This window comes from Hyperoodon ampullatus (genome assembly GCF_949752795.1).
Source record: "Hyperoodon ampullatus genome assembly, chromosome: 14".
Taxonomy (NCBI): domain Eukaryota; kingdom Metazoa; phylum Chordata; class Mammalia; order Artiodactyla; family Ziphiidae; genus Hyperoodon; species Hyperoodon ampullatus.
The window spans coordinates 17,965,689-18,254,046 of NC_136927.1; the positions used below are offsets into that span (position 1 = coordinate 17,965,689).

The 288,358-nt window shown below is 42.4% G+C and overlaps 3 protein-coding genes across 4 annotated transcripts; 1 reads left to right on the top strand and 2 right to left on the bottom strand.

Moving 5' to 3' along the window:
- Positions 1 to 10,485: 10,485 nt before the first annotated feature.
- Positions 10,486 to 11,866, top strand: NKX2-4 (NK2 homeobox 4; the record flags this gene model as incomplete). Its single annotated transcript, XM_079718828.1, has 2 exons — positions 10,486 to 10,936; positions 11,253 to 11,866. The coding sequence occupies 2 exons, from the start codon at positions 10,486 to 10,488 to the stop codon at positions 11,864 to 11,866; spliced, it is 1,065 nt and encodes a 354-aa protein (XP_079574954.1).
- Positions 11,867 to 17,965: 6,099 nt separating this feature from the next.
- Positions 17,966 to 96,515, bottom strand: XRN2 (5'-3' exoribonuclease 2; the record flags this gene model as incomplete). Of its 2 annotated transcripts, XM_079719774.1 has the most annotated exons (30): positions 17,966 to 18,514; positions 20,853 to 20,991; positions 26,102 to 26,165; positions 36,651 to 36,778; positions 38,614 to 38,745; positions 38,839 to 38,907; positions 46,609 to 46,665; positions 47,938 to 48,017; positions 48,671 to 48,768; positions 49,604 to 49,687; positions 53,416 to 53,488; positions 54,666 to 54,755; positions 54,857 to 54,964; positions 56,217 to 56,352; positions 59,610 to 59,728; positions 65,251 to 65,382; positions 67,054 to 67,098; positions 71,376 to 71,483; positions 71,565 to 71,622; positions 71,722 to 71,855; positions 71,942 to 72,016; positions 73,372 to 73,529; positions 74,016 to 74,066; positions 74,206 to 74,278; positions 75,041 to 75,130; positions 75,207 to 75,265; positions 76,805 to 76,916; positions 78,820 to 78,931; positions 79,014 to 79,141; positions 96,441 to 96,515. In XM_079719774.1, 30 exons carry the CDS (start codon positions 96,513 to 96,515, stop codon positions 18,449 to 18,451), a joined length of 2,853 nt encoding a protein of 950 aa, XP_079575900.1. In that variant the 3' UTR covers positions 17,966 to 18,448. The 2 variants fall into 2 exon arrangements, with proteins under 2 accessions (XP_079575900.1, XP_079575901.1); XM_079719775.1 differs by lacking the exons at positions 75,041 to 75,130; positions 75,207 to 75,265; positions 76,805 to 76,916; ... (1 more) ...; positions 79,014 to 79,141; positions 96,441 to 96,515 and having other exon boundaries at positions 73,372 to 73,425; positions 74,206 to 74,265.
- Positions 96,516 to 118,907: 22,392 nt separating this feature from the next.
- On the bottom strand, positions 118,908 to 231,803 carry KIZ (kizuna centrosomal protein). The gene is made up of 14 exons (XM_079719598.1): positions 231,691 to 231,803; positions 226,100 to 226,162; positions 222,494 to 222,656; positions 213,780 to 213,872; positions 189,666 to 190,311; positions 188,970 to 189,285; positions 163,185 to 163,298; positions 155,847 to 155,994; positions 147,565 to 147,730; positions 146,634 to 146,696; positions 135,485 to 135,589; positions 131,912 to 132,008; positions 120,739 to 120,782; positions 118,908 to 119,056 (listed from the first exon to the last, which is right to left on the bottom strand). Exons 1-14 carry the CDS (start codon positions 231,777 to 231,779, stop codon positions 118,950 to 118,952), a joined length of 2,214 nt encoding a protein of 737 aa, XP_079575724.1. The 5' UTR covers positions 231,780 to 231,803; the 3' UTR covers positions 118,908 to 118,949.
- Between the last annotated feature and the right edge of the window lie 56,555 nt (positions 231,804 to 288,358).

The following is a 288,358-nucleotide window of genomic DNA, read 5'->3' on the forward strand; positions in this document are numbered from 1 at the left end:
CAGTTGAATAGTAAGTTTTTAAACTTTATCTAGATAGCCATCAGAATAGTCTGACAATGTAAGAATAGTTTCATTAACAATAGCTACTCAAATATCACATAAATCCTAATCTATCACCCTTGTAGAGATGCAGGAAAGAAGTATCTTTGAGATCTCTTTCCCACGCCTTTTCAGAATATTTTTTCATTAGAAAAGATATATACACCCCTATGTTCACTGCAGCATTACTTACAACAGCCAAAATATGAAAGCAACCTAGGTGTTCATCAATAGATGAATGGATAAAGAAGATGTGATGTATTTATACAGTGGAATATTACTCAGCCATAAAAAAGAATGAAATCTCGGCATTTGTGATAACATGGATGGACCTGTTATGCTAAGTGAAACAAGCCATACAAAGAAAGACAAATACTGTATGAGTTCATTTACATGTGGAATCTAAAAAAAATGAACAAACATAACAAAACATAAATAGAATTATAGATACAGAGAACAAACAGGTGTTTGCCAGGGTGAAGGGGAGTAATGGGAGAAAAATAAATAGGTGAGGAAGATGAAGAGGTACAAACTTCCAGTTGCAAAATAAATGAGTCATGGGTATGAAATGTACAGTGTAGAGAACATAGTCAATAACTATGTAATGTCTTTGTATGGTAACATATCAAAACTAGACTTATCGTGGTGATCAGTTTGAAATGTACAGAAATATCGAATCACTATTTTGTGTAACAGGAACTAACATAGCGTTGTAGGTCAATTATACTTCAAAACCAACCAACCAACCAACCAGACTCATAGAAAAACAGATCAGATTTTTGGTTACCAGAAGTGGGGGCTGAGGGGAGGGAGAATTGGATGAAGGTGGTCAAAAGGTACAAACTTCCAGTTATAAGATAAATTAACACTAGGGATGTAATGTACAACATGATAAATACAATTAACACTGATATATGTTATATATGAAAGTTGTTAAGATAGTAAATCCTAAGAGTTCCCATCAAAAGAAAAACAGTTATTTCTATTTCTTTATTTCTCATATTTTATACCTACATGAGATAATGGAAATTCACTAAACTTATAATCACTTCATGATGCATGTAAATAAAATCATTATGCCGTATACCTCAAACTTACACAGTGCTGTATGCCAACTATATCTCAATACACCTGGAAGAAAAAAAAAGAATATTTTTTCACTTGAATCACTGTCAATGTCAATCACACTTTCTCTTCTGTTATAACTATCAAATGAGATAAACACCTAAAGTTCACGAACGTACCTAGCACATTAGTAAAAGATTACTGTTAGTGGGTTTCAGGATTTTAGCCTTATCTCCACCTTACAAATGGGATATGTTCTAAAAAGTTCATTAGTAAGTCAATTGTTTAGAACCTGGCGTGTGTGTATATATATACACATATATATGTACACACAAGCATACGTTCATATGTACATATAATTTAAAATAATAAAGTAATAAACACATACGTACATACAATTTTAAAGTACCATTTCAAGATCAGAATATGGATGCCAAGAATAAGTTTCCTCTTTCTGGTACCAGAAGGGCTCCCTTCCCAATTTTCTAAAGCATTCAGGACACTCCTGATAATCACCTGATAAATAGTAATCACTTGATAAATTCTTGGTTAATAATTGTGTATGTTCACTACAAACTTTCTTTGTTTTGGGGCACTTTTTGTATGAAAAGGAGAAAACATAATATGATTAATATAGTATCTTCTTATATTTAGAGGGCTTTATGGGAGACCAGACTTATAATTTGGCATCAAAAGGTTGAATTGGGACTGATATCTGCAAATGAGAGGGACATAGTTACCCTCAGTATAAGAACTTTCTAATAACCAAAGCGTAACAATGTTGTGGTTTTTATGAAGTCTTCTTTGAAAAGTGTGGAGTTCAGTCCTGGAACATCAGAAGGCTACACATCTGGACCATATTACTTACTTTGCTCCCACCTCTCAGTTACCTTAATTGAGCTGATTTGGTGTTGAGGTCTCAAATTTTTGAGGAATGGCCACTAAAACAAGCTAACTTTAGGAAATAACTCTGCTAGAAAACTATTAAGAATGTTACAGTATGGGGGCTTCCCTGGTGGTGCAGTTGTTGAGAGTCCGCCTGCCGATGCAGGGGACACGGGTTCGTGCCCCGGTCCGGGAAGATCCCACATGCCGCGGAGCGGCTGGGCCCATGAGCCATGGCCGCTGAGCCTGTGTGTCTGGAGCCTGTGCTCCACAACGGGAGAGGCCACAACAGTGAGAGGCCCGCGTACCGCAAAAAAAAAAAAAAAAAAAGAATGTTACAGTATTCAGTGTTTCCTATATGAAGCCCCCTGTGAGGAATTTCTTTTAGAGCGCTTCTTTTCCTGAAGAATCGAGGCGGGGGTGGGGGTGGTGTTTGTTTTTGGTTTTGTTTTCTCCCCTAAAAATAAGGAAAGTGTAACTGGCTTTTTCAGCTGACCACTAGGACGCTTACAGCCAAGGTTGAGGCTCAACTACAGGAACTTGGTAGGCTTTATGGCCCATAGATTTGATGATTTTTTTCAGCCATATCTTAACTTCTTACTATTACAAGATCCTTATTTACGAGGTCATAATTCTTACTAAATGTTTGAAGTACACAAACATATTTATTTAAAAGCTGCCTCATATCCTTTATGAATCAAGTTAGAAGAAGAAGTATATAATTAAGCTTTTCTTTTTTGCATCATATAACTAATTCCCCCTGAGTCTATGTCAAAACATTTACATGAGAGATACAATTTTCTGCTTGAATATATGGAAATGTGGCAATCTAAACGTACATAGAAAGCTAAGGACAATTGTGGTTAGACTTTCTGGGGTATGAAAAGCGTTTGATTTTCATGAGTATTTACCTATATTCATTTATTGCCTACGTAGTTAAATGCAGGCACATATGGAATACTGAATAGACAGAACATTCTGCATTTCTCCTTTTGAAACGGGTATAGAATAGACGCTCTGATTTGATCATTTAAGATCCATGACCGAATCGTCTCTTTACGCCACATAAATATTTTTTTCAAGAGCAGAGCAGTTAAACAACACTTGCACCTACTAAACCTGGGTTTTATGTGAAAATGATTTCAGAGGACGCTGGAAACCCCATGTTTCTTTTCGATCCTCTCGTGTCTTTAGAAAGCAATTCCTAAACCACCATTTCCATCACCCTTTTAATCTCTGCAAATGGTTCATAAGAGCTGCAGCAAGGCAGTCTGTCATCAATTATGTTCATAATGACAGCTCAATCATACATGCACTACCACTGATTATTCTAAAGAAACATTGCATTTAAAAGAATTAACTCTAGAAGAAATCATCACACATACCAGACTTTTTACAGAAAACTTCATATGTGAAATAGTTTTCTTTCAGATCTTTCAGAGTATTTTATGTGTTTATAACAGTAAGCATACAAAACACAAATCAAAACAATGACTTTGTATTCCATCATCTAACTCCTAGAACAACTTATGCACAACATCCAACCGTCATACACCCTTCACAGTTCAAGATTTATTTATCCTATTAAAAAGTGAACTTTAAACAATTATAAATTCTATTTTAAATTTCTTTTATACTGTGTAATTTTTAAAAACTCTTTCACCCACTGAAGTTTGCCACTTATTCTTACAGTTAAGTTAGTTTTGTTAGCTTTTTAAACTATTTTGCATATACATATATGCTTTTTATTTTAGAAGAGATGACCTACTCCAAATTTTACCTATTTCTTCTGTGAGATAATATTTATTTCTAAAGACATGCTGTATACCAGTGATAAATTGCTTTCATTCAAGCCGGTACTGATTTTCTCAAGTAATTCTTACTTGGCATTTTTGGCCAAATTCCAATAGCTAGTAGCTTGTGACACTTGTGAAATTTCCACTAATTCTAAAAGCAAAAAACCGTTTGAATCATCTTTTCAGTATTACCTCATGTAATTCCCTACACAGCTACAAGATCAAATTTAGTACCTAATTTTCAAATACTTAATAAACACTAGGTTTACTGAAGAGTCATCTCATTATTAGTTCACTTAAATGGGTATTTTGAGGCAATATTTAGTGACCTTCAAGTCCATCTGACAGGTATGTTGTGATTTAAGACTCATTTTACTAGGTTTTTATTTTTTGTTTTTTTAAAGGAAACCTTAGGAGGAAACTTTCATCAATCAGTTCTCCTCACTGCACTCAGTGTCTGTATAAAGTAGATTAATAAAATTATTTCGTATCAAGCTTTGTAAAGCAAATTATTGAACCAAAAATTAAATTGTTTAAAATCTACCAAAACTGACATTGATGAGGTGAACACTAGCTTACTGCATCAAGCACAATTCTCAACCAAGAATGCAGATAGAGACATAACAAATAGCTCCACAACGTTCATAGTACACAGAACAAAAAGGGCAACATTCTCTAATTATGTTAATTTCATAGTTCTTTCTTCTAAAGTGTGTATAGTAAAACTTTACTAAATGCAACAAATAATTTATCAAAATGCCCCAAATTGGGGGCTTCCCTGGTGGCACAGTGGTTGGGAGTCCGCCTGCCGATGCAGGGGACACGCATTCGTGCCCCGGTCCGGGAAGATCCCACATGCCGCGGAGCGGCTGGGCCCGTGAGCCATGGCCGCTGAGCCTGCGCGTCCAGAGCCTGTGCTCCGCAACGGGAGAGGCCTCAACAGTGAGAGGCCCGCGTAAATAAATAAATAAATAAATAAATAATGCCCCAAATTGAAGTTTCTCCTTCAAGTAAATGATAGCAGGTGTAAAGCCTGATACGTTCCTTGATAATCACAAATCAATTTGTAAATGTAAGGTGATACATCTTTAATGTGACGTGTAGGAGAGAAAGAGACTTTAAATTCAATGAACCTTAGATTTGGGAAAATTGAGTGCACTTGAGAAAAAAAGTTATAGAAGTATATATTTTAAAAAGCTATATGTATTCACGCAGGTATGTGTAGAGCTATGGTACAACCTTTAGAATGACTAGCTCCTCACACAAAATAATAAATAGAAATTCGATTTTGCTTAAAATTCAAAGCATTATTTTTCCTATAAAAGAACCATTTAATTACATTCCAAGACATGTAAAAAATGTCAGATATTGTTCAATGGAAATGCTATTATATTCTAAAAAGTTTAAACTTTCTGTATAAGCAAGATATACAAGTAAACCTGTTATCACAATAAAGAATATATTTCAATATTGCCCTTGTTTCCCATATCATGTATTTATTTTAATACTTACTCTAAAAATAATTTTTATGGACTTCCCTGGTGGCACAGTGGTTAAGAATCTGCCTGCCAATGCAGGGGACACGGGTTCGAGCCCTGGTCTGGGAAGATCCCACATGCCACGGAGCAAATAAGCCCATGTGCCACAACTACTGCGCCTGCACTCTAGAGCCCGCGAGCCACAACTACTGAGCCCGTGAACCACAACTACTGAAGCCCGCGCACCTAGAGCTCGGGCTCCACAACGAGAAGCCACCGCAATGAGAAACCGGAGCACCGCAACAAAGAGCAGCCCCTGCTTGCTGCAACCAGAGAAAGCCTGCCGGCAGCAATGAAGACCCAACACAACCAAAAAATAAATAATTAATTACTTTAAAAAATAAATACATAAAAATAAAAATAATTTTTAAAACATAGAAAAATCTAAATTTCTAGCTTAAGCTCATAATCCTAGGGTGAGAGAGTTGTGCCATACTGGTCAATTTTCATATTTTTATCGCTTTGGTGTAGCCTAACGTGATTATCCCCTAGAAGGGGAGGTTTCTAGTTTTTCTTTTGGTTTTTTAAGAACCATTTCATTGGCCCTCATTATTGTGATGATTCCAACAGCAATCATGTCTCAACACCCTCTACTCACTCTCACATTGTACTAATGATCATTTAAATTTAAAACGTATTCATTGGTCAGAAAACTATTTTCAATCTAAAAATCTGAGTATCAGGAAAGAGTGACTCAAGATTTTTTTTAATAGGAGTTAAACTGAAAGGAATTTGCATTTGTGAAGAAATTATGAAAGGATGAGGTGGGGGGTGTCCAGGTCTCTAGCCTCTTCCCTCTGTCCTCCCAAGGAGAGAGAGTCCCACTCCCCTCGGCCCTAGCTGCATTTCAGCACACCAGGGACAGAGCTGAGGGTTAAGAGAAGGAGGCTTGGCGGGGAGGCATGTGGGTATTGTGGAAACCCTCCCCTCTGCCATCTCCTGTTGCAGGAGGAGGAGGGAGAAATAACAAAGTCATATAAATACAAGTGTAAAATTATCATGAGAGACTCATAATAATTGAAATGAACATTCAAAACACAGAGTCTTTTAGAAGGACTAAAAAGAAACCAAATTTCAGAAATTGGCAAACATTTTTAAAATAATTTTTTTAAAACTTTGTGTTTCATCTCTGTAACAGTTTTGTTTCCTCTTTATAATCACAAATTTTGCTACAAAATACTAGTATCCTGACCTGCTTCATTTTATTCCTCCCCAACTGCAAAGACAATATTTTAAAGCTACTTCCCCAAAGTGAGAATTTTACCAATCAAATTATTTCACAACTATTTTAAACTAATCACAAACGTAGCAAGTGTCTCATTTCTAAAAGGCACTTATCTTCTTGAGTGTCAAGCAGAAAGTTATATTTTCCAATACAGTTTTTCTTTATAAGGAAATTCAGGATACATTAGAAATCTACTTGCCACCTTAGAAAAACATTTCCCTTTAAGTAACTGACTGGTTTTCTCAAAGTCTCTCAGGCCCCTTTCTCTGAGCTCCTGTCTGACAACAGCAAATCCTCTATCTGGGGAAGGCTCCTACTTCAGGGTTGTTTTTGCCAAATAATTTTGGCCCTAAGGTTAACAAACACATGAGAAATTTTCATTAACTACCACATTTTTGTCAGAAAGCTAAGAGATTCTACTGAATCTTTTTATCTAGGAAACGTTTCTATATGTCTGCCACAGCCCATTTATTAAGTTTTCAGTGGTGTAATGTATAAAATTACAAAAACCTAAACTGGGAAAAAAGCAAGGTATCAAACTATATGCTACCCCCCTGTGTGTAAAATGGTAGTATGCTTCAAGATGTACAGACTATGCCAGAAGAAACAGGTAATAGTGCCTCTGAGGAGGGAAAGTGGGAGGATGGGAAGGGGAGGAACATCTCTTTTCACTGTGTTCTCTTTGGTAGTATTTGGTTTTTGGGTTTTTTTCTGAGTGCCAGCATTGTTTTTAAGGAAAGAAAAAAACCAACAAGAAAACATTTCTCAGAAACATATTTCCTATGAAATCCAATTTCACAAGTCAATAGTATTTAAGAATCTACTGAGTATAAATTTCCATGCATAATTTAGGCAGACAGTATGATGAAATGAATTTGATAAAGAGCTTTAATGGAGCATCAGTTGGATTATTCTAATTTGTATCTGTATATAAATGTACATACACATCCTCCAGACTACACCTATTTCCAGAATCATCTGCACACATTCAAACAGTGTTTCCAGCATGAAGCTATGTAACTTCTGGAATGAGACACAAACAACTGATAGGGAAAAATGTTGAAGATTGTGGATTTTTTTTCCAGAACTGTTCACCTCCAGTAAAGGAGTACTAATTAGGGTATCAAGTTCCCAAGCAGCCAGAAAGTGACTATCTGCAGAGAGCCCCCAGATATGATAAAGTGCTTTTTTATTTAAAGGTGGGAACTTTCTAGATGTAAATGAACTTGTAACAGGACCCACTACAGTTGAAAAACAAAATAAGCAACAAATTTTAGTTTAACCACTCAATGTGAACTGCTATCCTAAAGTTCTATAAAAATATTACACAAGGGCTTCCCTGGTGGCGCAGTGGTTGAGAGTCCGCCTGCCGATGCAGGGGACGTGGGTTCGTGCCCCGGTCCGGGAAGATCCCACGTGCCGCGGAGCGGCTGGGCCCGTGAGCCATGGCCGCTGAGCCTGCGCATCCGGAGCCTGTGCTCCACAACGGGAGAGGCCACAACAGTGAGAGGCCCGCGTACCGCAAAAAAAAAAAAAAAAAAAAAATATTACACAAGATGAAATGTATAGCCTGAAAACAGAATAGATAATAATTGTCTAAAAAAAACTATAATTGTAAACACTTTTGCCCTTTGCGTAACTCAACAACACGAATGAAGACTGTGATAACAGGTTTCACTTCTAAAACATGTTTCAACTTGAAAAATAAAACATAACGGTTCACAAATGACTTTTATATCCATAGATGTTATAAAAACTACTTTTACTTACTCTCTTGTCTCTGAGGAAAGCTTGAAAGGAAAGACTTCTTACTATTTTTAAGAGAATCAAGTAAACAATACAATTTGAATTCAACCAAAACTTAAAAACCAAACTGCAGTTTTTAAGATTCTAGCAACTACTTAAATACATACAATACATGAATACTTCTTTGTATTAAATCACTAATTTTTAAAAAATTAAGTAGTCAATTCCAGTGCAGGTGAGGATGAAGACCTAGCCCAAGGGTTTCAAGCTGAGGAAAGACCTGTAAAAGTAGTGTGGTGTAAAAATTGTAGCAATACTAATCTTACTAAGTCAGCAACTGACATCTGGAAACAATCATGATACCTTGTCTTTCGGGTCTTTCAGTTTTTTGAAATACTAATACTCTAGCACTTGCCTGGTTGACACTTTTTTCCCATAGGTGAATACTGGTCCCTCCCCCCCAACCCGACCCCCAGATTCTTTGCAAAGCCCACTGAAATGAACAAAACAATGATTAAAACAATAAGAGCAAAACCATGGAAGACATTTCAACCAAAGCACTGAAACCAAACAAGGAAAAGGTAACTGTTCTTCCCTTCAAGACTGTGTACTATTAGGTTTTATGTTCTATCAGGTTAAACTGGAATGGTTTTCATACATCCTGTTCTTTTTTTAAACACTAAAATCTTGCTTAAGAAAGCACTCTCCTTGTTTTTCTTTCTCCTGCCCCAGTCTCCAGGAAAACTTAAAAACTGCATCTTCATTTCCCTGGTTGTTTTGTTTTTTTAACTGCAGGGCTGTTTTAAAAATTTAGTCAGTATGCTTCTCACACTTCTTTTGTCTTATTCTTTGTCGTGTTCAGCATTCAGAGGAAAGTTCACAATGTCTAAGTTCTTTGCTATGCAGGTAAATATGCAAATCAAAGGATGACAAAGTTTTTTTAAAGAATCTGTTTATCTACAGTATTTTTGAAGAGAAACTACCATTTTCACCTGATCTGTGCATCCATTTCATAATCCTTGAGCAGGTTATATTTTTCAAAGAACAATAAAAAGACCCATTTCGAATAGCTAGAAATATTTGGATTTTGGGGGTGTTTTCTTTCTCTTCTTTTTGATCATTGTAGTGATAGGTCAGTAAACCCTAAGTTGGATATTTGTACTTGGGGGGACGGGTGCGGGGGGGAAAAAGTGGGGGGAGGGAGAAACCTGTAAAGAACTTTGCAGGTGCAAGCTGAACAGGAAACATTAGAAAAGATAAAAATGTACCCTCTTTCCCTTACCCGACCTCCATCCCCACAGAGGAGAAACAGAATACTTACAAGTTAGCATCTGTGTATTTGTATCTCTATGTTTTCTCTCTTCTTTGGATTTGGATACTTTGAATTGGATACTTTGGATTTGGATAATTTGGAAGTGCCCGTTTGGTTGTCCACAAAATGATGCTTGAGAGTCTAAGGATGCATAAATTAGAAGCCCTAAAAAGGCACAGGACGGTCATTGTCCCTCACTCTTAATGCGCTCTTACGGTGGGACCCAAGAGCCTTTCCTTTTCTCTTTCTTTCTTTCTCTCTCTCTTTTTTTTTTTTTTTTTTTTAACACTTTAGATGATGGAGCGAGTGAGAGGCTGGTAGCTGGAGACGAATAGGCGAGCCCTGCACCATCCCCCCCCCCAACTTAGCACCACATCCCCCCTCCCCAATTACACTGGACTTTGCTACGAAGTCAGTAGTTTTAGGAAAACTGGGGTCTGGATAGGCAGAGGCGCGGAATCCTTCACTTCAAGCCTCGACGCCGGCCTCGGAGTTTCTATTTCTGGTGGTCCAGGATTGGGATAACGGCCGGGATGGAGGCGGGAAGCATGGAGAAAGCAAAGGGGGGTGATCTTTTCAAGAAACACCCAACTGCCCCCTTTACCTTTTTTGTCTCCACTATGGGGAGGTGGGGGGCCGAGAGAAAAAGATGTCAATGACCATTGTTTGCTCCTTTGCGATGTTGCTCCGCCCCCCGAGTCTGTCGTAAACCTGGCGCGGGACTAAAATAAACCCCAGATCCCGCAGCTCCGGGGGCTCAACGCGCCGCCGACTCCTGGTCACAGGCGCTGCCGCCCCGGCCCAGGTGGCGGCGACCCACGGCCGCCGCGTCCCGCCCGCGCCCGCCCCGGGCCCCCCTACCTGGCCGTCCGCCGAGCCATGTCGTTGAGCCCCAAGCACACGACGCCCTTCTCCGTGTCCGACATCCTGAGCCCCATCGAGGAGACCTACAAGAAGTTCGGCGGCGCCATGGACGGTGCGCCGCCCGGCCTGGGGGTGCCTCTGGGGGCCGCGGCCGCCGCCTACCGCGCGCCGCCGACCGGGCCCTCCTCGCAAGCGGCGGCCGTGGCGGGCATGCAGCCCCCGCACGCCATGGCGGGCCACAACGCTGCGGCGGCGGCGGCGGCAGCGGCGGCGGCGGCGGCCGCCGCCACCTACCACATGCCGCCCGGCGTCCCGCAGTTCCCGCACAGCGCCATGGGCGGCTACTGCAACGGCGGCCTGGGCAACATGGGCGAGCTGCCCGCCTACACGGACGGCATGCGGGGCGGCGCGGCAGCCGCGGCCACCGGCTGGTACGGCGCCAACCCGGACCCGCGCTACTCGTCAAGTGAGCGGGGCCGGGAGCGCGGGACGGAGGGCAGCGGACCGCGCGGACTTTTCCCGCCACAGTCCGAGGCGCGGGGGGCGCTGGGACCGGGCCCGGGGCGCGCGGGGTGTCCTGGGACCCTGAGCGCGCGGGGGGCGCTGGGACCCGGCCGGGGTCGCGCGGGGCGTCCTGGGACCCTGCGCGCGCGGGGGGTGCTGGGCCCCTGGGCGCGCGGGGCGTCCTGGGACCCGCCGGGGCCACGCCGGCGTCGCGGCCGCATTGGTGTGAAGAGAGCTGGGTGGCGGCTGACCGGCATTCCCCTTGGGCCCCTCCCCAGTCTCCAGGTTCATGGGGCCATCAGCGGGAGTGAACGTGGCCAGCATGGGGTCGCTACCGGGCATCGCGGACGCCGCCAAGTCTCTGGCGCCCCTGCATACGGCTGCGGCGGCGGCGGCGCCGCGGAGGAAGCGCCGCGTGCTGTTCTCGCAGGCGCAGGTCTACGAGCTGGAGCGGCGCTTCAAGCAGCAGAAGTACTTGTCGGCGCCCGAGCGCGAGCACCTGGCCAGCATGATCCACCTGACGCCCACGCAGGTCAAGATCTGGTTCCAGAACCACCGGTACAAGATGAAGCGGCAGGCCAAGGACAAGGCGGCGCAGCAGCTGCAGCAGGAGGTCGGCCTGGGCCCGCCGCCGCCGTCCCCGCGCCGCGTGGCCGTGCCCGTGCTGGTCAAGGACGGCAAGCCCTGCCAGAACGGCGCGGCCACGCCGACGCCTGGCCAGGCCGGCCCGCAACCGCCCGCGCCGACGCCCGCGCCCGAGCTGGAGGAGCTGTCGCCCAGCCCGCCCGCGCTGCACGGCCCTGGGGGAGGCCTGGCGGCCCTAGACGCGGCGGCTGGGGACTACGGCGGCGGCGCGCTGGGCGCCAACCTGCTCTATGGCAGGACGTGGTGACGGCGCGGGCCGGGCGGGGTCCCTCCTGACGCCTGAGGGTCGGCTTGGACCGACGGCGGACGCGGAGCTCGCAAACGGACGGACGGGTCGTGGAGGCGGGCGGGCGCGGAACCTCTCTACTGGGGGTGGGGACGCGACAGCCCCAGGATCGAATCACGAGCATCGAGCCAGGGGGCTTTGAGGTGGTCATTTCCTCCTTCCAGAGGTTCCTAAATTATGTGAAAAGCCGGCCGAGTCCATATGCACCACGTTCCTAACCAAAGCTCTCAAGAGTTTTAAACGTTGGAGACTTCGTTGGTGTTTGTTGCTCTAAAAACCAACCCAGCTTTAGCAATGAATTCTTCTTGGAGTGGAACTTACCTTGGGAGATTAATTTTCGAATCCCCCTCCCCTTAAGTGCAATTTCATTAATGTTTGATGGAAAGTAAATTTAATTGTAGCTCAAGGTGGATCATGCATATAGCAACATTATTGCAGAGGAGTTATTGCCATTTACAGAAATGGAATAAACTTAATCAAAATATTGCTTATACGAATTGATACAGCGTTTTAAATTTAATGCTGTTTTTTAAATGTTTCGATCATTATTTGGCAATGAGTGTTTGTATATTACCCTAAAAGAGGATTTTCCCCCTAATATGCAGTTCATCAAAAGAAAGAAGGGTTGTAAGCTACTTTTTATATGGAAACTGGTCTCCCCAATGAATGGATAAAATAAATGACACCCTGTCTTTCTGTAGACATGTTATTTACTCTTTCTAAGGCATTTGCTTATCTTAATTTGAATACCGTGATAAAACATTAGAACAAGTAAGCAAAATTGCTACGATAGACATCAATTAATTAACCTGTTTGAAAGCATGTCAAGAAGAGAATAAGGTGATTTACTGAATTGTAATCAGTATGTAAAGAATAAATAACTAAAATATTTATAATTTTCTCATATTTAGAACTTAATAGGGGTTACACACCGATTTTGTTGGTGTTTTCTTGTACAAATAATGTATTTACTCTTTAATATGATGATTTATATTTCCTGTGTTTCAAAAGGATATTTAAATATAACTTAAAAGAACCTTAAGTACTTTTTTTTTGGTAAGAGTCAAATGGTCATTTATTTTTCACTAAGTTGTATAGGTTTTTTTTTTTTTAACACTACTTGGCATGATGGGACAACACAGCTCAGTTGACTCATGATTTAAAGAACTGGTAGCGGAGTAAAAATACTAAAAGCTGAAGAACGTGAGCTTATGAAATGAAGAAAAATTAAAGACGTTAACATGGGTAAAACGTGATTTATAAATGACCAAAACATCTACCAGAGACCTTAAAGCTCTTCTACATTTGAAGTTTTAGAATTATAGTTTGAAGCGAAACATTTTATTTAACTTCATTGTTTGAGTATTTTTCTGAATGCGCAAAGTGCGTTCTTTAAGAAGATGTTTTAAAAGTTGCACTTTCTCTAAATGTATTTTATATAGTAAATAATAATAATAGTAATTTAAAACTCCAGTTCCTTCCACAAAGAGGAAAAAAAAACACTAAAGAAGCAGGGGGATCAGCCTTTACCAAGGGGCTGTGAATGCATTTTTGTAAAATGATAACTGATTTTTAAAACATTTTACATAAAAAAATAAGCAGAAAAAATAGTATGACAATGGTGCAATACACCTGAAGGAAATTTTCCCAATTTGGGTTTTTGCATACTAATAAAATTGACTTTCAGAATATTAGCCAAGCTAGCATAACTATTACTGATGTGCCACATTTCAAAATGATTGTTTATATTGATCAGATTCCTTCAAATTCTGAAATTTTACTTCTAGAAAACATGTTTTAAAAGTTCACGTGGTTTGTAATTTTTTTTTTTTTTTACAGCCCAATACTTAACAAAAGCAAGAATATCTTATGGACTAAGGGCTCCAAGTAACATTTAAAGAAAATAAATCTTCATGGACAGTTTTTTCCTTGCTAATTTCTGGAACAAAAAATCCCTTAGACTAAGTGAACTCTCTATCAAAAAGACCATTAAGAAGAAACAGCCTTCTTTATACAATATTTTCTGAAAGTGTATTTGGTACAGGCGTATCTTTTTCCTTTCAATGTTCCTTTAAATAGTAAAGAACCCAAGCCAGAAGTAATTGCTGCAGAGGGCTTAACATTCTACACCCAGAAACTTACTGAGTTTATGTGTGCACATCCTGAAATTAGGACAAGGTTTGATTTTGAAACATTAAAACAGAAAATGTTTTTATTATAGAATTCCACATTCTGATTAATGCAAAACAAGAGCTTTTTTCTTCTTTTGCAATTAGTGCTTTGCAGATCTTTTATAAAAACACAAACGGCCAGACTAGGTGAAACTCATTAACTGAAGAGGAGGATAAGTGTCCACGACCAAGAGGGAGGGCTGGCGCAGGGTCTAAGTGGAACAAAGCCCCTCCAAAGTTGAGCAGAGGCCACAGTAAAACTCGGTTTCAGAAATGCGAACTGCAGATGTGACACTTTCCTAAATGTTTTGGAGTTTTACAGCATTCTAACGTATCTTTTCCAATTGAGGCACAGAAACCAAGATCCAGAATCAAAGTTGCAGAGAGGAACGGCAGGGATGGCAGGTACTTTTCTGAAATCTGTGTTGGGATGTAAATTGAAGCGGGGTATGTGTGTGTGTGTGTGTGTGAGCGCAATGTTGAAGGATACAGGAAGGGTGTTTTGTATATGGAAGGGGGGATGGTGTGTGTAACCCAGTTGTCTTCTATTTAAGGCTTTGCTTAGAACTAAAACCTAATGGTCGGAACAAGTAAGTCAGTCAGACTTTTATCAACACAGATGTTGTGTTCAAACTCCATTCTGCTATCGACTGTTTACTTTCAATTTAAAGCAAATCAGAGACGCAATCCTGTTCACTAAATGCAAGCACCTTCCAAAGACTTGCTTTGTTAACTGCATTGAATACTGATGATTTATAAACTTTTAGAATAAACTGGTGAACCATTGTCACATAAAGACCCATCGATTGGATTTTTAGCTATGAATTTGTGCATCAGATAGTGCACTGTGTAGTGGCAGTATAAATTTCAGATGTAGTTTAAAGCATGAATGATACTGCCCAACTGTTTAATATAACACTAACGTGTGGATAAAACCCTGTATGTTAATTACTCAAGTCCAGTTTTTAAAAATAACTGCTGCTTGCCATGCCCAAATACAATGAGACAGGGCACTAGGATACATTTTATTAAAAATGAATTAAATAAATAGACTTTTGCTACTAGTGAGAATTGGTGAGCATCTGGACAAGATTCAAAGAAGACTTGAAGTCAGGAATTCGCTCTCTCCAGTAAGTATTAAGATAACTTTGTGATTTTAAGATCACTTTTATGTCATTATTTTTAAGCCTGGAGGTAAGCTTAAATGGAAGCTTCTGAAAGAGGTGTTTTGGTTTCATTTGCCTTTGCTTTAGAATGTTTACCTGCAGTTGAATGAAATGCCTTTTATTTCAGTTTCTAAATTCCATGTAACCTCTTATTTCAGTAGTTGCTTAAGTGATTTCTAATAAAAGTTTAACCATGAATTTGCCCAAGTCTGAGTTGTGCAGGCTATTTTGTAGTAGTGAATAGCTCCATTCCCATTTCACACACACAAATTAAAGCATGTTCCTCTTTGGCCCTCGTGCATGTATACGGTGTCAGACAACAAGCAACGCAGGCATTCACTTCACCCCGAGTGGGGCGTTTGCTACTTGATTAGTTTTACTTTTTTCCCGGTTAGAAGTAGCAGAGCCGTCGCTCGCGGGCACGCATCCGGTGGGTCGGCTCCAGGCCGCCCTGGGGGCGGGAAGCGGCGCCGACGAGTCGGATGCGGCAGGGGCCGCAAGCCGCCTGCGAACCTGCGAACCGGGCGTCCAGGTGACTTCGGAGAATGTCTACATTCTAATTTCGAAGCAAAGCGAAATTCGTTTACGTTCAGGCTTGGAACTTAAATCAGCAGCCTCGGGAGAAGACCCTTTCCGTTCTTTCCTTCCAGGTCCCAGTATTCGAACGCGTGCGGAGCTGCGACGACGCTGGGCTGGCGGAGAAGCTGCGGCGCGGGGGCCGCCCGGGGATCCGGGCCAGGATGCCGGGCCCCCTGAGCCTCGGGGCCGCGGGCGTCCCCGCCCCCGCCGAGCGCCCCCCGAGCCCGCCCGGCCGGCCCTGGCTCTAGCTCTGCCTGCCGGTCATCTCCCCGCCTGCCTCCCCGACGCTACACGGTGGCCGGACAGCACTTTCGATGGATGGCCGTGGGCTCTAAGGCTTTGCCTCACTGGACCCTACGGAGAACAGCTGCTCACCACGGGCTCTTAGCGCCGCGATGAAGTCGGGCTGTTTTCAGGTTCTAAGATTCTTAAAAATCTTTAATGAGACCCTGAAAAAACTTGGCCCTACGTAAACATACTACAATGGAGTTAATTACATAAAATTGACCCGTTGACTTTACACCCGAATATGGAGGGGATAGTTATAGCTTTAAACATGCCATTTAAAGTTCTAAAAAGCGTTTACTTGTTGAAATAACAGGGCATTTTTCTGGGAGTTAGAAAGAGATGCAGAGTAAGGAGAGGGAAGGAAGCGAGGTCTCACCACCCGCTAGTGGGACTCTAGCCGGCTTAATTTTTCCATCAGGCTTTTTGCTTAGGTGTCTTCAGAACACTTTAAACATTAATTTTCAAACTTGTTTTGATCCGTTACATGTAATGGTGAAAGAGCCAAATCAGAAACAATTATTTTAGACACGCTCATGATAGCTTAAAACAAAATTAAAAACTAGACCAAAATTAAAGATCTGAGAAAATATATATCTGCAGAAGTGTGGGTATGGGGTACTTATGAAGCTCTGTACACTAAGTAAGACATGGCTGTGGACTCCTTTGGAGTACGCAGTACTGATTTAGGCGCTATACATTTTCAGTATTTGGAAGATAGAGAAATCTAACAGAAGGTATTATTCCCACTTTAATGTATTGTGAAGTAATATATAATGGTTGTGTTAATTCCCAGCGGAGAGACTCTTTATCTCAACAATAAAGGACCCTGCTCTATTCACCCATCATCAGCAATGAACTCAATAGCTTCAAAATACCTTCCTATCCAAGGTTAAGGTGGGACTTTTTCTCAATAGATTTAAGACTAACAAGTGTGCCTTTGTAGAATACTAAAGCAAAAATGTCCCAGGTCAGAAAGTCAGAGAGAAGCCTTACTTTACAATCTGAGGCTAGAATGGAAAGGTGGAAACAAGACAGCAAGTCTTCATACGTGTGTCTGGGTTGGTTGTGGCAATGAAAATGCATATGGAAGTGCTGCACGTGAACTGCAGGCATAAATGTAAGGAATTATAGTGTGCTTAGTAGCAAGAAAAAAATAAGTACAAGTTGAAATCTATTGTGAAATAATGCAAAAACTTGCCAAGGAACATAGGCAATTTAGCTAGGAATTAAACTTTTTTTCTTTCTTTCTGCCCTCCCATTGGGTTCTGTGTAGTGTTTTTTCAGCTTAAGTACAACTGACCTACACCACTGTGTTACTTCCAGGTGCATAAAATGATTCGATATTTCTATACACTACGAAATGATCACCACAGTAAGTCTAGTTACCATCTGTCACCACAAAAATAATATTATTGATTATATTCCCCATGTTGTACATTCCATCCCATGACTCATTTATTTTGTAGCTGGAAGTTTGTACCTCAATCCCTCTCACCTATTTCACTCATCACCACTCCCCGGAATTTTTCAACTTTTCTTAGAGATTTAAAACTAGTCCTTAAAACTGCAGTATAAATCTACATGAAATTTGTAAAATGTAAATAATTTATTCTCATGATGATTTTATAATTTGCCAGATCAGTAGCAGACACATACATGGGTTGGTTGGGTTGTCTTGCTGACCATATCCTCTTAAAATCTACTTCTTCATTGATTTTCTTTTGACATCTAATTGTAGAAATAAATTGTTTTCTGATATACTGATTAAAAAACACAAAAAAACAACAAAAAAAACCACATGCTTGGCCAAGATTTTCAAAGTTTAAATACTGTAAAAGAAAAACAAGAGACCAGAGTTTTAAGTTTTGTTTTTTTTTTTTTTTACTAAAGTCCAGAAATTTCCATATGACAAGTACATTAATGAAATGTTCCCAAAGAAATACTGAACAATATACACTCTAGTTGGCTGAGAGTTCCAGCTCAAGAGTTCATACCTAATTTTGCATTAAAAATCAGCATGGATCTTAGATGATCTAGAATACACTGTGTTTTGAAATCCACAGCTGGTTTGATTTTTGAACATAATGAAAAACCAGTATTCCTGTTCCATCAAATGTGTTTTACAAGCAATAATAAATTCAGATCCACTGTATTATGCAACACACATCTTTGGAAAGCAACATAAACAGTGAGATCGGATCAGTAGAAATATACACAGTTAAAAGAAATACACAAAGTACTGTAGTTTTATTAAAAACTACTACTTGAGAAAGAAATCTTTCCACAAATAGCATAAAACTGTAGAATGATGAAAGGATTTGGGAAAGCTTTACAAAAGCCTAATTCCAACTGTATCTTCCTGAAGGTGGTGGCAAAGGGTATTTCCTTCCTTCTCTGGGATATCCCTGAAAAAAAGAGCAAAAGAAAGAGTTTATCTTCTGGATTAACACTCCTGCAAAGAAACTAATCTTACTTCTCTGTGGAAAAACACCCTATAAAGAAGGTCAATATGTCTTACAGGTATATCACATGGAAGGTCTCCATAAACGGGTACTTTTGGTCTGCAGCTTCACAGAAAGCTGCATGCAAAGTGGGACATCAGCATAAATGCTCACTGACAACTAACCAAACAAGCCTTAACAAGCGCTTGAAAAATTCCTTAAAATGCACACAAATGAAGGATAGTTAAGTGTCTTGTGTATAACACTTGTCATTCTCAGTTCTCCCTACCACCCCCTCCCCAGCTCGTAATTCAAGCCACACTGTGGTAAGGTGCCCACATCATCTTCATACATATTATATACTAGGAAAGTCATTTTGCTTAACAAAGGCAGGAGCTTGCTGCATCAGTTGAGGCCTAATGAACTATTAATTTTAGGGTTTTTTGTTTGTTTAGCTATAAATAATAGTGTACCACATTAGGTTATTACATAATCAATTACTGGCAGTATTCCTAACAGTTCCTAATACGCTTGCAAATGACATTTCTGTACAACCTGAAGGTAACTGTGATGTGTCTCCCATCACAATTCCCCTTCTACGGAGGATTCTGAAATGGACCCCCTTCCCCATGTTGCCACTCAAGAGCACTTCACTAGTTTAAATTATAACATGAATATGTGTAGTCCTTCAAGGTCATAATGTAGGCTAAGGACTTGTTTAGTCATATAAACTCCACTAAAAATATAATGAAGTCATAATTTTACTGCTTTTAACAGTAAACTTCTAAATTTAATAGCGCTTCAAAATTCTGATTTAATTTTAAAAAAATCTCCACAGAAAAAAAGACTAAGAAAGAAATTTATTTCCAAAAGGTCCTAAAGGAATTATAATGTACAACCGGTTTGCATCTCCTAAGTGAATAAGAATTTTACCTCGTGTAACAGCAAAAAGCTCCTTTAAAGGGACGCGCTCCCCTAAAGGAGGCAGGGGAGGCGCTGAACTGGGGTCAGAAGTCACAGGCGTCCCCAGCTCTGCTGCCCAACCCAAAGGCAGGAGGGTTAAGCTTTCGACTCCTGACTTGGAAAATGAGGTGACTGGACTAAACTTCCTCCAGAGCTTCTTCTAGTTGCAAGTGTGCCTTCCTTTCAAAAATATTCATCACTTAGGTTGCCCAGTGTCCCCTCGACACTAGCAGCATAAACAGTCTCAATCTACTGAACCTACCGATAGCATCTGTAGAGATCTCGGGCTGAGAGTATGCAAAGTCATATTCTACAAATTGATTCTAAAGAACTGTAACAAAATTCTCTCAAAAGACAAGATGATTACTTTCTTGTAAAGTGAACTGAGACTTGTAAGAATACACCAAAAAAGTGTGGAAAAAAAGATTTTTCTTAGCTGGCAGAAGATTTTTCTCAGCTGTCAGAACAAAGGGACACATGGCAAGAACCTGAGTTAGAAAATTAATATTCGAAGCACTGCAAAAGGCTGTAGGCGACACCAGGTAAGCAATTTAAAAACCACTTTGCATCACCACAGGTGCCAACTCCAGGAATAGCACACACTCTGAATCACTGCATTCAGATCCTGTTCTCTGGCAAGCGTTTGATTAAAGAGCATGTAAATACTGGCCAGGGTGTCAAATGGCTGGGGGACAAACAGACTGAGGCAAACAGACCTCAGGCTTATATGTTGTTAAAAGTGGATGCTATAAAGAGAAGGGAATAAAGCTTACATTTACTGAATTTGTCTAGGAATTATTATACTCACTCAATGTATAGCTGTTTAAATTTAGTTAAAAAAAAAGTGGGAAATTAGATAGGAAAGATTTCTTTCCATGCAGACAGAGAACAGATGAATCAAGACAGAAGACTCCCAAGAGGAATAAAGATAACGGCTGAAAAGGTGAAATATTACTTTCAGCTTCTAGAACATTACCATTTATTTTGAGAGATCTAGTTTCTATGAAACTAAAAAGCAATACCCTAAGGATAAATACCCTAAGGATAATGTTTTGGTGATGGACCATATTTGTGCTAAATATCAGATTGCTGTGATTAAAGGGGCTTTTGGTCTGAAAATTCTTCAGCATCATCAAAGGATAACCTATTTAGTGAGGCAGATACTCACCCCGTATACATTTTTAATGAGGGATCCAAGTTCGACTGAGCTACTCTATCAGTAACTTATCCACAGATGTTTAAGAAAACCAAAACCAAACCAAACCATGGAGTCCCAAGAGGCACGGTTCAATTCAAAGTGAGCAGTAAGCTTTCCATGCCACAGCCCCCGCTGCATCACCTGTCTCCCACCGCGATCGTCACGTCTGGGTGCATACCCGCCCGGCCCGGCGAGCATCTGGTACTGGTTTGGCTGGAAGGCTGCGTTTGGGGTTTGGAGCATCCGGTTCCATGGCAGCAGAGGTTCGGCCCCAACGCCTCTGTGGAAAAGCATCATGTTTGCATTAAAAGTCAGAAGGCTAAAATCTGGCAGGTATCATCATCTCCAAATCTGAGGACAATCCAATCTGCCTGGATTTGTCGTAGGGGATATGTAGCATCAGAGTGGCCTTTATGTCCCTCACAGTGAATGTAGTTTAACATGTTTCAGGAAGTATCAGCATTTATTTAAAAGGATGTTTAAACTCAATTGAATCAGAAAGGTCTGACTTAAAAAAAATTTTGTTCACCTTCAACTGTCAAGTTTCCTTTTAGTCACTTAAAATTTTGGACCCAAGATCACCAAGTTGGCTACATTTTAAGATGCTATCCAGGGCTTCCCTGGTGGCGCAGTAGTTGAGAGTCCGCCTGCCAATGCAGGGGACACGGGTTCATGCCCCGGTCCAGGAAGATCCTACATGCTGCGGAGCGGCTGGGCCCATGAGCCATGGCCGCTGAGCCTGCGCTCCGCAACGGGAGAGACCACAACAGTGAGAGGCCCGCATACCGCAAAAAAAAAAAGAAAAAAAAGGACAAAAAAAAAGATCCTCTCCAAAGAGTAAACATGTACAAGACAGGAGAATGAGGCTTTATTTTTAAAAATGTCCAGGCTGGTTCTTGGAGTCCATTCTTTCTAGTTAATTGCACACTGCAAATGAATTCTTACTGCTGAGTATTTTGAATCTAGGGTAGGGGACTTGGCTGTTTTTTCCCATCCATTATTCTGCTCAATATGTCAGAAGGTCTGATCAGGAGGAAACCTTTTCAAGTTCTATTGATGCAGCTTTCAATTGACCACGGTGACCTAGCAACATGAGCACTAATTGGCATGGGCTGACTGGCATTTGGTGTACAGTTTACATGGGAACACAGATTCAACAGCTATTATAACCCAGTTTGCTGGCCCAGATTATGGTCAAAAGAAATGTTTTAATTGTCTTCAAGTGCCTATTTTAACTTTGCAGATACAAAACAACAGGTATGATGTATTAAATCATAACAACTTAAAACTGTCACATAAATAATGTAGCAAAGATTTACCCTCTAAAAGCAATCACCATGTATGACATAACTTTCTTGAGGCATTTTCCTCAACTTCCATTTTATAGAACAGTCATTACAAAGAATAAACAGTAGCAAAATTCTCCAGTATATTTTAGCATTAGAAGCTTTGGGGCCATTACAGATGTTGGGAGGAATTATAAGCAAACTTTAAATTTGCTAAAGCAGCTATAACTGATCAGCATATGAATTTCACTTCCTAGGTCTTAGGGGGAAAAGCCCAAAGCTGGGCTCACTGGGTAATGCATTCTTCTCACAGCTATTCAAGCTTGAATCCATCCTCTCTACCGCCCACTCTCCTCCCTTCACTTGGAGCTTGCCCTGTTTTTTGTTTTGTTTTTTTTCAAACACCAAAGATAATTATTTTTGTGTGACGGCTCTAAGAACAGCTCTTTTAAGAGCTCTAGAAAGGCCAATGCTATTCTTCACAGTTCGTGGTGAAACCAGGACTCTAATAATATAATTTTCTGGGAGTCAAAATAAAATGAAAAATCTGTACCTCAGAAAGAATATGCATATATTCAGGGTTTTTAATTATTTTTTGGATTCATTAATAAATATATTTTAGTGAGAAGGCCTCATCTATTTAGCAAGAACAGCTCCATATGTAGAGAACATATGGTCTCTTCCACTCTCTGCAGGACTGAGGGGTTAAGGTTTGTGCTGTGACCAAGGAGGCTCATCAAAACTGAGCATGCAAACCCCACTTGCATTAAGTACAACTCACACATTGTATTAACTGTGATCATTTTTTCTTTCCAGTTTTATAATGCTAAAACTCACTCAACTGAGTTTCAGGAAAATCTGCTGGTATGGATAAAATACATTATAAATGCAATTTTACATTATTTTATGATTTAAAAATAGGTTAGGAACAAAGCCACAGTTTAAAAGCACAAAGTTCTCCTTTTTGTTTGAAATGATTACTTGAAATGTTTTTGACAAGAACAGTATTTATAAAACTAATTTAATTAAAATTAAATGGAAATAGCAGGTTAAGAGGGACATGTACACTCTCTTCTGCTTGTTAGTGGCAGAAAGGCCTTCATTTTACACAAGTTTATCATTTTTCTACACTGTACTAATTATATTAGTTTGCAAATACTTACGAACTGAAATTTGCCCTGGAAAATACATTTTAAATCTGGGATGGAAGCGCTGAAGCTGACACGTTTTAACTTTTTAAAATCAGTAGCCATCGATTGAGGCAACTTATCTGAGGCATTTGGCATCATGAATGGCAACAATATTCTTACGTTTCTAAATTACTGCTCTGGAAAGTAGCTGGTAATGCGATGTAACTACATACTACCGTGTGTGTGTGTGTGTGTGTGTGTGTGTGTGTGTGTGTGTGTGTGTGTGTGTGTGTGTGTGTGTGTGTGTGTGTGTGTGTGTGTGTGTGTGTGTGTGTGTGTGTGTGTGTGTGTGTGTGTGTGTGTGTGTGTGTGTGTGTGTGTGTGTGTGTGTGTGTGTGTGTGTGTGTGTGTGTGTGTGTGTGTGTGTGTGTGTGGCAAATCAGCTTTAAAAAATTTTCTGTGACTGAGCTTAGCACCCATTTAAGTTAAAAACTACATGGCCACCTTGGATACAGCCAGAAAAGAGAATGCTCCGCTGGCACACACACACACAACAGGGCAGAAACTCAGGTGAGGAGGAGGCACACGCTGGACCTCACTCGCCATCAACACAATGATCGCCCGGTTGTCTCTGTGTGGGGAGAAGAAGGTGGGGGCAGGGATGCGCCCAGTGTATTTTTAAGTGAAATGAATATATGAATTATATATACTATTTCAAAGCAGGAATTAGTAAACTCAAAATTTTCTTCTCTAATAGGGTTTTCAACCAAACACTCAAAACTGTGCAGTGGAAAAGTATTGAACTAATGATCAGTAAAACCTGGTTCTAGGAAGAATTCTAGTTACCAGTTGTGACATCTCAGCAAAGTCAAAGTGACTATGAGTTTGTATTTTCTCCTCTATGCCTTGTAAGGTCAGAAAGGTTAGACTGACACGTGCTATAGAAACGAGTGATGTACTGTATTTGCTAAGAGGCTGGCTAACAGAGAAGTTTAGGAGGCTGAATTCAAACTTTGTTTTCTTTATGAATAAATGATGTGTTTCTTAAACGACCATGATTTAAGACATAAGAAAGAATTATATTACGCTCACACGTAACTTCTGCTTTACAGCATGATTTTAGTTTCTGACTAAAACTAAACCAAAAACATCCACAAAATATGTCCCAGATCCGTTGGGTTCACAGAGTCAGTCCAGAAGATACCAACTTGGCGAGGGCAGAACAAAAAAACCCGACGGATGTCAGGACACAAGGTGATAATCTTAGGGAAACAATGGGTAGAGGGAAGGAAAGCTTCAGGACCGAAGAAAGGGTGCCTTGGAAGTGGAAGGGGCTCCTTTTCTTCTATGAAGTCCCCGTGGCATTCAGGCATATGATGCTTAGAGTCAGTTTTCTGATGAGTTTCGCTTGAGTGAAAAGTTTCTTAGTAAAGGATGGTGAGGAAGAGAGACCTCAGATAAGCTACTGAACTGTGTGCCTCAGTTTCCTCATCTGTAAAAATAACATCCACTTCAAAGGGTCGCTAAGAGGAATAAGTGAATTCATGTTTCTAAAAGCATGTTAGCACAGTGCTGGCACTTCATAAGCAGATGATAATACTGGTGATTAATAATATGGGAAAAAAGCAAGCAACAAAGTGGAGAAACGAAATCTTAAAATCAAACTTGACAAACGTAATGGAGAAAGACAGTTATTAAACTGAGATCAGTGTGAATGTGATAATATGTAATTTGGAAGGAAGTTACCCCTCACTCATTTAATCTGTTTGACAACGGTGCTACCCTGAGGACGCTCAAGTGGTACATATCATGTGCCTTGAGCACTTATACTGAAAACAAAACATAAACACAGGCAGTAGCAGTTATTTTAAATTAAAATGCAGCTTGCACTAAGTAGCTGATACTATTAATAAACAATTGAATAACATAATTTCTTTTATCTTCTTGAAGAAAATAATGAAATGAGGTTTTGGAGTCTCTAAAGAAAGACCTTTCTTAAAGGGGGTAGGGGTTATAACCCTGTTCAAATAACAACACCTCATTCATTTCAGATGTGAACAGCTCAGACTGCTAAAACGGCAGAAGAGAGGCAAACAAAACAGATCAGAACTGGGAAGGCAAAGAAGGAAGCCGTACTATGAGGGGGCTTAAACTCGTCTTAGCATTGACTGGTGCTGGCAAGACCAGCATGAGACGACAGACTTTAAAGCTGCCCTTAAAAAATTATTCTTCAGATGTTAATATAATTATTCATAACACGCCTGGCTGCCTTGTCGTGCAGAGACCACCTGACTTCGGAGAGCACAACTTATCAATGAAAGAACACATGTCAAACATCCCTTGTTATTAAACCATGTCACATTCTTCCTCGTCCGTGGTACTTATTAGACTGCAGATCCCATAATCCTCTTCTGAGTCCCTTCTGCATTTAATTCAGTTCAGTCTTAAGTAGTTAAAGAAACTGTTTTCAGTGGCAACTAATAACTACTGACCTACAGTGACACTGCACTACAATAGGCCTGTCAGCCCTGAAAAAGTTGTACCAAAGAAGCTGATTAGGACTTCAAGAGGTTTGCAGCAAGAATCAATGGTTGGTCTGTACTGACGCTGCGCTGCCGGCACAGAAATGATAAAAGTGGAACCCCATTAGTTATGCCTCATTAAGCTGCACAACACTTCTAAAAAGAAATTTGTTTAGCCTGACCAAAACCTAATACAGCTTTAAGCTCTCTGTGTTGCATTTTTCAGGGCACCTCAAAAGCATCAATAAAATAAAGGCCAAGAACCAAGAAAAGCAGGAAAGTATACAGGCATGAATCTTTTACTTCAACGTGTTAACCATCTATTTCCCTAAAGAAAGGGCACAAGAGAAACTACTTAGAGGGAAGAAAGTACATTTCATACCACAGAGAAAGCCCGAACTTCAAATGCTGATGTGAAAGTTACTGAAAAGTCATATTTGCTTTAATATTACCTGTCAAATCTTTGCTGCTGGAAAAGGGGAGGAGGACCTCGCCAGGAATCCTGGGGCCTCATATCTGGAAGATAAACAGGAAAGGGTTGAACAGGAGATTTTTTTTTTTTGAAAAGTAATCACTATTCAGCTACCCACATATATTATAACTAAAAATTCTTGAAAAAAGTTGAGACTGAATATAAATTAAATAACTAGCATAATTACACACCCTGGAAATGTAAAAGGATATGAAACCAACAGGGTCAGTAAATCTGTCTGTTAAATTATTTCTCCTTTGATAACAAAACATAGTTTTAGAAGCCTTGGTCATTAAACTCACATTTCTCTCTCCCTCACTATCTGTGTACGTACATATGTAAAGGTGTTTTACATTTATATTTTAAACGCTGTGCAAAATGATGGTATTTTGGTTTTATCCGTAAATACAAACTGAACGAACAGTAACTTTAATAGAAATCCTAAGATTTGCCCCCGAAACGTGTAAACAGGACAGAATGCTGACTTGCCTAGCTGTGCTAACATGAAGCAGACAGTACACAATCTCTCCAACACAGGTCAGAAGACATGTTCATAAAGGGACTGCCCACTTCCCTATTGTTTTCTGAGAGTCAAACCTCTTCCCCTAACAGAAGCTAAGCTGGGAACATCGAACGAATTACAAGGAATAGTTAAGTGGCTGCTGGTCCTCTGTGTAAATGGGATGAAGGGCACCCCCAGCAGAGTCGGCAGGTTGGTATCAACCAACCACTATTCCAGTCCCAAGGCTCAGTCATCTCAGCCATCTCAGCCACCTTCCGGCAGGGTCTGAGTGTGACCTAATTAAAACAGCTGTTCCAGGAGTTGTCTAATGAGGTCTCCGCGTGAGGACAGTAACCTCCTCCAGACTCCCAAGGCCCAAGGACAACAAGGCTTACCATAATGTATTCAGGCTCACATTTTAATGGAAACACAAACTAGAAACATGCTTTTCGAAATTACTTTCTTAAAGGAAAGAAGAAATGAAAGCTTATCTCTGGTTACCAACCAAAAAAATGCAATCTGGGTTTACTTGGGGGCGGGGGGATGGAGAAAAGAAGAAAGAAAAGTAGAATTGTGCTTTAAAACCCCCTGCAAAGGAGAATCTGGAACAAGTAAGGCACCTGGCTGCTCACAAGGGTTCCAGCATTAAACACCCAGCTGCTGCTGCTCTGGAAGCAACACAGTCGAGGTACTGGCCCAAAGAAAGCCTCCTAGATGGACAAGCCACCCCAGGGGAGCCACCCCAGCCCCTGGCCCAACGATCAGTGCACGCGCCAGGCCTTCACCACCATCACTTCCGAGCAGAATTCCATTCTGAACTGAAAGAAAGGTGGCACCCCTAGTCAATCTGCATTAAGTCCCCCTTTTATCTCTTAAAAACCAAATTAGTAGCGGTCAAACTGAGAACAATGCTGAGGAGGTTTCCCATTGGTCATTAGATATTCAGAACCTGAATGGAAACTCAGGAAGCTCATTGCCACACAATCCACAGGAAACAGGGCCAAGATCCCTAGTCTAGGCCCAGAATAACTTCTGAATCACTATGCAGACTGTACACCACCAGAAAATCTAAATCAGAGGAGGTAAAACCAGAAATTCTTACAAGACAGCAAACCACCTGTGCAGTTTACTTCTATAGGGAAACTTAAAATACACTATACGATTTTCAGTGAGTTACGAGAAAGCAATCTACTGAAAGTAAAACTAACATTTTGGCCACTTTTCCTGATGATTACTTTGTTAAACTTGTAATCCATAACTATTCAGATACTGCACAAAACTTAGGTCAGTGAAAATTGGTTAAAATGTTCCCAAGAAGTATTATATTTTAGTGTCTTATTATACAAAATTAGCTAATATAGCAAAGGTCAAAAGAAATACAGTAAATTTCATTTGGACCCCTGTCTAGCTCTGTACTTCACATGTCCCAGAATCACTGTGGTCACCTGGAAACATGCCTCTTTTTAACATAAAAACTTAATTCCGTGATTCTGGTTGCATGGTGCCTCTTTATATACGATGTCATCACAGAACACACTCTCCATGGTACTAATAAAAGCTTCCACACAGGATCCCTAATAAATATAAAATTGAATGAAGGTAATAAAAAAACACATTTACATTAAGAAAAGCCTTCAGAAATGTTTATCCTAATGTTTTATGAAAAATAAAGTCAGGGAAAAAGCTGGTATATTTCCTCCCAGGAACAGTATTAAGTGGAGGGAAAGTCCTCACCATCAGGAATACATGTTCACTAGATCCAAATACGCTGCGTGTTAGATTAAGCACACCGGTACTTCTAAGTAGAATTGCAATGTAATGTTCACTAAGTGTAAATGCTTTTTTTGGAGAGGGGGAGCCCTTCTCAGTAGTCTAATTGTATACCTGTAAGTGTCTAGAAAAACAGCCAGAGCTCCTACCCCACCAATTCTGGTATGCCAGATGCTGCCCACTCTGTTTTGCTTTCACTATTTCTCACCTCCAGGACAACTTTTTTTTTTCCACACAAACTCAGCACATGCAAAAACTATAGTTTTTTGTTAAAAACCTAAGCAAATTGTGTTAAGACTTTAAAATATCTCTTGCTTTCAACCCAAGAAGGAAAATAAAAAGGACTGAAGACAAATTTCAAGGCTACCTTTAAACAAATCTCTTCATGTGGCTCTGAGCAATATATATGGCCCTTAAGTGTTCATAAAGCAGAAATATTTCCTGGCTGAGAAGTAATGAAGTAGAATGTAAAACAAACTTATTATCATTCATTTGTATGGCTCTAAAAGAAGATCCATTTGAGAGGGAGAAAAAAAATCTAAGATAGTGAATTGCACTTCACAAAGGTACAAGCAAGAGAGAGAGAGAAAAAAATGACAGCTAATTTTTTCCTGTGGTCTTTAAAAACGTATCCCTTTTCTAGAGCTCTATGGCCACAGAAACCAAGGCTTCACCAATAGCTCCTCAAGTGACAATTTACCTAATCAGCGCAGCAATCATGGAAAAGATTCCATGTTTACTGATTGCACTAATCAAAAATCACTTTTCAAATGCAGCTAATTGACAAGTTTACCGACTGAAATGAAGAGAAGTGACATGTCACGTTCTCCAGGTTGCAGAAGCGAACGCTTTATTCATGCTGAGCACTTGGGGCTGCACTTGACTCTGACAAGTTCCCAGTACCCGGACAATCACCCGTCAGCCAAAAACTGACACATCAAAGACAAATCAAAGACTGACAGTGAGAAATGCCTGCAGCAGACGCTCGACAGAGCTGCAAGTATTACCAATGGCTCTCCTTGATATAATTCTGCACCACATGAAAAACCAGCTGTGATATTGATACTACAAATATTTTTAAAAACTGACTAAATAGTTTAGATCTCAATTTTACTAAAACTATTTCTAAACAAATTTTAAAGTTCAAAATTCTACAAAGAGGAATGCTGATCTTTTATCACTGAATACTTTCACAGTATCTACTATGTGCCAGGCACTGTTTCAAGTACTTAATAACTTAAACTCACTTACTGTGGATATTTTGTGAGATGGGTGTTCTCTGTACCATTTTAGACGCGAGGAAAGGGAGTACTGACAAAAGCGTGACTGAGGTCACAAGGCTATTAAGGGGTGGAGGGAAAGCCAAGACCACCCCCCCCAACACACTATGCTGCTCCATGGTTCACGTGCACTTGTTCTGTCAGCTGAGGTGACTCTTCATGTTATTTTATGTCAGAAGGACCAGGAGAGCTGCCTCCTCAACCAGGAGGCTCAGAAGCTCAGGGTCTCAAGAAGGCAAGACCGGGGATCTGCAAACTACTTTCAATATTTCCAAAGTTTAGAATTCACATGACTACACACACCCAATTAAGACAGGAAGGAAAAATAAACATACTTATTAACACATGCACTTCAGGAGTAAGCATCTTGACAAACACAGATTCATTGGGAGAAAATAAAAGATCTTGGGTACAACATCTGGAATCACTGCTCTTTTTTTTAATACCATTTTTACATTCACTTTATTAGTAATTGAATGTGGAAACAGTTTAACATTAGAAAATAATTCTTTTTGACATCTGACATTTTTTTTGAAAGTCCATAATTACTTTTTTTCTGTTTTGTAAGTTAGTTCATTTGTATCCATTTTTATTTTTTTAATTTTTTTGAATTTCATTTTATTTTTTTAATAAAACAGGTTCTTATTAGTTATCTATTTTATACATATTAGTGTATATATGTCAATCCCAATCTCCCAATTCATCCCACCACAACCCCCCGCCCCGGAATCACTGCTCTTCTTAAAAGGGTAATACTACCTTAAAACACTTTGTATTCAAAAAAGATATGTAAATATAAATGTAAACAAAAGGGATCAGATACAAATTAGAACAGAAAATACACAGAGAGAGAGATGAATGGAAGACAGATGGATCAACGGATGGATGGATGGACTGGTTGCCATATACACAAGGATTAGGTCTGTCTGCATAAATATGAAATCTAGAGGTCACAAGAGACCATGAAATAAATATGCCAGAAAAATATTAATGACAGTAAACTAAAAAAAAAAAAAAGAAAAGAAAAACCAAATCTTATGTTGAGCCACATGTAAAGAGTATTGGGGAAAACATCCCAGAACATGGAATTTCCTTTCTTGACAGTTGGCAGCATTTGTCTGTGCTTATCATACAACTGTGACCAGTTTACTACCATGCAACAACTATTCCAGATTAGGCCGATTATTTCTCCAACACATCTCTTACAAAGGTATCAGGGAATACTGTGTGAAATGACATGGTTGCCTTCTAGGAAGTCCAATGTCACAACCCCAGGCTTTTCTAGGTTCTCGTATAACCAAGAGCAATTAGAAATCTTTAACCTATCCCAATCCTGCTTAAACTTTCACACTTCTGGCTTATACGGATATGATTCCCAATTTCCTCTCTCCTGAGCAGGTATCAGATCCTTATCGCTACCTCCAGGCAGATGGCATCAATGTCTTCAGGCATTTCAACCTCCACACAAATCAGAACTATCATGTTCTTCCATCTTCCTCCATCCTCCTGTGCTTCCAAACTCTCTAGTCCCCCAGGTGCCCTCAGTGCACAAGAAGCCTCATCTGGAATCTTCTCTCTCCCGCACTTCGCACGTTCAACCCTTTAGTGCCTCCATTCCCACCTTCTCCACTTGGAATCCACTTCGCCACAGATCAGTCCAGACTTTCACCATCTCCCCCTAAACAGAACCACCACCAAGTCTTTCCACAAGCAAGATGTGGTTCTAGAAACGAGATGTAACTGCACACTTTTTTGCTTTAAATCGTTTTTAAAAACTCTTGCCAAAAAAGCGATAGAAGAATTCAGTGGTTTGTATGAGTCTAAGGATTAAGACATGACAACAATCTCACAGTAACCCTTACTAGAGAACAAAAATGTAGGAAACACTTTCTAACTTGTTTTATGAGGCCAGACGTGTGAAGAAAGCTATAAACTAATCTTTCGTAACACAGAGATGAAAAAATAACCCACACTATACTGACACACACACACACAAAATTGATATATTACAAACAATTAGGCTTATTCCAGTAATGCCAGGTTAGTTTAACAGTCAAAAATCAACCTGTGTACATTCACCATGTAACAGAAGGAAAAAAACAAACAAACATTACCATCTCAAGAAATGGAGGAAAAGCATTTGATAAAATTCAATACCCACTAGAAACAAGGAATAGAAGGAGACTCCTTCTATAAATGAAAAAACTATAGCAAATATCATATTTAATGGTGAAATATTACAAGTTTTCCCCTTAAGACTGGGAATGAAACAAGGATGCCCACCATCACCACTTACACTGACTCACACTAGAGGTCCCAGGCAGTGCAATAAAACAAAAAGACCAAAAGGCATCAAGATTAGAAAATGAATATATAGAACTGTCACAACTCACAGATGACATGACTGAGTGGGGAAAAAATCCAAAAGAACATACAGACAAACTTTCAGAATACACGAATTTTAGTGAAGTTGTTGGATAAAGTCAATATTCAAAAATCAACTCTTTATATATACAAGCAAGCAACTGGAAAATGACATTTAAAAGATATTACTTACAAAAACATCAAAATACATGAAATATCTACGAATTTCTTTTGTCCTCGATTTTTTATCTGATTCAAGACCCAGAGAAAAGCTACAAGAGCACAAGGAGTTCCCACATGCGCCTCACCCACCTTCCCCAAATTCTGGCTCATCAGATGACACTAAAAGGAAAAGGCAAGTTTTCAAGTGGAAAAAGATACTTCCAATACGAAAAACCCCAAACAAACTCATAACCGGACTATAAAAGAGCTCCTACAAAGTAAAAGGAAAAAGGTAGACAACCCTGTAGAAAAATGGACAAAAGACCCAAACAAGCACATCACCAAAAAAGATAATCCAAGCAGTCAATAAACATGAAAAATTGCTCCAAGTCACCAAGAAGAGGCTAATTCAACGTGAGTGAGCTTCCACTACCCGTCCGACAGAGTGGCTAAAAGCGAACAGGCTGACAACACCAGGGGCTGGTTAGAGCAGGGAGCAGCTGGACCTTCCCCACACTGCTGCGGGGATGTAAACCAGGCTGCGTCTGGGACTTCTCACGAGAGCTGACCGTGCATATAGCCCTGACCCTGCAGTTCTGGGAACGGACCCACCAGAAGCATTTACAACACGCACCAGGACGTGAGAGCTTCACAGCGGTCCGTTCCAAGCACCCCCAAGCTGGGGACCAACTCCACACTATCCCAACTGGACAGATAAATGATGGTCAGTCACATAATGGGACACAGGAAGCAATGAGAACAAATGAACTCGCGCTACAGCGACAGGTGGATAAATCTCAGAAGCAAAACATCCAACTAAAAAGGGCAAATTTAAAAAGGGTAATGGTGTTAAGAGACTGTTAGATACTATGTTAAAAAAAAAAAGACAAAGCTAATCTATGGACGGCAGGTTGCCTTTAATGGGCAAGGGCAGTGCCTGGGGGAGGACACAATGGGGGGCTTCTTGGGCACCAGTAACTTTTTAATTAATTTATTTATTTGGTTGCATTGGGTCTTAGTTGCGGCAGGCAGGCTCCCTAGTTGAGGCAAGCGGGCTCCTTAGTTGGAGCTCGCCCACTCCCCGGTTGTGGCATGCAAACTCTTAGTTGAGGCATGCATGTGGGATCTAGTTCCCGGACCACGGATCGAACCCAGGTCCCCTGCGTTGGGAGCGCGGAGTCTTAACCACTGCGCCACCAGGGAAGTCCCAACTTTCTGTTTCTTGATCTGAGTGGCGTTTACATGACTGTGATTATTTCATAAATAAAGTGAGAGGCCCGCGTACCGCAAAAAAAAAAAAAAAAAAAATTAAACTACATTTATGATTTGGCACTTTATGTATGTTACATTTTAATAAAAAGTATATGTGAAAACACATGTATAATAACTTAATTTTCAAAAACTGCATATATGAAGAATTAACAGAAGAAACACTGCTTATTTCAGGATCATGGATTTATTGGTTTTTAAAATATGTTTTACTATTACGCACCATATTTTCTTTAACTAACATGTATTACAGTTAACATACATTTAAAACATCAGCTAAAAAAAAACAAATCAGCCTCCCTACCTTCATAATCAGTTCCAATGCATACTCTGACTAATTTTATATTCTAAGCTTAATACCACCTGACTACTTGCAATGTACTCCAAGCTCATTATTTTCTCTCAGCCTGGAGTATTCCAAATTCCCCCTTGTTGGCTCAATTTAAATATCGCATCCTGGTTGGTTTTTTTCCATAAACTTTTTCACTCCTCCCATCCCCAACCCCTTTGAAAAGATATGCTAAATACAATGAGAGTCCCAGCACTGATCCTCAGGTGACTCAATGTTTACAAGTCACCAGGCAGAGAGGGCCACTTGTTTCTTGCTCAAAGTGAATCCCTACTTTACAAAGCATATTTCCTATTTTTTAATGATGTAATTAAAGAGATTCTAAGTGGAACAGAGTCTAATCAAAGTTTCTAATCAAAGCTTCTTTGTAAGTATAAACAAATTTTATCTAATTAAGTGTTATAAAACAGCAAATGACCAGTTAGTCAAAGTAATAAAAGGGAAGAGGGGACCCCACTATTTTAAATAAAATGCCCAGATGCTGACAAGAGTTGTCTGTTTGCAAAAAAGGCAAACTAAGAACTCTAGAATTGCAGGCCCCGAAGGGTATGAAATTCTTTACCTCTAGTATGACCTTGATAAATAAAAGAACTTTCTGACTTCTTTCTCTTACTGTTGGGGCAGGATCCTGCAGGGTGGAAGGGGACCTCGGATGCAGTACTTGGATTTATATGAATCCCACATTGAGTGATTTTCTGGGAAGGGACTCCATGACTTTTACAGATTCTCATATGGCCTATGATTCCCTGATTAAGCACCACTGATCTAGGCAATATTTCCCAAAGTGTGGTACATATCACAGGTGGTACAGAAGATGATTTTCTGGGGGTCCATGAACAAGCTTGTTCTCTTCGTGATTGTATTCATTTTGATGTATATTTGAAAAAATACAGCAAGCACGTCAAACCCATAATGTATTGATACACTTCACAAATTAAAAATAAGTCAATTTAAGTTAGTGGGAAAAAAAAGACTTCAAAGTTTTAAGTAAGATGTTCAGGTGCCATCTGGATAAACTATGGTGGCAGCAGGCCAGCAACCAGGCCTTAGGAAACAGGAGGTGGAAGGAAGACACAACACAGAGCACGTGTGCTTTCACCTCTGCTACTCAAACCTCTTGCCACACCTCGGAAAGTCTACTCAATGCAACAACCTCAGAAATTCCCCACAACCATGCTCTTGAGAAGTACTGGCTAAACTAAGCCACAGAGATTATACCTGGTTCTAGCACTTGCATCTCATTTTATCCCTGTATTTGGAAGCTGTGATACCAGTAGAGATAGAAATAAATGGCAAAGAGCCACAAGGAAAAAGGAACTGATAAAGAACGTGTGAGTAAACAGCTGGCTTTAACAATTAGCTGGAGATGCTCTCACAGCTCACTGGTGAGATCTCAGGGCACAGATAACTCCTACAAAGTGATTAGACTTTTCTGTTGTATGTGGTACATGTTGATACATATTCCGCATGCATTACAAATGGAAAATACTCAGAAATGCTATTTGCTAAATTTTCGGGGGAAAGCAGCTGAGGGAACTACTGTACCAAGCAGATCTCCAAGAAGCCCATTAAACCCTGTGCCCCTTCTGTGCTTCCTTCACTAAATAGAATAAAACCGCTGAAGTCCACAGATTTCATGGTGGAGTCTAACAATGTGCCATTCAGTGTCATTAAGCCACACAGAGAGACACACAGACAGACAGACAGAACACAGTGAAAACAGGACCCTGAGAGAAGGAGACCATCAGAACTCCTTTCTTACAGGGCTTCAGGTTAAAAATGGTTTTGTAACTAAATCAGCATGAAAACAATACTAAGTACAAAGCACAAATATTTCCCAACAATCCTCACTTTAATCTGGTTCTTTCTTTGACAGGTGTAACTTTGGTTTAAAAGGAGTTCTAAGGGTTCTCTGCAATAGAGTAGCCCTTCCTGTTTTTTCTAAACTTAATTTTTATCAACTATTTGAGACATTCAGAAAAAAACTTAAATGCTACGACACTTGGACTTAACAAATGTTAGCATCTTGCCGCATTGTCTCCCTCCTCCCCACGCAGGGGCTGACTGGTGGGGCAGCAACCAGACAACCCAGAATGCAGAAGCACAGGCTTCACAAAGAAAGTGGCTCTGAGAACTTGGCACATGACCTACACTTCCCTGAAAATGAGCCCGGCCACAGAGCTCAGACACAACAGTTAATGGGGATACAGTTTAAAATTAATACAAAATCCGAAGCCCAACACTCAACTATTTTCTCCCATTTCCACTGCAATCCAAATGCCATACAATCACTTTCACAGTTAACATTTCTGATTCACTTCTGCCCACAAAACAAGTTATAAGGGGTCAAGGAAAGGCCACAGTCTTCACAGAACCACAAGGTTAAAGGCATATTTCTACCTAAGGCAAAGCCTGTCTTTATGTTAGGCAGTTACTAAGATACAATTTGAATTAAGAAACAGATACTGTTGTCTTTCAAGTAATTTCAATTCCATGTCTACTGCACCTGATTTAATTGCCCCATTACCTGTATTAATGGAATAAACAGGAGCTTGTTTCGCATACCTTTTTCTGCATATGTTCACCCAGAAGCAGATTTAGAAATGAAAATAAGAAATCCAATTCATATTATTCAATTAACTATATACAGATAAGATAAAAATATCTGAAAGTCTGTATGAAGTATTCTCTTATAATTCTTCTAAACATTATGTTTTTAAGTCCACTATGTCTGCACTGACATAATAAATCTTTTTAGCAATGAAGATCAGAAGCCACCCTTTGTTGCAGTACTTAATTTAGCAGGTAAAATAATCCATTACTGAAAACTTACTTGACATAAGCTTTGGAATCTGGGCTTGTCCTCTCAACAGTGGCCGGTACAAGTTTCCCTGGTAAGTCGCAGGTGGTGGTGCAGCATTGCTGTAAACGCCAGTTCCAGAGCCTCTGGGCATAACATGGCTATAAAAGGACCCCCCAGCCAGCAAAACAGTTATATAGACATATATCCAACACATAATAAATAAATGTTGGCAGCCATCTTTTTACTACTAGATCTGATTAAGACAATGCAAATTTAAAAGATTTATAGTGGGCAAAGTTCAAAACAGTACCTGATAATGGTGACAGCAAATATTCACTTATCACACCAAAGATTTTTAATATTCATGTAAATATTTATTAATTACTTTATGCAAAAAATAATTTGAGTCTATTTCTCTTTTTTTGCATTATATTTAGTTTTGCCCTCAAAGACCCATGCTGTTGCTATCACTATGCAGTTGACCCTTGAACAACGTGGGTTTGAACTGCGCAGGTCGACTTATAGGTGGATTGTTTTCAACAGTAAATACTAGAGTCCTATACAATCCACGGTTGAGGATTGTCGACTGCTCAGAGGGTCAGTGCCCCTAACCCCAGAGATGTTCAAGGGTCAACTGTACATATTACTACTCTATATCTTACTATTTTCAGTTTACTATTGATATATCAAACATTTCCCTGTATCTTTCATAGTCTTCCTAGGTGTTAACATCTATACCTATAGAATATTTACATGTTGATATCTCATATTTTACTAAACCAGTCCACCATTTAGTACCAGTAGTATAGACAACAATGCCTAGAGAGATCTGGGCATATAACTAGGCTCCTCTAAAATATCTTCTCAGGATAAATTCCAATAAGCAGGAATCTGGATCAAAAGTTCAGAGTACCTTCAGAACTTAAAACTCTATTTAGAGGTATTTCTATGTTGCTTTCCAAAATGGCTGAAATAATGCAAAAAAGAAATCTTTTAAGAATATTTTAGATTTGCATTTCTTTTACTATTAAGAATGAAGATGACCAAACAACCACAATAGAAACTATCCTAAGCAGTTAATCCCCACAACAACTTCATGAGTTAAGTAGGTGTGATTATGATTCCCATTTTACACGCAGGAAACGGAGGCACAGGGCGGTTCAGTAACATGAACAAACATACCAAGTGGTAGACAAGGCATCTGATCCAGACGTTTAGGATCCAAAGTCCATGATCCCACTGTCCCTTACTAGCCACTGTATAAAGTACACGCTGCTGATGGTAACCTACTGCCTAAATCCCATTTTGAATCTTAAGGTTTTCCTATGAATTGGAAATATCTATTTATGAGTTATCATCATTAATTCATAGATGATAACTCATTAATATTTACCCCAGCACACTGCTCTTTTTATCCCAGCTTTACGTGTTACTGTTTCAAAGCTCCCTCTTTTATATACGGTTGTCTCCATAACTAGGAAAAAGACAATTTGATAGCTAATAAGGGCAAAGGATAAAAATCAGAAATTCACAGCAGAGGAGATACAAATGGCCAGCAGACATCTTAAAAGACACTCGACCTGACTAACAGGCCAGGAAACACATTAAGGCAGCACGGAGACTTCAGTGCTTGGATACAGGCCCCGGAGGTGATGGCTCTGCTCAGAGGTACTGGGGATACCCGGACATGAACTCGGCCAGAACTTTCTTGAGGGTAAAGAGCACGTTTTATTCTTTTGAAATAACGGTCTTCTAGACAGCAAAATCTCTTAAGAGAAAATAATGGAATTCTCAAGCAACACATAAAGCAATATATAGACCAAAGAAACAGAAGTGAATTTTAAAAAATGCAGAAAAGTATCAAAGTCATTAAAATATCTGCAAAATAGTTGTATTTAATGGTCTTAAATATTTGTGGCATAAATGCTGACTTAATGCTTTGTGGAAGACCCAGAAAAAGCAAAATACACACACAGAAAAACCTACCACTCACCCCAAAGCCCTGAAGGCTGCTGGATCCAGGTGGACGGGCCGCCGGTCCCGGTTAAAGCCGAGCTGGGGCTTCCACTGCCGCCCATTGCTGGATTTCTCCCAGTCGCCAGGTTTCAGTACCGGTGCAGGTTTTCTAACCATTTGAAAACACAAAATTTAGTTATAGGGATGAACTTCGTTTATACAAAATAAACCTAGAGAGTTTTATAAATGCATTGTTGCTTACCTTGCTCCCGGAAGCATTATGGCTTTAAAAATGTAATCTTCAGCAAACTGTGGGTCTTTAAAATTAATACTAGAAGAGAACAATACACAATTTAATGATTATACTGGATTAGCCTCGCTTAACTACTATCACGTAAACTCAGGTACTTTTCACCTTTATTTTATTTATTTAATTTTTTTTTAAGTTTTTTTTTTGGCCACACTGCGTGGCTTGCAGGATCTCAGTTCCCCCACCAGGGATTGAACCTGGGCCCCGGCAGTGGAAGCCTGGAATCGTAACCACTAGGCCACCAGGGAACTAGGTACTTTTGACCTTTAAACAGAATAAATAAAATTCAAAAGTGTTCTCCAAAAATGATCTTAGTCACTACATTTTGTCAAACTGCCAAATGGCTAAACATCTTCCTCACCAAACTGCCACTAACTGCCAGGATGGCCCTCGTGTAACTTTCTGTGCAAGAGTCATGTTCAAGCTAATTGTGAGTGATCACAGAGAAATAACAGACATTGCCTGCCCAACTCTTGAGAAATTCCAGTATAATATCAGAGACAGGTCCAAGAGGTTTGCAACAACCAAAAATAAAAAACACCTTTCATTTTGTTCAGTCCATGGCAAAGACCCTCCCTCTGGCATCTTAGAGAAGATGTTACAAGAAAGATGCAAACAACAACAGAAACATTTGCAAAATCAAAAAAAAAGAACACAAATAATCCATAGGGGAAAAAACACAAAACCTCCCAGTTGGAAGCCTGTATCCTGCTCTACTAATGTGTGTTTCTGTGATAATGTAACAGTCACCATTTGAACACTACACAAAGGCTGTACATTCAGACTAACAAGCTGGGCCAAACTGCCTTTCTGGTGGGGGGTGTGCGTGTGTGTGTGCACGCGCCTCCCAAAGTACACAAGTCTTCCTTCTGACACAGCAATGTCTCTTCTAGGACTCTGGATATGCGCCTGGTTTATACTTAAGGATGCTCATGACATCAGTATTCATAATGTTGAAAAACTGTAAAACCTAAGTGTATGGACAATAGTGGACTGGTTAAAGAAACTATGGTTCTTTCTAAAAACGGTATCCTCAATTGATGTTTTTAAAAATGTAGTAACAAAATACTTAATGACATGGGAAAAGTACACATGCAACAGACTAGACACACATTCACCAAAAGGTTATTTGTACACTCAACCATTTCCTTTCCTTCTTTGTGCTTTTTTATATTCTCCAAAGATCCGCCAAAGATTACAAATTACAGTTGCAATCAGTGAAAAAAGGTTTTATTGAACTGGCTGACATTTTAGATAGCTAACTTTTTTTTCCTCTTCAAATACTGCCACTTAAAATAATTAGGGCCCATCTGTTATAGAGAAATTTTTGTTGCAGTAGGATTTAACTGTATATTTTAAGTACACAAAAATAGTTTCATTTATAATAAAGATGCTATAAGCTCAAGAACAGCTGAACAACACTTCATTTATTCAATCTGTTCCTCTTACAAACTCACTCTTCACCGCAACTGTCTTTATCTCAGATGTTCTCTATTCCAGATGGCTTAGGGCAGGGCCAGGCACGACAGGCAGTATGAAAGGTTTAACAGGGTGAGAGAGAAAGAGGTAGGTATCTGGGTCTGTTAGGGCTTTGCAGATACATAGTAAAGAGAGAAAACTGGGGACTTCACTGACGGTCCAGTGGTTAGGACTCCGAGCTTCTACTGCAGTGGGCACAGGTTCGATCCCTGGTCGGGGAACAAAGATCTCACAAGCCATGTGGCGTGGCCAAAAAAAAAAAAAAAAGAGAGAGAGAGAGAAATCTGATGATAAAGCAAGACTTGCAACTGACGTATCTCAAAATAGTTCTCTTAGTGTCAGCAGGCCTTTTCGGCAGTTTACCAAATAAATTTTCAGAGTGCCCACTGCATACACGGTCTCAAGGTGGGAGCAGGGGCACAAACACTGACCAAGCACGGAGCCTGCCTCCCCTTCTAATAGGGGAAATAGATAGAAAAGGTTTAATAACAGTTTAATAGGAAGAAAGTGGAAAAGGCAACAACAGGCACAGGAAAGACGCTGAATCAAAGCATGAGTGCACATGCCTTCCACACACACGCCCTTGTGAGTGTGGGCTAAATGCACGTATGTATGGGGGAGGGGGGCCTTTCACCTGGGACCAAGGACAACAGCACCCAACAGGCTATGGTTGAAGGGGGGACAGGACTGGCTGCAGGATGGAACAGGCATGGAAAGGGGAAAGCTCCGTTTAATTGCAGCAGCCTTCTCCATGGGGGTCTGGGAGAGAAGTAACAAGCCCTACAAAAAATGATTTCAGTGACTACATACATTCTCAGTTCTCCCAAGGAAGATACATAACCAGTGCCATTCTAAAGGCACAGGATACAAACTGGTTCATTACATGCAGTAAATGCTTTAAGTTCTCAAGACTTAATTCTCAGGTGGGACCCCGGTTGAGAAGGGCTGGACTGGAATGAAAAAGTATGTGAACAGAACTGGGCAGTAAGACGGCCTGGTTGAACTGGAATGTTGTCATGAAGGGCTTGTTCTGACCACAACGTAAGGCCACTCCAAGTTGTCAGACAGTTAAAAGCAATCCAAGATGCAATTCAGAAAGAACCACCCGGCCACACTGCATTAGAAAGATGGGGTGAGAACCAAAAGGAGGTCACAGTCCTAGCCTCGGGAATGCTGGGCGAGCTAAAGAAATGGCAGGGCTGGAGCTGGAAGGAAGATCATGCTTAGGTGAGGGCTCTAGGGGAACACCTGCAAGGCACGCACAGAAAGAGCTGAAACTAAAGTGAAAGAAACAGCCAAGTAACAAGCTCCCAGGGAGAACTCTGAATCCCAGGTCACAGGGATAATCTCTCTCGAAAGACAACAGTTACAAGAGGTTTAATAAGAGAGCTGAAGCTAATGTTTGAGAAAACAAATCCATTTATTCATCAAATATGTGCAGTTTATTATATGTCACTTATTCCTCAATAAAACTGTTTTTAAAATTCCATTATTCATGTTCATGCTCTGAAAGGGAAAAAATTTCCAAGCTAATAAGAAAACAATCTCCATGATCTCTCCCACTTCCCCTCAGAACTGCACTCAACAGAGTGATCTTATACTTAATATGGTTCAAGCCATTGGGAGACAGAAAAGGAGCATTTAAAAATAAGTTTGGCAGTCCCCCACTGAAGGGACAAGGGACACTATTTATGATCTGAAAGATTAAAGCATTCTTCCTTGGAACTTTGAGAACAATTTGAAGACTTATTCTCTCCTAGAAAGAGTTAAGCTTTTACTGGTTGTGAGATTTTTTGTATTTTAAAATTTGTTCCCCAAAATATATACTAAGAACTATTATGCTTCTAGAAACTAAAGTAACAACAGAAGCTAAAGCACAACTCTACTGTATTTTTTCCAATGTGATAACATCAGCCACAACTTAAACTTCCTAAAAGTAAAACAGACTTAAGCAGGAACCCATTAAGCAAAGGCCCAAAGGGTAACTTTTTATTTGGATCCAAACTTTCAAAGTGCCTTTGTTTTTTTTCAGGTTAACGTAATTCAAATTTTTATAGGTAGAGCATTAAAAATAATGGAAATAATTCCATTATACAAAAATATATAAATAAAAATAATGGGGAAAAAATATAGATTACTCTGAGAAATTCCCACCATTAGAAACAAGAGGCATTAATTGTGGAGAGTTTACTGGGGAGGGAAAGCAGTAACATGGAGATAAAGTCAGAAGCACCCTCAGGGAGGAGACGAGTTAACAGAACAACCTCTGGACCCAACAGGCTGCCCGGCTAAGGTCAGAGAACAGTGCGTAGATTCATATTGTTTCATCTAACTGGTGAACAGGGGAGGGCGTTTAACCACTCCCTTGAGGTGGAACAGCGCCGACTCAGCCAGCATAAGCTCCTACCCTCCAGACCAGCTCCGACGAGGGCTTGTACAGTAGATCCCCTCCTTGGTAGGTAACCTCCCTATTATTTTAATCACTTAATTGTCTTCATAAACACACTAAGGACAATATAAATAAAAAATTTTAAACCTAAGCATAGTTGTAAAGTAAGGAAACTGAACAGTGCTTTTATTTTTATCACAAGTAGCACTTTAGACACTTTGCAGCAAAGTCTCAATAGAAAAAAACCAGAATGCACAACACCTTTTCCAATTCCATTCACTTTAAGAATTATCTTAGAAACGCTATTTAAGTACTACTATTGTTTGACAGTGCTAGGACACATCACAAAGAAAGGAGAAAACTCCAGAAACCTTTTCATTTTTACCTTTCCCTGATACATTCCATAATTAATGCTCAATCAGCAAACCACTGCAAACTGTTCACGATTCATATACTTGACATTTTAAAGCACTTAAAGAGTTTAGAGGACTTAACAATGTCTTTTCTGACATCCTATCAGAAGAGGTTAACCAGTTGTGTCCTATGAAGTATTACAGGCAGTGAAAGTTAAACCCTCCCAAGTGTTCCCAACCATCAAGTCTGTTACTGATTCCGTGTCCTCCACTTCTTCAGGTTTTGGATCTCAAGTTACCTGCTTGCCAACCATGAGTCTTACAAACACGGCAGTAATGGTCATTACATTAAAAATCTATCTTCACGTACATCCACATTTTAAAAACATCCCCTTGAAGACAGAAAACATTCTATCCCTTGCCTGATCCATCCAAAAGTGAACACAGAACATTTGAGAAGCAGTCCTCTGAAGAAGTAAGTCTGGGCTCTTAGAAGACTCTGGCAAACACGGGTTCCAACGCTATGAACAGCCAAGCTTTTACATGGGTTTAGAAGGATGCCAGGTGCCATGAGAGAAAAAGAGAAATCTGACAATGCTACTAATGAAAACATCTCTAAAGATTACATAAATCCAGATTACCTTTGAGAAGAGAAGAAAAGCAATGAAGGGTAGGCAAAGGGAAGAGCATTCCAAGCACTGGGAGGAAGGCACAGAGATGAGCGGGACACGGAAGGGACCAGCCTGGAGAGCAAGGAGGAGGCGTCCCTGTGGAGCTGTGGGGACTCAGGCACAGAGCAGGGCTCCACCAAATTATGGCAGGAACCAAAGATCGCCGAGGGGTGGCAGTCTTTAAGAAAGATGAGACAACAGATTCAGTGGGAAGGAAGGTGGCATTAAAAAAAAAATCAGCTGGGAGAGCACTACGGTAATCCAGGAGAGAGTACAGAACAGGCTCACTGGGAAAAGCCAGATATGAAAAATAACTGGGAAGAAAAAAATATTCCAGAGCAGTGGTGTAGGTACATGGAGTCGGGTAAAGTGAGAAGCCAAAGCTCCTAAGTCTGGGCATCTGGGGGAACAGGAGGTCGAGGGACAGAACGGAGAGATGGGCAAGGAGGCATGTGAGGGGCGCAGAACAAAGCAGCCAGTGTGGACACAGAGTCCGAGGTGAGACCAAGGGGGTGTGCGTGCATCCACTCCCCCAGATGGACAGAAAATTGTGCTGCTACACCAGGAAGATAACTTTTTTGTAATTTAAAAATCATATACAGGTTTTATATATTTAAATTTGACAAAGAATTATTCTAAAATACTATGCTAAGCAAATTACAATGGTGGAGGAAGAGCAGAATGAGGAAAATTCAGGGAGGCAGCTCAGTTCTGTTCAAAGTTAAACTATTACTATGTTGAACGGTTTATGGAATCAGAATTGGAAAAAAAAATCCTAGGTAACAGCTGGTTGTATTCTCTAAGAAACTTTCTATGAATTTAAGACACTTCAATAACTTCTCAAATATACTTTCTCAATACTACAGATAAGACCTAACACGATGGGAAGAATCTACCTAAAGTCAGTGTGAGGAAACGTCTCAAACATGGAACGCAATACCAGATGCATGCAAACAGAGAAGGGGGAAAATATCAAGGGTCAAAACAGAACTGGCAGCTGACTATGGAGGCTACCTTTTCAGATTTTTTGTTTATAAAGCAAAAAAAAAAAAACACTGGGATACACAAGAAACCCTGAAACAAACACACACAAAACTACAGTAAACTGCATCTCAGCCTCAACATGACCCCTCAGAGAAAACACTGAAAATCACCTCATACGGTAAGAGTTAACACTTCGGTCTTTCACGAATCTCTAGGAAATCAACTCAATTAAGTCAATTTTATTATGAAGTTATATTCAATACATACCTGAATATACAGCTGAATCTGAGATTTCTTTTATAAATTAATAAATCTTGTGAAAATAGTGGATACCAAACAACACCAAAGGCCACTTCAGGCTCAGAAATCACCACTACCATATCATCATACAAACAAAAACTCCCTAGAGGGCTGTGAAGGAAGGCCCTTGAGAACATGCTGAGAAACTGAGGAGCACAGCAAACAGAGAGGACAGGTGGGAGTAACTGGCCTGAAGCTCGGCTGGGAGCCAAAGACCCCAGGAGTTAATACGCAGAGTCCACACCGGCTCTGCCGCAGCCAGACTGTCTGTGGTGGGCACAGCAGCTTGGCTTATGGTTCTGAATCCCACCCTTAACAAAAGAGCCCACAGACAAAGAGCCAGGATAAATTATGTGCAAAGATAAACAAAAATTGTGGGTAGAGATAAATAAAGGCAACTAATTTGGGAAGATTTTCCAAATTCACAATGGTTTTCTTTAAGTAAAAGCCTTTCTAGAATGGCAGTTGCTATCTAAATCCATGAAAGACAGGAAAGTAAACATGCTTATATGTCACAATGAGAAATCTAAGTAAAATCCAAAATATTCCCTGAGAATGAGAGAAATAATAATGTGTGGGAAAGGAGTATTCAGGAACAGCTTTTACAAAATCCTTGAATTACTGGAATATTTGCCCTACTCTCATCTAAAGACTGAACAAAAACATAAACCCTGCTATCAAGATTAGTAACTACAGGGCTTCCCTGGTGGTGCAGTGGTTGGGAGTCCGCCTGCCGATGCAGGAGACACGGGTTCGTGCCCTGGTCCGGGAAGATCCTACATGCCGCGGAGCGGCTGGGCCCGTGAGCCATGGCCGCTGAGCCTGCGCGTCCGGAGCCTGTGCTCCGCAACGGGAGAGGCCACAACAGTGAGAGGCCCGCGTACCACACACACACACAAAAAAAAGATTAGTAACTACATACAACAGTTACATAAGTGAGTAGTAAGTTTGTTGATTTTTATCTAAATAGCTATATTATATTTTACATATTTAGTAGAAAATGCTGTCACCATTGAAGAAATGAAGTATAAGTTTTCCAGATAGCAGAAATTAGCCCCTTAAGTTTATAATTGTTGATAAAAAAAATCCCACAAATTCGTTCTATCTCATCTTAACCAAAATAAAGTATATTAACAGTTTTGTTTTTAAACTCAGCAGGGCCACGACTATAAATGTAATACACAGTCTTACAATACGGTGAAGCTGTGTGGGCCTCTGGGGTGAAGAGGTCTGTTTGCACATACACAGCAAACTACTCCTGGAAACTCCTACTTTCTACCTCCCACTTTTCTAATCCAAGAAGAATTAGAGGTTGTTAGGGGAAACCAGAAAGCAGAGAAGCAAGCTTGTTAAATCAGTAACCTTAACAATATACGTAATTTAAAGTCAAGAGGCTCTACTAGGAGGTCTGCAACACAGGGACTCTCCAATCTCAAAGCACTGCTGGAATAACAGCTACCATTTCCCGGTGAACCAGTCTTCTTAAACTTATGTGCAAGTTGAGAGCTGCATTCTGGGCAAATGTCAGCAGTTTGGGGAAACTTACCTGATCGCAGCATTCTGTGTCAGATCCCTTAACATGGGAACAGGAGAACATACTATTCTAAAAAGAAACAAGAGAAGAACCATCTATTTGTGAATGGTAACCTTTTGGATAAGTGGAAGCAAGATGTTGCTATGTTTCTGAGGAATCATTAAAATGCACCAGCAAAACAACATAATTGTATATATCTTTAGAAAAGGGCCTTGTCTTCCTTGCTTGTAATCTCACTAACAGAAAACAATTATGGGCAAAGGGCTTTTATCAAAATTTGTAAAGAATACCTACAAACCAAAAAGGGGGAGGTGGGGGGACAGATAACTTAACAGAAAAACAGAACAGGTGTTTCATAAATGAGCAAAAACAAATAGTTAAGAGGTATACCATACGGCATTCAATTTCATTAGTAATCAGAGAAATACAACTGTCAACCACAAGGTCCCAACAAGCATCCACCAAATTGACAAAAATTAAGGTCGTGACAATCCCAAGAGTTTACAAGAACATAGAGCAATAGGATCTCTCACAAACTGACGCAGATTATAAAACAGTGTAATCACTTTGGAAATTATTATCTGATATTATTATCTGATATTATCTAGAAAAGATGAAGATACACATATTTTATGACCCACAATTCTATTCCTGGATCTATATACCCTCGAGCAGCAGTTCTCAAACTCTGATCTCAGAGCCCCTTTACACTCTTAACAATTGAGGACCCCAAAGAACTTCTGTTCATGTTGGTTATATCTGTCAATATTTACCTATTAAAAATTAAAACTAAGACATTTTTTAAACACTAATTTAAAGATAATACTAATAAACCTATTATTGAAAACTTAATAAGACAATTTAGTAATAAACCTACCATTAATTTATATAACATTTTAATGAAAAAACTACTATATTTTACAAAGCAAAACAAAAACAAATGAGATGAATGTTACTGTTTTAACTTTCTTTAATACATGGCTTAGTATCTATCTTAATAGCTGGATTCTGTTATCCGCTTCTGATTCAATCTCTTGAGATATCACACTACATTTAGCCTCTGGAAAACTCCACCATACACTCAAGGGAGGAAAAGAGTGAGAAAGGCAAACAGCATCATAACACCTTAGTATTATTATGAAAATAGTTTTGACCTTGCGGATTGCCCCAAGAGCTGGGCTTTGACCCCAAGTCTTTTTTTAGTCCAGGGGTATTCTGTTGTTGTTTTGTTTTCTCACTACTTTCTCATTATTACTAGAAAATGAAACATTTAGGCAACAAAGTAAAAATGCTAACTATACATCCTCCCAATCGCTTCAATTATATACAATGAATGCTTACTGATCTGGAAGAATGGCTTCTTCATCCAAAGAAAACTTTCCTTGAATCCCATGACATAGTTCAGGTGGTACATCCACTGACTGTGGAAAAACACAGCCCTGATTATACACCCGAAAGAATGGAAAGCAGGGACTAAAACATATGCTTGTTCGCCAACGTTCACAGGAGTAACATTCCTAACAGCTAAAAGGTGGAAACCACTGAAGTTCCCATCAACAGATGAGTGGATAAACAAAATGTAGTGTATACACACAATGGACTATTATTCAACCATAAAAGAAAGGAAATTCTGACACAAGATGGCTGAACCTTGAAAAATTATGCTAAGCGAAGTGAGCCAGACACAAGAGGACAAATACTACTGTATGATGCGACTTAGTGAGGTATCAAGATTAGACAAATTCACAGAGTCAGAAAGAAGAAGAGAGGTTACCAGAGGCTGGGAGGAGGGGAGGATGGAGAGGCAGTGTTCAATGTTGTTTAATGGGTACAGAGTTTCTGACTGGGAAGACAAAGAAGTTCTGGAAACGGACAGTTGGTGGTAGTTGCACAACTTTGTAGATGGTCTTAATGCCACAGAATTATACACTTAAAAATGCTTAAAATGGTAAATCATGTTTATATTTTACCAAATTTAAAAAGGTATTCCTGATTAATTAACTAGGTATTCCTGATTAATTAACCAAATAAATATACTGTTTAAAAACACTTCATGTTGGAAGGGAGACCGTACCTCTGTGGAACCTGTCTTGTACAGCTCTAAAAGGAAGTCATTCAGTGGGTGATGTTTCCCCACAAATAAGACATCGCCTCCAAGACTGTTTCTTCTAGCTGGGGGGAAAGTAGGAAAAGGATAAAGATCAAACAATTATATCTGCAAGAGCAATTTTTATGACAACAAAATTAAAAGATGCATCGAAATTTTAAGAACTTAAACTTTGTGAAAAATAATTTAACAATAATAGGTCTAAATAGGTGACATGTCTCTGCAGAAGAAAAAAAAACTTTGACGATAAGGTTTCAAAAATCAATGACTATCAAAAAAAATTACTAAAATATACCTGAATTATTATGGGATTGCAAGATAAGGGTCAGAGTTTTCTTATTTATACAGAACTCAATTTCTTATTATAAGAAATAAACATTCCCTGAGGAAACACAAATTGTATCACCTGAGAACAAAAATTATCCTAAGGATGGTTGATGGAGATATTATTCCTATACGTTTGTTACACTGGTATTAAATAAATTTTCCAATTGACCCCAGCCTTGCAATTTCCCAATATTTTAACTGTCAGTATTAATGACAAAATCCCACTTTTTGTGAAAAATAACATTTCAAGTTAACACTCTGAGAGCAAATGCTTTTGACTCAACCTTCAAGCAAAGTTATTGTTATTTGGTGGGTAGGGGAGGAGGAAGAGAAGAAGGGAGATGGAGGAAATCTAATACTTATAACTTAAAAGTTTCATTTAATTACTATTCAATTTACAGATAATAAATTTTAAGAAACAAATTTAACATTTGTTACAAAGAAGTAAAATCAATGATTTATGCCCCCTTTGTGAAAAATTCACAAATGAAAAAAAAAGGTCTAATTTTATAAGGAAACGTGAAGTCTGTGTCCCACAGACTCACTGCTGCCTGAGTGGGGCGTTGGCCTTACTCTCTTCCGGGGTGAGGTCCGGGTACACCTCTTCCAGGGCAGCTCGCAGTCTTCGCTCATCCACGAACGGCAACAGAGCCACACCTGGGGACATAAACGCACACCAACCGCCCAGCTATTAGGGTCACCTAAATTCCAACTGGTCCAAATGAACATTTCTAGTAGAATACCCCTGCTAATATAAAAACATTTGGGAACTGAACTCTAATCTTTAGCCAAAATTCAAATGTAGAAGAAAAAATTCCAAATTTCCCACCCTTAAAATGGCTCATATGGAAAACCATGTTTGATCTTAACTCTGTGATAATAAAATTTTTAAATTAAATGAACAAGTGGCCACCTAGACACCAGCCTCTCTCTCTGTTCTCGCCCTCCTTACTAGATGCCCTCAGGCAAACCAGTCAATCTCCCAAAGGCTTGAGTTCATCCTTTCATCTTTTTAGGACCTTGGTTTCTTCTTTTGTACAGAGATCATTCAACAAAAATACTCAGAAGTTCTGTTTAACTAGAATACTTGAAATGACTCTTGCAGCTCTAAAATTGCATAATATTCTTTTATATTTTAAGACCTAATAATTAACTTATACACACAAAACTTTTAGACACTTGTTTGCTTAAATTAACTTTGGGGGGGGTGGAATAGATGATTATTTTCAGGCTGAAAATTGTCCCCTGGAGTGTGCTAGAATTGAGATCATTGCTTTATCTGGATGCATGTGCATAATCTTCAAAGAAACACACCAGTAATACAATATCTATTACTAGAAATATATACGAAGTTATTGAAGCATAATAAGTGCTGCTGTATATAGTAAAAATAGTATTTTGGCCAAACAAAAATTTTAAGATAAATAGCAAAGAGAAATGTTAAATAAAGCTAAATAATTTTGAAACTACTGCCACTCAAAACTGCTGTATTTGTGATTTTTTCCCTTTAAAATGAGAAATGAAAGGTTTCCAAAGTTGTCATTAATTATTTAGCTACCATATTTTCAAAGTTAGGAAACGTCTTCAATTGTACTACAAGTAAGGAGAATACCTAGTTAAGGAGAATACTAACTTCTAGTGTGAATTTTATGGGGCCTAAAAAGCTGGTAAACACTTAGATGGAAAAAACCTAGAAAGTTGTTCAAGTGGTAATTAGTCATTCATTTAACAAAAGTTATAACATGCAAAACTACAACATTATCTAGCTTTCGTTTTCTACCTACTAGATTTAGGATCTAAACAAATTATCAGAAAGACTTTCCTACAATATCAACTCCAGAAGCTAATTCCAAACAGTAAGCAACTTGCAGTGATAATGACAGCCATATGGTTAACAAGTAAAGAACGAGCCCTACTGGCCAAGGGAGGAAGGAACGCCTTACACCCAGGTGTGACAGTGGTAGTGCTTGAGAATGAGTTGATAGTAAAAATGACAGTAGCAGCAGCTACTTTTTTCTGAGCACCTATTTCCTATGTTACATGCTTTGGTTTATTTAAACCTCTCAACAGCCCAGAGGCAGCCCAAATGGTGGTAATATTTAGTTAAACACAGTGGTCAGTCAGACTCTCTGGGTTCAGATCTTAGTTCTGACACTGTGTGACTCTGATCAAATTACTTAAATTCTCTGTTCATATATAAAATACATAGCATTCGAAATATCTATGCTAAATTATTATATATAATAATTGTAAGTACACATGGTCAATAAATGTTGGAAAAATACCCAGATACATTTTATCACCTATCATTTTAAGATGTACTCAACTTAGGCAAGAACTTAACTAAGAATTATCATTACTTTCCATACAATTTAAAGATATGTATGGAGAAAAAACTACATCTCCTAACAGTAGTAAATTTTACCTCAAGAAAGGTATGTTCTTGCTACTGAGTCTAATAAATGAAAATATTTATATAAAATATAAAAATATTAAAGATCTGAGTTTAAACCCATGCTAAAATTCATCTGGAATCTTAAGAGACCCCAGACAGCCAAAACAATCTTTAAAAAGAAAAATAAAGTTGGAGGACTCACATCTCCTGATTTCAAAACTGACTACAAAGCTACAGTAATTAAAACAGTATGGTGCTGGCATAAGACAGACATTCTGACCAATGGAATAAACAGCCCAGAAATAAGCCATCATATGCAGTCAAATGATTATCAACAAGGGTGCCAAGACCACTCAGTGGGGAAAGGGCAGTCTCTCCAACAACCGGTGGTGGGAAAATGGATATCCACATGCAAAAGAATGAAGTTGGACCCTTACATTACACCATATACAAAAATTAACTCAAAATGGCTGAATGTCCTAAATGTAAGAGCCAGAACTATAAAACTCTTAGAAGAAAATATAGGGAGCAAGCTTCATGACACTGGATTTGGCAGTGATTTCTTAGACACCAAAAGCAAAGGCAACAACAACAAAATAGTCCAACAAAAACTGGACTTCATCAAAATTAATAATATATAAAGTACACCTATAATAAAACAACAAAAACTCAATTCAAAAATGGGCAGAGGACCTGAAAAGACAATTTTCCAAAACAAGATACACAAATAGCTAATAAGCACATGAAAAAAACGATCAACATAATTAATCATTAGGGAAATGAAAAATCAAAACCACAGTGAGATACCACTTCACACCCATCCAGATGGCTATTATCAAAAAACGAAATAAATATTGGCAAGGGTGTGGAGAAACTAACTGATGTGCACTGCCTTACTTTTCCTTGGACAATTTATACTACAATGATAGTCAGCAAGTCATCTGCATGTTTATATATTTACTTATTCATTTAACAAACACTTACATAAATAACTTTACTTATTTTTACTTTACTACTTCCTGTTCTCCTATGCCTCCTCTCCCTCTATGTTACTCCTCTACAAAGCATCTTCAAAAACAACCTAAGACCCCAATCTTTTTACCTATAACACAATATGCCCACAGAGTACAACACTTGCACAGCCCCAATCAACGGGTTGCATTTCCCACTATCATTCTGTTAAAGTAATATGAAATTCCTGTTACTACATAAATCAAAAGTCAACTCTAAAATCTCATAAAATAATTATTTCAATTGGAAAATTATTATTTATTCCCCTTTTCCTCCACAGTTCTCCTTGAGTTATTTTACTGGTCTCTGTGCCCCAGAGAATAATCAGGGAAAAAGAATGAAAGCATGGTATTACCAAACATGCTTATCATTCTAGAAAAATATATGGTGGAAGAAGAGGTTAAAATGATTTGCTGAAAGGGACTCTGGTGTGAAACAACAATTGGCTTACTGTGTGAGAGGCCTTCTTGTATTTTACTGTCATCACACATTTTTTGAGTGGGAAATATCACCTTACATTTAGTACTAATTTTTATTGCCATTCTTTCTACAAAATCTGTGAACAGAATGGAATGAGAAAATAATATACAGATAAATAAGAAATAAACTTTAAGTATGATTAATGTTAAGTATGTAAACTAAATTTCTAATACATTTTTCAAAAGTTTCCACAGAGTGTAAGTAAATCTCCACATGGACACTCTCATGTTTCTACATTGCTCAGCAACCTCACAAGGCGTCAGCGACTGAAAGGAGCAAGTCCCAAGTCCCATTAATTAATCACAAAGGAGATAAAAAATATGATTAATGTATTTCAACCCATTTGTTTACCATAGTGTGACTATTAAAATATCAATCATTGCTAATCCCAGTTTGGATGGCAAAATATAGAAATTCTTTCATCCCATAAATCATGTTTGTGCACAGTTTTACCAAGAGAAAATTATTTTAACGAAAAGGAATAATGTCTAAATTTTACCTTGCCATGCATACTTCTTCCCATTCAAATCAACAGCAAAGTCTTCCGGGTAGAAGTCAATTATACTAGAATCCTATACCAGGAAGACAAGTAAAGATTCAAAAAGTGAAGTCACATATTTCTGTTACAAAGAGTTTGATATAACATTTGATCACGTTATCATGCCTGATAAGAAAATGAGCATCCTTTCCTTTTAAAAATGGTATTCCTTGGGCTTCCCTGGTGGCGCAGTGGTTGAGAGTCCGCCTGCCGATGCAGGGGACACGGGTTTGTGCCCCGGTCCAGGAAGATCCCACATGCCGCGGAGCGGCTGGCCCGTGAGCCATGGCCGCTGAGCCTGTGCGTCCGGAGCCTGTGCTCCGCAATGGGACAGGCCACAACAGTGAAAGGCCCGCGTACCACACACACACACACAAAAAAGTATTCTTTAAATTGCAGGTCTAGTGAAACAAAATGAACTATTACATACATTTTTTAAAATAAATTTATTTATTTTTGGCTGTGTTGGGTCTTCGTTGCTGCACACGGGCTTTCTCTAGTTGCGGCGAGCAGGGGCTACTCTTCTTTGCGGTGCACGGTCTTCTCACTGTGGTGGCTCCTCTTGTTGTGGAGCACGGGCTCTAGAGCGCAGGCTCGGTAGTTGTGGCGCACAGGCTTCGTTGCTCCGTGGCATGTGGGGTCTTCCCGGACCAGGGCTCAAACCCATGTCCGCTGCATTGGCAGGCGGATTCTTAACCACTGTGCCACCAGGGAAGCCCCAACAATTATATTTTAAAAGATGAAAAAAAAGGCATTATTATAGAGGAATTTTAAAGCAGACAGCTGTGGACCCAGCGTAGAGTGAAAAGCTTACTGACAACCCCACCTCCCAGCTGGGTCCCACTCCTCGCCCACAAAACCAGCTGGGAGGGGATTTCAAGCGGGCCAGCCTTAGCTCTAGCAGCCACCACACAGGCTGGAACAGCCAAAAATAATGGCTTACATACAGGTAGGCTGAGAATAAAAAAACTGTTCTAAGAATTTCTCCCAAACACACGATTTTTTTTTTTTTTACTAAGTTGGGTCCTGATGGCCAAGGAAAGCAGAAAAAAAACAAAGTGGTGAAAAATACACGGAACTCAAATACTTCTACCTTTTTTTCTGCACTTCGCTCTCTTAACTATGAGACGCAAGACGAATTGTGGCTAATGCTGGTAAAATGTACGACAAAAACCCAGTTACCAACACACTCAAAATACTAAAAGACTCACGGGATCACTCATGAGCTTCCGCCATGATGGAGGTAGAAAGTTACCACTTGCAGCTGGAAAAACCCCCATAAGTTGTTCCAGTGGTTTAAACTGTAAAAAAGAAAAAAAAAAAAAAACTTTAACATACAACACACAATTTTTATCTAAGCCAAAATTCTGTAAATTTTATGGCTCTAAATAGTTAAGCTTACCGGTTTCGTACCCTTCTCAAAATCAGAAGCCATATCTGCAATACCTTCAAAGTCTGAAGCGAACGGTGCATAATGGAATGGATAATACCACTTCCAGGACGCACAACCCTGGAATCATTAAAAATAGCAAACCCAAAAATCTATGTTAATGATATACACAGAAAAAAACAAATAAAAATTAGACTATTAACCTATATATTCTATTTATAAAACACGACTTCTAGTTTATATTCCATGCATTAAGTTTTTCCATGAGTCCTAAGTTATTCTGATTAAATCTGAACTTTTTACTTCATATCAATGGCCCCTTGATTTAAATAATACTGCAAAACACCTTTAATAATCAGTAGTTAATACCAAACTTTATATTCACAAACACAATTTGGTGACGATTTTTATTCTTATAATGTGTTTGGTGGCATTTCTTTCAACTCTAGAGCTGCCATCATCAAATAAAATGAAGAGCAGTTGCAGCTGACACTTACTGAGCCTACAGGTGAGGAAGGGACATCACTGTGACTGAGAGTAAAACAGGCAAAAGCTTCATCTTACTATTCCCTATATTTTCAGGGAAAACTTTCTCTTTATTATAAAAATATTTCAGTAAGCCCATCAAAACGGAAACAAGTTATACGCATAGAAAAAAGAAGTCTTCTGATATATGTTTTGACTCTGTGCCTGGTGAATTAAAATCTTGGTAGGAGTAAAACATGAAATTAAAATATTTTATAGTTGATACTCAGCACATTAAATTACTTTCTACTTACTAATTTCAGATCACACCAAACTGAACTTGCTTCACTCTCCGAGCCCAAAACCAGATATTAGCTATCTGTGTTACAATCCCCATGTCTACCTAACCTCTCATCAATCTGACATCCCAATTATCAAAGGCTTTAAGTCAGATACAGATGACTCCAATTAGAAAGCACTTCAAGTAACATCACTACCTTATATGGAGGAAATGGTATCATTCAAATTCCTTTCAAATTCTTACTAGTATTTTCCAGGCTTTGTCCTTTGTTCAGTCATTTAGTGACTATCTATTAGTTCCTCACTTATTTTTTTATTCCAATTAAAAAAACACTACACTTTAGTCATTTGAAAGACAAAGTATACTCAACCATACTCCCTGGTGTTGAAATCTTTTGACACAACAGAAAAAATAGCTTTGTTTATATATTAACACCTAAGGAGCTTTAGAAACAAATATTATTCAAAGTAATGAATTTCTAAATAGTAAGCTTAAAGAAAAGTCTAGGTTTAATCTCAGAATACAGCTCAATAATACACATTATTATAGAAATTATGATCCTAAAATGACTAACTAGAGGTTTAGAGGAAAATATTCTCTTTGTACCTGGTAATAATATCGAAGAACCCAGCAGAGTCCTTCAACGTAAGACTGCACAACTTTACGTCGGAATTTCTCATCAGCTGCATCAACATCAAATTTGTTCTTGTAGTACCGCTGTTTCCAACCAGCTTCCCATAACCTACAAACCAGGCAAAGCCAGTGTATGCTGAATTATTATGGTAACTGTCTACCTGTTTATCACCAAATCAATTTATATTTAATGTCCAGGTGAAATGTAACTGAGTTAAACAGTAATGCTAACAAACACGGTTTCATTTAACTATTTCTAAAAAGTCCACTTTCACAGGATTTATTACCAACTTAAAGATAGTTAAACATCAAAAACTCAAACACTGATTCCAGTAAGATCATTATAAAACTACATTTAAAAAAAGAATAATCACTTATGCTAATAAAGTAGATACAGAACACTTGTTCGCTCAAATTTTCATACTGTTTTACATGCTTTTTGATTGCGGAATAATTCTAAAACTACATTTTTTTTTTTTCGGTATGCGGGCCTCTCCTGTTGCGGAGCACAGGCTCCAGACGCACAGGCTCAGCGGCCATGGCTCACGGGCCCAGCCACTCCGCGGCATGTGGGATCTTCCCAGACCGGGGCACGAACCTGTGTCCCCTGCATCGGCAGGTGGACTCTCAACCACTGCGCCACCAGGGAAGCCCACTACATTTTTTTTTTTGATTAACTTTTTGGCTGCATTGGGTCTTCGGTGCTGCGCGCGAGCTTTCTCTAGCTGCGGCACGTGAGCTTCTCATTGCAGTGGCTTCTCTTGTTGCGGAGCACAGGCTCTAGAGCTCGCAGGCTTCAGTAGTTGCGGCACGTGGGCTCAGTAGTTGTGGCTCACGGGCTCTAGAGCGCAGGCTCAGTAGTTGTGGTGCACGGGCTTATTAGCTGCTCCGCGGCATGTGGGATCTTCCCAAACCAGGGATTGAACCCATGTCCCCTGCATTGGCAGGCGGATTCTTAACCACTGCGCCACCACGGAAGTCCCTAAAGCTACACTTTAAAATTTGCTGAAGATATTTTTATATAGTTCAAGTTCCTCAGTTTGTTAAAATATATTTAAACTATACAGAGAAAGTCAATTAAATTACTTTTAAAAAAAGACTTGCATGGGTAACTCTTTTAAAGGTAAAAAGTGATTTATAAAAGAATAATCTAGAAACCAGGCAGAAATTATGCATATACCTAACCTACTCTCCCTATGCTCGGGCCTCTTTGAGCTAAGAGTTGAAGGGAAGGACACGCATGCACATGTGCACACGTATGTATGTATGTATATTCTGGTAAAACTTAGAAGCAGGTCAATTAACTCACTAAGTTATCATTAATCACTGAAAGTACAATGTGAAGAACCACAAAGTACTCATTTCTCATTCTCCAAGAGATTAAAACATTTTCTTGAAGGAACACAAAGAAGCCAAAAAAAAATTTTTTTAATCAGGACAGATCAAGAACATCAAGATGATTCTACAGTAAGGCCATTTTCTACCATGTGCCAGATCTTACAAATTAACTGCAGCCATGTTTCAGAATACAGGTATGCCCTGCTTTTCAAAAGTTCACTTTACACCACTTTGCTTTTACAAAAGACCCCCATTAATACCTGTTTTCTCTAATAGAAAGAAATGCAGAGATTTCACTTTAAAAAAAAAAAAAAAGGGCAGAAAGTGAGAATCTCGTTTAGCACGTTTGTTTTCAGCGTGCACCCCAGGAGCAGGAGTGGCCCCGCCAGCCCCTTCCCCAGGAATCACACTCAGCGTCTTAACATCCGCCGCCAGAGCTGTGAGCTGTGTCTGTGAGCATCTGAGCTTTATCTCCATTTCTTTTGTGCAGCAAGATGTGACCTAAGGTAACTGCTTCTTTACGCCATTTCGGCTCTGAAAGGTTTCATAGGCCCCATCCACTTTCGAATACTGGGGAAAACCCGCACACATTACCAATTTTAATTTCCCGCATACACAAAGGATTCACAGAACATCAATCAGGAGAACTATCCTCTATCCATAATGTGGATTATCACCATTTTACAGAAAATATGAACAAAATAAATGCTAAGAATCCCAAGCATTTCCTGAGAAGCATTTCTACCTTGATTATGCCCAGCACCTGAATTAAATAATAAAGTACTAAATAAATCAAGTTTACTATTAAGCTAGTATTGATCATGATGACCTCAGAGTAAAACAAAAGACATTCTAAGAGGAAATCCATTGTTATAGAAGCAGAGGATAAAAACTCAGGTCAGGTAAATGTTTGATGACCAGTCATCACCGATATTAGAATCTAACATCAAAGGACATTTCTAATCATAAATATAAACACACCACCCACATCCTATATAAGAAGCACGAGATATGGACCACCATTGTTTGCTTAACTTTGAACTATATCACTTGGAGCCCAGGATTCAAACCTAGATTTAAACACAGCAGAGGCTGTTAATCTTATTATATGATGATCTCCAACTTCTGGACAAATTAAAGAATCAAAGTTTCCCATTATAAATGTTAAGTATGGGACTTCCCTGGTGGCACAGTGGTTAAGAATCCGTCTGCCAATGCAGGGGACTCGGGTTCGAGCCCTGGTCCGGAAAGATCCCACATGCCATGGAGCAACTAAGCCCGTGTGCCACAACTGCTGAGCCTGAGCTCTAGAGCCCGCGAGCCACAACTACTGAAGCCCACGGGCCTAGGGCCCGTGCTCTGCAACAAAGAGAAGCCACCGCAATGAGAAGCCTGCACACCACAACTAGAGAAAGCCCATGTGCAGCAACGAAGACCCAATGCAGCCAAAAATAAATAAATTAATTCATTCATTTATTAAAAAAATAAATGTTAAGTATACAGCTACAGGTAAACTTCTCTGTCATGAAATATAACTATGCATATACAAGCCTGTGGTTTTTAAAAATATACATATTTATTTCTTAACCAAGTAAGTTCTACATATTTCATCTTGAGGAAGAAACTTTTCAACTAAGAAGATTAAAGCAAACCATATCAAGTATCCAAGTGTAACTGAACTTTCTGGGTTAAGCAGCTTGAAAATGTAATCTCCACACAGTGACCTTCAGATCACACAGTCAGAGCTAAACACCTCATGCCTAGCCCATCTAGCGCCTGCTCTCAGAGGGAAAAGTGGCTTGGAGGACGAAAACCTGCATACTAATCTAGATACTTAGGTTTAACAGCTATAGCTTACACATCTCACTGGAATTTACTGACTATTCTAACCCTCCACATTAATTACTGGTGGATAAAAAGATCACAGGCAAGCATCTGAAGGTACTGCTGCTCTGAGCTAATAGCATTAATTAGACCGCCTCTATTTCAGCAATTTGCTAACAAAGTGCTACCAAAAAATGGCTTTACCTGACGTTATCCTCTGGCTCAGGTTCACTGTCACTGTCTTCCGCTTTTCGCTTAATTCCTCCTCTCGGAGATGGGGAGCCATCAGAAGTGAAACTCGCATTAGGAGACACTGAAGGACTCTGCAGACAATTATGACAGTAGAGAGGAAGGACTTAATTATTCATTTCACATAAGAAGTTACATCCAACTGCTACTACCACCATGCTTCACGGTAATACAGTTTTTAAGGCTGTTAAATAGATATTGGTAAACATATTTAGAAAGCACAAAGACTGATCTTGGCCTATTGCACTTCCCCAAAAAAGAGTAATATGGTACCAAGCTTCCTATGCTTAAACTCAAAAGAATCTGAACATTCTTAGAGTAAAAACTGCTTCAGAAGAAAAAAGAAAATTTTAATTTTATAAATTTTAAAAATTAACTTAAATATTTATTTTCTTTGGTGATTCGCTGATCTTATGAATTCACGATAACTTTCCACCAATCAAACAGTAAAGGGGGAAAAAGATAAATAAATAAATTAGTAATACATAAAATAGTCAAGCTGGTGAAAATGAAGTTAAATGGTATGTGTTCAACCTAGTATAACCACTCCGGAAAGCAACAGTTTAGTAATAAGACTCTGCCAGATAACTGTTAAATTATTTTACAAACACTATTTTAAAATTCAATGTACAAATAAAAATCTATTGGTCATCTTAGAAAAATGCACATCTTATTAGTATTTCAAAGACTTGGATACCACTTTAAATCCAGTATTATCTCTTCCCTTTGTACTTAACTCAATGAAGATAGGCACACCCTACAGTATTTTAATTTTAACTATAAAATTAAAGTCTTCTGCAACTTTAGTTTTATGTTAAATGACCAAAAACATAAGTGGCAAAAAAGGTTTTCATAGTAAAAGTTTTGTTCTATTATTCACAATGTATTAGATATTTTGAGTAAACTGAATTTTTTAAATTGAGAGCTCAGGAGGCTATTTTGTTGATACTATAATTAGCATAAAGGTAGTTCATACCACAGGCTAAGAAAGTTTGTTACAACAAAGTAAAATTATATTTCACATAGAGCTGATAACACTTTCCTTTTAAAAATGTATAGTATCAATTTTACTCATGATACTGTATGGCCAATACTGTCCAAAACCCCTCACAAAACCTAGTAAAAAAAATAAATCCAGGAAGGCACTGTTGCACTGGGAAAATGAGACAGGTATTTTCAGTCAGACAGACCTGAGTTTGAAATACCAAACTAGCCTTTCTCGGTGTATGGCCTTGGGCAATTTATTTAACCTGTCAGCCTCAACTTGAAATGGGGATGCTACTGTTCTCTATCTTCACAGATTACTGCAGGGATTAAACGAAACACCACATGTGAAAGATCAATAGCACACCTGACTCACTAAGTCACCACTTTCATTTTTAAACCCCACGCTAATCCATTTGGATTAAATTATGAGAGGAAGTTGGGTAAAAAGCAAACTTTCCCAAATTGACAAAATATAATTTCCATCTTTAGATAACAAAAATAACAGACCCTCAAGGAAAACACGAAAGACGGGTGTCTGCTCTTTAATGCTAAACCCCCCCACTGCTCTTTTCTCTTCTCCCTCTACGGACAAAAGGATTCCTTCCTAAACATACCAGATTCATAACAAGTCATAAAATTTTTTTTTAAAAAGCTGTTTTGTAATCATATTCTGTTAACTGAGAATGGCTGCAGATACAATGAAACCATACTTCAGAATGCAAAAATTAAAAACACGTATTTATGAAGAAACAGAAACCGTCTGATAAAACACTGACAATGTTGACCGTCAGCAGACATTGGTCAAGTACTGCAGAGTAACATGCCCAAACAGCTCAAAAAATCAATAAACAAAAACACACCAAAAGAGCAAAAATCCATAACTTTAAAGGCCATCTTTAAATGAACTGGTAATATGGCTTCATGATTACTTTAACTTCAGAACATTCCAGATGAAAATCCCACTTTGCAAAGACTCCAAAAGAAATAAATATGTCAAGAGGAATTAATACAGGATCAAATAAGCAACGTAAACACCAACCTCCCCACTCTCACTCCCATGGGAGACGTTACTAATCAACAGTGGTTCTGGTTCTGTGGAGCCTGACTGTAATATTGCAATCCGTCTCAGGGCAATCACAGGTGACAAAGTTTAAACCTACTGCCTCCCTGACATTAAGAAAAAAGCACTGTATCGTATCATCAATATGGTGTTTGAGAATGCCAGTCACTTTCAGTTCCACTCTGTGGGGACTGTAGTCACTATGATCTTAAATGATGGACATCAGCTTTTTCTGTTCTACTCAAGTGACTCACTGCAATCCCTTTCACTGACCCTCCACATCTCACTCTGTATAAGAAAAAAAAAATCAAAAAGGATACATGTACATGTATACATCTGGCCAAAACGTTTGTTGGTCTTTTTCCATTAAGATGGCTCTAGTAGCACTTAGCTGTCTTTAACTTCATTTGAAACAATTTTCTTTTCTTTTTTTTGGCTATGTTGGGTCTTTGTTGCTGCACGCAGCTTTCTCTAGTTGAGGTGAGTGGGGGCTACTCTTCTTTGCGGTGCATGGGCTTCTCATTGCAGTGGCTTCTCTTGTTGCGGAGCAAAGGCTCCAGGCACGTGGGCTTCAGTAATTGCAGCATGCGGGCCCCAGAGCGTGTGGTCTTCAATAGTTGTGGCATGTGAGCTCAGTAGTTGCACCTTGTGGGCTCTAGAGTGTGGGATCAGTAGTTGTGGCGCACAGGCTTAGGTGCCCCGCAGCATGTGGCATCTTCCTGGACCAGGGATCGAACCCATGTCCCCTGCACTGGCAAGCAGATTCTTAACCACTGGACCACCAGGGAAGTCCGAAACAATTTTCTTAGACTGTATTGTGACAGCTGTCACATCAGTGTGCATTTTAAAAAAAACATCAAGATCGGAGAATTTTTGTGTAGCCATTTTAATATTGAAGATGGAAGAAAAAAGGCAACATTTTGGGCATATTCCGTTTTATTATTTCAAGAAAGGTAAAAACTGAAACGCAAAAAAAGATGTGTGCAGTGTATGGAGAAGGTGCCGTGACTGATCGAATGTGTCAAAAGTGGTTTGCGAAATTTCATGCTGGAGATTTCTCACTGGATGATGCTCCACAGTCGGGTAGACCAGTTGAAGATGTTAGCAATCAAATCGAGACATTAACTGAGAACAATCAATGTTATACCACACGGGAGATAGCCGACATACTCAAAATATCCAAATCAAGCGTTGAAAATCATTTGCACCAGCTTGGTTATGTGAATTTCTTTGATGTTTGGGTTCCACATAAATTAAGTGAAAAAAATCTTCTTGACTGTATTTCCACATGTGATTCTCTACTGAAACGTGAGGAAAACGTTCCGTTTTTAAAACAAATCGTGATGGGTGATGAAAAGTGGACACTGTACAATAACGTGGAACAGAAGAGACTGTGGCGCAAGTGAAATGAACCACCACCAACCACACCAAAGGCCAGTCTTCATCCAAAGAAGGTGATGTTGTGTATGTGGTGGGATTGGAAGGGAGTCCTCTATTATGAGCTCCTTCCGGAAAATCAAACGATTAATTCCAACATATACTGGTCCCAATTAGACCAAATGAAAGCAGCACTCGACGAAAAGTGTCTGGAAAACAGACAGAAAACGCATAATCTTCCATCAGGATAATGCAAGGCCGCATGTTTCTTTGATGACCAGGCAAAAACTGTTACAACTTGGCTGGGAAGTACTGAGTCATCCGCTCTCTTCACCAGACATTGCACCTGTGGATTTCCATTTATTTTGGTCTTTACAAAATTCTCTTAATGGAAAAAATTTCAATTCCCCAGAAGGCTGTAAAAGGCACCTGGAACAGTTCTTTGCTCAAAAAGATAAAAAGTTTTGGGAAGATGGAATTATAAAGTTGCCTGAAAAATGGCAGAAGGTAGTGGAACAAAAGGGTGAATACGTTGCTCAATAAAGTTCTTGGTGAAAATTAAAAATGTGCTTTTATTTTTACTTAAAAACCAAAGGAACTTTTTGGCCAACTATATATAAGTGAATCATTTTGCTCTACACCTGAAACTAACAGAACATTGGTTTTTTTGTTTTGTTTTTTGTTTTTTAATTAATTTATTTTGGCTGCATTGGGTATTCATTGCTGCATGCGGGTTTTCTCTGGTTGCGTCGAGCAGGGGCCACTCTTTGTTGCGGTACGCAGGCTTCTCATTGCGGTGGCTTTTCTTGTTGTGGAGCACGGGCTCTAGGTGCGCGGGCTTCAGTAATTGCAGCACGTGGGCTCTGCAGTTGTGACTCGGGGGCTCTAGAGCACAGGCTCAGCCATTGTGGTGCACGGGCTTAGTTGCTCCGCGGCATATGGGATCTTCCCGGATCAGGGCTCGAACCCGTGTCCCCTGCATTGGTAGGTGGATTCTTAACCACTGTGCCACCGGGGAAGTCCCAGAACACTGTTAATCAACTATACTCCAGTATAAAATAAAAATTAAAAAAAGAAAAAGAAAACAAAAATCAAACAGAACAAAAAAAACACAATAGAAAGGCAGGCTTCTTCTCTTGGGAGATGCAAAACCTCATTTCTCAAATTCCAAATTTAAGGTCCTAAAACTTCTAAGTGTGAATTTATGGGAATATAAATTCAATCAGTCTCTTGATATGGCAAAAATTCCATATATAGGATTGCCCCATAATAAGGAATTTTATCATCAATAGGGTAATAGAAAAATAAAACTTAAATATCCAAACGTATGCAATTTCCTTGCATCTATCATAGTAAAAGTTTACACAGTATCTTTTCTCCCTTTACAAAACTCTCTCTCTCTCATGCCTACTAGCCTGAAATAAGCAATAGCTTTATCTCCTGTATGCGTGTGTTAGTTCATGGTCTATTCCCTCACCCCTGCTTGCTGTCTTGCCATGTGCTCTGAGCTCTTGGTCTTTTGTCAATACAACAGGAAGCTAATGGACAGAGTAAAGCCTTGCTGGCTGAAACGATCTGCTCATGCAGTTTGGATTACAAAGTTCAAATAAGGAGGGATACCGTGAGGCAAATCCATTCTGAGTTCGGTAGTGAGAGCTACCTTAAAACACATACTCGGATCTATTCTATGACTGAGTTGGAGAGTGAAGCTGAGGCAGTTAAGGAGTACCTGTATTTAACAGACTGAGGAATACCATTCTGCAAAATGCCCATAACTGATCCCTGGAAGGAAAGGGGAAATTAGGCAGCAAAACCCTCCCTTGTCTCTCACGCCAGAGACGTGAGACATTTGGATGTCCCCTCATGCTTCTAGTACCATCACCACTGTACCTTCGGGGGAAGAGGGAAGCACTGTGGCCCATGTGCATTACAGAGACACTAGAGCCACTTAGCCATCTGTATTTACATGCATTTTCTTTCTTTTCACATCATTTAGATATTTTCATATTGATAAAGAATTTGATAGAATTAAAAATATCTCTCAAGGCAAAAGAAATTGAGAAAAACTATAAAACAAAACAACCCCAGGCTAAATGATCAAATTCACACACAACTACAGGGGCATCTGTTAAGTCACCACCCTTCAAAGCTACATAAAAGTGAGTCACTTACAGAGTTATTCTGCATCCTCATTTCATAGGCTGCTTGTCTCGGATTATGCGCTACTTGAGATCCTGGTGAGTTTCTTGAACCAAGGGCATGAGGGGTTAATATTCCACCAGGAGAGAAAGATGGTTGATCTCTCTAACATGGAAATAAATGAATGTAGAAATTAAAATTAAAGCACAACACAGTTAGATGACAGGAAGAAAAGAGGGCTATAGAAAGACTCCCCACTGTAAGCACTTAAAAGACGAAATGGATTTCTGTTAACATTACAGGGTTGTCTACACTTTGATATAATGGTAACTTACCCTGTAAACCACCGTTTGTAATAGTAACTCTGCTCTAAAAGTACACAGAATTCACTGTTCTGGTATATACACGTGGAGTCTGAGAATGCCCGTCACTTGCAGTTCCACCCTGTGGAACTATTCAAGTCTCATTAGGCTGTTCTACTACGTTTACTTACAATTTCTGAACACATTCAAGACATAATTTTAGGCAAACAAAAATAACAAATAATAAATAACTATAACATTTATCTTAATGGTAAAAAAAATAAGTCAAGAGTTTGATTTCTACTCAGGAAATACAGCTTTTTTTTACCCTTCACCTTGCTAGAATTTAACTCTTTATTGCCAATTAATTACAGCTATCACTATAGCTATACTAGGTGACGGTTGTGGCTGACTGATAAAACAGATGTTTTAAAAACAGACACTGACTGAAAGGAAATAATAATGTATGGTACAAACTATTATATATAAAATAAATAAGCTACAAGGATATATTGTACAACACAGGGAATTTGGCCAATATTTTATAATAACTGTAAATAGAATATAACCTTTAAAAAGTGTGAATCACTATTATATATACTATACTGTGCATAATATACTCTAATCACCTGATTATATAATATTATACATCAAATATACCTCAATTTTTAAAATTAATTAACAACAAGGAAAAAAAATAAAGTAGAAACCAAATATGCTCCTCCCAATCTAAGTGGTTTGCAACTACCTGCAACAATAAATCACTCTTCTCCCTTCTAGGTTCCTGAAATTGCTCAAATCCAATAAAATATGATAATAAGAGGCAGTCCCTCAACTCCATGAATTTAAAATCCAGGAAGGAAGACAAGATTCACCAGAGATAAAGGAAAGGACTGCTCAACCTGGACCACAAGCAGAGGCAGCAAGGGAGGCCGTGGAGAAGGCAAGGTGTGCGGGGCTTGGAGTAGGAACCTTCTGGAGGAGCCAAAGCGGGGGCAAGGCTCTGGGTCAGGAGCAACATGGTGTATTTAGAGGACAGCAGGGGAAGAGCTGGCAGCCGGAAATCAACCAGACCATGGTGCGCTCTGCAAGGCAGACTGAGAGAGAACTGGATTCTGAGGGGACTAAGGAGTCGCTGGTGATTTCCGAGCAGAGAAACAACAAAGCTATGGGTATCTTGTTCTAGGAAGATTAACCTGACAAAGATATAGACAGAGTATAGTGACTTGTAAGGGGAAACAAAGGGTTGACTGCTTTTATTACAAAAACAATATGATTATTGTAAAAAAAAAACCTCTTAAACAGCTAAATGCAACCTGCCCCCTCCTGCCCATCAAGTGTTTCCCTTCAGACTCCAGAGAGCTTAGAAAGGACTTCTTTAAAATCAATACCAGGCAGGAAGGCAGCTGGGTGGGCGCCACGTCCCTAACCAACTCCCAGCCGGTAAGGAATAAAGAGCTATTGTAATGAACATCTTCCTCCCAAATCGTAAACTGATACCATTGCCAGTCTTATGATATTAGCTAAAACTCACCTTCATTCTCTTTCTTTTTTCTTTCTGTCGTCTTCTAAAACTGTCCTAAAAGTATAAAATCCACATATTCTGTCAAATAATTACACAAAAATGTAAGAGTTAAACATTACCAGGAATGATTCGGGAGACAATTAAAGTTTTAAAGGAAGACCCCAGAAACCTAGGTACATAATTAAACCAGGCAATGCACGGTATGTTCAAAGTGCTGCTTATCAGAACTGCAGGTGGATAGAGAGCATTCTAAATTGAGTTTAGATACAATTTAAAATGTTCCTCAAATTTTTTTTCAGGTAGTTTTTAACATCATTTCAGGAAAGAATGCAAGAGTCATGACAAGGACCCTTGGTTTTTCCCTGGAGTGAACAGGCTGCCAATAATGGAGAAGATACACATAAGTAAGAAAACAATTCTTTACATTGTAGCTGAAGATAGTTAATAATGAAGATGACAATTAAAAAATATCAACACGGCAATTTAATAATGGGCCTCTATTACCTAAAAAGGGCTGGACAGTTTCTAACGCTGTCACATGTGGGGCACAAGTGGGTAAAGAGAGCAGTGGGGTTCTATGCAAACACTACCCACCAAGATTGCAACAAGTCAACCTAATGAAAGAAGGAAGAAAATTCAGATGTCTCTACTGCTTATTCTGGGCCAGTTAAATTCACAGGAAAGTGTCCAGTCTGCCTTGATTCTTCCCTCCACTCATTTTCAAACTGTAGCCATGGTTTCAACTGGACAGGATTTAGGGTTGACCTTGCTCCCCACCAAGTGAGCCACTCAAAGGCCCCCTTTCCCCAGAAAGCTCTCCTCCCACACCTGCATTTCTGTTGAGTGTCCAGGCACTGAAACGACAGCTAAGGTGACCACGGCAGGTACTATACTGACTGTCACCCTACTCGCAGCACTTCCACCCCTCCAAGGAGCACTGCCACCCGCAACAGGACACCTAACGAGACGTGAGCTTTGTGCTTTCTGCAGGAGGGGCTGAATGCTGGATACATGGGGACCTACTCCTGAAAACTTCCTAAGACGTGAACACCACCCACTTCTCTGATGAAGCTTTGCCCCTGTCGTTAAGGAAACGTCTCTTATCTGACCACGACTCCTCCTTCTGGAATGGTGCCCTCTGCACTGGGCTGCCAGGACACCACACTCACCTGGTTCTTTCACTCCTGCTGCTGCCTTCACTCAACAGCCTCCCAGCCCCCACACTGTCCCTGTAACGCTGGCGCCCCTCCGGGCCCGATACTTGGACCTCCCCGCTTCCCTGCGCTCACAGAAGGAATCCTCTCGTCTCATGACTCTCCAGCCAGAGCCTCTCCCAACTCAACACCCCCACCCTCACGTCTGAAGCGTGACGTGTCCAAAACAGAACGCCACCCCCAGCCCTGCACCTCCCAATCTTCTCATCACAGCTGCTCAGACCAGACCGTCTTTCATCTGCTCAGAAAAAAGGCCTTAGAGTCATTCTTGACACCTTTCCTTCTCTCACATCTAGGATTTCATCCCCCATTGGTTCCTGCTTCAACATACGTTCAGAATCCAGCCACCTATTCTCACCTTCACTGCCACCATGCTGGCTCCCCTGGATTACTGCAAAGGAGCCTCTTAACTGGGCTCGCTGCTTCTGCCTTTACCTCCATACAGCAGCTACAGTGATGGCTTTACAGTACGTGTCAGGTCTTTGTCACTTTTATGCTTAAATGATGCAGACTGAAAGCTGAAGTCCTGTCAGTGACCTAGAGGGCGCTACCAGATCCATCATCTTTCTGACCTCTCCTACTCGCTTCCCTTTGCTTCCTCGGCTCCCCCCACAGCGGCTCCTGGCTCCTCACTGTCCTAAACATCCTGTGTACGCTCCTGCCCTAGAGCCTTCGCACGGACTATTCCCTGTCTGAAATGCTCTTTCTGCACACATCTGCATGGCTCACTCCCTCACATCCTTCAGGTCTTTCCTCAAAGCCATCCGTCAGTGAGGCCTTCTCCAGCCACCTTTTCTAGGGTTGCAACCTCCCCAGACACTTCCTCCCCTGCTTTAGTTTCCTTCATGGCACTTAGCACTCTCTAACACCCTGCACACTACACTTCGTTTTTGTGTTGATTGTCCATTTCCCCCGGAAGAATGTTAGCTCCATGAGGTCAGAAATTTCGTGTGCTTTTTTGTTTCATTTTTTGTTGTATCAGTAACACTCAGACTACCACCTGGCACACGGTAAACAAGAAATATTTGCTTAATAAATGAACATTTGCAAGATGAAAGGCAAACATCAAAACTCATTAAATAAAAACTATACATTTCTGACCTAACTGTTCAATTTTAGTAACAAATATTGATTCCTATTCTACTATCTATTTTGTTATTTTTAAGGGAGGTGGCTACGTAAGCAGAACAAGTCCACCTGGACGGACCTTACTGATCTTTAATCTTTTTGTGTGCTATCAAGTCCTTTGGAAATCTGTCAAAAGCCATGGACACACTTCCCTAGATACTTTTATATTGAATTTCCCAGATACTTCCCCACCAAGTGAGCCAGATACTTTTATATTGAATTTCCGAGGGTTCATTAATTTCCCCAATGCCCAACCATGCTAACAGACATCATATGATGTCAAGGACACCAAAAAAGATCCAAAGCTGTAAAATGCCCTCTCTGCCAGGCCAGCTGGAAACCACATGACACACTTAAATCTGAAGCACTTTTTGGAATCTATCAAATCCTATACATCCCATTCTAATGCCAAATACCATCGATATTTAATAGTACAGAATCTGCTAAAGCCACATAAGAGGACTTGTCTAACATGAGATTTTTATACCAAGTAGTACACAGTATATATAGTTTATTTCTTAAGCAAAATGGCAGCAGTTCAAGGGGAGCCACTGTAATTGTTGAAGACTTAGTTAAAAACGGCTGTTCTGGGAGACATTTGATATCCCAAAGTTAGTTATTTGAATTTTACATGTGAAGATTATCAAATACCAAAGGCTTTGAAAGAATGCCTACAGTCCACTCACTGTTACACAAAATGGTACCCAAAGTTCTAAAGAAGAGGCCACTAGCTACAGTACACAAAATTGAAGAAAACATAAAATCTTGTCAGAGACAATGACATGTTCTAATCTGTTAGGAAATCGTGAAGCAAGGTAGTGACATTATGTTGCTATTTGTTCACAAGAGCCATATGACTTGCAGAAAATCAGTTTCTAAGGGATCTCCTCCGCTTTCTCTCTGCTCATTTTACCCACTGCTGGCCTCCCTGGCGACTCCCCATGGTCATCCTCCAGCCCACTCTGCCTCCAGGCTACTGCCCCTCCAGCCCTCAGCTCCCGAGGGCATCTCAAGCCCCGGCTGAAGACTAGGGGCCTGTCCATCCCGCTCTGACACCTCAGGCAGCACCGAAGGCTTCTCCTCTCTCTAGGGACCTCCTCCCCCGGCCCCGCCTTCTCCTTAAACGTCCACACTCCTCAAGGTTCCTGATGGAGGCACTTTCACGCTATCTGAGCTTCCAGGGACATCAAGTTCACACTCATGATGGGAGGTATCTCCCACATGCCAATGGTTCTCAAATCTCCTTTCAAAAGACTTATGATCTGCGCTCCACATATATCCATCTAATTGGTTCATGGACTTTTCTCCTCTCAGGTGTCCTGTGGCCCCTCAAACTCAGTACCTCCAAAATGAAACTCACTTCTACCTTATCCCCACCCCATCCTGCTCCACCCCTGGGGCTTGCTACCTTGGTGAATGGCACCAGCAAAGTCCCAACTACCCCAGCCAGAAACCTGGACTTCTCACCTAAGCACTCACCCTATCACAGGTAACTAATTCCCGAGTGCTTTGTGACTTTATTTCCTTTTTTTATGTCTACATTTCTTACACAGAGCTGCAACCACCTGCCTTGACTGATGTAATCCCACCCAGACCCCCTACACTCTGCCACCACAGTACAGAGTTCCCAGGTCCAGAGCATAAATAGTGCCTATAAAACACACTAGTTCAATTCCAGCATTCTTCTAGCTTTGGAACCCTCATTTCATGTCCTATTGATTAGACAGGTGTTTGGATTTATACCTTAATTAAGATTAAGAGAGAAGAAATTACAATGCAACTCACACGGGGTGCAGTACATAGTTCCACACAGCAAGCATCACAGCCTTTCTAAAATCATCAAAGCACTGACCACTCATGATTACATTGGTGTCTGATACACTACAGTGATTTAACAGCGCACTCAAAGAGGTTAAAAGGACAATCACAGGATCATCACAGCCTATTAGAGACAGGAGCAATTTAGCTACTGCAATAGAAACACTTTACCTCATCATCCTTTCTCTTTTTAAAAATGCTATCCTCAACTTCACCAACTGCTAACATGATCATCTGTACTCTCTGCAGATTGACATAACCACTTTCTGTAAGGTAACCCTGTAAGTGATAAAATACATGTAAAATGATCTTCTTATAAAAGCAAATACTTGTTTTGAAATTATTCAAGAGTGAACTTACCCCAGTTTTGTGTACCACATTTTTGTATATGTTAACCAAACGGTCAATTGCACCTTCCCTGCCACCAGGAAACAAACATTATGTATTAGGACCAGCGTGCACTGTAAAGGCAAGAAGGCTAAAACAACAGTTTGAAGACTGACACAAACACACATACCTAATCTCTAAGGACGGCAGGTGTGGAAGGAAGTCGTTTCCCACAAAGAAGCACATGAAGACCCAGTCATCAATGCTCCTCTCAACATCAAATGTGAACGGCAGGCTGGCCATGGTGAGCTCTCTTTCCAAATACTGCAACCACGAAGGAACGTTGCCATTAAAGCCATGAAAAGGCGCCCTGGTTTAGTGGACCGATGCCAAGAGTCACTGCTACATACCTCACGAAGAACACTGAGACGAATGAAGATAAACTCTCCTTCTGCACAAGGAAGGCTGTCTGCCAGTTCATCGTGCTGCAAGAAAGGGGATGAAGACTCAACACATCTACTCTGAACCCTGGAATTCTCTCCACCCACACAAACATTATGGCTTTTTCTAAAGCAAGACCCACTTTAAAATTACAAGTATTAAATAAAAAAGAACTCACCAAACCATCTTAAAAATAAAAATTACCCATAACCTCAATCAGACCTAGACCAGGGATTGGCCAACGTTTTTGGCGAAGGGCCAGACACTAAATATTTTAGCCTGGGGAGCGGGACGTATATGGTCTCTGCTGCATATTCTTTCATGTTCTGTTTTGTTTTTACAACTCTTGAAAAACCGAAAAAAACCCTCTTAGCTCATACGCCAAATCTGGAGAGCTGCAGTTCGCCAAACCCTGACCTTCATCCAACTAATGTTAACATTTTAATGTATATGCCTCATCCTTCTCTGTGAATACGTATACTTCTTAACTGTTTTTTTTCACTCAACATGTCGTTTAAAGAGGTACCATATTCTTAAAACAGAAACCCCTTTAAAGGAGAATGGATATCATCAAGGGAACCCAGAATATGTAGAAACTAGGAGTAACTTAAAAGTACCTAGGGGACTTCCCTGGTGGTCCAGTGGTAAAGAATCTGCCTCCCAATGCAGGGGACGCGGGTTCAATCCCTGGGCGGGAAACTAAGATCCCACATGTCGCAGAGAAACTGAGCCCGCGCGCCTCAACTAGAGAGCCTGCATGCTGCAAACCACAGAGCCCACATGCCACAACTACAGAGAAGCCCAAGTGCTGCAACGAAGAGCCCGTGCCGCAACAGAAAAATCCCGTGTGCTGCAACTAAGACCCGACACAGCCAAAAAATAAATAAATAAAATAAAATAAATTTTTTAAACTAAATAAATAAAATACATATGCCGTTAAAAAAAATTCCAAGAAGTTTAACATACCTGATTTATAGTTCCTTTTAAGAAGAATAACCATTTGAGACAAATAACTTCTACAAACAAATCAAGTGCAATGGGCATTATTACCTATATGACCTCAGCCTCATGTAGATATAAGCTGTGTTAGGCAAGTGGGGAGTAGAAAGGATGAGTTCATGCGTGGTTGTGAATTTGTGTTTACTTTAAAGAGCTTTGAAAGATACATCTCTGTGAGGGGTAACGGACGGAGCAAGTAGGTAAAAATCTAATCAACCACCGTCTTCCCTTTATCCATTTTTACAATGAGGCAACCTAAATATACTTAATGCCATCGCACTGTACATTTAAACGTGGTTAAAAAGGTGTATTTTCTGTTGTATTGATATATATCAATATTTTATCACAATAAAAAATAAAGAAATTTTAAATGAGGCTACTACCACCTCGAAGTTCTTACCTTTCCCTTCTTTTCTCTTGGCAAACCTTCACAGTCTTTGACTTCATGTCCAAACTGATTACAAAGACCACAGGGTTTGGGTTTGTTTGGTTTGAATTCTTCTCTGATAATGGTAAAGTTGGGCTCATGTGTAGCAAGACCGAGCATAATGAGATCAGCTATCAAGCAACAACAACAAAACAGCAAACAGTGAGCACTCTAGAAGACCCTTACCCCATAACCAAAGGCAGGACCTTATCATAACACAAGACACCAGTGCAAAGAAAAGCCCAAATGAGCACACAGAGGCAGCAAAGCCAAAAAGCCTAAAACTTCCTAGAGGCCAACAAGATCTCCTACAGAAATGTGGGCCTAGAATCTAACTACCACTCAGGAGTCAACACTTGGAAACATTCCATTTTAAAGATATGTGCGGCCATATTAAAAAGTTGAAAAAATGTAACAACAACAACAAAAATTCTAGATAGGTGAATGTTAATCACAGATTGAACAACGACTCTATACTAGTTCCCCCTCACACATAAAATAAGCAAGGCATTTTAGAATTTCCAGGCAAAACCCACAAATAATCCATTACTACACACCAACCCATCGACTTGCTATGGTTTAATCCAAGAGACTCAGATCCCAAAGAAGAAACTTACCATCTGCTCCACATAAGCAATGATGAGTGTTTGGGTCGTGGTTAGGCTGGGCTAGAGAGAAGGGAAATATATATTAAAGTAAATATATTTTATACTATAGGAATATCACATTTTACCAAATATTTTCTATACAACGGCTTGTCTTTTTTGAAATGGAACATATAATCAAATATTTATAAGTGAATTTTACCTCTTTGTCTTCTAATGTAATCCATGATTTTATGTTCCCCTTCACCAGGAGCACTAGCATCAGATAAAATAACCTATAAAAAACAGTTTTTAACATTTGTAGCTCACACCCAGTTTTCTAGCACAAAAATCAACAGAATTGAATGTCTTAAAATAAACTGAGATAACTCTATTAAGATAGTGTTACTAATTAGAAATTTTTCTTAATTAGGTGTGCATGTGTTAGACATCAAAATTATTTCATTGGTTAACTTACTACTTGGAATAGAAAAAAATGAAATGTTTGTGTCCAACTTAGCCATTAGAAAAACAGATTCAGTTCACAAGTTTCTACTCTTCTCACTGCTACTCAAGTATACAGCACCGAACGATATAAGCCCTGAGAGTAATCAGTAAGAGATATCCATTAAATATAATGTACCATATCTAATTAACAGGGAAACAAGCTTATTATAACTTTTATTATATAAAAGTTTTGCTTAAATTCTCAGGAGAACACAGCCATTATTTAGAGGCAGTCCCATGACTTTAATCTTGCTGTATTTTGATTTCTAATAACAGAAATGACTTTCATATACATGTATGTTAAATCATGAGTCCCATCTTATGGCTTCGCAGTGATGATAAGAGTACAAACTTGGCACTGAGAGAAACTCAGCTGTCTCCAACTGGACCGTGCGAGGCACCCCATCTCTAATAACCCTGGAAGCTTCTCCTTCCTCTAACAGCCAACCAGTACTTTATGGGGGGAAAAGGACAAATAATATCAGTCGTATCAAAGGACAGCCTCAAATCGTCGCCCTCATCTTTTTGAAGTACGAAAATATGAAACTTACTGTCAAATTTTTCCACCCTGGGTCATTATTTAAACGATCAGCTATGTAATAGCGAAGGCATTTAGCAAGATTGTCCATGAACTCAGTTCCCTAAAATGATAGAAGGAAATAAATTAACCTATAATTTAAGAGTTAGCAATAACTAGCAAAGTATGAGACTACTTACTGGTGTAATGCAGTTGCTGTCAAATCTTTCCTTTATTTCTTCTGGAGGAAGAAAGCCACCTAGAGAAAAAGGGGCAATGCTTTGTTCTCCCCATAAACAGTGAGGTAACTATTCGATATTAGGCCAGAACAACAAAAACAATAAGTTGAAATACAAAAGAAGGAGAAGCATTGTCACCTGAGGAACAACGATCCCCCTTTCCGGAAGAAAATAAGATTCCTCCCCTCAAATTTAAAGTAAGCTTTAACATGACTGTCAAACAATACATGGTACACAAAAGATACTATATTGTTACATAGAAATATAAAAATTATGACATTCTTCCTAATGCCCCTGGCAGCAGAACACACACACACACACACACACACACACACACACACACACACACACACACACACACACGTTAGGGGCTCTGATCCTACTAACAGTTCTTAAGATGAAGGGGCCTTAGAAAAACAAAGTTAAAATGCTGAGTTTATCACAGCTTTATATCACCTAGAGGGATTTAGAAATCCTATTTTTTCCTCTGTATCACTGATTAGCTTTTTCTCAAGACACAAATATATTTTATAACATCTTCAAGAAAGAGGACATCTCTAAAAGCAAAGACAACCTGTTATAAATATAAACAGGTTTTAGAGTATTAATTACAAGCTGCAGCTAAAATACTCACATACTTGCACACTTCCAGCAAATTACAATAACAATAAAGGCAGTGTAATTATAAGCTTCAGCCAACTACACTATGTCTCTTTTTCCACTTGCCAAATGCAACATCCTGAATCAATAATCGTGGCTTTCCTGGTCTATCATTTTGCCTCATGGAACAAAACACCAAACAAGCCACCCTGCCAGCACCGCCCTGCACCACACCGCACCCACAGGCGTCTTGGAAGAAGCGGTCCTGGGGCGTCAGGGCCCTGGTCATCCTCCTCTCTGACACTCAGCCAACTCCCACCTCTGGACCCATCAGGGCTTTGAGGAACTGCCAAGATGACCACATTCCACCCCACAACCCCCTCCCTGAACTGAGGGAGCCCTGGGCACCTCATTACCTCGGTGCCTGCCGCCTCAACCCAAAGTGAGAGTAGAGTGTGCATGACTCGGGGAAAGTCTGGAAACATGGTCCCATCATCCCAGGCCTCCTCATCCAGACCTGAGATCGAGGGGGAAGCAGCAAGCATGCCACCAAGACTGACTTGAGGAAAATGCTTACAGAACTGTAGCTTCCTAACAGCCCCCATAGAAAAAGGAAGTTAAGAAGCACTCTTCATGTGTTTTTAGTTTACAGATATATAAAAGTAAGCTGAAGGGCTGCACTCGCCCTGATAGAAGTTGACAATTTGCTCTCCCTACCAGAATTCCCTCCTTTTATTCCCAAGTTTCCCGTTTACCATAGAGTTTAGAAATGAACAAGCTTATTAATGGAATAAACGATTCTATTAACTATTTTTCCTCAACAGTGGACATCAATTTCCCTTGGCTATCCTGGGGTCCTGATTAAATTAAAACCGTACCTACTTGTAAGGAGAAGTCTCCACCCCTACCCCCATCTGCATACATCTGATAAGTTCAACCTCAAGGTGCACGTTCTTTACCTTTTGCCAGTATTTCTTCCTTGACTCGCTGCTTCTCTACTGCTGCTTCCATTCCTTCTTTGGATGCTCGGAACCTCCTTGAACGCTGCTGGTTCATTTTAGCGCGTGGCGCCTGAAAACAGGTATTTCACAGTGATGTAATACTGTTCCAAACATTCGTAAGTACATCTGTACATTATTTTGAAACCGTTAGTGTTACAAAAATAGTATGCGAAAATGGAAAAGTTAAGTAATATGTCCAAACAATCCTCTCATGACAGACAGTAGATCCTGGGAGCTTATATTTGGACCAAGGACCTTGAACGCTGAACTTAGGTGAGTGAGTGACATGTCAAAAGGACAAACATCCTATGAGGCCACAGCACTTAATACTGCAGGGTCCATGCCCCGAGGCCAGTTCCACTGGGTTACGACGCTTTCAGGCACCCCAAATGGAAAGCTCACTTTACTCAAAGACTCAGCACACAGCGAGTGAGTGGTTTCCACAGAACCAGGATCAGGAAGCCCTTCCCTTTGTCCACGACTAAAAGGAAGGATGGTCTCCAAATGGCATTCACAAGACCTCAAAAGCCTTTTTGTATTTCCCACAATAAGGTTCGTAATTATCACTCTGTGTCTCTAATAAGGCACAGCAGGTAGAAAAGGAGCAAGGTTTTAATCAAAAGTACTCTTAAATCACTCGAACCAAATGTAACTTCAATCACTGGGTAAGCCTGAATGAAGTGAACTGAACTGCAAGGTTTTGCAGTTACTGAACTGGGTTTGGGGCTGGAAGGGACTCTCAAGTATCCTGTCTACATGAGATAAGTTATTTCATATTCTCTTTAAACAGTTCCCTTTCCTGTAAAATGAGACCACCTAATCTAACTCTTTCAGGTTCTATGATCTACATTTATATTTTAACAAAACATGAGTTATAGACAAGAGCGTGTACATACACATACGAATGTGCACATAACTTAGACCTGATTCAGCAGAAGCACACAGCGGAGTACAGGGAAAGAGCTTCTTCAAGAAACTTAGCTAATGTGAACTGCAATCTGCTCCAAATAGGACATATTCCTGTTCCCTTTATTCCTCACTACACTTTAACTGCAACTTCAGTTTTCAGGTAGCTAAGATTTTTCTTTGAGTAAATAGTATCTCACAGAAAAGTTAACCTTCTTGGACCCAAGTTTCCCAGATTTTCAAAATTATTTCATTAGCCACCAAAATTATTAAATCTAAAAGAAAGGGAATCAATGTGCATATGGCTAAATAAATTTAGGGTTATGATTTACCCTAATTTTCCTTGAACGCTGATATATAGTTTGCTGGTCATTTATAACTGAAACCACTTGATATTATTATAAGCTAGTCCCCTCCGAAGTTACTGTGATGACTACTCACTGCCTATAGGATAAAAGCCAAACTGAGTGTGACAGGAAAAGGCCTTCTCAAGCCCCTCTCTCTACTTCTCTTTCCAATCCAAACACCTGCAGTTGCCCCAGCATGTCAGTGTGGCCAAAGACACAGGAAGCGTGTGACCTGGCACATCTGAGACACCTGGAAGGTCCTCCTTCCCCACATCTGCCGCATCCACCTCCCTCCTCTGCCCCTGCCCTCCCAATCTCCAATTATTCTTAACTCTTCAAACAGTGGGACAAAACCCCCTCCTCTCTATTTCCTCACTCCCTTGTAGCAATGACTCCCCCTCCCTCAAGGCCCCCGCAGGTGCCGTCTAACGCCCGAGGAAGGCCCTGGGTAACTAACCTTGCACGTCTACCTCTGCCTCTGGCCCTTGAGTGGCGAGCCCTTCAAAGCAAGGGCAGTCACCGACATCCCCAGCCCCTCACGGGATGCGGCACCAAACAGGCAAATACACAAAATACATTTGAATGAATAACTGAAAGATGAGGCTTTCTTTCTCAAATTCACTATAGTCAACATTTTCCACGATTTAGCTTACTTTCATTCTAGACACTGGGAACACAGCAAAAACAAAAATGGGGGATTCTAAGTCATTTAGCACTTACCACTCCATCTATTGCCATGTAGAGAAGTCGTCTTGGTCTTACAATATTGAAAAGCCTGTCAATGTACTCAAAGATTGCAACCATCATTTCATCCTCGTTTTTCGGTGCTGGTCTACAATGACAAGCAAACAATGTAGTATCATATAGTACTCCTCCGTAATTTGTGACATCAGTAACAAGAATGGGTTACATACTTGTCTTCAGGATGAGTACAGGGATGGATGATTCCATTCATATCCAAATACAGATTATCAAACTCCACATCATTTGGATTGGGTTTACTGGCATCGACAGGAATCTTTACACCACTGCATTCTTTTGGCTATAAGGAAGTGATAATTAATAGTAGTTTGGCCGTTCAAGTCTGAAACTGACACATCGTAGGCTCAGTATGAACCTGCTTCATTTCTGAATTGGAAATAAAGTACTTTTAGTAATCTTTAAATTATAAGATAGGCTATTTTAGTCCTTAAAGATTCCACTGCAGGGCTTCCCTGGTGGCGCAGTGGTTGAGAGTCTGCCTGCCAATGCAGGGGACACGGGTTCAAGCCCTGATCTGGGAAGATCCCACATGCCACGGAGCAACTGGGCCTGTGACCCACAGCTACTGAGCCTGCGCGTGTTCCGCAACAAGAGAGGCCACGGCAGTGAGAGGCCAGCGCACCGCGATGAAGAGTGGCCCCCGCTCGCCGCAACTAGAGAAAGCCCTCGCACAGAAATGAAGACCCAACACAGCCAAATAAATAAATAAATTAATTAAAAAAAAAAAAAAAGATTCCACTGCAACAAGTTACTCTTGACTACGTGGGGGACAGTTACCAAATTCCCAAATCACTCAGTTGTCCAAGACAGAGACCATGGGAGTCATCTTAGAATTCTCTCCCTTACCACCCATTACCAGTAAGTCCTGTCAATTTAACCTGAAAAATGCCTCTCCACGCCATCTCCTCTCATTCCCATTACCAACATCAGGCATCACCTCGCACCAAAAGATTGGAACGGCCTTCATATGGGCTGCCCCACCTCCAGACTCTCCTGTCTCCAGCCCACACTCTATGTTGTCAGTTTTCCTTCTTAAATACAAATGTGGCTGTGTCTTCATCTTCCCTAATTTTTCCAATGATACCACAGCAGGTGCAGACCATTGAGCCCAGCCCTTACCCACCCTGTCCTGCCAGGCACTGCTCAGGCCGCCAGATCTCCCCAGTTCCGGGAAGACGCCCTTCCGTCTCTCAACACCTCTGCTCCTCCTTCTTCCTCCCAACCAACACCCACTTCCGGAAACCTTCTTAATTTTCCAAGGTCTAGACTCAGATCAAATGCTACTCACTTTATAACACTTTGGACACATCCCTCAAGAAATTAACTGCTCCGCCTGCATTTCCTCCCAATTTTGCTTATTCACTTGTAGCACTTTTGTGGTCTTATAATTAGTTTGTCATTCTAACCCCCAGCTACACTGTGAGTTCTTCCAAAGGCAAGGACCACGCCATGCTCACTCCTGGAGGCACTCAGTTGTATTTCTGTGGTAAGCATTACCTTTCTCTTTTTCTGCCAGAGCTTCAGCAAATGATAACAATGAGACTGGTTTTTACTCTTACTAACAGCAAAGTCACTTAAAAAATAACATAAAAAAATAAAAATAAAATAAATAAATAAATAACATAAAAAGTATCATTTGTAATAACAAAAAATTGTGAACAACTTAAAAGCCCATCAGGTACATGCTACATCATGGATGAACCTCAAAAACATTCTGCTAAGTAAAAGCCAGTTACAAAAGACCACAAAAGGTCCCATTTACAAGATCCAGAGCAGACAAATCTTTAGACAGAAATAGATTACCTTCAATCTGCGGTTGGGGGAAGGGTGAGGGAGACAGGAAGTGACTAAAATCGGTTACAACATTTCTTTGGGGAATGACGAAAATGTTCTAAATTAGATAACAGTGATTGCTGTACCACTGCATATATACTAAAAACCGCTGAACGGTATAGTTTTAACAGGTGATTTTTATGGTATATAAATTATATCTCAATAAAGCTATTTAAAAAAGAAATAAAAACAAAAGGTCAACTTAACTAGGAAAAAAAAGAGCCTGTAGAAAGGACTGATGAACTGTGGTACGTCCATACACCAGAACGCCAGACAAAAGTAAGATTCAAAGAAATAGGGCTGGAAGGTCATAAATATCTTAAGCCAAAAAAGCAAGGTGAAGAAGAATAAACATAGTATACCACTTACGGGAAGTTATAAAATACACAAAACAGTATTAGGCATCGTTCAGGGATGAATACGGATGCAGTGAAAGCACAGGAAAGAGCAGGGGAATGATGAACACCAGTTTCAGGACAAGTGGTGATCTTCGAGAGAGGGAAGGAATAAGACTGGGTTTCAGTTTGTATTTATAATGGGGAGAAACGGATATCAAAACAGGGAAGAAGCCATCAGTGATCTGTGCAGACACCCTGTAAATCAGGAAAGAGGGGCTTGATCAGAAGCAGTGAATGGGATAAGTGGGAAGGAAAGCAGGAGGTCAATTTAGGAGGTCTATCAAAGAAGATACTCTGATGAGTCCAAAACAAAAACAAGCTCTATGAAGGCAGGAGGCTCTGTGCCTCTCCACCTCACCTCTACATTCAAAGTCCACATTTTCCTTTCTCCTGAGCCAAGCAGACACCACACTCAGAAGAATCCAAACCCACTTTCTTTATGCTCTCCAAGAAGCCAGATGGTAAGTATTTTAGACTTGTTGACCGAATGATCTCAGTTGCAATGACTCATATCTGCCTTTATAAAGTAAAAGCAGCCCTAAACAAGATGGACATGAATGAGTATGGTTGCATTCTAATAAAACTTTACAAAAACAAGAAACCACTGGTTTGCTATATTGCAGCTCTTCAATGAATGCTGAGTGCAGCTGAGTGAGAATTTCCACTTCCACTACCTAGAAAGTATAGCCTGGGGAAGGAGGTATAGGTGGGTCCTAATTTTGAGAAAAGAGCTCCAAGCATTCCCAATAAGAAAATGGAACATATTTTTCTCTCCAGAGTTCTGAGGATATCTTCAACACATTAATTATAGATTTAGAGTTTCTTTCTTCAAGAGAAGATTCTGATACTCAACAAAGGAACTCACTCTTCGAAAGCCTTGCCATTAAATCCAATGCCAGTTATCTCCTGCTAGGTTCAAGAGAGATTCTTAATCAATCAAAGAGTAGCTAAAAGGAGAGCTACTCTGAACCCTAAAACCAATTCATTTCAAATAGCTTTTCATTATCTTTCAGGTTTTCCAGATGATAAACTGAGCACACATTGCAGCGTTCCCTTTCTATCCCCAGACCACATAAAAGACTAAGAACAGGGACTTCCTTGGTGGTCCAGTGATTAAGACTCCACGCTCCCAATGCAGGGGGCCTGGGTTCGATCCCTGGTCAGGGAACTAACTGAATCCTGCAACTAAGAGCCCGTTTGCCGCAACTAAAGATCCCGCACGCGGCAACGAAGATCCCACGTGCTGCAACCGAGACCCAGCGCAACCAAATAAATAAATAATTTTTTTTAGAAAAGACTAAAAACAAACAAATAACCACAACTGCATAACTATGCTGAAAAAACAAAAGGAGATCCGTCTGTGACTGATAAATCACAGGGGATGCCCAAAATGTGGAAAACTAGTAGATCTGATCAGATGGAACACACAGCCTCAAACATGCAGAAGTGGGAGAACACAAGAGGGCTCTGAGCCCAGAGGGGGCTCACAGGACAGCGTCTGGATGATCCCGCAGCAGCAGCAGGAACAGCCCAGCGGGTCAAGCCCTGCACTCTCCTCTCCCCTGGCCCTCTCAGGTCCCATGGGGACCAGTCAACTTGAGACAGTTACTCCCAGAACGCACGAGTGCTTGCGGAGGAAGGGCAGTCAGCACCCTGGCTGAGCAGCAGCTCCCCGCAGGGGCAGGGCGCACACCCACCCGAAGGCTGGCCGTCAAGGCAGTTCTGCCCTGCAGGAAGCCCATGCATGGAAAAAGGAAGGGATATATGTATCCCGAACAAGCAGTTGAGAAATTACCCTGGTTGTGCACAAATATGCCAAGGAATCAAGGTAAAGAAGGCATTTGAAGAAGTAAAGATGGTACACGTACACAAACAGTGAATCTGTATAAAAATACACTCCACGGGTTTTGAAGTAAACCCCCAGAATGAACTTCACACCAACCTACTGTTCCAGTCAACCTTATATGGCTTTCTGGCTCTTCAAATGTAAGGCGGAAACCACTACTATCAGTAATACCTAACTAAATACATTTTTGTGTAAGTCTGCACAATATTTAACAGCAGCACTAGGAATATCAGGACTCATGCCTGAGGTTCCACTGTAAGGAGAGCCCCCACTGTGGGACGGTAGATAACATACTGTACAACTTGGTTTTAGACTTCCCTTAAAGCAGCTCAGAACTCCAGAAAAGAACTGCAAAACACAGGTGACATTTTGGGGAGAAAGGGTCAAAAGGCTACTGAAAAATTTAAATTACAGTATTTGCGTTAAAAATTCGGGCCATAAATTTTGATGTAGTTGTCAAACAAAAAAACTTAGTATTTTTAGTGATTAGTGTTTTTTCAAGTTGCATGTATACCAGCTCTCCATTTTTATACAGTGTTAGTCAACAAGGACTATTAATTATCACTAACATTTACGGAACACTTAAAATGGGATAGATACTGTTCTAAGGGCTTTTACTCATGGATTGTTTCCCTCTCTCCTCAAAACAACCCTATGAGGTACAGAGTATCCCACTTACAGATGAGAACACAAATGCTTAGAGGGGATAAGTGGCTTTCTAAAGTCACACTTCTGCCAAGTTTAGAGACCAGGATTGAACCCAGTCATCTGAATTCAGAGCTCGTATCTTAAGCAGTATGTCAGACTGATTAACTGCAATTTCACTAGATTCAGCATAAACTTCCTGAACACCTATAATGTGTGTCAAGGACTACAGCCAGAACTATGGGGGACACATAATATGCAAGATGTGTGAATCTGATCTTCACTCTCCAAGACAGAGATCATATTGGAGAGCTCGGCTACCAGCATGACTGCATGAGGACTTCTGCCCACTTGCTCCCCAGCTGAACTAGAGAAAATCTTTTAAAAAACCAAAATATTTAAAGCCTTTGGAAACAGTCCAAGAAGCAAACAGCAGTCTAGTCAAGAAAAGCTTTGAAAATTCAGAAATAACTTCATTTGCAACAGAGCATGGAGAAGTTTACACCCAAGGGCATTCATTCTCAAGAACGGCATAAGGTGTGGTGAAAAGAACTGAGTAGAGAATCAGGGATCTAATGAAGATACAGCCTAGACCACAGAGCAGCTGGTCTGCAGGAGAGAACTGGGGAATAAGACAGCTGGGGGGAACCCTCCTGGGGTTAGAACAGATACCAAACATTAATCTCAGAAACAAATTCTTGGAAGGTGCCACAATTTCACTGCATTAGTCTGCAGAGGAATTTATTCCCTGAGCGCTGTTGAAAACAATGCGCAATGGACAAAAATCCATGGAATTTAACTGCTGGGTGATCACAACCAGCAGTTAAGTGGGTGAGAGTAGGAGACAGCCCTATGTGTGCCACTGTCATCGCAGGGTGACTGTGGGCACATCCAAACTGCACCTCCCTGAGGATCAGTATCAGAGGCATAACAACACGTTGAGGAAGAAACTCACCTCGTTAAAATAAGCCAGCCAGCCAGTAGCTACATGAACAACAATAACATATCTGGGAAGGGTTTGGGGGTACCAGCACCTAAAATATCCTGTTCGCAGTAAAAAAAAAAAAAAAAAAAAAAAATTCCAGGCAGGCAGAAAAACAGAGAAGTATGACCCACATGCTGGAAAAAAGTCAGGCAAAAAAACTACTTGTGATAGTGTCCAGATGTCAGATTTAACAGAATAGAGTTTAAAGTAGCTATTATAAATATGGTCACAGAATTAAAGAGACATATTGTTAAAGGATTAAAGAAAGGTATGATGGCAATTTTTATCAAATAGAGATAGTAACAAAAACAAGAATTATAAAAAACAAACAAATGGATACTCTGGAGTTGAAAAGTACAATAACTGAGATCAAAAATTCACTACAGGGGCTCAACAATAGATTTGAACTGGCAAAAAAAAGAAGTCTTGGGACTTCCCAGGTGGCGCGGTGCTTAAGATATGCCTGCCAATGCAGGAGACACAGGTTCGAACCCTGGTCCTAGAAGATCCCACATGCTGCGGAGCAACTAAGCCCATGCACCACAACTACTGAAGCCTACACTCTAGAGCCCGCGAGCCACAACTACTGAGCCCCTGCCACAACTACTGAAGCCCACGCACCTAGAGCCCATGCTCCACAACATGAGAAGCCACTGCAGTGAGAAGCCTGCACACAGCAGAGAGAAGCCTGCACACAGCAGAGAAGAGTAGCCCCCACTCGCCACAACTAGACAAAGCCCGTGTGCAGCAACAAAGACTCAACACAGCCAAGAAAACCCCCCAAAATACAAAAAGAATCCTTGGGACTTCCCTGGTGGCAGAATGGTTAAGAATTCGCCTGCCAATGCAGGGGACACGGGTTTGATCCCTGGTCTGGGAAGATCCCACATGCCGCGGAGCAACTAAGCCCACGTGCCACAACCACTGAGCCCGCGTGCTGCAACTACTGAAGCCCTCGCACCTAGAGCCCATGCTCCATGGCAAGAGAAGCCACCGCAACGAAAAGCCTGTGCACCGGAACAAAGAGTAGCCCCCACTCACCACAACTAGAGAAAGCCTGCGTGAAGCAAAAAAAAAAGAATTCTTAAACTTAGATAGATTAATAGAGATTATGCAAGCTGAGGAGTAGAGAGGAAAAAGGATGAAGAAAAACAAACAGTGCCTGAGAGAAATATGAGACACAAATAAATACATGAACATACAACTGGAGTACTGGAAGCAGAGGGGAGCAAGGAGCAGAAAAATATTCAAGGAAACAATAACAAAAAAGTTCCCAAATGTATTGAAAAACAATAACCTACACGTGCAGGCAGCTCTAACAACTCCAAGTAAGATAAGCACAATGAGACCAACAGACAGATACATCAGAGTTAAAATGATGAAGTTATAAGACAAGGAAAAAACCTTCAAAGAACCAATAAGAAAAATGACAAGTCACTTACAAGGGAACCCCAATAAATTTAACAGCTGGCTTCTAGCAGAAATAATGGAGGCCAGGGACTTCCCTGGTGGTGCAGCAGTTAAGAATCCGCCTGCCGGGCTTTCCAGGTGGCGCAGTGGTTGAGAGTCCGCCTGCCGATGCAGGGGACACGGGTTTGTGCCCCGGTCTGGGAAGATCCCACATGCCGCAGAGCAGCTGGGCCCGTGAGCCATGGCCGCTGAGCCTGCGCGTCCGGAGCCTGCGCTCCGCAACGGGGGAGGCCACAACAGTGAGAGGCCCGCGTAACGCAAAAAAAAAAAAAAAAAAAAAAAAAAAAAAAGAATCCGCCTGCCAATGCAGGGGACACGTGTTCAAGCCTTGGTCTGGGAAGATCCCACATACTATGGAGCAACTAAGCCCCGGTGCCACATCTGCTGAGCCTGCGCTCTAGAGCCTGTGCACCACAACTACCGAGCCCACGCACTGCAACTACTGAAGCCCAAGCACCTAGAGCCCATGCTCTGCAACAAGAGAAGCCATCACAATAAGAAGCCTGTGCACCCAACAAAGAGTAGCCCCTTAAACTGTATTGCAAAATTGTCAGCCTTCCCTCAAGTAATCTATAAATTTGATATGATTTCAATAAAATCTCCACAGGAAATTTAAAAAAAAAAGAAGAAATAATGGAGACCAGAAAGCAGTGGGATAACATATATAAAGTGCCAAAACAGAAAAAAAAATGTTAACCAAGAATCATATATCCAAGAAGGCCACTGTTCAAAAATGAAAGTGATGGCTTCCCTGGTGGCGCAGTGGTTGAGAGTCCGCCTGCCGATGCAGGGGACACGGGTTCATGCCCAGGTCTGGGAAGATCCCACATGCCGCGGAGTGGCTGGGCCCGTGAGCCATGGCCGCTGAGCCTGCGCGTCTGGAGCCTGTGCTCTGCAACGGGAGAGGCCACAACAGTGAGAGGCCCACGAACCGCAAAAAAAAAAAAAAAGAAAAATGAAGGTGAAATAAAGACTCTGCCAGATAAACAAAAATTGCATTTGTTGCTAGCTGACCGGACGTACAAGAAATACTAAAGGAAGTTCTTCAGGCTGAAAGTTAAGTGACCCCACTAAAGATAATAATACATTTTTTAATCCTTTCTTTTCTTAACTGCTATTGCAAAAAAACAATTGGACGAAATGGTATTTTGTAAAATACTATGGCTTACAACATACACTTTAATATAAATGTAATATATTTCCTAGTAACAGCCCAAAAAGAGGTGGGTAGAAGCAAAATGGCAATGTGCTATGGAAGTAACCACAGATGGTAAAGTAATAATTATAGCAATGCACTGTTAGGTTTGCAACATTAATAGATATAATACATATAATGACAATGCCATATAAAAAAAGGAAAATGGGGGGACTTCCCTGGTGGTCCAGTGGTAAAGAATCCATCATGCAATGCAGGGGACGTGGGTTCAAAACCCTGGTTGGGGACCTAAGATCCCACATGCTGCGGGGCAACTAAGCCCACGTGCCACGACTACTGAGCCCTTGTGCCTCAACTAGAGAGCCCCGTGTGCCGCAAACTACAGAACCCATGTGCCACAACTAGAGAGAAGCCCGCACGCCGCAACAAAAGATCCTGCATGCCGCAACTAAAGACCCGACGCAGCCAAAAATAAAATTAAAAAAATCTAAAGCTGATAAGATGTGTATACTAAGCCCTTAAGATATATTTTTTAAAAAGATCACTAATGAAATCTAAATGCTACATTAAAAATATATATAGAAAACAGAAAGTAAAAGGGCAAATGTAAACTCAGTGATATCAATAACATTAAATGTGAATGGATTAAACAATCCAATCAAAAGACCAAAGTTGTCAGACTGGATTTAAAAAAATATCCAATTATACGCTGTCTACAGGAGACACACTTGAGATTCAAAGATACAGAGTGAAAGTAAATGGATGGGGAAAGAGACTCAAACAACAACCACAAGAAAACTGGAGTGGCTGTACTAGTATCAGACAAAATACCTAGACTTTATAAAAGACTTACTGGAAATAATGACATTTGATAATGATAAAAAGGTCAATCCATCAAGAAGACATAACAACTAGAAACACATGCACCTAATAACAGCATCAAAATACACGCAACTTTTAAAAAATGACAAAAATGAAAGAAACAGACAATTGAACAATAATAGCTGGAGACTTCAATACTCCACTTTCAATAATGGACAGAACTGGACAAAAGATCAACAAGGAAACAGGTAACTGCAACAACACTATAAACCAACCAGACCTAACAGACTTTTACGAAACACTCCACTCAACAGGATATACATTCTCAACTGCATATGGAACATTCTCTGGGAAAGATCAATCGCTGGGCCATAAAACAAACCTCAATAAAAGCATAGAAGTGATGCCAAGTATGTTCTTCAACCACAACAAAGTAATGAGCTCAATAATGGGAGAAAAGTTAGCAAATTCATAAACATGTGGAAATTTAACAACACACTAATGAATAACCAATAAATTGAAGAAGATATCAAAAGTGAATCAGAAAATAATCTGAGAGGAATAAAAATGAAGATACAACATATGAAAACTTACAGTGTAGAGCCCAAAAGCAGTGTTCAGAGGGAAATTTATAGCTGTAAGTGTCTATAATAAGAAAGATCTCAAATCAACAACCTAACCTTCATTGAAATCATGCTGGTTATAACTGATTTGAAGAAGGCCAAGTGAACTGAACAAGATCACTTGAACAGCATGTTTCTTGTAACTATCCTTATATTCTTCTCACAAAAGGTCTATAAAATATTTGTTTAGAATTTTTTTGTATCAAAATATTTGGAAAATTAGAAGCTTCTTTTTAACATGTATTGATATGACTTGAATTATTATTTTATGAAATTAAGAGCCCTATATACCTGTAAATCTTTTCACATATCATTTAAGCTTTAAAAAAAAAAAAAACCTAACCTTCCACTTTAAGACACTAGAAGAGCAAACTAAACCCAAAGCAAGCAGAAAGAAGAAAACAAGTATCAGAGAAAAATTTAATGACAGAGAATAAAAAGAACAATTTTTTTAAATCCATGAAACCAAAGAAGATCAACAAAATTGACAAACCTCTGGCAAGTCAGACCAAGAAAGAAAAGAAGCAAGGTGGGAAACCTAGATTTCACTACATGCAAACAGCACAGTTCTATACTACGCAATGTTACCAAGAGTTAGACACGAAAATATCCCCACTTTTACTTGGACATATAAACTACCAAAAATTAACTTACCAAATAAAATTCTGAAATATCAGTGCAAGGCACTGTTTCATGCATTTAACTTGGATTAACTGACTTAATCCACACAACCACCTTATGTGGCACATATACAGCTGATCTTCTTTATTCACAAACTCCATATTTGCTAATTTACCCGCTCACTAAAATTTTTTGTAATCCCCCCAAATCAATATTTTTGCACTCTCAAGGTCATTCACAGACACAAGGGTGAAAAATTTGAGTCCACTGACACACACATTCTCAACTGATGTTAAACAAGGCAACATTCTGCCCTATTTCAGCTCTCATACAGAGATGACCAGAGCATAGAGACTATAGGAACAGGGTGGTGAAATGCAAGAAACTCCAGTTCTTCACCATTTAGGAGAGTTTAAGTCATTTTCCCAAGACCAGAAAGCTAATGAGTGGAGGACTGTATAAGCCAAGGACACAAAGTAAAGAAACTGATGGTTGAATGAATTAAGAGTAGTTAAAAAGCCAAAAAGAAATAAAATGGAATCATAAAAAAGCAGAACAATTGTAGAATGGAAACAAAGCACAGATGAGACAGACAGCAAACAGATAGTAAGATTACAAATTTAAATCTAACCATATCAATAATCACATTAAATATAAGTGTTCTAAATGCCCGATTTACAAGGCAGAGATTGGGAAAACAGTTTGGCAATTCCTCAAAAAGGTAAACATGGAATCACCATAAGACCCAGCAATTCCACTCATAGGTATATATACCCAAAAGAATCAAAAGCAGGGACCACTCATAGGTATATACCCAAAGTACTGATCTATTGTACAAATATCTGTGCACCAATGTTCACAGCAGCATTATTCACAATAGTCAAAAGGTAAAAATAAGTCGTGTCGGGATATCATTATACAGACTTAAAAATTAACAGCTATAGAATATATGTATCTTCAGGTTTTACAGATGCTCCCAAACTGTTTTCCAATAAAATTCATTGCATTTTCATACAATGGGTTCCACAGTGAAATACTACATAGTAACGAAACAAATTTAGATAAATCAAAGAAACATGAAATCTCATAAACACAGATACAAGAGAAAGTAGAGGTTACGGTACCATTTTTAACAATATAAGCATTACCAAAACTACTCTTTGCTATTAGAAGACAGGATTGTGGGGTGGCCACTGTCTAGAAGGGAGCAAAGGGGAACTTCTGGGGTACAAATACTACGATAATGTTCTGTTTCATAATCTGGATGCAAGTCATACATTTTTATTTTGTGAAAATTAACAAGCTATACACATAGTTATATAACTTCAATATATGAAGAGTTTAAACATTTAAGTGACTATACATGCATATATGTATTTGTGTATATATACTTCAATTAAAAGGTTTCCAAAATCCGAAAAAAAAGAGAAAGAAATTGATACATGCTAAACATGGATGAACCTTGAAAACACTATGCGAAATGAAAAAGTGAAATAAACCAGACACAAAATGACAAATATTATATAATTCCACTTATATTAGCTCCTAGAATAGACAAATTCATAAGATAGAAAGTAGCGGGGGCGGGGGAATAGACCATGTTAACACTAGTCAAAAGATCTGGTTATATTAATATTGGACAAAACAGATTTCAGAGCAAAGAATATTACCAAGGATAAAGATCATTTTATAATGATAAAGGAGCATATTCAGGTACTTCCCTGGTGGCGCAATGGTTAGGAATCCACCTGCCAATGCAGGGGACACGGGTTCGACCTCTCGTCTGGGAGGATCCCACATGCTGCAGAGCAACTAAGCCCACGAGCCACAACTACTGAGCCTGCATGCCACAGCTGTTCGGCCCGCATGCCACAACTACTGAAGCCCATGCGCCTAGAGCCCGCGCTCCACATCAAGAGAAGCCACCACGATGAGAAGCCTGCACACCGCAATGAAGAGTAGCCCCCACTCGCTGCAACTGAGGAAAGCCCGCGTGCAGCAACGAAGACCCAATGCAGCCAAAAATAAATAAATTTTTTAAAAAAGAAAAGTATCAAATCTTCAAAAAACAAAAGAAACACATTCATCAAGACGACCTCACAATCTTAAGCATTTATGCACTAATAAAAGAGTTTTAAAATGCAAGGAGCAAAAACCAACCTAACTGAAAGAAGAAACAGACAAATCCAAAAAAATTATAGAAGATTTCCATACCCCTATTAAGTACTGATAGAACAGGAGACAGAAAATCAATGTGCTGTTCAAGTTTTCCATATCCTATCAACCAGCATGATAACGTTTACAGAACACTACCCAACAACAGCAGAACTTGTGTCTTTTTCAAGTCAAAATGAAACATTTACCAAGACCATATTCTGGGTCATAAAATAAATCAGTTAAGCTTTAAAATACGTAATTCAAATTACGGAAAGTTATGTTCTCTGACAAGGGAACTAAATTAGAAGTCAATAACAGAAAAAGAATGCCTGGAAAATCCCCCAAATATTTGAAAATTAAGGAACACTCTTCTGAATAACCAATGGGCCACAGAAATCAAGGGGATATGAGAAAGTATTTTTTACTGAATGAAAATGAAAAGACAACATGTCAATGTTTGTGGTGTGCCACTGGAACAGCACCTAGCAGGCAGCTTATGGCACTCAACAGAAGCAACTCAAAGAAGCAGCATCAATACAATGACCTCAGCTTCTACCTTAAGAGGACAAGAAACACAAGCTAAACTCAAAATGAGCATAAGAAATAAACAATAAAAATAAGAACAGAAGTTGATGAAGTAGAAAACAGGAAAAATAATATAGAAAAATCAATGAAACCAAAAGCTAGTTCTCTGAGATCAGTCTAGCCAGACTGATAATGGAATAAAAGAGAAAGGACAAAACTATATCAGGAATGAGAGAAGTGACATCACTTCATTTTCTATTGATATTAAAAAGATAATAAGGAATACTATGAACAACCTTATAGCAACAAATTGGACAACTTAGACGAACAAAATCTGCATAAGATACGAACTACAAAAGCTCATTAAAAAATAATCTGAATACCCCTATGTCTACTAAAAAAATTATATTTTTAGCTTAAACCTTCCCAAAAAACTTCAGGTCCAGATGGCTTCAATGATGAATTCTACCAAATACTGAAGAAAGAAGTAATACCAATTCTACACAGATGCTTCCAGAAAACTAAAGAGGGTATGTACCTCACAACTCAATATGAGGCCGAGATTACTCTGATACCAAAACTGGACAAAAACATTATAAGAACACTATAGACAAACATCCTTTTTGAACATAAATGTAAAAATTCTCAAGAAAATGTTAGCAGACTGACTCCAACAGTATATAAAAATAATACACCATGACCAGGTGGGATTTATCCACCTGAAATGCAAGGTGTGTTTAACATTTAAAAATCAATGTAATTCACCATGGAAAAAAACCCTAAAAAACAGAAAGCATAGTATGAACTAAAAGCATAATAAGACATCTCTAAGAAAACACAAGAAAAAATCTTGGTGACCTTGGCAAAGATTTCTTAAATATAACACAAAAAGCAGGAATACTTTTTGTATTCCTGGAAAAAGAAAAAGGAAAAAGAAAGAAAGACTACTAAAATTAAAAACTTTAGCTCTTCTTTGCACTAAGTAAAAAGACAAGCCACAGATTAAGGGAAAATATTTGCAAAAAAAAAAAAATCAATATGTAAGAAACTCTACAATTCAGTAAGACAAACAACCTAACTTAAAAATGGGCAAAAGGTATGAATAGACACCTCACTCAAGAAGACATATGGAAAGCAAATAAGCACCCAAAGAGATGCTCAACATCATTTCTCATCAGGGAAATGCAAATTAAAACCACACTGAGATAACACTACACTAGAATGGCTAAAACTAGAAAAACTAACCATACTAAGTGTTGACAAGGAAGTGGAACAACCAGACCTCTCATACACTGCTGGTGGCAATGAAATGGTACAACCTCTTTGGAAAACAGTCTGGCAAGTTTTTCTTTTTAAATACTCAAACACCTACCATACAATGCAATCAATTCACTCCTAGGTATTTTCTCTAAAGAAATGAAAGCATACATTCACACAAAGATTTGTATACCAATGTTCACAGACTTTCTTTAATAGCCGAATACTGGAAACAATCCAAACGTTCACCAATCAGGTGAATGAATAAACGTGATATATGCACAACACTGAATACTATTCAAAAATAATAAGAAATAAACTATTGATACAAGTACCAACATGGATGACTTTCAAAATAATTATTCTGAATGAAAGTAACCAAGTCAGGTTAAAAAAAAAAAAAAAAGAGTACATATTGTATAATTCCATTTATATAAAAATTGTAGGATATGAAAACTTATCTATAGAGTCAGAAATAAATCAGTGGTTGACTAAAGATGGGCAGTGGGGAGGGGCTACGGGGAGGAACAACAAAGGGGCAGAAGGAATGTTTCAGAGATGATGTTCATTATCTTGGTTGTGGTGATGGGTTCATGAACATACACATATGTCAAAATGTATTAAATTGTACACTTTAAGTATGTGCAGTTTGTTCTAGGTCAGTTATACCTCGGTGGAGGAGGGAGGAGAGAACAGAGAAAAGAAAAATAAATCAATCTAGGAGGACCAGTATTCAGAGTTCAGAGAAGGCAGAGTGAAAGGAAAACAAGAAAAAAATCAAAGAGCATTCCCTAGAACTAAAGAACACAAGCCTCCAGACTCAGAGCCAGCCAAGCACTGATCAAAATGAATTGAAATTTTTTTAAAAAAATCTGTACCTAAGTACATAATTACAAAAGCTTCTATCACCAAGGATAAAGATCTTTTAAAAATTCAGAAAGAAAAACAGATCAAATACAAAAGAATGAAAGCAAAAGAACAGAGAAAACAAGAGCATGGACTTCCTGGTTTTGACACTGGCTCTGACATGTATTACCCACAAGACCTTGAGTACCTTACTTAACCCCTGTGTGCTTCACTTTTCTCATCTGTAATAAGAAGGAGAAGGCGGGGGAGGGGAAGGAGAAATAGTTATGTGGTTGTTATGAGGATTTAATAAATTCATCTGTGAAGTGCCTAGTACATGTTAAACACTACATAAGTGTTAGCTAAATAAATAAATCACATTAACATTCAACTTCTCATCAACAATTCTGGGTGACAGAAGTCAAAAGAACAATGCCTTCAAAGTTTTGAGGGAAAGTAATTTTCAAACTCTGCCTAGCTAATGATTATTCACGTATACAAGGGTAGAATGGACTTAGAAAACTCACATACCACACGCCACTTCTTAAGAACTCAAGTAAGAACAAAAACCAAGGAAGGGTTTAAGCCAAGAGAGATGATTAGAAAACAGTACCTCCAACTGAAGAAATTTTTTAAAATCTCAGGAAGCGGCTTTCCAGCAAGTCTAAATAAGCAGGTATGACAGCAACAGAAATAAAGACTTCAAGCAGTCTCCAACTAGAAAGAGGACTCGATAGAATAACTGATGAAGGAGAGTCTAGATGGGGAACGATGTATAATGGAAAACAGGCAACACAGAGAAAAGACAAAAGTAGCACAAGAGAAGAAACAGAGTCACAGTACATAACCTGAATCTACACAGTGACAATAATCACCAATACTATTTGATTTTTCATGTTTTGAAACAAACCTGTATAGCCAAAGCCCTGACAATTTAATTCTGGATGCCAACGAAGCAAGAGCACAGCTGAGAAGCTTGGGATGAAAAGTAAGGAAACAGCAGTAGAAAAGCTAATACCTAACCTCAGAATGTGAAGAATCACGGGATACTTTGTAGAGGAGATGGAATAAAACAATAAAGGAATATTACTTAAATTTATCAAGTTTACCAATAGAAGAAATAAAAATAATGATTGGGAGGATGGGGGCGTGTGGGGAAGGGCGCTGTATAAGTGACTACAGCCTCTTCTATCATAGCTAGAATTCAACAGATACACCCAAAATCAATAAATCAGACGTAAGCAGGACATTTAGAGATAGAACCAAAAATAGTTTAAAGCAGTTATCACTAGAGAGTAGAAATGGGATAAGATGTAAGTAAACTTAATAAAGTTTGATAAGCGTTTTAAAAGCAAAGGACATGAGCATTCAGTTTAACAGCTTCTCTTTGAGAAAAACACAGGGAGTACTGGAAATTCATCAGAACAAGAGTTTCGGTTCCTCCTAGGATAGAGAACCTAAGCAAAATCAAGATCTCACATCGAATGAACCCTGGAGATCCATCTACCTGTCCAAAAAAACAAACGAACAAACAAATCTCACTAGCCTAAGCAAAAAGTTCCCAGTGTCGACTGGGCACTTCCTTCAAAAACGAAGGGGTGGGGAGCATAACGTGTCCCTGAACTTCCCAATCCGGAAATTCTCATTAAGAGTACAAAATCGAACTGGGACGGAAACAAGGAAACAACAAATACAAAACTCAAGAACGGCCAACAGTCTACGTAACACTAACAAACCAACAGCAAAAAGTGTATTGTCCAAGTGCATCCAGGAATTCTGAAAATGTCAAAGGCATGCTGCCCAGCAGTCGGGCACCTAGACAAGGGGGCACTTAAGGGACTTCTGTCCTATCCATTTCCGAGGTGCTGCTCTCCCCGTAGGACCTGACAACAGCAACAAATGGCCTCTCCCCTAGCAGAAAACCTTTCAGGCTGGGACAGGAAACGACAAAAAGATGCCTCCCCCCCCCCGCCTCCCCAGCATTACTTCACAAAGTGGTCAGAGGCTGGCAGGGGCACCCGCTCATCCCTAACCAGCTAACTCAGCTGACCAGCCGCGCGCTGCCCGACGGACGGGGAGCCGCTTCCGAAACCCAAACCGTGCGAGCAGGGAAGAAACAAAGCCGTGGGCGGGGCCTTCCGCCGGGGAATCTGCGGGCCGGGGAGGAGCATCCCTCCGCGAGCTCCGCCGCTCGGCCCTCGACCCGCCCAAGCCAGCCCCGGAGCCCGAGTCCGAGCGCCCGCGCCCGGCGCCCGGCGGGCCGCGGCTGCCGGGGGCGAACGCAGGGCGGGCCCCCGCACGACGCCCCCCGGGCGGGCGGCGGGCCCCAAGGACCGCGGCCTGGACGCGCCAGGGCTCCGGGCGCTGGCGTGGCGGCCTCCGGGCGCCTCCTCACCTTCTCTTCCACGCAGTTGACAATGATGGACGGGTACTTGCGGCTGAGCCAGCGAAAGAAAGCCGGGACTCCCATAGCGGCGGCGCAGCTGTAGGCGGCTGCCCGGCCCGCGGACGGACGTAACCAGAGAGACAGGCAGCAGCGAGCCACGGGCACTGGCACTTCCTCCCACGTGCACCCGGCGACAGGAAGTGAGGTGATGGCGCCGCCGCCGGGGAAGCCGGGAAGGAAGCTCCGGCCAGGCTGGGCGGAGCGAGCCTTGTTGGGGGCGGGGCTGGCCAATGGAGCGGGCGGCGAGGGCAGCAGCCGGCGTGGCTCGGCCCGCGTCCTCAGCGGTACGCGTCCCGGAGCCTCCACTGCGGCGGGCGCCCCTCCGCCAGGGAGCCTTGGCCGGTCTGGTCTCCTCCTCTTTCCCACCCATCTTGATTCACGTAGAATATAAGCATCTACACGCACTCGTTATTTCTGCTTCCTGCTTTCTCCCGGTTTTATGCCACAGTACGTATCTGGACTAGCAACCGTATTTTTAAAAAGTATTTTGCACTAATGATGGCTGGTTTGCATAAGTAACTCACTTTAAATAGTTATAAAATGGAATGTACCGTTCAGCATCTAATTCAAGCATCCAGCTACATTTATGTGTATAAAATAATTACTGGTATCACTCTCCAGCATTTAATTGAGCGTTTACAATGTGCTAAAGCATTGGCTAAGGGATTCTCAAATTTGATCTTAGAGCCTTTTGGCATGCCCCATCTCGCAATTTCTCTAACCACAAAAATTCCTTTTTTTTTTTTTGCTAGGCCTTGTATCCCTCAGATACTTTTGGAGTGTATACAGTGTATACAGGCTGCGACTGACGTTTTTGCAAACTTTGGCTGTATGTAGTTCGGTTTCAAAGAACAGGATTTGACCAAAGCCACAAATCTAAATCCATACTTGTTATTACATGGATTTCAATGACAAATCCCATGCTCTGAAATGTAACCCCAAACAGTCAAAGCCCGCCAGAATGTGACTCGCTTGTAAAGCAGGTATAAGACGTCCTAGGTCAGCACTATGAAAGGGTCCTGCTCCATTTCATTCCATAATATGACATTTGAGAAGATTCTGGCAGATTTCTGTTTAAGGCCACAGGTTGTATTGTCTCCTAAAGCAAAAGACAGGAAGTTGACAGAAGGCACATGTTTCAAGGAGTTGAACAGTAATAATTCCCTTTGGGGGTATAAATGGAGAAACTGGATGGAAAAGACCTCCTTTAAAGAATAATAAAGTGTGAAGCACTAAGAAGTGTTGATGGTATGACCTCAACCCTACAAGCTGATAAGGAGGCCCAGACTTTTATTTATAGTGACATGAGTGACATTTATCTGCCTTTCACTAGAACATCTAATCCGCTTGTCAAGGTGTGTCTTAAGCGGACACCTGATTTCTGGTCAGAGTTGGCAGGCTTCGAATACAAATGTGACTGCCCTGGCTGAAATTCATGACTGAAAAAAAATCATGGAGATATGAAATCATCGGGGAAATATATCAACTAGATTTCAGTTTGCCACAGAGAGGACATCACCTGAAGAGGGTATTGGCTTTGTGGTAGAAATTATGGTCTGTCAATTAAAGTAGAAATGGGTCCAAAAGGGAGGGGATATCTGTATGTGCATGGCTGATTCATTTTGTTGTGCAGTGGAGGCTAACACAACATTGTAAAGCAACCATACTCCAATGAAAATTAATAAAAATAAAGTAGAAATGGAGATGAATTACTGAGGGGTTCACAAACCTCATTATCTCCCTACATAGTCCTTAAGTTCAATTATGATAGAGTTGTAGCTGTCTCTCCCTTATGCCAAATTGTTAACAGAGTCCAGTTTTAGGAACTGAAAATCAACATGAATCAAGAACATCCACAAAAACTGCCTGACTTCTCTGTAGGAACTGAGGGGGATCCAGGCTGTGATTCTCTCTTCAGGGACTCACAGTAGCAGACAATATAAGGTGTAATCACATTTAAAATTAAGTAGCAATAAGCAATTTCAATAGCAGTACAAGAAAAAAAAAAGGCCATGGTTACTTCCAAAGAAATTAAACAGAACTTACTCTAAGAGTTCAGAGGAGAGAAAGAAGAAAAGGCTGTTGTGGGCAGGGAGTCAAGCAAGACTTCATGGAGAAAGTGGGACTGGGAACAAGTCTTGAAGGAAGAGCCAGATAGGTAAGATTTTCACTAGAATGACGTGCATTAATTAACTCCAGGCCACAGGGATCCCATCCCCCCCGCACGCACACACACACACACACTCTCCTCTCCCTTCTGTCCACATGCTTCCCGGGCCATGGCACCCACACTGCTGTCCATGGTGCTGCAGTGCGGGGCCTCTATGTCACAGGCTGCAACTCACCTTCAGACAAGAGGACAAGCACCTTAGGAAGGTCTGTCTTGTTTCCTCTGCCTTGTATGGCATTTTGCCCAAATACAGTTCTTTTTTTTAAAACCAGCTGCGTTTAGGTATAATTTACATACATTAAAATACTTCCATTTAAGTTCAATGAATTTTGACAAATGGACATACTTGGGAAACCAACACTACAACAAGGATATAGAACAATTCCATCACCCCCAAAAGTTCCCTGTGCTCCTGTGCGTGCGGTGGCAACTCCCTCCTCACCCCTGGCCTCAGGCAACTCTTAATCTGCATTTTGCCCCTATAGATTAGATTAGTTTTTTCGAGAGTTTCCTATAAATGAAATCTACCGTTTATAGTCTTTTGTCTGACTTCTTTTCCTCAGTATAATGTTTTTGAAATTCATCCATGTTGTGTGAATCAGTCCTTTGTTTATCGCTATGTAGATGTACCACAATTTGTTGGTCCATTCACCTGTTGATGGATATTTGGGTTGTCTCCAGTGTTTTGGAATAAAGCTTCTGTGAATATCCATGTACAAGTTTTTTTGTGTGTGTTTGCAAATACACTTTCATTTCTTTGGAGCAAGCAAATACTGGGAATAAGGGCTTCTGGTAGGTATATGTTTAACGTTGTAAGAAATTGCCAAACTGTTTTACAAATAGTTGTACCATCTTACCTAAACATACATTTGATGATTATAAGAATGGCCTCCATGAGCATTCTTGTCATTGTCAAAAACCTTGGGAGGATCTCTGATTGCTATAGAATGGAATTGATACTCCTTAGACTAGCATCTTTGGCCCTCTGCCATCTGCCCTTATTTTGCTTTTCCACCACCCTAGTATATGCTTACTTCACTCACTCACACACCATTGAACTACTTGCTCATCCACAACTGAGCCAAACATAAGTGACAGTGCTTCCAGGACTGCACATGGATTTGCACTAGTCCAGCTCCTCTTTTTGCCTCGTTGTCCATGTGACCACATACCTACCAGCCAAATGGTCAGGGTAAGGCACCAACTTATATGTGTGACATCACATTCTTAAGGCAAATTTCACAGACATCATTAATCTTGAAATTTTGTCTGTCTCTAAACATTCCAAACATGTTTCTAGGATTTCAGAAATCCTCTTTTTGAAGAGAAGGGAGTACAGAGAGCATTCTCTTGACAGATTCAGTCTACAAACATTTAGTGAGCATCTACTAGGAGCAAAGCATAGTGGGAGATACCATTTGTAGAGTCTCTATAGGATGGATGTGGGTCACTGCAGCAGTCTAAAAGGGGGAAGTAGCAGACGGCTCTAAGGGAGCCTGAAGTAACCACATAGGCTGATGCAATTTTACCTGAAGCACAAATGGGAAAACTGGAATATACAGTTCATGACAATTACGAAGAGGAAGAAAAAACGAGCAGCCCACCCTGTCTCATTATTCATTCATTGTTTAAGCAAATAAACCTCAAGTGTCCATTTGGTGCTGCTGAATTGCAATGATGTCTATTGCCATTAGGAACATCATCATGGGGACTTCCCTGGTGGCACAGTGGTTAAGAATCCGCAAAGCAACTAAGCCCGGGCGCCACAACTACTGAGCCTGTGCTCTAGAGCCTGCATCCGCAACTGCTGAAGCCCACGCACCTAGAGCCCGTGCTCCACAACAGGAGAAGCCACCACAATGAGCTGCCTGCGCACCACAACGAAGAGTAGCCCCCGCTCGCCACAACTAGAGAAAGCCTGCGTGCAGCAACGAAGACCCAACACAGCCAAAAATTAATTAATTAATTAATTTTTTTTAAAAAAAAAGAAGCATCCATGAAAAGGATTTGTAATGTCTCCTGGGCTCAGATGCAGTCTCTTCCAGGTAAAGCCAATCATGAAGATGAAAACAGGATGGAGGGGAGAAGAATCGTGCATTTACAAAATTGCCAGCGGCCCATTTTGCTTGTTAAGACAATGTCAGTTTGAAGGAGAAAATACATTGGTATAGGAAGTGTGCACGTGCCATTTTTTCTTCTATTTTTTTAAACCTGATTCCCACTGTTCTGCAAATCCTCATGTTCTTTTTTGAAATGAATCTTCCACCTGGACTAGTGCATTTCTTTGTCCTAACACGTTACTCAAATAGAATCACTCAAGAAACTTGAATAAGAACTAAGACATAGAATTGGATGCTTGTGTGGTGCAGAGATGAGTCATGATTTGGCTTCTGGCTGCACGATGTGGGAGTTAGTCCAGCACCATGGGAGAGCGCCTTAAAGTAGTGCTCTCAGAAAGTTAACAGAGGTAAGAATCCAAAAGCTTTTCTGTGTGTGAATGGCAGTCACGTGTTTCTATCTTTCTATCGTGGGATCACTTGCTTAAGGAGAGCTGGCTTAGAAACTTCTATCTTTTACAGAGAGCAATTTAGCCAGTGGCCGGGGAAAACAGAGGCTTTTATGATACCAAAGACCAGTAGTATTTTTCATGCAGCTGATCCCATGACCCAAGGTAAATGAAATAAAACTCCAAAGAATGCATTTCCCTCGGTCTAGTACCCAGAGATCCCGCAGCATGCGAGCCTGACTTTTACTGTCCAATTCATAATCTCTTTCTAAAATCTCATTCATTTTTCCCAGCCAGCCAGCACTGTCAGGCTAGGGATGCTACAATCCTAAAAGATGCTGCATTGGAGAGAGGGATAGACACCTGGAGCTTTAACTTTACCTAGTGACCCAAGTCACAGACCTGGCTCTAGACCTACTGTTGTGTGGCCTTGAACGATCCTCTCGCCTCCTTGGGACCTCACTGCCCTCACCTGTAAAGCGAGTTGCTAAACCAATCACCTCTGAGGATTCTTCCGGCTCTATCCGTCAGCATTAGACGCCACTTTCCTTGTCTGAATGCCTGTGTCATCATCTGTGGTCAGTATTTAATACGTTGACATACACAGCTTGTTGCTACTTGTTTTCAGCTGTGTCGGGCTTCCCTCCCTGGAGTCATTTGAATGCTTTCAGTAAGATTTGACAAATCTTGACTGTGCAGCTGTGTGCCAGCCTCTGTTGCAGGTGCTAGGTGTTCATCAAAAATTGCCTGTCCTCCTAGATTCTACAGTCTTGCTTAGCATGGGGAGTGGGGTGGGAGAGAGACGGCAAATAAGTGAAGAAACAACGTATAATACTGTGTTGGGTTGTGATAAGTTCTCTGGAGTAAAATAAAACAGGTTGCAGGGATGGGGAGTGGGGCCTCTATTTTAGGGTCAAGGAAAGCCAAATTTCCATTTTTTTAAATTGGGGTATAATTGTCATATACGCTTCTGACACCAATTTCAAAGTGTAATTGCAATTCTCCATCAAGCAATGCTCAGACACCAGCTGGGTGTCCCACAATTCAACTCAGTTCTGACACTGTCTACCTGGGGATGGTGTCAGATCCCACAGGCTGAGGGCTCAGTCCCCCAAGACTGCCCCTCCCCCCACTTCAGATGCCCCTCGCAAGTCTGGTCGTCACCTGTGCTTCTGACCCACTGGCTGTAGATCAGGGGTTCCCATGACCTCCTCCTCAGGTTAGACTAATTTGCTAGGGTGGCTCATAGAACACAGAGAAGCATTTTACTTACTAGCTTACCGGTTTCTTGTAAAAGAACACAACTCGGGGCTTCCCCGGTGGAGCAGTGGTTGAGAATCTGCCTGCCAATGCAGGGGACACAGGTTCGAGCCCTGGTCTGGGAGGATCCCACATGCCGCGGAGCAACTAGGCCCGTGAGCCACAACTACTGAGCCTGCGCGTCTGGAGCCTGTGCTCCACAACAAGAGAGGCCGCGATAGTGAGAGGCCCGCGCACCGCCATGAAGAGTGGCCCCCGCTTGCCACAACTAGAGAAAGCCCTCGCACAGAAACGAAGACCCAACACAGCAAAAATAAATTAATTAATTAATAAACTCCTACCCCCAACATCTTTAAAAAAAAAAAAAGAACACAACTCAGGAAACGGCCAGATGGAAGAGGTGCACAGGGCAGGGTGGGGAAAGGGCGTGGAGCTCTGGGTGCTACCACCCTCCCCAATTTCAACATATTCATCAACTCGGATGTTCTCCGGACTTGTACTTTTGGGTCTTCTGCAGGCTTCATCTAGTGGGCATGACGGATCATTGACTGCATTTCCAGACCTTATCTCCGCCCCTGAAATCAGAGGGTGGGACGGAAAGTTCCAATCATCTGATCAAGGTTGGTTCTCCATCCTCATTAACATCACAAAAGACACCCCTATCCGCTCTGGGAAATTCCCAGGCTTTCAGGAGCTCTGTGCCAGGAACTGGGATGAAGACCAAATATATATATTTTTTATAGTAAGTCATAATACCACAACCTACCATAAGATGAACAGTTCTCAAATGTTCAGCCAGTGAATTTTGGCAATTGTGCAGATGTGTGGTAAAGTTAAAACGTGTCTGAACATTCCATAGCACTCTTCTCATCACTTCCTTCCTTTGAATTTGGACTGGTCTTAGTGACTTGATTCCAAGGCACAGAATGTGGCAGAGGGGACAGGATGTGACTTCTGAGGCAATACAGCTTCAACCTGGAGCCCTGTCTCCCTCTCTCTCTCTCAACCCATCCACCAGGCTGTGAGGAAGCCAAGCAGCCGCATGGAGAGGCCAGGAGTAGCCGTCCTGGCTGACGGCCCCAGCTGAGGTCCCGCCAGGGGATATTGGTTTTCTCCTTATCACACCTGACGGGTGAGGAGGTGGGGAATCTGAGCACAGAGCTCAGGGAACCCCAGGCAGACAGCCTCATGAGGGGAGGGTCGGCAGAGGCCAGGGGCAGAGTGCTGGTGGCTGGGGACAAAGGTACGGGGGCTTCTCCCCGACCTGTGGTCTGCCTCTCTCGGGCCAGGGAGCCTCCCCTCCCCCCACCCCCATGACGGGAATGTGGCCACCCCAGAGCCCCTGTCTGTAACTACCAGGGTGGGGAAAGATGGCCATGACCCCAAACTGCAGCTATTATAATACTTGACATTATTAAAAATCTCAGAATAAAGCTTTCTGCTGCCCTAAAAAAGGAGCCGGTTGTGTTCGGCAAATGGATGCAGAGTTAGGATGGAGGGGTCAGGAAAGGTCACGGACCAGCTTTGCAACTAAGCCATGCAAATGGGGACCCAGTGTGCTATTCTGTACTCACGGGGGCCAACGTCACGTCATCATCTCCCACTTTCTGACAAGAGAGGCTTGGAATGAATTGAACTTTAGGCTTCTGAAGGAAATGATAGAGCAAGGCGCTGTGATGAATGCTTTTCTGGCCAGGGCAGCAGGGGCAGCATAAAGATGAAAACGCTCCGCATTTGATGATGAGCTCGGGCCAGGATGGGCCTCCAAGGGGAAAGCTGAGTCTCCTTCTGCTCACTCTGAGCAGGGCTCGAGTGTCCTACTGGGCTGAGAGGCTCTTCAAAGATCTCAAGTTTTCCCAGGAGGGGTAATACTGACCTTCCTTTTTTTTTTTTTTTTTTTTTTTTTTTTTGCGTTACGCAGGCCTCTCACTGTTGTGGCCTCTCCCGTTGCGGAGCACAGGCTCCGGACGCACAGGCTCAGCGGCCATGGCTCACAGGCCCAGCCGCTCCGCGGCATGCGGGATCTTCCCGGACCGGGTCACGAACCCGTGTCCCCTGCATCGGCAGGTGGACTCTCAACCACTGCGCCACCAGGGAAGCCCGAGAATTCTTCATGTCTATGAAAACCAAATGCAACGAGCAAGCCTTGGTGGCTCCTGGAGTTAAAAAAACATTATAAGAGAAATTTGGGGGGCACAAATGGTGAAATTAGAATAGGGACTATATAGTGGAGGGCATTACGGAATTAATGCTAGTTGTCTTAAATATGATAATAGTGCTGTGATTAGGTAGGATATGGCCTTATTGTTCAGAGATGCAGGCTGGAGGATCAGATCATCAGGGAAGAAGAGGGGACCACAGGGGAAGGGAGAATGAAGGTAATGAGAAGCCCCAGCTGGGCTGCTCACGACCTCACTCAGCCAGACAGGAAACATGCGGTTTGGAGTATCTATCGCTGCACAAATCCACCAGCCCCAAACACAGAGGCTTAAAACAACAATTGCTTATTTGCTCCCAACGTGGACTTCGGGCAGGCAGCTCATCTTGGCTTCACGCAGACTCAGCAGCTCTGGTGCTCACAAGGCTGGAGGCTGAACAGAACAACTTGCTGTTGGCTGGGTTCCTCAGTTCTAGTCCACGTGTCCTGCCCACAAGGCCAGCATCGGCTCCCTCACAGCTCAGTGTGGGCTCAGAGCAGCCAGACTTCTGACACGGGCCCTGGCTTCCCTCAAAGTGCCAGAGTGGAAGCTGCCAGACCTTCCTAGTCTTGAGGCCTTGAACTGGCACTGTGTGGATTCTGCCTCAGGTCACAGGGCCAGGCCAGATTCAAAAGACTTAAATACCAGGGAGAGAGGGTCACTGGAGGCCACTAGATGGACAGTTCACCACACACAGGGATGTGGGGCTGTGGCCAGCGGCAATTTCCTATAGGCCAGCCAGCAACCACAGGAACAGGGCACATGAGAGATGGCGGTGTTTCAAACACCTTCGGCTCCTTGATTATATCAGGGCCACTCTGTTGAAGCGCAGAGATCAAACTGCTCCATGAAAAAAAGGGTAAACAAGGGTTTCCTTATGCAGCACCTCCCCAAGGATTTCAGAAGCTCATATGAGTGGGAGGTTTAATATAAAGTGTTTCCTGAACCTATTTGACCATGGTGCACACTTAAAAAAAAAAAAAAGACTATCATTTGGTACATTAGGACTGTAATGACTCCAATTTAGTTGTTTTTTTCTTTTAATTTAATAACACTTTAAAAAATTGTGGTAAAATACACATAACAGAAAATTTACCATCTTCACCATTTTTAGGGGTGTTAAGTTCATTCATATTGCAGTATAACCATCACCACTGTCCCACCTCCAGCACTCTTTTCATCTTGCATAACTAAAACATTAAACACTAACTCCCCTTTTCCCTCTCCTCCCAACCTCCCAGGAGCCACCATTCTACTTTCCATCTCTATGAATTTGACTACTCTAGGGAACTCATATGAGTGAAATCATACAGCATCTGTCTTTTTGTGACCAGCTTATTTATAGCCACCCCTGCTCTCTTTTGATTGCTCTCTGCGTGGAGTATCTTTTTCCATCCTATCACTTTCAACCCATTTGTGTCTTTAAATCTAAATTGAGTGTCTTGTACGCAGCATATAGTTGGCTCATGTTTTTTAAAATCCATCCTGCTGATCTCTGTCTTTTGATTGTAGAGTTAAAGTTGTTTACATTTAAAATAATTACTGATAAGGAGAGACTTACTTGTATCATTTTAACTTTTTTTTTTTCTATATGACTTATAGCTTTTTTGGTGCCTCATTTCTTGCATTACTGGCTTCTTTTGTGTTGAGTTGACTTTTTGCAGTGAAATGTTTTAATTCCCTTCTCATTGCCTTTTGTGTATATTCTGTAGCTACTTTCTTTGTGGTTACCACAGGGATTACATTTAACATCCTAACATTATAGCACCAATTGGAATTTATGCCAACTTAACTTCAATAACATAAAACAACTCTGCTCCTACACAATTCTGTCCCCACCCCTTTCAGTGATTGATGTTACAAAAATGTCTTTACACGTTGTGTGTCCAAAACATAAACTAGTCATAATTTTTTATGCATTAATTTCTTACATTGTGTATAAGACAAAATGTGGAATTATAAACAAAAGTTATAATAATAGTTTTGAAGCTAATATTTTGAAAAATGTATTAGTCTCTTCAATCATGTAGAATATAAAAAATTGAGTTATAAACCAAGGTTAAAATAATACTAGTGTTTACAATTGCCTACATCTTTATCTTTACTGAGATCTTGATTTCTTCATATGGCTTCAAGTTACTGTCTAATTTCCTTTCATTTCAATCTGCAGGATTCCTTTTAGCATTCCTTGCAGGAAAGGTCTAGTGGCAACCAACTTTCTCAGCTTTTGTTTATCTGGGAATGTCTTCATTTCTCCATCACTTTTGAGGGACAGTTTTGCTGGGTTTAAGATTCTTGGTTGACAGTTTTTCTTTCAGTACTTTGAATATAACAGCCCCACTGCCTTCTGGGCAAAAATTTCTGGTGAGAAATCTGCTGATAATCTTACTGAGGATCCCTTGTATGTGATGCATTACTCTTCTCTTGCTGCTTTTAAGATTCTCCTTTTGTCTTGGCTGTTCTATAGCTTGATTATAATGTGTCTTGGTGTGGGTCTCTTTGAATTCATCCTATTGGAGTTTGCTGAGCTTCTTAAATGTTTATAGTCATGTCTTTCATCAAATTTGGGGAAATTTCGGCCACTATTTCTTCAAATAATCTCTCTGTCCCTTTCTCTCTCTCTCTCTCTCTCTCTCTCCTCTTTCTGGGATGCCCACAATGTGTTTGTTGGTCCAGTTTATGGTGTCCCACAGGTCCCTTAGGCTCTGTTCAGTTTTCTTCAATTTTTTTTTTCTGTTCTTCAGTCTCAATAATTTCAAATTGTCCTATTTTTGAGTTCACTGATTTTTTTTTTCTTCTGGCTGCTCAAATATGCCTTTGAATCCCTCTAGTGAATTTTTAATTTCAGTTATTGCACTTTTCAGCGCCAGAATTTCTTTTTAGTTTCTTTTTTGATATTTCCATTTTGCTCATACATTGCTCTCTTGACTTTCTCCATGTCTTCCATTAGTTCTTTGAGCATCTTTAAGACAGTTGTCTTTGTCATCTAGCAATTCTGCCATCTGGTCTTTCTCAGTGATGGTTTCTGTCAGGTTCTTTCTTCCTTTGAACAGGCTGTTCTTTCCTGTACACCTTGTGAATTTTTGTTGAAAACTGGACATTTGAATCTAGTAATGTAGTAACTCTGGAAATCAGATTCTCCCCCTTCCTCAGGATTTGCTGCATTTTGGTTTTGTTTTGTTGCTTGTTGTAAGCTGTGTCTCTGCTGGGGATAAGCCTGAGGTATAAACGTCGATCTTCTCAGGTCTTTTTTTAAACCTGCATATTTCCTTGGGCATGTACCTTTCTCTGGTCTTATGTGTTGACTTTATAAATTCCCCTGTATTTGTGGTTTCTTTTCAAAGTCCTAGACTTTAAATGTCTGGCTCCCAAAAGGGAAAAGCAGAAAAATGAATGGAAGGGGGAAAAAGGGGTGCTGGCCCTTTAATTCCCTTGGAAGTTGCTTCAGCTGGAGGGGGAGGGGCTTGCCACCGAGGAGGGGTTCCACATGGGCCACCTGCCTATGTTTCTGCACCTCCAAGATCAGAAGCAGCAATCAGAACACAGAGCCCCAGTTTTTGGAGGTCAAGGTCCCTATTGCCCACTCTGGCTCCCCAGAGCTGCCCATAAGCTGCTCCAGGAACTCATGCACAGCTGCCTGCCATGTGGCTAAGGGTCGGGGGTGGGTATCAGCCACTATGCTGGGAGTTGAAATTGGCTGGAATTAACTGCAGTTTACCATCCAAACCCTCCCCTGGAAGTTGCAAGCCTTTGGATAGGCTCCAGAATTCAAACGCAGTTACAACAGCCACATCCTGCCAGTGCAGTTGTAGTCTGGGCGAGGAGACAGAGTCCTGGGGCTTCCTACCCCACCACCTTCCCAGAAACCTCTCTCCTCCTGTTTGGACTCTTGTCCTCCAGGCGTGGAGGATGAGTTTCCCATTGGATCATAATCTTGGCTTTTCTGCTGCCTGTCCTCAGTGCCAGCATGGCACCTGTCCCCTGATTCTCATGATGTACATTAATAGTCTTTCTTCTCCCACATCCTCCCAAGGGGATTTGCTGAGGTTCAAGGTCACCTTGGCTCAGAATGTGAGACATGAGAGCCTAACATGAGCTCTCTTGTTATAAGAAAATTCTAATTGCTCACAGGTAAATATGATCACCTTGTCATGAACCTCCCTTGGCACACGCATGCCCGGAACTACTGAGCTCCCAGCGTCCACCTGCCAAACTCCTACTGGTTCTCTGAGACTCACCCCAAAGGTAATGTCCTGATTGAATCCATGCACAGACAATCTATCCAATCCTTTAGGTGTGTTTCCACAGAACAGCAAATAATACCGTTAGATAATATTTACTGTGTGCCTTTGTTAAGTGAGTGATTGAATAAATCGTTACTTCTTATATTATTGCCAAAATATCTATGAGAAATGTTTGAGCTGGAGACCGGATGCAGGCACCTCTGAAAAGGGAGAAAGAACAAGTCCTTGGCAAGCATTGGAACAAGGATGCAAGACTGACAGCATTCCCGTGGCTCTGGAGGGAGTGATGTGGTCTGCTTTCGGTTGATTTCATACTGTTGGCATAAGTAGCACTCACAAGTGCTAGGAAGGCCTGGCAACGGGACCCTGCAAACGCCACTTAGTAAACTACTACGGTGATTAAACTGCAGGATGCCGCAGAGTGCCTTCTTAGCTCTTTTCTCTAGCATGTTCCCTCAGTTGGGAAGCATCCGGCTCTAAATTTGGGAAAGCAGGAGATGGCAGGCGTCCTGTCCATCAGCATCCTCTGTCACCATCTTTGAGCTGCCAGCATGACAGCTGGGGAAGAGCGGGTTCAAGTTGACTGGCAGAACATTTTACATCGAATGAGTTTGTGTGGAATAACAGTATAATAAATAAGGCTCTAGAGGAACCCCGTTATCACTTGCATTCCAAAAGTGAGATATGGCCTCACCAGGAGCTCACAGAGCCATCTGTCATCAAATAGTCTTTGTGTCAAAGGCTGGACTGGCCTGAGGAAATGGAAAACATCAGCAGAGGAAAGCAAATGACGACACTGTGTCTTTTCAAAAAGATTTACAGGGAGCCACCTCCAGGAGCCAGAGATTTCCAGACGATTTTGAAATAAATATATAAAACCACTACCCAAAGCGGTGAGACTTGAAATCCTGGCTGCTGAATGCTAATGAGTCTTCCCACTGGATGAGTTCAGTTTCTGTCACTCGGGGTACGTTCTTGAGTAATATAATCCTTATCTGCTTGGATTTGGGGCTGGGATTACTGTGATCTCCTTTAATGTGTTTTTGCCAGTTTGATATATCAAAATCCGATCGTCCCCGAAGCACTCTGCTGATGACACAACTGCTGGTGACAGGAACACTGAAAGTGGATGAAATCTTGAGAATTGGAGAAAAGCTGTAGGGATTTGTGGTTGTTTGGTTTCCTCGTTTTTTTGTTGAGGAAAAGGAGGAGGGAACTCACAAGCTGACGCGATAGAGAATTGGGCGTAAGTAACACCTCATGGGTCAACAGCACAACCACTAGCTGAGCGCCACAGACCATGTGTCAATGGGAACATCTGGGAGGGCAGAGAGGCGCTCTGGCCATTGGAAAAGGAAATGCATTAGAAGAGCAATTCACTGAGATGAAAAGTTCAAGGCTAGCCAAGTCCCAGGGGCAGCAAACGCGGGAGATTTGATGGGCCTTATCTGCATAAGGTCTTCACCCTGGACTGGCCCTGGTAAGGTTTAGTCCTGGAGGATGTGCGAGGTCCCACTGTGATGGGAGACCCTGCAGTGGCCGCCCTTGGGAATTACAGGGATGGGTCCCTAGGGCCAGAGTTCAGTGAGGCTGACTTTGGTGGTTCAAACTCACAGAATTCGCCTCTGATCGGGTTTCCCTGTTTGGAACAATCCTTCCCCAGTGTATCCCTGGACCAGGACCAGTGGACATTTACAGCACGGATGGCAGGGTGGTCCCCACCTCCATCTGCACCCTGCAGGGCGCCTCACTGCGTGGCAGAGCCTGCAGAGCTGAAAACGGTACCCTCCAGCCTCGACTAGAGTTCGGCTGTGATTTAGGGCGGACCTACCAATCAGACGGACCTGTGTGAGACTTGGAGACTGGTTTCGTTCTGGTGGCCAGGAACGAGAGTTACTGCATAATGGGGACAGAGTCCCAGCTGTACAAGACAAAAAGAGTTCCGGAGACGGACGGTGATGACGGCTGCACAGCAAGGTGAATGTCCTTAATGCCACTGAACCGTGCACTTAAAAATGGGTAAGGTGGTAAATTTCATGTTATGTGTATTTTACCACAATTAAAAGTTGTTTTTAAAAAAATTTTTTTTGGCCTCGAGGCTTGTGGGATCTTAGTTCCCTGACCAGAGATTGAACCTGGGTCGCCGGCAGTGAAAGCGTGGAGTCCCAACCACTGGACCACCAGGGAGCTCTAAAACAATTTTTTAAAAAAATCATTCCATTCTTGTGCATATATAAAAAGGAAAATAATAGGCTGAATCAATAAGTTAATGCTTTTCTAAAACTCACGCACGTGTAGAACTTGCTCCTTCTAAATCACTTTTTGATTCAGAGTCGCTGATGCCGAGGTTTACCAGCATCACCGGTCTCAGTGCCACGAGCAGCGCAGCGAGGGTGAGGCAGCATTTAAGGCCGCTCCACCGTCTCCAGGATGTTCATCCAGGTTCCTGACGCCCATTCTGCAAGTCCTGATGCATCAGCGACACCCACGCCCTGACTGCTGACTGGCCAACACGGCATAGCCCAATCTCAGAGTTGTTAAAACAGTGTGTGCCAGAAGCAATGAAATACTCTTCTTCACTTTTATTAGCTGGCCTGGATGAGCCTAAAACTAGGCTGCCAAAACGCTCCCTCTAAATGGAAATCTCATCCCCTGTTTAAACCCTTCAATGGCTTCCGAACATTGACCAAAAGAACAAAGTCCAAGCCCCTCTGCATGGGATACAAAACTCTTCACGACCTGTTTCTTTAAAAAATTATTAATTATTTTAAGCACACAAACGTGTATAAAACAACATAACATAAATAATGTGGCACAAGCAACCAGATTGGACAAATATGACAAATGTTTGCACTTTGCCATATTTGCCTAGAATATTTGGTTTTTAATCTAAAAGAATAAGCTGTTCCCGGTGCATCGATGTTCTCTGTATGCACTGCTCGTCCTATTGTCTTCTTCTTCCCAGGGCCAATCGCTCTCTGGAAGATGTGACACACCCCTTCCATCCAGGTTTTACACTTTCACTTTATCTGAACCCTTTCCTCCCTCGCTGTAATAACACACTGGATTGTTTTGTGTTTTTCACTTTTATGTATATTTTATTAACTGTCTAAATCCTCCAGCAATGTGTGTTTCTCATCGTTTTCCTGTTGGTGGGCACTAATGTTTCCCAATTTTTACCATTTCAAACAATAGGGCAGTTAACATTTTGAGCATGTCTCTTTGTGTATGATAGTGAGAGTTTCTCCACAGCAGCTTTGTTAGTAGAAATATAATAAAGCCCCAAATGAGAGTTATATATGTAACATAAAATGTTCTAGTAGCCACATTAAAAAATATAAAAAGAAACTGATGAAATTAATTTTAATAACATATTTTAACCCAACATAGCCAATATATCCATTTCAACATATAACCAATACGTTAATGAAACACCTTACAGAGTTGCTTTTTTTTAAAAAAAAATATTTATTTATTCATTTTTGGCTGCGTTGGGTCTTCGTTGCTGTGCGCGGGCTTTTTCTAGTTGCGGTGAGCAGGGGCTATTCGTTGCAGTGCACAGGCTTATTGCAGTGGCTTCTCCTGTTGCGGAGCACAGGCTCTGGGCGCGCTGGCTTCAGTAGTTGCAGCACGCGGGCTCAGTAGTTGTAGCTCATGGGCTGTAGAGCGCAGGCTCAGTAGTTACGGTGCACAGGCTTAGTTGCTCCGCGGCATGCGGGATCTTCCTGGATCAGGGATCGAATCCGTGTACCCTGCATTGGCAGGCGGATTCTTAACCACTGTGCCACCAGGGAAGTCCAGTATTTCTTTCATAAAGTCTTCAAATCCGAAACGAATTTCTCAGTTTGGATGAGCCACATTTCAAGTGCTCAAGAGTCACACGATGCTGGTGATTACCGTATAGGACAGCGTGACTGTGAAGTATGTATTTAGAGATGGAAACATAGGGTCACAGGATATGACAGGCCATCTGCAACCTTGCTTGATATTATAAACGTGCTCTTCAAAGTGTGCAAAAGTCCCCCTTCCCTGGTGTCCTTCCCGACACTCAAGAGTGATCTGCCTGCCAATCTTGGCTCGTCTGTTGGGTATGAAAAGGCACCTAATTGTACTTTTCTTTGTTTGCTTTCCTGGTAAGTTTGAGTACTTTTTCATGTTTACTGATCACTTGGGTTACTTTTTCTATGAATTTCTCATTCTGATCCTTTGTTCATTTTTCTGAGTTACATTTTTCTTGTTGATACGTGGTTCTTTATATATTCTAGCTACAGAGCTTTGATGGGCATGTATCTTACGAACGTCACTTTCTAGCCCATGATTTGTCTTTGCATTTTGTCAGCATCTTTGTCATACAGAAAATTTTAATTTCAATGTAATATTAATCAATATTTTCCTTTATGGGTTTGTGCATTTTCCGTGTTGGTTAAGCAATTCTTCCTTGCTTGGAAGTCATAAAGACACTTGCCTATTACTTTTTTCTTTAAGAGTTTTAAACTTCTCCTTTTCACATTTAGTTCTTTATTCTAGCTGGAATTTTCTTTGTGTTAAGCTTGATGTAGAAGTTTTACCACCTCACACCTAGTAGGATGGCTGCTATCAAAAAACACCAGAAAATAACAAGTGTTGATGAAGATGTGGAGAAATTTGAACACTTGTACACTGTTGGTGGGAATGTAAAATGGTGCAGCCACTGTGGAAAACAGTATGGCAGTTCCTCAAAATTTTTTAAATAGAATTACCGTATGATCTAGCAATTCCACTTCTGGGTACATACCCAAAAGAATGGAAAGCAGGGTCTCCAAGAGATATTTTTTATGCTCATGTTCACAGCAGCCTTATTCACAAAGTACGGCACATACATACAATGGAATATTATTCAGCCTTAAAAAAGAGGAAGTTCTGGCACACGCTACAACGTGAATAAACCCCAAGGACGTTATACTGAATGAACTAAGTCAGTCACAAAAAAGGCATACTGCATGATCCCACTTATATGAGGTACTTAGACTAGTCAAAATCACAGAGATAGAAAGTAGAACGGTGGGTGCCAGGGCTGGGGGGGAGGGGAGGATAGGGGGTTATTGTGTCATGGGAACAGAGTTCCAGTTTTACAAGATGAACTGAGTTATGGAGATAAATGGTGGTGACGGTTGCACACCATTATGAATGTATTTAATGCCAATGAACTGTACATTTAAAAAATGGTTAAGATGGTAAATCTTATGTATATTTAACCACAATAAAAAAAATAGAAAAGGGAATTCCCTGGTGGTCCAGTGGTTAGGACTCTGTGCTCTCACTGCTGAGGGCCCGGGTTCGATCCCTGGTTGGGGCACTAAGATCCCACAAGCGCACAGTGTGGCCAGATAAAAGAAAAAGAAAGGAAAAGAAAAATGTACTGGGGAAAGTGGGAGGGCTTCAAATGTACCATGAATGAATGAATGAATGAATGGTGGGAGAGAATAAGGCAGCAAGGGAAGGAGAAGGGACTTTAATCTAGAGAGAAGATGCCAGATGTGAAGAGATGACAATGGAATGAGGACTGGGAGCTTCGACCTCAGTCTCAGCAGAACAGGGGCGAGGCCATCTCCTGACCCGCAGAGGGCGAGGCTCGAGGTGCGGGTGTGGGGCGTGTTCCCCTCGGGAACTGACAAAGAGTCACTACAGATGCCACTATCCACTGAGAGGTAAATCGAAGCAAAATAAATACTTTATGATTGCCATATAACACATTTAATTTTGTGTTTTACCATGTGGATTGCCAACTGGTCCAGCATCATTCACTGAAAAGTCTGTTATCGCCTCATTGATTTCTCAAACATCTGTGTGTACCCAGCTCTCACGCCTGGGATTTTTTCTGCGGCCTCTATTCTGCTCCAAGTTTCTAGCTTTGAGCCGGGACCACAGGCCTAAGTACGATTTTTATAATAAATCTTGACATTTGCTATGGGGAGACCTTCTCTTCTTTATTCTTCAGAACTGTCTTGGCCATTTTGGACCTTTAAATTCCTTCCGAGTTTAATGAGCAGCTTGTCAACTTCCGGAAATGACCCGTCGGGATTTTGATTGAAATAGCATTGACTTTTTGGATGAACCTGGACAGAACTCGTGCTTTTAAGATGGAATCTTCCCATCCACGAACATGCAGTTCTCTGCTGTCAATGGATGTTTAAAATTTTGTCCTTCACTAATTTCTTAAAATTTTAAAAGATTTTTGACATGTAATTTTTATTACTGTAAATGGCATCTTTAAAAAAATTATTTTCAGGACTTCCTTGGCGGTTCAGTAGTTAGGAATCTGTGCTTCCATTGCAGGGGGCGCGGATTCGATCCCTGGTCGGGGAGCTAAGATCCCGCATGCCGCGTGACATAACCAAAAAAAAAAAAAAATTATTTTCAAACTGGCTTTCCTGGTGTGTCACCATACTGCTGATTTTTGAAGTTGCTCATAAGTTGCTCTTATATCAAAACTCTCACTGGTTTGAAGGCTCTGCTCCAGCGTCTGGATCTTCTTTGGGGACAACCGTATAGCCCGTCAACCACACACACCTTGTAGCTTCCCCCTCACGCCCAATCTGCAGCCCCACTTTCTCTCGGGCACCCCTCCAGCCCTCATCCTTGCTTCACGTGTCTTGCACTAGCCTCCCGTGAGGACTGTTTCATTTGCACAAGTTCTGTTGTGCCTCTGGGCTTTGTGGGGGTCATTTCTCTGCCTGGAGTCTCCTTGTTCCCCTAGCTCCACCAGGTTTCGTGAAAATGTCACCTCCCACGTGAAAGGTCCCTAACTCAGTCGTGGGAGGAATAGTTTCTTCATTCCTCAGAACTTCGGGGACAAAGGCATCTCCCGTAAGGGACCATGCACACGTGCTGTGCTTCAGGCTTTGTCACCCTTGTTGGAGTGAGGGCGCCCGAGTTCGGTGACTGTGTCAGATCCAGCTCTGTACTCCCAATGACTGGCCCCCCAGAGCCTGGCACACAGAAAGCGTCAGGAAAGGCTTGATCAAGTTGTATCCAAACTTCAGTTGGTAGAGCTGGGATGGTGGTTACCCCAGATCTAGAGTTGTATCCTTAACTCTGTGGGTTCCAGGGATTGATTTCATTACATTAACCAACCTCACAAAGTTTGATTTATAAGTTGGAAGACTAGTGTGAGAAAAATGGATTGTTAAATATATATTGATCTCTGACCCCGGTTCCTGACACAGAGCTCCTAAAATCCTTGGAATTGCATGGGTAAATGAATCTTTTTTTTTTTTTTTTAATGAGATGACTCGGGCGGCGGGGAGGGGGTGGTTCTGAAGAGCTTCAGGAGTGGGGCTGGTCACTCGAAAAACCAAGCCATGATTAGAAGCTTGGGACTTTCAGCCCCCTGCTCCCCTTGTCTGGAGAGCAGAGAGGGGCTGGAGGTGGATTTAATAATCCTACCTCATCATGCCTACCTGAAGAAGCCACCATAAAAGCACCAAGGATTTGCAGAGCTTCCGGGTTGCTCAACAAACACATGGCGGTGCCAGGAGGGGGGCGCACCGGCGGGGACAAGGGAGCTCCGTGCCCTTTCCCCAGATCCCACTCTGTGCATCTTTCCATCTGGATGTGCCCTAGCCTTCATCATATTCTTTCATCATAAACCGGTAAATGTAAGGAAGGGTTTCAGTAGGTCCTATGAGCCATTCTAGCAAATTATCTAACCCAAGGAGGGGCTGTGAGGACCCCACCTCAGAGACCAGTCAGACGAAGGTTTTGGGAATCTGGGACTTACTACCTGTGATTGGCGTCTGAAGTGGGAGTTAGCCTTATGGGACTGAGCTGTGAACCTGTGGGGACCACACTAACTCCAATTACTGTCAGAACGGAACTGAATCACAGGACAAGCAGCTGGTGTCAGAACATGGGTTGAGATGGGGAAAAATCCCCACGTATGGTGTCAGAGGTCTTGTGAGCGTGGTAGTCGTCTGAGAGTAAAGGAAAACACAGTTTATTAACTTAGGCTGTGACTCTGCTCTTACCTGGGAAACAAGACAAGCCATGGGCCCACTGAACAGCCTCCCTAAGAGCTCAAGCCCACCGGAGACCCCAAAATAGATGAGGGAGTCATAGGTGAGCAGAGCAGAACTCCCGGCTCCAGCCAGCCAGCCTTGCCCTCCTATCACTTGTACTATCATTTTCTTTGTATATACATTTTTAATATAAATTTATTTATTTTTGGCTGTGTTGGGCCTTCGTTGCTGCACGTGGGCTTTCTCTAGTTGTGGTGTGCGGGCTTCTCACTGCCGTGGCTTCTCTCGTTGCAGAGCACAGGCTCTAGGCGCACGGGCTTCAGTAGTTATGGCTCGCGGGCTCTAGAGCACAGGCTCAGTAGTTGTAGCGCACTGGCTTATTTGCTCTGCGGCACGTGGGATCTTCCAGGACCAGGGCTCGAACCCATGTCCCCTGCCTTGGCAGGCGGATTCTTAACCACTGCGCCACCAGGGAAGCCCCTCTTTGTATATTTTTAAAAAGTCAATTATCTCCTTTCCCCTAAAATGTATTTGAAAAGGAAAATTTATATCACTTCTTTACATTTTAAACCAGGGTCACCGGAGATAAACAGAAAGTAACTGAAAAGAAAAAAAATGCATTAAAGTTTAGCTGGAAAGTTCTGCCTGCTAACAGCGCTGGGGCCCAGGCTTGCCCTACCTACCACGATTCAGTGTAAGACACATTAGTGCTGAAGGCCAGCACCAACCGAGGCTTCCTCCTGGACCACCGTCAGTGGTCACAGCATGTGGTCTCTAGAAGCTGTTCAGAGGCAGGACTCTGTATACTCCATCAGCGTCACCGGCTATATCTAGTGAGCGTCCTGACTGAAGGGCTTCTTTTGTTTTCTTAGTGGGTATAAATCATTTAAACCTGGTAAGATTTAGAATTAAAATTAGAAATGTTTACAAGAATTTTTACAAGGTTTATATACATAGAAAAAGCTTGGAAGAGTATCGCCCAAATGTCACTAATGTTGACTGCTGGACTTGTGTGTGTGTGTGGAGTAATTTTAGATTTACAGAGAAGTTGCAAAGATAATGCAGAGGGTTCTTATGTACCTTTCACCCAGTTTCAGTTTCCCCTAATGGTACATTCCTCTTATCTCACATTTCTGTGGTGCATTTGTCAGAACTCAGAAACCAACACGGGACATTACTATCAACTAAATTCTAGACTTTATTTGGATTTCACCAAATTTTCCATTAATGTCCTTTTTTCTGGTTCAAGGATCCAACCCAGGGTCCCACCATTTCACTGAGTTGTCATGTCCCCTTTGTCTCCTCTGGTCTGTGACTGTTCTGTCTTTATTTTTATGACCTTGACGAGTGCTTTTCTCTGTTGTTACTGCTTTGAGTGTCTTATCTAAGAAACCACTGCCTAATTCGAGGTCACAAGGGTTTTTACCCCTGTGTTTCCTTCTCAGAGTTTGATTGTTCAGCTCTTACACTGAGGTCCTTGACCCATTTTGGGTTACTGCTTGTACACAGTGTGAGGTAGGGATCCAACTGTTCTTTTGCGTGAGGCTGTCCAGTCATCCCAGCATCATCTGTTGAAAATATCATTCTTTCCCCACTGAATGGTCTTGGCACCATTACTGAAAATTAACTGACCATAAATGTGAGAGTTTATTTCTGGATCATCAATTCTAGATTACATATAAATCAATATTTCATGCAGTACCACACTGTCTTAATTACTGCAGCATTTTAGTAAGTTTCAAAACTGCGAAGTGCGAGTCCTCCAACTTTTTCAAGACTGTTTTGGCTATTCTGGGTCCCCTGAATTTCCATATGAATTTTAGAATTAGCTTGTCAATTTCTACAAAGAAACCACCTGGATTTTGATGGGCATTGTATTCATCACTGTGCTTTTTGATAACACGTAAAAGCAAACATGCCAGTTCATAGCTATGTCATGAAATTTCACTGGAATAACAATATGGTCCCAACTTTTCATATTAAACAATTAGAAAACTTAAAGGGACACGTTTATTTTGAACATCACATCTGAACACAGGGGTTTAGTTTGTTTAAAGACTTTATTTCTAACAGATGTTACAGCTTATAAGTCATAAAAATCATCAAAATCATCGGTGGACGTGTTATGGTTTCTAGGACGTAAGGCAGCTTCGATCTCTGAGTTACTGTCGTCAGACTCGCCCCAGAAGGCTGGAAGAGAAAACCAGACAGCTGCTCAGCATCTCTGCAGTCTGATTAGCTCGGCTTAATCAGCTGTGGCCCGCAAAGGGCCTCCTGGGGGCCCTGCGTGGTGCACCTGAGCGGACGCGCCCGGGGCGCAGGCCGGTGTTGCACCTACGACTTGCTTCTGCGTGCTCCACGTGCTGCGATGGGAACTCATGGCAGAACACTTGCTCCTCCCTCCCGCCCGACTCTGCACTGTAGGATGGGAATCTGTACGCAGGGTGAACATGGGGGCAGGGCGGCTGGGTGCTGCTCTACCAGGCCTGGTAACAGCCTGCCTGACAGCTCCTCGCCGTGAGCTCCCTCTGTTCCTCAGCACGGGGACACGGTGGAGGAACAGCAGTGAGGTCTGCGCTGAGACGAGGGCGTGGGTACACACAGTTCACTTGGGAGGTGACCCTGGGCGGGATGGGGTGTGGAGAGGGTGTTAACCAGGAGAGGGCTGGCAGTGGACGGCTGGGGTCAGTCCTGCGGGGGCCTCGGAGAGACTGCGGAACACTCCTCAGATGGCCCCAAAAGCCAGCAAGGAAGTGGGGTTATTTGTCCACCAACTCCCACCCTTCAGTGGCTGGGGGTTGCTCTCAACCAGGCGTCGACTCCCTGGAGCTCCTGGCTCCTGTGGCCAGAGAAAACCCCCCGGGGTGGAGCCGCAAGCTGCCCGACAGGGAGGCTGCAGGCTCGGCCTGGAGCGCCAGGGTGTGGTGGGCCCACCGCCTGTGACACTGACCACCCCTGTGACCCCCGTATCTACAAGGCACGGCCTGCCACCGCCGCAATGACTCCTGAGATGTGACCCCATCTAATCCTCGCACCAACCTGGCGAGGTGAGTACAAACACCTCTGTTTTACCAAGGCTGAGAGGGTAAGTACTTGGCCCGATCACGGCGGCAGAGGGTGCTCAAGCCCCAAGTCCCACCGGACCGGCTGGGAACAGGGTTTCAGAGGCAGGAGTAGGGGCGGCCCAAGCTCGGCAGGGGATACGCCACTGCCAGTGTGGAAGGAGGGTGTTGAGGGATACATAGGAGCTCCCTGGGCAGAGGCAAAGGGACAGGAATGTCACAGAGAAGGAAGGGCGTGAGCGGAGGCACAGAGGTACGAGGTGGAGCACAGGGAAGGCTGGCTGCGGCTGGACCCACTGAGGGGAGGACGAGACCTCGGACGAACAGGGCTGGGAGCAGGGGCCAGGCCAGACCACATGGGGACGTTCCAGACTCTACCCTGCAGGTGGCGGGGGCGCTGGCCCTGCTTCCCCAGCAGGCAGACGTCTGGATGGGGATTCAGAAGCCAGGGCTGGGGGAGGGGCGGGGGAGGGCTACCGCAGGAGCCCTCAGGTCAGAGCAGTGGGTACCTGTGGGCAGTGGCAGCGAGGACGGGGACAGAGGTGAGGACGTTTCATGTGGAAGACATGGGGGGGGGCGGCCAGGATCCCCTGCAAAGTCATACCTGCAGATTAAAGCGCTGGGCACCGTGGACCCCGGCACCCGTGTTCTCAGGGGAAGCCCCCAGTCCTCCCCCAGGAGAGCTGCAGGGCCCGTGAGCACAGGCAGGCGCCTCCGCCCGCCCCCAAGGGTACCTGACACCACACGTCACAAACCACCCTTTTAGCTAAAACACAAAATGAGAGTCTGGTCTCTGGTTATTTCTCTTACCTTTAGACTTTAAATTGGCAGCTAGTTTCTTTTTGTTTTCATGCCTGGAAAATAAAGAAAGAACCTAAGTCCTGAAAAAATAAAGACAATCAGACTAATAGTTTTACAAGGAGCGCGTTAGTGAAGAAGCACACATTACTCCCCGGGAGGCCAGAAGGTTTACATTTACTCCCGGAGTTTTTTTTTTTTTTTAACATCTTTATTGGAGTATAATTGCTTCACAATGGTGCGTTAGTTTCTGCTTTATAACAAAGTGAATCAGTTATACATATACATATGTTCCCGTATCTCTTCCCTCTTGCGTCTCCCTCCCTCCCACCCTCCCTATCCCACCCGTCTAGGTGGTAACAAAGCACCGAGCTGATCTCCCTGTGGCACGCGGTTTTAAAAGCAAAAAGCCCTGTGGATGCTCTGGTGGGAGGGCCCCGGGTGCATTGGGCCGCACGCTGGGCGCTCACTGGGGAGGCCACCAGGGCAGGAGGCAGGCCCTGGGACGCACCGAGCAGGCAAAGCTCAGCGCTGCCAGCTAAGCTGAAAGCAGAGGGTCTGAGGAACAGGGAGAATTCAGCCAGGAGGTTAAAACATTTACCTTGTCAAGCCATCGATACGATTCTCAACTGCTTAACAAGGAGTTCAAAATAAACTGTTTGCTTAATTAAGGGTATTAACTCCTGGTAAAGAAAAACGCAAGAATCCTGTCACCTGTGTTGAGGTTTCTGTGTGTCACACACACGAAAGTGCAAGTGTCCAGGGACGCATCTAACACCGGGTGACTCGCTTACTAAACACCCACTGGACCGAGAACCTGGCTCCGCGGGAGACTGTGTCCATCTGCGTCACCGTCTCCAGAGCTTTCGCAATTGTCATGCGCATGGAAGTTCCCTCTCGGAGCACCATTCCAGTTTCTTATGACACTTAAATTCTTTAAAGTTCATCCTAAATGGTCAATGAGATGTTAAAAAAGAAACAGTCACTTGTGTATGGCTTGACATTTTGATGTTTTTCTCATGCTCCTGTTGAAGTTTTCCCTCTCGTTTACATTTGCAGATTACTCCGTGAACGCAGATTCCAGCCTTTAGGTGGGAAGCGTGCTGAGAAAAGACGAGGACACATTGTGCAGCAGCACTGCTGCTCTCTCGGCAGGACCCTGGCCCTCCTGGTGCAAGACACCCTGGGAACACATCTCTGTCACTTTGGGTCAAGTCTGGCTAACCTATGGTTTGAAAATCTGCCTTTTGCCATAGCTGCCATAATTTACATTTTTTTTTCAGTAAAACAAGCTCCATGAAGGCATAATTTTCTTGGCAGTCTGTGCTCTGTCAGTGCTCCCTTTAAACTTGGTACCTTGTTTTGATTGAAATATAGTTGATGTACAATATTATATAAGTTACAGGTATACAACATGGTGATTCACAATTTTTAAAGGCTATACTCCGTTTATAGTTACTGTAAAATACTGGCTGTACTCCCTGTGTTGCACAATGTATCCGTACCTCTTAATCCCTTCCCCCTGTCTCGCCCACACCCCAGCCCCCTGCACTGGTAACCGCTAGTTTGTTCTCTGTTTTTTTTTTTTTTAATTTTTATTGGAGTATAGTTGACTTATAACGTTGTGTTAGTTTCTGCTGTACAGCAAGGTGAATCACTTATACATACACATATACCCATTCTTTTTTAGATTCTTTTCCCATATAGTCATTACATTACAGAGTATTGAGTAGGGTTCCCTGTGCTATACAGTAGGTCCTTATTAGTGTTCTCTATATCTGTGAGTCTGTTTCTTTTTCTATTACATTCACTAGTTTGTTGTATTTTTTAGGTTCCACATATAAGTGATATCATACAGCATTTGTCCTTCTCCGACTTATTTCACTTAGTGTAATACCCTCTAAGCCCACCCATGTTGTTGCAAATGACAAAATTTCATTCTTTTTTATGGCTGAGGAGTATTCTATTGTGTATATATGTACCACATCTTCTTTATCCATTCATCTGTTAATGGGCACTTAGGTTGCTCCCATACCGTAGCTGTTGTAAATAGTGCTGCTATGAACACTGGGGTGCATGTGTCTTTTCAAATAGTGTTTTCATTTCTTTCAGATACATACCCAGGAGTGGAACTGCTGGGTCATATGGTAGTTCTATTTTTAGTTTTTTGAGAGACCTCCATACTGTTTTCTAAAGTGGCTGGCACCAATTTACATTCCTACCAACAGTGTACGGAAGGTTCCCTTTTCTCCTCGCCAATATTTGTTATTCATGGTCTTTTTAATGATGGCCATTCTAACCGGTGTGAGGTGATACCTCATTGTGGTTTTGATTTGCATTTCTCTAAAAATTAGCAATGTGGAGCATCTTTCCATGAGCTTGTTGGCCATCTCTATGTCTTCTTCAATAAATTTGAAAAATGTCTATTCAGGTCTTCTGCCCATTTTTTAATCAGGTTGTTTTATTGATATTGAGTTGTATGAGCTGTTTATATATTTTGGATATTAACCGCTTATCAGTCGTATCATTAGCAAATATTTTCTCCCAGTCTGTAGGCTGTCTTTTCATGTTGTCAATGGTTTCCTTTGCTGTACAAAAGCTTTAAGTTTAATTAGGTTCCATTTATTTTTGCTTTTATTTCCTTTGCTTTAGAAGACAGATCCAAAAAAATATTGCTACGATTTATGTCAAAGCGTGTTCTGCCTATTTTCCACTGCAGTTTTATAGTATCCGGTCTTAACATTGAGGTCTTTGATCCATTTTGAGTTTATTTTTGTATATGTTAGAGAATGTTCTAATTTCATTGTTTTACATGTGGTTGTGCAGCTTTTCCAGCACCACTTGTTGAAAAGACTGGTCTTTTCTCCATTGTATATTCTTGCCTCCTTTGCTATAGATTAACTGACCATAAATGTGTGGGTTTATTTCTGGGCTCTCTATTCGGTTCCATTGATCTATGTGTCTGTTTTTACGCCAGTAATGTACTGTTTTGATGATTGTAGCTTCGTAGTTAGGGAGTGTGATTCCTCCAGCTCTGTTCTTCTTTCTCAAGATTGTTTTCTTTATTCGGGATCTTCTGTGTTCTCATATGAATTTCAAAATTATTTGTTCTATTTCTGTGAAAAATGCCCTAGGTATTTTGATAGGGATTGCACTGAACCTGTAGATTGCCTTGGGTAGTATGGTCATTTTAACAATATTAATTCTTCCAATTCACGAACACAGTATATCTTTCCATATGCTTGTATTGTCTTCAATTTCTTTCATCAGTATCTTACAGTTTTCCGAGTACAGGTCTTTTATCTCCTTAGGTAGGTTTATTCCTAGGTGTTTTATAATTTTTTATGCAATGGTAAATGGGATTGTTTTCTTAATTTCTTTCTGATAGTTCACTGTTATTGTATAGAAATGCAACAAATATCAGTATATTAATTTTGTATCCTTCAACTTTACTGAATTCATTGATGCGTTCTAGTAGTTTTCTGGTGGCATCTTTAGGGTTTTCTATGTATAGTACTATGTCATCTGCAAAGAGTGACAGTTTTACTTCTTCCTTTCCAATTTGGATTCCTTTTATTTCTTCTTCTTGTCTGATTGCTGTGGCTGGGATTTCCAATACTATGTTAAATAAAAGTGGCAAGAGTGGGCATCCTTCTTTTGTTCCTGATCTTAGAGGAAACGCTTTTAGCTTTCCTTGGTGAGTGCCTGTTTATCTGATGTGACCAACTAGTGGCCTATGCCATTTCTCCACGAAGAGTGGACGGCCCCACAGCCAGTGCTGACTGTCATGGAGGCCACCAGTCAGATGGCTGCTGACAGTGTAAACCTGAGTCCACCTTCTGTAAGAGTGCATGCACACCCACACACACACACAAAACACAATTGTGGGTTGCGTCTACTCTCTATCCAGCTCCCACTTCATGAGGACACCAGGCTCAGTGCGGGGTGGTTAGGCATACATAACAATGCTGTAAAGATGCAGAGAGACTAGTTTGCTAGCTGACATTCAAATAGTAAGAGCCACGTGGGGTTGTGGGGAGACGGCAGGAGCACCGCAGGCAGGAGGCAGGCAGGAGGACTGAGAGAACAGGTGGATGATGGGGCGGGTGGTGGTGTGGCTGCAGGATCCCAGAGGAAGCAATGCACTCCCTGGACTCTACTGTGAGAGCTGGAAAGGATTTCCAGGCCAGGCCCAAGGCAAGGGCACAGAGGCAGGCGAGCACATGCCAGGTCCTTACAGCCTGGCCCCTGCTCTGAGCTCCACATGCATGTCCAGGGCTCACCTGCTGGCTCCAACTTGGCTGCCTCCAAAGAGTCTCACGGCCAACACACCCATCCACAGCCAAACTCAAGCTCCTCCACCAAACCTGGGCCCTTCTCCTGTCTCAGCTAACGGACCCCAAGCCTCGAGTCCCTCCCAACCCCTCGCCACTCCTCTGCCCTCCCACACCCAATCAGCCCCTAGGTCCTGCCAAGTTTACCTCCCAGCACTTCCAAGGGTCCTCACCTGTCCCCTATGCACTGCCACCGCCTGGTCGACCAAACCAGCATCTCTTGCCTGGACCTTCTAACAGCCCCCTAACTAGTGACACCACATCCACCTTGTCCCCTCCGACCCACTTTCCACTCGGCAGCAAGGGTGAGCTTTCGAAACACAAATCTGACCCCTCTGCCTCCTTGCTGAAAACTCTTCAGTGCCTTCCCATTGCTTTTGGCAAAAGAACTAAATCCTGAACAGCGTCTCCAAGGTTGACACCCAGGCTTCGTTGGGCCTCCTGCTGTAGCCTCCCCCACACCCCACCCTCGACCCCCGAGTCCTCACTGAATTTACTACTTCGCAGCCATTTCTGTCACTAACTGACATGTGACTGCCCTTAGGCTGTCAGCTCTACGAGAGCTGCCACCGTACCAGTTTCAGTCCCCGGGGTACCCGATGCTCTGCACTTAGTAGGTGCTCAGTGATATGTGTGGAAGGAATAGGTGAGCCTCACTAAGCATAGGGCCTTGCCTAAAGGCACGTGATCAACATTTGATGTTAGACTATTTAATTTGCATGTTCCTACTTCTATCTGAGTTCAGATCAAGTTGTTCAAGTGTCTTCCCAGAAACATGTTTCAGAACTAAACGCATGTATTCACCCTTGAGGAAGGTGGAAAATGCGTCCAGGTGTTTCCGATGCCATCCTCACCCCTGAGGGGAAGTATTTTTCCCTTTGGGAAATCGTCTCTGCTGGTCGATGTGACACTGCAGTGGAAGGTTGATTTTTATTACACATGACTCATAGGGTCAATACTTCTTTCTCCACGTCACACCTAACGTCTAAAGCTAAGTCAAGGCCAAAGGGGATGGTGAGAGATCTCGGAGTAGACAGAGCCGGCTTGTTTAGCTGTCATCGTAAACGAGAGAGAACCCAAACCAAATGCACGTAGGAAAGCATAAGAATGCGAGAGTTCAGGTTGTGAGCCACGGGGCATGGTCCCTGTGCTCCATCAGATGTGCTTGGACTCCGACGGCCTGACCTTCCCTGACAGCGTGGACGTCACACCTCCATTGTGTAAGGCAGAGGCAGTGAAGGTGAGCTGTAGAGAGCCAGTGAGTAAGTGGTTCAGGTGTTCTGGTCTCTGTCATAACTACTCTACTCTGGCTCCTGCACGAAAACAGCCACGGACAATATGTGAACTAGCAGATGTGGCTTTGTTACAAGCAAACTTCACTCAGAGACACTGCAACTTGAATTCCATATAACTTTCAGGTATCGTGCAGCATTATTCTTCTTTGGATTTTTCCCAACCATTAAAAAACATAAAACCTCTCTCAGCCTACAGCCTGCACAGAACCAGGAAGAGGCCCAGGGCCAGGGCTGCAGAGACCTTCATGAAGCGCTGCCACCACCTGATGCCTGGCAGCAAGCCAGGGAGCTCGCCCTCCCCGGCCTGCTCGTGGGCGACTCCTGGAATCCAAGAGAGCAGAGTTTTAATTTTTTCCCTAGAACTTTACAATTAGTCTGGAGGTCCTATTTCCAAACAAACCACTTTCAGGTAAGACACCACAGATAACTGATTAAGGCGTGAGCATGCTCTGCTGGTCTCATTCACGGGACACCGTCTCTGCGCAGTGTCCCGGGAGGTGTGGCACCTCCCCCTCTGCACAGTGACCACCATGTGCCCACCAGTGAGATGCTCCCTGTCAACATTTTGCCACACTGGCTCTGTCGCATGTCTTCTCTCTCTGTCTGTCCATCACACCATCTTAGTTTTCGATGCTGTTTATAAATTCCCTTGCTATTGATAAGGGATTAGGACAGACAGGTAAGGACAACTCTCATCAAAATCACTTTTGCTCTCATCCTTGCTACACATAAGAAGTTATCATCAGCTGGGGTCTTAACAGCAGGTTTTATTCTAAGCACAGCACCTAGTGAACGCCTAGGATGTGATCCTGCTGACACGGGTGCTAGAAAAAGAGTCAAAATTAAGAGTGTCGACTGTTCATTTAATTTTTTAAATTTTTATTTTGTTTTTAGTTTTGGCTGTGTCAGGTCTTAGTTGCAACATGCAGGATTTTCCGTTGCAGTGCGCGAGCTCAGTAGTCGTGGTGCGTGGGCTTAGCTGCCCTGCGGCATGTGGGATCTTCGTTCCCTGACCAGGGATCGAACCCGCGTCCCCTGCATTGGAAGGCAGATTCTTTACTACTGGACCACCAGAGAAGTCCCTCAACTATTCATTTTATATGAACAAAAGGCTAATAATATCGCTAGAAATCGGCTACACGGTCAACATAAGTACAAAGTTAGGTGGCAAGGATGTCTGCCAGGATTCAGGTTTGCTTTGTGGGGCCAGCAAGTAGAGACAAAAGTGAGGCATGGAAAACCTATGGTTCCTAGGAGACTCATCATAAAGTCACACCAGGGCTCAGGAGGCAGCGCGCTGTGTGAGGGGTGACGGAGGCTGTCGGGTGAGCACAGGGACCCAGGGAGGTGGGCCACAGGAGCTCCTCAGAGCCGTGGGATGTTCTAAGGTTAGTAACACAGACTCTCAACCTCATGGTCAGTAACATATTTTTGAAAGAAAAACATATCTACAGCCCATTAACAAACATACCCAACTTATTGTGGCTTTGAGGCCACGTCCGTCAAGTTTGGCAAAGAGCTTTTGAGGGTCCTACCAAGAACATGGCCTATGGTGTCGGGGGCGATGAGGAAGGGCCCCAGCGGGAAGAGCCCTTGCAGTTCTAGAGTCTTATCATAAGCCTGAAAAGATTAACTAACTTATGAGAAGATGTGGTCTCTACACTCTGAATTCTGTAAGTTTAATGATTTTGACTAAGCTAAAATCAGTATTAAAATGTCTCACACAGCATCTTCAGCTAGAATTTTCCTCAAAAAAGACATGTTTCTGAAAAGCACAAGGCAAAAAAAAAAAAAAAATCGGAAAGAAAATAAAAACTCCCAATCAGTGTGCCAACATATCCCTGTAAATCCTCAATTTTAAGTGTTAGAGGCAGACGGGTCTGAGACAGCTTTAATTTGACAAAGTCTGAGTGCCCTCTGATGGTCAACCAGGGGCCCTGCAGCAGATGCCATTTTTCAGGGGTCAACTTCTTTACTCCTTCCCTTCAGCCAATCAAGCAAAGACTGTTCTTTCGTGCTGTGTCAAAAAAATAAAGTAGGCGGGCTTATGACAAGAAACGTGGAATGTTTAGGAAGCTGCTACTTTGGTAGAATTTATGGAGAATGTAGTTTGCTAAACCAGAGACAGAGACTGGGGCTTTTATACCAGAACATAAAGGACTTCCAGAAAAACCTCACTTTTATTTCTCTGGACTACTGGTTCCTTGTGATCACCTTATCATCCCAGGGGAAGCGGCACAGGATCAGGCAAGAAGAGACAGGACGGCCGCACTGGAGCAGCAGCTGCCGCCTGGTGCCCTCCGCTGGCCACTCCCATGGCTGCAGGGCTGGCACCAAATGCCACCAGCGGCCCTGCCAGGGGGCGGTAGCTGGGTGACTTCTGCTACCTTTTCCCCAGGCGATTATGTTGCAAGCACACATCTTTTTCTTTCGGTAAAACGTTATCTCAATCCAAGCAGTAAACCGCAGTTACATGGCAGGCGGTTAAAATACGCTCTCTGTTGAATAAATGGATCCGGGAGAGTGAAAACGGCTTCCCGGGGAAGGTGGGGCGAGACAGTGTTTGCGGAGGAGAGGAAGCTCTGGCATGCACCTCTCAACAAAAGGGAACAAGTGGTCTTTACTCAGAGAACAGCTTCCTATTAGGACTCACTCCTTCGTACATTATGCCTTTCATCCCCACTCAACCACAAAATGATTTTGCTGAGGCAAATACAATGGTAGAAAAAGATTTACACTGAAAGAATCTTTAATAATAAACTGTTGCCGATCTGCCTACTTGCCCGTGGTTTATAATACAATAAACATCGGATTCTATTACGGCTCATGCACTGAAGCTGCTGCTCTGGAAAACGGAATATGAAAGCACGGGGATCCCACCACCATCACAATGAAATGAGCATGGATAAATGTGCTAAGAGTATCTCTTTGCATCTTTTATAGCTTGTGTGTATTAATCTGTAACGCTTATTAAGAAAGTCATTGCTATGCAAAGCAGCACCCAATCCCTTTCTCTGGCTTTTCAACAGAGTGCACTGTTTAGCCAATAGGACGGACCCTCTGGTCCTCATTCTGCATTCATCACAGGCAACATTTGCACAATGTATCTCTCAAAGGCGGCTGAAAGGAAGGCCTTAATACTCATGTAAACAACTGCAAACCAATTACTTAATGAATCAGGCCCACACATAATGAGGTGCAGACAAAGAGCTATAAATGCATTTTTGCGCCCAAGCCCCTGCTTTAAAGTAAAATCCCTCAGCTGTAGTTTGGGCTTAACTAGCACATCATAATTATTGTCTCTAGGACATCAGAGGAAGCCATTTTTTTTTTTTTTAAGGTCCAGCAGGGTCTTTTTTTTTTTTTTTTTGAGGTTGCTCATCAGCTCACTGACAAAATAGAGCAAAGAAGAATTTTTAAAAGTGCTACAGCAGCACTGCACTGTTACGTTTATTCTCAAGTACCGGGTTTCGAGACCACTTGTAAAAGCAATAAAGCACGAGGAGTGACTGCAGTAAGTGGGATCCTTAAATGTAAGCCTCTAAGAAATTTCAGTGAATCCAGGCACAAACAGCGAGCCCGGGGCTCTCAAAAGCCTAAGGCGGCGTATGAGCACCAAACCCAGCACAAGAACCAACCGTGGCAAACAGCGCGCCAAACCCACACACTCCATGCCCAGAATTTTCATCTCTGGATTATTATCGACTGTCGAGAACCAAGGGTGCCTTGAAGGCCTCTTTTTTTTTTTTTTTTTTTTCCCGGAAAGGGGATGATGTGATTACTTATAATTTAGGAAATTAATTTCATGCAGAAGCAACAGTAACAACAAAAGGCTCCTGCCTAAAACTGAAAGGGAGGGCTTCCTTGGTGGCGCAGTGGTTGAGAGTCCGCCTGCCGATGCAGGGGACACGGGTTCGTGCCCCGGTCCGGGAAGATCCCACATGCTGCGGAGCGGCTGGGCCCGTGAGCCATGGCTGCCGGGCCTGCGCGTCCGGAGCCTGTGCTCCGCAACGGGAGAGGCCACAACGGTGAGAGGCCCGCGTAGTGCAAAAAAAAAACACAAAAAACTGAAAGGGAAACGAGTTTGATTTTGTAATGAAATATAGATGCAAGATGTGAAATGTCAAATGATCAGACTGAGAAAATATTCTACAGAATCCGACTGCTTTCTAAACGTGTTTAAACATTACTCCAAGAATATATATACACACACACACATATATATATAAATAAAAGCTTAAGAAGAATTGGTTTTTTTAGTGCCTCTAAAATATAAAGAAAATAAACACTTCTAACAATCTTGAAAACCTAAAGGGAAGTATTATTAAGCCAAATGGTGACATTAAACCCTAAAAGCTACCTGTAGAATTTATTATCTTTTAAAATTTATTTCAGGAGAGCTAGAACTTAAATTTATAATATAATCATAAAAATATAATACTTTAACACTCTTCCGGTCCCATAATTCATTATCTCTCACTTCCTTCAAAAACAGAGATGAAAGATATTAAAGGTAATAATTTCTAAAAATTAAAAGAGTGATTCCCTAAAATTGAACACACCAGGTTTCTAAAAGTAAGAACTTAATATCAGAAAACCAATCTCATTTAAATATATCCCAGGTCCTAAAAATACTGTAGTATTTTTCAAAATAGAAATGAAAATGAGATTTTTTTTCACTGTAAAAATACCACATTTCTGAACAAATAATTTTATCTTACGGGACATTACAAACGTAAAGTTTCTGTTTTAAAATTTCATCAGGGCGAGCAGTTAATTCGAATGTAATGCAATCATCCACAGGACATCTTTTGAGGGGAAATGTTATTACAAAAGGCTAACTTGTGTTGTTTTAAATGCTATTTAGCCCAAAGCGGAAAGGTAGGTATGTATCAGACAACTGCTTCTACTCCCATCCACAAATTCTTCCTAAGTGACTCAATGCCATTGCACGATTAGTATTTTATGTTGATGACAAACCTAGCACACGACTCACTTATCACCGCTCCAAAAACTTACAAGGAGTGCTACAGTTTAACAAATGTGAAAAGATAAATTTTCACATTTGAAAATAAGCAAGAAGGTATCAGAAAGGGAAAGAATAGTCCAGCCCAAATACTTGGTAAAAAAGAGGAATACAAAAACAAATATCCAGCAATTGCTTGTATATATCTCCGCGGTCTCAGAAAGAAGAAACAGGCCACTTTATTTCTTTTAAGGCCTGGCTCTTTCTCTCTGCCCTCTCCGACACCCTCCATTGTGTGGTTTCTAAGCAGCCCTACTGCGAGCAGCTGTAGACGCTAATTTGTGGTTCACTGAGGTGTCAATTGAGTCTTAAACCAAGGAAACAACAGCTGCAAAACAATACTTGGCTCTGGTGCAAATATTTTCAAAGGTAGACTAAAGTTTCCACTGTCATTTCAGATAAACAAAAACCCAAACCATAACCTTCCATCAAGTCACAGAGCAAAATCATCTGCAGCCAGAGTTTAATTCCCCGAGGAGTGACATTTCCCGTCTTGCTGCCGCTATTCAGAAAGGCTTGCGGGACTTTACCTTGACAAAGGACTGCCTTCGCTAGACGAAAAACTCGCTTCTGAAGAGATCTTGTGAGTTGTCTTTGTCTTGAATGTACCGCTGCCAATATTCAAACCTGTGACAAGCACAAGCGTGGAGAGTGAGCGTGGCCATCGCAGTGAATGCAGAAGCGGCCTCACGATAACTTGTAAAACAAACATCAACAGAGGAAGAGCTGTTCACAGAAAGCGAGGGGCTTCTGAGGCAGGGAATGACACGGAAAGGAAGGGGGTGGCTTCCCGTGAGAGTTACACAGAGTACGTAAAAAGTAAAAGCATTCAAAGGGCACCATTTTAAAGGCCATGATTCATGTGTGAGAACATGGGTCTCCACCGTGGCATTAAGCTCTGGATAATTCGAGTTGTTGTAACACGGGGGCAGCGCTGGCTCACCGAGCTAACGGGAACTCGGAACCAGTCTCAGAAGCAACTGACACCTCTGGATGACATTACTGCCCACCCGCCTTTAATCCCCTCTGCCAAATTCTCTCTTTTTCCCTCTCGTGGAGGAGAATGAACGTCCACTGAAAACCATCGAGGCTACTCGTTAACTAGCCTGAAAAGGGTGATGGGGGAGATGCACAGTCCACCCCCTTTCCCTGGAGCCTGGGGAACCAGACCACCCCACAGTGCTCCCAGCTTGCAGGGCGATCCCTGACCTCTGCCTCCTGGGCGTCCTCACCTTGGATGTTTCCGCTACAAGTCTGATTCTTAACTGGCAGTCAAACAAGATTGCGGATAGAGGGTGCATAAGCATCGCCTCGAAAGGCACCTGCTGCATTCCTAACCTGTAATCTGTGTGCCTGCTCGTAACCTCTGAAGCAAAGTGCTTCTCTTAACAATGTGTCCATGTTCGGCCCCTAGAGGGTCTGCACCCGCTTAACGGGACCAGGTCTTTTCAGACATGAAAACAAAGTGGCTTCCTTAGAGACAGGTGTGGAGACAGAGATCTGGCGCCTGACACCGATGAGCCACGTGCCTCCTCATCCATGGTTACATCTGGGGTGGCTCTGCGTTCAGTGTGTGACGTTCCACACTGGGCATGTGGCTCTCCCACCCACCGCCTGCTTCTCTTGGGAGCTCAGAAAAGTCCCTAGGGTCAGGGTGAGGGCGAGAATGAAAATGTGATGCGTGACCAAATGCACAATAAACTCCAGAGCCAGCATCTACCTCCAATGCCATCCAGCACTACCAGGAGCAGCTCGAGGATCCCAATGTCTTACAAAGCACACGGTATGATTTTGAGTGTGGAGGAAGGGAACCGAATCGAGGGGTGCTTGGCTGTACAACCCGTGTTGTGTGGATCACGTCATATGAACAAACTCGTATGCTAATCATTAGCATATTAATAGTACTATAATTTTTGATACACATCCAAGGGACTACAACTTATGTCAAATTTACTCATTGTTTGAGCCTGTCCTATTAGCCATCCAAAATATACTTACCAAAATCACATCTGTAGAGTCACCTTCCAAACCATGTATGCCTGCTAATGGGTTGTAATGCTCCAAAAGAGGCATTACTCTCTTGGGTAATTTGTAAAATGAGGGGGTTGGATAAATACTTTCTGAGATCCCTCTGGATTCTGGTTCTGTGATTGAAATGTGAAGATAGTGATGAAAAGCAAACAGTGGATAGGGCTTCCCTGGTGGCGCAGTGGTTAAGAATCCGCCTGCCAATGCAGGGTACACGGGTTCGAGCCCTGGTCTGGGAAGATCCCACATGCCGTGGAGCAACTAAGCCCGTGCACCACAACTACTGAAGCCCGTGTGCCTAGAGCCCGTGCTCCGCAACAAGAGAAGCCACTGCGATGAGAAGCCCATGCACTGCAACGAAGAATGGCCCCCACTTGCTGCAACTAGAGAAAGTCCGCGTGCAGCAATAAAGACCCAATGCAGCCAAAAATAAATATATAAAAAAATAAATTAAAAACAAAAAAACAGTGAAGGGCTCACAAGAGCTGTACCTTTCTAGAGTGATGCAGACCTCCATTGGGGAAGAGGCCTGTTTATACCTCAACAAACTACAATGTCTCATGTTTGCCGAGTTCAAATCACCACCACCACCAACATGGCCAGCCCTCCCCGGGGGCTTTTCTCTACCAGGCACTGTGCTGGGCATTTAACCTGCACTGGCTCACTGAATCCTCACAACAGCCAAAATAACTGAATTTTGCAGTAACTAATTCTAACACTAATATTATCTAGGAAATAGTTCTCCAAAGACAGACAGCTAAGTCTGATGTACCATAAATATCTCCCTCAAAAAAATGTCTGTCTGATGAAGACATCTTTGAGACAATTGAGAAATCTGAATATGGACTGGGAATTATGTGGTATTAAGAAATCATTCTGATAGGTGAAATCATTCTGATAGGTGAAATTCATTCTGATAGGAGAAATTCATTCTGATAGGTGAAATCCCAGCATGGTGGTTTATATAAAAATTAGAGCGGGGACTTCCCTGGTGGCGCAGTGGTTAAGAATCCTCCTGCCAACGCAGGGGACACGGGTTCAAGCCCTGATCCGGGAAGATCCCACATGCCGCAGAGCAACTAAGTCCGTGCGCCACAACTACTGAGCCTGCGAGCCAAAACTACTGAAGCCCACGCTCCTAGAGCCCGTGTTCCACAACAAAGAGAAGCCACTGCGATGAGAAGCCCGCACACTGCAATGAAGAGTAGCCCCCGCTCGCCGCAACTAGAGAAAGTCCGCGTGCAGCAACAAAGACCCAACACAGCCAAAAATAAATTAATTAATCAATAATAATAATAAAAAAATTAGAGGGAGTTCCCTGACAGTCCAGTGGTTAGGACCCGGTGCTTTCACTGCCGTGGGCCTGGGTTTGATCCCTGTTCGGGGAACTAAGATCCTGCAAGCTATGCAGCATAGCACCCCACCCCCAAAAAAAGCAAGTCATTAAAGTATACTTCCTTCTGTTATTAATCCATTTACTTTCACAAAGGGAGTTGAGGTGACTTATACCAAAAAAAAAAAAAAAAAAAGAAAAAAGTGTAATAAAGTAAAAACCACTGAAAAATAATAAAAATACAATAATAACGTATAAGAAAACTAAGAAGATTACGATTAAAACAAAAATCCTAAATTGAAGGAACTACATTTAAGCTTAAAATTGAGCTCTTACTGGGATTTACAGTCTTTTCATTTGAAGAACCCCAAATCTCCCATCATTCAGGCAAGGGAGGTAACCCAGATGACACTCCCCACTGCTGATTAACAAACTGGGAAGAGGTGGGAAGGGAAAGAATTTGGGGTGTCTGTGGTGCTTAGCGACAAGGTACCATTGTGACACATCAGGCAGAACCCAAGGGCCTTTAAGGCCATCGCCAGCACACATCCTGGAGGGAAGCTTCTTCCAAACTCCTGTTCATTAAGGACTCGAAAAGTACCGGCTCCTTTTGAGATGGTGACAACTTGTTACAAAGCAAACTCCAGAAACCTCTGACAGCAGCGCATCATAACACTTCCCTGCACACAGCCCTGGCCGTAGCCCTGGGTCTCCCAGATTATGGCTTGTCCGCCCTGCTTACCTGAGAGCTGTGATGCAGAGGCCTCGGCCTTCTGGAATCCGTCTTCAGCTTGGTGTGCACTGCCCTGAAGGGTAGACTGTTTCAGCATCTGGTAGGCTTTCGTTTCTGTATATGAGAAAAAGTCCCAGGTAACAAGATACCCACAGGAAAAAGAATGAAGTTGGGCCCTTACATCATACACAAAAATAACTCATAAAGGATTAAAGACTTAAATATAAGACCTAAAACTATTAAGTTTCTAGCAGAAAACGCAGGAGAAAAGCTTTAGGATATCAGATTTGGCAGTGATTTCTTGGATACAACACCAAAAGCACACTCAACAAAATAAAGACAAACAGGACTACAGCAAACTTAAAAACTTTTACGTGTCAAAGGAAACAATCGACAGAGCCCTTAGCCCTGCTCTAAGTTAAAGTGGGGAAGACTGTTGGGAAGAATACTAAATAAGGGTCCCGTGAAGGACCTGAGTGACACAAGCTTCCCCATTGCCTCAGGTCTCAAGGACTCCTGGGCAAAGCGGAGGATGCAGAGTTAGAGTTTTAGCAGAGACACAGCAAAACAGCACCCATGGCCACACTCTCAACATGGCCACTAACTAAAGGATTCCCGTGTCAGCTCCAGGGGCTGGCCATCGGCTGCATTCCTGTGCTTGCTGGTTCAGTTTAAGAACTGAACTACACGGCCCGTTATTACTGGTTAAAGCTACCATCATGCTGAAGGAGAAAAATGTAACTTACCCTGCCCTACTGAGAATCAGTCAAGATAAAAAATAAGTATTTAAAATGAGCATCATATTTTTGAGTAGTAAATGCTATGTAATTAAAATATGCACAGATCAGGGACTCTTAACTCTGAAAATAATAAATCCTAAGGCAACATTTTTTAACATTGCTGGATTGTGAAATCAGTGTCCACTGGAACTAGCATCGATAGTTTGAAAACTTTAATAAAGAAAACACCAGATGCAGTACATGCACGAGGGGAAAGTACTGTTTTGTGTAACATCTGTGTGTGGGGGGGGAAGTGGCCTGGGATAGAAAGTGTTTCTTGCTGTAGGTTAGTCCCACTGTCCCAGGGTGGCTCCGACAGGAGTGCATCATAACAGTCTCCGATTAATCCTAACAACCTGTCACCTCAGATTCATTGTCAGGTAATCAGGGGGTAAGGTATTAATAAAATCAAAGGTGGAGTGTCTGAATTCTAAATAGGTAAAGAATCACTGTAAAACATGAAAATGCTGTTTTGTTTTCATTTTAGAAAGATCAGCCAAAAAGATTTTCAGCTTTTAGGATACAAGTCCAGATTTTAATGACCATGTGCTATTTCTGCATTCAGTGAAACTTATTTGGTCAAGGAAAAGATGGCAAAAGATAGAAAGAAATTTTTTAAAGAGAAATGAAGGAAGGAAGCGGGGAAAGAGGGGAGAGAAAGAGAAAGGAGAGCAGCTTCTTGATGAACAAAGGCTTCTGGTGGCTGGAAGCTGGAGCTGGGCTCTGCTGTCTACCGTCTGAAGGGAAATCATTTGACTCCAGTAAGCCAGCTCTCAGGCTTCTCAGAAACCAGGAAAACGTGTGCTATTTATTTTCAGGACAGGATTTTTGTGCAAAATATCAGGTTTTGTGCAAAATATCAGGTGATTTCAGATTGGGGGTGGGGGATTAAGTATTCTGTCCAAATACAAGACGGAATGTATCTCATCTCTGGTGTGAGCCTGGAAGGGAGGACCGGGCAGCTAGTCACCCCAGCCCAGGGGCCATCCTAGTGCTCAGAAATCAGCTCCACATGTCTCCCATACTGGGGCCTGCCCGTCCTTCTCGAAGGACTCGGACTCTCTCACTGGGCTGCCCGTCCAGGCTGCCTCAGTCTGCTTTCAACGGTACAACAGTTTGGAGGGAGAAAGCTCATCTCTCCCGCCCACGCAGCCAGACCCCACCCCCTTCCCACGCCCGGCTCCTCACGGGCGCTTGATCCTTAAACCTCCTGTGCTCCTTCTCCAAGCACAGTCACTGGCGGCCGTCCGGACAGTTTTTATGTGGGATGTGGCGGCCCTGACCCGAGTAATCAAGGGTTGGCACGATCCAGCTGAGGACCGCCGGGCACATCGCCTTCCCCCACCTCCAGTGCATGCTTCCTCTAATGGTTTCAGCGCAGAGTGAGGTTTAAAAGGTGAAAGGATTACGTGCACTCCCTTGGAGGAATAAACACTAACTGAGGCAGGACCAGCGACCCCAAAGCAGCCGGAGGGGTTGGAGCAGACACTCAGGACTGGAGTCGTTCTCCCACGGCACCTGATACCCTTATTCACTGTTACTTTAGCAGAAGAGCTGCACAAAACAGCAGACGAAGAACTGAGAGATGACCCAGAAAGGAAAAACAAAATCAAGGTTTGGTTAAAAAAATGATCAGGAGAGGTTACAGGCTACACAGCCTGTGTAGAAACAAGGGAAGAGGGGTTCAAGTACACAGATTCTGCAGCAGAGGAAAGGGCAGGACTGTCAGTGCAGACACTCTCTGGGGCCCGGCAGGACCACACATGTGATTCTGGCCAGATGGGAGCGGTGGGAGGGGCGGGCTCCGCAGGCCGGCGGGAGAGCTCACGCCCTGTCCGGAGGGGACAGCTGTTCTGTGGCCACGGCCGACTGCTGCCAGCCGGGAAAGTGGGCCTAGTCTTGCCAGACTTCTGGCTTTAAAAAAAATTAAAACACTGCACAGGCCACACAGAACATACTTGCAACCTTGAAACTAGACGGCGGTGAGCAATTTTTTCTGTGTTCACTGAATGTGGCACAAGAACACTCAAGAGGAAAACTTCAGCCAAGGGATACAAGCTAGATGTTAAGGATAGCTTTCTCCGCTAAAAGAGCTGACATAGCCCGGGACATAGGATCAAGGAGACTGCAACAGCTGTCTGGAGATTGCTAGGACGCTGTCTGTATCAAACGGACCAGATTCCAGAAATTTTGGAAGCAAGAGTATACTTTTTGCTCAAACAATTCAGACATTCTCCTGGAACAGCCTAGAAGACTTGGCCAGGACACCAACGGCATAAAGCAAAGCCACAGAGTTGAAGTCTGTGGCACCTCAGGCCCAGGCTTTTCTGGAAGGAAGAAGGACAGTGAGGAATCAAGTGGCTGAAAGCCGCACGGTGCAGCCCTGCAAATTCAGTTGTTAAATGAATGAGTGAACAGACAGAGGAGCGAAAGGAACAAAGCTGGAGGTTCCAGTTGGCCTGCTGTAAACAAGGTCGGGAGGAGGGTCGTATCTCAATATTTCCAAGGTGAAAAGACCCGAGTCTTAACAGCAGGGACACCGTAAGTCTGCAAATTCGAGGACTGGGTGGCCCCTTAAGGCTTCACTTTGTAGCCTGCGACTCAGAACTCCAGAGAAGTCAAACCCTCAGAAAAAAACCGAGTAGTGCCAACAATTAGATAAAACAAGCATTTCTAAGAATACAATGACTTTCAACTAGATGCTCTGGCACACACAGAAGTAGTGTACACGCAGGCGCAAGCTTCCAGCTCTGGGCTGCTCAGTCAGGCTTCCATTACACACTCAAAGCTGCGTCAAGACTGAGTTTCAAAAGTAGAAACTATTGCGGCTGAAAATACAAAATAAGGCAAGGGGTCCAGGGGTGAAAATCTACCCTTAGCTATCAATTCCAGACTGACGACACAACGAGAGAAATATATTTTTCCTTACTCTGTTACACAAGCTGGCTGAACCCCATCACCTATCTTCCTGCCAAGGGGTGACGGATCACCGAGGTTGTTTTTTTCTTTTTGATACGCATTTTGTCTAGAAAATGGGAACAGAGAAAGAAAATGAAAATGTGCTGAATAAAGGGAGGCAAGAGAGGGATGATGCTGAGGAGAGAAAGAAAAAGCCTCAACTTCTTATCTTTCATTCTCTTTTATATGCAAATGTACACCTGCTAAAATACTTCTAAATCTACCAAATAAAAAGAAAAAGAAAATATCTGGCGAACAAGTGCTTTTAACAACCCATTACAAGAGCCAGATAAACACGTGGTTCCCCCGCCTCTGAGGGGTGTCTCCGTCTCCAAGGCAGAGGCTCGGCCTGGCTGGCCTGGCCTTCGCAGAAATCCCTGGTGAAGAAAAGAAGAGAGGGAATAACAAAAGGAGATGCAAACAATGCCATACTACAGCTAGAAAAGCAACCCTGAACTGACAAAGAACTGGGCATCTCTGAGTCAGGAAGGATAACTGATTCCTGTAGGAAGCTTGTAGAAATTCTAAACTTAAATTCGAAAAATAGTTTCTGCCCACGAGTTTCCCAGGGCTAATGCTTTTCATCTATTTCTGCACCCATGCCACTTTTTCATTCACACCGCACTAGATGTGTTGCTGATGGAGCAAACCCAGTTGTCTTTGCAAAATAAAACAAAAATTGTGGGATGTAACTCTAAAATTAATTCTAAAGGTAAATACTATTACTTAAAACCCAGAAATCACTTGTCTAGCAACCTACTCAAATTAAAACAAGAAACTATTAGGCTAAGGGTGCTTTCACAATTCTGAAAATACAGAAAACTCATCTATGCTTAGGAATTAAAAAAAAAAAAAAGGCCACACGGGACTTCCCTGGTAGCGCAGTGGTTAAGAATCCACCTGCCAATGCAGGGGACATGGGTTCGATCCCTGATCTGGGAAGATCCCACATGCGGCAGAGCAACTAAGCCCGTGCGCCACAGCTACTGAGCCCGCGAGCCACAACTACTGAAGCCCACGCGCCTAGAGCCCGTGCTCCACAACACGAGAAGCCACCGCAATGAGAAGCCTGCGCACTGCAACTAGAGAAAGCCCGCGCGCAGCAACAAAGATCCGATGCAGCCAAAAATAAATAAATTACAAAAAACAAAAAGAGCCACACGTCTAGGTGAACGTGAGAGGCACACAGGTTGACTCCATAACCAGAATTACTTTTCATATCTAGACTTTCCGCGGTAACCACCACTCTACCAGCAATCCTGGGCCTGGGAGCCTCTTGTCCAGGTTTCCTCTGTCCTCACACAGGGAGGGCAGATGCACGGAGAAGGGAAAAGCTCCCTGTTCAGATGAGCTGCCTGGAGATGCTTCAGGAAATAGATGTTTCCATCACATTCTGAATTTCTATGGGGCGATTCAACAATTACACCTGAAAATAAGTGCCAGGCTTGTAACTGACCTTTAATGAACGTTCAAAAACTGAACTGAAACAGTTTTGCTGATACTACTTCACATGAAAATTCGTAACCATGTAACACTGCTCAGCCATGGGAGGTGAATTTTCAACTCTCAAGGTCATGGAATCTTTAACTTTTGAGTAATTTTGATCAGGAAGCTGTATCTTAATGGCATAGTTAAATAGTCTTTAAAAGCAACTTTCTAGCAATTTGTACTCAATGATTTATAAAATGAGAAGATTTGGAAATAAAGACAGTAATATTCTCCTCCTCCTCATCATCATCATCTATAGTAGGGCCAGGAACAACCACTGTACACAATGAACCAGAAGCTGGCAGTGTGAAATATGAAGAAATCCCTCCCCACCCCCTGTACCGGGTTGACTAGTGTTTCCCCCAAATTCACAACCATCCGGAACCTCAGCATGTGACCTTATCTGTAAACAGGATCTTTGCAGATGTAATTAGCTAAGGATCTCAAGATGAACTCATCCTGGATTTACACTGGGCTCTAAATCCAATGACTGCTGTCCTGCTGGGAAGAGGACACAGAGACAAAGGTGGCGGCGACTGGAGTCACGCTGCCACAAACCAGGAGCCACCAGAGGCTGCCGCAGGCCAGGAAGGATGCTCCTGGGAGCCTTCAGAGGGCCCTGCTGCCACTTTGATTTTGGACTTCTAGCACCCACAACTGTGAGAGAAAACATTTCTGTGGTTCTAAGCTCGTGGCACTTTGCCACAGCAGCCCTAGGGAAATCACACCCTCCCTGACCCCTGATTGTACTGAAATATCTAAAGCCCAACCTCTCCCCTCTCTCCACTCAAGTCTCTTGCATAAAATAAGGGTGTTTCACACTATGACCTATAAGGGCTCTTTCGGCTTTGAGATCCCCTGCTCCATGGTTCTCAAACCTGGGGAGTCACCTGGTGTGTTACACAAGACTGATGCCTGGGGCTCAGGCCTGGAGGTTCTGGGGCACCCAGTCCAGGGTGTGGCTGGGGTGTGGGTCTGTTTTAAAGCTCCACACGGGATTCTGCTGTGCAACCACTGAGGAGAATTTCTCAGGCACTTCTGAGTTCATTTCCTTGAAAGCACCCAATCAAGAGCTCTTCAGAAAGGTGCCTTCCATTCTTCCATGACCACGTTAAACAGGCACCACCAGCCTGCAACGTCCTGAGTGAGAAGTTCTCTGCTGTCATGAGCAGCTGGACCCCTGCCACAGAGACGGGGCCAGGGCCAACCCAGTAGCACACGGTGCTTCCCTGGGCTCCCTTCCCCAGGCACAGCAGGTAAGGCATCCTGACCTGACTGTGCATTCCCATGACAGAACTGGTGAGGCGCAGTCTCAGGAAAGCCTCAGGAGTAGAAGTACTTTGCCACTGGACTCCGCAGTCCTCAGTTGTCACTGCAGTTTTCTCTCCCAGGATAAATCTAGCCACTGGTGACAACGCGGCCATCATGTATTTCCAGCCTTTTCCCAATCTGATGCAAAACTCAAGCCATGATGTTTGGGGAAGCCCTGCCCACAGCCCCAGGAGCACCCTGCAAATCTAGGCTGACCTCCCACAGAGCTTCTAAATGGACGCACCTCAGTCTGACCTGGAATATTTCAGCTTGCCAAAGAGTATCAGTGAGAAATGGCACAGTCAGGCAACCACTTTCAACACAGCTTGACCAAGAGAATTGGTGTCAAAAGAATGAGAGGCTGAATGGACATTCTTAGAGGCTTAATCCTCTTGAGATAAAAGCTGAGAGCCCTTTTCACATGGAGCTTAAGGAGATGAGTTTTGCCAGGATGGGCACGTGGGTGGGAAAGTACTGGTGGAGTGACTGATGGAAAGGGATGGTGTTCTGGCCTAAATCAACAAGCGCTGAAGGAAACTCCTTAGTACTTTCATTTTTATTCATTCGTTTGATGAAATGAGTGCCCATTGTGTGCCAGATACTGTGTTGGGGCTGGGCTTTTATGACATTTAGCATAAGCTGCATCATTTACTAAAATTAAAACTCACCAAGTCCTCAAAGGTAAATTTAGTATAAATACCAATAAAATTACCAACGTGGGAAATTTTACTTTGGGGGTATGAGTAGTTCAGAGGGAGACTTTCTCTCATAATCTAGACAAGCATGGCTTCAATTCTGGCCTAAGTGCTCCAGGGAAACACTGACCTGACTGTGCTGTACCCGCTCGTGGTCTCAGGCTCACCTAGGGGTACAGACTCACTCCGCTTTACAAGGGCCACCCCAGGACAGTCCACACTCAGAAATCCTCAAGAGCTGCCCACCTCTCCAGGCTTTGCTCATCATCACTCTCAAAATTGTCCTTGCAGGGCTCATCTTTTGTTAAGATACAAACCGATGTTTAACTGGTCCAGACGCCCTGATGCAGGCGCCTCTCTTATAAATCAAAAGAGGCTGCGTGGTGGGATGCAAGGACTTCAGGGCTTAATTCCTGAAATTTGAGTGTGATTCAAGATCTGACTTCAGGGCTTAATTCCTGAAATTTGAGTGTGACTCAAGATCTGACACACTGGCTGTATGGCCCTGAACAGGGCTCTCAATCTTTCCAAATATGCCGGACCATCTGTAGAACGATTTGCTTACCTGCAGGGCTCCTGAGACGATGGAGGCTTAGGAGGGCAGGGACCTGGTCTTTGGCTGTCCCTGGTATTCCCTGGACTCAGCCCAAGGAAAGGTGTAACATATATGCAAATTATGTATTATTCTTAAATAAAGAAAACCACACACTCATAGATAATCACATTAATCTTTGATTTTGACCTGGATTCTTTAGTGTGAACAACCAGACTAAAGGAAGAGGTAGCCTGTGTTAACAAGCAGATCACAGGCTGTGGTTGTGGGCGTGGGTGTGTGTGCAGGAGGGTGTGTACATAAATCTCCGCACAGATGACAGCAACTAGTGTGAAACTCACATTCCCCATGACGGTGACCAACAAGGCCAATGCCTTCAGAGTGACAGCAAACTCTTTTAAGTGGTGGGGATAAGCAATAAGAAGGGAAATGAATGAGAACGTCAGCTCATTTGATCCCTTCACTACGGAATGAGAATCACAGGCTTAGCATTAGAAGCAATGTCAGTGCTCCCAGAAGCAAGAACCCTTCCACGGAGCCCCTCTAGAGAGCAGGTTCCTGCCACGATTCAAGCCCTGGCACAGAAGTTCATGCATGGAAGACACCCGACTAAAAAAGCTAGAGAGTTCTGCCGTTACTGAGTGTGGATTCCTTCACTGCAACACTAACAGGGCCCCCGAGCTACACTCTATGACTATGTTCGGTAAATCTGGCAGCCCCGCAAATATTTAAGGATAGCTTTTGTGCCCTTCTCAGGTTAAACTTTCCCAGGACCCTCATCATTCTGAAAACGGTGTAACTTCAGAGCTTCTGCCCAGTCTCCTGTGCCGGACCCTGATTTCCCCGTGGCCTCTCCCTACCATATCCCTTGGGAGATGGCTATAAAGCAGAATCACACAGAAGCACCCACACTGAGGATGAGCACTTCCGAACTGTCCAAAGTTACTACTGTAACCTGCTGGCAGGAAGCAGCTTTAACAAGTCACTTTCAATCCTGACATCACCAGGGTTTAGTTACACTAAAGTAGCCCAGGTCAGGGGCTCAGACGGGTGAAGAAACAGAGCCGGAAGTAAAGAGCTGGCAACAACGGCTGATGCCAAAGCCCAGGATCCACCACCACATCTCCTCAACTCCCAGTGGGCAGCCTCGCAAATGTTCCTTATCTTTGGAATATTCCAGAAGGACTGTGGCCCATACAGACAGGAGAGCCTCAACAGAACTATTACAAAGGAGGAGGTGGCCTCTATTATCTTAAATCAAACGATACATCTGCCTTACTTCACCAAAGGTCAAATCTCCAAATAATCATGGCAAAAGACACAAACATTTAGTAAAGAGATGAAGGTCAAGAACTTGGAGATCAAAGCAGCTGCAACGACAGATGCAGAGACCATGGAATATGCAAAGCAGAGATGCACAAGCAGGAACTTGCAGGGACGTGCCGAGGAGGAGGGGTGTGGTGGCAGGGCGCAGAACGGCAAGGCTCCCACTGAGAAAATGCTTCGGAAAGCTTTTTTCACATCCCCCAGGTTATTTTATATGCCTACTTCTTTGGCCTATAACAGGCACAAAGCATTTTTTTAACTGAGAACTACTGATGGATCAATGACAATTTCTTTAAAAAAACCTTCATGGCAAATAGTCCGTATTACTTCTAGGTACATCACACCTCTTCCCACATGAAGAAAAGAAAGACTTGAAACCCTGGTACTTGACTATCTCCTCTCTTATGAAGAAATTCTGAGATATACAGAGAACAGACTGGAGATTACTGGTGGAGGGGTAGGGGGTGAGTGATACAGGTGACGGGGGTCAAAGGGTACAAACTTCCGGTTATAAAATCAGTAAGTCCTGGGGATGGAATGTACAGCACTGTGACTACAGTTAACACTGTGGTACCGCATATCTGAATGTTGCTGAGAGCGTAAACTTAAAAGTTCTCATTACAAGAAAAACAATTGTAACTACATGTGGTGACGGAGGTTAACGAGGCTGACTGCTCTGATCATCTTGCAACGTCTACAAACAGTGAACCATTACCTTGTGCACCTGACACAGATGTAATGTTACATGTCAATAGTACCTCAGTGAAAAAGTCCCACGGGAAGACTACATCTGTATTAATCTGGGGACAGTCACTGACTCATACTGAACAGATGAGGACGAACAGGCAACGAGGTCACTTCCTGGTTCCTCCCCAACAAGCCCTTAGGATTCTAACTGAAACAAATTCAGAGGTCATTAGAGATCCTGCACTCAAAGGTAGATGCAAAAGGAAAGCATTCAAATGACTTCTTGGATATCTGCAGTTTGGGATCATCTACACTTCTATTAACTCTACTAATAAAAAAATAAATCAGGAATTCTATCAGAGTTTTCTCAAAATGAAGAATAAAAATGCAATAAACGTATCACCAGGGAAAATGTTTAAAAGAAAAGAAAACCTCTGTATTTTGGAGTGAAATATTATCTGATGCAGAATATATACAATAATTGCTCTACTATAAACTCCTTTTTCAAAATCAGAGTTCATTCTAGATACATGGGTTTAAAATTAATCATCAGGTCATGAATCATATTGCCATAAAAGAAACCATTCTCTTCTGCTTATAAACAACAAAACTAACACATATGCAGATGCATGCCTCAGTACCTCGGTACAATGGTGTATTTACTTGCATAAATATTTAAAGTCAGACCTTTGAATTTATAATGAAGTAGCACACCACTTTACAAAATAAGGTACTAGTAAATTTAGATGTACGACAAATAAGAACTCTGTTCAGAATACTAATTGCTGCTGTTGATATTCTAAAACTAAAATAAGTAATGACATTTAGACTTCACCTAAACAAACCTAACATATGTGCAGAAATCTTAACAGGTCTTAATGAAACTTTACTGCTAAAATTTTTAAATGATCAGATGGGCTTTGTAACTGAGGCACAAGCAAGCTTCTTGTCCAGCACTGTTTTTTTTCCTGCTCTTATTACAGTATAATGATACATTCAATTATTACAGGAAAGAAAAGAGGGAAATCAGAAACATCTGTAGTTGGCCATATAATGACTGGTGTTCCCCATGGGGACTGACCTTTTCACACAGACCCAGGTGCTGAAAGGCTCATGGTGGGGTGGGACACTCACACGTGTAAACACGCAACAATTTTGAAGGACTCAGCAGACAGGGTTATTTTCTACCTTCCTTTATGTTAACCTAAGCTCACACCTCATGCTCTCAGGATTGATCCCTTGCTACAGCACGTGGTAGTGGAATGCACTTGCTCTTGCGTGGAGTCCACAACCACCAACCTGAAATGTTCTGGTTACATAAGAAAGCTGAATCTGAGGCCCTCAGGCAGCCACGACCTTACCTGTGACTGGCATCCTCGCTGCCACGCTTTCTTCTGCGCTCTCGTCTCCGCAGCCACTGGAAACTTTTAAAAATCGAACACATGAGGATAAAAATGTATTTCAAGGTTATATGGATGGATTAGGCCTTTGTCTGTTTGGTTTTTTTTAACTGCCATTCCTTTTATTTGCATTGTCTCCCCATCTTCTTTTTTTGGTTAGTTTATCTCATCTGAAATGCACTGTTACTAAAAGAAAACCTATTCGAAAGCTAAGGTATCTCTATGCTGCTTTCATGCAAAATAATTTAGCCTTACATCTATCAGACTTGTGTGGGGCTTAACACAAGTGGGCCTCAGGTCCTGTGCACATTATCAACTTCTGACCATATCCTGAGCAACTCACAGCTGTCTTGGAAATGCCATTATAGCGGTTTACTGGCACGTCTTAACAGTAACACTAAAATAATCACAATTTCTAGATACTAAAAATTGCTTATTAAATTTTGGGATCATAAATTATTGATTCTTAATCATCTGTTTAGACTTTTATAAGGTTCTATTATAATTAAAAAGAATGTTTAAGAATTTTGAGTACATTCTATTAGGTGATATCAAAAACTTCAGTGCTTTATGGTATCATTTTAATGGAATCATCTTCATCTTTGTGGGATGATCAAAAAGTATATACTGTCAATTGTTAATTTTGTTAAGATTTCATAACTTACAAAAACATATTTTATTGGAAATTCAGCAGAACTGCAGACCTACGATTAGGTTTCCCAGTCTTGAAACACCTATTTCTGGAAGGTGGTATAAAACAAGTAACATGTCACGCATATTGAATCACAGGTATTCCTTAGAAGCTTTATTTTATGGGCACACCTTGAAAAAGAGGGTGTCACATTGATTCTGAACGCAGTTTCGCTGTGGACAGACCCTTAACAATAGCTACCTTGTTCCCTTGTAGGAACACTGCTGAGCCACAGAGCAGGCTTTCCGTTCTTCATTCCACTGCTGTCATTCAGAGTGGATGGCAAGCTGCAAGATGATTCACTGCTGTGAACAGCCGACCTATCCTTATGCTCTCCTGTGAGGCCTTTTTTCAATAATGCTGTTGCCTACGGTGTATAAAAGAAAGCACAAAGAAATGAAAACAAGCCGTGGTCACATTCCCCTTGGTCTTCAAGACCCAGCCTTCAAATGTTATTTTAGGTTAAGCTTTACTTAGGATTTAATTTGTCTCCTGACATTTAATTGAAATTAAAATGTCTTCAAGATAAAATAACACCTGATTATTTACAAGTGTAATTTAATTCTTTACAACAACTTACACTCACAAGAAGACATTTTTTGAGGACTGAATCTTATGTAATACAATGTTTTTCTACTTGGGAAGTATGTATATGAGACGTGACCACGTCTGTTAACCTGGGTGGTTTATCCAAGATCTACTCTTTCATTGCACGAATCCTGTTTTTCAGGCACGTGAGGACAGAGGTGGTTTGGACTAAGAAGGAGATCTGGAAAAATGTGACCTTATGGTATCCCCATTCTTCAAGAAATGACCCCTGAACTTCCCCTCAATGGGAAGATTGTGGAAAAACTGCAGGGCGGAGGAGGATACACTAAAGCAAAAAGAGAGCCAACCTTACTGGAAATCATAACCTTCAATGAAGGATAAAGACACTCTGTACTTTGCCACTAAGCCTGCCGGGGAGCTTGGGGAAACTCAGCTGCCACAGGCCTATCTGCTTTCACAGGGCACTGAACTGTCGACATCGCCAGAAGTGTCCTGGGCAGGGAGGTGGGCAGGGATTTTACCACAGCCAGTGTGAGAGGCAGAGAAAAAGTGGCACTTACTAGGACAGGTTAACACTCGTGCCAGAGCATTTCCAGGTCAGCACTCCCCCCCCAAGAAATAAAAATATACTGGTGACCACAGCTGAACAGCCGTCAGTGCCGCTGTCCCGTGGCCAGAGCACAAGCCTCTCTCTCCCCCTACTCGGAAGTGGAAGCCTGCCCCAGCGGTGGGAGAGGAACGCTAGGTGGTGGCACCGACCTCCCCCTGGTACCTGATGACAGTAGTAAACATGGGGCAGGGTCCGACCCACTGTGTGGGGAATGGACCTGAGACCCTCAAGTGAAAGGGAACGGGGAGCTGGGCAGAGGCTCCCTGGTCATCTTCTGTGCAAGAGTGAAACGGTAACAATGCAAACATCTAGTAAACAAAGGGGAAGATCATACTCTTTCCTTGTCATCAACATGAAAGGATGTGAAGAATCGCCGAGGCCAAACCTTGAAGATTGAGCCTTGTGAGTTTGGCCGAGGCCACTGTCATCAGCCTTGACATCCCTGCAAGGCTCTTGCCTTTGGCCCGCCTTAGGACCAGCTGGCCTCCAGGACCCATGGCTTATCATAGGGGCCAGAGGTGGACTGAAGGGGACTTAAGGAGTTCTAGTCTCCTTGGCCAAAAGACCTGGTGTCAAGTTAGCCTTGCAGCCGAGACCTGTCTGTCCAGTTCTTGTAACCAGGAGCTTTTCCTACATTTGTATAAAGTGGGCCTTGGATTTTAGTCCAATTGGGATAACTCTGTGGAGTGAACTGAACAGGATCCCTGTTTCTGCCGACTGGGGTTCAGGTGTACCATCCTCCCTTGAAGCTCGGGCCAGGGCTGGTTCTCATCACTGGCTGCCATAGTGCCCAGTCCCAGCTGCCCACGTAAACCACGGCACTGCACTTGCTTCTAGAATCTGTCCAGAAGGACAGGAGCTGCCATCTCGCAACCATCAGGATGCTCTCTGGACCATCCTAGCATGTCTCATTTCAAGATCTCTGCCCATCCTGATCTAGTCTGTCTGTTCCCACAGAGAGTAAGCTCCTATTCTGTGCACCCAATAATTCTGCATACATAGAAAGCATTTTAGAAGATGAACAAAAAGAATTGGCTTAATCTCTGTAGTTAAAACTATAATTTTCTTTTTCTGATATTTAAAATAATCCAAACTTTTGAGAGGCCTCAAGTATGTATTTCTTCCTCATATTATCTTATGCAATAGCTGTAACTAATAATTTCTTGGCGTGACTTCACAATAGCCACTGTCTTAACCCACAGTTTAAGAATAAAGTTGTTAAAGGACTGTTGAGGCTTTCTACACTTTATACTGTAGAATTTGCAGACAATGGAGATTGTCCTAGATTTTCAATAACTCGGATTACTTCTCACTAGTCCCTCCTTGATGACACACAATCAACATCACTGTTTTGCACATCCCTTTCATGTAAGAACTTTTTTTGCTTTAGCTGGGTTCCACCTGGGCTTCAAAAGAACACAGACTAAAGTGCTATAATGATACTGCAAACATCCTTCTAACAAGCCCTTGTAAGCTTGCTAAGAATACCACCAGTGCCACCAGCTCTATACTGAGCCCTCTTTTTTCACCATGGTGAGTAAGTGTGGGGCACACTGCAGGTTTTCATTTATTTCGTATATTTTATCCCATTTATCTTCACTACTTAACACTCATATCTCTAGGATTTCTCTTACTAATTCTAGAGATAACTTCTCAGAGATGAGTATTTTATATCTATGAGCGTTTTTGATGGATGGTCAAATTACAGCATGAGAATGGTTGGTTTGACTCTGCTGGACCATGAAGCCAACAGAGATGGCGGTAGATCTGCCCAGCGGGTCATCCGCAGAGGAATTCACAAGTTAAGTCCCTAACAAGTAGGAAATAATGACAATATGGGACAGAAACAAAAGTCAGCCTGAGACAAGGAACGGTAGGAAGGTCCATTCAAAGGACCCATCAAAAATAACTTATGTAGAGTCAGGAAAAACATCTGTGATACATTCTTAAGATGTACTGTTTGCAGATCTTTGAAAAGGTGCATTTCTAAGGAAGGCCCCAAACGGAAGGAGTTTGCAGTGTGACCCGCGAAAGAACCAACGCTAAAAGAGTGAGCAAGCTGCCCTGCACGTCCCACCTGTGACTGAAGGGCTCTGCAAAGTGGGGCTCTCTGTCTGAAAAATGCCACCAAAGATGGACCTTCTGATGGTGTTTATGAATGGCCCGTGCTTGGGTTCCAACTTATTTGTTAGGTAGTAAAGGCTCGCTCTCCTCTCATACATTTGGAGCCCAGTGGTGGTGGCAGTGGTGGTGGTGCTGGAGACTGCCTCATCGTTCTCAGCAGTCTGCAGCCTAAGTCAACACCAACGAACCAGTCCCTCACTCTTCTAACCTTCCCAGGAGCCAGGAGAAGGCGCTTAGAAATTCAGTGCCAAGGCACACACTATTTACAGGATGACTGAGAGTGATACCTCCATATTTCAGGTCTTATGAAAGAAAAACTGTCCTAAGAGTTACGCTCAGCAGGACACCTAGGATTAATTGGCTCATTTTCTCAAAGTTCTGTCTAAATATGGATCTTGCTAGGTCTAGAACCCTAAGAGTCATCTAGGCTGACCCAATTTACATCTAGAAACTTATCAATTGTGAAATTCACATGCATAAATAGATAAATGAAGATATTAATGGAAAAGGCTTTGTATCCAAACACCATTAAGAAAAATGAAAGGTGAAAATCAAACTGCTCAAAATATTGTAGCAAATAATACAAATTCATATACAAAGAGTTCTTAAAAGTCAGTAAGGAAAAATATTACTAACCTAATAGAAAAATGAGCAAAGAATGTGAACTGGCAAATTACCAATATAAAAGAAGAAATACAGATGGCTAACAAATAGGTGGAGGGAAAAGTGTGACTGCAATTTGACCCCCTTTGCACTTCTCAAAAAAAAAAAGTTGATAGTATCCAGTTTCATAAAAGCTCAGAGAAATGATATTTTCATCCATTCCTGGTAAGTGATGACCCTTCCAGGGTGAGATCTGACAGTGCAGAGCAGAAGCCTGAGAGATGCACATACCCTTTGACCTAACAGATCTACATTTAGGAAATCATTCTCAGGAAACCGCATGGGAATCTGTAAAAACTGAACTGCTCAGATATTCTTTGAAACCTTTTTACTAGAGGAAAAATTAAAAACAACTTAAAATGTTTAACACCAGGAGGCTGGTTAAAGACACAGTGGAAGAGCCACACAGGGGTCTCTGTGCAGCCGTTAGAAAGGATGTAAAACACGTGACGGCATGAAAGGAAGTTCACCTGTGACAAGTGGGGAACACGGAGGCCGTGCACACAAACAGTAAAACCCACGTTTGTCAATATGTTAAATATTAAAGACCATACACCGCAGTGTTAACAGGGTTCTATGTGGACAGTGGGATAACAGGCAATTTTCTTCTTTTTGTTTACCTTAATATTCCAAGTTTGTTTTTTTCCCCTGTTACCTTTTTAAAGAAGACATATGCTAGCTCTAGAAGAATACGGTTTCTGCAATGGGTGCTACAAAAAGAAAATGAACGTGAAAGCACTTAATGAAATAAAATTACCTTCCATATGTAAACCAGTGCTGTTAATGCAGACACAGAAGAACAAGAGAATGAAACACCACGGATGTTGACAGCATGGATGTTTCCCCTCATACACAGATTAACCGACCCTTCCTCAACAACCTTCCTCCTGCACACCGGAAGTAATTTTTCAGTGTTTAAAGAGAAACACAAGTTATCATTACTTAAGTTTTTTCTGAGTTATAGGAGAGGAAGGGGATTTCATCCATGTAGCAATGAAAAGAAAGGGGAAGTATTCATATGAGCCAGTGAACGAGTATTTAAGAGAGAAGAACAGAACACCAGTCCCTCATTTCAGGAGAGGGGCAGGGGTTTCTGTGGCCGTTCCCACCTGCTCTGCAAGTGACGCCGGCAGGCTGGGCTGCTTTGCCTGCAGAGGTCCCCCTGGGTGGAAGCAGGCTTCACTTGGGAGAAAAGCAGTATTAAGGTACTCTGTATTTTAATGAAGCACCCAACTCATTTTTTTTTCACATAATTACAAATTTTCCTGATTTAAAAGCATGCAGCTCAATTATGTAATTGCCTAATAGGTTATGCGGGTGCTGTGGATCTTATCTAGTCTCAGGGGGACATAATCCAAATTTCAGCAGCTTTAATGATGTATTTACTCAGGAGACGGGTTGACTCCAGATGACAGCAAGGGACCCACAGGTAAACATCATTTACATGTGGCTGTTTAATTAGCCATTTACCCAAGAGATCAAAGTAAGTATTTCTGAGCTTCATTAGACTCTTAACCAAGTGATTTCTAGTAGTGCTTTCTTAAATTTTGAAAATCTCCTACTTTTAAGATTTTATTTACAGAGAAACACTGAACCCATACTATTTACTAAATGTATATATTGTTCGAATACAGGAAAACAACTCAAAGACACTTGACTATGCTAATCATTAAACGATTTGTGAATCTAACAGTCCTAGAGCCCAGAAAAGCATTTTGTTCTCATGTCTGTAAGGCTTGCCCCTGCCCACATCATTCTGCTAACGTTAGTCTTTAGGGCCGTGCATTTTTTCAGTCGCAACCTATTTGAGAAACTGACTGCTTGCTTCTATTTTTTTTTTTTTTTTGCGGTACATGGGCCTCTCACTGTTGTGGCCTCTCCCGCTGTGGAGCACAGGCTCCGGACGCGCAGGCTCAGCAGCCATGGCTCACGGGCCCAGCCGCTCCGCGGCATGTGGGATCTTCCCGGACCGGGGCACGAACCCGTGTCCCCTGCATCAGCAGGCGGACTCTCAACCATTGCACCACCAGGGAAGTCCTTGTTTCTATTTTTAAGGAAGGATTTTTTTTTTGGCCGTGCCACAGCATGCGGGATCTTAGTTCCCCAACCAGGGATTGAACCGGTGCCACCTTCAGTTGGAAGCATGGAGTCTTAACCACTGGACTGCCAGGGAAGACCCTTAAGGATGGATTTTGTCATTCATTTATTAGTAATTTTTATGGTGTCACTAAGATGATTTGAAAAGGAACAAGAAACCTACTAGGGGAGGAAGAATATCATTTGACTCATAAACTATTAATTGGGCAGCCCCCTTCCCATTAATGATGGAGCTATTATTTGAAAAATTATGAGTGAACTGGTCGTCTGGAACTTGGAATATGTTTTCCTGATATAAACAACACCTTTAGAAAAAAAAAAAAGACGATGAGATGGCAAATGGCAGAAGACCAATACTTATTTCACCCTTGACATGGCTGAGATGTGGGGTAGCTGCAGTGAATAAGAATGGAAAACGATGTCGTTACAAAACAGTACTAAATACGATGGATAATAAAACCTGAAAACAAAATCCTTTTTAGGATCTACATTTATCAATAGATATGGAACGGATCTAAAAAGCACAGGTTCTGTTCCTCCTAAAGAATACTGTTCTTTCTTTAAGAACCTTCACACAAATGGTACCATACCTCAAACAAAACAAAACAAAACAAAACAAAACTAAGGGTTATTTACTGAGTCACACGCAACGCAGTAAAATGAAAATGTGTGCAGGAAGGATGCACACAAGGTTACCTTTGAAAAGGGCAGGAACTGTGAGGGGCGCCCAGGGGCTGTATCTATACCTGCAATAATTTACTCCAGGAGGGAAGTGGGGAAGGAGGAGGCGAGGAGGGAGAGCAGAGAAAGGGCAGGCAGAGGGGGAAGGAGGAGGAGGGCGAGGGAGTCCGGAACAACACGGTGCCGGGGTAACACATGTGCAGATGTGGGTCAGTGGCGTCACTGTATCACTCCACGTACGTGTGTTTGAAATGCTTAAAAAAAAAAGTCCTTTTACTCTCTTTTAAGTAAGGGGGCAGGGAAGGGGGGCGTGGGAAGGCTGGAGGGTGATGCAGAGGCTCTGGACTGCACAGGCTATGGCTTTGGGACAGAGGGGAAAGGTTTGCCTCCAGAGGGGGCACATGAGGAATCCTGAACATTGTGCATAATAAAAATAAAAACTTTAAAAGGATCAAAATGTCTGAGAACCCTATATTATGTGTAAGGATGAAAAAACATACTTGGAGGGAATTCCCTGGCAGTCCAGTGCTTGGGACTCTGCACTCTCACTGCCGAGGGCCTGGGTTCAGTCCCTGGTTGGGGAACTAAAATCCCACGAGCCACGCAGCACGGCCAAGAAAAAAAAAAGAAAAAAAGAAAAAACACACTTGGAAACAAGACAAATTCCCAAGACATTAAGTTCAGGAGAAGAAAGGCCATGTCTCTGGGGCGGCCACTCTGGACCTGTTCTTCCACACACCCCCACCCCCACCCCCGACGTCTCCCCAGGAACGGGTTCCATCAGCTCGTGTCCAGCATCTCACACTCTCCCTGGTGCCAGGTCGTCAGTCAGCCCCCAACTGTCCTGGCTGAGCCACGGCAGGGTTGGCCGTCCCCCTCCCATCCACGCAGGCTAAATTTGCTGAGGCCCTGCAGACCCTCCTGCAGCCTGGCTCAAGGGGCTCCGTGGCTTGCCAAACTCTGCTGAACCCGTGAACACCGGCTCCCGAGCTGGGCCAGACCCTGCACGGTGGGCGGTGATCCCTAGAGCTTCTCATCCCCGTCCCCAGATGCAGTCCACTCCCCAGCCACAGAGAACAGCTCCGTTTCTTGGAAAAGTGTGGGCTTTCTTGGTCTGTTCTTGGGCTCCTAACAGCCCTTGCCCATCGCCCCGCCCTCTGAGCCTGTCAAAATCCTGTCTGTCTTTTAAGGGTCACCTCACACACCCCTGGGCTCCCTCCCTGTTTCTCCAGATGGCCTGGCTCCCTTTCCTGAGGGTCCATACCCTCTGCTGTGTTCTTACTGCAGGCATCCCATTATGCCATTCCCCTGAAGGAGGGACCACGTGGGATTTCTCTCTTTCCCTCCAGTGGATCTGGGCTGCTGCTTAATCCACAGAAGTGGATTAATACGTATTTGCGGAGCTGACATAAATGACCATACAGTATTTTTAAAGGATGGAGTGGAGAAAGAAAACCAGAATTCTACAAGATGCTCCTAAATTCCCTGGGCAAATGTTGTGGTAGCTATGTTTAATTAGGTTACCTCCAGGACCTGGGTTAACTTTATATAAGGACTTGAGATGCCTACATAAAACACTATGCAAAAGGCCTGAGATCAGACAGTTCAACCAACCAACCAACCAACCAACCAACCACAAAACCTCACTTACAACTTATCATTTTTTTCAAATGTTAATCATTGTTAAGAACATAAATATTTCCTCAAATGACTAACTTGTACATGTTGAAACTTATTTAAAAAAATAAAAATTACTAACCTTTGTCCTCCGGTCCACGTTTTTGACTGGGAAAACTTCAGACAGCTTCCCGACCACCTCTTCTTGGATAGAATTATGTCTTTTCAAGGTGGCAACACGCTGACCCGATGGTGTCCTCCATAAACCTGAGGCTGGTGCTTGTTCAAACCTATGAAACAGAAACAGGAGACCCATTAGACGTGTGCCGCGCTGGGTGACTTATGAACCTCCCTCATTGTTAAAGCCCCCCATAATCAAGGTAGTATTAGACAATTTATCCAGAAAAGTCTGGAACCTAATATATTCTGGGCTAAAGGAATTTCCAGAGTGCAGTACTAAAAGGAACCAGGCCCACTTAGAAAAATGTGTTATATTCCAGGTCTGGGGCAGGAAATGCACCAGATGAGTCCGGAGCACCTTGTCGTTCCAGGAAGTAAGGAAGTTCTCAGACTTTTGAGTTGTGTACAAAGGCCTTGAGGGTTCTCTTGAAGGGGCTTCCACTGGCCAAGGACAGGACAGTTTGAGAACCAAAAGGATAATGACTACCACAGACTGATACACAGCAAATATATAAAAATACATGAGTTCGTTTGAAAAATAAATAAGTAAATAAAAATTTAAAAATAATAAAAACCTTTGGATTCACAGGCCACAACACAGATGAATCTACAGACATTCTGCTAAGTGATATAAGCCGGTCACAGAAAGGCAAATACAGTACGATCCCACTTACATAAGATGCTTAGGGTAGTCAAATTCACAGAGACAGAGAGTAGTGTGGTGACTGCCAAGGGCTGGGGGAGGGAGAAATAGGGATTAGTTTAGTGGGCACAGAGCTCCAGTTTTGTGAGATGACAAAGTTCTAGAGATGTGCTGCACACCAATGTGAATGTACTTAACACTACTGAACTGTACACTTAAAATGGTTAAGATGGTAAACTTTATGTTTATGTGTGTTTTTACCACAAAAATATAAACAAACCAACCTTTGGATGCTGCTAGGGCAACAACTCGTTCATTATTCTGGAAACTGGTTAAGTAAAGGGATAGAATCAAGCATTTACCCTGCCTCTGTGGTTGAAAAAAAAATTTCAGAGTTACCAAGTAGTTGATGGGAAAAGTTTTTCCAACTAATAAATGCAGAAGAAAGAACTGAGTTAGAAAAGTCACCATTTTCTAAGTCCAAGTGAATGAAATGCATCTAGGAAAGGATCCTAATTTTGAGAAAATTGCGTGATGGAAGCTTTATATCAGAGGCATCCATCTGCCAACGCTCGAGCCCACGGCCCAGCCTTGGCAGCACACCTGCCGCCTTAGGAGGTGGAGTAAGAAGGACCAGCACTGCCTCGGATGTCATTCTGCCAGAATAACCCGCCTGGAATGTAATCCCGGATCCGGGTCCAACCACCAGTTTACAGGGAAATCATTTGGTTCCTGATTCAAACACAGCAAATACAGACAGACATTTTTTGAGAAAGCCAAAGAAAACTGACAAGGACTAGGTAATAAAGAATCTTCTTAAATGGTAAGGTATTTAATCCTTGTACGTTAGAGATATAAGTATTTGTGAGAGAAAAATGTCTGTTTTAAACTACTCAAGAAAAAAGTGTGGGTGAGGGAAGGAGATAAAATAAGACTGGCAAAATGTTGACAACTGTGGATCTGGGTGAGGGTACATGGGATTTCATTATACTCATATCTGCTTTTGTGGATGTTTAAAAATTTCGAAGTACAAGCTAAAAAATAGTGTACTAATATCTGCAACTTACTTGGAAATGCAGAAAAATAACAGATTGGAACTGATGGATGGATGGATGGGAAATGGAGAGAGACAGATTTGGGAGTGTAATAAAATGTCAATGGTAGAACCTGGGTGGTGGGTATGTGGGTGTACAGTTCTTTTTACTTTTCTGTATGTTTGGAAATTTTCATAACAAAATGTGAAAAAAGTTAGTCTAGGTACAATCCAGAACCTTTTAAAATAAATCTTAATTGTTATAACCTTTGCCTGACCTAACCCTAATTTTTCCCAAGACTTGAATAAAGTGGGGTGATGCATCATTGGAATCCTGAAACTTATTTAAACATTTCCCCAAATGATTCCAAGGTTCCAGGCTGGTTTGGTAGAAAGCCCCTTCAGCAACTTGCCTCTCCTGGTGATGTCTAGATCCCACCGACGTCATAAAGTCCCCAGTTCCTCTGTTCTGTTCTGTTCTACGTGAATGAAGCAACCTTTGCATCTGTACTTGGGTTTGCAATAGATTCATTTCCCTCCTAGGAAAATGCACTCACAGGCCATCAGCAAACCCTAGTCCAGTCAGCAGGTATATTTCTCATAATGAGTAAATCAATTGTGTTTTTAGCGTGAAAGAATGTTTAGTTAGGATGAATTAAATTTGAAAACAAGTTTAATGAGGATGAGTTAAACTAGGTAAGTTAGTTGGGATGGATTGAATTATCAGAGACCAGTCTCTCTGGTGACTGATACACATGATTTCTGCAGAAGCAAAGCCAAGGCAAGACTCGGGTTACTAACACCTCTGCCAACTGTAACCATCCTTTGGGTCCTGGAGTGAAAGAAGTAGCTAAGGTTGCCTATAATTATTGTACCTGCTTCACAAAAGGACGAAACCTATGGGGTCAAAAAGCAAATAAGCTTCTGGAGCAGGTCGAGCACTAGAACCTGTGACTTCTGAACAGCTAAACCAACACTCGGCAACAAGGAGGGCTTGGGCCATGGCTGGCCTTGTGTGGAGTCCCGCCCCTGGTTCCACACAGACATACAGAATCAGAGCATCTACACAGTGGTACAAAGGACTTAAAGAAGTTTTTTCCCCTTTTGTCCACTTCACTTCGGAAACTTTACAGTATCAACGTCACACGGAAAAAACAAAGTGTGATGTCAGCTAAATTATATACTCCTCTAATTAAAGATAAGTAAAGCAATAGACTCTCAATAGTCTATAATTAATTTCATATACTTGGAATGGTTTCCAATGAGAAAACTGAAGTTTAAGCAAATGTACCAGCATTTCCTAACTACAAATGACTTACAACAGATTGGTAATTTGACAAAAGTTTTAAATGCAGACAAATAAGTACCTTGAACTTTATTCTGAACATAAGCAGAATAAAATAAAGAGATTTCTACATACTATGCTCCAAACACTATAAAGCTGACTCAATTGTTCAGCATTAGCTTGAGAGTACAATTGGGTGACTCCATCTGAAAGTAGCCACTGACAGAGACAATTAATTGCACCTGGACAAACATAAGCTCATGGGTGGTCTCATTACGGTTTTCATATAAGATAAAGTGATTAAGTAATCACTTTTGTGTTAAAATATATTCTCCAGGAGGCAATATGAACAAATTTTTAAAATCAACTGCCCCAAGTGACATGAATCACATTTTAAAAACTCATAATTGTCTAAAATAATGACTTGGTCCTCCACCTAGTAAGAGTAAACCTTTCATATGAAGGACTTTCAACATTTAATACTTGATATAACAAAAATTAATAATAATGATGATAGGAATGGTTTTGTTCTTTTTTAAGATGCTTCACCTTGTGATAGAGAATTCAGAAATCTTCACACTATCTTTCAGAGTATGCTATGGGGCAGGTGTCCCATTTTCCAGATGAGATTAAAGCAAAGAGACAGATGTTGCCTGCCGAGGTTTGGTCAGGGGCTCAAGCAGGGCCACGACCACACCAAACATGGCTCTATTCACAGGCCTGCAGGAGTCCATAAGCTGTTAGAGCCTTCCCATTCTGCCCGGCTTAGAATTCTGTGACATCAATGTCATTAACAATTAAGGAACAAAAGTATCATTCTCTCCAAGTCTGTGTTTCTGGAATGACCAGCTGACTGTTTCAGTCCAAGGGATATCACAAGGCAGAAGGGAATACTTCACTTTGGGGAATACCTAGCAACAGCTCCTGGGTGCTAAGGGGCACAGGAGGTAGGAGCGCACAGAGGGCAGGGGGAGCGTGACGCTGGGATTAAAGCCTGTGAGACTATTGTAAATAGTGCTGCAATGAACACTGGGGTGCATGTGTCTTTTTGAATTATGGTTTTCTCTGGGTATATGCCCAATAGTGGGATTGCTGGGTCAGATGGTAGTTCTATTTTTAGTTTTTTAAGGAACCTCCTACGGTTCTCCATAGTGGCTGTATCAATTTACATTCCCACCAACAGTACAAGAGGGTTCCCTTTTCTCCACACCCTCTCCAGTATTTATTATTTGTAGATTTTTTGATGATGGATATTCTGACCAGTGTGAGGTGATACCTCGTAGTTTTGACTTGCATTTCTCTAATAATTAATAAAGATGTTGAGCATCTTTTCATATGCCTCTTGGCCATCTGTATGTCTTCTTCGGAGATACGTCTGTTTAGGTCTTCTGCCCATTTTCTGACTGGGTTGTTTGTTTTTTTGATACTGAGCTGCATGAGCTGTTTGTGTATTTTGGAGATTAATCCTTTGTCCGTTGATTCATTTGCAAATATCTCCTCCCACCATTCTGAGGGTTGTCTTTCATCTTGATTATGGTTTCCTTTGCTGTGCAAAAGGTGTGAAGTTTCATTAGGTCCCATTTGTTTATTTTTGTTTTTATTTCCAATAGTCTAGAAGGTGGGTCAAAAAAGATCGTGCCGTGATTTATGTCAAAGAGTGTTCTCCCTATGTTTTCCTCTAAGAGTTTTACAGTGCCCCATCTTACATTTAGGTCTTTAATCCATTTTGATGGATAAAGAAGATGTGGTACATATATACAATGGAATATTACTCAGCCATAAAAAGGAATGAAATAAGAGTCATTTGTAGAGATGTGGATGGACCTAGAGACTGTCATACAGAGTACAGTAAGTCAGAAGGAGAAAAACAAATATCGCATATTAACGCATATATGTGAAATCTAGAAAAATGGTACAGATGAACCAGTGCACAAGGCAGAAATAGAAACACAGATGTAGAGAACAAACGTATGGACACCAAGGGGGGAAGGGGAGGTGGGATGAACTGGGAGGTTGGGATTAACATATATACACTAATGTGTATGGAATGGACAGCTAATGAGGGCCTGCTGTATGGCATAGGGAATGCTGCTTCACTTTGCTGTGCAGTAGAAACTAATACAACATTGTAAAACAACTATACCCCAATTAAAAAATAATAAAATAAAATATAAGGAGCATTAAAAAAATAAAGAAATAAAGCCTGTGAGAAAGGACTGGCAGCTAAGACCTGACTGCTTGTCTCTCAAAGGTCAGGTAGACACGTGGGCCTTTTTCCGAGGATAGAGAGGGAACCAGTGACAATCAGTGTGCACTGAACAGCTTCCTCAGTCATGGGGTAATTCTAATTGTAACAGAACACAACAGGGACATTATAATGGAACCATTCCTGACTTCTTTATCTGGCTTTAAAAAATGACTGTGGCAAAGAAACAGTTCCGAAGGACCCAGATATTAATTTTAAAATTTGTGTTGGTCATAAAGAAGGATCATTTCTTCTGGAAGGCTGATTTATACATAACTGTAGATCAACAGTCATGTAAAAATGCAACTTCTCATAATGGAAACCAATGCTCTATTTATGCATGTTGAGAAACTATAACAAACATTGGTGTAGTTGATGGAGATATCATATCTTATCACCCACAGTCACAGTTTGGCAGCCCAGGTTAAGAGAGTCACACGATGAATCACTTAGTCTAACAACTCAGTTTGCAAAGAGAATTATAAATGCATATATGCTTTTTATGCGACATACCACAACTGTGGTTTATGCCAAATAGTATATCAACAGACACAAGGCAGTGAGAAAGAAGCCGGGGTCCAGCTGAAGAGCCTTACAGTACACAATCACCAAACAACCACAGACTCCTCCCCAGCCAGCTTCTTCCACACCCCTGTAAAGGGTATTTTAAGACTGCCTTTTGTCACTTCACATGATAAAGAACATGGCAGAGGATTTTCATGCACTGCCCTTTACTGCTGTTAAGTTGAAAAGCTACTGACCCAGGAAGGTCATGTCTAGCATCCTCTGTAGTCTGGAGATCACAGCATGATGCAGAAGGGAATGTAAACACATTCCGGACTTGTGAACCTCACCTTGTGGTCTGTGGAATGGAGCCCTGAGATTAGCCAAGTTTTCTTGTGACAAGGTCCTTTTAGAGGCCATTACCCTGACTTCTCCTCACACCCTGATGGGACCCAATACACACTGGATTTACACTGAATTCTACTCTGAAAATCATGTTATCCTTCCTGTTTATATCATTACATAAAAGTGCCTGTGTGGCACGTGGAAGGGAGAGAAGACGAGGCCGGATGTTAGACAACCAGACCCGAAGCCCCTCTAGCTCTCCTGGCCAGTCAAGGCCCTTTCAGATGGCTGACCACACCTGAGCTGTCATTTGTTCTCTGCTGCAAAACGGTGGGGACCTACTTCATAAACAGGAAATGTAGTCAGTCCCCAGAATAAAAATCGGGGTTCGGACACTGGTAACATTCACGTACCATGAATCAAGCACCTACCAGGGGCCAGCACTGGACAAACCATTACACATACTACACACCTGTAATTTTGCAAATTCAATTAAGAAGCCCAGATGCCACGAAGCTTCTGAGGCCATGCGTGAGAAGACACCTAGAGTGCCGAGAAGGTGGGTGGAAGGATCGATTTCTATCTGATTTAGGAAGGACGTACAAGAATCATGGTTCGTATGCGCCAACCACCCTGCAAATGATTAACCCCCACTCGCTCACCCCAGCTTTCTAGCCATTTAAGGCACGTCCTACGAGCGCTGCTCTCGAACTTGAGGAAGCAGAGTTAAACACTCATTCAAACCCTGCATGGCTGGGCCCCACCTCCAGACTCCTGATTCAGTGGATCTGGGGTGGGACCCAACAACGTGCATTTCTAATAAGCTCCCAGGGCTTGTCGATGCTGTTGGTACAGGAACATACTTAGGGGTCTGTATCACTAGCATGACCTTGGAAATTTAGGAACCTATTTGGGGTTTGGACCGGCTAAGGACATCCCTCTAGATGGTGGCTTTGCTGGATAACCTGGGCGTTCACCAAGGTATGCTAACATGCCAGACAAAGCCTACCCATCTTCCCTCCCCCCAAGTAAGCCTAAAAATGTTGCTATGGGCAGGGGTTGAGTAGATATATCCAATTAACAATGAAAAACAGATACATTCACAAAGAAGTAGATGGTGAAGCCACAGTTAAATTGATGCTACAAGCACCCAGCACAGTGCTGATCATGTGGACCAGTGTTTTGAGACCCTTATCTGGGAACAAGGGCCGACCCACCACAGCAGCAACTTGACGACAGTCATACCTGACTTGCTTTTCGTCGCCGCCACCCCCAGGGGAGAGTCTGGGGATCTGGTGAAGGACAGCTGCTTCACAGGCGTCAAGGTCTTTTCTCAGAATGTCACTGTGATTACAGAGCCTATAAAATAAAACAGGTGCTGCGGGAGATGTTTATTTAAGCACAGACGGCCAGCTTCTAGAATCTATGGTGGTTCCTCATGGTTTATTGAAATATATCTGTAATATAATCTAGACATAAAAACGCAGCAACTAGACTGTCTCTCGACAGAGATGTAAAACGGGGTGGTTTGAAAAACTTGTTTGTGTGTATGTGGCAGTTTTAAATCCATCAGAGGAAGTCGCTTTTAACCCTTTGAAGACTTTAATGATGTTCAAATCCACAGCTGTGCAATCCCATTCCACATGCCACCTGACTGATAGGAATGCCAGATAATCTTAACAGCAGAAAAGGCTAATTTTACATTGTCAATCATAACAAAGTTAGAGCTCCTCAACTCACATGAAGTTTACTTAAATTGTCACTGTTGAGAAATTGAAAACTGCTGGCTGAAGTACAGGTTACGTCCTCTATTTCTGAATGTAGAAAAATGACTATTATTTCTCCATTCAGATCCCACTGCAACACTTTCTTTATTCTTAGTAAGAACAGGAAGGAGTGGAAAGAGGGATTTAGCCCTCATCTATTTGCAGTCCACGGGGGGACTGGTGGAGCGTTAACAGTTTGGCCACTGTTTTAGGTTAGGTCGGTCATAGGGCCACAACAGCCTCCAAAGAGATTGGCTAGTAACTTCCTTTAAAAGAAAATGTCTGTTTGCATGATTCTAAAAAGCTATGGGAGAAGATATCAAAGACAAAACAGTATTTCTCCTTTAAAGGAACTGATCACATGTGTAGTTGGGAAGATTCAATACATACTCCCAAAGGAAAATGAAGCAACTTATAAACCAATGTTCATTAGCAAAGTACTACTAATTTGTAGTTAGTGCAAAGGTTGGTTGAGTTACTAGATCTAGTCAATGGCCATGCGCCCGATGATGCAAGGATGAAAAAGACCTGCTCCTCCTGTACACTGGAGGTATGGACCCACCCCCACTCTGCAGCAGGTTTCCACCCTGGGCAGGAAATAGAAATGGGCTCCCAGATTCAAGCCCTGTTCTCGACTCCAGACCACCCTGTCGGCACTCCAGCTCCTTGCCAGGTCCCAAGCTCCTGTCTAAACGCTAAGCCTGGAGTCTTCATCTCTATGGGCCAGACCGTGTTGGGTCCTTCACTCCTGAGCTCTGCTGCCCCACATGTCCTGGACTCCTGGCCAGTGGGACTTACAGCACCTATACCTGCTTTTCCTAAGGCAAAATCTGGGTCCTGATTCTCCCTGGAAGGCTTTATCTTGTCGCCAACCAATTCACAGAATGAGACTGAGGCAGGAGATAGATGGGCCCCCCCAGGGTAAACAGCTGGAGTTCGCTCCCTGTGGACCGATACTCCAAGATGAAAATAGCAGGACAATCGAGAGAAGAGCCTGGGCCCTGCCCAGATAAAAGACCACATATTTCTTATTCTCGAAGTCAAAGAGACCTGCCCAACTAGAAAGCTCCTTGGAGGTCAAAAGGGGAGTGATGCCAACCTACCCACAGGCCTCTTCGCTGGCATCCATCTTGGCTGAGAGATGCGCATGCACATGGCAGGACCCTGAGATATACCAAATATGGACTCAGAATCAGGCAACTCAAAATGACTGGCCAAAAGAAACCTGGAAGAAATGCCCCATATAAGTGATTCAAACTACCACAAGGGCATGACTCTCTCTCTGAGAGTCCACACGTACTGTACCCTTTTTCCTCCTAATAAACACTTTACTTGTTTCACTACCTTCTGTCTTTGTGGGAATTCTTTTCTGCAAAGCTGAAGGGCCAGGGCCTTGTCACTGACCACTGGTCTAGTGGCTAGGATTCAGCACTCTCACTGCTGTGACCCGACCTCAATCTCTGGCTGGGAACCAAAACCCTGTTCAAGCCGCTACAGGCTGAGGCCACCGGAGATCAAGACCTGCCCTTAAGAAGAGGAAGATAAGCCTATTTCAGAGCAGTAAAGGAGCGCACAAGTGGAAGACAATGAGGAAGTGGGAGGAGGACCTTCTGCTTGGGCAGGATGCAGATGGAGGAGAGATGATAGCTGAAGCCAAGGAGCCACAAGGCAAAGGCGACAGGAAATGCCAGGGTGAGAGAGGTGTGGGGACCAGCAAGGAGATGAGTCTGGCCAGGTGGCGGCTGCAGTTGGTGGTGACGGGATAGTAAAGGGAAATAAAATTTGGTATAAAACTCTGGCGAGGCAACAGAGATAAACCTTGTGGATTCTGGAGCCATGGCTGGTTTCCTGGCAGCTGTGCCTGGATGGGGTTGGTGAGGGACAGACTGGCCAGGGGACTGACCCTGTGCTCTGGGTGGCCGGGGAGGAGCGTGCAGGTGTGAGTGCAGTGGGGGAGGACCCAAGCACCCATGGCTGGTGGGCCGAGGATGCTAAAAGCTGGGGCACATGCCAACCTCAAAGGGCCAGTCACCCTACGCTCCCAATGAGGAATGTGTGTCTCAGTGAGGCTACATCTTTCCAGTTTTCGAAAAGCTGGAAATTCACAATTACTAGTTTTATTTTTATATGCCATCTCCCAAATTTTAAAATGGGGCAACTATTCAAAAGAAAGTTAAATACTGTGCTTGACAAACAGCGCTCTCTGCGGGCTTGGGGTCTCCAGCTTACGATGCCTCTAGACACACTTCCCGACCAGGTGGTAAACCCTGAGCAAGGGCTGTGGCTTCCGCACCTCCTCCCAAACCCAAGTACAGCAGGGAACTCGGCAGACACTGGTTAATGCTGCTGTGCTAAGGAGGGGTGGGGGCAGCCTCCCTCCAGGGATGAGCATTTTATCTCTGCCATTCTCAGGAAAGATGAGAAGAGAAAGCTGATGAGCGGTTTGATTATTGTTATAAACCCCCTACAGACAATGCTCCCTGATGCCAGCATCCACGCCCACCCCCAACCCGATATCACCACGGTGGGGCCAGTGCTCCACCACACGCCAAACGCCTGCGTTCTTTCCTAGTCTGATTGGTCCAAACATCAGGCCTGCTTAGACCAGCTCCCCCCACATCTGTCTGGGAGCTTCTCCCACTGCCTCCTTCGCAGGGATCTTTCTCATCCCTGAATTCCTCTAGCACAACGCAGACAGCATCCTACTCTGTACTGCTCTCCAGTTATGCCCTGTCTGCCGAGTCTTCTCAACATGACCAGAGGCCTGTTGAGAACAGCAACTGGATTTGTGATTTCACAAGATGCTGAAGACACACTTAAAGACACTGTGTGTTGAATGACAGGCCAAGATTTAAACACAGATTAGGGAATTCATGACACGCCTGTTGTCACAGCCTGTTTTTACATGTTGGTGTCACAACAGTCTGGGGCTTCCAGGGCTCTGCAACGAGTGATCAACAAGACAGTGATCAATTAGACGGCCGCAAGCACTGTCCCCATGGAGCTACGGCCCATGCCAGATTAACTCCGAACCTTGATGAGTTGGTCTGTGTTGAGATTTCTAACAGTTATCTCCCCATGGGATAGACTTTAGTTTGCAAAATATCCATCAATCCTTTGCTGAAAATAACTCTTAAATAATTCACACAGTGTACTAAGCTAAAGATTAAAGACTATGTGTTATGAAAATACTATTTTAGAATTCAAGACCCCAATTTGTTTCATGTCTTCTATTTGCATTCCTACCAAAATACTTCAGCTGGAAGGGCAATGGCCTGACAGCCCATGTCCAGTCTCCCCCGGGGAATATGTGGCCTGGCACCAAGGCACTGGGCCCTACCATCCGGTTGTTTTCTGTGAAGTCCGGCAAGTGGACAAACCTGCTGGATGACAAACAATTGCTAGAAACACAAGCGGCACTTTAAAATATTTTATTTTATCCAATAATAGTTAAGTATACAATAAATAAAATTAGTTTTTGGCTAAATTTAAAGTAATTACTTTTTTTAAAAAATGTATTTATTTATTTTTGGCTGTGTTGGGTCTTCGTTGCTGTACGCAGGCTTTCTCTAGTTGCGGGGAGCAGGGGCTACTCTTCGTTGTCGTGCGTGGGTTTCCCATTGCGGTGGCTTCTCTTGTTGTGGAGCATGGGCTCTAGGGCGCACAGGCTTCAGTAGTTGTGGCACAGGGGCTCAGTAGTTGTGGCTCGCGAGCTCTAGAGCGCAGGCTCAGTAGTTGCGGCGCACGGGCTTAGTTGCTCCGCAGTATGTGGGATCTTCCTGGACCAGGGCTCGAACCCGTGTTCCCGGCATTGGCAGGTGGATTCTTAACCACTGCGCCACCAGGAAAGTCCATAAAGTAATTACTTTCTAAGTTTTGGGCTAAATTTAAAGTAATTACTTTCTAAGAAAGCTTCATTTTTCAGTCGCACAGAATTTAGGACATAATTTACAAGAAAGCAATTCCACATCAGGCTAATGTGAGCACTCAAATTAAGGTAGAATTTTTTGTTTAAAGTAAGGGAGAAAAGGTGTTATGCTTTTTCTTTCAGTATCACAAGCTGAGAATGACTTCTTAGCAAACAGAAAATAAACTTTTCCTTAACTGTAGCAGATGACTTTCACACATGCCCGTGGGTCTTATCTTTGGGGGACTCAGCACAGATGCGCTTCAGCTGCAGTGATGCGAGCTTGACTTTCGGGCTTCCTTTTCTCCAGAAGACAGCAGTCAGCATGGTGTGGTCCCCGACTCCAGGTAGCGACAAGTTTGCTTACCTTATTTACATATTATAGTGTTACTTGTTAAAAGTTTTATGAATTACGTTTACTGTCTTTTTAACGAAATTGAAGAATCAGAAAGGAGATGGTTACATCCACAACAAAGTTTTAGGGAGGAAACTGTATTTCAGAACAAGCAACAACAAACAGGCATCACTCGCAGAGGTGGCCGTGGATGGTGAGCCTGTCACTGAGGAATAACCCACACGTGAGCGTGGGAAGGGGACAACCCAGATGGACTGTCTGCAACCGATTCCGGAGCTCGCAGAAACCCCACCTGGAAACTCACGGCTTCAGTCCTACCTTCCTTTTGAAACATAAGTGGCTTTGATCTTTTCACTAAGAACACATGGTCTGGATAGAAAAGCTGATTTAAAAACTATCATTGTATCAGATCCCAGGCCTGGTTTTCTGCATTTGATTCCCACGGAAATTTGTTGATTACAATGAACATTTAAAAATCCTCCTAAGATCCAAGAGGTTCTTAAACAGAAGTAACAGAATGCATTCACGTACCTAATGCTCAAAGCCCACAACTGCTGCAAAATATAACTAATGAACCAAAGCCGACTGTTGTCAGTCAAAACCCGAGCTGCTAATTCAATTTGTGTAGCTTACTGGTCCTCCTGAAGCAATTTAGCACCTTTGCCAATAAGAGAAAACCTCTAGTGACACCCCACCCACAGGTACACAAACACAACCCAGAAGCAGAGAGGCCCAAAGAAGCCCTACCTCCATAAAGATGCAAATTAAGATTTAAACAGGGTAGCAATCGGCCAGCGCTAATCCTTTTACCGAGGTGTAAATGGCTATTGAGAACTGAATTCTGGGCTGCCAGCTTTTGTTGGGTAGTCTTACAGACACATTTCACCCAGGAGCCACGCCAAGCCACCAACTCTGAGGACGACTGATAAACAGTTTCATCAGGCCAGCGTAATTTGTTTGCTTTGCTATCAAACTTCCTGACCATCAATCCAAACGCGTCAACGTAACCAGCATGAAGAATTAGCACCCTGGGAACAGGAACTGGGAGCAAGGATCCCAAGCCTGACGCCCGGTGGCCGGAAGAGCTGGAGGTGCGGCTGAGGCAGGGTCTGGACGTGGGGTTTTGTTGGCCACACAAAACGGTTGTAGAAAGGACAAACATGTACATAGTTAAACAGTATTTTTCTTTTCATGGGCTGTCTTAGGAAACCTATGTTTTGGTGGCTACCTCGGCCCCCATTGTGCAACCCCCTGGGTGGTCCCTTCCGGGGGGGCCACTCGAAGGGAGCACAAAGCCGGAGGGAGGGGAGGAGGGGGCGGCAGCACAAAGGCCAGCGGCGGGGGTGGGGGTCTGCGGCGGCCGCGGGCCAGGGGTCACGAACAAGACTCCTCTCTTCACCCGGGAAACAAGGGCTCCTTCTCTTCACCTGGAGGCCGTGTGAGGGCGCTGACAGCTGGGATCGCGGGGCTTGCCGTGTGGGGCACCCGGGCCTGCGAGCGTGCTCTTTATTTAAAGCAGCAGAGGCTGCACGAGCAAAACCCCTGCCTTTTCCCCCTCGCTGGCCTCCAAACAGATCTCCTTATCCTGCCCCACTTCAATTCTCAGAACTACTCCCTCTCCCTGACCACCTGATTTAAAGTTCCTTAATGAGGCGCTGGAAGGCCCCCTTTCTAACTGGTGATCCCCTCCAGCCTTCAAAAGAGAGAACCCGTCTGAACCCAGAATGAGTTCTTAGTAGCCAAGAATCTCTGTGGGTCCCAAACGTAACACCCAGGTTGATAAAAATCCACCCTGCTGGGAGGATGAAGGCTGGAAACATTTGCTCCTTGGGTTTCTGTTAAATCCCTGACATGTCACCAGAGGGGTGTCGTCATTAGGGTGCTGGCTGTGCTCTCCAATCTGAGGTGCATACAACAGATTTATGGAGCCAGTTACCTACAGTGACCTGGCTTTAAATCTCTGCTGCCAAAATGAACATGCAGGGTAAATGACTTATTATCAGACAACCTGATGCCTTTCAAAAATTTAATACAATCAGGCCGTGTATTTTGGAAAAGTTTAAAAATACTATGAACATAGTAAAAAAATTTTTTTTTATTAGACATCATCATTGGTTCTATAATTAAACGTGAGAAGGTGCTTTTGGTAAAGGGGTATCTTTTACTGTCAGGGTAGAACCATTTTTGCTGGGGCTTAATGACTGATGGGGGACCCTAAAACCAAACATCAGACTTTCGCCGTGTTGGTACACGTCTGTCTCCACACGTGTACGTGCGTGTGCGTGTGCGTGCGTGTGTGTGTGTGTGTGTGTGTGTGTGCGCGCGCGCATGCGCAGGGGTGCGTCTGTAGGAGAAGAGACCAGGAGGGTCTCCAGCTCAGGCTGGGCCAGCGTGGCTTCACCACCGGAGGGAGACCAGAAGGCATGATGGGTGGTGGATGGGTCGCTGAGGCTCAGGCAACGTTCAGACCCTGAAATAAGTTAGTGTTTATGTCGCTTCTCACCTAGAAGGGACATATGAGACTCCTTCAAGGCCAATTAAGTCTGATGAATGGGAGTGGGGTCCATGGCAGTCACTGACTCAGTGTTCTGGGTCCACCTCAATGATGCCACTGAAATGGCAGTAGCAGCACCCAGGGAGGGACCTGCAGGAAAGAGACTGAACACTTGGCTATTAACGCTTGCCCTCTGCTGTAGGAGTCAGTAGAAATCAAACACAGGACTGCAGGAAAAGACTGTGCCCACTTGCTGCTGGGCCCTTCAGAGAGGCAATACTGTATTACTATGAAGAAGTTGAATCACTTTATTATTCAAATGCTCACTCACCCAAGAAGCTGCTTAAGTGATGCCAAAGACAAAAAGAAGAAACAAGAAACAAGAAAGTGGATGATACCAAATCATCATTGTGAATGAACAAATGGATTAACTGTGGAGGAGAGGCAGGCAGGATGAAAGCAGGGAAACAATCCAAGTTAACTGGCCCCCCTGGGTAGACGCTGGGAACCAGGTGAAAAGGCTTCTCTAGTCAGTGTCGGGGTTCAGGGGATGTCAGACAAGCACATCCCTAATTCCAGGTAAGTGCACTTTTCAAAACGGTGGAAACCAATTCCCAGCGTGCTCGTGATTACAGATGTAATAATGCTCCAGACAACCATGGACAGCATATGTCCTTGTAATCTGTATTTCAGCTGATCAGTAAGGACCATCAGTGCCATGATTCAATACCATAAAAAATTCGTTTAGGGATTCGATGGTCCTGGAAAGTAGTGCTTTTCAGCGTTTAAGGTGGCAGAACACCTGGAGTTCACAGAACTTTCTGCAAAACACCAGAATGTACTAATGTACTTCGTTTCATCACACAAATCTGAAAAACTTTTACAAGCAGACGATGAATATATATATACAATATAAAAATCAAACATATATCCATGATAAAAAGCCAATCTGTCAAAGCTAACAAAATCAGCTGCTTCCATATTTTTCGTCCTTATTCATTTGGCACTCTCACTCATTTTGTTATCTCCTAGTAGGCAAGCTATAGCAGGTACCAAAGTTTTAGGGAAATGATTTTGAGAAAGTTCTCAAAATTACAAAGATTCATTTTCTACAAACTTGGAAAAGACCACTTTACTCACTGCAGGGTAATGCCAGTGGAATATGTCTGAGCATCACTGCCATGGAGAAAACCAGTCTAGCATTGCTTTAAGCAGCAGATTTAGACACACATTCAGTCCATCAAAATGACAAGCAAATTAAAACAAATTACCCTGACGAGGGAGAGCAGTGAGAAAAAAATGAGAATTAGTTGGAAGCCGTAGAAGACGGGGGTTCAGGACTCCTCGTCACAGCTCTCCTGGAGGTTAAGGTAAGTCGCCCAGCAGGGACTGAAAATGGTGAGATCAACTGTAAAAGTACAAGAAAACATATCAAGGCCTCGCTTTTTGCTTCCCTTTGGGTTTTCGGTTGTCTTATCTGCTTGGCCTACCTGCACACCCTCCCCGCAAAGCTCCCCTGAAGGGAAGCCTCCCACTCAGGTCTCAAGCTCCAATGTGCCTTCTCTAATCCCACCTTAAAATGAATTTGGTTTTTCCAGAAGCCTATCATCAATGGCTCAAAGACTGTTCTTCAAAGGTGGGAAATATCAGTTAAGGTGATTACGAACAGGGAAGCTGAGCCATGAGGAACCGAAGAGGAGGAATAAAACGGCAACAAAACAGAGAGGAGGGAAGTGTTGATGTTTGCCACCCGACGACCGGAAACAGATCCCCGTTTTGCTCTGAGGACCCCTCCCCATCATCATCCACCCAACTCGGGCAGGGCTCACGGTGAAGTGCAGGCCTGGGTAGAGCCAGTGGGTTCTGCCATGGCCCCAGGGACTGTGCAGGGCGTGGCCACATGGTGCGGTCAGAGCCATGGAGGCAGAGGCCCCACTGCTGGGCCCAAGCACACGAACCTCCGAGTTGGGCAGCCCACCTGGAAGGGGGTCCCCAGGTCCACTTCACGGTGAGGAGAGGGGACTGCAGTGGGTGCGGAGCCGTCTGCCCTGAGGACAAACTCTGGAAGTGAGCTCTGAATGGAGCTGAACGGGGACTATCAGGGCAGCAAAAAGCATCCTTCCACTTGGAGTGAGGAGGGGAGTAAGAGGCCACCTTGTCGACAAGCTGGGAGAGCAACAGGAGAGGGAGCTCTGGGGCCATGAAACAGGCAGCTGCCCCCCTCCCCACTCAAAGATGACAGAGGTTCTTAGCACTGTTGCAAATATTAGCATAGTAAGTTTATAGAACAACCCAAGCCTATCCCTAAAGAGATATTAAAGATTTCAGGTAGGTCAGGGTGGAGTGTGGAAAACACCACTGTCCCACCCCAGACATCTTCAGGGCTGTCCAGCCCTGGACTCAGCGCTTCTCTCCCCAGAGCGGTGCTGAACACACAACTACCCAGTTCTGCCTCTGGCCTTCCCTTCCCGCTGCAGGCAGACCTTGTTCCCGCTGCTCACACATCCTGGCTTCAGAGAGTCCCCCACAGCTGCTCAAACTAGGGTTTTCCTTTATGATACATTTTCAGCTCTGATTACCTTGTTTCTGGAAGGTATCTCATTTTTAAGGAAAACTTATCACACCCATTTGGATGATTATTTCCTGGGTGAACTCTGAGTTCTGGGGCCTCACTGGGGACCTCACATGCTGATGCGAAGTACAAGCTATGCTTACACGGCACGATACCCACCATTTCTCAATGAAAAGGACCAACTAAAATAAAATGTCCATTTTGTCAGGATTCTGATTCTTCGATGCTAGAAATTAAATCTACCAAACTGCCAAGAGTCAGAAGTGGGAGAGACAGAAGCCAAGTTCATTTCTAACTTTAAAAAAAGGTTGGCCATTCCTGTTTTACCTCATGGACATCCCTGAGTCCTGACTTCTGGAACCATCATATCAGATCACCATGAACTAATTAATTATCAGATGCCAACATATGCCAGCCACTGTACCCGGTGCTTGTGCCGAAAAAGTGAATCTGATGAAGGTGATAAATGAGAACTGAGAAGTCAAGTTCGATTAGTCAATGGTGATACCAGCCAAAAGGAGATCCAAGATCACAGTCACAATAGGTTATGGCTCTGCCACTGTTCCTGCAATTTCACAATATGTCTAGAGCAAGGAGAGATCAAGAGAACATTCCAAACCAAACAATTCCTGATTTGTTTCTTGTGATCATTTCTAGTTCAAGAAAGGAAATCAGGGGCAGGGCTAGCCTGATACGAGAAATAAAATAAGGCAACAGGTTCATATTCTGGGTAATTGTTCATAAATGTATATAAAACACAACCACATCCTGAAATAGCATATTCTACGTGTCAGCACATGGTCATCAGTTTGGAAGGCTTTCTAGAAATCACACACAGGAAAACAAGAAAGTATTGTGTACAATCTGAAGGGACAAATTGTTAACAGACTCGAGAGGGCTCATCACAAGGGAAGAAAGATGACATGCAAGGGGAGAAAGCCGTCCCAGGAACAGATTTAAAAGGTAAAGGGCAAACCAAATTAGAAATGATGTGGCCCAAACTATGCGTTTCATAATTAAAAGTGAAAGCGGCCAAATGAGATCCGGTTTCCTAGGTCTTCAGAAAGGAAGCAGAGGCCAAGCAGAAGTAACTGTGAGGGAGACGGGAGCAGGGGACACGGTGGGGAAGGGAGGGGGAGGCTTGGGTGCTGATGCTGTTTCTTGCCTGGGCGGGGTGACCACGTATTCACCTGTCATAATTAGTAGAGCAGCATGTTCAAGATTTGTTCACTTTTCTGCATGCATGCTATCCTTCAGTAATAACACTTATCTTAAAAAGTACCTAAAAAAAAACCTCTGCAAACTAAAAAAAAAAAAAAAAAGTACCTAAGATAAGGACTTCAGCTTCTTGTTGGTAATGCAAGCTAATCCTTGAATTAAGACCAAAAAATATATATAAAAATATGTCTTTGATAACATTAGAGAGATAAAGTAGGAAAGAACTACAGGATCAAAATCTAGAGAAAAAGGAAATTCAGAGAGATGAGCCTAACATTTGGGGGCACCTTTTCTTTGAAGGGCACGTGTCAATTTCTGAAAAGGTAGCTAATAGTGTGAGAAGCTGAGTGGAGCTCTGGATGACCTCAGAGAGCAAGAGAATAAAAACTCAAGGAAGGGGAACCCTAATAAACCATCCACACTTGGCACTGGAAACTCATAGGGCTACTTCCTACAGATAAGGGTGAAACAGATATAGTCTGGCCCTCAGAGGGACCAAAGCCTGGCTTCAACCCATCTCAATTCTCAGACTTGGATGAAAGTAACCCAGGACTGCTTCTGCCCGAGACGCTGCCAGGAGCAAATGTAAATCCTCTTTAGGTTTCTTCCTGAAACTCATATATTTTATATATATAAAAGTCATTCCAAAAAAGAGCAAAGAAGAAAGGGGACATAATTATTGACAAAGTAGAAATTCTAAAATATAAAATATGCCCAGAAATTTGAAAACTTAGAAAATGGATCTCTTTCTAGTACACTATAGATTTTCAAAACTGACTCAAAATACATGAAAACCTGAATATACATATAAGCATTTAAGAACTGGAATAAGTAATCAAACAAAAATGGAGGAAATTTTCATCAGCAGACCTGTCTTGCTGGTGAAAGAGGCTCTTTCGTAAACTTTGCAAGTGCTTCTCAGCATTCCCCACACTGCCTTCGCTCCAGGTCACCTCTTCTGACTGAGGCCAGCAGCCTGTGATGAGATGGCTGGCAAAGGTGGGACACCAGGCTGAGGCTGGTCAATGGAGAGTTCTTTTAACATCTGTATACACACCAGGTGATAATGGCTGTAATTACTGCCTACTCTGCTGACAATCAGGTCTCAGGATTACTACCCTCTTGAAAACCTGGTTATGGACTTTAAAAATTTAAACCAAAACAAAGATAAGAAAAGTCTCAGATTTTTCAGATCAAAACAGATGAGCTAACAGGAGAGGCACAGGCAAGACTGGAGAATGAAGTGCCAGGTAGAACGTGAAGGGGATGCACTGCCCACCCCACCCCCACCCCGGCACGGGGTTATTTTTTTCCAGAAGTGTAATTCACAGCCTTACTTTGAGAACAAAAGCCAGAATATGTGGAGTGGCAAGAAAAAGCTCAAGGGAGCACCTGTACTGAGGGGCAGAGGTCATGTCCAGGAAAAACAAGCGACAGTGAAGAAAAAAAACAACTGAGAACAGATATCTGAAGGTGCCATCACATCAGAAGGAACACTGCATTTATCAATGTGCTTCCAGCTCCTCTAAAAGTGAACGCTGGGTAAATTCTAAAGAATTTGGTTGTAACCTATTACTCCAGGCAACATGATTTCCACCAGCAAGTCTTTCTCAGATGCAAGAATTTCCTTCCTATATTTAACTTCTGAGAGGGGCTAAATTAAAATCACTGGATGAGATTCAATCTATGTGATCGCATTTTTAGGACCCTGAGAAACCAAGGCTTTCATTTGACTTAGCTTAAAAGGCAGTATTATATTTAGCTTTCAGGCATGCTCCAGGGGGAGAAAGAACAAAGCAACTCTGCAAGTACTTTGTTCAAGCTGGAAGAAAGGTACATAGCACTTCATCAGCTTATTTGAGGCTGGAAGGCACAAAAATCAATATGCACAGAGCCAAAGGTCAAACTGCCGCTGCTTGGTTTTCTTTTCTTTTTCTAATTAAAGAATCTATTTGTTTCTTGAGCTTCCTTATTCAACCTTATGAAATATTATCCTTGATGACACTCCAGTTACGTAGGCAGTGGAGAGAATAATTGACAGACAGTTAAGAATGCAGACTCTGGACCCAGACGGCTGAGTTCAAAGCACACTGAGCCACTTTGTGACTCTGAACAACCTCTCTGTTTCTCAGTTTCCGCCTCTATAAGATGACGATGGCAATAGGAATAAATGGGTTATTATAAATAAAGCTCTCACAACAGTGTCTGGTACAGAGTTGGTGCTACTGAAGGGAACACCACCACCGTCATGGTTGTGATTTGCATGGCAGAGCACAGAAATTAGGAGCATGACTTCTGGCATCTGCCCGCCAGGCTGGACATCACCTGCACCTCCAGCCAGCTGTGTGCCCTAGGAAGGTTATTTAATCTCTCTAAACCCCACTTAAAACACTCTACTTGGCATCTATAGCACAAGCCTGGCCCTCAGTTCTCCTCACTCTTCACTGCAGACTCCTCCCAGACTCCTTTTCTGGTTCCTTCTGATCTTCCTGACCTTGAATGTGGAGTCAGGCCTTGGGGTGCTTTCCTATGTATGCTTACTTCCTAATGGTCCTCTCAGGGCCCATGGCTTTAAAACGCATTTATACTATGATGATTCAGTAGAGTTGCAGGATACAAAGTCAACACACAAAAAATCAGTTGCATTTCTATACAATGAACAATCTAAAGGGGAAATTAAGAAAATAATCCCATTTACAATAGCATAAAAGAACAAAACAGGGACTTCCCTTGTGGTCCGGCAGTTAAGACTCCGTGCTCCCAATGCAGGGGGCCCCGGGTTTGATCCCTGGTCAGGGAACTAGATCCCGCATGTCAAAACTAAGACCCGATGCAGCCAAATAAATATTTTTTTAAAAACTGTTACTCCTGTTACGTTGTTAAAAAACAAAAAACAAAAAGAACAAAATACTTAAAAATAAACTTAACCAAGGAGGCAAGTTGTACATCGAAAACTACAAAACTCTGTTGAAAGAAATTAAAGAAAACACAAATAAATGGAAAGACAACTTGTGTTCATGGGTTTGAAGACTTAATGCTGTTAAAATGTATATACTACCCAACATGATCTACAGATTCAATGCAATCCCTCAACCTCCCAGTGGCATTTTTTACAGAAAAATAGCAAACAATCCTAAAATTCATTTGGAACCACAAAGGACTCTGAATAGCCAAAATAATATTGAGAAAAAAGAACAAAGCAGGAGGACTCACTTTCTTGTTTTAAAACATATTACAAAGCTACAGTAATCAAAACAGCATGGTACTGGCATAAATATAGACATAGACGAATGGAACAGAATAAAGCCATGCACATACAGCCAACTGATCTTCGACAAGAGTGTCACGATGGGGAAAATACACTATGGGGAAAAGACAATCTCTTCCACAAATGGTGTTGGAAAACTGGATAGCTACATGCAAAAGAACAAAGCTGGACCCTTATATTACACCATACAAAAATCAACTCAAAATGGATTAAAGACTTAAATGTAAGAACTGAAGCTGCAGAACTCCTAGATGAAAACATAGGAGAAAAGCTACCTGACACTGGTCCTAGCAAAGATATCATGGATATGACACCAAAAGCACAGGCAACAAAAGCAAAAATAGACAAGTGGGATGATATCAAACTAAAAAAATTCTACACAGCAAAGGAAGCCAGCAACAAAATACAAAGGCAACCTACTGAATGGGAGCAAATATGTGCCTATCATTTGTCTGATAAGGGGTCAATATCCAAAATATATAAAGAACTCATACAACTTAACAGCAAAAAACCCAAACAATCTGATTAAAAATGGGCAGAGGATCTGAATAGACATCCTTCCAAAGAAGATATACAGATAGCCAACAAGTACATGAAAAGGTTCTCAACATCACTGATCATCAGGGAAATGCAATAAAAACCACAATGAGGTATCATCTTACACATGTTAGAATTGCTAACATCAAAAAGAAAAGAAATAACAAGTGTTGGCAAGGAGAAAAGGGAGAGAAAAGGGAACCCTTGTGCACTGTTGGTGGGAATGTAAATTGGTGCAGCCACTATGGAAAACAGTATGGAGGTTCCTCAAAAAATTAAAAATAGAACTACCATATGATCCAGCAATTCCAGTTCTGGGTATTTATCTGAAGGAAATGAAAACACTAACTTGAAGAGATATACACACCCCCAGGTTCACTGAAGCATCATTTGCAATAGTCAAGATATGGAAGCAACCTAAGTGTCCAGTGATGGATGAGTGGATAAAGAAATTGTGCTATATATTTACAATGGAATATTATTCAGCCATAAAAAAGAAGGAAATCCTGCAATTTGTGACAACATGGATGGGACTTTGAGGGCATTATGCTAAGTGAAATAAATCAGTCAGGGAAAAACAAATGCTGTATGATCTCACTTATATGTAGTATCTAAAAAAAACCCTCAATTAATAGATACAGAAAACAGATTGGTGGTTTGGTGGTTGCCAGAGGTGGGCAAAGGGTGGGAGGAGGCCAAATGGGTGAAGGCAGTAAAGTGTACAAACTTCCAGTTATAAAATAAGTTCTGGGGATGTAACATAGAGCATGGTGACTATAGTTAATAATACTGTAGTATATATTTGAAGGTTGTTAAGAGAGTAAATCCTTAAAATTTTCCCAATAAAAAAAATTTTTAACTATGTGTGGTGCTGGATGTTACTAGCCTTACTGTGATGATCATTTTGCAATGTATACCAATATCAAATCACTATGTTGTACACCTGAGACTAATATAAAGTTATATGTCAATTATATCTCAATAAAAAAATATCTTCAAATGAAAGATAACCAGCCCCCCAAAAGTTAACTTTTCATCAACATGCTGTAACAAGTGGACATCCACATGCAAAAAAACAAAAAAAGAAAAGAATCCAAACACAGACATACCCTTCACAAAAATTTACTCAAAATGGTTCACAGTTCTAAACGTAAAACACAAAACTATAAAACTCCTAAAAGATAACATAAGAGAAAACCTAAATGACTTTGGATACGGCGATGACTTTTTAGATACAACACCAAAGGCATGGATCCATGAAAGAATTAATTGATAAGCTGGACTTGGTTAAAAGGAAAAACTCATACTCTACAAAAGATAACGCCGAGAGAATGAGAAGACAACCCACATACTGGGAGAAAATATTTGCAAAAGACACGTTTGATAAAGGACTATTATCCAAAATATATAAAGAACTCTTAAAATTCAACAATAAGAAAAATAACAGCTCAACTAAAACTGGGCCAAAGACCTTAAGAGAAATCTCGCCAAAGAAGATGTACATACAGTAAATAAGCATATGTAACGATGTTCCACATTCTATGTCATCAAGGAAATGCAAATTAAAACAACAATGAGGGGAAATCCCTGGCGGTCTGGTTAAGACTCCATGCTTCCACTGCAGGAGGCATGAGTTCAATCTCTGGTCAGGACCCTAAGATCCCACAAGCCACATAGAACAGCCATACATACATACATACATACATACATACATACAACAATGAAATACCACTGCACATGATAAGAAGGCCCAAATCCAGAACACTGATAACACCAAATGGTGGTGAGGATGTGGAGCGACAAGAACTCCCATTCATTGCTGGTAAGAATGCAAAATGCTACAGCCACTTTGGTAGACAGTTTGGAAATCTCTTACAAAACTTACAAAAGTAATGGGAATACTAGAAGATAAAAGAGAGAAAGGAGCAGAAGGAATATCTGAAGAAATAATGGCTGAGAATTTTCCAAACCACAGGTCCAGGAAGTTCAGAGAACACCAAGCAGGATACACACCCAAAACAGCACACCTAGGAATATCATAAAAATCCTTAATGTGTATGTATGCAACAACAGAGCATCAAAATACATAAGCAAAAACTGGCAGAACTGCAAGAAGAAACAGATAAATCCACTCTTACAGCTGAATACTTCAACTCACCTATACCAGTAACTGATATATCTAGCAGGTAAACAGTCAGCAAGGATACAGCTGAACTGGAGAGCACCATTAATCAACTTGATCTAACTGACATATATAGGACACTTCATCCAACAACAGCAAAATACACATTATTCTCAAGCTCACATGGAACATTTGCCAAGATAAACCACATTCTGGGCCATAAAACACACCTCAACAAAGTTAAAAGAACAAAAGTCATAGAAAGTATGCTCTCAGATCACAATAAGATCAATAACAGAAAGATAACAGGAAAGCTAAAAATATTTGGAGATTAAACAACATATTCTAGATAGCACACTGGTCAAAGAAGAAGTCTTAAGAGAAATTTTTAAATATTTTGAATTGAATGAAAATGAAAATACAATTTATCAAAATTTATGAGATGCAGAGAAAACAGTGCTTACGGGGAAATTTATAACATTAAATGCATGCTTTAGAAGATCTAAAATAAATAACCAAAGCTTCTACCCTAGGAAATGAGAAAAAAGAGCAAGTTAAATCCAAAGCAAGCAGGAGAAATAATAAAATTTAGATCAGAAACCAATGAAATTGAAAACAAGAGAACAAAAAAGAAAATCAACAAAGCAAAAAGCTGGTTATTTAAAAAAGAAACAAACCAAAATGGATAAACCTCTAGTCAGGTGTATTTGTCTGCTCAGGCTGCCATAACAAAATACCACAAACTGTGTTAAACAACAGGAATTTATTTTTCATAATTCTGGAGGCAGGGAAGTCCAAGGTCAAGGTGCTGACTGATTTGGTCCCTGGTGAGACTTGCAGATTGGCCCCCTTCTGTGTCCTCACATAGCACAGAAGGAAGAGCTCTGGTGTCTCTTCCTCTTCTTACAAGGGCACCACCTCTACAGGATTAGGGCCTCACCCTTATGACATCATTTAACTTTTTATCGCCTCTTCACAGATCTTATCTATAAATATAGTCACTTGGGAACTGGGGCTTCAACATATAAATTTTGGGGACACAAACAAATTCAGTCTATAACACCAGGCTAACCAAGAAAAAAAGAGAGAAGACACAGATATTAGAAATAAGAGACTATCATTATTGATCCCATGGACATTAAAAGGATAATAAAGGAGTAATAAGAACTCTATGCTCACAAATTTCTTAACTTAGATGAAATGGACCAATTTCTTGAAGGATACAATCTACCAAATCTCACACAAACAGATGTAGGTAATATGAGTAGAACCATATATGTTAAGGAGACTGAATCAATAATAATCTTCCAAAACAAAGCACCAGGCCCAGTTGGGTTCACTGGTGAATTCTACTGAATATTTCAAGAAGAAATTATACCAATTCTCTACAATCTCTTTCAGAGGATAGAAGCAGAGGGAATACTTCCTAACTCATTTTATAAAGCTAGCGTTACACCTTTATACCCAAAACAAAGACATCAGAAGAAAGGAAAACTACAGATCAGTATCTCTCATGAACACAGATGCAAAAATCCTTAACAAAATATTAGCAAGCTGACTCCATCAATGTATAAAAAAATTATACACCATGACCAAATGAATTTTATCCCAGGCATGGAAGGCTGATTCAACATTTGAAAATTAATGAATGAAATCCATCACAACAGGTTAAAGAAGAAAAATCAGATGATCATATCATTAGGTATAGAAAAAACATAAGAAAAAGTCAACATTCATTCATGATAAAAACTCTCAGACCTGGAATAGAGGGGAACTTCCTCAACTTGGTAAAGAACACCTACAAAAAAACCTACAGCTAACATTATGCTTAATGGGGAAGAACAAGATTCCTTCCCTATAAGATCAAGAACAAGGCAAGAATGTCCCTTCTCACCACTACTACTCAACACTGTACTAGAAGTCCTAACTAATACAATAAGACAGAAAAAGGAAATACAAGGCATAGATTAAAAGAGAAATAAAACTGCCTTTAATCAAAGATGACATGCTTGTCTATGTGGAAAATGCCAAAGAATCAAGCAAAAAACTCCAAAACCCTGGAACCAATCAATGATTATAGCAATGTTGCAGGATATAAGGTTAATATACAAAAGTCAATTCCTTTCCTATACAGCAGCAATGAGTAATTGGGATTTAAAATTAAAAACACAATACCATTTACATTAGCACCAAAAAAAGAAGTACTTAAGAATAAGTCTAACAATATATGTACAAGAACTGCAAGAAGCAAACTGCAAAACTGATGAAAGAAATCAACATCTAAATAAATGGAGAGATATTCCAATTTCATGCATAGGAATACTCAGCACTGTTAAGATGTCAGCGCTTCCCAACTTGATCTATGGATTCAATACAATTTCAGTCAAAATTCCAGCAAGTTATTTTTTGGGGGGCGACAGTGACAAATAGATTCTAAAATTTATAGAGAAGGGCAAAAGACTCAGAGCAGCCAATGCAGCACTGAAGAAAAATGAAGTCAGAGACCTGACACTTCACGACTTCAAGATTTACTTATAAAGCAGCCATAATCAAGACAGTATGGTATTGGTGAAAAAACAGACAAATAGATAATGGAACAGAATACAGAGCCCAGAAATAGACCCACACAAATATAGTCAACTGTTCTTTTATGAAGGAGCAAAGACAATTCAATGGAGAAAGGACAGTCTTTTCAACAGATGGTACTGGAACAAATAGATATCCACATATCCACATGAAAAAAAATAAATCTAGACACTGACCTTATTTATATCTTTCATAAAAATTAACTCAAAATGATCACAGATCTAAATGTAAAATGCAAAACTATAATATTTCTAGAAGATAACATAAGAGGAAGTCTAGGTGACCTTGGATTTGGTGATGATTTTTAGATACAATACCAAACACACAATGAAAGGACAAAATTGATAAGCTGGACTTTATTAAAATGAAAAACTTCTGGGGCTCTCAAGGTGGCTGGTTGGTGCCTTGAGTAGCTCATACCAGCAGCAGTGGTGGAACTTGTTGCTGGTGCCAGCCACCCCTAGAGTGGCTTAAAAAAAGAAATAAAAGAAAACAAAAACAAAATCTTCTGTTCTGAAAAAGACACTGTCAAGAAAATGGAAAGACAAGCTGCAGACTGGGAGAAAATATTTGAAAATCACATTATCTCTCTGATAAAGGACCTGTATCTGAAATATACAAAGAGCTCTTAAAACTCAACAATAAGGGCTTCCCTGGTGGCGCAGTGGTTAAGAATCCGCCTGCCAATGCAGGGGACACGGGTTCGAGTCCTGGTCTGGGAAGATCCCACATGCCGCGGAGCAACTAAGTCCGTGTACCACAACTACTGAGCCTGCACTCTACAGCCCGTGAGCCACAACTACTGAAGCCCAAGTGCCTGGAGCCCATGCTCAGCAACAAGGGAAGCCACCCAATGAGAAGTCCGTGCACCGCAACGAAGAGTAGCCCCTGCTCACTGCAACTAGAGAAAAGCCCATGTGCAGCAACAAAGACCCAACACAGCCAAAAATAAAAATAAATAAATTTATTTTAAAAAAACCCCTCAACAATAAAAAAATGAACAACCCAATTAAAAAATAGGCAAAAGATCTGAACAGACATCTCACCAAAGAAGATATATAAATGGTAAATAAGTACATGAAAAGGTGCTCAACATCCTATGTCATCAGGGAATTGCAAATGAAAACAACAAGATATCATAACATACCTATTAGGATGGCTAAAATCGAGAAAACCGACAACACCAAATGCTGACAAGGATGTACAGCAACAAGAACTCTCATTCATTGTTCGTGAGAATAAAAATGGTACAGCCTCGGGCTTCCCTGGTGGCGCAGTGGTTGAGAGTCTGCCTGCCGATGCAGGGGAGACGGGTTCGTGCCCCGGTCTGGGAGGATCCCACATGCCGCGGAGCGGCTGGGCCCATGAGCCATGGCCGCTGAGCCTGCGCGTCCGGAGCCTATGTTCCGCAACGGGAGAGGCCACAACAGTGAGAGGCCCGCGTACCACAAAAAAAAAAAAAAAAAAAAAAAAAAAAAAAAAAAAAAAAGGTACAGCCTCTGTGGAAGACAATTTGGGGGTTTCTTACAAAGCTAAACATAGTCTAACCATACACTCCAGAATTGTGCTCCTCGGTATATTTACCCAAATGAGTTGAAACCCTATGTCTACACAAAAACCTCCACACGGATGTCTACAGCAGCTTTATTCATAATTGCCAAAACGTGGCAGCCACAGAGATGCTCTTCAGTAGATGAATGGATAAACTGTGGTATATCCAGATAATGGAATATTATTCAGCACTGAAAAGAAATGAGCTATCAGGCCATGAAAAGACAGGACGAAATCTAAAATGCATACTGCTTAGTGAAAGAAGTCGATCTGAAAAGGCCACATACTGTCTAACTCCAAGTACATGACATTTGGAAAAGGTAAAACTACAGAGACAATAAAAAAAATCAGTGGTTACCAGAGGTTTGGGTGATGGGGAGGAAAGAGAGAGGAGTAGATGGAGCAAAGGGAATTTTTAGACAGTAAAACTACTTTGGATGACATTATGCATTTGTAAACAAACAGAGCAAAACAAAAAACTCTCAATACATTGCTTCATTCACTAGAGAAAGAACCAGAGAAATAACGTTTGCATGAGAAACAGCTTGTTGGTTAATACAGATGTGCACACCCACTTTTCTAGGTCCCTACCGGTCTACCCCCTTGCATCCCTGCTCACCTGCATGTGGCCCTGTGTGAAAAGGCACTTGCTCAGATGGTGAGGGTACAGGGAACAGAAAGCACAGGTTATTCTGGCTGCTAGGCTGCTCACTCCGACCCCCTGTCATCCTGTGCTCCCACACTGGACCCTGAACACATCTGATTCAGCCTGTTATGTGTAGCGACTTCTACCCATACAATCCTTGCAAAGTTATAATCCTTGATTCCAGTTCTTCAATTGTATTAATTTCCTATTGCTACATAACAAATTACCACAAATTTAGCATGTAACACAAATTTATCTCACAGTTCCCAGGGGTCTGGGGTCTGGGTATGGGTTAGTGGGGTCTCCACTCAGTGTCACGAGGCTGAAATCAAGGTGTCGGCTGGGATGCAATCTCATCTAAGACTCAGGGTCCTCTTCCGGGTTCACTGGTATCTGGCAGAGTTCAGTTCCTTATGACGGAAGGACTGAGGCCCTCAGCTCCTAGATGCTGCACACCACTTCTTGCCACGTGGCCTCCACAAGATGGCAGGTAAACAGGAGAATATCTCAGCTGCTTTGAATCTCTGAGCCCAGTCCTTTTTAAAGCCTGATCTACTTACATCAGGTCCAATCTGGATAAGTCCTTTTATTATCTGCAAAATTCTTCATCTCTGTCATATGACACCCTAATCACGGCAGGCAGCTCCATCCCCCTCACTGTCCTGCCCACGCTCAAGGCGAGCGGATCATACAGGTGTACACCAGAGGCAGGAATCTCGGGGGCCATCTCAGAATTCTGGCTACCTCATGGGTAAGTCATCCTGAGGAAACTAACATCAGATTAATTCTCCTAGATCAAGTGATTCACCATACTACCCTTCTCTCAAAATAGCCTTCAACAGTTCTGCAAAACATAGAGATAACTCTAAATACGTTAACTGGATACTCAAGGCCTTTCTCAACCATGTCCCAGGAGACAATTCAAACCTCCACTCTGACAACCCCTCACGGATAAGCCTTCAGCCACAGCCTCTGCCTGCCCCCTTCCTCCTTGCGTTCTCTGTACCTGCGTTCCTAGTTGCACTCTTCCTTCAGACCTAATCCACCCCTCCCCTCCTCCTCCTTATTCAAACCTGTACATCCTTTAACATGCTGCACCAACACCTGTATAAAACCTTTCCTGACCCTTTGGATTCACATCAAGCTTATCTTTATTTGAATTTGTCCTAAAGTACAGTGGTGGGTTACAAAAAATGACGATAAACTTCTTGTCCCTGGATACACACCCTTTGCAACGCAACTCTGCCACTCACCTCATCAAGAGATGGGCTGTCTTTATCTACCTTCTGACACTGTGCTGGGCCCTGTGAATGTTTTTAGCCAATGGGACATTAGCAAACATGATGCAAGCAGACACTTAAGAAGCATCTGTGCACTGGCCTTGCCCTCTTGCTGTCTTGGGAACTCTGCTACCTCCACCAGGTGACTGAGGTTGGACTAATCTCCCAGATGAGGGACAAGTGGCCAAGTTATCCCTGTGGCCCCAACTGACACTGGGCCAACCACCTGTCGCATGACAAATAATAAATGTCTGGTGTTTTAAGTCATGGGGCTTTGTACCGACATTTGTAGCAAACTACTCACTCCTTAAGAAAATAAAAGATTCAAGGGCCTCCTTTTCAATATTTATTTTGTGCAGCTTCATTGTAGTAAGCGTTCTTCTGAGAAGAGTTAATTGCAGCTTGCAATGGAGGGTCAGCTCATGTGCATGAATCACATGCTCAATATCTGGAGGTAGCCATGGGAGCAGGCCATGAAGCTTCTCAAAGTCACTTGGCTTTTAAAGGTGGAAGCAACCCCAGTGTCCATCAACAGATGAGTGGATAAACAAAATGTGGTTTATCCATACATTGGACTATGATTCAGCCATAAAAATAAATGAAGTTCTGAAACATGCCACAACACGGATGCACTAGGGAACCAAAATATTCGTGTGAGTCGCCTTCTCAAGAGACTCGTTTTATTGTGTCCTGGAACCAGAGTGCAGTATCTCCCAGGTGTGTCTGAAGTCATCATCATTACTCTCATCAAATCAGAGGTTCCAGTTTCCTGTTCAAATCCTTCTGTGTGTCTTCCTTTGTCCCACCTCTTCACCTTTGTTAACTAAAATCCCTTCTAGTAATTTCTCTTCAGGCCCTCAACAGATCCTAAAGTAAACTGAGAACCTCTGAGGTCAGAGCGGTACTCTGTAAGTATGAAGTCACAGGCTCAGGTTAATAATCAACCCTCTGAGCAAAGAAGAAGAGCAAATGCTAGAGAGGAAAGAAGAGAATGCAGGCCCCTCAAGAGCAGTGGGGAGTCGGCAAGTTAGCCAGCACCATTTAAAACCAGCATCAACCTATGCCTGGGGAGGACTTTCACCACAGAAAATCAACAGACTCAAATTTGGTAACACGGACACAGAAAACCACCACTGCTGACTGACCTTTCATTCTGGGGGCATTCTATTAAAACAGACTTTCAAAAATTCCCCAAATGCCCCTATTTTCCAACAACTTTTGGAAAACTATATCCCAACATTTCAAGGAGCTTGGTTTTAGGGTCACAGGAAACAGTCATTCACATAGGAGAATAGGAGATAGAAGGTTCTTAATTCTATACACACTCAACTTTTTTCATCTCAGAAAAGGACTGAGTCCTGGGTAAGTACACTAGTCCTCCAGTTAGCCTACCAAAATACTAACTTGTCCAATGAACTATAAAAAGAAGCCTGCAAATACAAACCTAAAATAGAAACATTCTCTTTTTAGTAATAAAGTTTCTAATGATGTATTAATGGTATGTAATACCCGTACTTCCTTGATGAGAGAGAAGTATTATTACTAGAAAAACCCATCTGGCTTGCCTCTGCAATAAAGCCAGCCTCCCAAGGACAAGAACCACGTTGGTTCTTCCATCCACGGCGCAAATACTTTGTACTTGGATGCTCTTAATAAGTATGCCTTGAACATCAGTTTGGAGGCAATCAGACTATAAATTAAACTTTTCACCATAAGTAGGTAATGAGTGGTAAGAGGCAATATATTAAAAGGTTCAATGGTGCTTTAAAAAGAACATGCACCCATGCATACAAGAACACCCGCCTGGCTTTCCACTGTTGCTGGGACTGCTGGAAAGACACAGACAGATGGTATCATAGTGTAACAACATTCTGGGGGTGGGGTGGGGTGGGGTCGGCGAGGCTGGGTGGAGGGTCAGCCCCCATGGCCTATGTGCCACTCCTATGCCCCTGGCCTTGGTATCCTCATTTTAAAAGGCGAGCTCTACCTCGGGTTGTGTACTTAAGTTCCTTGTATCCCTAAGAGATTTGATGCTATTTGTGCTACTTTTATTGCAGAATTGGTTCTCAACAGTTTCCATGTTTTCTACAATTCCACGATCTCTGATTAACAGTAAAAAACCACATATGAGCTTTTATGACTTGGATATTATAAGTGTTCAAAATATATAGCACCGATGTTCCTATTTACCCTTAAAGACTCCAATGTCCTCACTTTTACCTTCAGAAAATGAAAGCTGCCTTAGATATAAAATTACAAAAACTTATTAATGCATATTTAATTGTATGATGAAAATGACACTCTGGCAAGGGATAGAAGGATTAAGCAAATTAATTAGATACAAAGTTCTTAGTCTCAAAAGCTGAATTCCTAGGAAGTTTAAGTGTTTGTCACCTGTGTTACTACAACTCCAAAATGACTGATTTTCCAAAAGGATGGCAGGTAGGGGGTGGGGGGAATGACTTATGAATTAACCAGGGATTCTTTAGATATAATTATAAACTGCCAATCACCATGATTTCAATGATATTCAGGCTTTTAAAGCTATTTCATAAAAAAAAAAAGAAAAGAAGAAAAGAAATGAGTCCTTATCTAAAAGACTATTTATGAGACTTAAGGAACTTATATACATTCATGGCTGAGTGTTCAATAATATACTCCCAGTGGAATGGTCTCTAAAAATGTCTATAACTAAAAACAGAACAGTGAAAAAAATTGAATGGCTTACTCTCTTGTTGGCGAGTTAGTGGAGGATTCCTTTTTTGAATCTGGAGAACTTAGGGTTTGCAAAATGCAATTATGTTTTTCAGTGGATGGGGCGTCTCTTTCTTGCTTGGAGCGAATTAAATTTAAGGCCTCTATTCCATCGTCTTCCTCCACCGTGTCACCTGGATTTGGCTGTGGTTCTGGACTCCTTAAAATCAGATCCTCTTCACTTACAGAAACTGTGAGGTCACTGCTGCTGCTCTCACTCTCCTCCTCCTGCTCTTCCCACATTTTTCTGCAGGGCTCCTGTGCCTCTGGGTCCCAGTGAGGAGGATGATCTGTAACGGGGATATGAACAGATTACTGATCACTGACTTCAGGCGGCAGCAAGGGGTGAGACGTCCTACCTCCCAGAGCAGAGCTGCTCATCTGTTTGAGACGTGTATAAACAATCCACAGCGAACTACAGTATTTTAAGACCCATGAAAAATATTTAAAAAATATCACAGTGGGTTTAAAAATCAGAGAATTTGCTTGCAAAAATATTTCCATGTACATAGTTAAGAACTCATTAGAATGGAATTTGTTGGCAAAGTCACTACTTTGTTTTTTGACAGATACAATTAGACAGTATTTTGTATTCTTACATAAGACCATCACCACCCAAAAAACTAAATACCAACAAAAATCAGCAAACCATTTCAGCCTCTCACCCCACCTGAGGAAGCTTCCCAGGCAGGATGCTTCTCTTGAGAACACTCGTTTTCAGATGCACTGTATTCTGAGCCTGACGGCAGAGAGACTGGCGGTCTGGCTCTTTCTTCCTCGACTTCAATATGCTCCCGTGTCAGTATTTCTCCCTCTGATCCCTCTGATCTGCTGGAACTGTCACACTTTAAATCAGTGGTTCTGTTCTCTGGACTTAATCTCTCCTGTAACGGGGAATGGAGTTCGGCAGACTTTCTGCCTTCAGATAAATTACTCTTGCCCTGACGTGCGTTGCTTCCTATCTCCGAGCAATGAGTTTGTTCCTCCTCAGACAACGCACTGGCTGTGACTGGCGTTTTCTCACCCATCTGAAGAGATGTCTTTCCATCTATTCTGTCAGACTTATTTAAGCACTGTGTGTCACTATGAATTTGTACTACATAGCTGTCTGTCACATTACTGCTCCGGGCTGTCTGCTGGTGTGAATGTGGGTCAGGAATTGAAAAGTTCTTTGTGGGTTGGGGAGATTTCTGCTCTGTACTGAAATCTCCAACGCCTGAGACGGCTGACATTTGGCGGCCCATAAAGATTGTTGCTGGTTGATACAATCCTCTTGACGCGGCGGTCCCTGAGTTAATTTCTGCCGGCATTACAACCTGTACCACCAAAAGACATGAAAGTTAAACAGGTTGTGTATGAACAATGAGGTTATTTAGGTTGTTTTCAGAAATGAAATTAGGTCAGGAAGCAGGACCAATGAAAGCAACACCTACCATGTTCTATAAACCTCATGGCTTCCTACAAAATGAATGACCAAAAAACAGTACAGTCCACACTATTTAATTGTAATAACAATATTGGTTCACAAAGCAAATATGGTCAGGGAACTATGGAATCTGTATTTTTCAAAAAGAGATACATACATTGCATTGTACAGCTGTGTGAATGTATTTAATGCCACTGAACTGTACACTCAAACATGGTTAAAATGGTAAATTTTCTGTTATGTATATTTTACCACAATTAAAAAAATAAACTTTGAGTTCTAACCACTTTCCACAGAGAAGTGGATTTGATGAAGCTAGAGAGGTACTTGAACAAAAAAAAGTGGATATATAAAGGACTATTGGGGGTTTCAAAACTCTATTTCTAGTAGTGTGTGTAATATTAAAACACTTCCAATAATCAGATATTCAAGATTGCATTAAGATATAATGCATATGTGCAAACTCATCTAATTTCCTGTCAAACTGAAAATAACAGCAGTTTTTTCCTGAACAACTTCAAGTAATTTTAAAGACACTTAAAGCAATTTAAATTCACTGGCATGTCTATGGGGAGTATGAGCATTGTCTCTTCCTTAAACAGAGAGAGAGGAGGGGACAAGGGTGGGATGGGAAAGAGGAACCGAAGCAACTGGTTCAGCGGCTTGATCAAGGACACACAATGGGAAGCAGAACTGGAAGTAACAACCATAAAGCCTTGAAGAAGTTAAGTGTTTGTCTTCCAAAGGGGCCAAAGCATCTCCACGTACGTAACAGCATTTAGTCCACAGAGCACTATAGGTTGATGGGGAGATGCATCTGCACCCCTCCTCTGCAGATGGAAAAACTGAGGCCAAAATTTTCAGAGAAAATGTCATTCACATAGCTGGAACAGAATCTAGGTCTTACTTCTCTTCAAACATACTGTCTCTTCTATTTCTAAAGATAAAACAAACAACTTTGAAGCAAAAACAAATGAAAAGGGAGGTCAGAGAAATGGCGGAATAAGGACCTCTCAAAATTCTCTGCTCTGTAAAAGAAACAATGACAGTGGAAAACATCTTCAGAATAACTTTTCAGAACTCTGGAAATTAACCAAAGGCTTGCAGCAATCTGAGAAACATTTATTCAAGAAAAGTAACTGAATCTTGGTAAGAACAGCAGTATTTCACGGTGTTTTAACTTGCCCTACTCGCATTTCCCCTCCTCCAGTCTGCAGTAACCTTGAACATCAGCAGCCTGTAATCACAGCCTGTAAACCCGCACCCTTATAGACACTGAAAGGAGTAGAAAAGGACTGGAACTCTTTCAAAGCCCCATTCTCAGAGAACTGCCATTATTTGACCTGTCTAGTAGCTCCCTGGAAGACCACCCTCACAAGACTGTCTTTATTTGACCTGACTTGGAGCTGACACAGCACGAACAGCCTTTCCCTGGGGATTATCTGTCAAAAATAAGCAGAGGCAAATGTTTAACATCAAGGCTGCCTAAGGCAGTGGATAACAGTTGGGCAAACAATAGGCTAACTAAAATAACTTAAAAGGAAAAGCTGGTGAATGAACTGTCCACAGGGGGCTTTGAAAAGCTCCAGCATATTCCTGGAAACCTAGACTGTGGGCATGCTCAATAAAAGTCCTGAGGGGGCGTTGGTTCTGGAAGGAGAGAGATTTGCGGCCTGTGCATGCGCAGTTTGCTGCCCGGGCTGTCCGGCTCCGGCCGTGGCGGTTCGGCACCAGCACGACTTCAGTACCAGACCCAGTTTCCCGCCACCTGACCATGCTCCTGGGAGACGCCCCACCTCACTGTCACTCGGAGTTTTGTGGGGGTCAGGCGTCCAAGAGGATTGAGATTTGCTTGATATGTGGCGTGTGCGAGACTCCTGAGGACGACTCCAGAACCATGGGCCTCCGGCATCCAGGTCATTGAGATTCCACATATAAGTGACACCATATGATATTTGTCTTTGTCTGACTTACTTAATGAACTTTTAATGAATAGCATCCATGTGGCTGACAGGGTCTCGGTGCTCTGGCCGGGGGTCAGGCCTGAGCCTCTGAGGTGGGAGAGCCAAGTTTAGGACACTGGACCACCAGAGACCTCCCAGCCCCACGTAAAATCAATCGGTGAGAGCTCTCCCAGAGATCTCTGTCTCAACGCTAAGACCCAGCTCCACTTAACTACCAGCAAGCTCCAGTGCTGGACACCCCATGCCAAACAACTAGCAAGACAGGAACACAACCCCACCCATTAGCAGAGAGGCTGCCTAAAATCATAAGTTCACCCCAAAACACACCATCGGATGAGGTCCTGCCCACCAGAACGATAAGAATCAGCCTCATCCACCAGAACACAAGCACAAGTCTCCTCCACCAGGAAGCCTACACAACCTACTGAACCAACCTTAGCCACTGGGGGCAGACACCAAAAACAACAGGAACTATGAACCTGCAGCCTGAGAAAAGGAGACCCCAAACACAGTAAGTTAAGCAAAATAAGAAGACAGAGAAGTGTACAGCAGATGAAGGAGCAAGGTAAAAACCCCACCAGACCAAACAAATGAAGAGGAAACAGGCAGTCTACCTGAAAAACGATTCAGAGTAATGATAGTAAAGATGATCTAAACTCTTGGAAATACAATGGAGAAAATACAAGAAACATTTAACAAGGACACAGAAGAACGAAAGAGCAAACAGTGATGAACAACACAAGAAATGAAACTAAAAATTCTCTATAAGGAATCAACAACAGAATAACTGAGGCAGAAGAACGGATAAGTGACCTGGAAGATAAAATAGTGGAAATAACTACTGTAGAGCAGAATAAAGAAAAAAGAATGAAAAGGATTGAGGACAGTCTCAGAGACATCTGGGACAACACTACATGCACCAACATTCAAATTATAGGGGTCCCAGAAGAAGAAGAAAAAAAGAAAGGGAATGAGAAAATATTTGAAGAGATTATGGTTGAAAACTTCCCTAATATGGGAAAGGAAATAGTCAGTCGAGTACAGGAAGCACAGAGAGTCCCATACAGGATAAATCCAAGGAGAAACATGCCAAGCCACATATTAATCAAACTATCAAAAATTAAATACAAAGAAAAAATATTAAAAGCAGCAAGGGAAAAGCAACAAATAACATATAAGGGAATCCCCATACGGTTAACAGCTGATCTTTCAACAGATACTCTGCAAGCCAGAAGGGAGTGGCAGGACATATTTAAAGTGATGAATGGGAAAAACCTACAACCAAGATTACTCTACACAGCAAGGATCTGATTCAGATTTGATGGAGAAATTAAAAGCGTTACAGACAAGCAAATGTTAAGAGAATTCAGCACCACCAAACCAGCTTTACAACAAATGCTAAAGGAACTTCTCTAGGCAGGAAACACAAGAGAAGGAAAAGACCTAAAATAACAAACCCCAAACAATTAAGAAAATGGTAATAGGAACATACATATCAATAGTTACCTTAAGTGTAAATGGATTAAATGCTTCAACCAAAAGACACAGACTGGCTGAATGGATACAGAAACAAGACCCATATATATGCTGTCTACAAGAGACCCACTTCAGACCTAGGGCACATACAGACTGAAAGTGAGGGGATGGAAAAGATATTCCATACAAATGGAAATCAAAAGAAGGCTGCAGTAGCAATACTCATATCAGACAAAATAGACTTTAAAACAAAGACTATTACAAGAGACAAAGAAGGACACTACATAATGATCAAGGGATCAATCCAAGAAGAAGATATAACATTTGTAAATATTTATGCACCCAACACAGGAGCACCTCAATACATAAGGTAAATGCTAACAGGCATAAAAGGGGAAATCGACAGTAACACAATAATAGTAGGGGACTTTAACACCCCACTTTCACCAATGGACAGATCATCCAAAATGAAAATAAATAAGGAAACACAAGCTTTAAATGACACATTAAACAAGATGGACTTAACCGATAGTTATAGAACATTCCATCCAAAAACAACAGAATACACTTTGTTTTCAAGTGCTCATAGAACATTATCCAGGATAGATCATATCTTGGGTCACAAATCAAGCCTTGGTAAATTTAAGAAAATTGAAATTGTATCAAGTATCTTTTCCGACCACAATGCTATGACCAGATATCAGTTACAGGAAAAAAACTGTGAAAAAAACCCAAACACATGGAGGCTAAACAATACACTACTAAATAACCAAGAGATCACTGAAGAAATCAAAGAGGAAATCAAAAAATACCTAGAAACAAATGACAATGAAAACACGACGACCCAAAACCTATGGGATGCAGCAAAAGCAGTTCTAATAGGGAAGTTTATAGCAATACAATCCTACCTCAAGAAACAAAAAACATCTCAAATAAATAACCTAACCTTACACCTAAAGCAGTTAGGGATAGAACAAAAAACACCCCAAAGTTAGCAGAAGGAAAGAAACCAGAAAGATCAGATGAGAAATAAATGAAAAGGAAGTGAAGGAAACAAGAGCAAAGATCAACAAAGCTAAAAGCTGGTTCTCTGAGAAGATAAACAAAATTGATAAACCATTAGCCAGATTCATCAAGAAAAAAAGGGAGAAGACTCAAATCAACAGTTAGAAATGAAAAAGGAGAAGTAAGAACTGACACTGCAGGAATACAAAGGATCATGAGAGATTACTACAAGCAACTCTATGCCAATAAAATGGACAACCTGGAAGAAATGGACAAATTCTTAGAAATGCACAACCTTCTGAGACTGAACCAGGAAGAAATAGAAAATATAAACAGATCAATCACAAGCACTGAAATTGAAACTGGGATTAAAAATCTTCCAACAAACAGAAGCCCAGGACCAGATGGCTTCACAGGCGAATTCTATCAAACATTTAGGAAGAGCTAACACCTATCCTTCTCAAACTCTTCCAAAATATAGAAGAGGGAGGAACACTCCCAAACTCATTCTATGAGGCCACCAAAACCTGATACCAAAACCAGACGAATATGTCACAAAAAAAGAAAACTACAGGCCAATATCACTGATGAACATAGATGCAAAAATCCTCAACAAAACACTAGCAAACAGAATCCAACAGCACATTAAAAAGACCATACACCATGATCAAGTGGGGTTTATCCCAGGAACGCAAGGATTCTTCAATATATGCAAATCAATCAATGTATATACACCATATTAACAAACTGAAGGATAAAAACCATATGATAATCTCAATAGATGCACAAAAAGCTTTCAACAAAATTCAACACCCAGGGGCTTCCCTGGTGGCACAGTGGTTAAGAATCCACCTGCCAATGCAGAGGACACGGGTTCAAGCCCTGGTCCAGGAAGATTCCACATGCTGCGGAGCACCTAAGCCCGTGCGCCACAACTACTGAGCCTGCGCTCTAGAGCCCTCGAGCCACAACTACTGAGCCCACGTGCCACAACTACTGAAGCCCGTGTGCCTAGAGCCCGTGCTCCACAACAACAGAAGCCACTGCGATGAGAAGCCTGTGCACCACAACGAAGAGTAGCCCCCGCTCGCCACAACTAGAGAAAACCCACGCGCAGCAACGAAGACCCAATGCAGCCAAAAATAAATAAATAAATAAACAGAAATTTATTTTAAAAAAATCCAACGCCCATTTATGATAAAAGCTCTCCAGAAAGCAGGCATAGAGGGAACGTACCTCAACATAATAAAGGCCATATATGACAAACCCACAGCCAACATCGTTCTCAATGGTGAAAAACTGAAACCATTTTCACTAAAATCAGAAACTAGACAAGGTTGCCCACATTCACCACTATTATTCAACATAATTTTGGAAGTTTTAGCCATGGCAATCAGAGAAGAAAAAGAAATAAAAGGAATCCAAATTGGAAAAGAAAAAGTAAAACTGTCACTCTTTGCAGGTGACATGATACTGTACATAGAGAATCCTAAAGATGCTAAGATGCTACCAGAAAACTACTAGAGCTAATCAATGAATTTGGTAAAGTAGCAGGATACAAAATTAATGCACAGAAATCTCTTGCATTCCTATACACTAATGATATCTGAAAGAAATGATATCTGAAATATCTGAAAGAGAAATTAAGGAAACACTCCCATTTACCACTGCAACAAAAAGAATAAATACCTAGGAATAAACCTACCTAAGGAGACAAAAGACCGGTATGCACAAAACTATAAGACAGTGATAAAAGAAATTAAAGATGATATAAACAGAGAGATATACTATGTTCTTGGATTGGAAGAATCAACATTGTGAAAATGACCATACTACACAAAGCAATCTACAGATTCAAGGCAATCCCTATCAAACTACCATTTTTCACAGAAGTAGAACAAAAAATTTCACAATTTGTATGGAAACACAAAAGACCACAAATAGCCAAAGCGATCCTGAGGAAGAAAAATGGAGCAGGAGCACTCAGGTTCCCTGACTTCAGACTATACTACAAAACTACAGTAATCAAGACAGTATGGTACTGGCACAAAAACAGAAATATAGATCAATGGAACAGGATAGAAAGCCCAGACATAAACCCACGCACATATGGTCACCTTATCTTTGATAAAGGAGGCAAGAATATACAATGGAGAAAAGACAGCCTCTTCAATAAGTGGTGCTGGGAAAACTGGACAGCTACATGTAAACGAATGAAATTACAACATTCCCTAATACCATACACAAAAATAAACTCAAAATGGATTAAAGCCCTAAGTGCAAGGCCAGAACTATAAAACTCTTAGAGCAAAACATAGGCAGAACACTCTATGACATAAATCACAGCAAGATCCTTTCTGACCCACCTCCTAGAGAAATGGAAATAAAAACAAAAATAAACAAATGGGACCTAATGAAACTTAAAAGCTTTTGCACAGCAAAGGAAACCATAAACAAGATGAAAAGACAACCCTCAGAATGGGAGAAAATATTTGCAAACGAAGCAACGTACAAAGGATTAGTCTCCAAAATATATAAAGAGTTCATGCAGCTCAATATAAAAAAAACAAACAACCCAATCCAAAAATGGGCAGAAGACCTAAATAGACATTTCTCCAAAGAAGACATACAGATTGCCAACAAACACATGAAAGGATGCTCAACATCACTAATCATTAGAGAAATGCAAATCAAAACTACACTATCACCTCACACTGGTCAGAATGGCCATCATCAAAAAATCTACAAACAATAAATGTTGGAGAGGATGTGGAGAAAAGGGAACCCTCTTGCAGTGTTGGTGGGAATGTAAATTGATGCAGCCACTATGGAGAACAATATGGAGGTTCCTTAAGAAACTATAAAGAGAACTACCATATGACACAGAAATCCCACTACTGGGCATATACCCTGAGAAAACCATAATTCAAGAAGAGTCATGTACCACAATGTTCATTGCAGCACTATTTACAATAGCCAGGACATGGAAGCAACCTAAATGTCCATCGACAGATGAATGGATAAAGAGGATGTGGCACATGTATACAATGGAATATTACTCAGCCATAAAAAGAAACAAAATTGAGTTATTTGTAGTGAGGTGGATGGACCTAGAGTCTGTCATAAAGAGTGAAGTAAGTCAGAAAGAGAAAAACAAATACCATATGCTAACACATATATATGGAATCTAAAAAAAAAAAAAAAAAAAAAGGTTCTCATGAACCTAGGGGCAGGAGAGGAATAAAGACGCAGATGTAGAGAATGGACCTGAGGACATGGGGAGGGGGAAGGGTAAGCTGGGACGAAGTGAGAGAGTGGCATGGACATATATACACTACCCAATGTAAAATAGATAGCTAGTGGGAAGCAGCTGCATAGCACAGGGAGATTAGCTCGGTGCTTTGTGACCACCCAGAGGGGTGGGATAGGGAGGTTGGGAGGGAGACACAAGAGGGAGGGGATATGGGGATATATGTGTACGTATAGCTGATTCACTTTGTTATACAGTAGAAACTAACACAACATTGTAAAGCAATTATACTCCAATAAAGATGTTAAAAAAAAAAAAGTCCTGAGAAGGGCCTAAGCTGTCACCTCAGGCTTACCTTTCAAGGTAAGCTCTAGGCAAGCACTGACGTGAAGGCTAAGGTAGAGCTGTAAACTGCCTGGATGAATGCCAAAGCCCCTTGGCAAAGACTGAGAATTACAGGTTTCAGACATTTGAAGAAAGCTCTGTCTAATCATTAGCTGGTTACTAAGCTAACTGAACCGAAACTTCAGTGACCACACATGACGAAGAATACAGACTTTACACAATTCAGAAAATCACTAAGCAAGCAAACAAAACAATAAACTCTAGGAAGGGGTGAATCTGACATTCATTTTATTATTTAAAATGTCCAAAAGTTAACAAAAAATTATGAGATGTTAAGAGAAACAAGAAGGTATGATCCATACACAGGAGGAAAAAAAAGCAGTCAATAGAAACTATCCCTGAAATCCTGAAGAAAAAGAACAAAGCAGGAGACATAACCCTCCCAGACTTCAGACAATGCTACAAAGCTATGGTAATCAAAATGGCCTGATATTGGCAGAAAAACAGACACATGGATCAATCTAACAGAACAGAGAGCCTAGAAATAAACCCACACACTTACAGTCAATTAATCTTCATCACAGGAGGCAAGAATATATAATGGGAAAAAGCAAGTGGTGTTGGAAAAGTTGGACAGCTGCATGTAAATCAATGAAGTTAGAACACACTCTCACACCATACACATAAATAAACTCAAAACGGCTTAAAGACTTAAACATAAGACATGACACCATAAAACTCCTAGAAGAGAACACAGGCAAAACCTTCTCTGACATAAATCCTACCAATGTTTTCTTAGGTCACTCTCCCCAGGCAACAGAAATAAAAACAAAAATAAACAAATGGGACCTAATCAAACTAACAAGCTTTTGCACAGCCATAAGGAAACCATAAACAAAATGAAAAGACAACCTATGGAATGGGAGAAAATATTTGCAAATGATGCGACTGACAAGGACTTAATTTCCAAAATATACAAACAGCTCATACAACTTAACAACAAAAAAACCAAACAACCCAATCCAAAAATGGGCAGAAGACCTAAACAGACTTTTTTCCAAAGAAGAAATACCGACGGCCTATAGGCATATGAAAAGATGCTCAATATCGTTAATTATTAGAGAAATGCAAATCAAAACTATAATGAGGTACCACCTCATACCAGTCAGAATGGCCATCATTAAAAAGTCTACAAATAACAAATGCTGGAGAGGGTGTGGAGAAAAGGGAACCCTCCTACACTGTTGGTGGGAAGGTAAGTTGGTGTAGCCACTATGGAAAACAGTATGGAGGTTCCTCAGAAAATTAAAAAATAGAATTACCATATGATCCAGCAATCCCACTCCTGGGCATATATCTAGATAAAACTATAATTCAAAATGACACATGCACCCCTATGTTCATAGCAGCACTGTTCACAATAGCCAAGACATGGAAACCATCTAAATGTCCACTGACAGATTAATGGGTAAAGAATATGTGGTACATATATACAGTGGAATACTACTCAGCCGTAAAAAACAACAAAATAATGCCATTTGCAGCAGCATGGATGAACCTAGAAATTATCGTACTAAGTGAAGTAAATCAGACAAAGACAAATATCACAAAGTCTCACTTATATATGAAATCTAAAATATGACACAAATGAAACTACCTATGAAACAGGAACAGACTCACAGATATAGAGAATAGACTTGTGGTTGCAAAGGCGGAGGGAAGGTGGGGGAGGGATGGAGTGGGAGTTTGGGATTAGCAGATGCAAACTAGTATATACAGAATGGTTAAACAACAAGGACCTACTTATAGCACAGGGAACTATATTCAATATCCTGTGATAAACCATAGTGGAAAAGAATATAAAAAAGAATGTATATATGTATAAGTGAATCACTTTGCTGTACAGCAGAAATCACAATATTGTAAATCAACTATATTTCAATTCTAAAAAAATTTTTTTAAATAAAAATTAAAGAAATTATCCCCGAGGAAGCCCAAATGTTGGACTTACTAGACAAAGGCTTTAAATTAGCTATTTAAAACATGTTCAAAGAACTAAAGGAAATCATGTCTAAAAGAACTAAGGGAAAGTATGGGAAAAATGTCCAAATAGAGATGATTAATAAAGAGATAGAAATTATTTAAAAGACAGAACCAAATAGAAATTCTGCAGTTGAAAAGTACAGTCACCAGAATGAAAAATTCACTAGAGGGGCTCAGCAGCAGATATGAACAGGCAGAAGAAAGAATCAACATACTTAAATACAGGTCAATTATGATTATCTAGATTGAGGAAAAGAAAGAAAAAATAATGAAGAGCAATGAACAGAACCTCAGAGACCTATGGGATACCACTAAGCATACCAACATATGCATAATGAAAGTCTCAGAAGGAGAAGAAAAAGAAAGACTCTATAATTTTGATGAAATAATAGTGAACTCTCCCCAAATATAATGAAAAACATTAATTTACACATCCAAGAAGCTCAACAAAGTCCAAGTGTAATAAATTCAAAGAGATCCTCACCTAGACATATCATAATCAAACTACTGAAAGCCAAAAAAAGAGAGAATCTTGAAAGCAAAAACAGGGAAGTGACTCCTTACATAAAAGCGATCCTCAATAAGAGTAACAGGCGACTTATCATCAGAAACTGTGGAGGCCAGTAGGCAGTAAGATAACACAATCAAAGCACTGAAAGAAAAAGACTATCAGTCAAGAATTCTATAGCCACCAAAATGTTACTTCAAAAATGAACGAGGGGCTTCCCTGGTGGCGCAGTGGTTGAGAGTCCGCCTGCCGATGCAGGGGACACGGGTTCGTGCCCCGGTCTGGAAAGATCCCACATGCCGCAGAGCAGCTAGGCCCGTGAGCCATGGCGGCTGAGCCTGTGCTCCGGAGCCTGTGCTCCGCAATGGGAGAGGCCACAACGGTGAGAGGCCCGCCTACCGCAAAAAAAAAAAAAATGAACGAGAGGAATTCCCCTGGTGGTCCAGTGGTTAAGACTCTGCACTTCCACTGCAGGGGGAACTGGTCGGGGAACTAAGATCCCACATGCAGTGCAGCACTGCCAAAAGAAAAAAAAAAAAAAGGCGAAATTAAGGCGTTCCTCACTAAACAAAAACAGAATTTGTCACAACCATACCTTCCCTATATGGAATACTACAAGGAGTCCTTCAGGCTGAAATGAAAGGACACTACACAGTAAATCAAGTCTGCATTAAGAAATAAATAGCACTAGTTAGGGTAACTACACTGGTAAATATGTATTTAACTATGTTGGTACATATAAAAGCATAAATATATTTTTCATGTAACTCTAGTCTTGTCTTTTAAATCATATAGGAGAAAACAAGAAAACATTTTTAATCTTACAGTTCAGTACCTTGAAAAGTACAGTAGTACAGTACAACAGCTGGCATACAGGGGCTGGCATCGAGTGAACAGGCAAGAAGAGTTACTGACTGGAAGAGGGAGAGGAGGTGGGAGATGGTAGAGCTGAAGGATCACCAGCAATAGGAGACGGAGGGCAAGCTGCAATTTCACTCATGCCTGATGCTGATGGAACACATGTCTGCATCTTTGAAAGTTCAAAACTTGAAGATTCGTATGTAGGGAACTTACAGTATATAGAAAACAAAGAGCAAAATGGCAGATGCAAATCCTACCTTTTTAGTAATTACATTAATTTTAAATGGATTAAATACTATAATTAAAGCCAGAGACTGGCAGAATGAATTTAAAATATGATCCAACTATATGCTGTCTAATGAGACTCATTTTAGATTCAAAGACACAAATAGATTGAAAGCATAGGGAAGGGAAAAGATATATCAAGAGAGCCCCGCAGAAAAAAAATATATACTATGCAAACAGTACCAAAAGAAAGCCGAAGTGGCTATGTTAAAATCAGACACAATAGATTTTAAGACTCAAAACTGTAACTAGACACAGGACATTTTACAATGATAAAAGGGTCAATCTGTGAAAAAGATATAACAATTAGAAACATGTAAGTATATCTAACAACAAAGTCCTATCTGAAGCAAAACCCAACAATAATAGTTGGAGACTTACATACTCTACATTCAATAATGGTTAAAATAACTAAATAGAAGATCAATAAAGAAACAGAGGACTTGAACCAACTATAAACCAACTAGATCTAACAGACATATAAATAAGACTCCACCTACCAACAGCAGAATACACAGAATATATATTCTTCTTAAATGTACATGGAACATTCTGCAAGATAGACCCATGTGTTAGGCCATAAATCAAGTCTCAATAAATTTAAATGGATTAAAATAAAGTTCTCTGATGACAACGGAATGAAATTAGAAATCAAGAAAAGAAGGAAATTTGGCAAATTCACAAATATGTAGAAATTAAAAAAGAAACTCCTAAATAATTAATGGGTCAAAGAAAAAATGACCAGGGAAATTAGAAAACAGTTTGAGATAAATGAAAAGGACAACACAAGATCCTAAAGCCTATGGGAAGAAATATTTAGAAGGAAAAGCTTATTAGAAAGAAGAAAGAACTCAAATCAATAACCTAAACTTCCATGCTAAGAAAGTAGAAAAAGAAGAGCAAATTAAATCCAAAGCAAGCAAAAGGAAGGTAATAATAAAATTAGAGCAGAAATAAATGAATTAGAAAATAGAAAACCTGGAGACAATCGACAAAACCAAATGTTGATTCACTGAAAAGATTCACAGATTTACATACCTTTAGCTAGACTGACCAAGGAAAAAACAAGACAAGTTACTAAAATCAGAAATGAAATTGGTACTTTGTTACCAACCTTACAGATATAAAAAACGTAAGGGAATACTATGAATAATTGTTTGCCAACAAATTAGACAACCTAGACAAATTGGACAAATTCTTAGAAAGACACAACTACCAAAACTCACCCAAGAAGAAACAGAAAATCTGAATAGGCCTAAAACAAGTTAAGCAATTGAATTAGTAATCAAAAAACTTCTCACAAAGAAAGCCCAGGACTAGAAGGCTTCACTGGTGAACTCTATCAGACATTTAAAGTCCTTCAGAATTAATACCAATCCTTTATAAACTCTTCCAAAAACAGGTAAGGAAAAACTATTTCACAACTTATTCTATGAGGCCAGCCATAATACCAAAACCAGACAAAGACATTACAAGAAAGAAAACTACAGACCAACACTTCTTATGAATATAGTTGTAAAAATTCTCAACAAAATGTTAGCAAACCAAATTCAACATAATATACAAAGGATTATATCCCATGACCAAGTAGGATTTTTCCCAGGAACGCAAAGTTAGTTTAACATATGAGTTAAGTGATATAATACATCATGTTAATAGAATAAAGAACAAATAAAAAACCCAAATTATTATCCCTATAAACACAGATAAAGCATTAGACAAAATACAACATGTGTTTATGATTTTTAAAAACTCAGCAAACTAGGACTAGAAGGGAACTCCCTAACCTGATAAAGTGCATCTATGAAAAACCCATAGCTAACATCACAGTCAATGGTAAAAGACTGAAAGCTTTCCTTCCCTCAGATCAGAGTTAACACAAGAATGTCTGCTCTTAACACTTCTATTTAACACCATACTACAGATTCTAGCCAGGGCAGTAAGGCAAGAAAAAGAAATGAAAGGCAAACAAGATCAGCATTCTGTGTTCAAGCAACATGAGACGTAAAATTGTTGAGATGGCAATACTCCCAAATTGATTTACACAGTTAATACAAACTCCAGCAAAATCCCAGCAGGCTTTTTTTGCAGAAATTGGCAAGCTAATACTAAAATTTATATGGAAATAAAGGAACCCAGAATAGCCAAAACAATTTTCTAAAGAAGAGAAAAGCTGGAAGATGCACACTTCCCAATCTCAAAACTTACTACAAAACCAGGGGTAATTTAGACTGCACTAGCATAAAGATAGACATACAGATCAATGGAATAGAACTGAGAGTCCAGAAATAAATCCATATATCTACACTCAATGGACTTTTAAAAAGACATTATTTTTAGAGCAGTTTTAGGTTCAAGGCTAAAAGGGGCTGGAATTGTTATTTCCATTCCTCCACGCAGGAGGCTAGCACCTTCTGGAGCTGGGTTTTTCCTTCCCTCAGGTCAGTCAAGCTCTGGCTAAACAGCTTCTCCTGAGGGCAGACCTTGTTAATAACAGAGCGTTCTGGCCCCGCTCCCCCTTCCCCTGCCTGACAGTCACTGTGAGGACCTGGTAGAACTAGGGGTAAAACTCACAAAAGTGTGGGGGGCCCCTGTGGCTGGGTCCCCTGGAGTTTCTCTGGTGGATCTGCCCACACTGAGCCTTGTCAGTCACAGTTCCGGTTTCTCTGTCCAGCACTGCGTCCTGCAGAGGCGTCAGCTCGGCTCTGGGAAGTTGTCGCTCTCTCTAGTCATCTCTTGGTCTCTCCAGAGAGAGACAGCACATTGCCCTGGGACCTCAGGGACAGCATATTGCCCTGGGACCTCACTTCTCTGTCAGATCTAAGAAGAGTTGTTGATTTTCGGTTTGTTCAGCTTTTTACTTGTTAGGATGGAGTGGTGACTTCCAAGTTTCTTACCCGTTGGACTGGAAACTGACTACATTGTAATTTTAAGAGCTGCATATTAACCTCTCCTATAGATGTTCCATAAATTATTTAACGAGTCTTGTTTTCATGGACCTTGGTTTGCTTCCCACCACCTACCCTTCCAAACCATGTGCAATAATTATCCCTGAGTGTATGACTCTCTGCACACATGTGAGTAGGACAGCCTCCTAGAACAGAAGTTGCTCCATCAAGACTACCTTATAGGATACTACTGTCCAAAGAGGCCATTGTGTCATTATTAAGAATGTTTCATTATACCACATGGTTTAAACAGCAAAATTATATTAATCAACATTCTGATTCATCAGTATAAACAGTATTTGTGACATAATATGTGACCTATTATCAGTAACAAAGAAGTCTTAAAACAGGCGAAAATCACCAATTACCACTACCCTAATCTAACAACTACTTTCATTTTTCCTGTACTCAAACAAAAAGTTATTTAAATAGATGGCTCCAAGTGATGGGTTACTGTGGAGAGCTTCACTAGTGAATTCTACCAAACATTCAAAGAAGCATACATACCAATCCTTCTCAAACTTTTCCAAAAAAACAGAAAGGGAGGTAACTCTTCCAAACTCATTTTATGAGGCCAGTATTACCCTGATGCTAAAACCAGACAAAGATGCCACAAGAAAAGAAAATTACAGGCCAATATTCTTGAACAACATAGATGCAAAACTCCTAAAAAATATTAGCAAACTGAATTCAACAATATATTTTTTTTTTGGCTGTGCCACACGGCTTGTGGAATCTTAGTTCCCTGACTAGGGCTTAAACCCAGGCCACAGCAGTGAAAGCACCAAGTCCTAACCACTGGACCGCCAGGGAATTTCTGACAATATATTAAAAGGCTCATATACCACAATCAAGGGGAATTTATTCCACGGGTACAAGGATGGTTCAATATCTGCAAATCTGTAAATGTGATATACCACATTAAGAAAATGAAGGATAAATATCATATGATCATTTCAATAGATGTAGAAAAAATATTTGACAAAATTCAACATCCATTTATGATAAAAGTATCAATAAAGCAGGTATAGAGAGAACACACCTCGACATAATAAAAGCCATATAGGGCAAGCCCATAGCTAACATCATACTCAATGGTGAAAATGAAAGCGCTTCCTCTAAGATCAGGAACAAGACAAGGATTCCCACTCTTGCCATTTTTATTCCATATAGTATTGGAAGTCTTAGCCAGTGCAATTAGGCAAGAAAAAGGAATAAAAGGCATCCACACTGGAAAGGAACAAGTAAAACTGTCACTATTTGCATATGATATGTATTATATATAGAAAACCCTTAAAGACTCAATCAAAAAACTGTTAGAACTAATAAACCAATTCAGTAAAGTTACAGAAAACAAAATCAATATGCAAAAATGTTGAGTTTCTATACATGAATAATGAAATATCAGAAAGGGAAATTAACAATCCCATTCATAACTGCATAAGAATACCTACGAATAAATATAACCAAGGAAGTGAAAGATTATATACCAAAAACTATAAGACATTAATGAACAAAATTGAAGAAGACACAAATAAATGGAAAGATATTCTGTGCTCATGGATTAGAAGAATTAATATTGTTAAAATGTCCATACTACTCAAAGCAATCTACAGATTCAATGTAATCCCTATTAAAATTCCAATGAAATTTTTCACAGAAACAAAACAATCTTAAAATTTGTATGGAAATGCAAAAGGCTCAAATAACCAAAGCAATCTTGAGAAAGAAGAGCAAAGCTGGAGGCATCATGCTCTTTTATTTTGAAATATATTACAAAGCTACAGTAATTACAACAGTATGGTATTGGCATAAAAACAGACACATAGATCAGTGAAACAGAATAGAGACTGCAGAAATAAACCCACACATATGGTCAATTAATTTACAATAAAGGAGCCAAGAATATACAGTAGAAAAAAAAGTCTCTTCAATAAATGGTGCTGGGAAAACTAGACAGCCACATGCAAAAGAATGAAACTAGATCACCATCTAACACCATATACAAAAATTAACTCAAAATGAATTAAAGACTTGAATGTTTTACTAAATCATAAAACTCCTAAAAGAAAACATAGGAGGTAAACTCCTTGACATAAGTCCTTGGCTATGATTTTTGAATCTGATACCAGAAGTAAACGCAACAAAAGCAAAAATAAACAAGTGAGACCAGATCAAACTAAAAAGCTTCTGCACAGAAAAGGAAACCATCAACAAAAAGGCAACCTACTGAATGGCAGGAAAGATTTGCAAATGATATATCTGATAAGGGGCCAATATCCAAAATATATAAAGAACTCATACAACTCAAGAGCAAAAAATTACCTGATTAAAAAATGGGCAGAAAAATCTGAATAGACATTTTTCCAAAGACGACAGAGATGGCCAAAAAGTACATGAAAACATGCTCAACTTCACTAATCATCAAGGAAATGCAACTCAAAACCACAATTAGATATCACCTCACACGTTAGAATGACTATTATCAAAAAACAAGAATAAGTGTTGATGAGTAGGTGGAGAAAAGGGAACCCTTGTGCACTGTTGGTGGGAATGTAAACAGGTGCAGCCACTATGAAAACAGTACAGAGACTCCTCAAAAAATTAAAAATAGAACTACCATATGAGTCAGCAATTCCACTTCTGGGTATTTAACTGAATAAAATGAAAACACTATCTTGAAAAGATATCTGCACCCCAATGTACACTACAGCATTATTTACAACAGCCAAGATATGGAAGCAATCTAAGTGTCCAATGATGGCTGAATGGATAAAGAAGTGGTAAAAATATACAAAGGCATATTATTCAGCTATGAAAAAGAAAATCCTGCCATCTGCAACACCATGGATGGACTTTGAAGCATTATGCTAAGTGAAATAAGTCACACAAATACCATATGATCTCTCTTACATTTGGAATCTAAAACAAACAAACACAAACCAGGTTCATAGATACAGAGAACAGACTGATGATTGTCAGAGGTTGGGGGTGGGGGATGAAAGAAATGGGTAAAACTTTTTTTAGTTTAAATAAATTGAAAACATATTGGGAGCTGGGGAAAGTGATAGCAAAGCAAATGAATACAGTTGAAAATATTTTTTTTTTTTTTTTTTTTTTTTTTTTTGTGGTACGCGGGCCTCTCACTGTTGTGGCCTCTCCCGTTGCGGAGCACAGGCTCCGGATGCGCAGGCTCAGCAGCCATGGCTCACGGGCCCAGCCGCTCCGCGGCATATGGGATCCTCCCAGACCGGGGCACGAACCCGTATCCCCTGCATCGGCAGGAGGACTCTCAACCACTGCGCCACCAGGGAGGCCCTGAAAATATTTTTAAAATCAGGAGTTCATCTTTACTGGCGGAAAGGGGAGAGGACATGCTGATGGAGCCAGCAGCAAGTTAACAACTACTGTAATGGTGTCTCAGTTAATAATAACTGCTTACAGTTTTCAAAGCAGGTGGATCTTGAACATTATTGTACTTTGAAAAATATATTTATGTTATACTTCATGTTTTGCAGAATACTGTGGTAATTTTATTTTTTCTTATTATTTTTTCCCCCACAGACGAGGGAATTGGTAAGTATCAAGATAAATGCAGAATGGAAAAATGGAGCTGTCAGACCCAATTTCCAGCTTTTCACACAGTACAATTACTGCTCTTAGTTTCTACGTAAACAAGTTCTTAAGTCACATTGACAAGATTTCCAAAAATCCCTTAATAAAAATTTACATATAACAATCCTGAAGGAATTATTTTACTTTATTGTGTGTTATAAACTGAATTGTGCCCCCCCCAAATTCTTATGTTGGCGCTCTCCCCCAATGTGACTATATTTGGAAATGGGGCTTGGAAGGAGGTAACTAAGGTTCAGTGAGGTCTATTGATCCAACAGACTGATGTCCTTAGAAGAGGAAAAGACCCGAGATCTGCCTCTCTCCACACACATGCACAGAGAAAAGGACACACGAGGACCCAGAGAGAGAGGACAGTCGTCTGCAAACCAAAGAGAGCTCTCACCAGAAACCACCCCAGCTAGCACCTAGATCTTAAGACGTCCAGCCCCCCAAAGCGTGAGAAGATAAATTTGTTGTTTAAGCTACCCAGAATGTGCTACTTTGTTATGGCAGCCCAGGCCGACTAAGACACTGTGACAATGTGATTTTTAACTCTTCATTTTGCCAATGGGTTAGATTCAAGACTCAACCAAATTTTCACAACTGAGGCCAAGAGGAGATGTTACTGGCCACTAAATCCAACAGAGGTTAGAACTACCTAAATTTTTAAATGGGTCCATTAAATTCAGGCTTCAAAGGTATGTCCTGTAAGTTATTCTGTATTATAATCACGCTAAAATCATCTATTATGAGTTGCTACCACCAAGGGCTTTACTTCTCGTTTCCTAATTGGTAGGTAGCCTCTCTGTCCCCACTCCCATAGATAAGTGGTAGAAAGCCAGGGACACCCTCATACAGCCACCCCAGTGGAGAAGGAAGATGGCTGACGACAGTGACAGTGGGGACAGAGGCAAGAGGATCACTGAACACGTGCCAAGCACTTACCAGGTGTCAAGCAGACTTCTATTCATTACCTTTTTAAACCCTCAAATCAACCATTGTTATTATACTCACTCCAGCAAGACTTAAAAGGTCGGACAATTTGCTCTCGGTCACAGGATCCAAACCCAAATACGAGGATTCCAGTGCCCATCTCTTATGCCACAATACTCAAAACTGAATGAGTTAAACTCAAATTGTGTTACTAAACCACAGCTTTTTTTGAAAAAAAAAATCCCCAATAATGAATCTGAAGTGTATGTCTAATTTCTTACTCAATTCAACCAGTGCAAAATCAGATCTCACTTGATTCAGCTGGACTATTATACCACTAAAGGAGACCATTTCACTCTCTCCCAAGGTTAGGTGAAAATGCAGCATCTAAATGAATAACTGAAATATTTCACATGATATGGCTAGGCTGTTTTTATTTGACCAGGAATTTCTCCCAACTTTCGAGGAGCATTTCACCCATACTACCTTGGAAGGCAGTGTAGCAAGATGGCTAATAACATGGACGCTGAAGCCACATGGTCGGGGTTTGAATTTGGGCTCTGCCTAGCAGTGTAGTCTTGGGCAAGTTAACCAAACTCTTTGAGCCTTCCTCTAAAATAAGGATATGACAGTATCTACTTCCAGGATTGCTGACAGGATTAAATGAGTTGATGAATATGAAGTGCTTAATGCTGCCCCTGACAAAATACGTGTGCAGTCACTGTTCCCCATTGTTAATATTAGGATTAGAAGCAGAAGTAACAAGCTGCACAGTCATTCTCCACATGACCCTTGCAGGGAGGTTTACAACAGTGGAAGTGGAACTCCCCAACCAGCCTTTAGCCCTGTGATGGAATTTTCTGGTCCTCCACATTCGCCAGCCCTGGCAGAGTATAACATTTCTGTGAAGTACCCAGCTCACTTCTGCTTTTAGTAGAACATATTTCACAGTGTAACAGTTCAAAGAAACTTCACAAATCCCACCTCAAGGTTTATGCTCTCATTCACAAATGCCATCTCCACCTCTCCTGGGTGCATATGTTTTGATGTGTCTTTATGTGTATGCTCTAGTCACTGCTGATACAAAAAAGCTGGGCAACAAGAAGAACATGCCTAGAGACCAATGGAACGAGGGTTCATCCCAAAATAAAAAATGGCAACATATAATAGAAGAGAAGGATTACTATATTATAGTAAAATTTGTGAGGAGTCAAATGGGGACCGGAACTTTGTCTTTTCTGTCTATTAACAACAACAACACAAGAGTTTACTAAGTAGACTAATATTAGAAACAAGCTTGGGGGATGAACAGATCAATGATTACTTCTCTTCAGAGAACACATGACTCTGAAGAGCAGCCACTGGATGCATGAAACCACTGTACTACTATTATAAAACCAAGCTAAAGTTCTACATTGAAAAAACAGACAATTACTACCTGATCATTCTTCTTAATAGCGCATCCAAGCTGCTGCTTCTGGTTGAAAGTTGCACAACCACTTTTTAAAGCTATCTTTTCATAACTCAGAATTATCATTAATTTGACAGCTCCTCTCCCCTTCATTGGCGTTCTCCCCCTCAGTGGCCACCCCAACACAGGCCTTCGGTTCATTCCTTGCGTCTGAATGAACCCTGGTTTTCTCGCCCCTTGAGCTCCTTCCTCCAAGGCATCCTGCACAGCACTGCCAGCCCTGCCTTCCTGCGCCTGTGATGTAACTGCTCTGAGCCCCAGTCCTTGCTTCACCTGCCCCCATCATGCACATGCACACACACTGATTCCAGGGGGAAATTTTTAATCCTCGAGCCTTGGACTGAGTTCCACGATGCCCCTTTCCAAGCTCATTTTCTCCCACTTCCCTGCAAGAATGTTCCCCTTTAGCCAGACTGATGGCTTCCCGCTGGGCTTCCTGCTTCCACTCCTTCACTCACAACATCTTCAGACCCAAGAATGTCTATCGAATACTCAGCGACTGGCACCCTCCCCACCCTTCACCCCAGCTCACACACCACCTTCTCCCCGAGGCCATGGAGGACTCAGTGCAGAGGAAGCAAACTTTCTTTCTCCATGTAGCTGGGACTCAGCACACACTATCCCAGCCCTCAGAAAGAACATCGCTTTGTGGGAAGTGCCTCGAGGGCAAGCATCGTGGCATTCCTAGAGGGACCTGCTGCAGCTTCTCAAAGAGAGCACTCGCTCAACAAAGATCTGCTGGATTCAACCAGCGTGCTCAGGCCAGTCCCTGGAGACCAGCGCTCTGGGCACAGAGACTAACTCATGTGACTGCTGAAAGATAAAACATACCCCATACGGTAAGGAATTGTTCTGGTTTAGTGTATAATAAGTGTTAACTAATTCAGGGTTCTGCTGAAATATTTTTACCTTTTAATTGATAGAATATCAATGGGAAATTGAAAAAGGCAAGCTATGTCTCAAAATGTTACCTAGTTGAGTCTTACATACAGTCAATAGTCAAAGCTTTTAAGGAGATGACACATTCCAGTAAAAAGGAAACACTTCTAATTATTCTATGTAACATTTTAAGGAGTTGTCAGCTATATGTCTCTTGCCCTAATTTTAAATATGACTTAAAAGGAAACTATATAACTATATGTAAGGTAAGGAATCAGTAGTGCAAATATAAAAAAAAGTCTCCCGTTTTACTTAAGTACCATTGACACTGTCATACTAACAAGGTGTCTATAAGGAACAGCACAGAAAGAACAAACTGGATTATAGATTAAAAAACACATCAATTATTTCATGACCAAATGTCAAACAGAAAACCTGCCTGAATGTCTCAGAAGTCTAAAACATCATACCACATTTGGTATACCTCTAATGGCAGAGAAATCATTTATCATTAAAGGCCTTTTTATATAGGTCAGGGTTGCTGGGGCTTGGTGTTTTGTATCTTACAGTTTAAAGAATGCTCTAAAGTTCTAGGTTTTTTAACTTTTTAATCTCTGGGAAGGAAAACTAAAACTTCCTATAAACTCAGATTAATGCCTGTTAATGCACGGAAAAAAGAAAAACTAAAACCTTGCTCCTACTATAAAAACAAAATAGTGTGGCCTCTGTTTCTTTTCTGATAAGAGTCTTAAATACCAAACAGTTAACTGCATAATAACATTTACTGGCAGCCCAGCAGCCTGCTTAGCAGATATATAAAACAGGTAAAAGGAGAAAAAGTTAATTTCTTGGCTGAATGATTCCATCGGTAGCTATAGGGCAAACCTGAAAGTCTTTTAGTAAAGTAGCAGTTGATTCTTCTATCAATCTGTAGCACACATACTCTTCCAAGGAAAGCATTAAATATGAAAATCATATCCCGTTATCATCTGTTTCCAGCTTTCAGCCCAGTAAGCTTTTCTTAATGAATGCTGCAGCCTAAGGAGGAAGCACGCTGTTGGCTTCTCTGAATAATGGAGTGATGCTCCCATTTTTGCTTATTACAATATCGACTGGCTGAGGGGGTTTCACACATAGTCACAAGTGACTACTCTTGCCAGCATGCTCCAAGTTATTACAAGATGTTTTTAGACATTTCATCTAAAAGAGCTTTACTGCTTTTAGTGAAGAAAACATCTATGGTCTTGAGCAGAATCATTTATATGGAGATAGGCGGGAGGATTAGAAGCCTGCATTACGGCAGATACATAGTAGAATTTATTTAAGTATTCCTTGCCATTCTTTTTTGTCTGTTGCTGAGATATGCAATCCTTTCTTTCCACTTTATCTATGAAAAGGTTAAAATGTACAAAATTATGTATACAAAGAAAAGAAGCAAAATGCCACATTTCATTTACTTCTCCATTTAAAACATTTCTGGAACTAAGAAAAAGGCAGCTACAAAGCATTATTTAGAAAAACAAAATTTCACCTACTAACAACACTGAGGTTTTCTTTGGAATCTCTCTCTTACAGCCACAGTGACTGCCTTTCAGCAAATTTAATTGAATTATACATTAAAGCAATACTCTATAAGCAAATGTCTTTAAATAATCACTTAAAGTTTAATCAAAAAGATCTTTGTAATAAGACGATTTTATTTACAACAGTATCCTAAAAGATGAACATGCCAAAAATCCTCTGTTAACAGGAAGTTTATCATTTTAATTTATTACCTTTTCTCTGTCTTCATCTTTCAGTTCACCTTTTTTTCCCAGGCTATCTTTTGAGAGTAGATGCATCTTCTTAATTTGAGTCTCATATTCAATCTAAATATAAACAAATTTTGATTTTATGGAGGATATTATTACAACTAGCACCTATTTATATTTTTCAGACTTTACAGCATAAAAGGAACAGTAAAGAGAAAGTAAAAACTGATACTGCTGAGAAATTCAATTTATCTTAGAAAACAGGCAATTTCACAAACAACACATCAAAAGCTGAATTCTATAAAATGTTACATGTTTTAAATAAAATAACATTTGATGGATTTTCACTTAGTCCTTCATCAATCTAGGAAATAAAACCTGGATATATTAAGCTATCATGAAAAATCCAGTTACTTTATCATGAAAGTTACACATTTGATGGTGCTTCTTCTGAAAAGTTCTGTCCTAAAAAAAGGAAGAGAAAGCAATCCTACTGATTTCTTATCTGTATGGTATCCACGTAATATCATGGTCCTACTTGTCATAGCAACTGAGTATATTATTTGCTAGATCATCAACTGGAAACGAACTCCATTTTTTTTTTTTTTTTTTTTTTGCGGTACGCGGACCTCTCACTGCTGTGGCCTCTCCCGTTGCGGAGCACAGGCTCCGGACACGCAGGCTCAGCGGCCATGGTTCACGGGCCCAGCCGCTCTGTGGCATGTGGGATCTTCCCGGACTGGAGCATGAACCCGTGTCCCCTGCAAACTCCATTTTTTATGGATACAAATACACTGTAGATGTCAATGATCAGCACCATAGGCATCAAGTTTGCTCTCGTGCTAATAACTCATAAAGATGTCTGTGTCATTACCACACTATAATTGATGAAAGTGATTCCATCATAAAATGACTTTTTCTTAAAAGCAACGCACAAAAAGCACTTTGACTCATATGTTAGTAAGTAAAGCCTTAAAAAGTCTCTGCCTGTGGTCCATCACAGATAAGTATCAGAACATTTTCTAAATGAGGCAGTGATGTACTGCAATTGGAAACACACCTATAAGATAACCAAATTAGAGAACTGTTTTCTTAGTTCTCAGTCTGAACATAAAATAGGCCCGAACTTTTGTTTTGACACACAAAAAGTGAACAGACAATAATAACCAAAATTGACTTGTCTCCCTCAAACTATCTTAAAAGGTATTATATGCTGCCCCATTTTTAATATGTTAAGCAGGGATTTCTTTTTTCTCTATCAGAATGCTATTAACACAGCAGATTGGCAGTAATGATATAAATAGAGACCTAATTAAATCAAAGTTTCATAAGGCCAGTAAAAATGACAAAACAAGCCAAGAAAAGATAAAGAAAGAAGGCAATTAAGAAAATACAATTTACATCTCTGTTCTATATCTACTCCTTTGAACTCAACAGATATTTAATTTTTAACCCCAAGAGCTTTAAACAGGCACACTCTACAAATTCCAAGAGAAAATACCTTTAAAAAGACATGAGGGGTGATTTACAAAATAGACAAACAAAATAAACAGAGGTTTATTAAATAATAAACCTTAAGCAAAAATTCTTTGTTCCTGTGGCTACAAATGTCTTCTTATGCTCTTTGAGATCAGTTATAAACATGCAACAGGCATTGTACCTGATTTCCTCATTATGGGATCATTTCAGAGCCACAACTCCAAAAGACAGAGCATTTTCTCATGGAAATATAAGAGTATTATTCAATTCATTTTACTGAAGAAAAAAGTGCTAACTGCTTCAGGACTTCATAAAGAACAGCAGGGAAAGTATCTTAAAGAGTCCAATGCAGGGTGACCTCCCTGGTGATCCAGTGGTTGAGAATCTGTCTTGCAATACAGGGGACGCTGGTTTGATCCCTGGTGGGGCAACTAAGATCCCATATGCCGTGGGGCAACTAAGCCTGAGCACCACAACTACTGAGCCCTTGCACGCTGAAGCCCGCACGCCACAGCTAGAGAGAAGCCCACTCACCACAATGAAGAGCCACGTGCTGCAAAAAAAAAAATTTAAAAAAAAAGAGTCCAATGCAGATTGTTCTCAATGCATCTGAAACATCTGAACTGTAGCTACTCTTCCAAATTAATGATGCAAATAAACATTGTACAATGTACTTGAAATTTTACAAGTTACTATAATAAACTGATAATCGACACAAACTGTAACTCTGCATGACCTAGGACCGCGGGTTTGTACCTACAACTGTCTTTGCTCTCCTTCTTTGCCTTTTATTTATATACACAGTACTTCGTTATTATACATCCAATCCACCTCCTGAACACTGGAGAGCAGGGACTCTCAACCCACAGGGCTCCCCAGTTCTACTTCCTCCTTTATCTGCATTTAAACAAAGGGTTATACTATGTTTAAAAGGTTTTTTTTTTTTTAAGTTTCGGAAACATTGCACAGATGAATCTCTCCAAGATTTTCCAGCTAAAAATGCCTGATGAAGCAGTAGAACACGTGTCCTCATGCACATCTATTTCTCTGACCATCAGTCTTTCACGTCTTATTCCCTATTTCTTCTCTGAATCAGGTCCCATGGGCCTCTTCTATCTCCACAATACAGGAGGGCTTGCACTGCATCCTTTCTCTTGGGTGCAGACTCAGGTTCCTGTTCCCTTCTTGCCACGTGGCCTAGATTCCGCACGGTCAGAGTTGCTGCTTCAGAGGCCAAACGACTCACGTCTCAGTAGCATCTGCTGGCCTAGAGCCTCTCTAAGGACAATCCTCTCATCTCCCAATCAGGAACTTGCTCTGTCCTGTACTGCTTCACAGCACTGGATTTGCTGCTGCCCACCTAAATTTAGGAGGCCTTTCCTACTCACTTCCTTACTCTGCACAGGTGATTCATTTCAGCTCAACTAATGAAATCTGCTGACGGTAATCTGGGGTCGTGGGAAGAGGAGGTGGAGGTCCTGGCATGTCTGGGATCTCTCCATACTCACACGCGCCCCAGTTTTGTTTCCTTCTTTTCTCCTGTATTCTCACTTACATTCCTTCAGTTTTCCCTCGTCACATCACCACTTGCCTGAAAGTGCCACTATTACCTTTTTCATAAGCTTCCTTTTTTCACTGGTCTTTGAAATTGTACAGTAATTCTCAGTTACAGAGCTGAATTGACATTGAAGATCAGCTGGCCTGGCCTCCGCACATTACAGTTGAAGGATGGCTACAGAGAGTTAAATAAACTGATGTGACTCTCAGATGAATATGAGAGATTCACAGTCTTTTTGTTTTTCCCTCTCCTATTTTTTTCCAGTATATGGGCTTCCTCTTAAATGTGGAACTTTTACCAAAAGATATGGAGGAATATTTATTTATTCAACTAGGACATATTAACATGCAAAAAAATGGGATTTGCTACAGACTTTGTCTTCCAGGAGCCAGAAGGTCATGCCCTGCCCACAGTGGCTGTCACAGTGCTTAGCAGGAATTGAATGAGAGATCAAAAGATTTGTTCTCTTCAAATTTTATGCCCTATAGGCACAGGTAACCTGATGACTGAATTTTCAACAAGATCACATCTTTAAATAATGACATTATGTCTTCAAAATGCCTCTGCTATCAAACACAAATGCTCCTGGGTGGTTTGCCATGGGGTCCAATCACACACGTTCATCCTCACATAGTTGTTTACGGTCCATAAGAGAACAAAACAAGAATATGGAAGAATTAGTTTTCAGTCAGTGCTTACAAAGCACTTACTATGTGCCACTGAGAGCACTGAAATAGTAAGACAAGGAGCTCACGGTGAGGTGGGGAAACAGATACGCAACAATGACGGTACCGTGAAGGAGGTGCTTATGTAGATCATATGACATAGACCTATGGCAGCATAGAGGGAGCGAGGTCTCCTCTATGTCCTCCTAGTCGAAGGACATAGGAGAGAATGTGGCGCATTCAAGGAATTGCAAACCGTTCAGCACGTGTATAGCAGAGAGAGTGCAGACGCGCATGTGTGGGAGATAAAGATGTGGAGGCACGGTGGGAAGACATGGGGTGCGAGAGAGAGGGGAAGAGATGGGGGTGTGGAGGAGGGAGGGGAGATGGCAGGAGGAAGACTGGGATAGGGGAGCAGGGGAGACAGGAGCGAGGGGTGGGGATGGAGGGAGAGGGTGGAAGGGGACAGGGTGGGGAGAGAAAATGTGCACATCTGTATAGTTGTGTGAGAGGGACAGAGAGAGAACAGAACTTGTGTGTGGTCAGAAGGCTGAAGCTGTGGGTAGTTGGCAGGCAGAGATCAGCGCCTGGGCTTTGTCCCGAGAAGGCTGCGCACTCAAGGATTTCAGGCACAGGGGAGACATGACCAGATGATGACCCGATCCCGGCCAGGGACCCTCCCTGAGCCCTGACATGCCAGCCCCAAGCCCAGCACTTGAATGCAGGAGGCCAAAGCAGATGCTGGCAATGCTCCACACGTGACCGTGGGACCTTTCTCAGTGCTCCTAAGTTCCAGTAACCCTGTCTCTGTGCTTAAGGCCCCTCAGAGCCTGGGGAGGCTGCTCTGCCTACAGGAGCACACGGTTAACGAGCTCCCCACACCTGTGCCCTTCCCCCAGCAGTCCTCAATCAGCGATGCTCAGGAGCCCAGACTATGCACCTCCCAAATGCCCTGAACCATTTGGTGGAGTTCCCCTGCGGAATTAAGCTCCAGGTGCCGACTGTGGTAGTTGACTTAATACCCCCATTCCGGCCACTTGTCCTTCCCTGTCTCAGCTCCCCACTTGCCTCCCGGCATCCTTGCACTTCCCAAATAAGCCACTTACACCCGAACCCTTGTCTCAGGGTCAGCTTCAGAGAAAAGCCAACCGGAGACAAGAGCAAAGGGCACCTGAGGAAAACTGCTCTAAGGACCAGCTGGGCCCTTCCACTAAAGCTGCCAAGGTGGGGAGTGCGAGGAGGGAGGGGAAACAGAGGTGAAGTGGGCGGGGTGGGGAGAGGCGGTGAGGGGCAAGAAGAGGGAGAGAGCGGCACCCTCTTCACAGCACCGGTGATTCTCCTATTTACATCCGTGAACTGAGTTTATTCACCCTCTTTATCCATCTGACAAGTAGCAATATGGCCACAAAACTGTATTTACAAAACTACATGATATATCACTATCCTTATAAAGCCCTGAAAATTATTATAGGCCCCCAATAAAGTAGTATAATTCATAAAATCAGTTGAAATGGCTTTTCAAAAAAAGTTTTTTAGCCCATTTTAAAAGATTTTAACATTCTTCAATTAAGTGGGCCTAGTCTTACAAAGAGGGAGAAATTCACTTAATATAACTTGGGCAAAATCCCCACTTCTCTCACAATGCTTCACCTTGTTTCACTTTCTGGACTTCCACCAGTTAGAAGTTCATTCGCACTAACTATACTCTAGTCAATGGAAAATGCCCCGGGGCATTCTGGGGTGTGTGGCAAATACACCACGTAGGTGCTGACCAGAATACCTCTCTCCTAAGACTTCTGCGAGGTGAAGATGTGACTCGGGAGTGGGGCGGGATTAAGGGAGACAAGTGGCTCTGGTACTCCTAAGGCCACAGCTGGCCGTGGCACAAAGCGAAGAGGCAGGAAGAAACAGGACGACCCCCACTGCTTGGACACTCCGCTCACTGCACAGCTTGCTGAGTGGGTGGTGTCACGGGCATCACTGGCTGGTTCACAGCCAATGCAGTTTTCCACAGAACACGTGTGTTTCCCAACTGCAGCTACATGACCTGCCCTTTTATGCCATCAGCAGATTTTTAAAATGGCATTCCTTCTCCAAAATTCAAAAAGGAATATCTGTGTCATTTTAAGTGGTATTTATGAATAAAGCTTTACATAGTCCTAGAAATACAGTTTATCATTCTTCTCTTGAAAATGGTCCCCTATGCTGATATTCTTTAGTAGCTCATGAGACAAGTTTTTTTTTTAACATATCATACTATACACAACAAATGCTCTCAATATTAAAATACTTACAAAGGATGATACTTCCTTTCAAATTCCTCCCTCTCACATTTGGTTATAATGAGAAATCAACAGTTAAGTAAAGCATCAACATGAAAATAAGAGGAAAACTTCTATTATTTCCTTTATTTCACTGGGAAGAAGAAATTCCCTGCTTTGTCCACCACTTTTATTTTCTCTTTGAACTCTCTGAAAAGAAATGAGGTTTGCAATGTTGATAACAATTGCTTTTCTAGCCTTAAGCATTCTACTTGAACACTAGGAGGAAAAACCTGGAGTGCTGTAGCTAAGACTCACTACTGCTTGAGCACATCTAGCCTCCAGATCTTGGTTTCTAAATACCCCTTCCCACCCAAAGGAACCACAGCTCCTCAGATAAGAGGCTAATTCCAAGTCTGAGGCAGGGAAGTATAAGGTAAACCTGTCAAAAGGACACAGGAGCCAACTCGAAGAGACTCTCACTGGCAAAATTTGGGAGAATGTAAGCAACAAAAGAATAATTACAGTAATTGATAATATAATGACTAAATAAAGATTCACAAGCCCAGAGTGACATTTAGACGGAGAGAGGGAGAAAAAGAAGGAAAGAAACCTCTTCTTCATAGAAGAATGCCAGCTAACAAATGTAAAAGATGAGATCAAATTAGAAAATCACCATTTCAGAACCTCCACTATAACTGATTCAGGCATCATTAATGGAGTCTAAAACCGCTAGGCAAAAGGCTGTTGAGGAACAAGGTATTCCCAAGATGTCAAGCCACCACTCCACAGATTATTTACTAATTTACAAAGGGAAAAAAGGTACCTTACAATAGAGAGACCTAGAGGTCACCATGTTAACAAAGGCATCAAACTCAGCCTGGCTCAAACAAGACCACCTGACATCATGGCTCATGAGCCTCCTGACGGGATGCAGTAGAATGTATAACCTCAGCTGTGACTATTTAAATTTAATTAATTAAATTTAACACAAAAACTCAGTCCTCAGTGTCACAAGCTACATTTTAAGTGCTCAGTAGCTATGTACAGCCGTATTAGCATCAGTACCAAGACAGAAGGTTCCCATCACCACAAAGTTCTACTGGGCAGTGCTAGTCTAGACCAAATTTCCAGTTTACAGGAAACACAGGGGATGCTACACAAGTTAAAATAACCAGTCAAATTCAGAATGTAAGTCATTCTACAAGCAACTGGCCTGGCTTCTTCAAAAAGCCAGTATCATTGAAAAAACAAAACAAAACAAGGAAGACTGGTAGGAAACCAAATTAGATTAACAGACTAAAAAAGGCACAATAACAAATGTAATGTGTACCCTAGGTGGCTTCTGGTCTGGAAAGACAGACTTTTGAAGGGAACTGTGGAAACTGAAATATTGGCTGAATATTAAACAATATTATGGAATCATTAGTAATTTTCTTAGGTGTGATAATGGTATGATTATGGAGGAGACTGTCCTTGTTCTTAAGGGATCCACACTCAAGTATTTAGGGGAGAAATGTCATGGGTTCTGCTGCATACTTTCAATGGCTCAGGAAAAAATATACATACACAGACACAGGCAAAGCAAATATAGCAAAATATTTACAACTGTTGCATCTGGTTAGATCATGAGCTGTCTTAGTCCATTTAGGCTGCTGTAATAAAACCGCACTGGCTGGGTGCCTTATAAACAACTGGGATGTACTGCTCACAGTTGTGGAGGCTGGAAGTCCAAGATCAAGATATCAGCACAGCTGCCTTCTGGTGACAGACCCCTCCTGGTTCAGAGCTACCACCTTCTCACTGTGTCCTCACCTGGTGGAAGGGGCCAGGAGCACCCTGGAGCCTCTGTTACAAGGCACTAATCCCGTTCATGAGAGCCCCACCCTCGTGATTTAAGCACCTCTCAAAGGCTCCATCCACTAATAACATCACTTTGGGAGGTTAGGATTTCAATATATGAATTTGGGCAGGGAGACACAAACATTCAGACCACAGCATGAATGTTCATTATAATAATTCTTTTCCTGTGTACTTAAAATCTGTATTATACAAGGCTAGGGGAAAACTGTGAAAGGAAAAAAAAGAAAGGGAAGTGCTGAAGCCAACTTCTCTGGTAACCAGTATGCAGGTGGGTTAAGTTGGGCAAAAGCCCTGAGCAGCACAAATGGTGAGAAACAAGGCCTAGCCCTCCATGCTTGACACAGTTTGTAGAGCAGAAGGCTGCCAGGCAGCCTAAGGGAGTGGGGTCCAGGGTCAGAGAGGGCAGGGAAGGCGTGGCTGTTCTGGCTTGCAGAGTCGACGGGCATGAGGGTGAAGTCCTTGGGCCAGTTCTCCCCCACAGTCTCCCCCTGACACCCGGCGTGCCCAGAACAGAGGGGCTCAGGCCACAGAAAAAGAACCTCTGAAGAAGGAAGCAGGCTCCACAGGGAACCTGATGTTGCTCAAATTCAGTCCTGAGGCCAAGAGATCCCACGTGCCAGGCGCCAGGTCAGGTGTGGCCAGAGGCCGTGCCCGTTTAACTACCTGTGTAGAGTAACAAAGTATAGATGTTCCAGTAATTCCTCAACTAAAGTAAAAATCTGAGAAAATGCAATCTCAAGTTCTCTGACCAAAATCTGGTCACATGGTAATTAATTCCCAGAGAAAACTGACAGTTAACTTACGGGTGAACAACTGAACATCAGTGACTGCCATGGACCAGAAACTTACTGCTCACTAGTCCCAATTTTAGCTAAAAAGGACAAAAGAAAACAGTACAAAATGAGATGTCACCTTCAGTTCTTGCAGCTTCTCTGAACTTGTGGTAAAGTGTCCAACATGAGCCTGGACCCGCTCAAACCGCTTTAAATATTCTTGGTTTCGAGTACGAGCCTTCTTTTCTGATTCACATATTTCTTTCAGGTATTTCTTTAGTTTTACATACTTCAGCTTAACTCTAGAAGAATAAAAGCAGATTTTTAAACAATGGAGTTAGACTTGAACAACTCTAAGGAGGAGAATTTAACAAAATTGTTAATGAGACAATGTATTCTAAGATATTTTACCCAAACGCTGCAGCCTAAAGGACAGGATGCATATGCATTTTTAGAGAGGAAATTAATGCAGCATCACTGAGGTATCACCTCTAGGCATAACTCTCCTGAGAAATGGATACCAGACCACATTACACCACTCACACATAAAGATTTATATGGATTTCTTTCTCAAAATTAAGTGTGGTGTCAAGAGCCATGCCTAGGTGGCCCTTTTCAGATGAACAGCCCAATGGCATTCTTTTATGTGACAATTTCAAAACTACCTGCTCATATAGAAACAGAATCAAACTATGCACCACAATCCATAAACATTAAGAAATTTTGAAATTTAAAATGCCCCAGAAGTTCTCATTTAGATATTTAAATTTTTTTTTTAGAAACTGCAATAACATACTGTCTTATGAAAATATTTTATAACAATATATGGATTGTCACTCTACTCAAATTGTGAAGAAACCTTTGGAGACTCTCATCCAAAATGCAGTATCAAAGGACACAGCGGGCGGCTAGAACTGTGCAGCCCCTCTCCCCTCGTTACCAACACTGCTCCTCTCAGCTCTTTCTTCTTCACAAGTATTTAAGTCATAAGAGTACCTGGTATGTAGCATTTCCACTGTTGGCTCAATTAATTATTCAACATTCTCTCATCAAGCGAAAATAAGTTGAAAACTATAAACATGTTCACCCTCAAAAACAGATTTGCAGAGACGCTGGAGATGTTAAAAATTAATCAACAATAGACCTTAAACTCCCACCTCTAAGCCAATAATTTTCAAGAAACTCTTTATCGTGCTAATAATTCTGTGCTTTGACCTTGGTTGGCTGTCCCCATTTTTCCTTCTGAACAAAACACTCAGGACTGGGTGTACGGCTGCCCATGCCTGCCGTTTTCGACACAAGTGACGGTAACAGAGGTGGAACCCGACATACTTTCCCACGCAGGCACTTGGGGAGGCTGCTGGCTGCGACCAGAGTCCACCTGGAGTAGGTACAACAGGAACCACGCCTTCTCCACCCAAAGTCTAGCTTCACTCCTGCCCTCACGTTAACCCTCGAAGCTGACCACATCAACAAGTCATCCAGCCCTCCATGCAGTCATTCATACAGTCAGCACTCTGCATACGAAAGCCATGCAGCTTGGGACAACAGGGAAACAAAACTTAGATACACACAATATAGTGTGATGGCTGCTATGAGGGAAACTGCAAGGGACTCTTAAAGACTGGGCAATGTGACCTAGCTGAAGGGGCCCAGGAGGCCTTCCCAGTGGAAATTAATTTTCAGCTGAGACGTGAAGGGTGAATTAACAGTTAACCCAAAATTGGGGAAAGCAAGAGTGAGAAGATGAGGGAAAAACATTCCAGCAGAGGAAAGAGCATGTTGGAAAGCTCAGAGGCAATAAATAAGAATAACACTGATACTGACAAACAATGGTCATAAACAAGAAATTATTGACTCTTACTCTGGGTCAGACCCTGCTTTAAGGCTCTATTAAGTTCTCATAACTATCTCCATGCCCATTTGACAGATGAAGAACCAGAGGCACAGAATACTGAAGTTACTGTCCCATGGTTGCCTGGCTAAGTGCTGGCGGGGCTGAGACTAAACAGAGGCACCTGGCAAGAAAGCCTACCTGCTTCACTATACAAGACCTTGTCACATTCCAGAAACCGAGGATTCAGTCCATGCAGAATTTTAGGGAGAGGCTGGCAAGAGATAGTAATGATGAAAACTAAACAGGGGCAGATAATAGAAGCTCTGGTACACCACCGCACCACCTGACCTCCTCCTGGCCTAGCTTTTCTTCCTGCAACCACGGCTGCAGCAACCTGGCAGCACCTGCATCCGCCGCCCCTGGTATCTTGCTTTCCCGGGGCTGCTTTTCTGAATTTGCAGCAGGGAAAGCCTGGAGGTGCGGAGGAGTTAACACCTCCTGAGATGGCCCTGACCAATGGGGATCAGGAACCGATAAAGAGTCCCCCTCTTCCTTCCCTTGAATGGACACTTGGGAGGAGCAGAGAGATGGAGCCGCAGGTGCCCACAGCAGTTACCAGCTCCTACTCCATTCTTCCCAGCCCTTTATGTGACCACTTCCTAAAATAAACGACCACCTACACACTAACCCTTGTCTCAGAGTCTGCGTTCTTGGGGAATCAGGTTGAGGCAGCCATGTTAGATGGTTTGGATTTTATCCTACGGGCAAAGAAAGCATATTTTTAGCAAACCATACCCTCTGTCTTCCGGGAAACAAGAGGCTGAGAGAGGGGGACAAATTCAGCCAGCCGAAGCTTGGTGAAGGTCCCCACTGGTCTCTCGTCTCACCCGGCCTACCGCCATTATGCCGGGAAGCCACCCGAGAACAGGCTGTAGGAAGAGCCTATGCCCTGCCTTCTGTCCCTGTAGTCAGGGGCTAGAAAAATGGCAACTGCCACGATCCTCTCAGACTTGGGCCCACTTCTGAGGCCACAGCATCCACATCACTGCTACTTCTTCCACTGTCTTACTGACTCTCCCCGTCTCTTTTGGAGCCGCTAGAAACACATGGCTGTCTACTCTGACTGGTAGCTTTGGAAGTATGGACACTAAACAAAGCAAAAGAATAATTTTGGAGATGAGGAAAAATGGATCTGATGGGTGCTTTGGTTTTAAAGTATTCTTGGCTTCTCTCTCTTCTGGATGAGATGTTTTCATTTCTCACTCGTACTATGAAGTGGATACGTCACAAACTTAACTCTATCACAGCCAGAAAACTTTCCTATGAATAATATTGGAGGTTACACCATATATTTGGCTTAAGGACAAAGTTCAGTTTCCTTAAAATATAATTAAAAATACTAAATGTTTGCTCTTAATGTTAGAGTAAGTAACCTAAAAAGGATAATATGTATATTATCCACTGCTCAGAATAATTTTAACAGTCCTTGTCATACACCCATGAACAAATGAGACCCCACGTAACCCTGCCTACAACAGTTTGTTGAAAGGTCAGCTATAATAATTATGACTGCATCATTCACAGATTCAATGTGTTTAAATTGTGACCAAAAAGATAAGTAAGACTCTAATGTGTCTTATTCTTAAGCTTTTTAAGCAAAAGATTCCTGAAATAACACAAATATCAAATAATGAAAATACAATAATTTTTATCTTATACGTTCATCAAATTTATTCTTACACTTAATAGTGATTGTATTAAATTGCAGTGTTTACTTGAAACGATTACACATTAGAAATAAGGAACGGCAACAGGACTACAACTATGGTATTTGTAACATATATCGATATTAGGGTTAAATTTTGATTAATATAGGCAAATTGGTTTTAAAACTTTGTCATATCTTACCTGCATGTATCAGATTGATTATATTCATAGAGTTTCCCTTCCAGGTCCAATCTCTTCTTTTCACTATAATACAGAAAGAAAATATTTTATGAATAAATTACACTGATCGGTAACAGGCAGGCAGATTTAGAACACAATCTCCTTTGTGAGAATGCTTCTCTGGTCTAAGAAGCAGAAAATGCCAGCTGCATTTGAAACTCAAGTCACAAAAGTACTTAGCAGTCACTAGGGAAGTCTAAAAGGCAAAGAGGACACCAATATGAAGCGAAAAGAACAAGATACTCAAAGTAAATGGGTAAACGTAGTGAGAAAAGGCTGGGAAGCAGGCTCATTCATTCAGCAAGTTATGTATTGAGTGCAGTGGTGAGCCAGGCTCTGCTCTAGGTGAAGACTGACCTGGTAAATGAGCCAACCAAGGTCCCTGCCCTCAGGCAGTGACATTCAAGGGGGAAGGGCAGACAATAAACAAGATAAATATGCAAAATACAACATGGCCAGCATCTCTGAGAACAATGGGGGTTCCACACACAAGGCTTCCATAAATCCATCCTGGACTGAAGGCTGGGGGCTCGCTCTGCTCTCAACCAGACAGGCCTGGGCAGGGCCACGGGGCTGAGTGAGGAAGAGATCTCTGAGAAGCAGACTTGGCCTCACTCACATTTGGGGGAGACCAGGTCCCCTGACACCACTACTTGGAACTGAAGGCATTTCCTTTTATAACTTGATAACATCGCCATGATTCGTCACTGGCCACTAGTCCCTGGAGGTACCGCCAGTAGAGACAGCTTGTGATGTTCAGGTAAGTGCTGGCAGGAAGCTAGAGGACAGAGCTGACATGCCCACCTGCACACCCAGCCTGGGCAAGCAGCAGGGGAAACTGGGCAGCAGAAAAGGTGGCAGCAGCCAAAACCAAGGGGCTAGAGGGTAAAACTGCTGAACAGGAAGCCATCCCAGTCTCAAAAAGAGCCCTTGGAGGTTTAACCACAGATGGCTCTGCTCAAAGACCACCAAAGTACAAGCTTCAACTGAAGTCAAACTGGTAATCTAAGTTAACATTAATTAAACAAGGCTGAATGAGAAATCACATAATGTCTAAGAGAAAAATGCTAAAAAAAAAAAAAAAAAAAAAAAAAAGACTGTGAATCAAAGGAGTCCAGCGGAGGATGGGCGCTCAGGCTGGCCTCCTGAGGGAAAGGGCTGAGGCCACGTCCACTTGGGAGCCCTTAATTATTAGCTTCTGTTTTCCTTCAGTCATTTTTTTCCTTTAAAAAAAAACCCCAAAGTTACACTGTTAGCTATATTATAGGTTCAGTAAATTTTTCTGCTTATTGTAATCTAGAATGGAAACCACTATTTAACCAAAATTCTTTTAAAGGGAAAATGGTGTCCAAAATCCAAACACCTAGTCTTTGCTTGGGGAACACAATCCATCGGTTGGGGTGTGCCTATGTTTAAACAAGAAAAAAATTACAGAATCACAAATTTTTAAATTAGTAGCTTCACACAGATCTTTACTTTCTCATTAAGAAGACTGGACTTGGAAGAGAAGTGAAGGAAATGTGGTATAACTGCTTCCCTGTTAGAAATATTTATTCCCCTTCTAAGGTTTCATGATCAATATGATAATGAAGAGTGATTGACTGGACAGTGTAAGCAATTTGCTGTTAAATTATGGGGACAGAAAGACCCTTAAATGCAGTTGTGACTTTGCCCCTGATGTCATGATTCACTTCTGTGGTATTCCTGCCAAGAAAACACGATCACTGTCTGGTCATGAGGAACCATCAGACGGACCCAGGTTGAGGATCACCCTCTGGGATGAGAGCTTTATTCTATGAAACTGTCAGGAACACGAAAGACAGGGTAGGACGGAGGAATGGTTCCAGACTGGGATAGAATGGAGAGACATGGCAACACGGGTTCACAGGTGGGTCCTGGACCAGAAAAGAAAAAAGTGTTAGGACAGTTGGTGAACTGTGACTGGGGCCTGTGGATTGGTATATCAATGTTAGTTTCCTGATTAGAAGGGTTATATAGTGATCATGTAAGGGACAGCATATCTGCAATTCTCAAATGGTTCAAAGAAGTCTCATGCTTTTACATGACAGGCAGAGAGAGACACAGAAAGGGAAAAAGAAAATGTAATAAAATGTTAAGGAGTTGAGGAATCTGGGTGAGAGGAATATTAGAGGTCTTTGTCCTAGTCTTGCAACTTTTCAGTAAGCTTGAACTTTTTTCAAAATAATTTTAAAAATTCGCCCGTGACCTCGAACGATAAAGGACCACCATCTTTATGGGAATCCATCACCTCCCAAGCAGAAAGTTCTTTTCAATAATGAATGTAAAACTTCCTTGTTCCTGCTCTGTCTTCAGTATATACAGACGTCCACTGGTCATACTTCTCTACTGCGACCCTTCAAACACTGAAAAATCACAAACACCTCTTGGCCTTCTAATTCCAGGCAAAATGATACTGATCTCATTAACTCTTCTTCACAGGCCCACTTTCTAAACACATCCAAGCTGCAGTGCCCCCGACACTGACTTTCATATCTATTTTAAATTCAAGACTTAAAACAAGATATTTACCCCAATAAAAAGCTAGAGAAAGGCTTATTGGGAGGATCATCTTAGAACTGCTGCATCTTTTTTTTTTTTTTTTTGCGGTACGCGGGCCTCTCACTGTTGTGGCCTCTCCCGTTGCGGAGCACAGGCTCCGGACGCGCAGACTCAGCGGCCATGGCTCACGGGCCCAGCCGCTCCGTGGCATGTGGGATCTTCCCGGACCGGGGCACGAACCTGTGTCCCCTGCATCGGCAGGCGGACTCTCAACCACTGCACCACCAGGGAAGCCCGAACTGCTGCATCTTAAATCTCTATTTCAGAATCTTTAAACACCCAGCCCTGAGATGTGTATCCATAGGCCCCGGTTTCAATCACCTGCACCTCTGACCTGGACCTTTCAAAGTTTTACACAGCTGGGTGGTCCTTAAACTATAGCCACGGCATTTAGTTTTCTCCTTGTAAGCTGCTTATTATTCTATTTTTGTCTCAATACCATCTTCAGCTTTACTCAACTAATATCTCAGCATCAATTTCTGGACTATTATGATAGCTCACTCTGAATCAATATTGGCATTGAAAAAACTGGGGCTGGTTAATGGGCCTTTTCAAGGGATGTTTTTATATAATTCTAAGAGTCGATTCCACTTTCATGTTGCTACCATGCTTGTGGCACTGAACACACTGTAACAAGTCACTCCATCAGGCTCTTTTAGATTCAGTGACTGGCTTTTGCCATGATGCAGAGAAAACACTGTATACAAAAAGGAAAAAATTCAGAATATAAAATTACATCTATGTGTGAGTGTGCTAAGACAATTTGGGTTAGAAATACGCCACTTACAAGGGGAGGGCCCAGTTATTAGACCAGCTAACATTGCAATAACCCACCTCTAAGAGGACTGAGAAAGGGCAAGTTGTTTTTCTCTACCATTCCTAGGACATTTTCAGACTGACAAATCAGCTGTGACTACCCGGGGTTGCAGCCTTTAAAATGATTCTAGAGTTTTAAGGAGATAAAGGTCCTTATGGTCACGGGGATTGGTCAAACAAACAGGTACATACAAATACTCAGATGGGATACAGACGGTAATATTCATTGCTTGCTGCTTTGCAAAACTAACAGCTTTCAACTTTTTTTTTTTTTTTTTTCAGTACGCGGGCCTCTCACCGCTGTGGCCTCTCCCGTTGCGGAGCACAGGCTCCGGACGCGCAGGCTCGGCGGCCATGGCTCACGGGCCCAGCCGCTCCGCGGCATGTGGGATATTCCCGGACCGGGGAAGGAACCCGTGTCCCCTGCATCGGCAGGCGGACTCTCAACCACTGCGCCACCAGGGAAGCCCAACTTTTTTTTACTTTAAGGCTCATTGCTCTACTAGAGAAAAAAAAAATCTGTGGCCTCACTTTACATAGTATTCAAGGCCCCTCATTTCTGGTGACGAAGGCAGGTCAGGGGAGCTGAATGACCAGCTCAAGGTCACACAACTGTTGGTGGACTAGAACCTAGGTTTCCACAGTTGTCCTGCACTGTTCTTTGTATCCGAAGTTATTTGCCTCTGTACTTATTAACTACGCATTAGAGTTAGTTATGGACTTTTAAAATGAAAAATGAATACACACAATAACAAATTTGTACTGACTTAAAAATGAAACAAACCTCCAAATGCAGAACCATGAATAGGCTGTAAAATTTGACTCAAATTCCTTATATAATTTCAACAGCCTCACCTTGCTCAACAGTGAAAGCATTAAGTGTTAGACATAAAGTGAGTAATAATCATTACACAGAAATTATACCATAAGGACTATAAACAGCCAGGTGTTCCTAGCACAGGAAGCAAAAATGATAACTCACAATTAACTTAGTTTTTTTTTTTAAATGCCATTTGAACCAGTAACATTTGAAAATTAGAACTTGGGTTAAGAAATACAAATAACTAAAGGCCTGGGGTAACTAAGCCACTCTTTTAACAGAACACAGAGCACTATCTTGTCTCTTAATGAAGGCACTGCAGGAAGTGATTTTTTTTTTAAGTTGGAGGTGAGGTGAGTGGGTGGGTGAGTAGTGGTATGTCAGAAAGAAAACAGGATGTAGAAAAGGGTCCAGAGGTAAATACAGTGAGAATGATTAAGGAGGCCGCTTGTAGATGCTCTATAAATATGAAACAATAAACCTAGCATAGGTTGAATATAATTCCTTTTCAAAACCAATAACTTCTGTCTTTACCTTCCATGTAATTATTGTCATTTTAGAATCATCACACACAGCTCTCTTCACTAAAATGATTTTGTAACTTTTAACACTCATTAAACGTTTTGTTTATCAAGAGATCCAAAAATCTATTTCCTTTCTTGTCAACTAATGAGATTTCCAACTCCAATTAATTTAGCAGCCGAATAATAGTTTCAACAGCCTTTTATGTAGTTATTTATAGTAAATTGCTTTATAATTTTCTCTCTTTATGTGATCAAGCTGTTTTTCTGTAGTTCTCATCTTTCATGTCTTAATCAAGGTATCATGAACCCTCTGAAAGCTGACTTCTCCCGCTGGAAATGTCATCCCTTCGCTGGAGATCTGGCCCCACAAAAAAGTCTCCTACATTTAAACAAGGCACGTGTTTGACAAACACACACACTCACTCTCCCGCCTGCGTTCCTGGACCTGTCATCACTGATGCAGCGCAGCTGTCAGGGTGGGATGACAATGTGAAGAGCCGGGGAGGACGTGTGGAAGGGGACTAGAGAAATTCACGGGCTGCATTGAGAGTGACAGGCAGGACACTCCCGCTCTCACTTCTGGGCACATTCAGTGACACGGCCGCACGCTCCCGCGGGATACTGCCCATAAGGAGGTGTCTCTGGTAAACTCCGTCCTCCTGGCCCCTCCGGGAGCTCGAGGCGGGGCGTCGCAGAACTGGACCCGGGCCCAGGGGAACCGCGGGCGGGGGCAGCAGAAAGGAACAGGGGGCAGGGCTCCGGCGGACCCTCGGGCCGGCCGACTCTCCGCCCCCGCCCCGGGTAGGCCGTACCTGTCCCGCAGCCCGTGCTGGAGGCGGCCCAGCCTTTCGTAGTAGTCGGGGCTCGCCAGGTGCGCGGACGGCGCGGAGGCCCGGTGCATTCCGCCGCCGCAACCGCTCCTCACAGCCTCCGGGCGGCCGGGGCCCGGGTTGTCCGAGGCAACGGCCCCACCATGCACCGCGGGTAGACGCTGCGCCCCGACGCCGCACGGGGTGGGGCGGGACGCCGTGGAGGGGCGTGGGCACGGCGCCGTGAAGGGTGGGGCAACTTCCTGGGGTCATGGCGCCATGGAGGGGCGGGGAAGAGGCGGGGCAGACGGCTAGGAGGGGCGGGGCGCCGTGGGAGAGGGCGGGGTGCACGCCGGCGAAGAAGAGGCGGCATTGCGACTCTGTGCCCTGGCCTCTTTGCTTCGAGACTGGTGTCTTCTTCTACCCCCAACCGTTCGGAGTTCTCGTGGGAGAGACCCTGGCCCTCCTTCGGGCGGGGCCCTTCTCTGAAGGCCAGGTCTGAAGCCGACCCCGTGATCCCTGCCCCTTGGGTAGAGGATGGAGGCTGGGCGGGAGTAATCACGTGATCATTTTTGTCTTTGGCATCAAACTGCTTTAACTTTACCAGGTGCATTCTCTCCTTCCTTCCCTTCTTCCCAGTATTTGCTGAGTGCTGGGCACAGTGCTGTTTGTTTTCCTACCAGCGCTTAAAAGCAAAACAAAACACAAAAAAGACAAAATCCTCAGTCCTAAGCAGCTATGCTCAACCCTGACAGTAGACCCCGTTAGCTGAAAGCCCGCGCTGACCCTGAGGCTGTGGCTAAGGCTGCAGATCACATTGCTGGCTGGTGAAGAGGGGGAAGTTGCCAGCAAGTTGCTTGCAAAGCTGACATTTGTGCAGACAGAGCTCAGTGGACAAACGCCCTGTACATCAGGGACTCTGGAGCCCGCTGCCTGAGCTCCAATCCCTTCTTCCACTGCCCAGCTGTGTGACCACGTACAAATCACCCTCTTTACCCCCAGGGTTCCTCGTATGTCAAACTGGGAGGCTGTTACTACAGGACCCACCTATGTCGTTTCTATAATGATGAGATTCATTAATGTGTGTGTTTAGAAGGGGTCCCAGCACATAGGAAGAAGCATCAGTTTTTTGTTTTTTGTTTTTTTAAAATAAATTTATTTATTTATTTTTGGCTGCGTTGGCTCTTCGTTGCTGCGCACGGCTTTCTCTAGTTGCAGCGAGCAGGGGCCGCTCTTCGTTGCAGTGCGCGGGCTTCTCATTGTGTTGGCTTCTATTGTTGCAGAGCAGGGGCTCTAGGCGCACTGGCTTCAGTAGATATGGCACGTGGGCTCAGTAGTTGTGGCTTGTGGGCTCTAGAGCACAGGCTTGGTAGTTATGGCGCACGGGCTTAGTTGCTCCGCGGCATGTGGGATCTTCCCGGGCCAGGGTCTGAACCCGTGTCGCCTGCATTGACAGACGGATTCTTAACCACTGTGCCACCAGGGAAGCCCAGAAGCATCAGTTTTTATCATCATCATCATCACCAACTTGGGGGAAAAGCTTTCTGAAGAACCATAACTGTATTCTAAAACCCACAGGGCAGGAAAAAAGAAACTATAGAATTTCTTTAGTCTCTTATTCTTCATTTCTTTTGTTTTTTCTTTGTTATTAATTTCACTTACTTGTGTGCTAGGTGTGACAAACTAGGAAATAGATCATCAGCAAGAGAGGTGGGCCATTCAAAGGTCTGCAGTGTAAAATGATGATGTTACTCAGCCTTCTCTTCACATTTGCTAGGTCCAGGGCAAGAGGATGAATGGAGACCCTCATGCCATCCGTCGAAATATTAAACAATTATAAATCAAGATGACAAATTGTAGATAAAATATGGTCCCTCCTACCTTGACCAATGTGCCTTCATAAAAGGGGAGAATTCATACAGGGGAATTTAGTTTTCTGACTCCTTACCCAGCCTTACCGGTCCCCACCCCAGTATCCCCCTCCCCCATACCAGTCCACAAGTCCTAGCTCTGTCCTCATCCCCACCTCAGCCTCCTCTTGGCCACTTCTCAGGCTGAAGAGTAAGCACACCAGTGATGGTCACCCTAGCAAGAAGGACCCAGGAAAGAGGTCTTTAAAGGCCTTGGAAAGGAGCTTAGGCCCCTTTGACCAGGGGATGTCAGGGTGATGAACACCTGGAGTGTGTCCTAGAAGGACGTGTGTGTGTGTGTGTTTGTGTGTGTGTGTGTGTGTGTGAGACCTCCAGGCAGGCATGTCCTCTGACCCTGGGGCCTCCTTGCCTTGTATGGAGTGGCATGGCCAGACAAAGTCCAGAACAGGCTCTGTAACATATAGAAGCCCAGGTAGGGCCTCTTGCCTGAATCTAAGGGTAGTACTGATGTTATTTTTATTTAGTTGTTATATCACATTATACCAAGTTGATCCCATGGTAGTGAGCAAAGGTTTGCTTACTGATTTTAGTGCAAACAATATTTTACTGCAACCCTGGCCAAAAAAATGCATGTATGGCGATATTTTATTTAGGACCATCCCTACCCATATTAGTTTTTTAAGGAAAAAAATCCCCAATTAATATAACTAATTATTTTCAGCAAATATACAGAGTAAACAGATGAGGCAGTCATTTAGCATCCAAAATTTTTATTCGGCCATTTTAGGAGAGTCTAAAATTAAATATAATTAAGCAGTAAATAGATAATTCAAAATAATTATAATTTGCATTCTTTGGTTGATTTATTAATGACATGTGACACATCTAGATGCAGGATCCATTTATTAACAGTAACACCTAGCAAATTAAATGAATATTTCTAGAGTATTTATGCTAAAATTATGCATTCTCAATGGTGACAGACTTTTAATAAATTCAGAGTTCTTCACTTTGAATATTTAATTTGCTGGTGCACTCTCCTTTAACATTGTTCTTAAATCCCCTTATATTAGCAGAGCTGATTTCTGTAAGCAGCTCTGCTTTCAGCTTACCTGGACCACAGGCCATCAAGTCTTCCTAGATGGGCAAGGTTTCTTTTAAGCCAAAGAATGTCTTAGCTGGAAGTTAGTTAAGGAATGTAGCCTCACTCCCTTATTTTTTAGAGGAGGAAAATAGTTCAGGGCAGACAAGGGACTTGGCTAAGGTCATACAACCAGTCATTTGTGTAATATTAATGAGCCTAGTTCCAAAGATAGGTCCCTAATAGCCCCATTAAGCAAACAGCAAGAAAAGCCAATGTTTCATCCTGGTAGTCATATGGATTTTAGGGTGACCCCTATGAAGTTGCTGTTTTTGTAGCTCTAAAACAGTTGAATTAATGGATGGAAAATTGATTTTGGAAATATGTTGAAATTAGCATTTTACAAAAATGTGAACACCTGCAATTTAAAGATTAAATTCTGTGTATATGAGTCAATAACTGCTTGGATATTATATTAGTTTCCTAGGGCTGCCATGATAGAGTACCACAAACAGGGTGGCTTAAACAACAGAAATTTATTGTCTCATAGCTCTGGAGGTCAAAAGTCTGAGATCAAGGTGTTGGCAGGATTGGTTCCTTCTGAGAGCAGTGAGGGAGAATCTATTGCATGCCTCTCCTCTAGCTTCTGGTGGCTTGCTGGCCATCTTTTGCCTTCCTTGGCGTTGTAGATGCCTCACTCAATCCCTGCCTTTATCTTCACATGGCATTCCCCCTGTGTGCATGTATGTCTCCAAATTTCCCCTTTTATAAGGATACCAGTCGTATTGGATTAGGGGTCCACCTTCCTCCAGTATGACCTCATCTTAACTAATTAGATCTGCAATGACCCTGCTTCCAACGAAGGTCACATTCTGAGGTACTGGGAGTTAGGACTTCAACATGTGAATTGGGGGAGTTTGCGGGGGCTACACAATTCAACCTATAACAGACATGAACACGGGAAAGTATTTCATTTTGCAATCACTACACGGTTTGTAGGTAGATCTGACTTAAAAGTAGAATGTGGGGGAAAGGCCGTGACATCACATGTATGTGTGTATGTAGCCCCACCTGCCACTGAGCGTCTACACTAATGTAAGCATTTACTGCCGCATTTAAACCCCATGAGTCCTCTGAGGGCCCTGCAAGTTTAAGCAACTGGCCTAAGATCACACTGCCAGTGTGTTTTTGGCCAGTTAGTGGTAGTGTTGGAATTCAAACAGACTTTCCAATTCCCAAGTCCATCCTTTCTTAGCTTCCATTCTATATGGCCTTGAAACTCATCATTTGATAGTTACTGATATTTTTTATTTTCCTTGTATGAGATGTGTAAACATATATACTGTGTGACCCAGAAGGGTTTTTACATATACATAGTTCATTGCTGGGAGAAATAGTATCCCTTGACCTAGGAATGCATTTTTTCTACATGCTGTGATACAGCAGATTGTGTTCACCATTCTGTTAATTTTCCTCCCTGGCCCTTGGAAAGACTACATTTTTAGCAGTGAGATGGGTCTGTTTGACCCAGGCTGGGCAATAAAATGTGAGCAGAAGTGATGCAGCCGCTTCCAGACCGGGCCCCTGAACATCCTATACTGTCTTCCCCACTCTTCATTAGGTGGCCAGCTGGATGCAGAGGACCCAGTGGAGAACTCTGAGGCCCTGGAAGAAGAGTGAATGGCTGTAAAGAGTACAGGACTGTAACTTGGGCAAGAAATAAACCTTTATTGTGTTGAGTCACTGATCTTTTGGAGTTGTTTGTTTCAGCAGCTAGCATTACTTATCCTGAGCAATACACAAGCATTCCATGCAAGAATTACACAAATGCATCAAACTATCTTTTTGCAACATTCTCAATGAGGATATGTATGACTATCCAAATGGTCAAGGAGACTGCAAACCTGGAACTCTGAGATTCAGAGTCAATGTCTGAGGAGAGAGGCCTAGATAACAAAGGCAAAGCTACAGTGAAGAAACGTCTAGAGCACCTCTGTCCACTGGAACCTTCAGCAATGATGGAAATGTTCTACTCTGTGCTGTCCAATATGGTAGCCACCAGCCACATGTGACTGTTGAGCACTTTAATGTAGCTACCGCAACCCTGGAATTGAATTTTAAATTTCATTTTATTTTAACTTGTTAAAATTAAAATTGTAGAGGACATGTATCTAGTGACTCCTGTGTTGAACAGTGAAACTCTAGAGATAAAGTAGAAAGATGGTTAAGCAAGATGGGGGAGAGGAGGAGGTCATAAGTCACCAGGAAGTGGAAAGCAGGAACTAGAAGGTGAGATGCCATAATTGGTGGGAGGTTATAGTGATCAGGAGGAGAGGTGTGATAGTTAATTTTATGTGTCAACTTGCTTAGGCCATGGTGCCTAGTTGTTTGGTCACATACCAGTCTAGAAGTTGCTGTGAAGGTACTTTTTAGATTTCAATCACTAGAGTTTGAGTAAAGCAGATTGCTCTCCGTAATGTGGGTGGGCCTCATCAAATCAGTTGAAGGCCTTCAGAGAAAAGACTGAAGTCCCCAGAAGAAAAAGGAATTCTGCCTCCAAACTGCCGGTGTTCAGACTCAAGACAGCAGCAGCATCTCTCACTGAAATGTCCAGCCTGCAGCCCTGCCCCATGGACTTGGCTCTTGCTGGTCCCCACAACTGCATAGGCCAATTCCTTATAATAAATCAATCTCTCTCTCTCTGTCCAGATATAGATTTAGGTGTACCTTGGAGATATTATGGGTTCCGTTCCAGACAACCTCAATAAAGCAAATATTGCAGTAAGGCAAGTCGCACAAATTTTCTGGTTTCCCAGTGAATATAAAAGTTATGTTTACACTGTACTATAGTCTATTAAGTGTGCAATAGCATTATGTCTAAAAAAAGTACATACCTTAATTAAAAATATCTTATTGCCAAAAAGAGTGCTAACCCTCATCTGAGCCTTCAGTGAGTCATAATTTTTTGCAATAGCAACATGAAAGAACACTGATCACAGATCACCATAACAAATATAATAATTTAAAAGTTTGAAATATTGAGAGAATTACCAAAATGTGACACAGAGACATGAAGTGAGCAAGTACTATTGGAAAAATGGCACCGATGGACTTGCTCGGGGCAGGGTTGCCACAAACCTTCAATCTGCAAAAAACTCAGTATCTGTGAAGTGCCATAAAGTGAAGCACGGAACAGTGAGGTATGTCTGTATATCTATCTATCTATCTATCTATCTATCTATCTATCTATCTATCATACTGTTTCTGTTTCTCTGGAGAAGCCTGACTAATTAATACAGGAGGGCAAGAGGTTACTAAGAGCATTTTGCTCTAAGGCATTTGTAATAGCTAATTTAAAACAATAAGAATAGGATGCAAATTCCAATAAAAGTGAAAACAGAGATTTCCTCATATGACATCGTATCATGTAAACCAACAATTAATGTGTGGATCTCTAAAATATACGAGATATATGAAAGCTAAATAACAGCTGAAAAATCGAATAACAGAGTCATTGAATGGCTCTACTAGAGACTCGGTTCTTAAAGGAGATGGGCTTGCTCTGACCCACAGCTTCCATGTGCCCATGATTTCCCTGAAGCCCTTGAATTTGTGCTTCCGTGAGGTCTCCAGGATTCTCCCATTATTGAATGGAATCCTCAGAGGCGTTAGACTTAGAGCACCAAATCCTATACTCTTCTCCCTGCAGGACTGGGTGGTGGCTTGGTTCCACCTGGCCAGGTATGCCCCAGATCCCTGGGTGCAGGAGCAGCAGCCCTGCATCCCTGTAGGTGTTGACGTCACGTGTGAACAATCTGAATGCTGAGATTCTCCTCAAAAATCATTTGGCGGATTTCATAATTGTTTGCCACTTGCATGCACTTCTCATCAGGGTTCAACGAGTACTCCTAACTACAAGGATTGGAAACAAAGGGATGCTCTAGACCTGCTCTTAAAACTCGCAGGCAGGTTGAAACCAAAGGGTTTTGCGTAATAAATACCATTGAATTTGATGACTGTGTGTTTGTGTTTACCAGGTGACAGGGCACTGGATGTAGAACTTCTACTTTTCACATCGTCTGCAATTATCCACGGCATGTGTCTTTGTAGAAATGTTGGCTTCAGTCATCCCTGGGGTACCTGGATGGTGACTGCCACACAGAACACCCTCCCGGAGTCAATAAACACTTGCCACGTGTACTAGAGAAGAGGTAGAATACAGAGGCTGAGGATTCAGGCTCAGGTCCCCCTCTGTGTGGTATACTACCACCTCCTCTTGCAAGCTGTGTGACCTTGGGCAGATTACTTAACCTTGCTGTGCCTCAAATTCCTCATCTGAAAAATGGTGATGGTAATAGTACCTTCCTCTTAGGCTTGTTGAGAGGATTAAATGTGGTAGTCTGTGTGATGCACGTAGAATCATGTCTGGTAGAGTTAGCCCTCAATAAATATAAGCTGGTGTCACTTCTTAGAAGGCAAGAAGAATATCCCTTTGGGAGATGGGGAGAGTCATCAGAGGTAAAGGCCCACGTTCTGCTTTGGACTATTTGTCTCTATCTCTCTAGCTCTCAAAGCCATTTCCCAAGCTTCCTCTCCATCTTTATCAACCCTGCTGGCTCTGCACTCACACGCCAACTCAGAGGGGTCCAGTCACCTGAACTCATGGCTGATGACACAGCAGGTGACCTTCAGTTGGGAACCTCAACCCGAGATTCAGTTTCATTCTTCTGTGTCCAACCTGGATGTAAGAGGGATCCCAGCCCATCACCCCTCAGGAGTAGAAATCCAGGCCACAGAGGGAGTGCCCAGCACCACGTTGTCCAAAGACCACATGCTTGGGAATCAGAAGACCTGAATTCAAATCCCAGCTCTGCCTTATACCAGCTGTGTGGCTCTGAGCACATTTCTTAACATCTTAAATGCTTCATTTTGCTCATTTCTAAACTCAGAGTAACAAATTTTTATTTATGGAGTTATTGTGAGGTATGAAGGAGGTAACATTTGAGAAGCTCTTAGCACAAGCCTGGCCATAGAAAACATTCATTGAGCAAGTGGTTCCCACACCTCCCTGAGGACAAGGGACGCTCCTAATTTCCTAGGACTTTTCAGTGTAACCAAAGGGGAATGGCGACAAGTTCATTTTGTTATTGGGGGTGTGCGGGTGCACATGCATCAATAAATAGCATCAAATAGTTCATATTAAGGGAGGCTCTTCCTAGCTCTTTACATGTACTATCCCCATCTTCCAGATGAGGAGTTTGGGGCACATCAAGGTTAAGCAGTCCAGCCAAGGCCACACAGCTCACAAGAGCAGGCGTGGTGTTATAACCCCCACCAGACAACAGAGATCCCAAACCCTCCATCATCTCCAGCTTCTCACCACGACAAGTGTTTGTTGGCGCAGGGAAACTTAGGGACAAGAGTCCGTGTCCTGTCCAGGGTGGGCCACTGCAGCTGGAGCAGAAGCTGGAATGGGTCTGTGGAGGTCTGACAGACACCACTTCTCCCCAGGGTGGACTTTTTCGGGTTGGACTCCATTGGAATCTTTTCAGCTATTTAAATAATGCACCGTGAGTATTGTAAAGCCATGGTTCGTTACCATTAGTCAACTGTAAGTCTTCCGCAGAGAGAAAGACTGGCATCTATTCCTTTGGCGTTCTTCAGCTCAGCTCTGGGCCTAGAACCCAGCCCAGAGGACTACTCCAGAATACTGGCTGATGGGACAATGTAGCCATTTTAAAAAATTAAGGTATATTAGCACAAGGAACTATATTCAATATCCTGTGATAAACCATAATGGAAAAGAATATAAAAAAGAATGTATATAGGTGTATAACTGAGTCACTTTGCTGTACAACAGAGACTGGCACATTGTAAATCAACTATACTTCAATAAAAAAAAAATAATAATAAATAAAAAGAGGACTTCCCTGGTGGCGCAGTGGTTGAGAGTCCGCCTGCCGATGCAGGGGATGTGGGTTCGTGCCCCGGTGCAGGAAGATCCAACATGCTGTGGAGCGGCTGGGCCCGTGAGCCATGGCCACTGAGCCTGTGCTCCGCAACAGGAGAGGCCACAACAGTGAGAGGCCCGCACACCACAAAAGAAAAAAAAAAGAAAAAAAGAAAAAGAAAAAGAAACCCAAAGAAACCAAAAAACTTGAGGTATAGTTCACAGTTCATAAAATTCACCCTTTTAAATGGTACAGTTCAGTGGTTTTTAGTATATCCACAAAGTTGTGCAACCATCACAACTATCTAATTCTAGAACATTTTATCACCCTCCAAAGAAACTCTCTACCCGTTAGCAGTCACTCTCCCTTCCTATGGGCACCCCCGGTCCCTGGCTACCACCAATCTACTTTCTGTCTCTGTGGATTTGCCTATTCTGGAAAGCTTATATGAATACAATTACACAATATATAGCATTGTGTCTGAAGAAGACATTATTTTCTCGGCATGTTAGGATGGTCAGTGTGGAAGCTGACTTCTATGGTGGCCCCTGTATTAGCTGCTCCAGCTCTCATAACAAAGTTCCACAGACTGGATGGCTTAAAGAACAGAAATTTCTTTTCTCACAGTTCTGGAGCCTAGAAGAGATCAAGGTTTAGGCAGGGCTGGTTTCTTCTGAAACCTGTCTCCTTGGCTTGCAGACACGCCACGGTCTCCCTGTGTCTTTCCATGGTTTTCCCTCTGTACACATCTGTGTTCCAATCTCCCTTTCTATAAGGACACCCGTCATTTTGGATGAGCCCCACCCATCCTAGTGACCTCATTTTACCTCAGTCACCTCTTTAAAGGGCCTGTCTCCAAATACAGTCACATTCTGAGGTACCGGGGATTAAGGCTTCAACATATGAGTTTTGGGGGACACAACTCAGCCCATGACAGCCCCCCGTGTTCCTTTCCATCAGGAATTCATGCTCATGTGCAGTCCCTTCCCATTGAATCAGGGCTAACGTGTGTGATAGTGTGTGACACCCAAAGATGGCTCACTGTGAGGTAAACCAGCCACTATATTGTGAGGAAGCCCAAGCTGTCCTGAAGAAGGGCCACTGGAGGGTAACTGGGGCCTCCCTCGAACTGCCAGTGTCACCTTACCACCATGTGAGGGAGTGGAAATGGATCCTCCAGCCCTGTCCCCACTCCTGATGACTGCAGCTCTAGCCAACATCTGACTGCAACCTCGTGAGAGACCTCCAGAGAGAACGGGCCGGCCAAGCTGCTCTTGAATTCTGACCCACAGAACCATGAGATAATAAATGGTCCTTTCAATTTTAAGTCACTAAGTTTTGGGCTGATGCGTTATGCAGCATTAGATAATTGATACAGCTGAGGCAGAATGGTACTTGTTGAAGAAGTCAATGATTATTTTATACCCACTGTCTTTCAGCCATAGAATCATCTGTGGGAGTCATCTTCAAGCCTCACAAGAGCTCTGTAAAATGTATATTATTATCACAGTTTCATTGAGGCTTGTGGTCAAGGAACTTGCTGAGGATTTAAATCTATGTGCTTTCTACTGCATCCCTGGATCCCTACTGTAGGATAGCCTCACCTGGGACTGGATTGGGTCCACAGTGAACTACTTGCTAGCAGTTAGCAGCAACAGGAGTGACCCAAAATGTGTCTCCTACTTACTTTGGAATTCTACTTGGGAAAAATCATCCTTCTGCATTTAATATTTCTTTCTCTTTTTTATCTCTCATATATTTCTTTCCTTTCTATTTTCCTCTGTCTGTGTGTGTGTCTATGTGTGCCTGTGCTTGTATCTCAGTGTCTTTAAACAAAAATGATTTACTATTTCTCATGAACCTATGGGCTGGATGGGCTCAGCCAGGTGACCTGGATTACATATTAGCCTGCATTCAACCAGGAGCTCAGCTGAGGCTGGAAAAATGTCCATGGGGGCTTCACCCTTATATCTGGGCCTTGGTAAAGCAATTGGCTGGACCTCTGTCCACACGGTCCTGCATCATTCAATGGTCTGGCTTCTTTCTACAGTAGCTGGCTGCCAAGAAAGCTCTCATATACTTCATTATTTATTTATAAAGCAATACATCATGCAAAATTCTGTGGAAAAGATATACAGTAAAAAATATCCCTCTAAATCACTGCCACCAGCTTCCAGCTTCTTTTTCTGGTGCGCAACCACTTACCATTTTCTTATGTAACTTTTCTGAGCACATATATATGTCTATGTCTATATGTATATGAATATCTCTACATTTCTTTTTTATTGAAGTCTAGTTGATTTATAATGCTGTATCAGTTTCAGGTGTACAGCAAAGTGATTCAGTTATACATATAAATGTATATCTATTCTTTATCAGATTCTTTTCTATTATAGGTTATTGCAAGATATTGAATAGAGTTCCCTGTGCTATACAGTAGGTCCTTGGTGTTTATCTATTTTATATGTAGTCGTGTGTATCTGTTGATCCCAAACTCCTAATTGATCCCTCCCTTCCCCCCATTACCCTTTGATAACCATAAGATTGTTTTCTATGTCTGTGAGTCTATTTTGCTTTGTAAATAAACTCATCTGCATCATTGTTTTAGATTCCACATATAAGTGATATCATATGATATTTGTCTTTCTCTGTCAGACTTACTTCACTTGGTATGATAATCTCTGGGTCCATCCATGCTGCTGCAAATGGCATTCTTTCATTCTTGTTTATGGCTAAGTAATATTCCATTGTGTTTATGTATCACATCTTCTTTATGCATTCATCTGTCGAGGGACATTTAGGGTGCTTCCATGTCTTGGCTACTGTAAATAGTGCTTCTATGAACATTGGAATGCATGTATCTTTTTGAATTAGAGTTTTTGTCTTTTCCAGGTTTATGCCCAGGAGTGGGATTGCTGGATCATATGGTAGCTCTACTTTTTTTTTTTTAACTTTTAAAAATTTATTTATTTATTTATTCATTCATTTTTGGCTGCGTTGGGTCTTCGTTGCTTCATGCGGGCTTTCTCTAGTTGTGGCAAGCGGGGACTGGCTACTCTTTGTTGCTGTGTGTGGGCTTCTCATTGCAGTGGCTTCTCTTGTTGTGGAGCACGGGCTCTAGGCGCGTGGGCTTCAGTAGTTGTGGCTTGTGGGCTCAGTAGTTGTGGCACACGGGCTTAGTTGCTCCACGGCATGTGGGATCTTCCCGGACCAGGGCTTGAACCCGTGTCCCCTGCATTGGCAGGCAGATTCTTAACCACTGCGCCACCAGGGAAGTCACGGTAGCTCTACTTTTGCCTTTTAAGGAAACTCCATACTATTCTACATGTACATTTCTATATCTATAGCTATTGTATCACTTAAAATATACATGGTAGTATTCTTTACACATTTCTGCATCTTGTGTTATGCTTAACATATCTTAGAGATCTTTCTGTATCAGTATATATAGGACTATAACTCTGCCTCATTCTATATGCAGCAATATAGTGTTTCATTTTATGGATATCACATGAAGCAGTTTAATCAGTCCTCTCTTGATGGACCTGTTTTTATTTTGTACGCTATGATATTGACAGTGGTGTCATTTAATGCAGTAACTTCTATTTACTTTCTAAAAATTGACTTAATAATGTCATTGGGATAGGCATCTTTCTGGTACAACAGAGCGCCACCCCACTGTAGCACTGCTAATGGGTTAAATGCATGCGTGTGCCATGCATAGGGAAACGGGTGCTTCATGAGAGGTTGCTGATACCTACCTCTGCACTTGTAAAAACTTGTATCATTAAGTCATACATCCAGATGTGCTCCACCTCTTTAAGCCCCCTTTCCCCAGTTTTCATTAGATTTTTTAATACCCCATACCACTACTATTCCATTATCTTAGAGAAAATTTCCCTCCTCAGCTTCAGTGACCTGATGTGAACCCCTCCTTCAATCGTTAGCTGTTTATGTTGCTGCTTGAAACCACATACAATCAGACCCATACTTGGTAATACCAGCCTTAGGAGACAGGCATGGCGGAGTCAGTGCTGCCCTGTTGGTGTCCAGGTATACACTGCTTGACATCGGGTCATCATTGTTTCAAGTGTATTACTCCATATCTAGTAGGACTAGAGGATGTACTCTAGAGCCAGAAGACCTGGGTTCTAACTCTAGTTCTGCTTCTAGCTAGCTTCATTATTTGTCAAATGACCTGTCTTGGTTCCATTCCCAAAAGCAGATCTCAAGACAAGGTTTTGGGGCACAAGTAGTTTATTTAGGAGGTGACCCCAGGAAGTGATTGAGAAAGAGAGGATGTGACACAGGGGAGGGAAGGAGGCAGATATAAGTACTTTAATCAGCATGTTATCACTGTGGGCAAGTGTGGCTCAATTCAATGGACCCTCTAAGGGACTGTATAAAATAGAACAAAATCATCCTGATGGCGGGATGGAGAGTTGCCCCCGGGATGTTAGCTGCCTAGTGTTTCCAATCTTCCATGGACCAGAGAACACCCTCAGGCAGAGAGACGCAGGATGTCTTTGGCTGGAGAGAAACCATGAAGGTATCTTCCAGGCTGAACCAAGGGGAAATGGACTCTGACAGACTCTGCTATGTTTAGAAACAGCATATACATTAGCTAAGAACCTAGCCTTTGGCTCCTTAATGGAAAGCACTTCCTGATAGGTGAATAAGTAAGGACTTTTCGAGCACTTACTCTGGGCCTAAAGGGTGCTTAGCATTTGGGGGCACGAAAGAAGTTTCCACAGAGAGCCTAGAACATGAGGCAGGCACTGAATGTGTGCCCTTTAACACACATGAGACCATCAATCCTAAGAGAGTGTGGCAAGTTAAGCATTATTATCCTGAGGCTCAGAGAGGTTGATTCTCCTGTTCAAGGTCCTACAGCAGACAGAGAAATAGAGATCCACCCATGGTTAGCTACATGACAAATGTCCTCTCATCTGGCTAAGGCTGTGTCTGACCTCTGGTTTCTACTGCCTTGTGGAGAACTAATAAGTGAGCTTTATTAAGGTTGTAGGATAAAAGATCAATATACAAAAACGACTGTATTTTTATATGCCAGCAACAAACAATAGGAAATCGAAATTTAAAAAAATACCTTTTATAATAAAAATATGAAATGCTTAGGGAAAAATCTGACAAAAGATGTGAAAGTTCTATACACTGAAGACTGTGTATATTGCTGAGAGACATTAAAGAAGATCTAAATAAATGAAGAGAAATATGGGTCAGGAGGCTCAACGTTGTTAAGAAGTCAATTCTCCCCAAATTGATCTATAGATTCAGTGGAATTTCAATCACAATCCCAGTAGGCTTTTTTTGTAGAAATTGACAAGCTGATTCTAAAATTCATATGGTAATGCAAAGGACCTAGAATAGCCCAAATAACTCTAAAAAAAGAAAGTTGGAGAAGTAAGACTGATTTCAAGACTTATTACAAGGCTATAATAATCCACTACTCTGCTCAGCAGGAAACTGTTCAACTGCCCTGCATGATTCGGATTGAAGAAATTGCGGGATGCACAGAAGCTGGACAACGGGTGGGACTGGGCATGAACCGGTCTCATCCAGGCAATCACACCTCCAGCATTCCTGAAAGAGTCAAATGGGATGATGTCTGCAAAAGCAGTTTCATGAAGAAAATAGTCAAATGAATGGAAGGAATTCATTTTTCTAATTTCTGGTGGGTCCATTCAAGAAAACGTTCATGTTTTAATTTTTTTTCTGCAAGCTCCCACGTACTCTTTTTTTTTTTTTTTTTTTTGTGGTACGCAGGCCTCTCTCTGTCGTGGCCTCTCCCATCGCGGAGGCTCCGGACGCGCAGGCCCAGCAGCCATGGCTCATGGGCCTAGCTGCTCTGCGGCATGTGGGATCCTCCCGGACCGGGGCACGAACCCGTGTCCCCTGAATCGGCAGGCGGACTCTCAACCACTGTGCCACCACGGAAGCCCCCCCACGTACTCTTGATCCTCCTTCTGCATTTCAGAAGTAGTCAATTGGCCAGTCCACCAGTCCACGCTGTTGGGATCATTTCAGGTTATGCTGAAGTCTCCAGTTTTAAAATCAAATCTTCAGATTTGATTTTCAGCAGGCAGTTGCCAATGGCCCACTCTAACTAGACAGAGCTCCTGGGACAGAAAGCCATCTCTCAGTCTGTACAACAATTGTCCCTATTATTGCAGAACATAGGTAGGCATGAACTGCCTGGATAAAGATAGTCAAGAAAGTTTTTTCCTCTGTTGGTTTATTTTAAAGAAATCACACCATATTATGGTATTTTTTTCCCTTTTCTAGATTCTTTAGGATTTATGTATTTCACCTAGCAGTGTGTGTGTGTGTGTGTTGAGTTTTTGATACCTATCTCTTTGTGTTGGTAGGGTAGAAAAATGCAGACAACATATTAATAGGAGAGAAAATATCTCAAGAAAGGTCTTGGACACATTTAATAATATCGATAATATTCTGTGGTAAAGCATCTTGACCACAGGGTCAAGATGTATGTACTTATTTGCTTACTAAATTGATCACACTTTCTGGTGGAAAAGGTGAAACGCAATTTACCTGCTAAGGATTTTGACCGTGCCCTGAGTTTGACATTTGTTTTTTTATTTTTAAAAGGGAAGTAATTTCATTTATCTAAGATTTGTTTAGAAAACTTTGCCACCTTAACTAAATTCACAGCCATTTCCTACAGGAGCTGGCCTTCTCTTGATACACACTTGCCTTAGCTTATGCTAACGTGGGGAAGGACTTCATTTGGGAATTACATTTCTTTCAAGACTAATTTCAAACTGGATATTTGTTGGTTGACAGATTCTTACCTAATCACCCCCTCTAGAGGGGGGTGTTTATTTTTTTGCTTATTGTTTTATTGCTCTTTTGTTTATTGTTCTCCTGGTGTGTGAGATCCTGAACGCTAAAAACTAATTACCCTCTTTTGTGCCACTAGGACAACTTTTTTTTTTTTTTCCATACGCGGGCCTCTCACTGTTGTGGTCTCTCCCGTTGTGGAGCACAAGCTCCGGACGCTCAGGCTCAGCGGCCATGGCTCACGGGCCCAGCCGCTCTGCGGCATGTGGGATCTTCCCGGACCGGGGCACGAACGCGTGTCCCCTGCATCAGCAGGCGGACTCGCAACCACTGCGCCACCAGGGAAGCCCCACTAGGACAACTTTTAATGAGCACTTTTTTTCTTCATTGTATGGAATCAAATCATATGAACTTTCATTTAATTGGTTTATTCTTTTAAAACATCCATCTACTAGAAATAGGGAAAGGGGAGGAAAAGTAGAAAATAAAACCAGTTTGTAAAAACTTTAGAGTGAAAAACATGGATTATTTTTTAAAAGAAAACCTAAAATTAAGGATTTAATTAAAAATCCTTTATTCTCCTGTCTTCGCATCTGTAGTATGCAAAAGGCAAGAGAGCCCCCTTTGAGTTGGGAAAAAGTTGTTCTTTGACAGGACTTCAGTGATACGATTTCATCTGGATTTCAAACGCATTAATTTCATACCGTCCAACGTAGGTAATGAAGATACACTAATTCAGGTCAAATTCACCCTCCGGAAAAGCTGCAGATTAAGATGTTGTTGATTGATACGCCGCTGGCTGTCTTAATCGTCGTGATCAAAATCCACATCTTCGGGAAAGGGGCCCGGGAGGGATGCGTCTGGGCTTTTAACAAACCCTAGACCAAACTCAGAAGCCCAGCCCGCTCTTTTCCAAACCTTTTTCCAGGCAAGAGGCCCCGACAGCCCGCGTGGGGCTTGTAGTATTTCTCGAGTGGTTCGACACCCCCCCTCGTCCCCCAAACCCAGACACACTCCGACCCCGCCAACTGGTCTGGGCTGTCAAAACTCGCGGAGACGTGTTGAGTCCCAGTAACTCGCACGATGATTAATGAGCGGCTTGATAATTTAATATCGCGTGTGATTAAATTATAAGGCGTGGGGGAGGGGAGTCTGGGCCTACGCCGCGGAGCCAGCGGGTCTCGGCTGCGCGCAAAGCCGCGCTCATCCTCCGCGCAGCGCCCGGTGAGGTCGGGCGAGCGGCGGCTTCGCGCCTTCGCAAGGTTAGTGGGTCTCGGAGCGGAGCGCGGCGGGGCGGGGCGGGGCGGGGTTGGGGGGAGGGTGGCTCGCCCGCGGAGGGGAGGGGAGTGTGCGCTCCGGACCGCTCGGGTCTGAGCCGAAGAGCTGGGCAAGCGGCCGGATCTTCCCCGGCAAAGGCTTGGAGGGGCCGGGAGATGGTCCCCGGCAAGAAGAGATGTCTTTCTTAACTCCCCGCCTCTCGGCCACAGGACCCTAGGGAGTCCCTGGGACCCCGGGACCCCTGGGAAAAAGGGGAGTGAGGCCTGGCACCGCGGGGTTTCCTCCCGCCCTCCCCCGGGCCTGGACTTTGAGAGGGTTTCTCTGAAGGCGGGGAGGTGGCGGCAGGTTTGAGCCATCCAAGTCCCCTCTCTCCCCCACCCGAGGCCCCCAGACCCGTCCCATGAGGGGCGGGGTCCGTGCCCCCTGGGTCCAGGCAGGTCCAGGAAGACAGACGGACTCTCAAGCCGCGCAGGAGCCTGCAGCCCCGGGAGAGCGCAGCGAGGTTGACAAAAACGCGTGGCCCATCTCCGGGGTTCCCAGCTTCATTTACTGGGGAGGAGGTGAGGGAATGTGATCTAGGCCCTTTTGAGGTTACTGGGGGACTCCTCACTGTCACTCCCTTCTCCTTAAAGGCCCGGGGACAGGCTCGGGCGTGGCCCCCCTTCCTCCGGGAGAAGTGGGAGCGCAGGTTTGGAGGCGATCGCCCCGCGTTGGCCTGCGCGGGGGAAGGGGCCCGCTGTCCTCGCGTTGTTGCCGCCGCCCCGGCTGCCCCGAGCCAGGCCGGCGGCTGCTTGTGCTGCAGGGCAGAGCGGCGGGGCTGCGCGGGGACCCGAGAGGCCACTCGAGGGCAGAGGAAGCGTGGTCTCTCACTTCCTGATTGCATCGCGGGGCTTAAAGTTTAGCCGGAGGAGGGCCTCGAGAGGCGAGATGTCCCCAGAAGCCCCTCGGGAACGGCATCCCGGGCGGTACGGACGCCGAGCAGGAGCGTGAGAGGAATAAGCACCACCACCGGGCTCTGGAGGGCCGGGCGTCCAGGCCGTGCCCCGGGCCTGGCAGGAGGACCGATGCCGGCTGGATTTTCAGCCAGGCGACGAATCCTGGAGGGGACGCCGCGGGCTGAACCCAGGCTACCCCGCTTTCCTTCAGCCAGAGAGTCCCCACATTGCTCCAGGAGCGGCCGCCTAGTGTCCGGTGCCTTGGACTCCAGGTGCGGTGGCAGAACGTGCCTCCGAGAAAGGGACAGAAGCGTCCTCGGTGTGGTTCCTCCGACTTGCGGGAATTACCATCCTTCCTCGGCTTCTCTAGATTACGTGGAAGCAGCGCCAAGAAAGAGGGGAAATCACGAACAACCAAATGGACTTGTAAACAGAGGTCATAGGATGGGGAAAAAAAGAAAAGAAATATTTTGTCTCAAAACACTCCAAGAGAATATTAAAAAAATAAAATAAAACTGCCTAGCTAGAGCAAAAACAAGCCACGAATTGGTTCTAGTAGGCTCAGCCTGAAATGCCTCAGTTAGCAGTGTATGCTGTACCTACAACTCCAGGATATTCGGAACACAAAAAATCCTCCTTAAGAAAAAAGTTTGAAGGGGTGTGTGTGTGTGTGGAGGAATCGACCAGAAGCCTTATCTCGTCGTTGGCCCGAGTGTGGCCTTGGAGCTGCCTTTCTCCCGGGTGAGACTGGTCCGGACGAAGCCTCTCTGTCCAGGCTCGCAGGCTCTAGAGGAGGCCGCTCCCCTCGTGGGGCCTGCATAATAAATAAAAAGGATTTATGGGCAAGGCTGCTGCTTGCGCGCCTCTGCCACCGGGAGTGATTCCGCAGAGAGGTGGCCGCAGGTATCATCAGTGTGCGCCCTGGCGCTCCACCCCGGGCACCCACACGCCCCGAGGCCAGACGAGGAGGCTGCGGACTGCCGCTTTCATAAGATTTTACGCTGTTCATAAAATCATTCCTTAAATTTGCTCCTCGTCCGTGCTTCTCTCAGACATAAGCTGAACCCCTATATCTGGCTGTCACTAAAAACAGAGGCTGGGCCTACGGAGGACAATTTAAAAGCTCGGGGCCAGCTTTTTCCGCCCAAATGTGCCTGCCACATGCCGCGGGAATAACAGGCAACTCCTGGACCCAGTATTTTCCCTGCGAATGAAGTTAGAGTTCTGAAAACAGGACTGGGAAGATCCTAGGCACAAATGTGTCCTTGGAAGGAAAGACTCCGCGTTCTCAATATTAACACGGGAGGATGAGGGGGGCTAAGCTAGGTTTTATTTCGCAGATTATCATCAATCTGTTGTCTGACTAAACGACTCCAGGACGCTGTGAAGAAGAGGGCAGTCTCCAATTTCTAACGACTCCCAAAGTTGCGAGAGAAGGAAGAGTTAACTTTTATTCTTTCATCCACAAGTTTTATTCTTTCATCCACAAGATCACTCGTGTCTAATGATGTCGGCCACCTCCAAAATGACGTCGAAGTCGGTGGCGCATCGGGTGGCATTGCCGGCCCAACGTGCCAGGACGCGAGCCGAGCGGCCGCTTCACTGCCTCCCGAGGGCGAGCTCGCGCGTTCATTTCACCCCTCGCTCTCAGCCCCGCTGTCGAACACCATTTAGGCCAAGATCGAGTATAATGGGAAACACTATCAGCAGACAATTACCCTTTCAGAGGATTCACTTCTCCTCACAGACACTGTTATTTGAGAAATAGGATCATTTGATTTCATATTGCACTAAATAACACCCAGCCGGTTCAAATTGCCAGCTTCTTAAAAACCGCCCATCGGAATAAATTGCAGCGGCCTCTTTTGCTTTTCAGGGCAATATGATGGGCACCGGGCAGAACTCGCAAAAATAACTACAAAGCCAGCCCGAAGCCGTCGCTATTGGTGGGAACAGCTCTGCTACCCCGCAGGCAAAGGCATTCAGCCACGCGGTTTCAAGCTACCGCCCCCTCCGCCCGTCAACTTACAGATGGTTCAACCTCTTGGCTTTGGAATTAAAATGCACCGCCCTAGCTGCCCAGAGAAAGCGCTTCGGGCCACGCGGCGTGTTAGAGTCGAGCGGAAAAAGATGGGCGGGGGCGCAAGACACAGATTTCCGCGTGTCCCGCCGCGCTGCCTGTCCGGCAGACGTGCTTAGAGACCGTCGGGCGTCTGGGGCTCCGCGGCCGGGTGTGAGCCCTCAGCTTCGCGGGTCCTGGGTTCCTCGCTGGAGCTGCCACTGCCGCCGCGCCCTGCTCCCTCCTGCGCCCTCCAGGCCTGCGGGCCGCAGCGACCCTCTCTGACCTCAGCCAGAAGTCGTGGCTCGCGGGGTCCGACTGGGGACAGAAAGAGGAAGGGGCCTCACTGTAGCTTCAGCGCGGAGTCGAGGGAGAGAGGGAGAGGGCGAGGGAGAAAGGGAGGAGGGGGCGAGCTGCAGTTCGCTGCACGCCCACCGCCGGAGACTTTTCAGAAAGAATTGAGCTTTTTCAAGTTGGCCACGAGCTGCGGCTTGACACCCTCCCTGTTCAACTGGGTGACAGTTGTTCAGCTTGGTGGGGGCGATCCGCCCCCCCCCCTTTATATAAAACAAGATTTGACTCCTTGATGCTTGGTTCATTTGTGCCAAGGGGCAGGGTGAATTTAAGACGGCCGGGGCCTTGGCGAATCTGCCTGTTGAAGTGTTCATTACCTTTGTGTTAGTGTACTTCACGAAGGCCGAAATAGATTCTCCCGCCCCCAGGAAAACTGAAGCCCGCATCCCGGAAACACCTGTATACTCAGATCTGGGGCGTGAGATGGAAGGACCCTTTTAGGTCCTGAGACGGAGAGGGAGTTAGTCTGGGCTTTTGGGGACTGGGGACGGGGTTGCGGGGGGGGGGGGGGGGTGGCTTTTCCCTTCCCTGGCGCTGGGAGGAGCCAGGGAGCAGGGGCTTGTGGGCATGCGTCCAGAGGGAAGGTTACGGGCGCCCAGAGAGCGGAAACTAAGTTCCCAAGGCTGGGGTTGGCGCAGACTTTAGCTCCGCAGCCGAGCGGGCGGTTGAGGGGTAAGCGTGGGCGCCCACCCTACACGGCGTACTGGGGCCCTGAGTCCGGTGAACCCTGAGCCACCCTTGCTCCTTAGCGTTTCACCCAGTCACCCATCTCCCCAGAAAATAAAAGCGCCGCCCCAAAGGCCCGAGTGTACCCGAGCCAAACTCCGGGCCTCCTCTGGGAGGAGACCGCGACACGCAGCGTCCCATGCCGCCAGCTCTGGCCCTGCGTGTGCGGATCCGGGGCACTGCCCACCCGAACCCAGGGAGAGCCCCGGGGCCTGCTCCATCCGGGTCCCTCCACCTAGGCCCTAGCGTCCTCACTCCGCGTGGCACTCTGCCCCACCTCCCCACCTCCTCCCCGAGGGGATGCAGCCAAGGAACTCTTTTCCCATCAGAAATCACGCCCAAACGCGACAGCCTTTCGAGCGGGCAGCAACAAGGTGATTAAACTCGAAGCACCCGGAAAACACTCTTGACTGGCTCTAATCTTCTCTGCCCGCGGGAATGGAAGCGCAGAGCTGCGGGTGGAACGGCCGCATCGCCGTCTTCGCGACTCCGACCCGGGGTCCGGAGCCCTAGGGCTGGCGGAGGCTGCTGCCGGGCGGGCTGCGCCCCTGAGGCCCCCGCAGGGGACTCGTGGGACGCCGTGGGTGGGCCTTTCCCTCCGCATGCCCTTCTTTCGGACCCGAGCAGGGGCAGCGCGGAAAAGTCGAGCTCCAGCCCCGGTTGGGGAATGTCTGAGTCCGCCCTGTCGCGGCCTGGGAGCCCGAGGTGAGGGCGGTGAGAAGCAGTTGTCGCGGCTCGTGTTGGCTCCGGCCTCGGGCGTTGGCCGTGGCCAGCAGATCATCTTCTCGCCCCTCCCGCCCCAACCGGGTTCACAGCCGCAGTCGCTCCCCTCCCTCGCGAGCTCTCCCTCCAGGTCGCCACGTTTACCAGCGCGTTTTGTTTCCCTTCGGATCCCGGGCCGAGGGGCTGGAACTGTGCTCTCCTCCGAAGGACGCTAATCAAGTAATTTCCCCATCCCAGCCCCATCAAATTGCTCTTTAGCTGCTGAACCGCGGAGTTTTGCTCGCCTTTTCACATGCTAATCACGCCCATTCAGCGGCTCTCGGTGGGGCTGTTTGTCGCGGGATAAATCTCCTTGTTTGCCGGCTGCATGATTAATTGATATTGTTGTCTGGCTTTTGTGGGGGCCGCAAGGAGCTGAAAGGCGTCGCGTCGTGACTGCACCGCGGGCCGCTGGCGACATCATCGGGCTGCCGAGGTCCCGGGGAGGTCGAGCCGGGGCCGAAGACATTATGCGCCCGATTTGGTTTTCCTTATTAGAAAGATGATGAAAGACTCAGAGACCCCGGTTTTACAGCCCACCACCGAGGCGCAGAAGCCGCACAGAGCCGAAGCCACAAGCGCAGACAAAGCCCGGGCGTTTGCTCAATTCAGAGAGAAGAGTGGGTGTCACTTCGCCACGCAGGAGACAGTTAAATGCATTTCGGCCCACCCGGGATTTCAGTAGGAGCTGGACGTGCGCGCGCATCGTGGTGGTTTGGTTTTTTCAAGCAAGGAATAAAATCTGGTTTTGTTTGTTTTGGTTGGTTGGCTTGTTTTGTTTTTTTTGGTTGGGGGTTAGAGACGGGTTAAAACCCTTTAAAGATAAGTAAAAGGAAGCCAGAGCTCAGATGGAGACCTTGCAGGCAGCTGTCCAGGAGAGCGGCGCAAAGGCGCTTCCAAGCCTGACCCGGGTTTGCGAAGCGCGCGGGGCTGACACGGAATCGCGCACTGATGCTGAACTCGCAGAGTCGCGAAGGCCCGCGTCCGCCTGCAGGCCGATGGTTCCTTTTCCACCACTCGTCTCTGCTCATTGCCGCATTTCCCGCGGTCCGCAGGTGTGCAGTCAAACCCACAAATTCCTGCGCCCTCCGCACCCCTCCCGCCCTCTCCCCCGAGTACTGGGGTTTTATCCCCTACCGACAGCTCTGAAAACTTGGAGATTCAATTAAATAATTCCAGTTACGCGGTGCTCCTACCGCCTGCTTATTGCAAATATTTCCTTTTTCGAGTTCTTAAAAAAAAAAAAAAGCAAAGAGAAGAAAAGAAACTGTCGCCTCAGCTTTCACTGCGCGCGGGGTAATTGATAGGCGCCATCGGAGGTCAGAATTTGCATAAGAATTAAGAGCAGTAAATTAATTTAATATTCCATGCACATCTCCAATTATTCCTGGAGACCTTTGTCTCCGCGGCTGCCAGAAAGGGGATTCAGCTGCTCTTCAGCCAAACAACATCTGTGCGGTTAATAATTTGATAAACAGCTCATACAAATAGTTTCTGAATTATCTGGCAGCCCAACGACTATTCAGTTTGGAAGCGTTTTGGCAGGGTCTCCCGGTGTCCTCCGGGGGCCTCAGGCGGCCGCCTAGACAAATTTCTTCTTATCTTTTAAACATCAACAGACGACAATGTGTAAAATATGTCATTATCATTAAGTAATAATCCTGCCCCTTAAAACAAAACAAAACAAAACAAAACGCCTGGTGTCCGCAGTTCATCTATTCAAGACCCTGAGATAGATAGACGTCCTGGGGAGGGGGACTGAGGGGGTGGAGACCTGTTTTTATTTAATATCGAAACAGAGTTTGGACTTGTGCATTGAAATATCTGCAAGGCAAGGGAGAGTCATGGTGGTTCCCACTGGGAGAGGAGCCTGGGTAGGTGGGCCGGAGGCGGACCGGGTTTTCACCATATTGCTTCTTGTACCTTTCAATGTTCTCCTTATCTATGGGTATTATTTATTCCCCAAATAAATGCATAAGAAACAAATTGAGTTATCACAGCAGGAGTGAGTTGTTTTGACTGGACATAGTCCTTACCCGACTTCTTCCCACTTCTCCTCCTGACCACACTCTCTCCTTCCTACCTTTTCCCCCAGCCAACGCTGCCCCCATCCTGATAGGCAGCTTCCCACAAAGAACAAGCATGTCAGTCAAAACATTGAGTTGGCCCAGAATTTTAAAAACAAAATAAAACAACAACAAAACCACTTGTAGAATGATTCCATCTTATTGTCGAAACAGACCTGAATTGACGCTTTTCCTCTGCTATCCCTGTCTCTACACTAAAGATTTTATGGCTGTGATTACGTTCCCTTATCACTCTGCCACCCATAGCAGAGCCCTGTTCCTGATATAGAGTCTAGAAAGGAAGCCTTTGATCTTGAAAGAGACCCAGAGTGCTCTAATTTTTGCAAGCAGTGCATTGCAGCTCAATTTACTCCACATCTGTCTTTACCCTGGAACTGTTCTGCGCCGACTTCACTGTAACAGGGTGTTCGACTAGGATCCTTATCTCCATCTATACATTCCTGCACATTTGATGTATACACCTCACCCATTCAATATTCTACTTTCTATTTCCTGCACTGCTGACAATCTAAGTACTTGAAGCCATTGAAAACTACCCCAAAGTTCTGAGTGGTGTTGAAGCAGTAATATGATAGAGCTTTGTCCTTGTACTCTAATGAGCCTGGGGTAGCACTGAGCTTTAAACACAGGCAAACCCTTCAGACTACAGGTCTGAATATACAACTTTACAATGAGCACAGTGCTTGCCTGGGCTCAATGGAAGAATTACTTTTCCAGAAAATAAGTCATTGTGTCACAAGAATACAGTAGCATTTCCACCAAGTACATTCATTTCTATTTTTTCTATTTTCTTCTTGCATCTTATTAAATTTTTTGCCCTTAGAACTCTAGCCACTGCCAGGCCTTGCAGGCTTTTTATAAGCATACAAATCGGCTCTGTTATTTATGACTGGGGGTCTCTGTCTGCATCTTTTTATTAGTTTCTGACTTTGATTCAGACTTCTCTAGCCAGCGGAGTGATTTGAAAACATTTCTTTTCTTAAATGGAACATTATCAATTCTTTGGGGAACCATTCTAATTTTAAACACCAAGCTATTCAGTTTCTTAATCTGCAGCTCTGATGTTACTCATTTTTATGCATACAACCTATCCCCTTTGGTGGTATTTCGTTTATGCCTGATATTTATCTTCTTTACATTTGCTTGACTATTTTTCAAAGCAGTATATAGGCAGAAAATGGCTATTAAACAAGAAGGCAGGGAACTCTGATTATGTTTTTAACTCTCTAAGTAAAGCCACAGAACATTGACATTTTGAGAATTTTTTTTTTTAAACTAATGAGCCCTCTCCAGAAAAGCCGTCTGGATACCATTAAAGTTGATGAGTTTGGAAGGATTATCCTGATAAATGCTTGGCTTCTTGGTGATTAGACACATATTTTCAGTACAAATGAGACTGAGGTTTGCATTTGGATGAAGTTTTGTCGAGCATAATGGGAAATTGTTGGGGAAAAAATCCAGAGTGCCACCTTACTTTGTAGAGTTCAATTCAGAGGTAACTGTACTCATGTACACTTGCACTTAAAATATTGCACATACAGTAACAAGTGATGGTCAATAACTTAAACACCACATAGCCCTGGTTATTTCCAACCTACCTGTAAAAGAAATATACCTTCTCTCTTGGGCAAAATTAAAGAATGGCTAAGGGGTAGGATAATGATTTAATAATTCAGTGCTATCTCTATCACGGATAAAGGGACTGTTTTTTTAAATCTGAGGGATAAGAACAGTGTGGAGCCATTAGACAATTTCTTTCAAGTCATTTGTTTCCATTGCCCTTAAAAAAAAAAGATAATTTTTACACATATGAACCAATTCTAGTCAAACACTGAATTTGAAAAATACAAGTTAGCATGTAAAAGTTGTGAACCGCATTCACTTAGACAGCCCTGTCTACTCTCAGTTTCCTCTATTTTAATTTTTTTATTTTTTTTGCGGTACGCGGGCCTCTCACCGTTGTGGCCTCTCCCGTTGCGGAGCACAGGCTCTGGACGCGCAGGCTCAGCGGCCATGGCTCACGGGCCTCGCCGTTCCACGGCATGTGGGATCTTCCCGGACCAGGGCATGAACCCGTGTCCCCTGCATTGGCAGGCGGACTCTCAACCACTGCGCCACCAGGGAAGCCCTATTTTAATATTTTAATGAGCTGTGCTGGGTGCTGATGCTGTGTGTGCATCTCCATCCCTGATATTATGCTCAAAAGGAAAGAGCTTCAGCACTTAGCCTGTGTGTGGATAATTACAAACCAAGAACATGTCCAAGTTCTTCAGAGATGACGGTAAAATGTCCCTGATCGTCACAGATGTCAGCCAGCTCCATGGTTCTTTCCTCTCCCTCCCCAGTCCAGGACTCATGAATACAACTGACAGGTTGAAAACCTCACCTAACTCCAGGGGTGCCCTTCACATCATTGCCATTGTAGACTTGTATGGTTTTTAAGACACTGTTGTGCTGAATGGCAGTAAATTTCCTTGAGGAAGAGGGAGGGCCATTATTATTTTTTAAAAAAATTGGGGAGGGATAAATTGGGAGACTGGGATTGACCTATACACACTACTATGTATAAAATAGATAGCTAACAAGGACCTACTGAATAGCACAGGGAACTCTACTCAATACTCTGTAATGACCTATACGGGAAAAGCATCTAAAGTGGATATATGTACATGTATAACTGATTCACCTTGCAGTACACCTAAAACTAACACAACATTGTAAATCAACTATACTCCAATAAAAATTAATTTAAAAATTTGTATTAAGGGGCAACATGGGCTAACAGTGAGGCTAGCTGCTTCTGCTTAAAAGGGAGGGTCACAGCAGTAGAGACTATGGGCCGCTATGCCATTTGACTTGGCCAGAAAGTCCAATCTAGCAGCCTAGTATGGACTGAAATTGAGAGGGATTCCAAGGGCTTATTCTGCTTTGCTGACTCTGTGATGTGGGGAGGTGGACCCTGCAGAATGTCAGACTCTTAAGCATTCGAGACCACATTCAGGCTGGAATCAGTTTGGGGGCAGAAGGAAAAAAATGGTGGGCAAAAGGCTTATAGTTCTAGTTGTCCACTAACTAGCTGCAGGCCCTTGGGCAATCACCCAATCTCCCTGTGTCAGAGACTCCCGTCTGCCACTTCTCACCAATTTATTCTCTTCTTGCTGGGCATATGGCTGTCCATCTGGACTACATTTCCCAGCCTCCCTTGCAGCTGCATTTGGCCCATGTGACTAAGTTCTCACCAATGGAAGGCAAGTGAAAGTGATGGGCGTAATCATCATCTCATACTTGCACCTTCCTCTTCCTTCCTGCTGGCTGGGAATGATGTGAATGGAAGACACATATTGAGGGTGACCAAGCTCCCCCAATGGCCTGGGTTTGCAAGATAAGTTCCTGGAGCAGAGTGAGCCCTCTCACCTTAAACTGTTACTTGGAGAGAAATAAATTTCCATTTATTTCTATTTGGTTTGAAAAACTGCATATTTTAGTTCACTTTGTTAAAGCACTCACCCAAAGGAATCTGCATCCTGGCTTTGTTTTTCCTAACTCTAAAATAAGAGTCTCTTCATTTGGGTTTCTCCAAAGGCAAGCAATTTATTGGGAGGTGATCTCAGGACCTCCAGTAGGAAGGAAATACCAGTAGGAATCAGGGTTGAATAACAGGAAAGGGAACGCAGCCATTAAAGTGCATTATGAACCAAGTTACCATTGTGGGCGACTGGGATTTAATTCTACCAAGGAAACTCTGGGACCCAGTGTAGAACACCTGCCTTAGAGTGAGTCCACCTGAGCTGGGATGTTTATACACCAACTCCCATCAGTCATTAGTCTCACAGGCATTCTTTCCCCCAGCATTTCTGTCCTGTTTGCTTAGGTAGGCAGGCCAAACAACAACAAACAAGCACTCAGGCAATGAAATGCCAGTGCTGGTGGTTGGGTGTTGAGCTGGTGCCCACTGAAGAATAAGGGCCGGGGTCTGCTGACAGGGCACTGATAGCATCCACTACAGAGGGCACTGATGAAGGGTCTTGAAGTTCCCCCTCCCACATTAAAGTTACCTGGGCCCAGTTTATCGATCTACATTCTTCTGATGGCTAATCCGAAATGGCTGCTCTAGCCAGATTGATTTACTCAATTTAGGGCATCCCCAAATACTGTGTGCATTCATTTTCATTCTATTCGTGCCATCCTCTTATGTGGCAAGCAGCTCAGCACTGTGCCCACCTCTCTGTCCCCACTGTATCCGTTATTTATGGCTGCTTAACCAACCACCCCAAACTTAGTGGCTGAACACAACAGCAATTTATTCCTTTCCACAACTCTGTGTCAGGAATTCAGGCAGGACTTGTTGGGCGCTTCTCCGTGGAGTGTCAGCTGGGCTTATTCATGTGGAATGAACCAGGCAGCCTGTCGTCCTCCAGGACTCTCTTCACGTGGTCTGGAATCGTTCAGTAGCCCAGCCTGGACTTCTGCACGGCAGGTGGCTGAGCTCCCAGGAGAGGAGGCGCAAACTGCTAGTCCTTGTGAGACCTGTGCACTGCAAGTCTCCGGATGTCACTCCCATCTCATTCTATTGGTTAAAGCAGGTCACATGGTCTGCACAGATTCAAGAACGTGGGAGATAGGCTCCTCCTCTTGGTGGGAGGAGCTGCATGTGTGTAAGGGAATGAGAGGAGTTGACATGGCCGCATCTGGATACTGTCTATCGTGCCCCTTCACCCCTTTCCACTTATTCAGATCCCCAAATTAGACTCCTGACTTCAGGAGGCCTTTCCCATCACGTTAGTCTGCCTGCGTCTTCTAGCCCCGTCTGAATAACTAGGGCACCCTTTGTTAGACACACTTTTTTTTTTTTTTTTTTTTTTTTTTTTTTTGCGGTACGCGGGCCTCTCACTGTTGCGGAGCACAGGCTCCGGACGTGCAGGCTCAGCGGCCATGGCTCACGGGCCCAGCCGCTCCACGGCATGTGGGATCTTCCCGGACCGGGGCACGAATCCGCGTCCCCCGCATCAGCAGGCGGACTCTCAACCACTGCGCCACCAGGGAAGCCCTAGACACACTTATTTTGTCCTTAGTTGTTTACTGTCTTGTGGGACTTTTTGTTGCTGTTTACTGTTGGCTCTTTGAGGACAGAGAATGCAGGTTAGAGCTCCGAGAACACCTTGTACAGTTTGGAGCACACAATAGGCTCTCAATGTGCATCTGTACAAAGACAAAGGGAGGACGAAGAAGTAAGGGCTGGGTGGAGGCAGTGACATATGCCCTTGGGCTAAGAGCTGGATCAGTAGAGCTCATTTCTAGTCGATTTATGTACAGTCGTCAGCTGCTTATTCTGAAAACCAAATAATTCTGAACTCTTCCCAGCCTACGTGAGACTTTGATGACACACACACACCTACAGGCAGGAATGGCCAGGTGTAACGGAGCTGGATCACGTCGAAAGTGCCTGGAAGGCTTCCCCTCCTCTGCGATGCACTATTTCCTGTGTCCAGCATTGCCCTCTTTTAAAATACAAGGACGACCCAACCCGTTGGAGAGGGATGGGAAGTGGTGGGGAGAGGGGTGGAAATTTGAATCTCTGATGTCTTAGTGTAAATTACTTGATAAGAAGAGTGTTTCTTTTTCTCTCACAGAAGAAGCTGGGGCAGCATGAATGTGCTGGAAGATTGGAGGCCACTGATGCTGAAGGAAGGAGAACTGAGGAAGGAAGGCCCCCACGGACAAGTGTCCTCCCTCATGTCAGCCAGGCCAGGTGTCCCGGAGACAGTCTGAATAGTGCATCGTCCTGGGCATTCAAAAGTGGCCAGCGTTCTCACGCACAACAGAGAAAAATGGGAACATGAGTGAAAGGAAGATTCCAGAACTTATGAGCACGTTTGTAGCCAGTGGATGAACATCCCTCCAGTCTCTGGGATCCAATCTTCTATGTTGTGACTGGACACTTAGTCACCAGGTTTCCAAAGGCAGAGGAAGCCTGTGGGAAAACTGACCCATGGTGTCCGCAGGGAGTGGAATAAATATTGTTGTTGTTTTATAGTTGGACCTTTAGTAGACCACTAAGGGAAGATCAGCAGACCACTGGGATGAGCATCAGTACTAAAAATTGACGAGACTTCCACGGTTGATCCTAGTAACTGGTGGGGGCACTTCTAGAGCTCCCTGAATATGCAAGCCCCACCCCGCTCTTTAATTAAATGCCCTGAATTGCCTTTGTAGATCAAAACTTTCTTTGTTCTGTCAATTAAAGAAGGCTTGCAGCCCACCTCATGGCTAAGGATATCAGATGTGTAAAAGGTGATGGTTTCTGCACATTATCATGACTGGCAACTTTTTGTGTGTTGATGTTGTCTGGCATGCAGAAAATGTACTTTCCTGGGCCTGGGGACTTTGTGATGGATGCAGGCTCTGGGAGAGGCAGAATACAGCATGGACTCAGGTCACACCTGAGTTTCAATTCTGCCTCTGTCACTAGCCTGGTGACCTTGGGACATTTGAAAACTCTGATGTGGGGAAAGGGTTCCTCATCTGGAAAGTGGGAATAGCAATACCCAAGTCACGGGATTGTTGCGAGAAATAAGTAAGTGTACGCTAAGTTTCTAGAACTTTCCCTGCCACAAAGTTATATTTAATAGATGACTTTTAAAACAAGGTTCTTTTTTGTCACTTACCATCTGATCATTTTGCCACGCCACTGTGCTTGCAGCCTGTGTCTGCATTTTCTATTAACCATCAGAAAATATATGTAGGCATGTGTGATTCCTAAAGATGGGGGAAAAATTCAGAGGATCTAGGATTACTGGCCATTCTGTTAACTGAAGAGAATCTTTTGATGCCCATTTGAGGGATTCATAAAGATGATGAGGGGTTAAAACTGTAACAGGAAGGAATTCTTTTTTATGGTGGAAATAAGAAATGAGCTGATTATAAAAACTGGCAGAAGCCCCTGGATGGAGCTGTTCCATCTGTCTAAGAACATTCAACCCCCAATTGCCCATTGACTGGGCACTCACACTGCTTCATTGTTACAACCTCATCTAAGTGAGCAAAGAAACACTTTACTTGTGGATAACCCCTGGTTATTGAGAGCCATCCTTTCCGGCGTTCTCTGAATCCCAACCACATTGAGGTTTGCTCTTCAGATGGGAACCTTGGTAAACAGCCCTGCTTGTTCTACCTTTATCCCTTCACCAAACTCCTCCACACGCAATCATGTCTCCAAAAATAAATCCAGAGTAATCCTTCCCATCATCTTCTTCTCTTCCAAAGGCTATTTGTTGGTTGATGACGCTACAGAATTTGCAGTGTCCGTAAACACTTGGTGGAGCAAACATCTCTCCATTGACTCTTTGAGCTAAATCACCCTGACCAGGGGGCTTTGTTCAGCCTTTCAGTTACTCTTTGTCAGGAAGCCAGGACCCAGAGGTTTCAGAAAGAATACAAAGAACTTGATAACTTTCCCAAAATCCTTTCCACAGATTTGAAAGAGGGAAAAAATGTAGGAAATTTATTTAAAGACAAATACCAGACAAATCTGGGAAACTACTGGAAATGAATGGATTTACAGATGTCACCTTTCTGAAGGCAGTTGGATTCTTGAGTTTCATTTCACTCATTGTAGTCTGTGCCCATTGCCAAGGATTTATTCTTCCAGGAAATGTGAAGGCAAATTTCTTGGCATTTGTTTTGCTATATTCCCTGGACTAGAAAACTCATTAAGTAGCCATTCCTGATGGCAACTGGAGATGTAAATGAAATGCCCTCCCTGCTCACTTTAGTATTTGGATGAGACAGCCCAGATGTTTGGCAGTCATTAAAACTTTCCCAAGCAATATGCATAGCGATAAACCAAAGTTGTCAATACACGACATCATTAAAGGGAAGACAGTAGTCACCATTGGAGGGAAAGGGAAATCAAGTTTTCATGGTGGAATACACTCCATTCCAAACTAGGGCTTCGTCTCCACTTTTTGGGGTGGAGGGAGGTTGCACAATCTTCTTATGGAGTTTTTAATCGAGTTGCTATTCCACTCTTTCTTTTATGGAGCCATAGAAGTGTCTGTAATGAAAGAAAACAAGGGTGGTTTGCAGTGGCTATGCCCAAATAAAATATGACAGGTCTCTCATAGGGCCTGTATATACAAGCAGAGGGAGCTCCATAATAAGCCTCATTATGCTTTCTGTCGTGCATGCTGATTGCAAATGGTGTGGGTTACCCTCGATGCCATAAGAAAAAGGTGTGTGTGTGTGTTAGAGAGAGAATTTCTTTCTCCCAACTGATTATGAACCTCATGCATAGCAAGCATCGGAGAAACGACACTCAAATTTCCTATAGCAGAGTGTGTGGGTGCGTGCATGCGCGCGCGCGCGCACACACACACACACACACACACACACACACTTATACACTGACAAGCTAATGGCTACTTTCCCAAAGAGTGGTTAGAAAGAAGTAGTAAATGGGACTGTGTTGATGCCGGGAGAAGACCCGGGCAAAGATCAAGATACCCTGCAACGTATCGGATAACACATAATTGGCGGGTCACAGCCAAATGAGTGTAGTCACGCATCACCGGGCGGCCTTTGCCGGTGATAAAGACACTTGTAAACAATTCAGTCGCAGAACATGGCAATAATATGTTGATCCGGCGTGTAATGAGGTGTCCCTGGAATCAGTAAGCAGTCCTGGAGAGCAGGGAGCAAGGGCAGTGGCTGTCTTTTTGATGACCTTTCCTCACCACCGAGGACCCCAGCTCCCCTGAAGAGGACTTTTCTCATTTTGCAGCCGGCTCCGAGTGTCAGAACTTCCATTCGCAGCCAGCAAATGAACAGTCGGGCCCTGCATGCTAATGAAGTCCAGGCTATTTTGCACCTTTTCATCCGCACATTATGCTCTTGACTCTGGAGAAGGTGGGAATTAGGCCGGACCCCGGTGTCAGACTGCCTGATGGCTCGGCTCCGGAAAACTGGTAATTGAAGCTGATGAGTGATGCGAGGGAAGCCGGAATTTGGAAATAAACAGTTTCAAGCACTGCATGTCATTTCTAGAGAGACTGCTGAGAGAATGGAAATGAGCTCCCTTTCTTGAATCTAATGCAGTTTCTCAGCAGGAAAAACACCGTCTTTTAGACAACAATGCCAGTCATTAAGATTTAAATGTTCTGGTGATAATAGAACTGGCCTCCTGGTTCACAAACAGCACTTTTGTAAATGTCTTTCAGCACCCAGATCTACATTTAATCCACGCCCAAGAAGATAACTGTGTCGGAAAGCGGAACCAACTGCGATTCTTAGTCTATAAATATCATTCATAAGGAGAGGAAAACAGTCAAATTGTTTGCCAACCTGTCACATAGCATTGCCTATCAGCGCCAGCAAAAATGGCAACTCCCTGTTCAAACAATGAAAGGACATTCAGAAGTCTGCAATAAAACACCAGGAAACCACACTTTTCATGTTTATTTTTGCACTGCTGTATTTCTTTGCAGCAGAAATATACCAAATAATATACCATGCTAGCCTTTTATGCGGAAACGGCACGAACGTTCCCTCCCTTATATGCAGGATCTCTGCTCGGAGAACGATCTGTATATTTAATGTTGCAACAGAAGGCCAAATCTGGACCCATTTGCCTGTAGTCTTTTAAAAGAAGTTCAGTCATCGCGTGTTTGTTTCACCTTCTTTTACATTACTAGGTTGTCACGGAACCTGGGACCAAACATGACATACTGTGTTGGTGTCCTCTCCTCAATCTGCTGAGATGATTTGGACCCCGTGTTGATGTACGCAAAAAGAAGGGCTTGTAACCCATACACAGACTTCTGCGGTTTAAGAGGCTTTAAAGATCAGGTTTACTAGACATCTCTCCCAGCACAGTTCTTCCTGGGCAGGTGAAACACCTTCAGGGAGAGAATTACGAGCCTGGAGAAGAAGAGACCAAGGCGAGTGGTATTTATCATGGCAGGCCCGAGTGGTTCATGAATAACCATCGCTTTGCCCTTTTCTCGTTTCTCTTTCCTACCAGAAGCGAGAGTTCGCTCTTTCGGGCCTTCTTCAATTTAATGGTGACATGCAGGATTCTCACAGGCAGTCTCTGGTTTGTTAGTGACATCAAGGATATCAGCACAACTCGAGAGAAACCGAAGACAGCTGGGGTGTTATTGTCACTTCAGTTTAAAGGTAGCAAACCTATCTTGCAGAGGATCAACAATGAATTACTTCAACATTTCAAAAATATAGATAAGCAATGCATTTCTAATAGCGTACTTGTGGATCCTGGATAGATCAATGAATATTCAGCAATCCTTTGCACGAAATGTATGAAAGAGAAAAGGGATAAATCTTTAACACACACACGCACGCGCACACACACGCAGGCACACACACCCCTCACTGTGACAATGTCACCCCATTCTGTCGTTATTTCTGTGTCTCGTGGGGTCTCCCACGACATAATGGCTAAAAGACAGGGAGAAAATTGGGGTCACTGCAATGCAACGATGATAACCACAAAGCTCTCTGTGCTCGGTGTACATGTACGCTGGGAATTCAATATTTATACGGTGATTCCTCTGTGTCCAGAGCAGTGTTGGTTTTTTGAAAAGCTTTTATGTGTATTTCCTCACTGGACTCTCATTGCAAGCCTATGGCACTAAAGTCCATTTTATTAACATGTAAGAAAAGGGAAGTGAGAGAAATTATGTGATTTTTCTAAGGTCACACAGCAAATCCAGTGGTGAAGCTAGATTCAGAGCTTTCTGTTTTAAACATTTGCTTTGTTCTTGTCTATAAATCTGCACTCCCCTGTGTAGGTATTCTCAATAAAGAAAGTTATGCAGTATTAGGCTATTTCTACTTTTATCTCTCACAAGCACCATGTCTTCGGTTGGTGTTATGAAGTCGCAATTGTTGTGACTTGGAAGGGGGATGGGCAACTCTAACTGCTCTGAGGGAGAATAGCAAGAGCAGCATTTTTCCAGTCTTTCCTGGCCACTGTTGGTGACTACTATAGTAATAGCATCCTTTTGTGTGGATAAGAGTGATTCAGCATTGTTTGAGGGTCAAATACATGGGTTTGGCTTTGGTTCAAATCCTGGCTCCATCACGGTCTCAGTAATCACAGAAAAGCAGAGTGGGTTGTTTTTCGATCATGTAACGGGAATTGCAGAAGTAGGTAGTCTAGGGAGGAACTCAATGGACCCCATGATGCTATCAATGTCCCAGGTTCCTTTTGTCTTTCTACTCCACCTTTTTTAGAACATTGTTTCCATCTCAAGGATGCCTCATGCTCATACCGCACAGCTGCATGCACAGCTGCAGCCATCTCATCTGAAGGAAGAAGAAAGGAGGACGGCAAGGCAAAGGGCCCTATTAGTATGTCCTTCCAAGGAGCTTTGCAGGAGGTGGCTCTACCTTGTGTTTCTAGCTCTTTGTTAGGGTATGTTGCTGTATACTGTACTCCAGATCACTTTCTCTGTGTCTCTCTCTCTGCCTGTCTCTGTTTCTGTCCTCTGTGTCTCTGTGTCTCTCTCTGTTTCTCTCTGCCTCTGTCTCTCTCTCTCTCTCTCTCTGTATATATATTTGTAATTGTACAGCTGATGGTCTGGAAAGGAATGCACCCCACAAATAATGATCGCTCAGAGCAGAAGAACTGTCAAAGGAACTTTATCTTTGACCTCTGTGATGATCTATTTAATGATTTTATAAACGTACATTTTTATTGCCATATTGTGGTGAGGTAATTCTCTGTGGGTATCTCATATTGATACTGCATGTCTTATGAGCAGAGGCACTGACGTCTTTTGTTCCAGACTATCTGTTCGAGGATGTTTGTACAGCAAACAGCCTTGGAAGACAGAGAGAGGGTTTTCCTCTGAGGCCAGGGCAGGTTTGTTTGCTGCCCAGTATAATAAAGATGATGTTTGCCTCTGGGACAAAATTTGAGCAGTGTTTGCTTGTAGTTCCTTTCAAAGACTGAGATTTCCTAAACTCAGTGTTCCTTGGGTCTGATGCCAACCCAGTGTGTGTACAGCACCCACCTGGGCCCCCCTCCATGTCACCCCATGATACTTGGGGGTCAAAGGGAGCTGATGTGAACATGAACCTCATGGTTCCTGTGAATAATAAAGTCCTTTGTCTCTGACCCTGGAGTCTCATGTCTTCTGCTGGCACCCATGAGATCAAGGCAGGCTAAAATCTCAGCCCCTTCACAGTTCTCATAAATGTAATGTAAGTATTGAAAAGCACGCATATCATAAGTGCACAGTTTGATAAATTTTCACAAAGTAGATTCACATGTGTAACTGACACCAGATCTGGAAAAAGAACGTTACCAGCATCACAGAATCTCCTTCATGCCCCGTCAGTCAGTACCCTCCCAATGGTAACGCATGTCTATCTAACAGCACAGATTAGTTTTGCCTGTTTTTGAACTTTACATAAATTGAAACATATGATATGTATGTACTTTTTTGTGTCTGGATTCTTTCTTGCAACATTATGTTTGTAAGATTCATCCATATTATTACAGGTATTTGTAGTTCATCATAATAGTTGTGGTGTCAATAAACCATAATTTATAGATCTGTTCTATTGGTTGTGGACATTTGCATTATTTCTTGCTATGTAATTATTTCTTTTTTCATTTTTATTGAGATATAATTGACATATATCCTGTATAACTTTAAGGTGTACAGCATAATGGTTTGACTTACATATATTGTGAAATGATTACTGCAATAAATTTAGTTAGCATCCATCATCTTATATAGATACAATAAAAAGAAAAAGAAAAATATTTTTCTTGTGATGAGAACTCTTAGGATCTTCTCTCTTAACTTTCCTATATATCATAGAGCAGGGTTAACTATAGTCATCATGTATATTCACAGAGTTGTGCAACCATTGGTGCTATTTAATTCCAGAACATTTTCATCACCCCAAAAAGAAACCCTCCACCATTAGCAGTACTCTCCATTCTTCCCTTCCCCAGTCTCTGGTAATAACTAATCTACTTTCTGTCTCTGTGGATTTGCCTTTTCTAGAAATGGAATACAATATGTGGTCTTCTGGGCCTGACTTTTTTCACTTACCATAATGTTTTCAAGATTCATCATGTTACAGCCTTTTTATGGCCAGATATTATTCTAGTGTATGGATATATCACATTTTGTTTAGCCATTCATCAGTTGGTAGACATTTGGGTTATTTTCTCTTTTTGAGTTATGAATAATGCTGCTATGGACATTTGTGTGCAGATATTTTGTATGGACATATATTTTTATTTCTCTTGGATATATACCTAGGAGTAGAATTGATGGTCATATAGTAATTCTATGTTAACTTTTCCAGAATTGCCAGATTGATTTCCAGCTTGGAAATTTACTATTACCATTATTTTACATTACCATTTTGTGAATGGTATGAGGTAGGGGTCAAAGTTCATTTTTAAAAATAGATTTCTTGGGGATGATATATTCAAAATGCTGAGAGAAAGAAACTGCTAACCAAGAACAATTTACCCAGCAAATGTGTACTTAAAAAATTAAGGAGATAAAGATTTTCCCAGACAAACAAAAGTTGAGGGAGTTTATCACTGCTAGACTTGCTTTACAAGAAACACTGAAAGAAGTTTTCAAGTTGAAAATGAAAGGATCCTAACCAGTAACAAAAAAACATATAAAAATAAACAACACACTGGTAAAGGCAAGTGTGCAGTCAGATTCAGCATACTGCAATATGGTGAAGTGTTAACCATTTAACTTTAGTATAAAAGTTGAGAGACAAAATAATTAAAAATAGCTATCACTATAATAATTTGTTAATAAATACACAACATAAAAAGATGTAAAGTGTGACATCAGAACATAAAATGTGTATGTTGCGGGGGGAATAAAAGGTTAGATTTTTTGTGTGATCAAACTTAAGTTGTTATCAGCTTAAAATAGACTGGTATATCTATAAGATGTTTCAAATAAGCCTCAGGACAACTACAAAATCAAAACCTATAATAGATATGCACAAGATTAAGAAAAGGAATCAAAGTATACCACTATGAAAAATCACCAGTTCACAAAAGAAGACAGTAAGACAGGAAGAAAAGAAAAAAACAACAACAAAACAACCAGAAAAGAATGAATGGGATGAAAATAGTAAGTCCTTACCTATCAATAATTGTTTTAAGTGCGAATGGATTAAATGCTCCAAACAAAAGACATAAGAGTGGCTGAATGAATAACAAACAAACAAGACCCAACTATATGCTGCCTACAAGAGACTCACTTCAGTTTGAAGGACACATATACCTTCAAAGTGTAGGGATGGAAAAAGATATTCCAAGCAAATGGAAACCAAAAGAGAGCAGAGGTAGCTATATTTATATCAGCAAAATAGACTTTAAGTAAAAAAGAGACAAAGAAGGACATTATATAATGATAAAGGGGTCAATTCATTGAGAGGATATATAATTGTAAATATATACGCACCCAACATTGGAGCACCTAAATATGTTAAGCAAATACTAATGGATCTGAAGGGAGAAATAGACAATAAAATAATAGTAGGGAACTTCAATGTTGCACTTTCAACAATGAATAGATCATCCAGATAGAAAATCAATAAGGAAACATTGAACTTAAATGATACTTTAGACCAAAGGAATCTAACAGACATATATAGAACATTCCATCCACCAACAGTAGACTACATATTCCTTTTATGTGCACATGGAACATTCTCCAGGATAGATTGTATGTTAGGTCACAAAAGAAGTTTCAGCAAATTTTAAAAGATTAAAATTACGCCAAGTATCTTTTCTGATCACAATGGTATGAACCTAGAAATCAATAACAGGAGGAAAACTGTAAAATTCTCAAATATGGGGGTACTAAACAACATACTCCTGAATAACCAATGGGTCAAAGAATTTTAAAACAATTTTCTGTCTTCCAGTAATTGCCTCTGTAACTCTAATTAACATGGCCTCCCAATGTTCTTGATTTTTTATCTCCCCATATTTTCTACTGAACTTCTATTACAACACATGAGGATTTGATTGATGTATATCCTTTTCTATCTTGCCCTCCTTAGTTTTGGTAGGTAGATCTTTTGTACTTGTCTGCTGATTGTCTTTACCAACCTTTCTTTTCCTTGTTTTTTCTAATTTAAGCCACTCTACCTTGTATTGCTGCTACTACGTACACAAAAAAATGTTTTCTTAATGTATATGAAGCCAGACACTTTTTTTTTTTAAGATGTTGGAGGTAGGAGTTTATTAATTAATTTTTTTATTTTTGCTGTGTTGTGTCTTCTTTTCTGTGCGAGGGCTTTCTCCAGTTGTGGCAAGCGGGGACCACTCTTCATCGCGGTGCACGGGCCTCTCACTATGGCGGCCTCTCTTGTTGCGGAGCACATGCTTCAGACGTGCAGGCTCAGTAGTTGTGGCTCACGGACCTAGTTGCTCCGTGGCATGTGGGATCCTCCCAGACCAGGGCTCGAACCTGTGTCCCCTGCATTAGCAGGCAGACTCTCAACCACTGCGCCACCAGGGAAGCCCGAGGCCAGATACTTTTATGTCACTTTTCTGGCTGTAAATATTTTCTCCCTTTTGGATCCGAATGCATTTTTGTCTTTGATTCAATCTGCATCACTTCAATTAAAGGACAGGAAAGTAAAACTCACACGGGAATCCTTGTGTATGTGAAATGGAAGCTTCATCAAATATTAAAACACACACACACACACAAACACACACACAACCAAACTCAACACCTGACTCTTCCTTTTATGTGAGCAACAAGGGTGAGAGACTCTGAAATCCTCCCTGGGATCCATGTAAACTACCAAGGCAGTTAGGTAGCAAATGATCCTCAAAATGGGCATCCTTCCAACAAATGTTTGCATTGATTTCGTTATTTCTAAAGGCTGATTGAGCCAGAGAGAACAAAAGAATAAGGCAAAAACCATCTCTTTTACTGCCCCCTGTCCTGTATTTCAGGATGAGAATGTGATATTGGATGAATTCTGTGATCATTTGGGGAATTGTAGATGGTCTTTCTTGGGGGTGAGATGTGCTGGTGGCTGGGTAAGACCAAACTGAGCCATGGAGTCAGGTGTCCAGGAGTTCTGTCTGCTGCCTGTTAGTTGTTCTTTATGACATTTGGGGATTAAGCTGCTTAAAATGGGTTAGAGACAACCAACCCACTTATGTTGACATAGTATCAAACATTTATTTTGTTTGAATTTTTAACTTGTAATTCTTCCACTTTTCATGCTGTGAAATGCAGTATGTCTCTTCCATATTTCAGATGAAGAAATGAGAGTGGGTTTTCAGCGTGTTTTAAATAGAAATAAGGCAAGAATGCCTTATCTGAGAATTTCCTGGCGACTAAGGGAGGAGGACAGAAAAAAAGTGTGAGAAGAATCAGGGGATGAATGCAGTCAGGGTGTCCTGAGAAAAAGCCAGAGGCACGAGGAGAGCAGGATGAACTCATACGGAAGCACCTTTTCATTATGAAGAAAATTACTCCTGACTCCTAAATGTAGGTAGCTATGTGTTAACAAGACTTTTATGTTGAAAATATTATTGAAAAAACTTACAAATATGGCTATAATGGGAGATTTAATAATATATTTTCCAGGGAGAAATGGTTGACTTTGCTTATCTTAATCTTAGTAAAAGAAGACACAAAGGACCTGGAACTTTAATCATTTTGGCAAAAGGAATTAATCTTTTTGTTTACCCGGTGACTTGACTTTGGTGAGTAATGGGATACTGGAGGATGAAAATTTTAACCTGATGCTGTTTGATAGAAATATGGTGCCAACCAGACACGTAATTTAAAATTTTCTTGTACCCACATTATAAAAAGTAAAAAGAAACAGGTGAAATTATTTTTTTTATTTTAATTTTTTTCTTCCAGCTTCATTGAGGTATAATGGACATATACCTTAATATATATACAGGGCTGTATAGTTTAAGGTGTACAGCATAATGATTAGGCTTACATACATCATGAAATTATTATCACAGTGAGTTTAGTAAACAGGCATCATCTCCTATACATACAAAATTAAAGAAATAGAAAAAATACTTTTCCTTGTGATGAGAATTCTCAGGACTTATTCTCTTAACAACTTTCATATATAACATACAGCAGTGTTAACTATATGTGTCATGTTGTACATTACATCTCTAGCACTGATTTATCTTATAACTGAAAATTTGTACTTTTGACCACCTTCTTCTGATTCCCCATACCTACACCCACCTTCACTAACCACAAATTCAATCTCTTATTCTGTTTGTTTGTTTTTGAAGTATAATTGACCTACAACACTGTTAGTCCCCATTACACAAGACAGTGATTTGATATTTCTATACATTTCAAAAGGATCACCAGGATAAATCTCATTACAATACGTCAGTATAAAGACATTATATAGTTATTGACTATATTCCCCACACTGTACACGTCATACCGGTGACATTTATTTTGCAACTGCAAGTTTGTACCTCTTAATCTCCCTCACCCATTTCTTTCCTCCCCCCGAGTCCTCCCCCCTTCTCTGTATCTATAACTCTGTTTCTGAAACAGGTAACTTAATTTTAATACTGTATTTCATTTAACCTAATGTATTTTAAATGTCCTCATTTCAAACATAATCAACATAAAAATTATTAAAGAGATAGTGTACATATTTTTCATTCTAAATTTTGAATGTCAGTGTATTTTTCACACTGATAGGCCATCACAGTTGAGACACAACATTTTTCATAGTTCAAGTGATTTGCAGACAATTAAGCTGACCATGCTATTTTCCCCATGGGGGCCCGGTGTGCAATGGCTGCAAACAGTAACCTCCTCGGTAGTGTATGCAGCTCTTTGCCTGTGTGGATTGCCCTCAGGGGCCTTGGAGACAGCCCTTGCCAGTGGACATCGTGCCTGGCATGCTGTCCCCAATCTAGGCTCCAGACAGGTATGCACGGTGCCTTTGGAAAGTCCCAGGGCACAGTGGCCAGGGTCCACATTGGCCAAGTCATAATGTCCATCCGCAGCAAGCTGCAGAACAAGGAGCATGTGATTGAGGCCCTCCACAGGGCCAAGATCAAGTCCCCTGGCAGCCAGAAGATCCACATCTCCAAGAAGTGGGGTTTTACTAAGGTTAATGCAGATGAATTTGAAGACATGGTGGCAGAAAAGCGAGTCATGCTGGATAGCTCTGGAGTCAAATACATCCCTAATCGTGTTCCCTGGGCAGATGGTGGACAGTGCAGCTCCCTGCACTCATGAGAGCCTTGGTGCTTTCCCTTCTTTACACACACCCACCAATAAGTTCTACTTCCCTGTCCAAAAAAAAAAAAAAAGTTCAAGTGAAATGTACCTCTACTCAAACAGTAAAGTTGTGTTTCACAGGAAAACATATTTACTCTCCTTTAGTTTGAAGACTTAAATTAATTAAAATGAAACAAAATTAAGGATTCCATTCCTCAGTGGCAGTCACCCTATTTCAAGCGCTCAGCAGTCACACGTGGCCGTGGCCTGCTGTTAGGGACTGGACAGCTCTCACCCAAGGGGGCCCTTGGGATGTTCAGGCAGTCCAAGTCTGCTGCCAATCTTCCAGCAAGAACTTATTGGGTTAGAATAGACATAGTTTGTGCACATCCTGGCTTTATGGGCTGAATCGTGTGCCTCCAAATTCATGCGTTGAAGCCCTAACTCCGAGGTAATCACGTTACAATGAGGTCACTAAGGTGGGCCCTAATCCAATATGACTGGTGTTCTCATAAGCGGAGGGGAGGGAATTTGGGCACGAGGAGAGACATGATACCAGCACGCACACAGAGGAAAGGCCACATGAGGGCACAGCGAGAAGGTGGCCATCTGCAAATGAGGGAGATGGGCTTCAGAAAAACCAACCCTACCAACACCTTGATCTTGGACTTCCAGCCTCTAGAAGTGAGAAAATAAATGACCTCCACTAATATTTGCTATTATTTAGAACATTGCACATATTTTCAATAACTTAAAAATGAATGCCTATTCTTCACATCTACTAATCCCCCCAGGAAGTACGACTTTTTCCCACTAGATTTAAATAATAAATCCACTCATGGTAGGAGATTCTGAAGCTGCCCAGTCTGTAGTATTTTGTTACGGGAGCCCAAGGAGCTAATAAGGCCCAACACACAGAGGGTTAAGAAAAATCTGGTAAGGTCTTCACCATTTCAGATGTGCTCTTCCCATTTTGTCACAGGCTTCATACTTGAATGTCCCACAAATCCTTAGAGCTTGGATCTCTGAAAATCAATTTAAGAAACACACACGTCCAAGGGTGTGTATGTGTGTGTGTGTGTGTGTGTGTTTTGCTGGCTTTGTGCACAAGTTTTTTAGTGGCTGTTTGGCCAGGATGTTGCGTGTGTTTTCCATTTGGAAGGTGGGAAGTGAATGAGTCACACTGACAAACCACAGACACGTGGCTCTGAGGTTCAAAATGAAGTGTTGGTGGCCATCCTCTTGCCTTTGTCCATCACAGACGTGGAGCCTCTTCATCATCACCCACGTTCGTTAACAGCGCCTGTGTCTATGCTAATACAATCAGGAAACGAGGCAACCCATCTCTTCCTTCCCAGAGAGAACAGGGTGAACAGCCATTAGTGATTCACACTGATGAGCCTCCACTAATTGAGCAGAATGTAATTAGTGATTACATAATATTTGAGCTCTTGCAACTGTCATTAATGTCCACGATTCACCAGAGATGAGCCCTACTGAATGGAGTGTGATTGCCGCGGCTAAATCTAGTTAATCTGGGGTATCTTAATCAACACGGGATGCACTTTAGGCAGCAGTTAAAAGCTCTGGTGACCTCGGAGAAAACCCTGCCATCCACCAAGGTCTGGATTGCTTATGATAGGGATCCCTTTCCAAAGAGAAATTTAATAATTAAATGGCCTGGAAAACTTGAGGGCAGAGTTATTGGATGATATTAACACATTTAGATTTTTCTGTAACAGATATGGTGACCAAAACGTTGTACTGGTGCTGGCATTAATTTATGACACATCTGATATTGACTCAGGGTGTATTAGCTGCTGAAGTTATAATAGTTTTTGTATTGTGGCTAGGAGAACAGGATTAAGAAATAGTTCTTTATAAGAGGAAAGATGACTATTTATAATGGCCCTCTCAGAGCACACTTTTGAAAGTTCGTTTTATGGAACAAAACTTTAGAAGCAATAACATTAGAGTGATTTTTTTTTTTTTTTTTTGCGTTATGTGGGCCTCTCACTGTTGTGGCCTCTCCCGTTGCGGAGCACAGGCTCCGGACGCACAGGCCCAGCGGCCATGGCTCACGGGCCCAGCCGCTCCGCGGCATGTGGGATCTTCCCAGACCGGGGCACGAACCTGTGTCCCCTGCATCGGCAGGCGGACTCTCAACCACTGCGCCACCAGGGAAGCCCATAGAGTGATATTTTGCTTCCTGTAATAAGTAAAAGTTGGGTTCATGAGATATTACATTTCACTGTGTCCTGAAGTCAAGATGAACTTTCAAGGCATTTGTAGCAGGAGCTCTTGGTGCCCGACCCCGTGTTCCTCGGTCAATGAGTTCACCTGCAGCTGCATTGGACAGCTCTCATGTATACTGTAAACTTCCTACCCCAAGCATCTTTATCACCTTGTTTTTCTTCTCAAAGGCTTTCTTCAGCACCCCGTGAACTTGGTCAACCCACTTGTAGGACAACCTGTAAGTGTCAAGGATTCAACAACTCTGGGGTAAGTCTCAACAAAAGGGGGCTGGGAGTTGGTGGATCAATACCCCAGCTCCCCACTCTGAGGATGTGTTCCACAGGTTTTCTCAGAGGGTTTCCAGCACCATGGAGTCTATAGTGATAACCTGCTTGTAAGTACTGTTCTCCTTCACCTGCCTCACCTCCTGACTCCCTCCCTGTGTTTCCTGGGGTCACCTCCCGTGATGGTTAATTTTATGTGTCAACTGTGCTGGCCATGCGGTGCCCAGATTAAACATTACTTCTGTGTGATCTGTGAGGGTGTTTCCAGAGATTAGCATTTAAACTTGTAGACTCAGTAAAGTAGATTGTCTTTCCCAGCGTGGGTAGGCATCATCCAATCCAGAGAGGGCCTGAAGAGAACAAAATGCAGAAAAAGAAATTTGCTCCCTTTTTTTCCTGCCTCACTCTTGCACTGGGAGCCTTCCTAAGTCTCCAGGAAGGAGACAGCAGATCATGGGAATTTTCAGTCTCCATAATTGTGTGAGCCAATTCCTCATTATGTATAATCTCCTATTGATTCTGTTCCTCTGGAGAACCTTGACTAATCACCTCGCAAATAAACTACATGCACTCAAGCCCTTGCGCAGGGTCTGCTTTTGAAGAAACCCAACTAAAAAATCCTTCCCTTCTTACCCTCGTCCCAATCCCAATACTTCATCACCCTAAGAGAATGTAACTGTGATAACTTCCAGTAGCCTCACTGTAGGTGTAGCAAGCCCTCTTGGTATGAAGTTTTTGCCACTGGATTTATGTGAATTAAAATCTTTTTTTTTTTTTTTTTTTTTTTTTTTTGCGGTACGCAGGCCTCTCACTGTTTGTGGCCTCTCCCGTTGCGGAGCACAGGCTCCGGACGCGCAGGCTCAGCAGCCATGGCTCACGGGCCCAGCCGCTCCGCGGCACATGAAATCCTCCCGGACCGGGGCACGAACCCGTGTCCCCTGCATCAGCAGGTGGACTCTCAACCACTGCGCCACCAGGGAAGCCCAATTAAAACCTTTTATACCAACCATAAGTTTGCTTTAAGGGACAGTACACATAAATGGTTGTTTCCAATGTGAAATTTACACAGGTTTACAAATTTCAAAGGTCCGAGCAATTTAACATGGTCCAGTTTTTCATAAAATAATATGACTATTGAAGACCCAAGGAAAATAGCAACTCATCATTTATGAGATTTTCTCCTGTTTATGTATTTTATATAAATAATAAGTATACTGGTATCTTTGCTTTGTAAGGTGCTTTCTGGTGGTTGTTTAAACAGCTCAGTCTTTCAGATATTGTTTTAGAAAAGTTCTGCTGAGTAATCATAATTGACACGAACTTAGATCGCCACTTACTCTGTGCCAGGCACTGTGCTAAGCTTTCTGCTATAAGAACTATTATCATCCCCACTTACAGGTGAGGAAAATGTGGCTTAAAAAGTTGTGATGGGGGCTCCCCTGGTGGCGCAGTGGTTGAGAGTCCACCTGCCGATGCAGGGGACACGGGTTCGTGCCCCGGTCCGGGAACATCCCACATGCCGTGGAGCGGCTGGGCCCGTGAGCCATGGCCGCTGAGCCTGCGCGTCCGGAGCCTGTGCTCCGCAACGGGAGAGGCCACAGCGGTGAGAGGCCCGCGTATGGCAAAAAAAAAAAAAAAAAAGTTGTGATGTCTTGCCTAAGGCCACATGACCTCTAAGCGGAGCAGGCAAGGGTCAGCCTAGGCACTCCTTGCCTTAAAGGCCGTCATTAATTTTGAGATTAGAAAACTGCCCTTAGGGCTCTTCTACTTTGATGGGAAGCAGGGGTGCTGGGATTTATGGTTCCTTGGGAAGAGACGTTATGGATTTATGTCTCTTTGAATGGCCCACACAATGTTAGATGGGGGCAGCATCTTGCCCTGGTCAGGACATGCACAGGAGGGGCCTGTACTGTCCCCATAACTCCCCTGTTAGATCAAACCAAAGTCATTTCCCAGCTGATTTGCTGGATACCGCACCTGGCCTGGCCTCCTTTCCTGTCTTCTTCCCCACTCTCCCATGGGTTTTTCCTGGGCTCAGCACTCAGTAAGCCATTTCACAGGAATGCTCATCTCAGGGACCATTTCTGGAGAACCCAGTCTAAGACAGAACTTAAGAAAGAGTTTATCAGTTCTAGGAGCCAACATCACCCAGGAAGGTAAACCTGCAAGACCAACTTGAATTGGGAAGCATGAACAAGGTTTTTCATTATTTGAAATAAAATATGATTGAAATACAGTTGGAAAAGATTTGAATGTCTATCAATAATGGATGAATTGAATAAAGTACAGCACATTCATACAATGGAATAATATGCAACCATAAAAAAGAATGAAGAGACTTCATTTTAAATTAGTAGGAGTAAATTCAATCTACTGAATAGGAGGAAAAAAAAAGAAAAAAAATGCACTGAACAGAAAATGTAAAATAAGAAGGTAGAGTAACATCTAGTATATTACTAATTGTAATAAATATATGTGGCTTAAAAACAGACTCTTGGACTGTATTTTATTTTATTTATTTTATATTTATTTTTAATTTATTTTATTTATTTGGTTGTGCTGGGTCTTAGTTGCATCAGGCGGGCTCCTTAGTTGTGGTTGGCGGGCTCCTTTGTTGTGGCATGTGAACTCTTAGTTGTGGCAGGCAAGTGGGATCTAGTTCCCTGACCAGGGATCAAACACAGGTCCCCTGTACTGGGAGCACGGAGTCTTAACCACTGCGCTACCAGGAAAGTCCCTGAACTGAATTTTAAAATCCAATGATATATACAAGAGACACTCTTAAAATGGAAAGGTAAAGAAAATTTGAAACTAATGGGATGAAAATGCTATACCAGGAAAATACAAATCAAAGTAAAGCTGGTGTAGCAAACTTAACATTCAACAAAATAAAATTCAAGGCAAAATATCGTTAATAACGAAATGTTATTTAACTGCAGAGGAAAAGTAAGACAAAAAATATATATCTGTCCTAACTACATATAGCCCTTCTATACCAAGCAACAGCTGATAGAACAGCAGGGAGAATTGGATAAAGCATTAGTTGTTTTTGAGGCTTTAATATAGCCCTTTCAGAAACTATTAGACCAAGTAGATTAAAAATAAGATATAAAAACCAGAATAGTACAGTATAGCTTGAGCTCAGACATATATAGCACTCTATATAGAGAAACAGAAAGATTGATTTTTCTTGATCACCAAGGAAGTTTTTAATTTAAATTTATTTATTTATTTATTTATTTATTTATGGCTGTGTTGGGTCTTCCTTGCTGCGCAAAGGCTTTCTCTAGAGGCGGTGAGCGGGGGCTACTCTTTGTTGCTATGCATGGGCTTCTCATTGCGGTAGCTTCTCTTGTTGTGGACCATGGCCTCTAGGTATGTGGGCTTCAGTAGTTGTGGTATGCGGGCTCAGTAGCTGTGGATCACAGGCTCTAGAGCTCAGGCTCAGTAGTTGTGGTGCACGGGCTTAGTTGCTCCACGGCATGTGGGATCTTCCTGGACCAGGGATCAAACCCATGTCCCCTGAATTGGCAGGCGGATTCATAACCAAATATTATATTTTCTCTATTTGGCTATTTTCTCTGACATAATGGGATCAATTAGAAATGAATACCATTTTTAGAAATTATAGCTAAAAACCTGATATATTTATAAATTAAAATATATATTACTAATTAACCCCTGAGCTAAAAATGAAATAAATAAGGAACAAAGGAATATTTAGAACTGAATGATAATTAAGCCCTCCTTTTCAAAATTTATGGTTCATAGCTAAATATAGCACTTACAAGGAATTTTTCACCTTGAAATATTAATTAGGAAACCAGAAATATTAATAATAAATATTCAACAAAAAAAAATCTGGAAAAAGCATAGCAAGGTAAGTACAAAAGAAGAAAGGAATAAAGAGCAGACATTCATGAAAGAGAGAAAAAATAAATGAGTTCTGAAACCAGAAATGCGTTCTTTGAAAAGATGGAAAAGATAGTCTGACTTCTGACCTCTGCAAATAATGACAGAGTAAACAACTACAGACACACCAGAAACTTAAAGGAAAAGAATATTATTATATATGTATGCAAGTGATTAAAAATCCTACATGAGGGGTTCCCTGGTGGCTCAGTGGTTGAGAATCTGCCTGCTAATGCAGGGGACACGGGTTCGAGCCCTGGTCTGGGAAGATCCCACATGCCGCAGAGCAACTAGGCCCGTGAGCCACAACTACTGAGCCTGCGCATCTGGAGCCTGTGCTCCACAACAGGAGAGGCCACGACGGTGAGAGGCCCGCACACCGCGATGAAGAGTGGATCCCGCTTGCCACAACTGGAGAAAGCCCTTGCACAGAAACGAAGACCCAACACAGCCAAAAATAAAATAAATAAATTAATTAATTAAAAGAAGGCTCAACATTAAAAAAAAAAATCCTACATGAAATGGTTAAATTCCTAGAAAATGATGTAACATCCCCAAATTTATATACAAATAATAGATAACTTGAATAACTAATAAATATTAAATAAATTGAAATTATGGTCAAAGACCTATTTTTCCCCAAACCTCACATGCCTAGATGGTTAAGATAAATTCTTAAAAAGGTTTTGAAGGAGCAGCTAATTCTTGTCTTAAATAAAGTGTTCCAGAAGATAGTGGAAAAAATGTCTGCTTGAACCCTTTTATGGCATCATCTTGGGTCTAAGACTTAATGAGAACAATACAAAGAAAGAAGATCTTAGATCCATTTCATTAATGAACATAAATACAGAAACCCTATATAAAATATCAGTTAACTGAATCCAACAGCATATAGAAATATTTCAGGTTCAAGTAGGATTTATCCCAGGAAAGTAAGGATGGTATATTCTCCATAATAATTAAATGAAGGAGAAAGTCATGGGATTTTCTTAATTAACACAGAAAAAGTATTTGATATGGTTCAATACCTATTCATGACCAATTTAACAAAGCAAGAGCAGAAGGGAACTTCTTTTAGTTGATAAAAGTTTTATACCAAAAGTTGCAGAAATAATTATATTTAATCAAAAATTCATTCCTTTTAATATAAAGACATTGTTTGAAAGTGCATAATGGGGTCATTGGCTGGAGGACACCAGGTAGAATTAATACAATAACACAATAATGAAAACAGAGGGACTAACTGACCAAATGCCTAGACAAACGCTACTGCTGAAATTCTCACTCCTTTTTTGGAGCTTCCCAGAAAGCTAGAATTCTCTTCCATCCAGATACAAGACCAGAAGACTCCATTCCTGGAAATCTGAACATCCCCATAGGAAAAATCCAAAAACTTTTTTCTTCTTCAATATTGCCTTGGCTATTCTTGGCCCTTTTCATTTCCATATGAATTTCAGAATCAATTTTTGTTAGTCATTTATTATTAGGAATATAATGGTTTAGTGGCTCATAAAAAATGGCCCTTGGTGTATTTTGTTACTCAAATTGAATCTAGCAAACAACAGAGTGAGACAAGTAGGAAATATCCATACTTTCATTCAGCTCAATGGCAAAGCTCTGTAAAGCATAATTTGTTCTAATGCATATATCTTTAAATCTTTGGCATTGTTGGCTGTGCATTTGCAGTCGTGTCGCTCATAAAGGGAGGCATTTCACCTTCACATTCTCTTCATGTTACTGTAGCCACCTCTACTTGGCGTAAAGAAAAAGGATTGCCCAACAACTGTTGGTAGCTTTTGGTTTTTCTTTATTGAGAAACTTCAATATTTTTCTTAAGATGAGTGAAACTTTGATAACTTACCGGGTTGAGTATCTCAAAGCTTCAAACACTACTGAAAAAAACTGTAGATATCTGCTTTTACACCCTGGATGCTGGCTGTATCCACATCCTGATTATCACCATGGCTTCATGCTACCATCTGCTGATTTTTTCAAACCACAACATACACATAGGGTTAGGTTCCTTGTCAATTGTATATCCTCATTTCCAGTATTTTTTTTTTTTTTGCGGTACGCGGGCCTCTCACTGTTGTGGCCTCTCCCGTTGCGGAGCACAGGCTCTGGACGCGCAGGCTCAGCGGCCATGGCTCACGGGCCCAGCCGCTCTGCGGCATGTGGGATCTTCCCGGACCAGGGCACGAACCCGTGTCCCCTGCATCGGCAGGCGGACTCTCAACCACTGCACCACCAGGGAAGCCCCCCAGAAGCCTCTTGAGTCAGCGTGCACTGCGCCTTTATTTTTTTGCCATGGGTATGGGTCGCTTCTCTGGCCACATTCCAAGTGCTGTGACTTTGGGAGTGCCTTTTCTCTTGCCTGTGTTGCATTGTCTATCAGAGCACTGGGTATACAGTTAATATGCAATACATTCTTATCAACTTAAATATTTTTCCAAATTCGGAGAAGGAAGGGGCAAAGGCTGTATTTGATGAAATTACCCATTCAGGACACATGCCTCATTTGTAAATCTGTGTGGATGTTCACGTGCACATCTATTGGGTGCTTAACAGAGGGCATGAACGTGCATGATCTCTTTCCCTTTCTGATCTACTCCCAGGTAGGGCACAGCCACAGGCTCCTCAAGTGCTTCATGGGATCTGAAGCAGCAGCTGAAGAGCTGGGGTCTCAGTTGACATCCCCCCCACCCCCCTGCTGCTCTTCAGCCTGATTCCCTGTCATCTTCGGCTGAGTTCCCACAGAAGCAGACTCTGAGATGAGGCTTTGTGGACAAGTGTTTGGTGTGACGCCATGAAGCATCAGCGGGTTGGGTGCGGGGGAGTGAGGCATGCGGGGGAGTGAGGCAGGTGGGTGAAGGCAGCCAGAAGCGTAATACCAAGTCCACTGCCACTGTGAGCACCTGGGAGGGTGGGGTAGAGCGTGCCTCGGCGTTTTCCCATCCGAAGGGCAAAGAGTTAGGCTATTTTTCCAGAAACTTCCATGTTCCATTAATTCAGGGCTTCCCTGGAAGTAATTACTTCCTGGTGCTTCTGGTCTGCTCCTTACTGGCCATGGGGGCTGCAGCCAGGAAAGTCCCCAGGCAGAGAGTGGCAGTAGCTTTCAGTGAGAAGTCGACAGCTGGTGTGGACAAAGCACAAATAGTGTCTGCTCTATCTGTTAAGGAAAAGAGTGTGTATACAGAAATATTCTAACCACACTCATGCTCTTAGGATGCAGTGTTCTGGTTACGTACTGCCGTGTAACATGCTGAAATTACTGGCTTAATCTCCAACTACTGTTTCTGTGGTCAGGAATTCAGGAAGCTGGACACATCTTTCATTCAGTTGCCCTCAGTCAGTGGCTGGAGCCGGCTGAGCAGATGGACGTCTGGAGCAGCTAGAGATGGATGGAGTTTCCTTCTCTTCCCATTTGGTCTATCTGCATGGGCTTGTTGGGGCTTCCCCTCAGCATGGCAGCCTCTGGGCCATTGGGCTGCTGAAGTCTATGAGCTCCAGCTCTCACAGTGCAAGCTGCATGCCTTTCTATGACCTCTCCTTGGAAGTCACTTCTGCTGGACTCTATGGGTACAGGCGTGTTACAAGGCAGCTCAGGTTCAAGGGCAAGTGGATTAGACCCCACTTCCTGATTGGGGAATGGCAAGGTTCTAGAAGAGCATGTAGGACAGGTAATAGTGAAGTGGCCATTTGGAGAATACAGCTTGCTCTGTATGTGTGTGTGTGTGTGTGTGCGCGCGTGCATGCGCGCTAGTAAAAGCTGCCATCTTTCAACACCTATGAAATAAATAGTACCAAGAGAACAGCAAATGAGCCTGGGTCAGCACAAATGCCTTGACCAATGAGCTATGCCGAACTGTCCAAGTTTGGTGCATGTCTGAGGCTGCCCACGTGAAGCCACTGCCCCGAGCTGTCAGTGGAGCTGTTATGTTTCTCAGCCAGCTGGAGTATGTGTGTGTGTTTGTGTACATGCGTGTGCATTCTTAGATGAGGCGGTATTGGCTAATGATTATCAGCAACTGCAGAAATGAAGGAAATCAGTGACACAATAAAAACTCTAATTGCTTGGCAACAGTTTTTAGGCCTCATTAGGTAGATTTGTAACAGCTTCAAGAGAAATAAACTCCTGTGTCATTAGATAACAAGGCAAGAAATAGGCTATTTCCTTTTTGAAAGGTATGAAAGCTTCCAATTGCCTGATATAGTCACTTAGTAGATTATTTTCTGTCATCTCAGTAAATTGAATTTTATTCCTTGTTCTTAAAATGCTTTCCTTTAAAATAAGGTTACAAAGTTCAGAAAAGGCATATTTTAAATCATACTCATCGAAAGCAGAAATCAGCCTTGTCTAGACGAAGTGCTCCAGGAGGAAATAAAAAACCCCAAACCTGGGCTTCCCTGTTGGCGCAGTGGTTAAGAATCCGCCTGCCAATGCAGGGGACATGGATGGGTTCGAGCCCTGGTCTGGGAAGATCCCATATGCTGCAGGGCAGCTAAGCCCGTGCGCCACAACTACCGAGCCTGCACTCTAGAGCCTGCAAACCACAACTACTGAGCTGGCAAGCCACAGCTACTGAGCCCACGTGCCGCAGCTACTGAAGCTTGCACACCTAGAGCCTGTGCTCTGCAACAAGAGAAGCCCCTGCTTGCTGCAACTAGAGAAAGCCCGCGTGCAACAACGAAGACCCAACACAGCCAAAAAGAAAATAAGTAAAATAAATAAATTTTAAAAATACTTAAAAAATACTTAAACCTCCCCCCAAAACCCAAACCTTTAGAAGATCATCTTTGTCCCATATTCTTGGGTGACTTGGCATTCAAATACTATTTTGTAGAACACATCTTTGGAATATAGTGCCCAATTTAGGTTTTAAAAGAAACCCCCAAATTATATATGGTTCCATATACATTCTTTCTATGGAAATTCCATCAAAGCTTTCCTTGTTGAAAAGTTTTCATTTTAGTTAAAAAGGACAAAAGCAGAACTCAGGTTTTGCTCCAATATAAATTTGGCTTTCAATATGTTTGGTAATATCATGCTTTCAATCTGTCTGTGACATATTTCAAGCCTGTCCTTTTGTTCCTTGTAAACTCTCGAATCTTTCCAGATAATACACACCATACACGCACACCCCCCTTCACACACATGGTCAGGTAGAATATGGTACATTAGCAAGGTCAGTCAGCTTTTCCTTGTCGATGCTTGAAAGTGGACCAAATCAATGTAGCAAATATATTCACAGTGTCTCACCTCTGATTTCCAAGGCTTTACTGTCCTTGCCTATACTGTTTATCACTTTTACTCTTTCACTACCAATTTTAAAATCCATTCTCCCTTAGGCAAAAGGCATTTGGGTGTTTAGCAGTTTCCCTGGTTTGTTCTACTCAAAGCCCCAGCCCTGGGCTTCCCTGGTGGCTCAGTGGTTGAGAGTCCGCCTGTCGATGCAGGGGACACGAGTTCGTGCCCCAGTCCGGGAAGATCCCACATGCCGCGGAACGGCTGGGTCCATGAGCCATGGTCGCTGAGCCTGCGCGTCCGGAGCCTGTGCTCCGCAACGGGAGAGGCCACAACAGTGAGAGGCCTGTGTACCGCAAAAAAAAAAAAAAAAAAAAAGCCCCAGCCCCTCGGAACGTCCGGACCACAGATGGGAGAAGCAGGCAGAAGTCAGTGTTTCGGAAATTCTCCAGCATATTCATTGGTGCCAAATAATGTCTCATGCTTGGGGGGTGGTGTCTAATATCCTCCCTCTCTCACAGTGAAAACCTGGAAGGGTCTAGGAAAAGAATATTCTAGCCTCAGCGGTCATAATTCCAAGCCCTGGGCCAGAACAGTTTTCTTAGAATCATGCCCCTGTGAGAAGAAGTGACTGTAAGTTTCAGCCAAGAATACCCTTGGCTGGAGAAACATACACGAGGTCAACCCTGTCGGTGCCCACCTGCACCCCCGTCCTCTGGCCCTCACCACTCTGTTCATGCCAGTGCCTGGGTCAGGCCTGGAACCCGCACAGCTCAGACAAAGAACAGGCCAAAGTGCCAGAAATGGATGCTTCGGGAGGAGCCCTCAACCAACGACAGTTAGGAGTTGGTGGACACAGAGCCCAGCCTCCTTGGCCCCTCTGTGGGACAACTCTGGGGAAGTTCCACATAGTCACCCAGATGTCCCCAGTGGGATTGGGTCCCAGCTGCCCACCATGGTGACACACTCACCTCAGATTGGCTTCCCTCTCTCACTTCCCCATCCCCCCACCATCCTTCCTGGAATCACCTCCCACATAACATGCTTGTTCCCAGATTCTTGTCTCAGGGTCTGTTTTGGGGGGCTCCCAGTGTAATTCCATCAGCCAGGGCAGTGAAGTCTAATATTCGATGCTTCCACTGAACACAGGTGAGGCTGGTCCACGTGGCACTGACTAGGGTTGGCCGTGCAATTCCTGGTATCTCACTCCCCACCATGCACTGGACCCACCTGTGCCAAGAGTCCATACTCTGAAGTGAGATCATAGTGTGCTTGATCCAGCCCCAGCCACCTATTGCTGGGTAACCCTGCCCAAGTTACTTACCCTCTCTGGTCCCAGCTTTCTCACCTGGGACTGGAGATCGAACTAGTTCTTACATCAGTGGGTTGTTGTACGGAATGGATGGGAAAATGTTCATCAAGGGATTAGTACAATGCCCAGTACACAGAAAGGGCTTAATAAATGTTAACTGTCATGACTATTATTATCGCTACCACTGTTATTGTTACTATTAGGTCTAACTTACTTCCTAGAATGCACTTCTGCATGTAATTTAGAAGTTTGCCATCTATTTCTTTGGCTCTGTGTTAAGGTAGATATGAGACAAAGAATGCAAATTGGTCATGAATTTTGATTCAAGACATCTCTATGGCATAAAATGCCTGAATTCTGGAGGTTGGCATTTGCAGATGCTAAATCGTATAGTGACAAGCTGCTTACTGTATCTTGAAAGGAGAAACCTTCATCTGACATTCTCTCTAGATTTTCTCTCCCTCATTGCAACTTCATCTCCTGGAATGTTTCTAATTGTGTTTACAATTTGGTAGGAGTATAATTTGGAAAAACTACCCATTGAAAAGGTATTTTAACATAAAAATCTTCTTCAACTACAACTTTTCTCTCTTCTACCTCCATATTACGTTCTCATCTAACACAGTTCAGGGCAGCTGTTCCAGAAAGTGACAAGGTACTGCATCTTTGGGTGGAAAATTGACTACATTGATTTTACCGTGACCCAGAGAAGCAACCGTATAAAAAAGAAAAGAAGAATTATCTGGAGACCCCCTCTGTGTCCTCCCCAGCCGAACATTTCTAACATCCTCTGTCTTTCTTCTTAAGAAACTTCTTCCTTAACCCTTTCCTCTCCTGCCCACCAAATATCCCGGGTCTCTTAACATAGGTTTCAACGTGGAAGTTTCCATCAGTGAGAATTCTTTAACGAGCGATTTCTAGCCTCCCCCCAGAAAGGGGACTCTCTAGTGATCTCATCACAGAACAGAGTGTGCAAGGCTGGAGGGAGCGTTCCTGTCGCCTGTGATCACACGAGGTGGGTGGCACATGAAACGTGCAGCGGCCTGAGGCTTTGCCGGCGGTCTCTGTCTGGATGTGGCCTTCAATGCCGCCTCACCCTTTCAGGTGCTTGATCTCTTCCTTATTGTTTGTTCCGTTTTGGCCCCCTCTCGGCCCCCAAAGTCCAGGGAGATTCTGTGATAGGTTGTTGACACCCTAATGCTGTTAAGCAGAATGATGGGGTTGGAGCATTCTTAGGATGGCCGAGGGGCCCGGAGAGCAGGCATTTCTCAAGCCGACCCTGGGCTACAGCTGTTTCCCCTCAAGGATTCCAGAAGAGGTAGAGACCGGGATGGCGGTCAGTCATATTGAGCTGCCAATGTGCAGAGCCCAGGGCTCTGGGAGCTGAGCTGGGGAGATGGCCCTGCCCACCACTGACCCCCCAGAGCAGACCCCTGGCCTTGAAATGCTTCACACAGTGGTGAGCGCCTCGGAGGGCCGGGGACCCACAGAAGG

What these genes read in the sequence shown, in the direction of transcription:
- KIZ (XM_079719598.1), bottom strand. Translation starts at nt 231,779, where the DNA reads ATGCACCGGGCCTCCGCGCCGTCCGCGCACCTGGCGAGCCCCGACTAC. An exon ending in AAGATGAAGACAGAGAAAAG is followed by an intron (nt 190,312 to 213,779) that starts GTAATAAATTAA and finishes TTGGTGGTACAG; the next exon opens with GTTGTAATGCCGGCAGAAAT. An exon ending in AGCGAGGATGCCAGTCACAG is followed by an intron (nt 135,590 to 146,633) that starts GTAAGGTCGTGG and finishes TCTCATATACAG; the next exon opens with AAACGAAAGCCTACCAGATG.